This window comes from Helicoverpa armigera, chromosome 19 (assembly GCF_030705265.1).
Source record: "Helicoverpa armigera isolate CAAS_96S chromosome 19, ASM3070526v1, whole genome shotgun sequence".
Lineage (NCBI taxonomy): Eukaryota > Metazoa > Arthropoda > Insecta > Lepidoptera > Noctuidae > Helicoverpa > Helicoverpa armigera.
The window spans coordinates 5,688,281-5,976,638 of record NC_087138.1 but is presented as its reverse complement, the minus strand read 5'-3'; the positions used below and the strand labels follow the sequence as shown (position 1 = coordinate 5,976,638).

General features: G+C 35.7%; 17 protein-coding genes, 3 long non-coding RNA genes and 2 other non-coding genes across 26 annotated transcripts; 9 read left to right on the top strand and 13 right to left on the bottom strand.

Moving 5' to 3' along the window:
* Positions 1–18,892: 18,892 nt before the first annotated feature.
* Positions 18,893–24,979, bottom strand: LOC110376706 (splicing factor C9orf78). The gene is given in 3 exon segments (XM_021335275.3): positions 18,893–20,389; positions 24,341–24,644; positions 24,647–24,979. Coding segments are annotated over 3 exon segments (921 nt in total). The 5' UTR covers positions 24,773–24,979; the 3' UTR covers positions 18,893–19,898.
* Positions 24,980–25,686: 707 nt separating this feature from the next.
* Positions 25,687–30,667, top strand: LOC110376686 (uncharacterized). Its single transcript, XM_021335252.3, is given in 8 exon segments — positions 25,687–26,135; positions 26,882–27,140; positions 27,240–27,567; positions 27,658–27,832; positions 28,197–28,305; positions 29,345–29,447; positions 29,450–29,598; positions 30,168–30,667. Coding segments are annotated over 8 exon segments (1,626 nt in total). The 5' UTR covers positions 25,687–25,884; the 3' UTR covers positions 30,420–30,667.
* A 6,563-nt stretch (positions 30,668–37,230) lies between these two features.
* On the bottom strand, positions 37,231–42,585 carry LOC110376687 (AN1-type zinc finger protein 2A). Its single transcript, XM_021335253.3, is given in 7 exon segments — positions 37,231–39,954; positions 40,339–40,444; positions 40,911–41,028; positions 41,031–41,064; positions 41,472–41,658; positions 41,988–42,030; positions 42,355–42,585. Coding segments are annotated over 7 exon segments (690 nt in total). The 5' UTR covers positions 42,410–42,585; the 3' UTR covers positions 37,231–39,807.
* A 527-nt stretch (positions 42,586–43,112) lies between these two features.
* On the top strand, positions 43,113–51,767 carry LOC110376685 (probable pyruvate dehydrogenase E1 component subunit alpha, mitochondrial). Of its 2 annotated transcripts, none has more exons than XM_064039334.1 (8): positions 43,113–43,324; positions 43,440–43,508; positions 43,992–44,160; positions 44,805–45,028; positions 45,366–45,537; positions 47,497–47,646; positions 48,308–48,483; positions 50,916–51,767. In XM_064039334.1, the coding sequence occupies exons 1-8, from the start codon at positions 43,265–43,267 to the stop codon at positions 51,093–51,095; spliced, it is 1,200 nt and encodes a 399-aa protein (XP_063895404.1). In that variant the 5' UTR covers positions 43,113–43,264; the 3' UTR covers positions 51,096–51,767. The 2 variants fall into 2 exon arrangements, with proteins under 2 accessions (XP_063895404.1, XP_021190926.2); XM_021335251.3 differs by having other exon boundaries at positions 43,123–43,318; positions 43,436–43,508.
* A 140-nt stretch (positions 51,768–51,907) lies between these two features.
* Positions 51,908–72,983, bottom strand: LOC110376684 (multidrug resistance protein homolog 49). The gene is given in 27 exon segments (XM_021335250.3): positions 51,908–53,254; positions 53,587–53,733; positions 54,348–54,557; positions 54,886–54,961; positions 54,963–55,078; positions 55,462–55,624; positions 57,807–58,002; positions 58,273–58,522; positions 58,673–58,787; positions 58,903–59,054; positions 59,186–59,337; positions 59,340–59,435; positions 59,686–59,715; positions 59,718–59,857; positions 60,246–60,454; positions 60,594–60,681; positions 60,954–61,195; positions 61,421–61,642; positions 62,012–62,201; positions 62,361–62,485; positions 62,635–62,806; positions 63,283–63,383; positions 63,807–63,951; positions 64,249–64,442; positions 64,689–64,737; positions 64,997–65,170; positions 72,712–72,983. Coding segments are annotated over 26 exon segments (3,969 nt in total). The 5' UTR covers positions 65,158–65,170; positions 72,712–72,983; the 3' UTR covers positions 51,908–53,026.
* On the top strand, positions 56,637–57,473 carry LOC126054992 (uncharacterized). The gene is made up of 2 exons (XR_007511186.2): positions 56,637–56,779; positions 56,885–57,473. It is a non-coding gene; the product is annotated as an uncharacterized LOC126054992 (long non-coding RNA).
* Positions 72,984–76,724: 3,741 nt separating the features above from the next.
* Positions 76,725–84,550, bottom strand: LOC110376690 (NEDD4 family-interacting protein 1-like). Its single transcript, XM_021335259.3, has 6 exons — positions 84,368–84,550; positions 84,167–84,269; positions 83,329–83,459; positions 80,641–80,776; positions 80,047–80,232; positions 76,725–76,974 (listed from the first exon to the last, which is right to left on the bottom strand). Exons 1-6 carry the CDS (start codon positions 84,368–84,370, stop codon positions 76,871–76,873), a joined length of 663 nt encoding a protein of 220 aa, XP_021190934.2. The 5' UTR covers positions 84,371–84,550; the 3' UTR covers positions 76,725–76,870.
* Positions 84,551–85,005: 455 nt separating this feature from the next.
* On the top strand, positions 85,006–99,090 carry LOC110376704 (DNA topoisomerase 3-beta-1). Its single transcript, XM_064039442.1, is given in 20 exon segments — positions 85,006–85,223; positions 85,319–85,360; positions 85,363–85,607; positions 85,816–85,831; positions 90,361–90,564; positions 90,894–91,140; positions 91,507–91,532; positions 91,535–91,623; positions 91,912–91,994; positions 92,465–92,601; positions 94,276–94,463; positions 94,889–95,005; positions 95,467–95,622; positions 95,968–96,222; positions 96,631–96,818; positions 97,234–97,271; positions 97,274–97,297; positions 97,300–97,384; positions 97,694–97,993; positions 98,951–99,090. Coding segments are annotated over 19 exon segments (2,493 nt in total). The 5' UTR covers positions 85,006–85,132; the 3' UTR covers positions 97,956–97,993; positions 98,951–99,090.
* Positions 99,091–103,800: 4,710 nt separating this feature from the next.
* On the bottom strand, positions 103,801–133,703 carry Fid (fire dancer). Its single transcript, XM_021335285.3, is given in 9 exon segments — positions 103,801–106,991; positions 107,208–108,642; positions 108,644–109,187; positions 109,261–109,343; positions 110,442–110,645; positions 111,155–111,258; positions 112,463–112,681; positions 131,575–131,857; positions 133,569–133,703. Coding segments are annotated over 7 exon segments (4,446 nt in total). The 5' UTR covers positions 112,659–112,681; positions 131,575–131,857; positions 133,569–133,703; the 3' UTR covers positions 103,801–105,111.
* Positions 133,704–146,833: 13,130 nt separating this feature from the next.
* Positions 146,834–146,907, top strand: Trnan-guu (transfer RNA asparagine (anticodon GUU)). The gene has a single exon. It is a non-coding gene; the product is annotated as a tRNA-Asn (tRNA).
* A 613-nt stretch (positions 146,908–147,520) lies between these two features.
* Trnay-gua (transfer RNA tyrosine (anticodon GUA)) lies at positions 147,521–147,609 on the top strand. Its single transcript is given in 2 exon segments — positions 147,521–147,557; positions 147,574–147,609. It is a non-coding gene; the product is annotated as a tRNA-Tyr (tRNA).
* A 10,004-nt stretch (positions 147,610–157,613) lies between these two features.
* LOC110376691 (alpha-N-acetylgalactosaminidase) lies at positions 157,614–221,512 on the top strand. Of its 3 annotated transcripts, none has more exons than XM_064039382.1 (10): positions 157,614–157,844; positions 190,118–190,509; positions 191,981–192,155; positions 209,472–209,565; positions 212,450–212,625; positions 215,285–215,446; positions 215,646–215,843; positions 216,129–216,293; positions 216,688–216,764; positions 220,600–221,512. In XM_064039382.1, exons 2-10 carry the CDS (start codon positions 190,337–190,339, stop codon positions 220,706–220,708), a joined length of 1,329 nt encoding a protein of 442 aa, XP_063895452.1. In that variant the 5' UTR covers positions 157,614–157,844; positions 190,118–190,336; the 3' UTR covers positions 220,709–221,512. The 3 variants fall into 3 exon arrangements, with proteins under 3 accessions (XP_063895452.1, XP_021190936.1, XP_063895453.1); XM_021335261.3 differs by having other exon boundaries at positions 157,615–157,844; positions 216,688–216,760; positions 220,599–221,512; XM_064039383.1 differs by lacking the exon at positions 157,614–157,844 and adding an exon at positions 188,533–188,631.
* Positions 221,513–221,633: 121 nt separating this feature from the next.
* On the bottom strand, positions 221,634–223,023 carry LOC110376717 (uncharacterized). The gene is made up of 3 exons (XM_021335287.3): positions 223,009–223,023; positions 222,011–222,783; positions 221,634–221,766 (listed from the first exon to the last, which is right to left on the bottom strand). The coding sequence occupies exons 1-3, from the start codon at positions 223,021–223,023 to the stop codon at positions 221,652–221,654; spliced, it is 903 nt and encodes a 300-aa protein (XP_021190962.3). The 3' UTR covers positions 221,634–221,651.
* A 920-nt stretch (positions 223,024–223,943) lies between these two features.
* Positions 223,944–225,316, bottom strand: LOC110376716 (uncharacterized). The gene has a single exon (XM_021335286.3). It carries the CDS (start codon positions 225,206–225,208, stop codon positions 223,997–223,999), a length of 1,212 nt encoding a protein of 403 aa, XP_021190961.2. The 5' UTR covers positions 225,209–225,316; the 3' UTR covers positions 223,944–223,996.
* An 8,602-nt stretch (positions 225,317–233,918) lies between these two features.
* Positions 233,919–238,493, bottom strand: LOC110376703 (uncharacterized). Its single transcript, XM_021335273.3, has 6 exons — positions 238,290–238,493; positions 238,133–238,212; positions 236,645–236,813; positions 235,730–235,823; positions 234,580–234,738; positions 233,919–234,204 (listed from the first exon to the last, which is right to left on the bottom strand). Exons 2-6 carry the CDS (start codon positions 238,195–238,197, stop codon positions 234,026–234,028), a joined length of 666 nt encoding a protein of 221 aa, XP_021190948.1. The 5' UTR covers positions 238,198–238,212; positions 238,290–238,493; the 3' UTR covers positions 233,919–234,025.
* Positions 238,494–238,798: 305 nt separating this feature from the next.
* Positions 238,799–253,203, top strand: LOC110376702 (WD repeat domain phosphoinositide-interacting protein 4). Of its 2 annotated transcripts, none has more exons than XM_064039340.1 (8): positions 238,799–239,022; positions 239,732–239,806; positions 246,459–246,636; positions 248,148–248,322; positions 248,552–248,763; positions 248,849–249,009; positions 250,157–250,242; positions 250,767–253,203. In XM_064039340.1, the coding sequence occupies exons 1-8, from the start codon at positions 238,968–238,970 to the stop codon at positions 250,794–250,796; spliced, it is 972 nt and encodes a 323-aa protein (XP_063895410.1). In that variant the 5' UTR covers positions 238,799–238,967; the 3' UTR covers positions 250,797–253,203. The 2 variants fall into 2 exon arrangements, with proteins under 2 accessions (XP_063895410.1, XP_063895411.1); XM_064039341.1 differs by lacking the exon at positions 238,799–239,022 and adding an exon at positions 239,071–239,356.
* A 326-nt stretch (positions 253,204–253,529) lies between these two features.
* Positions 253,530–255,612, bottom strand: LOC110376701 (small integral membrane protein 20). The gene is made up of 3 exons (XM_021335270.3): positions 255,404–255,612; positions 255,159–255,215; positions 253,530–253,647 (listed from the first exon to the last, which is right to left on the bottom strand). The coding sequence occupies exons 1-3, from the start codon at positions 255,516–255,518 to the stop codon at positions 253,595–253,597; spliced, it is 225 nt and encodes a 74-aa protein (XP_021190945.1). The 5' UTR covers positions 255,519–255,612; the 3' UTR covers positions 253,530–253,594.
* Positions 255,613–259,989: 4,377 nt separating this feature from the next.
* On the bottom strand, positions 259,990–261,730 carry LOC110376692 (gastric triacylglycerol lipase). Its single transcript, XM_021335262.3, has one exon. The coding sequence runs from the start codon at positions 261,674–261,676 to the stop codon at positions 260,045–260,047; it is 1,632 nt and encodes a 543-aa protein (XP_021190937.1). The 5' UTR covers positions 261,677–261,730; the 3' UTR covers positions 259,990–260,044.
* A 6,440-nt stretch (positions 261,731–268,170) lies between these two features.
* Positions 268,171–270,719, bottom strand: LOC110376713 (GDP-D-glucose phosphorylase 1). Its single transcript, XM_064039474.1, has 6 exons — positions 270,406–270,719; positions 270,133–270,262; positions 269,703–269,853; positions 269,320–269,422; positions 268,725–269,022; positions 268,171–268,311 (listed from the first exon to the last, which is right to left on the bottom strand). The coding sequence occupies exons 1-6, from the start codon at positions 270,559–270,561 to the stop codon at positions 268,202–268,204; spliced, it is 948 nt and encodes a 315-aa protein (XP_063895544.1). The 5' UTR covers positions 270,562–270,719; the 3' UTR covers positions 268,171–268,201.
* Positions 270,720–272,001: 1,282 nt separating this feature from the next.
* LOC110376694 (uncharacterized) lies at positions 272,002–273,342 on the bottom strand. The gene is made up of 3 exons (XM_064039536.1): positions 272,977–273,342; positions 272,669–272,773; positions 272,002–272,324 (listed from the first exon to the last, which is right to left on the bottom strand). Exons 1-3 carry the CDS (start codon positions 273,250–273,252, stop codon positions 272,025–272,027), a joined length of 681 nt encoding a protein of 226 aa, XP_063895606.1. The 5' UTR covers positions 273,253–273,342; the 3' UTR covers positions 272,002–272,024.
* A 1,848-nt stretch (positions 273,343–275,190) lies between these two features.
* Positions 275,191–278,201, top strand: LOC135118214 (uncharacterized). Its single transcript, XR_010277431.1, has 3 exons — positions 275,191–275,311; positions 275,751–275,909; positions 277,880–278,201. It is a non-coding gene; the product is annotated as an uncharacterized LOC135118214 (long non-coding RNA).
* Positions 278,202–281,835: 3,634 nt separating this feature from the next.
* LOC135118183 (uncharacterized) lies at positions 281,836–286,534 on the bottom strand. The gene is made up of 5 exons (XR_010277414.1): positions 285,745–286,534; positions 285,455–285,520; positions 284,450–284,524; positions 283,023–284,103; positions 281,836–282,375 (listed from the first exon to the last, which is right to left on the bottom strand). It is a non-coding gene; the product is annotated as an uncharacterized LOC135118183 (long non-coding RNA).
* Between the last annotated feature and the right edge of the window lie 1,824 nt (positions 286,535–288,358).

Genomic DNA, 288,358 nt, shown 5'->3' with positions numbered 1-288,358 from the left:
TTATTCAAACTTGGCTGCAAAACAGCACTTTTCGAACGTCAGAAATTTACTAAAGACAGCCCCAAAACGCCCACCCTTCATACATTTATGCTCATCAAGCAACACCATTGCAGTCACGTGTATTTCAAACTGGACAACAGTATCAAGCAACATCATTGCAGTCACGCGGATATCAAACTGGACAACAGTATCAAGCAAGACCATTGCAGTCACGCGGATATCAAACCGGACAACAGTATCAAGCAACACCATTGCAGTCATGCGGATATCAAACTGCACAAAATGCCCAGTCTATACGCAGTCTAATACCGGGTGGCGCAATAGAATGTGCATATTGCGTCATCTTTTTTAGAGGGGTAAATGGCGCGCGGGCAGGGAGCCTAGCGGGGTTGGATAGTGACACTTGTGGAGTTTTAGTAGCCATGAATCACTTCGACGCGAAGCATCGCGCTTTTTGTGTTCGCACGTTTTTGAGAATGGTCATTTATACATCTCTACAAGGCGACTGTATTGTTGAATATGGATTAAAACACATTAATGAAGCTCCGAGTGCAAATATGGGTAAAGCGTTTTGAACGTCTAGGATCACAGATAATATTGAGAGGGTGAAAGAGTCTACGAGAAAATCGGCAAGTGTCTACTCGGAAGCGATCGGCGGCTTTACACTTGTCGCGACGAAGTTTACAGCGAATTTTAGAGTTGGATCTTAAACTGCATCCTTATAAGCTCCAGTTAACACAGGAGTTGAAAGAGACCGACTTCAGACAGACAAAAACGGACGCTTATCCATTCAATAGAGAAGTTTTTAATGAATCGGTCTTCGCTCCAAGCTATGTGACGGATCGAGCAAACCCTAATAATCAACAGGCACCAAATTCTACTTCTACTTAGCCGTATAATACTTCTGAGTTATCCACAGCTATTCAAACTTATCCACCTATAACATCCACATCACCAAGTTTGTTAATACCTAGCGACCCAGCAGCAGCTGATTTATCTACCGCTTCGCTCTTATTGTCACCAAGTGATCCATTGCTTTCTGCTAGCACTATTGGTATGATGGAGCCCGAGCCATCAACTTCCCATGCTGTTCTATCTTTTTTCAATGAACCTCAGCCATCAACATCTACGAGTAACGTGTTTTCTCCCGAAGCCATTAGACCTTACCCTAAGGCTGGAGCTCGTAAGGGAACAGGGGGAAGAAAGCGACGCAGTACAACTATTTAAACAGACACACCGGAAAAGGAAGCGCTGCTTTTAGAACAACAAAATAAGAAAAAGAAAACTGTTTCCCGAAAAAAGGCTGTCGATCAGAAAAAAAAGCAAGTGAAGAAAACAATTTTAAATGACAAAAAGGAAGACAGTTCTAGTTCTGAAGAGGAATGTTTTTGCTTGGTGTGCTGTGAATCATACCTGGAGAGCATTTCTGGGGAAGTCTGGATGCGATGTTCTATGTAATTGCAAAGGTTGGTCCCACGAGAAGTGTGTTAATCCTTCACTGTCATCTTTGACCTATGTATGTATAAATTGCGACTCAGATGACGAGTAATTGTAAAAAAAGTATGTGAATGTTACATTAAAAGCTGGACTAATTAAGACTGAAATGTTGAGCCATAAGTTAAAATAAGTAAAGTTGTTTAGTTTAGTTTATTTTAATTAAATTAAAGACTGGTTGATTTAAAATAGCTTTCATTTATTTACTTGCTTTAATTAACCTTAGAAAACTATTTAATTATACTGGTCCTTTGTACATAGAAATGTTCCCCAACAGACAGATACCATCATACAGTTTGATGCTAGGTGTCAACCAGCGTCTACGAACGTATGGTCAATTTACCGAGCCAACGCATGCTCAAGGACGAGGAGCAGCACCATACCCAGTAGACCTACAACATGCATTGTCTAATTTAGACAAAAACATTTTATTCACCGATGAAGCCACTTTCACGAGAATGGGGATTTTTAATGTACATAATGAGCATTGGTGGAGTAACGAAAATCCCTATTTGCATAACTGTTTACAATATTTGTGAAGCCCTGACACCTGAGCTAGATATATAATACCTGTATTTCAGGAGTCAGTTTCTTCTTCCTAATTACATGGTGCTTTTTAATGCAATAGTCAAAATTAGATTTATAAATTACAATAAATAATAATAACAATAAATAAAGTTTTAATTACACATTGTTCGAATATCACTAGTTACCCGTTGGATTACAGAAGATTTTAGAATTATACATTAATAATATTGAACTTAAAATATTGAAATTATTATCATTAACAAGTTTAAAAATAAATTAAGTTTTTTTTTTTGTATTTATATTACAGTTTACAATTTTAGACACGGATCCTAATTAAATTGTGCTAAATGTTTGTAGTAAGGCTTGTGTGATGTGTGAGATTTATGGGGATGTTTGAGTGAATGTGTGTTAGAGGGTGAGTGATGTGTGAGAGTGTGTGTATGTGATTTTAAGTGTTTTGAATCGAGATGTTGAAATATTGAACCATAATATGCTTTACGTCCGCTGCAGTAGATTTTCGGTTTTATTATAATCAAGTGTGAGCAGCCATGTTCTCACTTTTTGCTTTGTTTCATGGATTGTGAGAGTATGTTCTCCTCTCAGATTTTACCTCCAAGCTAATGACATCTTTATTTTAGATAGGGGTTTCAGAGACTATCAGCCTGTTAGAAGAGTACAAAGCATACATGCCAGACTCACTTTTAGAAGGTGAACACCAACTCACCACAGAGCAAGCAAATAGAAGTAGATGTGTTACAATTTGTAGGTGGGTGGTAGAGGTAGTTAATGGTTATTTTAAAAGAGATTTTAAATTATTACGGCGAAGATTATTTTAATAAGACTGTGCCGCATATGATGCAAGATTTTCAAATAGCAGCCAGTCTTCTGAACAGGTTTGGTGTTCGCCTGAAAAATAGAGATGATGCAGGAGAAATGCTCAACATTATCAGACAAAGGATTTCCTTACCAAATAATTTGTCACGATTGGTTGAAAGTAACAACTTGAATAGACGGTCTTCTAACTTTATTTATTTATTTATTTATTTATTTAACAATTTATGTACACACACACAGAATACAGAGAAGAAGAAAAATAGAAAAGATAGTACAAAGGCACAGCTTATTTCATTAGAAATCTCTTCCAGCTGGCCCGTTATGAGAGAGTTAGAATAGAAAGAGATGCAGATAGAGTGCGTAAAAAGAAAAGAAGCTAAAACTAACATAAAATAATTACTAACTTAACCTAAATATGTATATATAAAATATATATCAAAATATATATATATATATATATGTATAAAAATATATAAATACACTAAATACTATAAGCATCTATGATGACAAGGAAAGATAGTGTTCCTTCAACTTGCGTTTAAATAATGCAACAGTTTGGCAGCTCCTCAGCTCAGGCGGCAACTCATTCCACAGCCGTACAGCGTGCACGGTGAAGGAGTAGGAGTAGAAATCAGTGGAGTGGGAAGGGATTTTAAGTAGGGATTTGAGATGAGTCCTGCAGGAAGCATCAGGTGAGCGGAGAAAGGAGAAACGTTCCCGCAGGTACGAAGGAGATTTAGGATTGAAGAGGATATTGAATAGAAGACACAAAATGCGAGTGTTCCTGCGAAGACGAATAGGGAGCCACTTGAGATCCTTGCGAAATTGTGAAACATGATCATACTTTTTGAGATTGAAGACAAAACGAATACAAAGATTTTGCAAGCGCTCAAGTTTATTTAAAAGCTCCTCTGTGGCATCCAGATAACAGGCATCGGCGTAATCTATAATAGGTTGGATGAGAGTCTGAGCAAGAGAAATTTTGGTTTTTAAGGGCAAAAAGTGTTGAAGACATTTTAGCGTATGAAAAGTGTAGTGAACTTTGCGACTAACTTCATTGACCTGAGCTGACCACGATAAGTTAGAATCTAGAATAACACCCAGGTTTTTCGCTGTATTAGTGTAGTCGATCTGAACCCCATTTAAACTAAGCGGTGGTAGTGACGCAACATCTAGCCTGCTACGCATGTATCTGCTACCAATAATCATGGCCTGAGACTTCCTGGGATTAATTTGCAGTCCAAAGGACTGCGCCCAATCACCAATCGCATCCAGGTCACGATTCATGGCAGCAATGGCAGCTTCTGCATCAGCACAGGGAAAATGTCTGTAAAGCTGCAAGTCGTCTGCATAGAGATGGAAGTGGGAAGAAATGACCTTAGTGACAGAGTCAATGAAAATAGAAAACAGGAGAGGAGAGAACGCCACCTTGAGGTACACCCGCAGTGAGATTGCACCAGCCAGAGGTTAGGTTATCGAGGCGGACAAATTGTGAACGGCCTTTTAAATAAGAATCAAACCAACTTAGGGTGGAAGGGGAAATATTGAGAGATTTTAGAATGCCGAGAAGAATATCAAAATCAACAGAGTTGAATGCACTGCTAAAGTCAAGAAGGACTAGTAAGGTGAGAGACTTGTTTTCCATCGCAAGGCGAATATCATCAGTGACCTTTAGCAATGCAGTTGAAGTACTGTGACCAGGCCGAAAGCCAGATTGAAACTGACTCAGCAGGTCCATTCTGGATATATAAGCAGACAACTGACGGTGAACTAAATGCTCAAGAACTTTAGACAGGAAAGGGAGGATTGAGATGGGTCTAAAATCTGTCACAGCAATAGGATGTAGGATTTTGGGTAAAGGAATGACAATCGCTGCTTTCCACAGATCAGGGAAGGAACCGGAGAATAAGGAAAAATTAAAAATATGAGTCAAAACAGGAAGGACAGAGGAAAGAGTAAGGGATATCATTCTTGAGCATATATCGTCATTGCCAACCGCATTAGATGAAATCGCGAGAATAGACCTCTTCACGTCATCGGAGGTCACAGCACACCACTCGTATGGAGGACAATCAGGCAACGGCAGACTGGCCAGCTGACTTAATGTACTGGCTCTGACGTGTGCAGCCAAACGAACTGGAGGAGAGGAGAAGTAATTGTTAAGAGCACACACATCAGTGTCACCACTATAAGTAGCCGCAGCCTTTCCGATACCGATCGATTTTAGGAATCTCCAAACCTCGGAGGAGCTACGATTATCGAGAGAATTATGGAAGTAGCGTCTCTTAGCATCTCTGCACATTCGACTGCAGCGGTTACGTAAAGATTTGTAAGCAATAAGGTTGCGCTCAGATGGACTACGCTTCAGCCTCCTCTTCGCCCTATCCCGACTGGCCATCAACTCTTTAATGGCAGGAGTGAGCCAGGGAGCCGGAATATTCTTAACTTTAATACGACGAATAGGAGCATGGCTATCAAACAAGCGTATTAATTTAGAGTTGAAGCAGTCTACCATTTCGTTGATGCAGGTGCTCTCCAGAATACAGGTCCAGTCAATGAGATCAGCATCACGCGTCAATGCCTCCAAGTCAATGCCCTTGTAATTCCGAAGGAAAAGGTACTGTGGCTTTCGCTTAGGAGGACGAATCCTGTAAGATAGAAAGATGAAATCGTGGTAGGAAAAACAAGCAGTAAGCTGTCCGTGAAAAGAAACATTGCTGATCTTTGACACAATCATAAGATCTAGCAAGGAAGGAGTACAATTGGGAAAGTGGTGAGTAGCAGAAAGAGGTAAAATACTAAGATTGAAAGAAGAAAGAAGAGATTTAAGTTTAAGCGCTCGACTGTCATCCTTCAACAGACAAGTGTTAAAATCACCCATCATGACTATATGCTCGTACAAAGGGCAATAATCATTCAACAGCGAATCCAACATGTCAAAGTAATTAATGTTGAGGTTCGGACTATAGACTACTCCAAGAAGCATCTTGGTGTGATTTAGGATAATTTCAAGAAATAAATGCTCTGCTGATTCCGAGTACAGTGAAGGGGAAGCACTGATGATCTTATACGGGACATCAGCCCGCAAGTACATGGCAACGCCCCCCCTTTCCTGTTCTATCGTTCCGAACCAGAACGAAACCAGGGAGGGCATAGTGAGCAGACAGAAGCGAAGGTTTCAAAAAAGACTCGGAAATCAACAAAGCATCAAGATGCGCACTGTCAATAGATGCCAGAAGGTCGGAGTGGTGACCAGGAACACTTTGAGCATTTATGTGGGCTATATTGAAATTATTGGGATACGGCGACAGAAGTGAGGAGATCTGATCACCCAACGTCAAAGGAGCAGAAAAGTCGCCATCCGCACTGACAAAACTGTTGGAAGTTGAAGAGCATGAGAAAAAACTATCGTCTAAGTTGAAATCACTCATAGATATTCAAATAAAAATATACCAATAATATATATATATATATATAAATAATAATACGCAACTAAAAAATAAGAAAAAAGTACATTAACAAAACAAAATAAAATTGGCAATAACTCTTGGCTATTTTAACTCACCCAGTCGCTCTCTAGTAAAACAAACAGTAAGGAGAGAAGAGAATACACGCCACACACAAAAAATCAGTTAACGCTTGAAAGAAAAAATAGCATCAGTTAGAAAACGAGAATAACAGTATAACAAAATAAATAAATGAAGGTGGCAACACAAAATAAGGACAAACATCATTAAGCTAAATGGGAATATCATAGGTACTACAAATTAAAAAAAATATACATACCGATAATTTAGACTTCACTGATCAAACTTATGAGCAATTTTCTGAAATACCGACTACTTCGATATCAAAATGCCAGTATTGATGCCGCTGAAGTTATAGAAATAGCCTACGATCAAGCCACTGAAACCACAGGAGCCCCAGGAAGTAATTCTGAAAAACTAGACAATATAGCCCAAAAGCTCGACCACTTCATAAGTGTGGCATCAGCAAACGAAATAAATATTCAAGTACTATTTGATAGCCAACAAAGAAGTCTATAAAAACTTGCTTTATTGAACACTAGATTAGAATTGGTGACAAGTATTTCGGTACCAGTAACAGATTTTAATCGTCAGGATAATAATAAAAGACAATTTCAAAAATATTGTAAGCAACCTACAGGAACTCGAACGTTTAAATAATCCGCAAGCTGAAGAAATTATTATAAAGCAACTTTCTGTACGAAAGGCAAAGGATGCGCATATAATAACGCTTACGCATTGGTGAATGCCATGTTCACTCGGCAATTTATGACCCAATGTCCTTGGTCTGGAGGTACAAGAGGAGAACCAAAAATATGTTTTCTATCGTATAATAAAACTATAACATTATTTTTTTACATGATACACCAATCTGACAATGACTTCACAATACCAGACTGCAAATTATTTTAAAAACAACATTCTGAGGCACGCTATTAAAAGAAATGAATGCAAAATGCTGACGGCTTCTGCTCAAAAGAACAGGCCAAAAAAAGTTAGTGTCAAGAAAATAATCACCAGTTCGTTGTAGATAGGGCACGAATCTCGGAATATCGCAATATCGGAATCTCGGAGTGCAAGTTCCGATATTACAATTCTGATACTGGGTGACCCAATATCGCAATATCGAAATCGGACAATGTTTTCGATATTTTGAGTCTTAAACTAAACCAATATTTTAGATTCTTGTGTATTGCCGAGCGCGACTGCACGCTACCACCATATTCCTGTTGCCAGCTCGCTAAGCATGCGTGCGATACAAGAACAATAATAGTGTTATCTGTCTCGCTCACTCTTTACCTGCTCGGTACGTCTTACTTATTCACACAAACGTTAATCAGTTGCGCTTATGAATTTTGTAAGTTAAGACGTGTTTGTTGTGTTTTATGTGGCTACATGCAACGTCGCTTTAAAAGATGTAAGTACAAATTACTATTTAATTGTTGTTTCCAATTCAGTATAAACTATAAATATCTTTGTTTAAATGATTTTATAATTGTGCTCGCTCAAAATAAAACAAAAACGCCGAAAGTGATTCTTTCGTTCGTAGGCTTTTAAGATGCTACTTTGTAATCGTAAAAAGATAGTTTCTCCATTATAATTTCGCAAAATAAACAGAACTTAAACGCTAAATAAAGCAGAAAACTAATATTAAGTTATGTAGAGAAAGAGTCATAAAACCTTCGTATAGCAGGTAATATTCACTATTAGGTACCTGCTATGGCAGGTTTGCTTATTTATTCCAGGCCCAGGTAAGTACCTAGGTTGAGTAGCTATCAAAATTACTAGTCAAAGTTTACGTTACAAAAATCAATTATTTTCTTTGCAGGGCTTCAAATCAAAAAAGAAAGACACATACTCAAAATTTCTCAACAAACGCTCATGAAATGTATGGGATCATTTTCATCGATCGGATGACGGCCAAACAGCTAAGTGTCAGATTGAAAGAAGAAGAAGAAGTGAAAAAACTAAAAACTACGGGTGGGTCTGCTGCAGGCTTACACACACATTTACGAACTGTGCATTCAAACATCACTGCAGTTGAAACTGGAACCCCTTCATCGGAGAGTACTCCAAGCACATCAACGTCATCAACAACAACATCACAAGAGCAGACCAAGCTCAAGAAACGGAAACTAATGACTGAATACTTCAGGTCTTCAGAATCAATGGAAGCTATTGTTTCCCGAATGACCGCTTTAAATGGATCCAAATGGTCCAAAGATCCGTATTCTTCAACGTCTAAAGATCAGTATCCTTCAACGTCTAAAGATCTATATCCTTCAACGTCTAAAGTCCGTATCCTTCAACGTCTAAAGTATACTCATAGTCCAGCAAAAAAGTCATTACTGATTTCTGTTACAAGAGGCTTGCAATAAGTGCAAAAATCCCACATCATTGCATTATTTGATAAGATGTATGTCTTGCAAAAAATATTATTGCGATAACTGCGCACAAGGACAAGCATACTTCGATTACATATGCGATTTTTGTTTTGAAGGTTGTAAAATTGATGTTGTACCACTTAACTGAGACATAACGGTTGATAAAATAGCATTGTCACGTTCCACCTTTCTACACTAGAAAGCGGCGTAGGTAGGTAAACTTCCCCGCGTTACGTCGCCAGCACCATATTGTACCATCGCACCGCGCTGCAAAAATCATGAACCGATGCAATTAAACGCTGCACCAATAGCTAATCAGTACTTATAAAAGTTTTTTTTTAATTTGGCAGGTATAAAACCGCAACGGGTCGTTTCAGAAATGGTGATTTACTTTGATATTGATAAGTTTCTGAATAAAACTGACTTTTTTACTTTTATACAATTATCATTGTATTAATAACATGGTTTTACATCTGTAGCAGAGGATTAAAATATTTACATTTTAATGTCTGCTTTTAGCTTGTAATTTAATATCCTATTCTATTTATAGGGGCAGTGCTACGTGCTTTCCCAAACCCTTCATCTGAAAGCGACAAGCCTCATACATGGGTTGTCAATGCTGGTCTTGCGGGAGAAGATGATGATTATATATTTAGAAACAGAAGAATCAGCCGTCTCCATTTTGAAGAAATATATTATTATCCCAAGAATAGATTAAGTAAATTAGCTGTACCAAAGCTGCATCTTTCAGGAATTGGGCATATTTTTTCTAAACTTATTTTGTTTTTCAATTCAAGTTATTGTTTGATAACAGTTTTTTTCATAGCAGCGGTCATTCTGGTGACAGGTGCCAACTGAAGTGCGCACATACTAACCTATTGGCTCGAAATCTCATTCCATCTTACTGATTGTGTGCGATTGTGAATAAAATGGTAAGGAAACCAAATAATGGAACATTGGACTATGCAAGCGTGCCTTTATTTCTGAATTCCGGTAGTTGCAACGCAAACGATGGAAGGTGACAGCCAGAACTCTTTCTGACGCTCCCACATATAAATTTACTGACCTATTGGTGTAGAGGTTAGTGACCCTTACTGCTATGTTGGAGGTTGAAAGTTTCATTCCCACCTAGGACAAATGTGTGTGTGATGAGTGAGATCATTTGTTGTATAAATATCGAGTTAAAAAGTTTAGATTTTATATTATCTCGTGAAATTCCAAGCGAAATTGAGAAATGTGCAGCAGTAGCGTAATGTTATGGCTGGGTTATTAATTTAATGTACAAAAAAAATCTAAAAATTGCATGGAATGTAAAAAAGCGTTAGAAGAGGATAGTGAAGAAACATATTTATCCTATTTTAAAGTTCATAACTTTAAAAAGAAATACGAAAATGTATTCTTCACGATCCCAGTAAATGTTTTCTGGAATGTATGATAAACATAGAAATTATTACAGTCCAAATTTTAAAAACGAATTGTGAATCCAAACAATTAGTAAATTATATAGAATTGGTGACCACCACACTTGTTTCTCTCGATTTTATTCAATGTGACCAACACAAAGTTAAATTAAAAGAATTCCTTTAAAAAAAATTCATACATTTAGTCATTTTCAATTGGTGCAAAGATGTCAGTAATTTGTTATGTGGCAAAACCATAGTTTATGATCAAAATGACCCAATTAAAGAATTAGCACACAATTATTATGTACGGCATAAAATTAGATATAAATAAATGTTTTCTGAAAAAATATATTTTCTTTCTTTCATAATAATTTATTTACTATAGATACGATACTATGATAACGCATCGTGTATTTAATAACAAGCAGTTTTAATTTCTTTATGTTAATAAAATATAACATAAAATAAAAAAATAAAAAGTAAATTAATATGTATAACTTTACAGTTGTTATCGGCACCTCCAAATCAGCATTAGATAAGGTACGCACATACATTTCATTTCATTGGTGTGAAAATGAACACTCAAAATCGTCGAATGAAATTCTGTGGTGTTAAGGCAAAAGGGGATGAGTCAAAAAAAACAACTTTTCACCAGGGGCTAATCAAAAAAACGCGTGTTTGTTTTGTAATAAAAATGCAGTTTAATCAAAAGTGTATAGAAATAATTAACACAACTCTGTTTTAATTTTCATTTATTAATTTAGTCGTCTTTTATATGTACCCGAAAAATATTTTTATTTCTTAATTATTAAAATAATTGACATATCTCCTTTTTCCGTAACACGGTAAAAATTAAAAAAAAATCCTAGAACGACTCGTCTCTTTATTTGCTATTATTATTTACGTATATACCTTTTTTTTGGCAGGGGGGAAATCCTCATGGACTTCCCTCCACCTGGGGTCGGTGGAGGGGGTGTGCCAAACTCTTACCGGCTAAAAACCCACCCAGTGTTGCCTTCAATTACCTATTGTCGAGGGCACGGGTATCGCCAAAGCATTCTTCCGCACCCCCGACAGGTATTGGCCCCCCAGATGTTCAAAGGCGGGCCCCGTCAACCTCTGTGGCCGTCACCCAGCGGCCACAGCAAACTCCACTAAGAGATGCGCGCGCAACACAACGCCACCGTCTCGAGGCCTGTTTCTGATCGGACGACAGACGCCCCTAGTCTGTCGCCCGCAGGCCGCGCCCTATGGTGGCCGGAGATTAGTCATTCTGCGACGTCCTCCACGTCTGCTGCGGGCGGGGAGAGAGGAAGCAGCTTCTCTCCCTTTCCGCCGCCTCCTTTCAAACCATCACATCCTCACAAAAGGATGCGACGGCGTTCCATCCATCTTCGCTGCCGACCATGCAGGACACGACAGCCGGCAGCGAAAGACTTCCCGCAGCGTCTACTGCTGCCGCTAGGTCACGGCGCTGCGTTGCCCCAGATGCCACAGTGGTGGCATTCGGGCGTGGGCTCCCGACCGATGCGACACAGGAACTTTCCGAAACACCCATGTCCGGTAAGGACCTGTGTCAGCCGGAAGCTGAGGGCGCCGTGGCGTCCCTCCAGCCACTCCTTCAGTATGGGCCTTACCGCCGCGAGAGCGGCGTGCCATGCCGTGGGTCGCGCAAGTCGCTGCTCCCATTCCGCAATGAGGTCTTGGCGCAGCTCTGAACTGCGCAACTCAACTTACCGAGGCACGAGGCGCTCGGCCCGCCCCACCGCTTCCTCGCGCCATAGAGTATAGAGTGACGCGAGGGCTGTCGGTCTCGATCCGGCTAGGAGGCATGCAGCTTCGAAGGAGATCGTGCGGTATCCTCTTATAACCCTGATGGCCATCGCTCGCTGTGGTCTTCGCAGCACTGGAAGGTTGCGGGCCGTCAGGGTGCTCGCCCACACTGGCGCGGCGTAAAGCGCCATCGCCCGCACGACCCCCATATAGAGCCTCCGGCAGGAGGTATTGGGTCACCTGAGGTTGGGCAACAAGCGTGAGAGCGCTAAAGCTGCGACCAACAACCGAGGAGCGAGCCGCTGGAAGTGTGGCCCGAAGTCCCAACGACTTTCGAGAACGAGTCCCAGGTATTTCATTGTCGGCTCCACAGCGATGGTAACCCCTCCCACCACGATACTGGACCCCGGAGGTGGCTTCTTCCTTGGCCCATGGAAGCAAAGGGCCTCGGATTTGTGCAAGGCCACTTCGAGGCCAAGACCTACCCACGACCTGCGCGACACTGGCTGTGGCCCGAATGGCCGCCTGCCGGTACGTCTACCCATGTGCTGTGACTAGCGTGTCGTCAGCGTAGCATATCACGCTGACGCCGTGGAGAAGCGCATCGCGCAGGACCCAATCGTAGCCAATGTTCCACAGGAGAGGGCCAAGAACCGACCCCTGAGGAAGAGATGTTCTGACGAACCCATCCTTCTCGATCCAGGTACACGACAGCTCTTTCGGATAAATAGGCCCCGATTATGCGACGGAGGTACCCTGGCACTCCATGATAACGGAGCGCCTCCTTTATGATATTCCAGGGCAGGGTGTTGAACGCGTTAGCGATGTCATGCGACACCGCCGAAACCACCTCGCCCCGGTCGACTGCTTCCTCCGCCAGGACCGCCAGGACCCTCACGCGTATGCGTGGAGGAAGCAGTATAGCGTCAACTGTTGAACGCCCTTTACGGAAACCATACTGGTTGTCCTCCAAATCCGAATCAGCTCATAATTTAAAGGTTTTAAATTCATCATACTTACGTTAAATCGAACTTGTTAATCCTATTCATTTCTGTAGGTTTCAACACTCAAATTACCCACGTAAACCATAATTTTAGGATTTTTTGCACCGTTGCACTAGTAAAAAGACGTCAACTTCGCGCGCGAAATGCAACTAACGCGGAACGACGAATATGAATTTAGGCACAAGTCGACTTATCTCATTATACCTAATTTTATAAGTAAAGGATCACGTATGCAATAAGAAGATAACTAGACAAAACTCCTTTTTACTTTTTAGGTTTTGCTATTTATGACTAGACTCGTATTTTTTATTGGAGATTCACGAAATAAAATACATTATATTGAATTATCTCCTTTTTACCATGATAGTTCGTAAAATTTTGTACCCAACTGTGTAATTAACTCATTTTTCACAATTTCTGACTCATCCCCTTTTGCCTTAACACCACAGAATTGCAAGTGCAGTCTTTCACACTACACTGGCCAATCTTGAAATTACTGAAAATGTTTATAAAATAAGACTATTCGCTGATGGCTGTGGAGGCCAGAATAAGAATACAACTCTTTTGGGCATGTGCTCCAGTTGGTTATTTTCTCATGCACCATCACATGTAAAGCAACTTGAAATTATACCTATTTCCCATGGTAGGCCATTCGTTGTCGGAGTGATCTCAAGTGTACCTCTAGTGTGGTAAACTCACGACTGTGGTATGCTATACTTGTTTTTGGCGGGAAGATAATGGTGCCTAGGCTTTTGGACAGAGCTTCGGACAGATAAACGGGCGGATATTCTTGAAGTAGATGCAACATTTTGTGAGTGTAACTCGGCTAACACCTGACAAGAAAATAATTTTAGTAATGGATAATCACGAAACCCAAATATCTTGCAGCCTTACACTTGGCCTCAAAAAATAATGTAGTGTCTACCATCACGCACAACACACCGCTTGCAGCCACTCGATAGGTACATGTGTGTACGGACCATTCAAAAATTATTTTGAGCAGGCCATTTCACTGTTTTAACGAACACATGTCGGGGGCGTCGTATCACAGTACGTGGCAAAATTGTTTGGAGAGACCAGCACCGTTTACTGGTAATGAGACTTACTCTGTTGCTAATGAACCATATACATATGTATATCTGTTGTTGAGAACGAACATTATATTGAAACACCAAACATATAGAAGATTCATAGAGAATGTGAAAAAGGAAATGAGGTGAAAAATAACATTTTGGATGACATAAAAAAAGCTAAATATTTCGGAATTATTTTCGATAGTACTCCAGACATATCACATGTTGATTAGATGAGCTATGTCATCAGATATGTTTCTATTGAAGGTGATTAAGTTGAGGTGAAGAAATCATGTCTGGGTTTCTTCCCTATTGCTGGAAAGAGCGATCACTTGGACATGATGGTTAATGTTGGGCACAGGGATATGATAATGCTGCCTGGAAAATGGACTAACATTACCAGAAGAGTTGCAGAACGCTATGTTGGAATGTATGGATAGATTTTATGAGGAACTAGGGCATCACTACCGTGCAATGGAAGAATTGCAGAGGGCTATGTTGGAATGTGTCAATAGATTTTATCAGGAACTAGGGCATTGTCACCGTGCAATGGACGAAATTCTCTCAACTTTTGGTATTGTTCAACCTCAAATTCTGTTTACCTCGACAGAAACAGAACTCCACAATATTGTTGCAAATCTTATAAGTATAGGTGAGAGTAGGGTAATGGGAGTCACCCACACCACCACGAAACACAACATGAGATCACAGACACGAAAAAAGTATCGATGCTTTGTGGTATCTAGTACATTCCAGTTCGATACCGATACTTTTGTACTCGATACTTTACATTCGATACTTTTACTCTATAAGTACTTTTTCCCAGGTATCGTATCGAATGAAGAATTTAATTTAACAGCGCTTTCTAGCTCACTCGTTGAAAACTTTTTAAGACTTTCTGTCTTGATTCATTATTAACGGCCGGTCGTTGGTAGTTCAATTCCTAATCAATCATTTTTCACTCTGTGCACTCGTTCACTTACTTGTTCAGTTTGTTGTTGTTAAATACGGTATGATTGATCATTATTTTGTTTAATTACTAGTATTTGATTTCTTAAAGTTTATAAGTAAGTGTAAGTACTTCTATTATTCTCTGTTGTGTAAGTGTAACTGTGTCATTACGAGTCTTGAGAAGAATGCCGCCTAAAAGTGACCTTTGGCAGTATTTTGTTAAAATGAACAACAACGAAGTAAAATGCAAGACATGCTTCAAAACCATAAAAACATCAGGAAACACTTTAAACATGAAGGAACATCATAAGACACACTCTACGACTACTGAAACAAGGTATTTATTTTCCATTTTTCTATTAAATTTGTGTACCAATACCATTTGTTTTTTATGTCCTGCTGAACTGAAGTAAAACTGACATTATTTACTGACTGATATTGACCTAGCAAATTTTGATCTAAAAAAAGTACTCGATACCTTGAAGTATCGATACTTTAATGAGTACGATACTTTGTTATTGATTCTACTCATGAGTACGAAATCGATACTTTTGCTTCAATACCGTGTCTCTACCCCCGCGCCGCCGCCGCACTGTATTTCGCCTAGAACATGCTAGGTGGACAAAATTCAAGTTTTCGTTTCCAGGAAATCTTAATTGCATAACACAAACAACACCCCCAAACTCCAAATTCCGAGAAAAAGTTGTTTTTCAAATGCTTAACTGATGAGTCATAAAGATAAGAAGTCAGGTAATGAGTTGAGTAAAAAAATAAATGAGTTTAATGCAAGCGTTCCGGTCAATCAGTTGCAATTTAGCGACTCTTTTGTGCTCATCTCATTGTGGTTTATAGTGATATTGTGAAATTTTTTTGTGATGGATATTAACCCTATAAAGATAACCTACGCTTCAGAGGCGCCCGCGTTGGTTTAACATTACTGTCTCTTTCTAATGAGCGCGCGTAATCTACCTGTCCTTTTAAGTTAGCTCAGTTAGTAATCTGTGGCTCAGTGGTCGGTGCACTCCGTCGCGGGACGGCCGTTTTTACGCGGTAAGTACCATAGTTTTGCAGTTATGACTAAGTGTTGCGCTCCAAAGGCGCATGGTTATCTTTTGTGTGACTTTTAGTGAAAGTATGAACTTGTTTATACTTACATAAAATGTTTACTATAACTGTTTATTTCTTTGTTTTAGTACAAAATCTTTTCGCTTACATCATGACGAGCCGGAGGACACTACCTGATGATGCAATATGTAGGTTTATCGCTGAAGAGGAAGAGAACGAGCATGAACGAGAGCAAGGAAGTGACAGTGAGATAGAAGATAATTTGAGTGAAGATGACATACAGAGTGATTTCGAAGACGAGTTTATAGATGAAGAGGTGCCACAACAATTGAATGACACACAAAATGAAGACGGTATAAGTCCATTTGTATCTCCAGAGCTTACTGGAACTTCGAAATCATCCAGTCGTGACCACCGCATTATTATTCCTAATCGCCGTGTACTTAGAGGTAAGTACCAACACTGCTGGTCGACAATAAAAGGACAAAGTCGCGGAAGGACATCTGCCATAAATATTATTCGCACAAGTAGAGGTCCAACGCGCATGTGTCAAAATACATACGACCCAATCTTATGTTTAGGACCACATCTAGGACGATTCACTGTCTTTAGTCCCGAGGCAGAAGCCGAGTTAGCGAACTTGGTAAAGAAAATGACAAATATTTTCTATGGTTGTACTTCTAATCAAATCAGAAAAGCTGCATTCGAATATGCGGAAAAAAATAAATTTGAAGCACAATTAATCATCCTTCTAAAATGGCTGGACGTGATTGATTGCATGCTTTTATGGCAAGAAATAACATTTCTATTAGAAAACTGGAAGCGACCAGCATAAATAGAATCACGGCCTATAATAAAACAGAGGTTAGTCTGTTGTTTGAGCTACTTGGGCAAATGATGGAAAAACACAGATTCGTTGCAAAAAATATCTATAATTGCGATGAAACCGGTATTTCCACGGTTCAAACACCGGGAAAAATTTTAGCTACAAAAGGACAGAAGAGAGTAGGATCGATCACCAGTTGGGAGAGAGGAAAGAACATCACCATGTTATGTGCTGTGAGCAGCGCTGGGGGGTACATTCCACCTATGTTTATCTTCCCTAGAAAAAGGATGACTCCTCTACTCGAGAACAGACAACGGATGTATCAACGAACATCTCTTTCTTGTCGGCTAGAATACCGTCTCTTAACCTTAGTGTCCCTCATTGCAGTACAATTATCGACAAAATTCATACTTTGTAAGAGCAGTAAAGAGCTTCAATACACTACAAAGTAATGTTAATAAGACCGATTTACACGGATGTTGCAAACCTCGGTTCAAAAATACTTTTACGTCAAATCGTATACCAATTGGACGTAGTTATGCAGAAACGTTCCAACCCACAAGTCACCCGAAATCGAGTTATTGTGAACAAACTACCTTATATGACATGTAGGTTCAGATTAGCAAAAACGTTCCAAGTTTTAAGCCATAAATCAGAAAATATTTTTTTCACTTACGTTCGATTCCACAACCTTTATTTATGAAACAATATATTTATTTAGTCAAAACGCCTCAACAATCTTGTAGCGTTTTAGCAAAACCATGTTAAGCCATTTTATTTTGTAACAAAATGTTCCATTTATATTTGGAACTGTTGTTACTGTTACAGCCTTTTTATCGTCCCACTGCTGGGCACAGGCCTCCTCTCACACGGAGAAGGATTGAGCATTAATCACCACGCTTGCTCAATGCGGGTTGGTGATTTCAGACTTTATAGTCCAGGTTTCCTCAAGATGTTTTCCTTCACCTTTTTATCAGCCATTGGCGTCTAAGATATACTTAGAAAGTACATACAAACTTAGAAAAGTTGCATTGGTACTTGCCTGACCTGGAATCGAACCCGCGCCCTCATACTCGAGAGGTTGGTTCTTTACCCACTAGGCCACCACAACTTTTTATATTTGGAACGTTTTTGCAAAATTACAATAGCGCGGTCTAAACGATCCATAACAATAGTTAATTGGTTAATTACAAAAGAAATAAGACTAGAATAAGAGAAAGTGTTTTGAATTTTTATGAAATCATCGTTAGAGGTAGAATCACAGAGTACTTTATTACGAAGATTACAAGGAATTAAGTATTGAAAGAAAAGTTAGAGGGGAAACACGAAATATTAACATGTCCGATTTCTGTTTGTTGTGGCCAGATGGAAGCCATTGCTCCAGCCAAATTAGCGATGTTGATTGAGTTAAAATCTATGTTTCAGGACATCCCTGAGGATTGTCATGAATTTTATAAAAACCTAAAGAGTACGGAGGGAATCACAGATGATGTCGATGGGCTTGGTGGGGAACCAGATTTCAAAATGCAAATTGATAAGCAACTAGCAAACCTGGCGAACTCCGTTTAACCACCAGATGGCAACGTTTTATGTAACATTTTGTTTGGTGATATTTTTTTTTGTTTTTCCTGAATTTTTTTTGCTATAAACCTCGCGGCGCCCAATACCTTTCCAACGAATGCAAAACCGTGGAAATCGGTTCGTGCGTTCTGGAGTTATAGCGTCAGGAAAGAAAACCCGACTTATTTTTATATAGTAGACTATCATTCTTTTATATGTTGTTCAGGTTTAACATATTTTTATTTAAATCTAATGATTATGTAAAATTTAAATAAATAATTAATTTCTTATTATATAGTGAATAGCCCAAAATTTAACATATGATTACCTAAACACAATATAATTCAACAGTAAAACCTTTAGTATAGACCTTTACTAGTTAGAATAAAAAGAGAATACAATTGAAACGCGTAAATGCTTTTATCTCAAATTCAACTTACTGTGGGATGAAACATTTTTGCATAACTACGTCCAATTATCCCCACTTATGGTAAACAAGTGTTGAAATCGCATCATGAGTTCTAGCTATGAAGTTTTCTCACTTACTCTGTTCTCATTTAACAAGTTTCAATATAATTTAAAGTATTTTAAGTAGAAAGACGAATTCAGACACAACCAAAACCAAACAAGACAAAACAGGAAAGCTGCTCTGTGACCATGTTAAATTTTTCACTTGCACTTCAAAGATTGCATTCCTTTTTTTGGTCATTCTTTCATTTTTGGACAAACCATTTTACCCAAATTAATTAAATCAATATTTTTTTTTATATCGGAAAATACACAATTCGATGCACACATTTGAAGAAAAAGTACACATTGGAAGAAAACAACACCTAGCAACCTCACCAGTAAAAATGACCAATACAACAATTGAGATGTTTAAAATGGCTGGATTCAGATCTGCAAGACATACAAAACTGTATGAAACCAATATACATATTTCTCTCAACACACAAAAACCAACTTTGAAGCAAATTTTTCTCTCATCATCATCCTCTGAGTCTTTTTCCCTCTTTTTCTCTTTTGCTTTTTTTGCTCTGTGACCATGTTTTTTCCCCTGCACTTCAAAAATTGCATTACTTTTTATGTTCATTCTTTTATTTATTCATTTTTTAGAGATAAAGAAACCATTTTACCCAAATTGATTAAATCAACACAATTCAATGAACATATTTGAAGAAAAATAAATAAATGAAATATATGACTAAAACTTTAAATGGAAGAAAACAACAGCTAGCAACCTCACCAATAAAAATGACCAATACAACTCCTAGACAACTCCTAGATTCAGATCTGTAAGATATACAAAACTGTATGAAACCAATATACATAATTCTGACAACACACATAAATCAACTTTGAAGCAAAATAATCCTAAAACATAATATAAAGAAAGCTTCATGTGCTATAAAAGTATAATAGCTATAAGGAAGAATTAAATTACTAAACAAGGACTCAATAAATAAAACAAGCATGTCAATATCTTCTGAACTGTTTCTTAAACTTCTCATAATGATAATCATCAGTCGCCCTTTCACCTTTAGCTTTCTTAACTATTTTATCTACACTATCGTCTATAACACTATTGTTAGTTTTAGCCACTTCTGGTTTTTCTTGTTTTCTTTTCTTGGCTACATCACTGTCCATATTAAACCTGTTGTGTTGCACAAAGTTCACTGCCATATTCGTGGGCACAAATTGTGACGGACAATCTTTTTTATTGTGTCTCTCCCACAGTAATTTCATTTTGGCTTCCTCTGTGGCTTCAATATTTTTAATTTTTGCATCAATACCTAAGTCCACTTCAGGTATACCACTGAGCATCTGATTAGACAGCATCTCCTCAGATCTGTGTGCTGATGAAACCCTTAGATGCTCTGGCAATGATAATAGGGCAGCTTCTTCAGGTGACAAATATTTTAAAGTGTCATTATGTTCCGACTCCTTTACATCTTCGTTATGTCCCTCTGTAAAGAGAAAAAGTTCATTTAAAATCACCAATAATTTCACATTGAAAGACTAATTCAATTATATAATATGATTATTTCTAGGAATGTACTGTTATAAATGCAAATGATGGGAAATATCAGCTTCATTTAGTTTAATCAGATTGATATATTGTTAAATATTGTTTTATGTACAGATATAAATATGATGTGTTGATTACATGTCGGCAAATCCTGTCATCAATAATGCAAGGTAATCATTATACAAGGTGTTACAATGGTACCCCTAAAGACGAAAGAGGGTTAAATGGCCCCATAAATAAAGAGCCAATTAACCTTATTATTATTATAAAATAAAACCTCAGTTTTTCATTGAAGTGCTCAGTAGGGCCATAGTCCCCAGGCCGGAGAACAAATTTTTTTTTGATACATATACATTTAAAACTTTGTGAGTGCCTTCCTTACGATGAGTCCGACAAACTTTTCGAATGCGCAAATTTTGGTGCCGCTGCGTTTTTTAATGCTTGACTCCTGAAATTGTCGATATGACGTCACTATGGCTCTTCGTACATACACGTTTCATCTTTTGAGATTCGTTTAATAAAGTTAACTAGAGAATGGTGGTCAACTTGTCCGATAAAGATCGTGCTGCGTTTGGAGTGTCCACCATCCTGAAAATGTCGATATGACGTCACTATGACTCTTCGTACATACCTGTTTCATTTTTACACGCTTTTTATTAGCTTCACCTGTATGTTTGTATGTTTGTTTGTAACCGACTTCTTTGGGCGCGATTTTGACCCACTTTAAACGGCCAGATTTCGTTCAAACTTTGTAGATTTATTGAGGACCGATGACAATACACTAATTTGATAAAATTATTCCATTTTTAACCGACTTCCCAAAAAGGAGGAGGTTACACATACACATCGATTACTCCGAGGTTTATAGACCGATTTACGTGATTCTTTTTTTGTTCGACTCGGAATAGCTGCCAGTTGGTCCCATAGTCATCAGGTCAGGATCTGATGATGGAAACCCTGAGAAATCGAGGGCAACCTTCAAAAGTTGTAGGCATACATAGAGTAAAAACTTGACACTCAGGTGTACGCCTAAAAGCACTATTCAACTGTGATGATTTGGAGCTGACCTGATGATGGAGACCAGAGAGGGTCGAGGGAACTCGACAACTGAATATGTAAACTACCTCGTGTTTGGGCTTAAATTATTTGTATTGACAAGACCTTTGCAACAGTGAAGGTTTGGAGCTGACCTGATGATGGAGACCAGAGAGGGTCGAGGGAACTCGACAACTGAATATGTAAACTACCTCCTGTTTGGGCTTAAATTATTTGTATTGACAAGACCTATGCAACAGTGAAGGTTGGGAGCTGACCTGATGATGGAGACCAGAGAAAGTCGAGGGAACTCGACTGAATATGTAAAATACCTCGTTTGGACTTATATTCTTTGTATTGATGAGAACTTCCCACTTGTATGGATAGTGACAACTATTCGTATCACTGAAAAGCTTTAAACAAAAAAAAGTAGAAAATAAATAATAGTTTAAAAAAAACTAAAAAACACGCTTTTTATAGAAAACCGAACTAAAAAGTAGAAAATAAATTTCAATGAATTTAAATTAATAGTGTGAATACAAAAATATATTTTAAAAAGCGTGGGGTGCTTTTTAAGGTATTATCGAAATGAAAATCACTCTACTCATATCTGTCAATAAAATATTGACACCATGCACCCCACGCTTTTTTTTTAATATATTTTTTTTGAGATTCGTTTAATAAAGTTAACTAGAAAATGGTGGTCAACTTGTCCGATAAAGATCGTGCTGCGTTTGGAGTGTCCACCATTCTGAAAATGTCGGTATGACGTCACTACGACTCTTCGTACATACCTGTTTAATTTTTTGAGATTTGTTTAATAAAGTTAACTAGAAAATTGTGGTAAGCTTGTCCGACAAAGATCATGCTGCATATGGAGTGTCCACCGTCCGGAAAATATAGATATATTTTAAGATTTGGTATAAACTACTGACAATTGGTGTGAAGTATGTTAATAGTAAATGTTGCATTTAGAAAGTCGTTTCGAATGATATATGGATCATTACTACAGGAGGGATTTATTAACTTGAAAACACCTATCGATAAAATAATCTTATATAAGCTCTAGCTTCTGAAATACTAACAATTCGCCGAAGTTTTTTAACATGAAATGTTGCATTTAAAAACGTCTTTTGAATGATGTATAACTCATTACTAGAGATGGGATTTATTTAATTGAAAACATCTATCAATAATTATAATTTTAAATAAGCTCTAGCTTCTAAACTACTAACAATTTGTCGGAAGTATGTTAACACGAAATGTTTCATTTGGAAAGGTTTTTCAAATAATATATAATTTGTTACTAAAGAAGTAATGGATTAGCTTGACAGAACCTACCGATAATATATTCTTAGAAAAGCTTTCTAGCTTTTAAAGTACTAACAATTTGTCGGAGTTATGCTAATACAACCTTGCGCTTAAAAAGATCTTTTGATTGAAATATGGCTCATAACTTCAAGTGAGATGTTATTCCTTAACTCTGTGTAAACTATCAATAATATGCCTTAGGTCAGTTATGTCTTCCAAAATACTAAGAATCGGTAAGTGGTATGTTAAGACGGAATATAGCGCTTAAAAAGATCTTTCGATTGACATATGGTTCATACCTAGAGGTGGGACATTATTCCCTAACACAGTAAAACCTATCGATAATACGCCTTATTTGGGCTATATCTTCTAAAATACTAAGAATTGAAAAGTGGTATGTTGAGACAAAATGTTGCACTTAAAAAGACCTTTTGATTGATATATAGTCCATAAATAGATGTGGGATATTATTCCTTAACATAATACAAACTATCAACAATACGTCTTAGTCAGGCTACTTTTTCTAAAATAGTAATTAAAATTGGTAAGTAGTATGCCAAATAATATACTTAAATAATGCACGTGAATATTTAATTCAGAAATTGACAAAAAGAATAAACTTCTTCCAATTGTAATATTTTTTTCTCATTTTCTTGTCGAACTGACTATTTGACTCACTACATTTGTCGGACAAGTCGATATTTGCAATAAGAATAGTCTTATCTATCATTGTTGTATTTGTCTGACATGTATGTATGGGGAGACACAGTGACGTCATATCGACATGTTTCGGATGGTGGACACTCCAAACGCAGCATGATCTTTATCGGACAAGTTGACCACAATTTTCTAGTTAACTTTATTAAACAAAACTCAAAAAATGAAACGTGTATGTACGAAGAGTCGTAGTGACGTCATACCGACATTTTCAGGATGGTGGACACTCCAAACGCAGCACGATCTTTATCGGACAAGTTGACCACCATTCTCTAGTTAGCTTTATTAAACGAATCTCAAAAAATGAAACGTGTATGTACAAAGAGCCATAGTGACGTCATAACGACAATTTCAGGAGTCAAGCATAAAAAAACGCAGCGGCATCAAAATTTGCGCATTCGAAAAGTTTGTCAGACTCATCGTAAGGAAGGCACTCACAAAGTCTTAAATGTATATGTATCAAAAAAAAATTTGTTCGCCGGCCTGGGGATAATACTATTAAGAAAATAATAATTATGCTACAGGTAAGAACAAGCTACTGATAGCATTTACTATTCTTCATTTTACTATATGTTCCTTTAATTAAATCTTTAGAGTGCTACAGTTGGCTTATCCAAATGTCTCTATGTATATTATCACTAGAAGAATATGTCTATCATCTTATACAGCCATTAGGTTCTAAAAAATAATAATAATAAACGGGCCTGCTGGAAGAAATTTCACAAGAGATAAGCTGTGCCCTTGTACAATTTTCCCTATTATTTATTGTTGTTTGTGTTTTATGTGTACAAACCTGTTAAATAAATAATGCAATAATAAAACCAACCTTTTCTTTTGGCCAATTGTTCTTCAATATACTTCATCATCTCTTCGTCTTCATCGCGTTTGTTTGTCTCGGCCGAAAATTGTGTGCCTATGCCAGTATCATACGCATCGTCCACTTGCTTTACCTTGCCACTTTTTAACGCCTGCATATTCACCATACCACCAGCTTTAACTTTGAAAGGATCTTTACATGTGATTTCTTCTTCTAACGTGGTCTTTTGTCCGGTAGCCAAAGCCACTACACTAACGCCATTGGGTCGTTCTCGAAGTTTCTGTAAAACTTTCGTCTCTTCCAATTTGCCAAGATGTGTTCCTCTTCAGAATCATCATCATCATCGACTTTTATTCGCTGGCGAAGATTCTTCCTCTTCTTTGGTTTAAACTTTATTTCTTCGTCCTGCGTTGTAAGATCTTGTGTAGCTTCTCCGTCCATTTTATTGACAATAGTAGTTAGTACTTAGTATTACTCAATGAAAAATTGTATGTAAAATAATTTCTTAAATTTCCACAACCACTTGGTACAAAGTCATACCTACGGACTTTTAATCAATTAAACTATTGACCAATTTTGAAAAAAGTACAACGTACTACAAGCAGCACAACTCCGCCATATTGGCATTTGGCATTGGCACAGATTACTGAATAGTTACTCTGATAGCCACAGATTATGTACTATTCAGGGACAGAATAATATAAAGCGCTCTGCCTCGACGATCAAAACTGGAAACACACTATCGAAACCCGATGCCACCCTACACCTTGCTGGGGAGTTTGTTGCGCCACTTCTTCTTCCCAGCAAAAACACATAGGAAGTGGTGAAGGGTGGGCGTTTTGGGGGCTGTCTTATGTAATTTTTTTCTGACGTTCGAAAAGTGCTGTTTTGCAGCCAAGTTTGAATAAATAAGTTTTGATTTTTGATTGATTTTTTGACCTCGCGACGCGGCGCAATGTTTTTTTTAACCTTGGCATTTTGGCAAAAGCCGAGTCACGTACTAAGTAGGTACCACGAGATCTAGCATTTTCTTTTGAACAATTATTTTTTTTTAAGAATACCTCCCATTGTGAGTTACTTTCAAAGTTAAACCAGGACACCAAAAATTACTTAGAGGTATATTATAACCGCAATCGATAAGATCACACATCATTTCGAACGTTAACTTATAAATTGCACAATAATGTATGCGTAAAAGTTAACCGATTAATTTGATGATGATTGATGCTTGAGAGAATATTTTAAGTGTACAGTATTGTTGTGTTGTGTATATGATTCTTAAAATCCGACCATAGAGCATAAATATTGACATTCTCATTGACTTGACATTGATAGTTTCCACTGACAGTTGCGATGCGGATGACATGCTTTTGTTTATTTCTTACTGATAAGAAGTTGAAAGTATACTTGATAATGAAAATGATAAGGAAGGAAGGAATGAAACAAGTTCATTGAAGCGACTATCGTGGCGATAAATAGTTCATAACCATTAGTGCGATAACTGCACTATTGATTGGTTGTGTCGTGTGCAAGCATTTTTTAAACCAATAGAAATGTCCAAAGTTCTTCTTTTACAATCACCGCCGCCAAAATTTGAAGACATACAGAAATCAATTTTCAATGAAGGAGCTGTGGACTTTTTATATCGTTTACACAAAACATTTGAAAAATCAATCGAAAAACTTTTTAAAGATAGATTGCGCCGCACGGTGACAACACAAACACTTTCGACTTTGGACTTCAAAAGGTCTCCAGAAAGGAGCGATAAGTCATGGACAATAGCTCCGTTACCTCCCCGGTTACTGTAAGTTATTATCAAAGTCCTTATTGACTTAGTTTTGACACCACAGTAAAATAATCATTACAAAATAACAGCTCAATCAATAATAAGATAGTTTTAAAGTTTATTTGCTTCTTAAAATAAGGTATATAGTCAGTTAGATAAACTTTTACACTTTAGCACTAGAAATACCTTCAAGCTGAGAACAATTTAGCCCTGCTGCCAATAGTTATTCTATGCTACATTATAAAGATTGAGGTTTGATTTGTATGTTTGGTTGCAATTAATCGGCGCAACAGTACTGAACCAATGAAAAGATCTTTCACTCTTTGGAAGCAACACCATCCCTCAGTATCAGACTATACTTTATCTGGGCGAAGAAGTTTCTCCTGGGTTCATGCAGTTTCTTCAGATTTTAATGAAGCAGTGGAGAACTGCTAGATTTTGGTATGGTTTAGCAGTTCTCTAAAGCTTATTGTTGACGACCTCTGTGGCGCAATGGTCACCAAGCCGGATTGCCGAATCTGAGGTCCCAGGTTCGATTCCCGGTTCGGTCGACATTTGTGTGATGAGCATACTTGTAGGTTGTGGTCTGGGTGTTACAATATGTATTTATAAATATGTATATGTGTAGCTATATGTAGTTTATCAGTTGTGTTAGCACCCATAACACAAGTTAATTAATAACTTACCATGGGGCTAACCAACCATGTGTGAAAAGGTGTCCTGACATTATTTATTTATCCCGACATTATTATTGTTACTTGTAGGAATCGACATCTAGATCTTGGAGATGTCTCAGCTTCAAACACTGCTCACTTTGTATCCTCTCTCAATGAAGATGTTCAAGGCATACAAGTTGATTTTGATGATGGTCATTGTCCTACGTGGAAGAATCAGCTACAGGCTTACCAAAATATAAAACTGGCTGTGAAAGGAAAACTTCTTGGAGCACCTGTCACTATCACCACCAGTCCCATTCTTATGTTGAGACCCAGAGCTTGGAATATGATTGAGCATAATATTTTGGTAAGATAATTTTATCTTTGTTCTAAAATATGTTGGCTAATATATAACATATTCTAAAAGTTAATAATCTATATTTGATGACTGTAAAATTATTTTTAGATTGATGGCAAAGAGGCTATTGGACCTTTAGTAGACTTTTCAATATTGATGTACCACAACGCAAAGATTCTTTACGAAGCAAATAGTGGCCCCTTTTTTTATCTTTCAAAATTGGAGGGTGCTTCAGAAGCCCAGCTCTGGAATGATATATTTATTTGGGCACAAAATGAACTCGGTCTGCCTCTGGGTACCATAAAAGCTTGTGTGCTGATTGAGAATATAATCTCTAGTTTTGAACTGGAGGAAATCTTGTTTGCTCTTCGAGAGCACTCCTTGGGCCTCAACTGTGGAATATGGGACTACTGTGCATCTATAATATCCAAGTTTGGTGATTATTACCTTTATTTGTCGGATTAATTAACCTTTTTTCACTTTGTTGGATAGCTTTTCTCTTGTCTTGAATGCAATCGTTTTCCAGGGGATCGTGAAGAATTCTTGTTGCCAGATAGGAACAAGTATGTAAATATGGATCGTCATTTCCTAAGCAGTTATTTGAAACTCGTTGTGAGTACATGCCATGCTAGAGGAGCTCCCGCCACGGGAGGTATGGCTGCAGCCATGCTCAAACCTGGCTCGGACATCAACGATAAAGAGTAAGTATATCGTTAAAAAATTACAAGCCTGTATAATATGCAACAAATTAGCAGCATTTTTTTTGTTTGTTATATTTTTTGGTAGCTTTGAAATGCTAGCTAATTAAGTGATCCATCTATAATCGTGATTACAATAATTGCAAATCGATAATTGATGAATGGATTCCATTTCATGGTTTCACAGATCGCTATAATCTGAGTCATTTCAAGCACGTTTATTTTCGATATGGTGATCTGAGACTGCAAAAAAATCTTGGTAAATGAGTTGGAAACCCAGCTCAAGGCTTCAATTAGATTCAAATTAATGAAATTCAAACGCGTAGTGCTTCCTGGCTTCACTTCAATAAAACGTAAACGATTTCAGATCTAAAGCGATAATAACAAAGATACTGGCTGCAAAACAGAAAGAGATTGAAAATGGTGTCGATGGTTTCATGGTGTATGACGCAAGAGTTGTGCCGCATATCAATGAGGTTTGTTAACTTTTCTACTGGGTACTTTACTTATTCCCTACTACGCTACAGAATTGGCGACATTAGAAGGAAAAGAGGCGAAAAAAGAAGGAAAAGCTTGATATCTGCGTAAACTGCCTCGTTTGTCTAGCTGTCGTAATCGCGCCTGCTGTGCACGAGGTCTCGGGTTCGATTCTCGGCAGCCTGGAGCCCGGAAGTTGGTGATTGACACACCCGTGCATCGGAGAGCACGTAAATGTCGGTCCTGCGCCTGATCTCCAGTCGTGTCGGATTGCCGTCCCATCGGGCTAGAGAGTGCACTTGTGTCTGTGCCAATGCTTGTGTGCACTATATGTCCTACGCAGTTGGCTAATCTCCTTATATGAAACCAGCCTTCAGAAACTAGTAAATCCATCGCCGGAACAGTTAGCGGACCTAGCAGTACCCACGTAATTATATTTTTTACAAGATACCACGACAATCGGACTCTTCACGGAAATACGATGTGGATTAAATTGAGTTTTTGTTTAAACGATTGGAAATTTCTCGAGTGTAGAGTTAGATACTTTGCTTAATTTGCAATTACATTAAGTGATACCACGGAACGTTTTCTAGAAAAACCTGACAATGAATAACTTTGATAGTTTTCTATGATGTTCTGACTTCTGAAGCATTTTGGCATGAATTAATCATATTTCATTTACGAAGTACCTACAAGTGCCTGAACCTGAATAGATTCTTAGGTAACAGGACTTATGGTATATGTAGGTAGGTACTTACAGATGTTGTTGAACATCTTATCACAGTTTTGGCTCATTTGTAGAAACTTGCAAATCATTATGGGTAGCCATTCATAAGCTATGTGATATCAACCAGTCTTACTAAAATGCAGTTGCTTCATATAAAATAGGTACTAGGGCCTAGACTGGAATCTAACCCCTTCGAAGGTGGAGGAAACGAGGTAGTTAATAGATATACTTACCCCATACAATGCTATAATCAATATCTAGGTTTATTGCAAGCGGTGTTCTTTCTATTTATGTGCGATATTTGTTTACAGCTCTGGAAAAAATCTGGTGCCACTCCAAATCAGATATGCAAGAAATTCGACGTGAACATAACGCCCCAAGATTTGCTTTCCATACCTCGTGACGGGGTGACGTTGCAGGGATCAGACACAATGTGGCGATCACCATACTATTCATATATTACTGGCTGGCGGGCATCGGACATTTCTTCTACAGCGGAAATGTAGAGGACTCGGCCACTGCTGAAATTTCCAGATTTCAAATCTGGCAATGGATACGATTTGCTGTAAGTTTTGTTTTTAGGGTTTTCACACACATACTTTTTATACTTAGGTATTGAGCATAGGCATCTAAAATAACGCTTGGCGTTTGTCATCTCAGCAGTTAATTAAAGGCATGTTAATTTGTGTAGTAGCAGTAATGTTAGGTGACTATTATAGTAGTCTGTGGTAATGGGTAGATACTTTAAGCCACTTTAAGAATAGATAGTCAAAAGTCATCCACTACCCACTATCACTTACCAAAATGTATCAGATTGCCATGGTAACTTAACTGGATTAAGGTCAGAGAGGCAGTCGGTTCATCGAAAAGAAACACTGATACTCAGGAAAAATATAACACGAAATAACTATTAAGGTAATCTGTGCTGTAACATAACATTGCTAACAACTTACATTCAAATCTATCCTCATCATCCTCTTCCGAGCCTTATCCCAACGTACGTTGGGGTCGGCTTCTAGTCTAACCGGATTCAGCTGAGTACCAGTGCTTTACAAGAAGCGACTGTAAAATTCAAATCTATCCTCCTCATAGGTAATACAGAGTTTAGTATAAAATAATATTATTTTGTTTCAGCCGCCTCTTGAAGACGACCCCGAAGTGCATGTAACAGCTCGCCTAATCGAGAAGAAAGCAGCGAGTTTCGCCACGCATGCGCACAAGAACCTTTGCCGCTCGAATGCCGAGCGCAAACGTTTGACAGCCGCTCGTTACATGAGCATGGAACTGTTTCTATGTAGAAACCCGCCCGAATTCATCACAACCTATCTCAATGACAATCATAAATTCAGAACGTTACACAATAAAGCTCTTCAGAGTAATTTGTAAATATCTAGTTAAAGGAAATAACGATAAATGTTTAAGATTTACATCTAACCTATTTATCTGAATTCGTTACACTAATGAAGTATATTTTTTATAAATTGAGATTTTAAATTGTACACTGTGATTGACCTAGAATATAAGTGTTATTTTTACCCGACTGCCAAGAAGGGTTCAATGTTTGTTAATAAATATACATACATGTTTTTGGAGTTTACTATTGTATTTAAATGCATTAAATGAGCAATCAGTCACCTTTGTAATCAATAGGGTTGTTTCCAATTTTCGGAAATCTGTTTAGATAGCTTCTAAATAATTTTAAGATCACCCTCTCTTTCATTTTTCGTCTCAAATCTTTTTATTTTTTATGTATTTCATCTTTTTCTATTTTTCTTAAAATATTGCTCAGAAAACGCTAGATCACGTGACTTTGACGTCATTATCTAATGTCATTCCTTTACATTTTAAAGCACATCTAACGAGAAAAAAACTAAAACATAACTAATCAATTTCTTAATTTTAATAATTTATTTTAGTAAAATAGCTACAAAAACTAAAATATTTTATACATGTAAATTATTTTTATACATTTAGCACAAAAATAAAATACCTCAAATGTTTTGAGTTGTGTACGCGGAAAAATGTAACGGTGCAAAGAAACGTAAAGTTTGTGTATATTTATATTGAGGTTATGTTTGTGTCCGCGTTCGAAACATGTTCGAAAACATTTACTTATGCTTTTTCAAAAAACTAAATTAAATGAATATTTACGAGGTTTGTGTTGTGCGAGACTGTGGAAATACGACCATTAGTGCTCCAAATAAATTGTTCATCCACGTTCCGCTGAATAAAAATCTTGGTTATTGGCAAAGAATTGAGCGACCGTAAAAGAGTCTACTCTTGGCAGATTGGAACTATTAGCTTTCATAAATCCTTTCTCCATAATTCTTTAGCAGTTGTACCATTTAAATGCAATTAACACACAGAACTTCACAGAAGCAAATAAACAAAACATTAATTCTGAGGTTATTTCGATATATCTATCACTGTCAAATACTTGTCATTGTCAAATATAGAAAGGATGACGTCATCGGTCTCTTCTCGTCGTTTTTTATGGCGTGACGTCATAGGCTCTAAATTAAAATTTCATAAATGAATTAGAAAATATATGGTCAGTTATAAATAATATAATATAGCTTATCGTGTTTCTAGTTTTATGAACTTTCGGTGCATTCATTTATTTTTAACTAAATGAATAGTAGGAAACTGTTAGGAATTTATAGTCTATGACATTTAAAAATGTAGGGTTTGTTGGTCTATGAAAAAGAATGACGGTGGTGTGATTTGTCATGATGTAAAAACCAGTGAGAACAATGTTATAATTCCTAACAAAATGTGATTGTATTTCTTTAACTATTAATAAAGACTTTCAAGAATACCAGAAGTTTGAATACCTACAATAGGTTATGGGCCCAGAACGCCCGAGAAGAAAAAATTAAAAACCGGGATTGGGTAATGAAAAACCCAACATGAAAAACAAGTGAAAAAAACTAAAAAACAGTAATAACAAGGAAGAAAATAAAAAACGGTGAAAAACTAAAAAATGGAAAAACCTGAGATAATACAGATAGAAAAATTAAAAGATGCGGAAACATTTTTATTGTGGAAATTTGAATTCAATATACACTTAAAAGCGGCAAATCTTGCAAAAACAATTGCACAAATAAAAGAAGATGACAAGAAAAGTGACTTCAGTATCAAAGATGCTCAGGTGCAAAGAATTATCATAAGCAGTATTGATAAGAAACTAAAAGGTCACATAATTAATTGCAACAGTGCACGTGAAATGTACGTAAAATTATGTGAAATATTCGAAGGTTCTGAGCAAAGAAACAAAGATGCCCTATTACAAGAGTTTTCACATATAAGAAACAGGACAGTCAATCGCTTTCCCAATTAATAAGCGAAATAGAAAATTTACAATTTCGTATAAATCAGCTAGGAACAAAAATAGATGATGAAATGGTCATATCCAAAATATTAAGCTGTTTACCAAATAATTTAAACTATTTTATAACTTCTTGGGAATGCATGGCAGACGATAAAAAAACCCTTCAAAATTTAACAAACAGACTTCTGGCTGAAGAAAATCGAATGTTGAAAGCAAAAGAAAGTGACAAGCAGCTAGCATTTCAAGCTACATCTTCATCTACATCTAAGAAAAAGTTTAATACAATAAAATGTTTCAAATGTAACAAAACAGGGCACATGAAGAAAGACTGTAGAGCCTGTAGTATCTGCAAAAGGGACAACCATGAAGATAAAGACTGTAAGTTTAAAAATAAACAGTGCTCAATCTGTAAAAAAATTAATCACAGAGAAGAAAATTGTTTTTTCAAAAATAAGAATAAGAATGAGAATGAAGAAAAAAGTAACAAAAGAATAGAAAAGGCATTTTTTACAAACGGTGAAATTCAAGAACCAAAACTGAAAGAATTTGTTGTAGATTCTGGGTGTACTGCACACATGACCAAAAATTTAGACATACTAAAATTTTTTGAATGTAAACCATCATCTGTTTTGACTGCAAATGAAGAAACAATAGAGGTGAAAGGGACTGGTAAAGTCATTGGCAATAAATGTACTCTTAATAATACCCTGCTTGTTCCTGACTTATCACAAAATTTATTATCGGTTAATGCAGTTACAAACAATCAAGGAGTGGTTATATTTACCAAAGATAATGTAAAAATATATAAGGAGTCAGAATTAATATTAACAGGAAAAAAAGAAAACGGTTTATATAAAATTAATTTGGATGATAATAATATGCAAGAAAAAACACTGTTAATGAAAGAAAATGGCACTGCCTTAGAATGGCATCAAAGACTTGGACATCCAGGAAAGAAAATACTAGATATATTACCAGATGTGGCAGATGGAATAAAAATAAATGGATTAAGGCAAATAGACGAATGTGAAATCTGTACACAAGCTAAACAAACAAGACTCCCATTTAACACAGTAAGAAACAGAGCCAGTAGACCACTTCAATTATTACATACTGATGTATGTGGACCGTTCGAAAACAAAACTTATGATGGCTATAGTTATGTTTTAACCGTCATGGATGATTATACTCATTTTACAAAAATATACTTGCTTAAATATAAAAATGAAGTTAAAGAAAATTTAAAACATTATATAGAAGAAACAGAAAGAGAGAGAACAGAAAAGGTATCTACCATAAGATGCGATAATGGAGGTGAATACACAAGCAATGATTTTAAAAATGGTGTACTGAAAAGGGAATAAAACTAGATTATACAGTACCATATTCACCACAACTAAATGGTAAAGCAGAAAGACTAAATCGAACCTTATTAGATAAAACCAGAGCATTACTATTTGATTCAGGGTTAGATAAAGAAATGTGGGGAAGCTGTATACTGTTCTACTTATATTATAAATAGATTACCAAGTGAATCTTTGAAGAATAAGACACCTTATGAGATGTGGCATGGTAAAAGGCCTAATATATCTAATATATGCAAGTTTGGTTCAATAGTATATGCTAAACAATTACATTCAAATATTAAGAAACTAGATCCAAGAAGCAAAAAGTTAATCATGATTGGATATACTAATAATGGATATAGATTGTGGAATAAAGAAGAAAGAAGAATTGAAATAGCAAGGGATATTGTTATAATTAATAATAATAAGAAAATTGGAGAAAAGTATGAAGAAACAGGAAGTTCGGTGATAACAGAAATAATACCAGGTAATAATGAAGAAGAAATAAATCAAGAAGAAGAAAGTGATGACAGTTATTATGAAATAGAAGAGTTAGAACAACAAAGGAATGTAATAGAAGACAACATCCCAGATATTATTGATGAAGTAGAAAATGATGAAAATAAAGAAAGTAATACTGCAGAGATAGAAACTATAGAAACTATAAATACAAAACGACAACGGAAAAAACCAGCTTACCTGCAAGATTATGTATTACTTACGTGATGAAGTCATGAAGTCTGCTGAAAAGAATAATTGGGAGAAGGCCATAAATTCGGAGAAGGAATCATTGGAAAGTAACAATACATGGGAAATAGTTGATATAGGAAGAGCAAAAGGACACAAGATATTGTCAAGTAAATGGGTATTTTGTATAAAAGAAAATGGTACTTACAAAGCAAGACTTGTAGCGAGAGGCTTCGAACAGCAAAGCATTGACTATCAAGAAATATATAGTCCAGTAGTAAGTCAATCAGCAATAAAATCATTAATAGCAATTGCTGCTTCAAAGGAATATGAAATGATAACTTTTGATGTGAAAACAGCATTTTTGTATGGCGAGTTAAAGGAAGACATATTTATGTATATTCCTGAAGGATATGAAAGACAGCCTAATAAAATTTGTCGTTTAAAGAAAGGACTATATGGGCTAAAACAGGCACCAATGACATGGAATAAAAGATTTACAGAAACTTTAAGGAAACTTGGACTGAGAGCTACAAAGTCAGATCAGTGTGTGTTTTTTAACGAAGACAAAACTATAATATTGGCTATATATGTTGATGACGGTTTGGCCATATCAAAAGACAAGGAAAAGTTATTACAGATCTTGCATCAATTGGAAAAAGAATTTATCTTAAAAACATATGAACAACCTCAAAACTATATAGGTTTTGAAATAAAAAGATCAGAACAAGGCATTTTGTTGCATCAGCAGAATTATACAGAAAAATTACTTAGAAAATATAATATGTATGATTCCAAAGCTGCAGATACTCCATGCATTGTGGGAAAGGAAAATGAATCTAAGATGGCTACGTCAAATTTTCCATACAGAGAACTAGTTGGTGGATTATTGTACTTGTCAACCAGGTCAAGACCAGATATCAGTCAAGCTGTGAATGAAGCAAGTAAAAAGGTAGAAAATCCATCAAGGCAAGACATATTAGCAGTAAAGAAGGTGTTGAAGTACTTGAATGGAACGAGAGATAAAGGGATTTTGTATAATGCTGGGAAAGATATTACAAGATTGCATGCATATTGTGACTCAGATTATGCAGGTTGTACAGAGACCAGACGAAGTACAACAGGGTTCATAATAATGTTGGCAGGTGGACCTATAGCTTGGTGCTCCAAAAGACAGCCGATAGTAAGTCTATCGTCAACTGAAGCTGAATATATAGCAGCAGCAGATTGCGTTAAAGAGTGTTTATACTTAAAGACTTTTATAAGTGAATTAATTGGTAGCAGTATTAAGATTAGTTTGAATATTGATAACCAGAGTGCTATCCAATTGATAAAAACAGGTTCATTCAGCAAGAGATCTAAACATATAGATGTGAGATTTTATTTTATACACGAAAATTATAAGAAAGGATATTTAGATATTATATATTGTCCTACAAATTATCAGATAGCGGATATGTTGACGAAACCACTATATAAAGAAAAATTTAAATTTCATTGCGATAAAGTTGTTGTGTGAATTATTGAGTGTTATGATTAGAAGTGTTTAAGTTAATGTTTTGAATACTTGTTTAAGTTAATGTTTTGAAAACTGATGGTGTTTCTGAAGTAATTATAAGGTATTTTTAATTTATGTTCATATATTAAAAATAGGAGAAGGTGTTAGGAATTTATAGTCTATGACATTTAAAAATGTAGGGTTTGTTGGTCTATGAAAAAGAATGACGGTGGTGTGATTTGTCATGATGTAAAAACCAGTGAGAACAATGTTATAATTCCTAACAAAATGTGATTGTATTTCTTTAACTATTAATAAAGACTTTCAAGAATACCAGAAGTTTGAATACCTACAATAGAAACAACCCTATTCCATTGTACCTACTTTGGGGTAACTATGTATGTCACGAGAAAAATAAAACTATGTGTCATTGATCCTGAATCAGCCCTATTCGATCACACCTCGTGGGTACTGGAGATGACCGAAAAGGAACGAGCACTCGATTTTTTTTGTTTTTGCGTTTTTACGATCAAGGGTCAAACATACCTATTTATTTATGTTTATAAAATTATAATATACTAGCCGTTTTCCCGCGGTTTTATCCGCGTCCCGTGGTAACTACTGCCCGTACCGGGATAAAATATAGCCTATGTTACTCGTGGATAATGTAGCTTTCGAATGGTGAAAGAATTAAAAAAACGGTCCAGTAATTTTTGATTTTACAACCAAAGTTTTCGTCTTTATAATATTAGTATAGAAGTATAGATTGACGAAATTAATTTTCCTCATATTGCGCATACCTACTACCTACGAATGCATCGAAAGCTTTTTCCTTATTGAGAGCAAAAAAAAATACTAGTCATGTTTTTAAATTATTTATTTTCTTATAGTTTATAAAAATATTTTGATTTATTACAATTGAATATTCGACATCGTAGGTGGCCACTGCAAAAGTGAATTGCATTATTCTTGTTTTATTGCATTCTAGTCGCAATGTTTACTCCACAGTCATTGGTCAACAATAATTGAAGGATATCTGCACGGTTTTGGTACTACTAATGTATTAATCTGTGAACTTAGATCTATCGCGTCACACAAGCTGGGCAAAGACTGAACACTTGAGCTAAATACGGAGAACGCCCCAGCTGACTGACAATACCTATAAATAGTAGATTTTTCACATGTTTCAAAGTAAATCTCCATTTAAAAAAAAATCTGATGAAGGTCTGCGTTATTAGTTAGGTACCAATAACTATACTTTCCTCGTGCAAGTTTGCATCCATTATGATCATCACGACAAATGAATAAGGATTATTAAACTAAACAACTTTAATGTAAGTTTGTAAACAAGTATTTATTTTGATGTCTTTTGCTAAGCAAGTTTTCACAAATCAATATTGAAATGTCACTCAATTTTAAGTTCGACAAATTCAATAAGTTCAACATGCAAATTATAACAAGTACTACTCAAAATTGAGTGACATTAGTTATAATATGTACCTAGTCTTTCAATACAATAATTAAACATTTCATACTTGGTAGATAGGTACCTAAATAACAGTTTTACAAACACAGTACAACCTTTTCACCGCCACGCCATATCGGTATTCCTATGCCCTGTACGCCAAGCCCGAAAATCTTAATTAATATAATTAATTAATAAAAACATAAAAGTAATGATTTAATAGGTTTATTTTGTATTTTTCTGCGACCTGTTTTTTGTCGAGTATAGCCGTCGTTGGCGCACAGGGCACGCTTGCTCATGTCGGCTATAGCCGACATTGGCGTTCAAAAGGTTAATTCAACAACAAAGTCACAAAACAGACATTTAATTATATAAACCAATGACACCTATATTATGATGTCCTCCTAGCCGATTATCGGCTATTATAGTGCACAAGCATTTGCGCAGACACAGGTGCACTCACTATTCCTTCACTCTCATAGCCCGATGGGACGGCAATCCGACACGACTGGAGAGAGATAAGGCGCAGGACCGACATTTACGTGCTCTCCGATATTATAACAAGTAGTTATGTATCCCAAAAATATATTCTTCGTGTTATACAGTCAATTCAAATACAATTTCTTAACTAGTCTTCAATGATGGTATGAGTAACAAACCATAGCCATTCAATTCGTTACATTGTGATATTACAGACATGCAATTGAAAAACCTCCTTAGGGTAAGTCTACACGGTGCATGTAGCTGGAGCAAGTGATCCGCGCACACGCAACAGAGCACACGAGTGGGTATTTTGGTTTGGCACATGCGCTAGTTTTTAAAATGCATGTAACCTGCGCATGTGCCTCAAAATGCCCAATCTACCTGCACCGTGTAGGCACCTTTACCAACTTTCCTCCAAATCCTGGACGGAACATTGGCAGTTATGATGTGATTAACTAAATGCTATACACCATATTCTTTAAGCTGATACGTAACACTAAAAGTTAGTTATTGTACCTATCTCAAAGTAGATTGTAGTTGTGAATATTGCAAGAGTCCCTGCGCAGAACTCAATTTTAGGTATGAGCGACTATATTGTGTCACCAAATCCCATGATATACCTACATTCTTCATAAATAAAAATGGCGTAAGTCTGTTGTTTTGTCCTAATTACTTTTTGATGGTAGTATGTATTACCGTTGTCACATGCACCTACCTACATTATCACGAATAATATAATTGTCTCAGCCAGTTATAATAGCTCAAATAAAAGAAACTTCATGGTAAACAAAACGTGAAACATATAATAATAAAAAATATACAACTGCTTTAGGACTGGTCATATTTACAAATTTTTTGATTTAACTTACCGTTGTAATCACAAGAATAATAGGTGTCTAAATAAATACTATTCTTTACCGTCAATCCCGAAGAGATATGTAGAATAAGTAGGTATACATATACCATTATTTTAATTATTTCCTCTAAAGCAGCAGCTAATGGAAAACAACTTTTCAAATCGAGCATCATTCTCTATAATAAGTATAACTCCTTTCAAATAGTTTTCGCCTTTTAACCTCATGTGCGTTAGATTTTGCGTATAACTAATTTCGTCGTAGCGCAACAGATATGGGATAAGAAAACAACTTTTCAAATCTTATTTAATAATTAGTCTTTTTTAGTGTTTAATATTGAGGATTAGTGAGAGTTATGATAATAACAATAATATTTACTTATAGCTGACAGGTTACTTCGCTAAGTCTACTGGCTATGTCTTGAAGTAATTATGCTATAAACGAATTATAAGGACACTTGTCTAATATTGTAATATTCATTTTAATTACGTTTATATATTTTAGAACGACAAACTATAGGTACAAGAGGCGTGGAAAATGATGTAAGATAATAAATTCGATGGAACTAACCTTCATACTTCAGTCTCGTACACTGAAGGTGAGGTGCAACTCACCCATTTCATGTAACTATAGCTATAATCAGCTTCATTAAATTTGATCAAATCGGTCAACTGAAAATGGCTCAGTCATCGTTATAGTTAAATGGTGCAAATAATATTCATAACGCGTGTTATGTGAACCACGACGTGTCAAATAGGCTCGCCTGAAGCAAATACACGAAGTGTGACGACAAAACGTTGGTACACAAACCCATTAACGAGGGCCTTGCGAGTTTCTTTTTCTTGCAAACTGTTGTTGGCAACTCACGGCCGTTTTTAATATTTTATCTATCTACTGTTTTGCTTACTAGAGATAGGAAATTGCCAAATTCTGTCTCTAGGAATGTCTAGATGATGATGAGCAAGCAAATCAACAGATACATAGAATATTGGGAACGCCCGTTTGCGGTGCAAGACAGAAGAGTATAATTATGAAAAAAAGTCATCGTTAATTTTAAAGCCTCTAGTTTGTCTAGTGCGTGTTTATTTTTAAAGTGTTGTTTGTACGTTGCTAAGATACGGAACACCTGGAGTTCTGTTCGCCGCCTACTCGCGTCCGCGTTAAGGCGCGAGCAAAGGCGTTGTCTCGGGAATGTAGGCTGCCATTCTCTTCTTGTAAGGAGAGCGCTAAAGCATGTGCTAACGCCTCGTCTTCAGTCTGAAAATAAGGTAAAAATTACATCATAAATATATTTCGAATATAAAAAACTTTAAAGTTTGCATGTGTGGATTTTGATACAACTTTACAGCTTATTTGTCGGGGTTCATCAGTGTCCCTGTGGAACCGTATACTTAAATACTGGATATTTGTTACCTGGGCATGTTGTAGTATTCAGTATTGGAAAAAATATAACTTGTATACAACATTATGTACTATGAGTTAAATGTACAGTCGATTTCTACAACGCCAATAATCAAAAGTTTAAGTTCTTATGATAAATTACTATTTAAATCATCTTTTATTTTTCAGACTGCTTAATTATGGCCGTCTTTTTAACTTTGACACAGATAAGCTAGAGATACATAGAAATTGAAGACTTACCATGTTTCCTTGTACTTCTGAGAATGAACTAACTGGTGCAGCTATTGGAGTTCTGTTCACATTTACACGATTCTCCGCTGCTTTCATACGAGCCATTGCCGCTTCACTGTAAAGAAAACCTTGAATTATTAACTTTATAAAACAGTAAAGGGGTTGGTTGATTTTTGTAACATTTTAAATTCATTCAATTACTAGCTGGTGCCCGCGACTTCGTCTGCGCAGGTTTAGTATTTCGAACAATATGTTTACAAATTGTAGCCTATGTGTTATTCTGATGTATAAGCTATATTATTGTAAAGTTTCATTAAAATTTCATTCAGTAGTTTTTGCGTGAAAGAGTAACAAACATCCATACATACAAACTTTCGCGTTTATAATATTAGTAGGATGTACTACTAACTAATTCTTGTATTTATAAAAGGTAGCCTATGATCTTTTGCAGACTCTAGAATATTTGAGTACAATATTTCATTTAAATCTGTTAGGTAGTTTTGGCGTGAAAGTCTAACAGACAGACAAAGCTACTTCCCCATTTATAATATTAATTAGGATTATATAATTATAATACTAACGCTGCTTGTCTTCTCTTGGCAGCCAGTCTGCCTTCACATGCGTGGTCCGTACTGTGTCGATGTCGCAAACAAAAGTTTAATGTACACTCGCTACACACAAGTGGCACCATCTCTTTGTCTTACAGCCCTTGAATGCACACCGGTTTGTAAATACCTGCAAACAAAGATCATAAGAAGTGTTAGAAATTGTCCAAAGCTACCTTAGCATTGTAGCAAACAAGAGAGCTCATTGAATTTTGATTATTTTTTTTTTGCTAAAGTTTCAAATTACATACATTAAGACAAATTACAGCAGATATAAGCACATCTCGCAAAATTTTACTTTGTTTATTAAATTTAAGGAGTCTATACGGTTATTTCCTATGTCTCAATCCATCCAAAGGTCTCATCATCTGTAAGAGATTGCTTTTAACTACAAAACCGTCCATTGTGTGTCACCTAAACTTTTAATATTTTGTTTTGCATTTTGTAATCTATATAGGTGTACATAATAGAGAATATATCTATCTATAAGCTCATGTGTACAGACTGATAAATAAATTTACGAAATCGCAGGCTTACTTTTTTCCGCCTCTCCTTAGCTGGGTCTGAGGTACATTGGTTATCAATATGGGCCCCCACAGCCACATCCGGGGGTTCTCCTCTTCTGCCCGGTACTGGTTTCCCACAAAGGGGACAGTCAGGAACTTGGACGTCGCGAGTGTTGGGCTCAGGACATTCATGCTTTGCATATGCAAAGTGGTCAGAACTGTAAAAGACAATAATAAAATATTAGGAAGTTGGAATAATTATGACTAAGGATGGATGACTCATTTCCATCTTTAGCCCGATTAGAAAATATTAATGTATGGAAAAAATAACTATTTTGTTTACTTATTCATGACCTTGCATTGTACTTTGTTTGAATCAATAACTTAATGTGCTAATGTGAATTTACATTTACAAAAACATAAACAATATTTTTACATAAAAATCTGCAGAACAACTCATATTGTTCATTGAGACTCAATATAACAAACATTCCTTAGATACATTCTAAACTGTTGCACTAAAAACTATGACCTTAAAATCACTTACCAGAACACGTCTTTACAAGCTCCACATTTGTATGGCAAAAAGTCTGAAAGAGAAAAAATGGTAATATTATAGTACATAAATATGGGAATTAAGGACACTCATATGCATGAAGTGGATAATGTTGTGGTAACAGTACTGATTATTTGTATGAAAGGCCAATATGTGGGTGGAGATAAGAGGAATTTCCTAAATTGCGTCGAAAATACTAGCTAAACAATAGGAACAAAATAACAAAGATACCCACTGACTTGCAATATCGAATTGTAGTTGAAAACACTATTTGTGGATTAAAACAATAATTTGATTCACTACTGAAAGGTATATGTAAGGATATTTACTATTGATATGAAACTTTGTTAGCACTCACCCAATTTGTTGCATGATTTGTATGAACAATTCTTTCCAATATGAGGAAACTCCATTGTTTAATTTAATAATGTTGAACTTGGAACTGGAGAAATAACAGTGATGACGACAATGATTTGCTAACAGTTTTTATATCACGTTATTGCAAAAGAATTACACTATAACATGTATTTTTGATTCGTCATCGTCTGACTGTCTGTCTGACACTTCTGACAACCAGATTACCAGAAAGTCAGCGAAACGGAAGAACCGAAAATGCGGAAAGAAACGGTGAAACTTTTTTTAAATTGATGTGCATTTACAAATTCTGTATTTCTTTTATAAAGTAGTACGAGATGCTTATAGTTTTAAAAATAAAATCTCTTTATAAAATCACAATAGCTTTATAGACCCTACAATTCAATGTAAAGTAAATGCGATGATATCAATTGCTTTGAAAGTTTTACTTCAAAAGCATAACAAATTTTAAAATAGTAAACATAAAACCACATTTGTAAACTCATCTAGCAAGAGGCGTTCCATTCCACGCAATGTTTGAAAATTCACCTTAGCCACAGTGAACTCCTTTTACTTTATTTAAACAAGTTTATAGGATTCAGTTTAATTTAAATAAGCAAAAAAATATCTTGATATATTATTTGTAACGAACTCTATTCTGTTTTCAGTTGATGGCGTCCGGTAATGAGATGAGAAGGATGAATAATTTCTGATGACAATGCCTCTGATCCACGTGAGAAAAATAAAAAAAGCAAATGTCAAATTGCCAATGTCACTAACGTCATCTTCGACCTGTGCGACGTCTGGGACGACCCGTATTTTTTAATTAATCCTTAAAATCAAAAATATCATAAAGTGATCCTTATTCGGGATCACATGACACACTGGGCTTCTTAGAAGAACTGTCAACAAAAATGAGTAAAATTATTTCTTCCACGGCTAAACTTCTAGCCGGTAATACGGTTACGGTGGGTGCAAGTTCCTCAAGATTTTTCAGCAGATCGAGCTTTTCTTTTATAAAAGTGCCGTTTAAAATAGGCGAAGAAAGTATAAGAGTGATTATTCATTACAATGTTTGATTTTAGAAAGTGGGCCCCGGTCGCAACTACGACTACAGCTAAATACAGTACGAAGAAAGAAGCCACTTTTGAGATCAAGGTAGCTTCGATATATTATTTATTCTAATTAATTACGTCCAATGTGTGTATACTAGAGTGTATATTCACGTTTGGTAAACGCCGGCTTTTATTTTTGTTGAATTACATTTGTTAGTTTTGAAATTATGTAACCTAACCTTCATTGTGTCAAGTGTAATGGTGTTTTGATGTCAGTCATTTGACAGAATTGTATTCCTGAAACCACCCTGATACTATGATAGCTGTGGTATATTGAAGATACGTAAAAAGCACAAAAGAAGGTTCGATTATTGAATTAATCAAGCTATCAATATTTACACTTCAATGAGTTCATTGATAGCCATGTTTTGTGATAATTTGAAAACAATTCAACACCTTGAAGGTGTTTATACTACAATAGTTTGAGTCATGTCATTGTAATATAGATGTATGATTATAAAAAATTATGAACCTTGTATGTAATATGTTAGCGTAAGTTCTTACGACTAAAATTCTGTTGGAACAGCCTTTCAAACTCCACAAGTTGGATAAAGGCCCTGCAACGAAAGCAACTCTAACCAGTGAAGATGCTCTCAAACTTTATGAAAATTTGGCAATGCTCCGACGTATTGAAACTGCGTCTGGAAACTTGTACAGGGAGAAAATCATCCGTGGTTTCTGTCACTTATACTCAGGTATGTACTTTTGGGGAGCAAAACTTTATGTGCATAAACTTTGAATTTGCTACACTATTTGTAACTTTTAAACCTTTTATGAGGTCTTACCAGTTTATTTTTTAATATCACTTAGGAAAGCCTACATTGACTAAGTTCTGTAATCATCATCATCATCATCATCATCAGCCTATCGCAGTCCACTGCTGGACATAGGCCTCTCCAAGTGCACGCCACTGAGATTGATTTTCGGCTGCTCGCATCCAGCTCCTGCCAGCCAGAGTTCTAGAGTGGAGACCACGCCTCGGCAAACGTAGTGTAGGACGTCCTCAGGCACGGTGGAGTGATGACTTGCGCAAGACGGCTGACAGTTCTGTAATATTGACTCAGAATTCCACAAGAGAATATCCCAATAGTGTAAAATATTTTTATTCATTAGACATTCATATTATTGCATTTCTCACTAGTTTTGCCAATAACATGTCACTGTTTTATTGTGGAACATACATTCAACGGAGCCTCATACCAACATTAACAGATTGTACTGTGAATAATTTGACAATGATCAAAACTCAACTCTCTCAACACAAACCTATTGTTTCAACGTCTGCAGTTATATCATCATTCATCTATTGAAGTAGTAATAAAGTAATAATATACCCTAGGTCAAGAGGCAGTTGCTGTGGGCATGCGCGCTGCTATGCGTGAGGTTGACTCTGTGATCACTGCGTATCGTTGCCACGGTTGGACACATCTCATGGGTGCTAGCGTGCTTGGAGTACTCTCCGAGCTGACTGGCCGCAGGACTGGTTGCTCCAGAGGAAAAGGAGGTTCCATGCATTTGTATGCTAAGAACTTCTACGGTGGCAACGGAATTGTGGGGGCCCAAGTAAGTTTATTTTGGCGTAATAACATCTTTGTCAAGCCATGTTAAGTATTTATAGAAATTGTAATATCAGTGTTATTTATTAAAGTAAAGTAATGTGTTTGCTTGAATGTGCTAATCTTTGCAAAAGATTCTTTCAGAAATAGACAGATCAGTTATCTTATCTTTGTAGTTAACTTGTAGTTAATTGTAACAGTTTTGATCTTTTTCCAGTAATTGGGTAACAAAATACCCTCTCAGAATAAGAGTTGTTTGATTTTGATTCTACTGTACTAATTGTATGCTCTCTGAGATAAGCGTTTGTAATCAAGTTGGCTTTAACGAGTAATTAATTCTTCAGGTTCCATTAGGCGCTGGGGTTGCATTCGCGCACAAATACAAAGGTGATGGCGGAGTGAACTTCGCTCTATATGGTGATGGAGCAGCCAACCAGGGCCAGCTGTTTGAAGCGTACAACATGGCCAAACTGTGGGACTTGCCCTGTGTCTTTGTCTGTGAAAACAATGGATATGGTAAGAACATTTCTTATTATTCTACAAGCGGTTTCCCTGCCATCCACTATCTCCCGGAAATAAAACTATATTCAGGAAAAGCTGCGAGGTGCAAAGTTCCAGTAGAACGTATACCAATACACTAAGTCGTTCAATCAATCAATGCAATTTAATTTTAATTACTACAGGTCGTTACAAAAATGTACTACAAGATGCATGTGACTGTGACAGAGTAATACATCCGACCTCTATTTGACCTTCGCGGCATACAAATGATGACTGATTGATAACATGCGTTTTGTTTACAATTTAAAATCATAACAGTTATGAGTAGTACCTATGTTCGTTCTGAAGACCTTCGTATTTTAGAATCGAGGAACAACCCTGCAGCTTATTAGGTAACTTAGGTACTTAATTGAAAAAATAACCCAGGCATTAGAAAGTTACAGGGCACATTAATGAACATGTCCATTTTCCTGGGTTTCACCTGTTCCCCGAATTAATGGAAATAACAGTGTGAGCCCTAAACAAAATAGAATTAAGTTTTTTATAACAAACTTTTCAATAATTTTCAGGATTGAAAAAGCATTAAAGCTATTCCTCAGAGTGATCAAAATGCTATGTGAAAGAAAATTTTTATTGATGTAACTTATTCAATTGTTCATTCGTAACAAAATATTTCCGTGTGCCAGTGTCATGCTCAAGTGTTATGATAATATCGTGGTTTTCACACAACAGCCGTCTCGTCTTATTGCCTTTGATTTTATTATTTTATTGTTATCTCCCAAAGTTTGTCTAGACACGTTTATCTCATTTGAAAGCCAGCACAGTTGTAATAAACGAATTTTTATCTCCATTTTTTATGTGATAATTATTTTTAATCTATACTAATATTATAAAGAGGAAAACTTTGTTTGTTTGTTTGGTTGTAATGAATAGGCTCAAAAACTACTGGACAGTTTTTAAAAATTCTTTCACCATTCGAAAGCTACATTATCCACGATTAACATAGGCTATATTTTATCCCGGTACGGGCAGTAGTTACCACGGGACACGGGTGAAACCGCGGGGAAACGGCTAGTAATCTATGTATAATATAAAAATGAATCGCAAAATGTGTTGGTAAGCGCATAACTCAACAACGCCCCGACCAATTTGGCTAATTCTTTTTTTGTTGTGTTTGTTATTGTCAGGAGAAGGTTCTTATGAAAAAATAGGGTAAAGTAGAGAAGTCAGTTGACGGGAGCGAAGCCACGGGCAAAAGCTAGTAGATAATAAAGTTATCTAGTTCAAGTTGGTTTTAACTGCTTGCAGACACTTAATCAGTCATGTAGATGTTAGTTTGTCAGCATTGTCATCACAATAAAATGAAATGTTGTATGCATTTCAATCTTTATTGGTATTTATATGAATGTGTATAGTAACTTCCTAGTTGATAAAATAATCATTATAGCTGAACTGATATTAATGGTGAGATATGCCGGTGATAGTGGCCATTGTGCATGCCTATACCCCTAATTTACTTGTGACGTTACACTTATTTCTTTTTTTTAGGTACCTACTCCCTTATATACTCCCCTATAAGCTCCTTTATGTATTGCCATTATATACTCTCTCTTATGTACTCTCTTATCCCTTACATTTTCAAATCAAATCAAATCATCTTTATTGTCAGGCATCAAAGGCCCATAGATAAATACCTTAAAACTAGCATACATATCAAATACAAAATTTTTAGTAAATAAAAACTTTAAAACTATGTTAGTAGCACTCCCACACCCAGTTTACCACTATGTACTTCTTCAAGTACTCCAATATATACTTTCTTACGTACTATATACGTATATACGAATCCTATTTATCTCTGAAAGCAATAAACACCAATAAAGAAAATTTTAACTTAAATAAACAACTAAACTTCATATCTTTGTGTGTATCGACATATTTTTTTTCTAACACTTTTATATTTTTATATTCTAGGTATGGGCACCAGTATGGACCGTTCATCAGCAAGCACAGACTATTACTCTCGCGGCGACTACATTCCTGGCATCTGGGTCGATGGTATGGACGTGATCGCGACCAGGGAAGCCACGCGATTCTGCATTGAATACTGCACTAGTGGAAAGGGTATGTAAATAAACGTAACCTATATCTATACTAGATATATATTTTGTATTAGTCACACCAGATCTTTATAAGATCAAAAATGAAATAAATTGGTGTGAAAATCTAATGAAAGACGGCAAATTCCAATACACTTACAAAACTGCTGAACCGATTCGAAAAATCCTTTCGCTGTTGGGAAGCTATACACTGTCCCCGAATGACATAGGCTATATTTTACCCGGGTAGAATCATTGGCACGAATCTTGAGCGCTGACAGACAGAGCGCTGACCTGCGCAGAAGTGATTTATTAGCAAAGAACCAATCCCGAGTGACGGCTATGACGCGATACACTGCGGGCCAATCACCGCTCTAGCCCGCCCCCGCGCCTCACTTCATACCACAAAAGGGACCCAATAAATTACTTCTGCGCAGGTGAAGGTCGGCGCTCAAGATTTGTGCCGATGATTGTACAGAATATATGTAGCTCCTACTGTCTGCGGACAAAACCGCGGGAAACAGCAACACGAAAAAATATTACATCAAACAACTTAGCCACTTCTAAGTCAGCCAATTAATGCATTGGTATTGCATTCACTTATAGCCATCTTCGGACAAGCGAAAATTGATGAGAACTGTGGAACTCTTCAGATTTAACGATAATATCCTTGTTCCTTGTTCCAGGTCCATTAGTAGTGGAGATGGAGACATATCGTTACTCTGGCCACTCCATGTCCGACCCTGGTACCTCGTACCGCACCCGTGACGAGATCCAAGAGGTCCGTCAAACTAGGGACCCCATCACATCTTTCAAGGACAAGATACTCAGCAACGAACTTGCCACCCCAGACCAACTTAAGGTGATTATAATATTTATTCATACCTATTTATACATATAATTATCTATTTATTTTGTTAAAGTTTTTCATTGATTGGACACCGTTAATAGTAGGGGAGGCCTAGAAGGGATTTCGGGATTTACTCAAGCGCGGCAGATTAGTATATAGGAGGTACCTATTACCCCATTTAACACCTCCACCAAATATAAGCCCTGTATATGCAGCCGCGCGTCTAGAATAAAGGATCAGATTAGTAAAAAATTATCATCTGACATTCTCCAGCGCGTCAGATTAAGATAGGGTAAGTTAGTTATATGCTAAAAAGTGTATATTCCACTAATCTGACAATTTGCGATTGACGAAAAGAAGTAGGAAGGTTACAAACTTGTAAAAAAAAAACGTCGTCTTGACTTTCTCGAGCGCGGCTATTTTTTTTTTTATTTTGAAGGGAGTAATTCAACGTTCACGAAAAATATAAAATCTGACGATTCCCGTAAGCCGAAGTAAGGAAAATTAATCGATAAAGTTTAAAGCGTGCAGCTACGTGATGCCGGTATTCTCCTCCCAAGTTTCTATTCCTCTCTCTCTTTTTTCAATTCAATTCATTTGCAATAAGTGTTAGTACATTTTGGGTCTTAAATAATCTACACTAATATTATAAAGCTGAAGAGTTTTTTTGTTTGAACTCGCTAATCTCATTAAGTTACTGGTCATGGTATGCAGATATATTGTTTTTAACGAAGACGATTCATTTTATTGGATACTTTTGTTAAATACGTGTGCCTTCCAGTTGCATTGTTTGTCTATCGTGATACCGAGAAATGCCGTTTCGTATACTTCGCCTTTTATACAGGTCGTGGTGGCCTAGTCATCCGGTTAACATTGGCTCTATTCTGCATAACGTGGTTCACAAATTACGCGCGTAGTGTCGCTTCATCAATGAAAGCAACTGCTATCTCTTTCTATCTGTTCTGAAAAGAGTGGCAACGCGCAACTCTACTGGATGGTTTTAAACTAATAAATTAAGTCAAAATACGTATTTTTTTTGTATGAAAATAGCTGGGAAAAAGGCTGGGCAGATTATTTAGATTTTAGATTTATCTATGGGTATTAAATTGAATAAAATTAGTTTTTGTAAGATTTACGCGTAGATTATTTCCGTCAAGCCATGTTATTATAGATTCTATTGTATTGTTTATGACACATGTATATTTATCAATGTCATTATAATTAAATGTAATTATTATAGAAATGTATGTAAAGATTGGTACACTCCGCTAATAGCAATGTCATATATATCATTGTATGTGCCTTCTTATCGAGAACAACCTTTATTATAACAGCTTTGTTGAAATGTTTGTCCGTTCTGAGATATAGATCAAAAAGAGTGTAAAAGTGTGTAAAAAGTGTGTTAAGTACTTAGAAGACATACTCGTAGTAGCACTTAGATATTCCTTTAAAAACTTGAGATATCAATGGATTATTTAGTTTTAACTTTTACAAACGTAACAAAACGTCAACAAAGCTGTCATATTAAAGGTTGTTCTAGATAAAAAGGCCTATACAATGATATGTATGACATTGCTATTGGTGGAGTGTACGAGGTTCCGTATATTTGTGTCCATTGTCCTTTATGTTTTTCATACTTATTTGCTTATAAATAAAAGTTTTGTACTATAAAGAATAGGTACATACTGGTTTATTTACTTGCAATTTTTTCAGTTCTTCAATTTGTTAAAAGGTTTGCAAAAAAACTTTCCATTGTCAGATTAAGCGAATTCCTCCAGATAATCGTCAGATTATAAGATGATTACGTTAAGGGTACATAAATGAACCATATGTATCTTAATCTGACGCGCTCGAGTATTTCAAAATGGCGATTTTTTTTTGCAATTTCAAGTAATGGCCACGAATTTAGGTCACGTCTTAATCGTCAGATTATTGCATAAGAGCCTTCGTTTTGGTTCACTTAACACCCCTTTTGATAATCTGACGCGCTCGATAAAATTATTTTTTTTCCCATTTTTAACCCTTACCTACTACCACCCCCACCATGGAAACAGTCAGATTAATATACGTATGTTTTCAAAATGACGTAGGACGTGCATGCTATTAATATCTGACGCGCTCGAGTATGTCCATGCAACTGTTTTTTTTTACATTTTTTAAAGTTTATAGCCGCTCCACCCACCGATGAAAGTGTGTGTATGTCAGGACATTTTTTTCTTCTTATCATCTAAGCTTCGCAATCTAATAGGTCTCATTGACGCTCGAGTCACTCCCGCTTTAGCACTCTCGCCTCCCCTACTATAAATAAGTTCATGATGTTTTTACCGAGAACACATCATAAATTACTCTATACCCTTTTTCCGTTTTTCTGCGACTTCTGATTACAAATGACTACTGGTGAGTATCTACTGAGGGATGTCAAAGTATCACGTTTAAATTCCCAGGATATCGACTCGAAGGTGCGTGAAGTAGTCGACGAGGCCACCAAACAGGCGAAGACAGAAGCCGAGGTTGGCGTAGAAGAATTGTCGGCCGACATCTACGTCGAGTGCATCGACCCCGTGATCCGCGGCCTCCTGCCCAACGCGCCGCTGCAGCACATCTCCGTCGCACAACGCAGTTAGACCACTATCGACAAGGAAATTAGGTCTGTTTTCCAATATAATATGCTCCACTACACCCAGTGAGATTAACTAATTTAAGGATAATAACGTTTCAATTTTTGTATATATATTTTAAAAGCAATTTTTATTAGTGTATGTATATGTTTTTATTCAAATCCTTCTTAGTGTCGTTTATCATACTTCTGTTTTTTATCTAGTGGAACATATTGTATGGGATTAGGGTGTTTCATAGTTTGACTGAAAATGGACACTGATACTAGAAACCAAATATTTTTAAACAATTTCGATTTAAAATCGAGGTGGTCGTTTTTCACATGTAATATCATTAGCTAGTGGTGCTATTATTTTTATATTTTAATTAATACAGTAGACCACTGAAATTAATGCTTTAGCGTGTTTCTAGTGTAGTGTAATTGCATTTTCGTCAATTGTTTATGTGAAGGCCTCATTTTAGTGGAAAATGTAATTTTATAAATAAATAAATATAGATTGGTACATATATCGAATTACAGAAACCGTCAAGGGATACATGGTCGCGTACTAATTGAGTTTTGCGCAATTGAAGACGTTATTTTTTATTGTTTAATGTAAGAATATGCGAACGTATTATTTTAAAGTTCATTTTGTTTATTTATTTATAAGGGCCGATGATTTATTAAAAATATAAATTAATTTGCTGTATTTTATTCCTGTATACCTATAGCTGTTTCCCGCGATTAACGTATTTTTGGTCTTCTGATAACATGTTAACAGGCGGAACGAATCGTGCAACGTTGTAATTGGTAATTGTTGGTCAAAATGAAACAACACAATCAAGTTCACAGTTTATTTCAATATTTACCTGTACAACTACATAATACACAGATATACATTAATTAGCAAAACACCAATTATTTATAATAAATCGTAATACGGTATAAAAATATCATTTTGATCACAAGTTACACCGTGACACTTGAGCACAATTTATTTGATGATTTGTAACAGTACCTACTCTAGAAATGCTAATTAAAGATGCTTTACAATACTGAAGCAATCATTAGTAATGTTCATTTATATTAGTAGCATATAGATTGATTTAAAAATAATAATTCTTTGGCTAAGTTACAGCCAAATGAGACTGCTATTTTGTTGTGAAGGCACCATTAAAGGCAAGCTTGTATAATTCGTATTTACAATAAAACCATACAAAATAAAAGATATAAAATATGAGTATATTGTGGTAAGCGCATAATCTAATTCATACAGCATTCATATTACAAATGTTTGCAAAAAAAAAAAACAATAAATTCAACAATATGAATATTTTGGAAGGGTTCAATGAGGTTTAAGCGGGTATTCTATTCGAGATAATAATATTGTATCAATTTAGGTAGATATTAAAACTAAAGCATATTTTAAAATAGGAAACAGAGATTGTCTTTCATTTAGGGAACGTAAAAGGACAAGGAATGTCGGGATAATTGGGAGGAATGTTTCTGAACAAAACAAAGGTAGGTGAGGAAGTACCGTATTTTTCTCGTAGAGGATTTGGCGATTACGTACCTAAATTGGGTAAAACTTACTACTTATTTTTTATTTAGATATATCAACATTATCTGTCCTCGTTAACTTTTTGCAATAATCAGAAGCTCTTAGATTAAAAAAAAATAAGGAGATGATATACTTTTGAAGTTAGTGATGTGACGGAATCAAGTACCAGGAAACAAATTAAGTTAACTGGCGCACCACAGTTAGGAGAACCAAAAATATTAAATTTGTTTGCGTTGAGGACAGCTACAGATGTTTAAAAAGACCTTTGCATTTGATGACCTTAATAAGGAAACTGCAAAACGCAATCCAATGAACGGTTGGCCGATGTACATATCTAGTAAGTTAGTATGTACTATGTACAGGTACCGTCTATAATATTCTACAACACCTGCGAAGGATTATGCTTCTTGCGCTTCATCTGTCTCTTCAGGGATCCCGCACTGCAGTTCGTATAGCCTCGCGTATATGCCTCGTTGAGCAATAAGTTCTCTGTGTGTGCCCTTCTCGGCGACCACGCCTTTCGAAATGACTATGATGACATCTGCATTTTGTATTGTTGAGAGGCGATGTGCTATGATGAGACTTGTGCGGCCTTCACTGGCTCTGTCCAGAGCTTCTTGTACAACCTGGGAAATTTTTAAACAAATTATTTCTCTTTATATTCCGACTACCAGTCAGTGCATAGGTAGTCAGGAAGATCAGTAGTATTTGAACAATAGTTCTTGTGAGTGTCGCGTCATAAATAGTCTTGTAAACACTTACAATCAGTTGCACAAAGCTCCATTAAAGTTAAACAAGATAAGAAATCAGCAATAGATTTAATGAAGCTTTAACTTTAATGGAGCTTTGTGTAACTGACGGTAAGAAGAAAAATATGAAATGATTCCCTCAGTGTGTCGGGAGACTTGAATGGTTAAATTAAAACCTCAGGATACGGCGAAGCAATAGAGCTCTTTACCTTTTCACTATGTGTGTCAAGTGCCGATGTGGCCTCGTCCAATAGTAGCACGCGCGGGTTTCGAACAAGCGCTCGAGCGATAGCAATGCGCTGTTTCTGACCTCCGGACAGCTGCGATGCACGAGCGCCGACACGAGTCTCGTATGCCTGTTGAAGCAGACTTGCAGTAAAATATACGAAACACTTTAATATGTACAATATTAGGTGAAGTCAATATGGACAGACGACCTTACAAAGGTCGCCGGAAGACGCTGGATGCAGGTCGCTTCCAACCGGTATATGTGGAGATCTAAGGGGGAGGCCTATGTTTAGCAGTGGACGTCCTATGGTTGAGATGATGAATTAGTCGGTAAAGCAAACTACTTAGGTACCTGATAATAGGCCTATGTGCAACTTACCCAAGCAGATTTAAACAACATAAGTAAATCTAACCCAATTATTGATTTGTAGATAGCTAGTTGATCACTAATTTATCTTTAAGTGTGGATTACAATACTCGATCCGTTGTTTTTCGAGAGATTGAGACATAGGTACTTTTACATTATGTTTTTATTCAATCTCTTATCTCAAAACAAAGGATGGATTGGTTTTTGTATTCTGTACTTAAAGAACTGCGATAAAAGTTCCTGTTAGATCTAACATCGCTTGATGAGATTACTTAAGTTCTCTTCTGCCGAAGTAGGTACTTATAATAGAAAATATAGGTACATCGCTTTATGAAGTTAGCATGTTTGTGTCCAACTATTCGCAATACTACTTACGTTAGGCAAAGCTGCAATAAAAGAATGGACGTTGGCTTGTTTCGCCGCGGTGACAATTTCTTCGATAGAGACCACGCGTTTGTTGTCGCCATATGCAATGTTCTCGGCTATTGTGCGATCGAATAACACCGGCTCTTGAGACACGAGGCCAATGTTTCGACGCAGAGTATCTAAACGCATGTCCGATACGATGTTATGGTCGTCCATGCTCTGAAAATAATAAATTAGAAAATAATCTGAAAATAATAAAGGTTTTGGTGCCCAACGTGGGACTTTTGAAGGTGGATTTGCATTAAAAATACCATAACCAAACCTAACAAATAATACCAGAAAGTTTTTTCGAAAACGCGATGTTATAGGTACTTGACCGTTAAATTATTTATTACACTTTAATATTTTCAGATCGCCAAGTTGGGTGCCAATAACAAATCTACTGAATTATCTTCATTTCCATATAATCCAAAATTAAGACGCAAACACAAAGGTTTAACTCCGTTAGTTTGAAGTAACAGCTAGAGAGGAATAGTTAATGACTTACCACAGTGCCTTCATCGGGGTCGTATAATCTTTGAATCAGCTGTATGAGGGTAGATTTCCCGCAGCCGCTGGGCCCCTAGCGCCACTCGCTTGCCGCATGGGATCAGCACCGAAAGCCCTTTCAGCACCTCCACTTCACGCCGCGTCGGGTACCGGAACTTTATGTTACTGTACTCAATCTTGCCTTTCGCGACCTGCGTTAACCAAATTGAAAGTTATTAAAATATATATAAACTTTTTTCGGAATAAAATGAACAGATGGCTTTGACACGTAAATTAACAGCTAGTATATTAACAATTAAATGAATGAGCTTTTGTTTCTACACGAACTATGTTTTGCTGTTGATTCGTGTAAAAATCTTTTTTCATTTACATATAGATGATGTTATAGGGATTATCAAGAAGCAGGTTTAGGTATTTTCGTCGCGCGTGTCTTGTCTTCACAATACTAGCTTCGTTCAGCGATCCGCATCCCGTGAGAACTACTCCTCGCATCCAGCTAAAGAGTAGCCTTCTTCAATAAATCTTCAACTTTATAGTATTAGTTCAGAAAAAGGTAGAATATATCGGCACGTACGTAATCCTTAGGCACGGAAGGAGTGACAGTGTCGGCAACACGTGGCTTGCGGGCCAGCAACGTCATGACACGGCCAGCCGCACTCACTGCTGCGCCGAAGTTGGGGGCAAACGCCAATGCCTGCCCCATCATCCACGCACCGAAGATCAAGGCTTCGGAAACTCTGCACAAGAAAAGTAAGATAATGAAGGAAAAGAAACTAAGCCTTGAGATGCGAAAATGTATAGGCTTGTATATGGTCTGATTTAGTATGGATTTCCCTAGGCTGTGTCTTCCACTTAGGTAAAAAAAATCATCAGAGTAGGTCATCAAATTATTCGCTTTCCAAAAAATACCGACAAGTGCAGTTTACGTCGATCTCCATAAAACCAACAACTGTATATGATAGTAGACGTGACTCTTATTTAAAATAGGTACTTCTTGCGCAAACAGTACAATGGCGGACTTAACGCTTTAGGCGTTTTCTCAGTCCACCTTTGGGTGGTGGGAAATAGCAGTGGAAGGTGCAGTATGCTACTAATTGTAACTAGGGCTGCCATCCGTCCGGGTTTCCCGGATTTGATTTGTCCTCCGGTTTTCAAGAGGCGTCCGGGCAAAACCCGGACACTTTTCATGTAAAAAAGCACCTTACTGTATTTACGTATTTATCGGCATTATTATACAAAACGCTAACTTCATTCGGTGTAAGAGTAACACGATAAAATAACAACAGACTGCCCTTCGTCGCCACACCCTCGCGAGTTCAACCACTTCGATTGGATGATGTTGGAACACATTTCAGTAGATTCATCGTGGCCTGAAGTAGAAAAAACTGTTCTATTTCTGACAGAAAGAAACATTAATATAGACGACTCGGAATTATTTGACGAGTGGGTCAATTTGAAAGAATTTAGCCTAAATCTTTCAGACGAAGAGGAAAAATTCATCGCTAACCAGCTTTGGCTGAATTTTTTTAAAACAAAGAATGCACATCTGTACACTGAATTAAGTAGGATTGCGCAATATTTTTTCTGCATACCTACATAATGCGAATGAAGAGCGAATATTTTCATTAATTAATCAGCAATGGACGAAAGACAGAAAGTCGTTAGACACAGATATAATATTTTTTTGTAAAAAAATGATTTGTTTTTGTAATTGTTTATGGCTAAAATTACACATTGAGTGAAATTAACCCTGGACAACTAACCTTCGTCAAATCGACGAATACGCGACACAAAATAGGCTATATCTTTTTAAAGCGGGCGCCAGTGATCGTGTCGCGACTTGTCAACTCAGTGCCTCTCGCGCTCTTTCAGAAAGCGGTTGTGTGCGGCAGGTAAGTTTTAAAGTTTTTGAGATATTCAATATTTAGTCGTCGTTTCGACGAATGGTTAGTGTTTGTGTCACTTTTCATATTTAAATTGAATATTTTATTTCGCAGTTTTCTTTGTGATGGCTTCAAAACAACCACTATCGGAAGAAAATATTACTATAATGTGTCAACTCTGGGACAAAAGATAATGAGCCGTCGTAATTATATGAAAGAATTGCATTCCCAACTTGTAAAACCGTGGCTCGAAACACGACTGCAAATGCCCACAATGCCCACGCATACAAAAACGAAAATACAAAATGTATTAGGGATTGGTACTGATGTTGAAGGTGGTGATCGTGACGAAGTGCAGTCAACGTCGAGAAATGAGTCTGTATCGACAGGTCAAAATATAAGAAAAAGGAAAATTTGCGGTATATGTTCCTATAAGAACACACAGAGAACTCACAGTGCAGCATCGCAATCTGCGGTGAACATAAGATTGATTTCTGCACTAGTTGCGCAGACAAAAAATAGCTTTTATATATTTTTTTATATTACTTAGATCTCGTTCTATAAGTAATTAAGAGAAAAATATGATTTTTTTTTGTTTAAATATTTTTGTTAATTTTCCAAAAAATAACGTTTTTTTGATCTCATGAAAACCAAGTGCTTTACTAAAAATGTTAAGTTTGAATAAATATTTCTCATTACTTTATTTTTTGTAGTTTTATTTGTAAATGTAACCTATGTTATATAATTGTTCAGAAGAATTTAGATAAAAAACAGCATAATTCACCTAAAAATACCGCGTTAAAAACATGTTCGTCGAAACGACGAATGGTTAGTTTTAATAGGGTACTCTGGAAGGTTAGTGGTCTAGGGTTAAAAAAAAAAGAAAATTAAAGGTCTTTTTTTAAATATTATTTTCGGACCCGTCCGGGGAAAAAATGCGATTTACGTCAAATGTCCGGGTTTTTTTTAATCTTTGTCCGGGTTTGGCGAAATTCGAGATGGCAGCCCTAATTGTAACTCTCAGAAGTAGACTCACTTGATGACGTTCTTGTAGGGTATCTCTCCATTAGCGACTAGAACTCCACCATACCAGAGGGCCAGAGCATACCCGGCGACCGGCGCGGTCTGACCGAATGAAAATACGCAACCGCGCCAACGTAAGCTTTTGCGCGCTGCCAGACGACCTCCCACAAACGCCTCGTGGTAACGCTTCAGTACGCCTTCTTCACCACCTGAACAAAATAAATTCAAAAGATGAAAGTGTTTCTGAAGATTGAAATCCACAAACGTGTCCATAACGTTACTTATTAATTCAATTTGGTATCACACTTCCTTACACCCCAGAATAATGAAACATTATTCCTCTAGATTCTACTACATACCTAAATCGTTTTTTTATTGTTTTCAATGTGCAGATATTCTCATTGTGTCTAAGAAGCGAATATTGTGTTAAAACGGGCACAAGCAGTAACATTCTACTGAAGGGAAACTGTCATACTTACAGAATGCGCAAACAGTTTTGATATTAGTGATAGCCTCGGTAGCTATCGTGGTTGCCTTGTAAGAGGCTTCTCTGACCAGCGCGAGTCCTACCGACAAGACCCGGCCTTCTAGCACCACGGCACCGATGACCATGGGTACAGACACCAGTGATACTAGTGTCATCTTCCAAGTGTAGTACATGGAAAGCATGATGCCGATCACGATGGTCGCTGTTGCCTGCATCAGAGCGCCGATACGAGTGCCTGTTGCCTAAAGCCAAAAATAAACGTGAAGTGAACGAATCAGGGACTTTTTCTTATGTGTTCCTTAAAATTTTACAAATTTTGTACTCGTTCCGAGAGTTAGCGAAGTGGAAAATCGAAAATTAAAGAAGAAAAATACTACGCAATGATGACTAACCCCTTGTACTGCAGCAGCATCAGACGCCAGCCTCGCTGACAGAGCGCCGACTCCATTGCGTGCGTCGTCAAACCATCCTATTTCTTGTTTCAACATCGATTCAAATGCAGCCACTCTACAATTTTAGCACACAATTAATTTTAGAAAAAAAATAATTGTCTAGGTACATCTTCATACAATTTTGGTTTAGGTAGATATATTTTTAGGTTTTGATATATTTGAGTAAGTACCTGAGCCTAGCCGTCAGACGAACTCCAGTTAAGTTGAATATAAAAATTTGGAAGAAGATACCAACTCCAGTGTAGACTCCCACAAGGAGGAAAAGGACTGCAATGACATTCGTCTGACCTCGCACCCAGTCATTGTCAGGACTTTCCAAGTACTGAAATTATAACGCAGAATTAGTAGGAAAAATTTAACTTAAGACCCCAGCAGGTCTCGTAAACTTAGCACAAATCAGTTCATGGCCCCAGCTTTTCAGTCCATACCAATCGTTTACAAAGTATGACATACCCCATAGGTCTCTCCGAAGAGAATGGCAAATGTAGGGAAGGAAGAGCCGACGGCTATGGCAGATAACACACCCGCTATCATCAGCCACTTCTCCGGCCCACATAGCTTCAGGATCTGCCAGTTAGTCGGATGAAACTCCTCTTCCTCTTTATCTCTTCTATAGAGCTAGCCGATGACGCCGAACTAGATGACTCACTTTTAATAGACTCAACAGATTTGATTTTCTTTGGCTTTTGTTTTATTTTTGCACCTGCAATTATAGAAACCATCAAGAATGTGAAAAAACCCTAGTTTACTGTTGCGTATCTATTGATGAATAGCTAAAATAAGTTTTTGACCCTTTTAATGCAGGGTCGTCAATAAGTTATTTAATTTTAAACGTTGTTGTTATTGTTTCTAGTTTAAGAATTGTTCTCGCAGAATATAACGAAAGAACTCTCAAAACCGGAAAAATAGATCGCCGTCTTTGGGAGAAGATTCAAGAAAAATACGATTCTTACGTTTCGCTACGTTCTGGGCAGAAGGAGGAGTTCATCTACTGCTGCCTCGTTCTCCGCAGCTAGTTGATAGAACCGTCCTTTTTTAGCCATAAGTTCGGCATGAGTGCCTTCCTCGACGACTTCGCCTTTATCAATAAACACTATGCGATTCGCATTCAGCACTGTTGATAACCTGTTGAATACGTAAAAAGTACTTTTTATACAAACTGTATCAAGCGCTTCACAGCCTTAGTTTTGCTTCTACCGGTAACTATATTTCTTACTGGTTTTACATAAATGTGAAAAACCTTGATATATAATGATTCCCAAGAAACTGATGCCAAAACATTAATTAATGTATAAGACACTTTGACTTCTTTATAGCCTGTTAGCATCTATAAAAGATGATCAAAGCTGCATCCATGTCAAGTCTTTGGAACTTGTGCTGATGGCCAACAAGGCCTAAAGGGAGCAACACTTTCAAGATTCAATATACAACCCAATTTTCCTGCTCGCCCTGACAGCAGGGCTTAATTGGCGGAATAAATTCGCCAAAGCCCATTGTTTGCATATACTTGTACCTGTGGCTCACCATGACAGTAGTCCGACCTGCCGCTGCTGCGTCTAGAGCCCTCTGCACTTTAGCTTCGCTTTGGGAGTCGAGGGCTGAAGTGGCCTCATCGAGCAGCAAGATCTTCGGTTTCCTTACCAACGCCCTCGCTATAGCTATGCGCTGCTTTTGGCCTCCAGAAAGTTGAGCACCCCTTTCTCCAATCAAGGTGTTGTAGGCCTGTTAATAGCGCCTGGTATAAGTTTTTGAATTAGGCACATCGAAAAATAAACTTCACAGATTTTGAGAGACCGTAAATGTCTGTGCAGACATAGATTAAAGGTAAATAACTAAAATTGAGCAAAAATTTTGTACGTACTTCAGGAAGTGCCTTGATGAAATCATGGCAATGACCAGCTTTAGCTGCAGCAATTATATCTGCATCAGTGGCTTCGGGGTTGCTCAATCTAGAATGAGAATAAATTGATCACAAATTGTACATAGGTATGTATCGAATAAAGAGACCCTTGATTCCTAAAGGCTCCCATCATTAGATCCTGGACCTGATGACGATGAGACTATTTGGGAATTACCTTCAAACAATATTTTTTAATCGAGTCTGGTTTCTTTTCAAACTCCTCCTGTTTGGGAAGTAGGTTAAAAACTAAAAACGACTCCAATTAGAATTACAGAGAAACTAATGTTACTATTTAGTTGTTGTTTTAAAATAGTCTCTTACCTAATATTCTCCTTAATGGTGCCAGCAAAGAGCACAGGTTCCTGCCCCACGACTGCTATATGGTTCCTGTAGTGCCTGACGTTCATGTCTCTCAGATCGTTCCCAGACGCGGTCACCGAGCCTCCGTCAGGATCGTACATCCTCTGTATCAGTTGCAGCACCGTAGATTTGCCGCAACCACTTGACCCCACCAGAGCTATTGTTTCGTTTGCGTTAATTTTCAGATTGAGTCCGTTTAAAACCTAAAATCGTACAATGTGGTTAGCAGATACATTTATACCTAAATATGTACCTAAGCAATTTTTTGAATACTTGATTTATAAAACAACACTGATTATAGGTTATTTGGAGTCTGTGGTGATATGATTTTATACGGCTAGTGGCTACTTATTCGTACATTGAATTTAATATTTTTAAAATCTTAAGTTGAAGGTAATCGGTGTTAACGTTTAATAAATGATACGTACCTGTACATCACTTCGTGCTGGATATCGAAAGTACACATCTCTGAATTCGATATCTCCAGTGAGCTCCGGTCTGTCACCTTCAGTGGAAAATATGTCAATAAGCGGTTTTCTATCAATGACTGCATAAACGGACGCCGCAGAGGCTCTTGCAGTCGATATGGCTTCCATGTGAGGAGCTGTCAGACCAACGTTTTGAGCTCCTTGTAGTACACTGAAGAATACCTAAAATAAGAGGTCTTTAAAAAGCTGTTTTTTATTGTTGCTTTACGAAAAGAAGGCATTGAAACACACAACGGTTACTGACTGGTTTAATTCGGTGGCTCTTTACCCGATTTCTGTAAATGGCTGGAATGGCTTACATAGTTGAAACCTTTTGTTTCTATATTTATTTTCTAGTACTTTGTGAGATCTAAACTAAAAATATTTATGTATTTGCTTGTTAACACGTGTTCTGATTAACAATAAGTGCAGCTTAGCGATCCAGTACACACGTAGAAGTTACTTTTGCTGACGGAGATAATAATGATTGGAATGATAGCGAAACAAATACAGAGTAGGGAATCTGGGACAAAGATAAAAAGTCAAACTTACAATCATGAGCACAGCCGCTGTATAGACAGGTTTTTCTTCATTTCTACTGTCCAGAATGAGACCGACGCCATACCAAAAGGACAAAGCATATGTAGCGTATATGATAAACCACATTATACCACTTCCTAAGCCAGCAAATATACCTTTCTTCGTCCCCATTTTCTTAGCTGGTTCAAGGCGACGAGCATATCTATAAATATGAATACAGTTTTTTCACACATAGGCAGCAGATGCTTCTATAGATAGAAGACGATAGATGCACGTAGAAAATTCCAAGTAGCAGAAGACCGTTATTTTCAAGATATTTTCAGTCTTGCTTCCAATCTATTGTCACCATTACACTACATACCTGTCTATTTCTTTTGACTGGCCACCAAAAGCGACCACTGTTCTGATCGCTGACAGTACTTCTTCTGCCACAACTCCTGCTATACTGTACGCTTTTAGTTCTTGAGATGTCAGTGAAGATTGTACCTAAAGCATATGGTTCTGTATTACACTGCTACTAAATATTGCAAACGTATGGGTTTAGGAAATGAATATTTTTTAACCTTAGAGGCACGCCATGTAGATAAATATTTAAAAAATTATGTGCTAAAAATATTAAGGAGAAAAGAACATACCTTAGCAACAACAGCAGTAGTGGCAATGATCACTGGTGTGCACGACAATATCACGAGAGTCAGCTCCCAGCCATAAGCAAAGGAGATGAGCACCGAAGTAACAAACGACATCACCAGGTAGATGAAGATAGGCACTTTCTCTGCAATCCCTTCTCGAAATTTCTCGATGTCACTGAAAGAAAACGAAAGAAAATGTGGTTCTTAAGAACTTTAAGATTCAGTCTGGTACTGATCTAATTTACTTATTATATGGCATACTCAACTCTATTCAATAATTAGCCGTTTACCCGCGGTTTCACCTGCGCCCGTGGGTACTACTGCCCCACACCCCGATAAAATATAGCCTATGTTCACCGTGAAAACTATAGTTTTCCAACAATGAAAGAATTTTTCAAATTGGTCAAGATGTTTTGGAACCGATTTTGTCAGACAGTCAAATATTTCCCCTTTATAATATACATAAGTGTAGATAAGCATTTCCGCTGTTTAAATCACATAGCCAGTAACCCAGAACATAGGTGTGTTCTGGGTTGCATATTATGTGCCTATATAGTCTAAATCTGATCTGAGATATATTCGAAGAAGCAGTATACTTATTGAATTGTTCCAAGATACTTATAAATAAAATAAATAAATAAAATAACTTACTCGGAAACCTTGGTTGCAAAGTTCATGGTAGTATTCAGGTCATACCAAGTGATGTCTTGCCGAAGCACAGCTCGCAGAAACATCGCTTTTAACCTGTCAACCTGGAAAATGAAACCATTTTAATAACCAGTACTTACGATGATAATAATATGCCTATGCCCTTAACATATCAAGTGCTATATCAGATTAAGATCCTCTTTACATGAACCTTCTTCAGTTTATATCCAGGAGGCATCGAGCGACAGACGTACAGTCATTGCTCTTTTTTCATTTTCGTTTTTCGGAATAAAAACCACGGAGGAAGGAAAGATGAGCGCAGATGCCTTAAGGCAGGTAGGTCAGGTGCCTTCTTCTAGGTCAACTACGTATGTTGGTTATGGTTAAAACGATTAATTACAAGAGAACTAACGAGGTGTTGATAAAGGAATCGATCTGTTCTTTGGTTCCTAGAGACATCACTTGGTCTTGGTTGATCGATTGATGGGTTAGGGTCGCGTTTTTAAGAAGCAATGTGCTTCACTCACCTGTTTAAGTGCCATGTAGTTGAAGATATCCACACTGATGACGCCGACGATGAACTGGCCGATGGAAAACACGGTGCAACCGACGCCGAACGCCTGCGAGTCTTGAATTAAAGCTATCCTGTTCTCTGCTCTCGATGCATTTGTACTGTCAATTTAATATATTGATTCATATAATTTCCATTTAACTAATGACTTACTTAAAAAAGGGGATATACACTACTTATAACTCAAGAATATCTGGTCCGTTAAGGCTGAAGGGGGGAGGTAGCTCAGACCCGGACAAGGATAGATTTTATCACCAGACGGCTACGGGAAGCAGTTCTCTCGAGAACAAGGTTGTAATATCATTTGTTTGGTTTATACAGCAAGAAACTTCGTCCCCACACTAGACTAGGAAAAGCGCTATGAAAATGTAAAGAGAAAAGAAAAAGTAATAACTCACAGAACTTTCCCTCCACCGAACCAAGATATGGTCCACGTTTCAGTCGAGGTTCCGGTCATCACGGTCCTGTCGATGAGGAGTGCCGTGAACTCGCCATATATGATGACGCCCAAAGGCACGAATAGTCCATTGATACAAGCAAAAAATACTCCGACCATCAAAAAAAGTAACTCGCACGGCTTCGCGTACCTATACTGTGGAACGAATAAATATATTAATATCATGTGCTTGCTAATTTTCATGATCATTATATTCACGTTTCAAATTTCATAATAATGTGAAAAGTGGAAACAGCTAAGCTCCACAAGTTTCAATCGAATCTTGATAATTAAGTATTAATAACTTTATATTAATTTTATTTAACTATGAAACTATGATAGTAAAATTATTAATAATTACACCATTGAATTAGAAATATGAGATCTTGCAATAATACTTACTAAGTGATGGAAAGCTACGGGTTCAGCTTGAGCTCTTGCGTCCTGTTCTCTAGAAAAATAATAAGTAGCTTGTTTAATCACTATTGTCACGTGACAACAAGAATATAATAATAAATATATCGATAACGTCTAACGGCGCCTATCTGTTGCTTTGGCTACTTATATTCTGGCAGGTGCCCAACTTTTTGTTCATTTTATTAGTTATATTTGATAAACATTCATTAATATACCTAAGCCTATAGATATGGCGCCGGTTTTTTAGTAGTTACAACTATTATTCAAACACTTGAAATAATGACAATACGTACAGCTGTTGGTTTAAAAGTTTCTCGGCTAGGTAAGCAGAGTTCTGTGCTAATGAGTTTATGGTGAGGGAGTTGTGACGCCATCCAGCTATGGCGTACGAACCACTCATCCGCCGCTGTGTCGGATATTTTGAGAAGCTTCTCGTCGAATCATCGCGTTTCATTGTCGGACTTGCTCTGTGAAAATGATTGAAGAATAAATAATTTCAGAACAACAATAATATAAGAAAAGACCATTAGAGCATAAATGTTGCTTGTGAGATGTGGCGGGTTTCTCTTTCCATAGCTTCATGGAAGGAGAAACATGCAGCGCCGACCCCAAATAAAATTGCGATATTGGCAAGAGGTTTAATGAAACACCATCAATTAAGTACAAGGTATAACTTATTCTTGTGGACATCGTAAATTGATTAAAATCAATCTGAAATCTGAATCTACTCAGACAATATTAGGGACGATAGGTTTCCCTTATAGTTGTCATAACTAACCGTTAGCACGCATACGATTTTTGCGGGCAAATAAGACACCATTTTGTAGAAAAATTTATACCAGACTGGATTGGATATAACGTCAGATATGAGAAATTAAGTACGAATTCATGAGTCGTGGCACTAGGAGTGAAATTGTTAGCCTAGTGGTTTATACATCAGATTGTCAAGTACGAGTGTGGATTTTGAGTCCTGAGGTACGTACCAATGTAACTTAGTTTTCTAAGTTATTTGTACTTTCTAAGTGTAACGATTGTGGTGATGAAGTTGCATTATAGAGGCCTGGTTCCTAATAGCAGGACAGTAAAAAGTCTATATATGATGAATGGATGTTCTTAATCTTTGGTACAATAGTTATGTAAATATTAATTCATACACTACTTATGTATCAAACTCAATCTGTGGAAATACATTCCTGTAATTTTTTAACTCTAAAATTAACTGTGACTTGTGTATATTTGCGTATTGTAATATGTTACACATTTCTGCTTTCTTGGTCAAATACTTTTGGTATCCTTACCGAAAACAGAGAAACTATCACGACTTAACACGAGAAGATTTTGTCTCGTTAAAAATAAAAACTTGTAACATTAAAACACTTTTGATTTTTTCATTTCCCCTGATGGTATAAGGTGAAAATTTACACGATATGATTTGATCTTTCTCATAACATTTTAATTCTTTGGATAAACAATGATATTTTGCGCAGTCACTTTGACATATACAATTTTCTAGAGTTTTGATTTCATTTAGAGATCTTGATAAACTGGGAGTTGTCTTTGGGTTATCCGCTTAATCATTAGGGGTAATTGAAGGTACTCGTATATGGAAATCAAGCTTTGCGTAGGATAATATAATTACATTATGATAGATTATTTCCTGGGTTTATACCCAGTAGTAAGTAGTGTTTCATAAAACTATCTCAAATTAATGGAAACCGAGTTAGATTGAACCGCCGAGGGTTCAGTACAGCGATATACATCGATTATAAAGTTCAATGTTCCGCATTGCAGAGCACTGAATAAAGCTCACTGTTAGTTTTAACTAAACAAACAGCAAAAACTTTGTCTAGTACAGTTTTGCATGAACTTTGGCATTAAAGTTTCGTTTTAAAGGAACATTGTGTTTTTTTATTGCAGACACCATAACAGTTCTGTGTGATCCAAATAATTTGAATTTCATGGTTTCACCTCAATGCATTCACGTTTGGTCAACTAAAGTGAAAGAACAGACTCGAGAGGTCATATCATATAGTTAGGTTTAATAGTCCTGTAATATGTTGTTGCCCGGGTAACTGGGTTGAAGGGTCAGATATGGCAGTCGCTCCTTGTAAAGCAATGGTACTCAGCTGCATCTGGTTAGACTGGAAGCCGACCTCAACATAGTTTGGGAAAAAGGATCGGAGGATGGATGATGCCCTCGATTTCTCAGGGGTTCCATCATCAGATCCTGACCTGGTGATTATGAGGTGGTCCCATAATCCTAGCATAATAAAATCCTGCGAATTAGGTTTTATGTCATGAACAACCAAGCGCACTACGACTCCTAACAATTGTCCTTTTCTACAAAACCTATTTAAGTACATATCTTTTTTTTGCCATGGAATTGAAGGTAGTGCCCATAGTAACAATTTTACTACAAACAAAAACCTTCACAACGGCATATGCTATAACTCTGTTGGACAATGAGCCCAATTTGACTCATGGTCCTTTCCCTCTAAGCTGCGAACTGACCGCAGCATACCTAGTTAAGAAAAGGCTAGGCAGATGATTAAGATTATCAGGAAGAATTTATGAAGTATCATCCAGAAATAGCTATTGTACTGATGTGTTAACTGATAAATATTTTGCAGTATCATTAAATAAATCTTGATTCATGGTTAATATTTATCTTAGTCGTACGACGACGTATTGATTGTGCGTTATCTGTCAAATGGAAGAAGTTAAATGCATTGATGTAGGTAAATAACTTTTACTATGAAGCTGTATTTATTTAATGAGACCTAGGTAACGTATTTTGATAGTGCCCTTCCTTTTTCAATAACCAAATGTTTTTCAATCTTAGCTTGAATTTACGTTATTTACTATTTATAAAAAAACATGTAGGTAAGTACTTAGTAAACTAAGCTATTGCTATTTTACGGACCGAATTTTTTTTTACGAGAAATATTTAGCTTAGATTTTTTTGCAAGCAAATACCAAACAGTACCTGCCTAAGACATAAGTATCAAGTACTCGATGATCGTAAAAAATATAGAGCCAATCATAAAGTTCAGGTTGAACCTAATTTATTCATTCAGCAAGACGATATATCCACCAGACAGTTTTCGAACTAAAAACAGACTAGACATGCGATTAGCTAACTCAAATTAGATCAAGGGCTGCCAGACTAAAGTTAAATTAGAATATTGTTAGAAGCCAAGTACACCTGGCAGGAACACTACGCTATTATTATATCAATATTTTTTTTGTTATTGAAATATGAACCGTGTTCAGTTGCAATAAGTGCGCGGGAGATTGGACATGATTCTCAGATCATTTCATTCAGTCACAGTCTAGAGTTTTAATTGCAACGTGATATTGTTATGAGAATTTTGTTTGACGTAGGTAGGTACTTCTTACGTAAGATTTTCGTTGGTTTTCTGACGTCATGGGATGGACTCGTCACACTTACCTAGGCTTTGGAAAGAGTGCATTTCTAGTCAGTTTCATATACTCAAACTGTGAAGCTTTTACAGCGATTGCGAAGCTACTGGAATTGGTAGTTTTTATAGCAGTCATAAAGAGATTCAGCTCGAGTATATATAGTAGAACGTCGATGGTTTAAGTGTTGCCAAGTCACAAGTACCTACGAGTTGTGCTTGTTTACAAGGAGAGCTCATGCCTATAGTATACCATTTCTATATACACTCTTTTGCAAAAACAGGCACCTATCCGAAATCTTAGTTTTAAGGACTTTACGTGTATTTCAAAGGGTTTTAATGATTGTAGTATGTTTCTAGCATCAAAAGAGTTAGCCGAGCATGCGTGAGAGTGTATTCTATATTTGAATTTTGTACAATTGCTAAGAAATTGGTTAAACCTTGTTTTGGACTAATTGCTGGAAGAAAGTTCGTCGGTGTTTTGAAAAGTTTTGAAGTGATTTTCAGGAAAATTATAATGCAGTTTTAATTAATGATTAATGTACTTTTTGTTAGATCAAAACATTTTTGAAAAGCTATGCGTATTTGTGAAAATTTTCACCTGCTCTAAATGGGCTATACCGATGATTGATGGCAAAGTTAAGAGTTTCTGTATTTTAGTGTAAAGCGTTCTATTGTTTAGATATTGTACCCACGTGTTTTAAAATATCGCTTTTCATAAATAAACACTATTTAGAAGAGTATCAGTACATTGGGCTGCGACAAAACCAATTTCAAGTAAGCAGTGCCCATCACAAGCCGTCTCCTATCGGAATACCAAAAGTAAAAATACCAAATTTAGTGATAAATGTTAAAATTAACCACATGAAAAATGATGAGGAGGATTAAAGCTATCTAAAAGTCAAATTATTGCCTCGTTGAAGCTCTCGATAACTCCATAGGTATCGGGTTACTAAACGACGATTTAGCTGAAAGGGTCAAGAATTCAAAATTATTGGCCAAACGTATGTTTCTTAAGAATTGAGCAGATAGCCAATTATTGTTATGATTTAAGCAGAAAAGTGCTGTAGATGCCAGAAAATCTCGGTGTAGGCAAGTTTATTTAATAAAATATCCGTGGGATGAAAACACGCTATTTGAACGCTCAGACTCATAGATCTTCTGAGGTCTACGGAGTTTCCCAAGAGACGAGGTTGTTTAAAAATCAGTGATTACGAGACCTTAAGACCTCGTGCTCACAGTCTATGCGCTATTTTCTGTATTTTGTAGAAATTCAAGACTTTAAAAAATGTCAAAGCCCGATATGAGACGAGTTGTGAAGGGCACTGCTTACTTGAAATTGGTTTTGTCGCAACCCAATGTACTGATACTCTTCTAAATAGTGTTTATTTATGAAAAAGCGATATTTTAAAACACGTGGGTACAATATCTAAACAATAGAACGCTTTACACTAAAATACCGAAACTCTTAACTTTGCCATCAATCATCGGTATAGCCCATTTAGAGCAGGTGAAAATTTTCTCAAATACGCATAGCTTTTCAAAAATGTTTTGATCTAACAAAAAAGTACATTAATCATTAATTAAAACGGCATTATCATTTTCCTGAAAATCACTTCAAAAACTTTTCAAAACACCGACGAACTTTCTTCCAGCAATTAGTCCAAAACAAGGTTTAACCAATTTCTTAGCAATTGTACAAAATTCAAATTTAGAATACACTCTCACGCATGCTCGGCTAACTCTTTTGATGCTAGAAACATACTACAATCATTAAAATTAAAACCCTTTGAAATACACGTAAAGTCCTTAAAACTAAGATGTCGCATAGGTGCCCGTTTTTTGCAAAGAGTTTATTTCGCTCTTTATGCCTCTCTCGTATATCGAATCTATTTCAATGGTCCCAATAATTTTTAAGTACAACTGGAAGGGGCCATAATAAAAGATTGTCATAACTGATCATGAAAATGTTTTCGGAGTCCTTACTGCGTATAAAGTATTAAGTCCAAATGCCTATCTATATAGCGTGCTAACATCATCATCATCATCATCATCTCAGCCATAGGACGTCCACTGCTGAACATAGGCCTCCCCATTAGATCTCGCGTGCTATGTAGGTACATAATCATTTCTACATCCCATTCGCAATAGCAATTTAAGTACGTAAATTCCCAGACGATTCCCAGATGCCTGCGCCATTCATAAATCTACATCATTTAGAGTGTGTCACGTGTCACGTTATTTTCTCTGAACTGTACAGTCAACTTCAGGTCAGTGGTTACAGTTTTATAGGAAAATCGTACTTATTACTATTGGGTTAAGGTGCATGACAGTTACCACTGATGATTACACAATGTACACGTCACGTACGGTGCATTGCATCCATTGTATCACGAGCACTCACCGGGTATCGGCCAAAAATGCGTGATCGCACGTGTTTTAATGGCGCTAGCTGTAAGAATTACGAATAGAAAATAATAAATACGAAACTTTTAGGCTAGTAGTGTCTAAGTGGTATAAAGCTTATCTGTCTTAATCTTGATAATTTTGAGATGAAAAGTTACTTATAAAGTTAGTGTTCAAGAAGAGCATAGGTACATTAAAATGAGTTTGAAAACTATATGGAATCTTAACTTTGCCATTTAATATTCCTAGGATAGTAAGTAAAGATCAGAATGGAGCAGATTTTTTACGTTACAGGTATTTGAACTTTCAACATCTGTTCACACATACTAACCGTATATAAATAATTAAAATTCTCTGTACTACAACGTTTGCTACGCTACGTTCAGGACTACGTAGTTTACGCTAAGTTTACATATTTGTGCCAATTTCGACGTCACTGCATATTTCGTAGCTCGCGTAGCCGTAGCTAAGATGACTACGCGGCCTACGAAAATTAAGATGTGGAATTGGGAAATTCTTCACGACGAACATTCGCGTTGCAAGTTTGTCATGTCATATCATCATCATCATCATCATCAGCCTATCGCAGTCCACTGCTGGACATAGGCCTCTCCAAGTGCACGCCACTGAGATCGATTTTCGGCTTCTCGTATCCAGCTCCTGCCAGCCGTCTTGCGCAAGTCATCACTCCACCGTGCCTGAGGACGTCCTACACTACGTAAGTTATACACGTCCTACACAGTTTGTCATATAAGAAACATTTTTTATTTAGGGTATTATTGATGATGTCGCATCGTAAAGAAGTGGTGCACCGATATCATAAGTTTATTTTGCCTATCCTTCGAGCAATTAAAATATGTATAACATAAAATAGTTAACTTTAATTTAAGTTGAGTTGGTTCATGGTTTAAACCAACATGTGCCTACCGTCGGGAAAACTTAACTCCATTGTGATAATGGCTAGCTTTCATCGCAGTGAGTAAATAATCAAGTAAAAATTTTGACGAAAAGGAATCCCATTATTTGTGTGAATCTTGAAATCAACTGCTTGCTAATACGAACTTTTAACTTTATACCCTCATTATATTCCACTTACTTCTTACGCTTATGTGAAATCGTGGTTTTTAGGTGCCTAAATTATCTGTATAAGTATTATGGGAAAAGGCTCGGAGGATATCTGTATATTATCTTTTGTTATTAGGCCCAATAAAAATATCTCCTGTTCTATAATATCCGGATCAATGTATGGAGGTTAAGAGGTTAAAGTCCTGCCGCGGGGTTGGAAACTAAAGCGCCAATAGTAGGCGTCGGGCGACGCTATGGCGCGACGCATTCTACTGTTTACTATAAATATAGCCTTTAAGAAGGATCCCTTTTACGAGCGACGACGCCTTGAATCCATTCAGTCATTTAGAAGTAATGGATCTCTTAAGTTGTCATTAAAATTCGTGTTATTTCATAGAATCATTAAATTAGAGGTAAGTATTTCTAGTAAGGGGTAAGTACCTTTGTAAATAGGTACCTACGTACACTCCATCGATATGAACCCATTTACGTTTAAAGTGTGGTTTTGAGAATTGGAACAAATTAAAATAGAAAAACTTGCCAACTGCGTGAATGAAATGAAATACAGTCTAGTGATAAACGTAGGTAAATACAGCGAAGTCTTAAACTACAGTCTACCCCTACCCTACTTCTACTACCCTGTTTGGTGTCGTTTAACCCTGAGTTCAAAACAGAACAAAAACTTGTTAAAATGTGTCCTTCATCAAAAATCTCTTTCATAAAGGCTAGGACATGAAAAATAACTGAGCTTATCGGAGTACATCCCAGCCACGACTTTCAATCAAATAAAATTAATTGAGCCGCGGTCTAGTGGAAAAGTCACACGTCATAAATAATACAGATTTAACGGCACATGCTCATCTGTCTCTGAAAAGTTATTACACCCTGAAACGCGACCGACATTGGGTGGGCGAAGCTGGCGCTTGCCAATCGCCAAGTCTCCCTAGACAACATAGCCCACTAACACTGCAAAGCTGACCTACCTACCTTAAAAGTAAAGTTATTCTATTTTTAGGACTTCCAAATAAGACAACAGGGCAAAAACCACCCCAAAACTAAAATCCCAAATAGACTCAAAAATTGCGAAAATTTCAAAAAAATATTACATAATAACTTACTTATATTCTGTAGAAATTATTATCCTTAAAGCACGTTAACGTCGCTACGAAGTCCCAAGGAAAACTCGCGAATATTTCTTCCTTCATAAGGACACCTGAACTGGGGACGTGTTCGCCAAAAGGCGCGGGAAATTTATGAAAAGGAGCGATGAAGTGGTTATGACGCGTCTCGTCAACCCTCCGCGGCGGTTGGCATGGCACTGGGTAGTTTTTGGCACTAAACCGACTTATCAAGCCAGTGGTTTTGCAGTTATAACACAGCTGCATTGTGATCATATTTGTCAATCGAATTTCTATATCGAGAGTGTGTGATACAGAAAATGGGAAAAGTGCCACTGTTGGCCTTTCATACAATGACGTCTTTCTTACGTTACTGTTTAATTACATACTATTTTTAAGGAGTTAAATCCAACTGCACAATAAAATCTGTAAGAAATAAAATTAACCAGGTACAAATAGTGGAGTCAGCTGCTAATCTTCCCACGCGAATCATAAGGGCCAAAGTGGCCATTGGATATAACACGCTTTTATAAGGTTGGCATGTGCACGTGTCTTCAGATATTATTATCATTGGTCCAAGGAACTCGTACTATTACCATTCATACTAACCAACTGCTAATGTTATGAATCCCTACTTTATGTCTGGATATAGTTTACCTAAGTAAGGGAATGGTCGCTGTTTATTTGTCGGTTAGGGAAAGCAGACTCAACTTATCATTTCATGAACATTACCTAACTACACCTATAAAAAAATACTAATACTACAACTACTTAGGTACGTAATTATGGTGCAACGACCACTTTGTTCCAGGCGCTGCACAAACTAATCAGCAAGCTCCAGTCCTCAAAAAATGTTGTGTCCATCTGACATAAATTAAATTCAGGTACCTACTTACATGACTACGTAAGGGAGGATACAAGTTAAGCAATAAGGGATTTTATAGGAGGAGTAGGTACATAAGACTGTACATAGTGTAGGTACATTAATCTACAGGGGGAGGTAGGTACATTAGAAGATATAGGATAAATACATAGGAAGAGTACATAAGGGAGGTGTTCATAAGAGAGTGCATAGGATGCCTAGGGGAAATACATAACTTAGTTCTTAGGGCAAGTACCTACATACTGGTAGATAAGGGGTACCTACATAAGGCTAATACCTACATAAGATAGTATATAGGGAGATTACACACGGGAGAACATTGTAGATGCGCCAATGAGTTCCTCTTTGGGTTTTCGTTCGTAAAAGTTTGATACTAGACGTGATCTGATGATTTCCCACCTCAAAACTACTCAAGGTAGACTGGCAGAAAACGCCTATGGCGTTAAGTCCGCCTTGTACGAAATGTGCAGAAGCATTAAATAAATAAATAAATAAATAAAAGAGTGCAACGGTCTCAGTATGATCTGCACCGTAAGCTGATGGTAGATAAGCTTTTATGAACTAAATTTTCCATTTCGCTCTATCCCCGTTCTCCAACACTACCGATGACCTGGCATTCTGGACCTAGCCTTAGGGTCGGTTCAGACAGACCGGCTCGGAGAGGAGAAAATTCTTAACACGTTGAAATTCGACTACTTGTATTTGTAGTAAGGTTTATTTTTTCATGTGCACTGCTTTTGTCATTAAGAATGCTCGAAGGCGCTTGGTGTGAAATAATAAGAGGAGCTGATCGGCTCCGATTGCATGTTTTCAGCCGATCGGAGCCGATGACGGTCTGTTTGGAAAAAAAAATGCGCGCCGATGCTCTCCGAGCCGGTCTGTTAGAACGAACCCTTAATCTATGGTTGGGGAAGAAGAGTTGCAGCACCATGTTAAACACGGTGTCTGGTCTTTTACGTGGCACGTAGATTAAAATACTGTTATATAAATCCACCCATTCAAGAAAGACATGTCAATTTCATTTGCTCAGCTATCGACAAAAATCAGCAAAAGCATTGCCACAAATTCCTCGACCACTCTGTGTTTGGGTCGTTGGTTTGGTTGTATGTCTGTTTTGTTTTGTAAAGTTACTGTGGGGAAAGGATAGTACGGCTGAGCCCGTTTTGCTCCCCAAATTTTGGGAACATTGAGGCAGTAAGTCAAAATAATTAGGGCCAGGCAGAGCCAGGCTACAAAAGCAGAGCGGAAAATCTAACTTTCATCACTCAGGGATTGGACTCACTGTAGGTACAGTAGACTGCACATTAGTGGTAACAGTCATGCACCTTAACTCAATAGTAATAAGTACGATTTTCCTATAAAACTGTTACCACTGATCTGAAGTTGACTATACCATATCACTTAGCATGATCAGAATGAGAAGAAATAAAACATAAACATAATTATAACGTATTTATTTCCACTAGAAACTCTGAACTAGACATTATTGCACTAAAACATTATATTAAAAATAAAGTTATCTAATCACAAAACTCCCATTGACATTTAATTTTGGTGCGAAATAGAAAAAGTCGCGGCCTTAGTTCATAAATGTGTGAATCTTACAAAATCAAGATGTTTTTACTTATAAAGTCTAACATTTGCAAGGAAACTCATTCATTCTACATACAGACAGTCATGAAGCACTTGTTATATGATAATATTATCTAGAATATTACAAGAACCATAACTTTTGTGTTATAGTTACCGAATCCCTCTTTTTCAGAAATGGTTTACTTAAAAGCATGTTATTTTTCGGGACACCGTCAGAGAGAAGTTAATCCTAAGAGGACTTCACGACCCTCAGCATTGAGGAATACGACGCAAGGAGGAGGTTTTTTAACACAAAGTTAAGAGATATAATTATTCCTTGATATTCCTTGATAAAATAGAGTTCGGACTTTTATAGGTTTCGTGTATTTTGCGACAAGCCGAAAGAACAACTAGATTTGATCACGTCATACATGATTTTTAAGACTCATAAATGGATAAACTATTTAATAAAAGAGGGTTCGGTAAAAATGTACACTGCCTATTTTTTGTTTATTTTATCCATCGGTACATTTCAGTACTAAAATGTTAGCTTAACAAATCTAGTAAAAATGTGCTGATAGATAAAAATATTATTAAGATATTCCACCAAGATGAATTTAAATACAGACTAGCAGTTTTTAATATCTCGGCCATAAGTTTATCATTAAGATATTTTATTATACAATCGCCCGTCGTTGGTCGAAACTTAATACGTGTATTTACAGGTAATTTCTAAAGTTTACTTCTTTAGGTAAAACTTTTTCCTTTCTGCATTTTCTTATGCGATATAATATTTTTTGAATATAAGCAGAAGCCCTATTTGATTTTTAATATTAACTAGTTGATGTCACAATATATCGATGACAATTACTTTTTTTCGTGCTTCAATTATTGATTTTGAAATTGAAGCGTGCAGAATAAATACATAAAATGCAAGTGTCATGTATTTGAAATAAACATGATAGACCAACGACGGTGCGAATAGCTTAGAATTATAACAAATATAGATATAACTAACACTTAACTAACGCCATATTACATCCACGGAATGATTCCATTCTACCGAAAAATTATAATTCGAGTTTACATTTAACATTAAACTTAATACCGTAATTGTCCAATTAAATGTCTTACTTTACCCAGTATTAGTGCTATTATACAAAATAAGTACCCGATAATTCATTATACCCAATAGTAGAATTTCACGTATCGGTGAGAATAAATCCTATTTTCGATCAAACTGATCAAACTTGCATATATAAAAATATCTGCTCAAATATAAACACTAAAGCTGAGCTACTTACAATAATAAATTAAAGATATATCTAGTATAATATTGGCTTATCATGTCTTTGAAAACACAACTCAGTGATGCGTACAATGTGTACAGAATGTCATCGACTCTGTATCATTTAATCATTGCGTATTTGTGTGATAACGAGGATTTAGAACTAAACTATATCGTCTACTGATACCTTAAATATCTACCAAGCATGATCTGAACAATCAAGTTTGTTTGATATTATAGAAATCTTTAAAGGTATAGACACATCTTCCGAATTACAACGACTAACGAAATACTCCGAATATTGAATCTCAATAATGATGCTTGATATAAGAAGTCGTGAAACTGAGAAAAATATGTCTATCCTTGTCGCACAGCCATACATATGCCAGGTGTGAGTGAAACAGAAAGCGGTGCGTTTAGTAGAAGAAGAGCAGTCGTTCCTGGGCCGTGCCCGAGAGCAGACGCCAGCCGCGCTTGATGTTCAGGTACTGGATGATAGCGCGCACACAGATTAAGATACCTGAAACATTACAATGGAAATATCAATAAAACACTCGGTTCATGTGCACTTTTGCTGACCAAAATACGCTTAAAAAATTAAAAACTAAGGAGAGTCTATTGCAAAAAAAATAATTCAGACAGTTATTGACCACTGAGATCATATAATAGTCTTACATATGTACAGCTATAAAAAGTGCCTACAGCTTAAAATGACTCCTACACTATCATTAAACGTTCAGTGGCGTAATAAAATAAAAAAAACGTGACAATCAATAGTCATACTCATTGAAATTCGCACGACACGGCTGGATGACGTACATGCACTTAAATTATGACGTCATTAAAACGTTGAGAAGACGTTTGACATTTCCTCGAATCAGTCGTGGACTGAGGGCCGTTCCCAATACTCTATCTATCTATTGTTTTGCTTACTGGAGATAGAATTTCACATTACTTGTCATCATCATCTCCCGAGCCATCTCCCAACTATGTTAGTTTCGGCTTCCAGTCTACCAGATGCAGCTGGGTACCAGTGTTTTACAAGGAGCGACTGCCATATCTGACCTCCTCAACCCAGTTACCTGGGCAACCCAATAGCCCTCGGTAAGACTGGTTGTCAGACTTACGGGCTTCTGACTACCCGTAACGACTGCCAAGGATGTTCAATGACAGCCGGGACCTACAGTTTAACGTGCCATCCGAAACACAGTCACTTGGCGTCTAAGATATACTTAGAAAGTACATACAAACTTAGAAAAATTGCATTGGTACTTGTCCGACCTGGAATAGAAGCCACACCCTCATACTTGAGAGGTTGGTTCTTTACCCACTAGGCCACGAAGACACAAGTCTGGTGCAAATTTCAATATTCTATCTCCAGCAATCAAATCGACAGATAAGATATTGGGAGCGGCTGTTTTACCAAGGTAAACTGGCCTCTCAATCCGCATGTGCGCTGTCCGTGAATATCGGGTTTTCCTTTTTTGATAAAATTGATATGAAACAATGAAGTGCAACGAACCTTTGCGGTGATATCTCAACGAGTTGTAGCCGTGAATGCAAACATTGTCCGAACGACGCATAAAACTGAACTATGTTTGAAACTGCTTTGTCTAATTATATTATACAGGTTGATATCATATTGAAAAGTATTTATTTTTATACAAACTACATTTCATTTTTTTTACATTTAGAATTTCGCACAGAGGACCCCGTATGGGAATACGGGATCCTCTGTGCTTTTTAAGTGGACATGGCCCAACAAATAACAATTTTACAAGTAGGATATCAAAAAGTATCGAATCAAAAGTGAAGGTGCGAACCAGTTTGTTAACGTACTGATTATACAAGGATACCCACTAAACAGGACTTGTATGTAATGTTGACAAACTGCGGTGACGATGTAATACTTCGCAATCGACACTAAACTCGTAATAGAGTTTGCAAACAAATCACGCGACCACGCCATGTGATTGGTTGAATAATGGTGGACACACATTTATCTTAGCCGATTGCGCAAAACAATGCGATTTTTTAACCTTCTCTAAATCAAATCCGACCCGAAAGAGATGGCGGAATGACCTGGATGCCTTCAACCCTGATTGGTGGGAGGTCTCAAAAGATCGAGAGGTGTGGAGACAAAATGGGGAGGCCTTTGCCCAGCAGTGGGACAGTACGGGCTAAGAAAAAACTTTAAAACCTTACTCGAAGCGCATTGGAAGAACCTCGAAAATGCTAAACGAATTCGGATCACGTCAACAATAGTTGTGAACCTATTGCAGGTGTATAAATGCAATAGAAACGATTTCTTCGACACAGTCGATTTTTTCGGTGACCTTTCGAGGCCTTATTGAATTCTATTTGTTCGGTGCGTCCGGCTAGGATAAAATGTGCGTCCACCTTAAAGCAACTACTTCAAAATATGTCTGTATATACGGCCCATCGAGCTGAGTGAAGGAATAGTGAGTGCACCCGTGTCTGCATAAATGCTCGTGCACTATAATATGTCCTGCGCAGCTGGCTGATCTCATTACAGCCACCTTGACCGAAATCAGCCTTGGGCGCTATTATTAATGGCCTCAATTACATCGGACGTAGCAAAACTATCACACGAACCATGATTTATTAATTAACATACTATGCTTATTTTATCTAGTGTTTACAGACTTTGTTCACAAGCACGAGTGTTAAAAATATCTAAGGTTGTAACCATGATCATAGATGTAAAAGTTACTGTTTTAATTTACCGATAAATCGCATTTTTGAAAATAACATTTTAAATGGAGTGTATGCCGTGTTTTTCATGTGTGCCATGACCTTTAATTTCATATTTTATTTAACAGTATAGAAACGGAAATGCACTTGCAACCATAGGACATCATTCTGTGACCTATTTTAAAGGCGTATATCGTCTCTTTGGTTAGAAACTTATTTGTTAAGCGGAGTCCCGGACGTTGACACAGATTGTTAATAGTAATAGAGAGTTCTGACTGCATTGAATATTTTTACTATGAAGGTTCATGACCCTTTTATTTATTTTATAAGAGTTCCGTAGCTGACGAGTACCAGCGGACTAAACTTTACTGTAGATCCTTTCGCCTGTGTATCAGTATGCTGTTCTTATAAATATCATGAGTGGTGGAATTTCACAAAGTAATATCACTACATACACACGTTTTTCTAGACTACTTAATAAATCGTATGTGTTTACTCAAGACTGTAAAGGGAATTACTATGTTACTATGTTAAATACGATTTTCTAACCGCGTCTTGTCTTGTTCATTATCCTTCCGCCATATTTAGTCTCTTACAATTGCTAGGTTCACAAAAAAAAAATCTGTAGAACTTCAAAGCTGTGTACAAATTTGGGACCATGTAACAACTCCTTCTCTAATATTATAAATGTGAAAATTTATGAGAATGTATGGATGATGTTTGTTTTTCTTTCATGCAAAAACGGCTGGACCGATTCGGTTGAAATTTGTTATGTAGCCCTGGATTAACACATAGGCTACTTTTCATCAACACACCACGCGGGCAAAGCCGCGAGCGGAAACTAGTAAAGAATATTTATATTTGTATTTGAACTTACCAAAAGCCATAATAAGCCACCAGAGCCAAGAGTTCTCATGGGACGCGAGTTCCGTGGAGTGCTTCACAATGAGCGTCCACTTGGCGAGCGATAGGCCGAAGCCGGCGAGAGCACCGTAGCGACTGGCAACCGTGTGACAGAAGCACATCAGCAGTAGGAAACCGATCCAGTTGAATAGGAATGCCACTGGAAATGTTTATACGTTGGTAAGTAAAAAGATGATGAGCTGTGGGGTTGTTATTAAGTTACCCTTCTAAAGCCCATTTTAACCGACAGCATAAACTGTTTACTTTGAAAATTGAACGTAAAAAGTCATATTAAACAGTTGTTTTAGGAAACTGACGTTTAAGTATGCTGTCGGTGAACTAATGGATCTAAGGCTTAGATGATTTCCCGGTTAACAAAAACCGTATGTAATAGTCCTGTTTTCTATTTTCTTGGGGGAGGACCTAAAGTTGCTACTAACGTAAGCCAAATGTCATAGGTTTACCACTTTAAAAAAAGTGAAAGCAGAAAAAAAGCAACGGTGGTGAAAAAAAAAAATAAACACTGTTTCTTTTGGTTTTGTAATGTTAATTAAAAGTACGATCTTACCAAAGAACGAAGTTAAGAACATAATATCAGTGCCGAGCAAACTGTTCTCCGGGTCGAGTTGTTCAGCCGTGCCTTCAGTCGGCTCCACCGTCACGAACGCAGCGAATGTTGGGTGGTTCGGAGGCGGCCCTTGCATCTGAGTGAACAAACATACTCACATTTATCTATACTAATATTAAAGCTGAAGAGTTTGTTTGTTTGCTTGAACGCGCTGATCTCCAGGAACTGCTGGACCGATTTGAAAAAAATCTTTCAATTTTAGATAGCCTATTTATCGGGGAAGGGATCATCTACCCAAGACAACTTTTTATCCGGGTTCGTGTTGGAGATCCCACGGGATGTGGGTGAAACAGCAATCAGAAGGTAGTTATTTCTACATCTTTTTGAAAGAATTTCTCTTGTTGCTGTTACAGAAAAATATGCATAGTTAACGAAATCTTCGAAATCTGTCATTGTATACAATTCCAGAGAAATGTAAACTGTAAAGAGGCTATCGAGGTTTATCAAATCGTTTGAAAGATTTATTCATCATCATCGTCCTGTCCTTATCCCTATTTTATTGAGCATGTCTTCTTCTTCCAAACTATTCTATTATCGTCGTCACAAGTAAGATTCTATTCAATACACACATATCCCGAAAATACATACGAGTACAATTCCTAGACTTCACATATTTAAGGTAACACATATACAAGTCATCATTATATTTTCGCCCTTAAATCTTAAATTAAATAAGGTAGAGCAAAATTACTGTTTCTGCCATAGAGGTGGCACCTATTACAAACGATGATGAAATATCCTACATCCTTTTTACATACACTTTTTTACGTCCCATGTCGGAACCGAACTTCTAACAGTACGCAATGTATCGGTCAATTGTTCAACCATGACGACAATCAAAGTCATTGTTATAATTTTCGGCATATGAATCACACATTAGGTCTTTCTAGAGTTTCGCGTCGCGACTATTAAATAGCGTGATGCACGAACATGTGACTACTTAAGGTTCCATTTAATATGTCACAACCATTTCCTATCTATACATTACTATATGCTATAAAAAAGACCGCCGTCGTGTCTGTCTGTTCGCAAAAACTCTTCAGCAATAGACAGTGATTCATGAGAAAGGATTAGTAGATTAAAAAATACTTGTCATAAGCATATTGATTTCCTTCCTACGTGGAAATGTCTTAAGAATTAAGAAGTATAATTTTAAGTCTACTCAAACTCATACATAAGACTATTAGTTACTATTTAAGCTTAATGTATTAGAAATAATTTAATTACATATTTTACAACTTCTACTACTTGAAATGCCTTTATTTAGAAGGTACCTATTAAATAGCATATCTATGTGAGCTATAATAAGTACTTAGCAATAATGTGATGTGATAGATAGCAATCACATATCTATGGTAAATAGGTGTTTTATATGATAAGAGAATGTGATTCACATACAAACAAAAGGGACCATTTAAATAGTCATGCTAGCGCAGTCTGTTTACTGTTTTCTTTTTATCAGTAATCAATAATGAATTTATTATTAATACATCCATGGTAGTTTAGTAGTCATGCAATAGATTTATTGTTTTAGCTTGCAATCTGTCCTTGTGATGTCATATGTGAACTGTTTATTGATCATTATCAAAAGTATTTATTAAAATAGGTTCAACTGTCTCTAACAAAACATTTTGTTATCAACTTCTTAAACAAAATGTTTATAGCAGACCATGCTATGTTATTTCAATAACAATAAAAAGATAAAGATATATTGAATAATTTCCTTTAAGATTATAAGCTGATAACAGATTTATTTTTATGTAAATTACCTTAATACATATTTTTAATTCTGTATCGTTTTGTGAAATAACAAACAGCACATTGATAAACTTTGTAACATCCTGTCATTTTAGTGTTTATAAAAACCCAGTGACTCATTCTGCCATTAGGGTGTCACTAAGTAAGATTGAAATGGGCATAGTGACAGTTTTAAAGGCTCAGTCACCATGAATCAAGGCATTCTATTGACCCGGATATATATTTTAGATATATAGTTTCTGAGTTTTTCTTTCTGTCTTTACTCATTTTGAGTAGACACTTCTAAAGGTAAACAATATTGACAGGACTTTTTACACTAGCAACTACTATAGTTATCGGCACGGATATTGAGCCTTGACCATCAGCCTTTTGTGTACAGTGCGCAAAGCGATCCCCACTCTTCCGCCGAGAGCTCAATATCCGTGCCGATAACTATACTTAACCTAAACATAACTGCTGCCTAATATAATGATTCAATTGATTAAGTGACTGTGATTATTGTTTTAACATTTTATTTTAAACCAAGTTTTGAAGTAAAACTCATATCAAATTTGTTTACCCTTAGTTAAGTGCCTACTCAAACAGAGTATAGATAAAATAAAAGATTCTTAAGTTATACTATTTTCTGGTTATAGTTTTGCGCCCGTTGCAAGAGAACCATGTCATAACCAATTTCATACATAGATAAAAAGTAGCCTACATGTTATTCTATACATAAGTCATATACTATGCCTTTTAATAAAACCTGTTTGGTAGTTTTTGGATGATAGAGTAACAAACAAACATTCTTTTGAAGAACTGTCTCCAAATTGATAATTGTCATCGCTTTTCTATACCTGTTTTAGTATTAAATCATGTCAATAAACATACCTGAGGTATATCTTCCCCTCCATCTGCTTTTCTCTCTGCACCTCCTCGTAAGTGGGGAGTTTGGAGTTGGCCACATCGTAAGGCGGTGGAGCCGAAGTCCGCTTGAGGAGGTGGTATGTCATGAAGGTTGTCTAAAAGAAAAAATAAATAAACTCCAATCTATGCCAACATTGTAATAAGGTTGATTTTATAATCAGCTTTATATTTTAATTATTCAAATAATTTTCTTGATTTGTTCTAGACAATGTGACATTTATTGCTTAGGTATTTTAATTTGCGCTAACATATTAATTATGGTGCAATGATGCAGTACAGTCAAGTGCAAATGCAATATTATCACATATTTTTATAAATATATTTATTTATGTTTTAGTCTCCCAAATAAGTTACAAATTGTCATCATTAGCCTTTTTAAATTCAGGTGTTTTCACACACCAAGTAGGAATAAGCATTAATCACCATGCCCACTCCATGTGTATTTGTGATTTCATACTCTTTAGGGTTTAGGTTTCCTCAAGAGGTTTTCCTTTACCTTTATTTAGTCATTCATACCTAACATACACTAATAAAGAGGATATAATTGAGGAAAGTAACATATTTAACTGGTTTTCAAATATTTTTTTTGGACCCAATTTTTGCTTCGCTAAATAATCCAATATGACAACTATCAATATTACCTGTGTAATGTATGCAATTAAACCATTCAATCAATGTCAATATTTATAAAACATATGAGGTGTGAGTCAACAAAGTACAGGTAAATCTTGTTAGATCCATATTGTTATCGCAAACCGTATGTAAATGTATAGTGCGTGTGTCGTTGCAATTAATTACTCACTTATATCGATAAACGGCGGAGGCATACTATGTTCCACAGATGTCGGCAGCATCACTCTCAACTGCGCCGCCGTGCATATGTTTACATCACTTCGAGGGTGGCTCTGCAACAACACAACGACTTTCACATATCACATACTCCACGCAAGTAGTTACATAAATAAACAATTGATAAAAAAACATTAATGTCATCAGTCCGTACCATGTCCACTGTTTGCGACCGCAATATTTTATTGATCGATTTAACTAGTCCACTGTTTTTACGAAAACGCGTGTTAGGTACAATACTGAATTTCAAGCACAATTTAATAATGATCTTCGCATCGTTCAAGGTTTTCCGACGATTTATCAATGCAACAAGAACAGGCGCACCTCTTCAATCACTCACTGGAATGACGTTTATGATTTACGTTCAAAAATCCAATATTTTAAGCATACGAAAGTCCTTTTGGTTAAAACTATTAAACATTTACTCACTTTATTGCTCTAAACAAGACATATTAGGAACAGTATTTTTATAACATTCAATTCTGATTAAAAATATGATAGAGCAAGTGAAATTATTGTGACAAAAATTACTATTATAGATCTTATTATTGTATAAGTGGTTTTCGAGCACACACTTTAAAAGTTTTTTTTTAATTTATAATTGACCATAGAAACAAGTCTTTCAGTCAGACACATATTATAAATAAGATAACCCTATATAAAAAATATATGTCTTTATGTATGTACAATAAATAACTTATTTATTTGTCGGCGAAGGTCAAATATTGCTGTCCGGGCGTGTAATTCATTAATTTGAGTGTTATCGGCAAAAAACTTGAGATGACAAGACCACATTTAGTGACACTGACAAGTGACACTCGTTTTCAGGATTTCTGTCTGGGATTAGGGATTCTGCTTGGCGATTTTGTGGATATTGGATTTATTTAATGATAGGATCTTTTGATTTCAAGAAATTAAGATGAAGACGGCTTTGATGGTGGCTGAAAAGCCATCGTTGGCTCAAAATGTCGCTAATTTACTCAGCAATGGCAAATGCAGCACCACTAAAGGTTTGTGTCATAACCAATTTCCGTAGTTTATATTGTCAATTACTTTGTTTATTCATTTCAAATAATAAATAATGTCTAAATTCTTATATCGGCAGCATCCAACAATGCTTGTAACATCCACGAATGGAATGGAACATTTAAAATGAGCCTGTTCGTTTCAAAATGACTTCCGTATGTGGTCACGTCATGAGCTTGGATTTTACCGGCAAATACAACAACTGGGACAAAGTGGATCCTGTGGAGTTGTTCAGCTGTCCGACGGAGAAGAAAGAGGCTATGCCCCGGCTGAGGATACCTGCGTTGTTGGCACAGGAGTCAAAGTCTTGTGACTACCTGATTTTGTGGCTGGATTGTGATAAAGAGGGAGAGAACATTTGTTTTGAAGTAAGTTTTGACTATGTATTATTAAAACGTTAATGTCAAACGTTTCACAGTATAAGCAATTTTTTATATTTTTTTGTAATCTCAATGTCCTCTTAACATTTTAACTATATAAGACACCAATCTATTCTCAATAAGTGATGCAGTAGCTATTTTAATCAATGGAATAATTTTTTAAGTATATTTGAATCGCCAAACTCTTTATTTCCAGGTAATGAACTGTGTACTGTTAGGAATTTATAGTCTATGACATTTAAAAAATGTAGGGTTGTTAGTCTATGAAAAAGAATGACGGTGGTGTGAATTGTCATGATGTAAAAACCAGTGAGAACAATGTTATAATTCCTAACAAAATGTGAGTGTATTTCTTTAACTATTAATAAAGATATTCAAGAAGACCAGAAGTTTGAATACCTACAATAGGTTATGGGCCCAGAACGCCCGAGAAGAAAAATTAAAACCGGGATTGGGTGAAAAACCCAACATGAAAAACAAGTGAAAAAAACTAAAAAACAGTAATAACAAGGAAGAAAATAAAAAACGGTGAAAAACTAAAAAATGGAAAAACCTGAGATAATACAGATAGAAAAATTAAAAGATGCGGAAACATTTTTATTGTGGAAATTTGAATTCAATATACACTTAAAAGCGGCAAATCTTGCAAAAACAATTGCACAAATAAAAGAAGATGACAAGAAAGTGACTTCAGTATCAAAGATGCTCAGGTGCAAAGAATTATCATAAGCAGTATTGATAAGAAACTAAAGGTCACATAATTAATTGCAACAGTGCACGTGAAATGTACGTAAAATTATGTGAAATATCGAAGGTTCTGAGCAAAGAAACAAAGATGCCCTATTACAAGAGTTTTCACATATAAGAAACAGGACAGTCAATCGCTTTCCCAATTAATAAGCGAAATAGAAAATTTACAATTTCGTATAAATCAGCTAGGAACAAAATAGATGATGAAATGGTCATATCAAAATACTAAGCTGTTTACCAAATAATTTAAACTATTTTATAACTTCTTGGGAATGCATGGCAGACGATAAAAAACCTTCAAAATTTAACAAACAGACTTCTGGCTGAAGAAAATCGAATGTTGAAAGCAAAGACAGTGACAAGCAGCTAGCATTTCAAGCTACATCTTCATCTACATCTAAGAAAAAGTTTAATACAATAAAATGTTTCAAATGTAACAAAACAGGGCACATGAAGAAAGACTGTAGAGCCTGTAGTATCTGCAAAAGGGACAACCATGAAGATAAAGACTGTAAGTTTAAGAATAAACAGTGCTCAATCTGTAAAAAATTTAATCACAAAGAAGAAAATTGTTTTTTCCAAAATAAGAATAAGAATGAGAATGAAGAAAAAAGTAACAAAAGAATAGAAAAGGCATTTTTACAAATGGTGAAATTCAAGAACAAAACAGAAAGAATTTGTTGTAGATTCTGGGTGTACTGCATACATGACCAAAATTTAGACATACTAAAATTTTTTGAATGTAAACCATCATCTGTTTTGACTGCAAATGAAGAAACAATAGAGGTGAAAGGGACTGGTAAAGTCATTGGCAATAAATGCACTCTTAATAATACCCTGCTTGTTCCTGACTTATCACAAAATTTATTATCGGTTAATGCAGTTACAAACAATCAAGGAGTGGTTATATTTACCAAAGATAATGTAAAAATATATAAGGAGTCAGAATTAATATTAACAGGAAAAACGGTTTATATAAAATTAATTTGGATGATAATAATATGCAAGAAAAAACACTGTTAATGAAAGAAAATGGCACTGCCTTAGAATGGCATCAAAGACTTGGACATCCAGGAAAGAAAATACTAGATATATTACCAGATGTGGCAGATGGAATAAAAATAAATGGATTAAGGCAAATAGACGAATGTGAAATCTGTACACAAGCTAAACAAACAAGACTCCCATTTAACACAGTAAGAAACAGAGCCAGTAGACCACTTCAATTATTACATACTGATGTATGTGGACCGTTCGAAAACAAAACTTATGATGGCTATAGTTATGTTTTACCGTCATGGATGATTATACTCATTTTACAAAAATATACTTGCTTAAATATAAAATGAAGTTAAAGAAAATTTAAAACATTATATAGAAGAAACAGAAAGAGAGAGAACAGAAAAGGTATCTACCATAAGATGCGATAATGGAGGTGAATACACAAGCAATGATTTTAAAAAATGGTGTACTGAAAAGGGAATAAAACTAGATTATACAGTACCATATTCACCACAACTAAATGGTAAAGCAGAAAGACTAAATCGAACCTTATTAGATAAAACCAGAGCATTACTATTTGATTCAGGGTTAGATAAAGAAATGTGGGGTGAAGCTGTATACTGTTCTACTTATATTATAAATAGATTACCAAGTGAATCTTTGAAGAATAAGACACCTTATGAGATGTGGCATGGTAAAAGGCCTAATATATCTAATATATGCAAGTTTGGTTCAATAGTATATGCTAAACAATTACATTCAAATATTAAGAAACTAGATCCAAGAAGCAAAAGTTAATCATGATTGGATATACTAATAATGGATATAGATTGTGGAATAAAGAAGAAAGAAGAATTGAAATAGCAAGGGATATTGTTATAATTAATAATAATAAGAAAATTGGAGAAAAGTATGAAGAAACAGGAAGTTCGGTGATAACAGAAATAATACCAGGTAATAATGAAGAAGAAATCAAGAAGAAGTGATGACAGTTATTATGAAATAGAAGAGTTAGAACAACAAAGGAATGTAATAGAAGACAACATCAGATATTATTGATGAAGTAGAAAATGATGAAAATAAAGAAAGTAATACTGCAGAGATAGAAACTATAGAAACTATAAATACAAAACGACAACGGAAAAACCAGCTTACACAAGATTATGTATTACTTACGTATGATGAAGTCATGAAGTCTGCTGAAAAGAATAATTGGGAGAAGGCATAAATTCGGAGAAGGAATCATTGGAAAGTAACAATACATGGGAAATAGTTGATATAGGAAGAGCAAAAGGACACAAGATATTGTCAAGTAAATGGGTATTTTGTATAAAAAGAAAATGGTACTTACAAAGCAAGACTTGTAGCGAGAGGCTTCGAACAGCAAAGCATTGACTATCAAGAAATATATAGTCCAGTAGTAAGTCAATCAGCAATAAAATCATTAATAGCAATTGCTGCTTCAAAGGAATATGAAATGATAACTTTGATGTGAAAACAGCATTTTGTATGGCGAGTTAAAGGAAGACATATTTATGTATATTCCTGAAGGATATGAAAGACAGCCTAATAAAATTTGTCGTTTAAAGAAAGGACTATATGGGCTAAAACAGGCACCAATGACATGGAATAAAAGATTTACAGAAACTTTAAGGAAACTTGGACTGAGAGCTACAAAGTCAGATCAGTGTGTGTTTTTAACGAACAAAAAACTATAATATTGGCTATATATGTTGATGACGGTTTGGCCATATCAAAAGACAAGGAAAAGTTATTACAGATCTTGCATCAATTGGAAAAAGAATTTATCTTAAAACATATGAACAACCTCAAAACTATATAGGTTTTGAAATAAAAGATCAGAACAAGGCATTTTGTTGCATCAGCAGAATTATACAGAAAAATTACTTAGAAAATATAATATGTATGATTCCAAAGCTGCAGATACTCCATGCATTGTGGGAAAGGAAAATGAATCTAAGATGGCTACGTCAAATTTTCCATACAGAGAACTAGTTGGTGGATTATTGTACTTGTCAACCAGGTCAAGACCAGATATCAGTCAAGCTGTGAATGAAGCAAGTAAAAGGTAGAAAATCCATCAAGGCAAGACATATTAGCAGTAAAGAAGGTGTTGAAGTACTTGAATGGAACGAGAGATAAAGGGATTTTGTATAATGCTGGGAAAGATATTACAAGATTGCATGCATATTGTGACTCAGATTATGCAGGTTGTACAGAGACCAGACGAAGTACAACAGGGTTCATAATAATGTTGGCAGGTGGACCTATAGCTTGGTGCTCAAAGACAGCCGATAGTAAGTCTATCGTCAACTGAAGCTGAATATATAGCAGCAGCAGATTGCGTTAAAGAGTGTTTATACTTAAAGACTTTATAAGTGAATTAATGGTAGCAGTATTAAGATTAGTTTGAATATTGATAACCAGAGTGCTATCAATTGATAAAACAGGTTCATTCAGCAAAGATCTAAACATATAGATGTGAGATTTTATTTTATACACGAAAATTATAAGAAAGGATATTTAGATATTATATATTGTCCTACAAATTATCAGATAGCGGATATGTTGACGAAACCACTATATAAAGAAAATTTAAATTTCATTGCGATAAAGTTGTTGTGTGAATTATTGAGTGTTATGATTAGAAGTGTTTAAGTTAATGTTTTGAATACTTGTTTAAGTTAATGTTTTGAAAACTGATGGTGTCTCTGAAGTAATTATAAGGTATTTTTAATTTATGTTCATATATTAAAAATAGGAGAAGGTGTTAGGAATTTATAGTCTATGACATTTAAAAAATGTAGGGTTGTTAGTCTATGAAAAAGAATGACGGTGGTGTGAATTGTCATGATGTAAAAACCAGTGAGAACAATGTTATAATTCCTAACAAAATGTGAGTGTATTTCTTTAACTATTAATAAAGATATTCAAGAAGACCAGAAGTTTGAATACCTACAATATGTACAACAGTACATGAAAGGTGACATATTTTCACCCCTGGTCACATATCGTGCCAAATTCTCTGCAATTACGGAGAAAGATATTAAAGCTGCTATGTTGAACCTCGGTCGTCCAAATGAGAATGAGTCTCGCAGTGTTGACGCCAGGCAGGAACTTGACTTACGTATTGGTTGTGCATTTACACGGTTCCAGACTAAGTACTTTCAAGGTAATTTTATAAAAATAATGTTGATAAAGAAATGTTAAAAACCCAATTTTTATGTTGAAATGATTAATATATAAATATACTTTATGTTGAAATGAAAGCTTAGCTTAAGTTATTTAGATTCCGGGGCTGCGGGTTGTTCGAAAGAGATACCGCGGTCCTGGTACATAAAAGGCCAATGACGGAACACGACGGTTTTTAGTCAGTAAGAGTCTGACACTCCCTCACTGCTGCTAACCAACAGCAGGAGGGGTAATTTGATGATTTTTGACGTCGAAAAAAAAAAGTTATTTTGATTCAACATAACCTTTCATATTTACTGAAATTTTCAGGTAGATACGGTGACTTAGATGCCTCACTCATTTCCTATGGGCCTTGCCAAACTCCTACTCTAGGATTCTGTGTCCAGCGTCATGACGAAATCCAGACGTTTAAGCCTGAGACCTATTGGGTATTACGAGTGACTGCCAGTACTTCAGAGGGCAGAGAATTACCCCTTGAGTGGAAGAGAGTGAGGAGTTTTGAAAAGGACATTGCTAATATGTTCCTGGCTGGAATTAAAGAAATCAAAGAGGCTGTGTAAGTAAATTTTTAAATCTTGTAATTGCAAAATGAACTTTCTCTGGAGACAGTCATTGTACAATCAGCTGATACAAATCTAAGATAAAATATTTTAAAGAAATCATGGATTTATACAGCATTGGTAATGTTACCAATTTTTTATGTAACATAGTTACTTCAGAACACACAATGGCTCACAAATACATAAACCATCATTTTCTTTATATTGTTGTAAAACTAAGAGTGCCTTTAGACTAGCAGATATTCCTTTGTCAATAAACAATTGACAACTGCCACTGAGACGAAAACGTCTGAGAGATTTGTTTCGCAAATGTGCGACATAATTCGCTATTGTGAAAGTGCTCTTACTTTTTTGTCCAACAGAGTGGTCAACATCCAAGCTAAAGAAAGGTGAAGCCGCGTCCCGTCGCCCTGAACACTGTGGAATTGATGAGAGTTGCCAGTGCAGGCCTAGGCATGGGACCACACCATGCCATGCAGGTTTGTAATCAGAATATCATACTTCCATATTAGCTATAATTCTAATTATTATTATATATTAATATTAATACTAATAATGAAGAGGAAACAACCTTTGTTTGTGGTTCCAAAACTACTGAACTGATTTAAACAATTCTGTTACTGGTGTTAAGCTACACTATCCCCAAGTATTATAGGCTTTGTTTTCGCCGGGTACAGGAAGAAATTCCCCTGGGATATGGGTGAAACTGTTGTTTCCTACAGTGTTAAATTAAAAATCCTATAACTATAATATTGTTTTTTTGTCAGGTGGCCGAGAGATTGTACACACAGGGTTATATTTCCTATCCGCGTACTGAAACTACCAGCTATCCTGAAAATTACGATTTGATGTAAGTTATGATTTTGTGTTTATTTTTATTAGAAAGCACTTTTTTACTTTCGAATCGTCAACAAGTTAAATTTTTTGGACAAGACAAAACTGGTTCAATTTCATCTATAAGGTATAGTTATCGGCACGGATATTGAGCTCTCGGCGGAAGAGTGGGGATCGCTGTACACATAAGGCAATAAACAAATAAATCGCTTCTGCGCAGGTGAAGGTCAGGGCTCAATATCCGTGCCGATAACTTAAGGTAAATTAATAAGTAAATGAGTAAAATATTCACAACCTTGAGTAATATACTAGCTTTCATACAAAAGAAAAATGTCTTATTTTAGTATCATATAGGTTACCTACATAGGTTTTATAGGTTCGTAAAGTTCCACGTATCCATACAAACTATCACGTCTATTACAAATGTGATTCAATATTTTGCAATGATATTTCCTAATTCTACAATAAGCACATGTTTCTTCTCAGGGGCACTCTACGTCAGCAACAGAACTCCAACAAATGGGGCGCTGAGGTTCGTGCGATCATTGCCAATGGCATCAACCGGCCGAAGAAAGGCCACGACGCTGGTGACCATCCTCCTATCACACCTATGCGACCAGCTGGTAAGGAAAAGCATTTTTTTTATTCAAAGTAGGCTGAAAAAAGTACTTTTTGAACGTCAAAGTTAAATGAGACTAAAAACTCCCCTCACCACTTTCGATTTGAAAGGACAATGGGCGATTCCGGTCCAAATGTCCACCACGAACGAGACCTATATGGCTAGATAGCCCGTTAAATGTAGAACATTTTTTTTTTATGAAAGTAAAAAAAAATATAATGCCAGAAAAAAGTTATAGCAAAATCAAATACAACATTTTACAGATTTTTTCAATTACTTTTCGTGATGTTCGATTTTCGTACTTTCTGTAACTTCTGACAAAATAGAATTGTTCATTATTAGAGAGAAGACATCACCAGTTACCGCTGGAACCAGGAACCGCTTAGTATATTCAAGCACTTCTGGCGCCTCAATTGGATAGTGATTCGTACATCCATCGGGCAAAAATATGGGCTGTTTATATGCAAATGTGTCTTACTCATCTTAGTTTTAGAAAAAGTGCGGAAATGGAAGTGGAATAAAATAAAAAAATATAATGATAACATACAAAACTACCGAAAATTAAGAATACATTTTGGCTATAACTTTTGGCATTGTTTTTAGGGTTCCGTAGCCAAAATGGCAAAACGGAACCCTTATAGTTTCGTCATGTCCGTCAGTCCGTCTGTCCGTCTGTCCGTCTGTCCGTCTGTCACAGCCGATTTACTCGGAAACTATAAGTACTACAGTGATGAAATTTGATGGGAATATGTGTTGTATGAACCGCTACAAAAATATGACACTAAATAGTAAAAAGAATTGGGGTGGGGCCCCCATACATGTAACTGAGGGATGAAATTTTTTTTCGATGTACATACCGTGTGGGGTATCAATGGAAAGGTCTTTTAAAATGATATAAAGTTTTCTAAAAACATTTTTCTTAAAGTGAACGGTTTTGAGATATCAGCTCTCAAAGTCGTAAAAGTATGTCCCCTCTATTTTTATAACTACGGGGTATAAAATTCTAAAAAATAGAGGTGATGCATGCTAATTAACTCTTTCAACGATTTTTGGTTTGATCAAAGTATCTCTTATAGTTTTTGAGATAGGTTGATTTAACTGTAATTTACGGAACCCTTCGTGCACGAGTCCGACTCGCACTTGGCCGGTTTTTTTTTACTTTCTTAGTAAAAGTTACTCTAAATTAAGTGGACTATTTAATTATATAGGTCTCGTTCGTGGTGGACATTTGGACCAGACTTCATACATTCTTGCCCAATCTCCTTTTGAAGTGAACTTTGTATTTAACTAAACCTCCTTTCTCTTTTGGGAAAATATACTGTTATTTAGAAATAAAGAAGTGAATGTTTCTCCGAAATATTCTTCTTGAATCTAACTGGAGACTAACAACTACCGACTTATAACATTTTCGTTTAAAATCGGTTATCGGTTACCCTATTCTTGCTCTATCTCTTGGTGATTTACAACTGTATTGCATAAAAATATTGGATTAAAATCCGTATTTAACACAACAAGCGACTTTGCTTTAAAGCAGTATTCGTTTTACGACGAATAATTTAAGAAATAATTATGTAAATACAGCGTAAAATAAGTCGAGGATTAGTAAACCTCAGCCCTCAAACGCCAAATCATTTTAAACCCTAAATATTAGACAATAAAAGTCATAATCCATCCGCAGTGGAATCAGACTTAGAGGGCGACGCATGGCGTATCTACGACTACGTGACTCGTCACTTCATAGCGACTCTGTCTCGGGACTGCAAGTACCTGTCTACTGCCATCACCTTCCAAATAGGATCGGAGACTTTCAAGTATACTGGGAATACTCTGGTCGATGCTGGGTACACGGAGATTATGCATTGGCAGGTAAGATTTATATTAGTGATGGAATGTGTGAGAATTTAAAAAGAAATTATATAATATATTTAAATATAAAATAATGTAGGTTAAGGACAAAATCGTGTAATTATTTAGATATTTTAATGACAATGACATGCGTTTTGGAAATCGTGAGCATGTTTCGAGTTCAGATTATTGGTTCTGTTCGTGTGACCATTATCTACTTAAAATTAGTCTGTCTTTAATGCTTACAAAACCTACTATGAAGTGTAAAGAAATAACGTCTCTCAGTAACTAAAATTAGCATTTTGTTTTGGGGCAACAGCATACCAACCTACCTCAATCTATCAAATTTCTTCAATAGATTTTCAACCTTATCACTATAGTGAAAGATTAATGTTCTATTGGTCAAATTTGACACGTTATAAAACCTTTTTCTTTGCTTTTAACAGGCATTCGGCAAAGATGAGTTCGTGCCGCTACTGAATGTTGACGATGTACTGCGAGCTCACGACCATAGACTTGTAGAGTGTCAAACGTCACCGCCAGACTATCTCACTGAGTCGGAGGTAAGGAAACTTTTACATTATGCTTTTAGATATCAAATGTGTTTATGTATGTATGACATAATACAGAAAGAAGAAGGGATGAAAGATTATTTTTCAATAAGTCATCGAAGAAAAAAAAAAATTGTTTGAAAGAGAACATGAATACTAGGAAGCGATTAAAGGGGGTTTTGGGGGTGCTGTCCTATGTAATTGACTTGAAAAAATGTGCTAATTTAATAAGCTTAATTCCAATAAACTGATTTGAATTGAAAATAAAATTAAAATGGAGTAAATATTGGTATCACGTCTTGTTGACGCCACATTTCGCGCCATTCTTCATTCCTCAAGGACACGGCAGAAAGAAGAAGATGGCCCAATACCCTTCTTATTTATTTGATCTATATCTCTTGCTTATAAATTTTGTATTCAAACGTAACATAGACTTCAAGACTTACCTACGATATTTTTTCTTCAATATCCAGGTTATCACCCTCATGGAGAAACACGGCATTGGTACCGATGCTTCAATCCCAGTTCATATAAACAACATATGCCAACGTAACTATGTGACCGTCGGCAGCGGCCGGCGACTCGTGCCCACTAACCTCGGCATCGTGTTAGTGCACGGCTATCAGAAGGTAAACACTATGTTATATTAGTCTTTATTGTAGTTATAATAAGGTTGAAAGTCGTAATTTTGAAAGCCATTCATCTGCCCGATGTATGACTATTAAAAGGTAACGTCAAGATTATGTTATAACTACAATAAGGATCTAGAAGTATGACGTCAATGCTTAGAACTGTAAGGTCCATCCAAGCCTTATAGATAATTACAAATAAAAATTAAATAAATAAAGGTTCTGTTAATAAAAAACCGAGCTGAAACTATACGACGTAGTTTTATTTTATAAACCAATTTTAGTTATCATGTAATGTAAAAATTAATATGTATGTGAAACTAACTTATTCTTTTAATTTTGTAGATTGATCCGGAACTAGTACTACCAACTATGCGGTCAGCTTTGGAGGAGCAGTTGAATCTCATCGCGATCGGTCGAGCCGACTTCCACGCCGTACTAACTCATACTACCGAGATATTCCGTAGAAAGTTCCAGTACTTTGTGCGGTCTATCGAAGCTATGGACCAATTGTTTGAAGTGAATTTCTCCTCGTTGAAGACTAGTGGTAAGGCGTTGTCCAGGTGCGGGAAGTGTAGGCGGTATATGAGATATATTCAGGTGAGATATTTTTCATAACTAATTAATAATTTAATAAATGGTTGTGTCAAACCATAAAAATATATAGTGCATGTAGAATATATGCCGAAAAGTCTGATAAAATTATATTATTTGACCATATTCAAAGCTGCTTTCTATACCTACATTTACTTTTAAGCAGTAATCGGGAAAGCTTGCCTTGATATTACTAACAGAATATTTCAGGATAACACAATACGGGTACTTACCCCTATATTTCATATTTCATACATAGAAGTTCTTGCATTAGCCACGGTTTTACAATTTTTTTGTGCAGCGAAGTTTTTGTACGTCGTGTGCCTATGCTCTATTTCCACAGTCTAAAAAGTCTGCCACCGACAGTACATCGTCTGTGCCAAACTGTCCTCATAAAAAATATAAATTCCACAGGCAAAACCGGCCCGTCTTCATTGTTCCCACTGCGATGACACATACGGACTGCCTCAGAACGGCACGGTCCGCATATACCGCGAGCTCAAGTGTCCGCTCGATGACTTCGAGCTGCTCTCCTGGTCGTCCGGCAATAAGGGCAAGAGCTTCCCTCTGTGTCCTTACTGCTACAACCATCCTCCTTTCAGGTACGTCCTTTAGTATTTGATGTATCAGCTAATACAGTAAAAAAAAACTTTAAAAAAATTACGGAATCTGTGTCTAGAGGTAAGTGCGATGTTTATTGGGTAACCGACTTTTAGATTCGACAAGCGTTTCTTCAGAAGAAAATAAATTATAATTTTCTCTGTGGTTTTGAATGTCGTGTTTTGAATTGTTGGTATTCTAGTATTTTTTTTGTTTGTGTGTATATTCGCTCTCTTTTTGCATTTACACGCCGAATTATAGTGATGGAAGTAATCGTATTTTATTATGTTGCAAAAACATTATTTTGCAATTAAAGCAGATAAAATAAAGTTTCTCTTGAGTGCCCGTCTTTTTTTTTGTAAAAGAGCTTTTTCTCGACAACAACCGCTATATGAAATTGTATAACATTATTCTCAGGGACATGAAGAAAGGTTTCGGGTGCAACTCGTGCACTCACCCACGTGTCCGTACGGGGTCAACTCGACGGGGTCTCGGGGTGTGTCGAGTGCGAGTCCGGGGTCTTAGTACTAGACCCCTCCGCGCCCAAGTGGAAGCTTGCATGCAACCGGTACGTATGAGTCACTTTTAAATATTTTTATACATATTAAACGGTTGGAGTTTTATTAAAATACATGTAAGTGTTATTTACTTAGTAAACTTGAGATAAAATAAATCATAGACGACATATAAAAATATTAGTCCGTCGGCGTTGCTGACTGAATTTTTATACGAGCCGCGGTGATCAGCTGGTCACCCTACCGCCCGCAGCGTCATGCGTCGCTGTTGGTCACGCGATCAAAGCGAGAACATCATGTATAGAGTTGAACGGCCAGAACTTCCAATTACTATTTTTAAAATCCTTTTTTAAACATTTCAGGTGTGACGTAATAATAAACGTGTTCGAGGACGCGACGCGCGTGACGGTGTGTGACACCGCCTGCAGTGCCTGCGGAGCCCAGCAGGTCACCGTCGAGTACCGCGCCGAGCGGACCCGCCTGCCCGCCGCCATCACCGAGATGACCGCCTGTCTGTACTGCGAGCCCACCTTCAGCGCACTGGTACGTAGTGCGGCACACAGCAGGTCACCGTCGAGTACCGCGCCGAGCGGACCCGCCTGCCCGCCGCCATCACCGAGATGACCGCCTGTCTGTACTGCGAGCCCACCTTCAGCGCACTGGTACGTAGTGCGGCACACAACAGTGTTTGATATTGTGTGTCTAGACTCCAAGCTTCGACTGGATCCAGTACATCATCATCATCATCATCTCAGCCATAGGACGTCCACTGCTGAACATAGGCCTCCCCCTTAGATCTCCACAGATACCTGTTGGAGGCGACCTGCATCCAGCGTCGACGGCGACCTTTATAAGGTCGTCTGTCCACCTTGTTGGTGGACGTCCTACGCTGCGCTTGCTAGTCCGTGGTCTCCAGTACACAATACATAACAAAAAATATAGTGATGACGCGCGTAGCGAACGTGTTACAACGAACATGAACAACCTTCATTCACCATTTCACCCAACTATATTATTACAACAGGTACATATTTGCCATGGAGAACAAAATGACTAGCGGAGATGCCATAACAGAAAATTTCCTAAGGAAGTAGCGCGCCAAAACGCGGGTGTGCGGGGAACGAGGAACGTTACCGTCTCCTCTCTCAAACGCCTTCTTTAGACCCGTTAATTTTTTGTAATACCAAAAATCGTTGACAGATATTTCAAAGAAGTAGAACTATAAATTAACTCAGTCGTGACTGATCGTTTCAGTCACACCCGTCGTACGTAATTTACTTAGATGAATGTGGATGCCATAATGCTTATAGTTATCGGCACGAATGTTGAGCTCTGACCTACATCTGCGCAGAAGTGATTTATTAGCAAAGAAATCCCGAGTGACGGCTATGACGCGATGCACTGCGGGCCAATCACCCGCCCCTGCGCCTCACTTCATACCACAAAAGGGACCCATTTAATTACTTCTGCGCAGGTGAAGGTTAGAGCTCAAGATTCGTGCCGATAACTATACCTGCATTATGGCATCTCCGCTCATTTTCCTTACCCCGTAGTGTATGCCTATTTAACCGTGCCACCACAGTTTATAAACCTACTAACCTACCAATTTCCCCTTATAGGTAGAGAAGCACCGCGCGGTGGCGTCGCGCGCGGCGGTGTCGCGCGGGCGCGGCGGCCGCGCGCGCGGGAACAAGCACAAGAACAAGCAGCCCAAGGACAAGATGGCGCAGCTCGCCGCTTACTTCGTATAACTGTACGTTACACTTATTTACTAATCCCACGAACTTTATCTCGTTTAAACATAAACCTTCACTGGACAAAACCAAAATAAACCAAATCGGTCCAGCCATTCTCGAGTTTTAGTGAGACTAACGAACAGCAATTCATTTTTTTAATATAAAAGTAATCTTTACTTTTATCAACAAAACTAATTAGGAAAGAAAAAATCGGTCGTGTAAATAAGAGCTCACATTAATTTAATGATTTTTGTAAGAGGTATCAGTTCAGTTACGATTCAGACCGACAGTCTCTTGCCGGATCGGATTTTTAGTAGCGCGAGAACAAGCAGCCCAGGGACAAGATGGCGCAGCTCGCCGCGTACTTCGTATAACTGTACGTTCTACTTTATTACTTCTATTTGTACATTGATATAGGTAAACGGCCAGGGCGTAACAATTGTCTCACACTAATGTAATAAATAATGGTTTAAATCACGGAACGATCAAGTGGAAGTGCCATTGAGCCTCAAGTGTCAGTGACGCAAAAGCAACCTTATGCAAATTGCGTACAGACTTATTTTGATTAAAGCTTAGTTGGCATTTATATTTATAATTTTCAAATGCGTGAATTTAGCGACACTGATTGTGGTTCTCGTTGGGCATTTCCATGTATCTTTCTCTTCAGTTTGGATACTTTGGAAGTCGGTATGACTTCAGTATGGTAAGCAGTGTGCAATATGACGAGTATTTGTTTGTGGAAGTTGAGAATTTCACGTCAAATTGTTTAGTTTTATTGTGGCGTGAGAGAAAGTCCTGGATATTAATGTACACTCAACAGAATTAACAAGTTCATTGTAACATTTTAAAGTACCTAATTATGGCCAATGATTTTAATTTTAACTTCAATCTTTGAAGTAATGAAGTTTATCAAAAAATTTAGGGGGTCAAACGTAATGTATAGTTTCGTCAAACATAATGGTAAGTCAGAACATGACATAAATGGTTCTAGCAGCGTAAATGGTTTCAGACTCTATTTTTTGGTATCATGGGGTGGGAGTTGCGCAGAATGATATGCATACAAGGGTCATATACCCGTACCTATACTAGCAAATCAGTCGCGAACCGCCGTTAAGTTTGGCGAGAACTATACCAATGGTATTATTGTAATATTACGATCTGAGTTGCATTTTACTTTATCAAGCAATAATGTGTGTTAGAATATTTCCATACAGAAACATCAAAACTTGTTAAACCTAGAATAATACAATTTTGTGTGTAGGTGTAGTAAAAACCTCTCTACTATTTAATACATTTGTATTAAATTAATCTAAGTATTTTATATTAATCTTGTCGTCTCGAAGGAATTTATAAAAGCGAGGTTTTGTGCTCTGGTAGCATAAAATGTCTCGTACTGATATATCTTTTGTGTAAAGATTAACTTGGTACGTTGTTATAAAACATGTTTTGTATTTATTTCTAACATAAGAATAAATCATTTTTAGTCAACAGTTTTTAAGTTTTATTTTTGATAGCCCTTTATTTTATAAGTCAATTTTATTTCAGTAGATTTAAGGGCAGAAGTGTCAGCTAGCCTGCGATTGGATGTCAAAGTGCTTGTGTAGACCCACCACCGATCAATATATTCAGACCTGAGTTGCTAACTTCGATTTGATGTTGCCATTTTAGGAGAGTTACCACGAAAGAGGGAGTTAAAATTCATGAAATACGATTAAAGTAGTTTGAATAAAACAAAAAGGTTTATTGAAGTCTTCATTTTATTGTGAAGGTTGTCACCTAGTATAATGTATAGATACAGTACGACATAAGCTTACAATGTATTACTGTATTTTTCATTACATTTAATATTACACTGCCCGTTTTCGTAAGAGGGCGAGCAGTACCAATGATTTGTATTAAAAACTGGGACTTAACTGGCTAGGTATTCATGTAGCTGGAGCGACGAAATAGACAATATATTTTTAAACGAAACATCGGCTTTTTTGGAGATATTTTGAAATTTTGACGTCCTGTATAAAGTCGTAGATGTATTAATGTTTATATTTAGGGTTGCAAGGTGTATTTTATATAAAAAGGACACAGTTTTTGAAGTGCCAGTAATAATTTTTTTTAAACATCTGCTCTCTGCAACCAAAGTGAACATTTTACTGATGTTATTTTACTTTTAAATATGTTTATTCCGTAGCTCCACCTACATTCAGTACATGATTGATATGAAGATATCAGCATGAGCATTATACTATTGTTAATATTTTACGAGTGCAGCGTAGTGTAGCGAGGTTAGGTATGATAAAAAAATCTATTAAATCAACGACATCAACCAACGGTTGTCGCGCTGTTCTATAGAACATTATGTTCTTGTGGTGTTCTTTTGATACTGTCTAGGTATAGTATTGGCTATTGAAAAGGGGAATAGATTGGCCCAATTTCTGAAGTGTGAAAAGGCCTTACCTACATCAAGTCATTTTCTGATGAGTGATTTCTTTTGAAACTTTCATTAAAGTTATGTGATCTCAGTCAAAAAGTTACTGATGATGATGTATGTTTGTTAAGTTGGATACTATTTTCGACAGTTCATCGGAATACACATCGCTTGAACAGCGCGTCCCATACTTTACAAATTGATATCGTCGTATAAACAATACTGTTCTATGTGCTATCAATATACTTTAAGTAAATATTAACAATATGCGTTGTTTAATTTGTATTATAGATACTTTTTATCTCTTGCCAATGATAAAAATCAGACAAATATTTCTCTACCAAATATCATGCGGTCATAAAATTAATATCACATATATAAATAACGGTTAAATGAAATTTAAACAGTCAACAGCAAAATATGTTTCCTTAGTATTAGGTATATGTACTTTTCCTCGTTTTGTAAATAATTTCAAATAATGTGGGTTTGTGCCAATTTCTATTATATATCACAGATTAAGCCAATATGAAATACATTTTATATGAATATGTATGTACACAAGATATTAAAATTCGGAATATAAGGATTGGAAAGGAATAGGTACATACACTTACTATATAGTTACAATAATGCAGATTTATTGTTATTTATTACTCCATAAAGATAACTGAAGGTTCTCGGAACATAACTAATGTGAGTTATATTTGTTCGGTGTCAGTTTGGTCACATGGAGAATAAAGTACCTACATAATAATTCTATTATATTTTTCTACGTGCAACTGCGTTAAATAATTGATAGAAATCCCAACACTTTATGTGACAGCGACACCCTGCGTTATTTAACAAATAATTGTATCAAGCAATTTAATTTACAAAAATAGGAAAATAATATACATTCCTTAAATACTTAAACAGCACTGATATGCTTCAAAAACTTCACAACTTCGAATAAAATCAATTTAATGTCCATCGGACAGACTTAATGCTCGAAATTATTTTACACAAGTAATATAAAATTGTTTTAATTATAATCGAATATTTTATTTTAATGGAATGTGCTTATTGGTTGTGTAAGGTGACAATTGCATTTTATTCAATTGTTTTCAGACCAACTGATTTAGAAAATATTTACAAGTTAATTTGTTTTACGCTCAATGACCTTTGAATTCAGTCGAATATATTGATATATCAATTCGGCATACTCGAGAAATTGTTGATATAAGATTAATAATTGCAATAAAATATAAATATTTCATATGTTATATGTAAAATATAGTGTTTTACTAAACAAAACAACCATTTTGACTTCATTCAGTTACCATTTGATTAAAATGCAATTGTCACCCACGTGGTCGACAGATACTGACTTACAATGAAGACTTACATAAAGATATTAAATTAATAGGTACAGTAACGGTTGTGCATTTTATATATATATATAATATATATGTATATATATAGGTATATCATCTCTAACCGCTACAGTCCATTATTTAACTAATGCGTACATTCCTAATGACAATGCGACAACGGCGTATTTTCTGCACATTTAATACTATCCCCAATTTTTGTTGAGATTCATTTTCATCAAAGAAAATATTAAACGCCCAGCCGCCTGTTCATTGTTATATTTACTATAACTATAATATTAATTTTAATCTCACTGATTTTTGATAACATAATTAATTTCTAATAGCTTTATATACTTATAGCGATTATTTACAGTTCAATACCGAATACTTTTCAACGTTAATGTTACCATGTAAGCAATGTTGCCATATCGTTCGCCGATTTGTAAAAAATAAAAGTTCCAGGTGGATCCTTGGCCATCATTGTTCAATCATTTCTCTTTTGATCAGTATTGTTGAATTTCTTTTAAAAGTGGCCTAAATATTTGTGGCATGGTATAATATAATTTTATGGCTTGGCTTCTATTGAATTTTTTCCTCATTTCTTCTGATAATATAAACAGAAATACATTCGTTTTATGAAAGTTATTACATTATGATGTCCTGTAGCTGCACGGTGCATATATATTTTATTAACTTATCTATGTAAATACTTATTAACTAATACGTTGATAAAATGAAATTTAAAATTCGTTATTTTCACTTATAATAAATGTTATTATGAATTTATTAAAAGGAAGATAGTCTTTGGAATAGAAAAATAAAAGAGAAATAACGTTTTATCTAGCTTATGTCAATTAACGATTATGTAGGTACTTAAAGCTGGGACAATAGCATAAATTATATATTTTAAAGTTGGATTTAATTGATTTTGTAAACCCAGTGGTTAGAGAAAAATGTGATACACCTTCATCAAATTTTTATTTCTGAGGTTAACATAATAATAGAATGTATATACGGCACTGAAGAAATAAATTCTGGATCGGGAACGGAAGAGTACAATTCAAGAGTACACTTACTGGTACTGAGTATTGAACAAATAATTTATGCATGTATTTGTACTCTCAAGTATTATACAAGTAGGCGAGGGGGACTCAGGTTGCCACTACCACGACTAAAACCTCTAACTTTACTAAATGGTCCAAATTTAGTATGAAATGTAAAAACGCGATATAGGTGGCAAGAAAGTACGGTGGACCCATACATGATTATACAAGTTATATGAGAGGCCAACTCGTTACAATTAATACTGTAAAGAAAAGTACAATTTTATAACACCAGATTATTTATACGATAATATTTTTAAATAAAAAAAGTTTAACCATAATCCAAAACCGAAATATTAGTGGGAAATAAAGTGTGATGTGTCGGAAAACTAAATAGAAATTTGTAAGACGCCATTACTACAGTTCCGTTATTGTCATAGAACGATTATAATTAATCTGAATATTTTCATTGTACCTAATTATTTTGGTCTTGGAGTATGGTCTAAATTCATTATACCTATAAGTATGGGAGAATAACGTTACAATTTCTGTAGGTATACATGAACGTCAGAGTAAATAAGCTATGAATAGCTTATATAATATTGAGCCACTGAAGTATATAATATATTATATTTAATTTTTCACTATTTAAAGCTCTTAGTTTTCATTCATGCGAATTCTATTATCGCATCGAATACTAATGCCCGTTGTGCTAAACGTAGTTTTAACTTGAAGTCATTTGTGGGAACTGTTCGTATAATATGAACACATTACTGCACGTCAATACAGGCAAACATACAAGTAATGTGACACCCACACAATCACACACACATAACTCCCGTTAAGCTACGTTCCGCAATGGGCAACAAAATTGTTAAGATTATATTAGAAATAACAACTAGTAAACTTTTATAGAGTGACTAGAATATATTATTAAAAAACAAAAGCTATGCTTTTGGCATTTTCGCATAGTTAACACTTTTTATAAGAACCGCATTTCACGAGTAAATGTCCTTAACACTCACTTACGAGTTTGTTATGAAGGTCACTTGGATGTAAACACTGCACTTATTAGTGTCCTATGTTCATAATTTTATGGTCACAATCTTCACTATTTCATAAGATTATAATATGAACCAGAATAATAATTATCATCAGCCCCTAAATATACCAGCAACGAAACCTTGTATCAGCCATTAGACAAAGAGTGAGTACACTATAAGTCCATTAAATGGTCCATACTTGAACTTTTTCTGCTATAACACACCAGCTGGCCTGGTCGTAGTACGAGGACACCACGTGTAAGCTTTCCACGTACTTCTCGATCAGCTGGTCGAGTTCTCCTCGCTTGAAAACATGATAATACCGGTGGTATGTGACAGCACCTCCCTCGGAAGGTAAGCTGTCGGATCCGTCACTCAAGGAAGGTAGCAGCGGCGCATGTGGGAAGGCGCGAGGCGGTGGAATAACCGGAACAGGCGCCGTGTCTTCAGATGAAGAGCGCGTCTCCAAAAGTTTCCGCTCTTTGGAGCATTCGCTGTATGAAGGTAAGGACGCAAGGCTAGCGCAGCCGAGCGATGCCGTGCTTCCAGTCTTATCTCGCCGACTCCAGTCGCTACCAGCTGATGTATCACTCGACTCGATCGAGAAACCAGACTTCAATGGAGCTGTGCTGGCACTGGAACGTGATGTGACGGATTCAGGACTTATTTCCATTTTGTCCAAATCGCTCGAGTCAGTAGACTGTCCGACTTTTAGAGATGATCTTTTATCGGTGCTAGTGCATAATGAATCTACACTGATTTCGGACTCTAAAGAGTATCCCGTTTCGAGCGATTGGCTTGTGTCATATGATGCACCAGAGTCGATTGTAATTTCAGGATTGCCGTTACTTGACGAGATAGCACTGTCGTCATCTGGATTTTTAGTATCGATGTCAGTTATTTTATCTGTTGTAATTGGTTTTGCTGTGTATTGGATATTGGCACAATTATTGAGGAATATATCCTCTTCACTGGAAACTTTCATCGATTTCTTTAATTCCCTGTATTTATTTATAATTGGATCGACGTCCTTTGATCGCTTCTTGCTTTTCGTCTTTGACATACATTTCGGAAATAATTTGCTAATATCAGTTTCTTGGACATCGTTTAAAGATGCAATATATTTGTTCCTTTCCTGGATTTCTGCACTCAGTTTATTAAGGCCTTGCATCTCAGTGCTTATTTTATGAATGTATGGATCTTCTAGGTGCTGTAAACTATCTGATAGCTCATCTAAGATTTTCTGCGTATTTCTATCTTCCTCTTCTCGTTTCAGCCTAAGTGATATACTCTTTTCGCTGCTGCTGCTACTCGGTAAGTCGAAATCTTCTTCATTGATTCGCTTTGAGTATTGGTCAATTTCTTGCAGAAGCTTTTCACTTAGCTTCTCTGCAAATTCAGTCAAATGCTGACTTCTATCTTGTTCCGGCCATTCCTCTTCAGTAGCTATCATGTCTGATTTGCACGTTATAAGGGGCTCATTTTGTATTCTGTTAAAGCTTTCTGATTTAGAAATAGATTTATCCGAATCTGTACTAGAAATTGAAATCGAATCGTACGGTAATCTTGTTGGGCTCCTGTGAGTTTTGCCGATGTTTTCATCTAATGAGCGCCCTTCGGGCCTGTTAGGAGATAGTCTGTTTAAACTCCAAGTAGAGTTACTAGTACTACCCAGCTTTGGAGAACGGTCTTTTGATCTTCTCCCAGGCGAAAGTCGTTCTAGACTTGATGAGCTTCCACTGGAACTAGTATGTGATTGGGATCTTGATTCTAATATCCTTAAATCTCCAGGTGACAGTTTATTGAGGCTCCAGTTACTACTACTACTGCTACTAGAAGTTCCCTGCACGATAGCCATGGCTTCAGCACTTTCGAGCTTTTCCAGTTGTTTTCTTTTGGATCTCGGACTACTTTGAATGACTGTTTCGCAAGTTTCATCTAGAGAATGTGCAACTTCTGCAGCAGCTTCAATTAGAGTTTGTGGACCGAAGGTTGGAAGTGAAGAAGTTTTTTCTGTAATTGGTTCCTCCTTCTTCGACTCGGATGTTGGTGGATTAATAAGATCTGTAATGCAAAAATCTGATATTAACTTTTGACAGAAAACTTTATTACTTTGATTAGTTTCGTAGATTCTATATATGTAAATGTATATAAGCAAGAGAGTATAAACATGAATCCAAAAGGTGACAATATTAGCAAGGTTATACGGGAGCATTGGCAATTTTTTTTTATCAATGATGTAGTTGTAGTACGCAGAGTGCTATAAAATGTCACATTTACCTTTTTCAATAGCAGTTTTTCGAAGTTCCTCAGGGACGACGCTTATCACGCTGTCCACTGAATCTGGTGATGAAACACCACTTGAGTCGCTGTCCATGTCATCGGTGGCTGGATTAAATAACTCCAGGGACATAAGAGTGGGCCGGCTTTTAACGATCGGTTCTGTATTCTTCGATCCTCGAACCAGAGGAAACGGTGGCCTTCTACTTATACTACCAGACGGAATACCTTTGTTTAACATTTCTTTAATCTGCCGTATTCTTTCTTTTCGCTTCCGATCTGCAGATCTTGAATCCAAAGTGTCAGTTGATGATTTATTTGACTCTTTTGGCTTAAATTGTGGTATTTCGGGCAGTTCTGCTACAGTTTGCAATGTTATTTTTGGATAAGGCTTGACATCTTGAAGTACAACACGCGGTTGGTATTTGTTAGTCTCAGCAGTTAGTTTATGTATTTCTTCGATGTCTTTGTTTATTTCCGCAAGTAATTCTTTCGTGACGTCGCTTGTTGGAGTTTCTTCTTCTTCTTTTATCGGTGGTATAGGGTCCACTTCTTCGAATACATCAATGGATACATTGTTATTTATGATAGAAAGAGGTTCTGGTTTATTAACGCTGGTGTCATCAGACTCGGATTTAGGCGGAGAGTTAGGCTGACTTTTAGATTGAGGTTTCAATGGAACCGTTGCGACTGAAGTAGTAGTTGAGTAGTTCTTTAGGCTGTATTGTGCTACCAAGATTTTATTCACAGTTGTTGGTGCTTGAACTGAATTTGGTGAGGCTGGTGGCCTTATTAAAGGAAAGGCTTGTTTGATCCTCGGTGATGGCAGACCTGGAGAAGTTTTCATTCTAGGTGACGTGGGAACCGAAGATACCTTTAACCTGGGTGAAGTAGGTCCAGGTGATAGAGGCGTTGGCGAGAGAGGGTCGCTAGATCCGTCAGCTTTTGGAACATATATCACAGATGCAAAACTGTCTTCGGAGTCCACACTAGTGTCACTTTGAAGGCTACTGTCTTTGGAGGAATCGGATCCGTCTTCCTTAGAATGTCTTCTTTCAGGTTGAGTTTTTTCTGTTCCGGGATTATTGTCGCTCGGCGTAGGAACTTCTGGTGCCGGTCCGTGACTTTTCCATCCCTGGAGCATTCTCACGAACACGGTTACTTTATCTATATTCGTTGTAGACGTTTTGAACTTACTAGTGAGGCCGTTTTTCAATGATTGGAACTTCTTGCCAGTGGTTGCGGAAGTAGAAAATATTGAGTCGCGGATGGAGTCTAAAACCCCTGGTCTGCGATAAAGGTATTCCTCATTCAATGAAGCTTGTTTTTGTATATTTTTTCTTAATCTTTCCTTTTCTCTTAACCTCTCAACAGACATCAATTCCTCATTAAGCGACGTTTGCTTGAATACGCCTGGCTTTTTACTTGACTGTAACCGTGGGGTGTATTTTAAAGTTTGGCATTTCTTCTACCATGCTCTTCATATCTGTCGGTTTATCAAGATCTTCTTCGGCGTCATCTTCGTTAATCGACTTCTTTTGTTTTACAAGTCGAGGTTTCTTTCGAGGCTCATTTATTTCTGGTATTGTAACTTGACTGGGTGGGGGTGGCTCAGGCTCATCGCCACCTAGACTGGGTAGACTTGATCGTGATCGGACTAGCGCTCGCCTTTCCACGTCAGCAATGTCTGTTAGACTTCGTGACTTAATAGTTGATGCGTCAGAAGCCTGTGTTATTAATCTCGGTGGGAGAGCTTCATCTAAGCGTCGTAATTCTATGGGTAGGTCAGCGGCGGGTGGTTCAGGTCGTAAACAAGGTCTCTGCGGTACCCGAGCTCCGATACTCCACGAAGGTAGAAAGGACCTCCGTCCCGCTAGCCGCTGGAGTGCTCTTCTCACAAATGAGTAGCAGGTTTCGTTGGGTGATGATAGGGATGACGATCCTGGGGAACCATCCCGGCTTTTCCAAGGTTCAGCATTGCTGCAAAAGACAAAATGTTTTAGAAACCGTGATTGTTGTCACTATAATCATTTTAAGTTAATCGGACACTTACTGGTCGTGGTCAACTGAAAGGAACCTTGGAGCCGGTGTTGGTGGGCACAGTGTGACTGGTCGATGCCATGGGATCAATACATCCTGAAAAAAATATATTAACATCCATTCATTATACCACTCAAACAGGTCAATGAAAAGCATCATGTAGGTAAGACAAATGCCAATTGGTAATGGCTTATGTTTAACTGATCACCAGAAATAGTAACAAATAGCAGACAAAAATAGTAAATGATCACCAAAATGAAACTCGCATTTTAATGCAAAATGATAACCAAAGTTTTAACACTTTGCTATCCCATTTAAGTGAAATTACTCCAAAATAAATCATGCGCAAGCCAAAAATAGTAAATGATCACCAAAATTAAACCACCATTTTAAAGTAAAATGATAAGCAAAGTTTTTACATTCTGCTATCCTATTTAAGCAAAATGAGTCCAAATAAATCATTGTTATCCCAAAAGTAGTAAATGATCACCAAAAGTAGTGAATGATCATCAAAATTATACCAGCGTTTTAATATAAAATGATAATCAAAGTTTTTACATCTTGCTATCCTGTTTAAGTAAACTGACTCCAAAAAAATAAGTTCGGCCTGATACAATAAATGTAATAACATTATGGGGACCCTTTTCCTGCACTAGGGTGGAAAATTGTCTATTGCATGCCTCTAAACAGTGCGATAAGAGTGTGTTTTCGAGGGAGTGTATTGAGAAACACATTCTTCTTCTTCTTTCTCCTGCCCTGTTCCCAATTTTACTTGGGGTCGGCGCAATATGTCATTTTCTTCCATTTTCCCCTGTCACTCGTCATACTGACACTCACGCATGCATTGCAAGCCGGACACATAACTTAATATGGCATCATAATACTTTATTTGATAATCAGCCTACATTTTATGGCAATCACAGTGACTTATTTAGGCAAAAATAATACATTAATTTGGTGGTCAAGAGTTGGTGATCATTTACTAAATTTGGTGGTCGAATACAATTTAAAGTGAAGTCGTGACTAAAATAGCTGGTACTATTACATTTTTAGACTTTATTTTTCTGGTGTTCAGTAGATTTTTCTGGTTGCAAAACTAAGGGTATCAAAGCATTTTATGGTGGTCATTATATTTGTTCCCATTGGTAATTCGCAAAGCTTAACTTATAAGTCATCAGTGCCCATGAATATTACCTGTGAATGAAAGTTCCGTCCCTCATGTTCCATGGCCCAAACAGTGAGGAGTAGCCGGCCACCTATCCTAGTGACTCGGGCCAGTTCTCGAAGAGCCATGGCCCGCCGCTCCACCGTCGCGAAGTGGTGGACTACGGCGATGGACAGAACCGCGTCGAAGGACTCATCGCGGAACGGCAGGCAAAGGTTGTCACATGCGACCACCTGAGAAGTTAGGACACCAGGAAGTTAAGTGCAATGCTTCTTGGGAAACTAGTAAAGTAGATGGTTTGAGCGTATTATTAAGCACATTGGGCTCCGTAATTGATCAGATTTTTGGAATATCATAATATATTTTTGGACTGGAAGACACAAATAAACACTAATGGAATATACAGGGTTACTGGTAAGTAGACCGCATCCTTTCATGAGGTGGTAGTATAGGTCAATACGAGATTTTGACTAATAATGAAAATGTATACGTGTACCTATACCCAGTACCCAGTACCCAGTGTATGCCATGGTCAAATTTGTCCGTATTGACCTATACTACCACCTCCTGTAAGGATGCGGTCTACTTACCAGTAACCCTGTATAGAGTAGGTACTACCGTAGTAACTATTAATCTGTGGTATGTACTACGTTGATGATTTACGTAATGAAGCAAGTCACGAGCAATTCTGCAAAGATAAGACGGTAATGCAGAGATGTAATGCGAGTGGACACCAACTGACCTCATTATTGTGCTGGCGCGCCTGCGCAGTGAGCCGGGTACAGCGGTCCCCTCCAACTGTGTACACGGACGGATTGACGCTCAGGTATTTGCCATTGCCGCAACCTGAAGACGAGAAAAAAAACAATTTTACCTTTTACCTATTCCTCTTTGACATTGCAAAATGATACCCGGAAATAGGTAAACCAGGAGCAATTACCTAATACCTAAGACTATCATATACAGAAGTACGTCTTACCTACTCAAAAGCTACTGCGAATTCTACAGCTGACGTAAATAATTTATAGGCTCATGTTGTACAGAGATTTACCATGATGTGTATGTAGGTACCGAACTACTAGATATATTAACTCAGTTTAAAGCACCTATGCATTCATTTCTGATAATTTGTAGAGACTAATAAGCTAAATACTAAAACAGCGGGGTGAATTATGTGTCATCTAGTACTTTTAAAAATGTATGGATATTTATAATAACTTACTAATATAATGTAATGATGACTGATTTAAAGTAAACAGAAATACAGGATGGCACTGACATTTTGAAAAACCTACGTGGGTTTCTGGTTTAAAATTAAATAAATAATTTAAGTAACCATTTTATATGTTTTCTGAGGTTAAAATTACAGTCGTAAAGGTTAAAATAACGCTTGCATAGATTTTATTCCCACGCATAACTCCTACTTAGTGAAATTAACGTGGGCAAGAATATCTATTACCAACCTAACTAGATGATATTGTTATGCTTCAGTTTTATTAGAATTCTCCGTATTATAAATAAACAGCTCATTAATGTATTCCTATTTTGTTATTAGAGTAGTATTAATAAGTTCTTTGAATCTAGACAGAACGTGATCATGTAAAGTTCGTACCTAGTAGCTTGTGAAGTACCTAAGTACTTTTAGATAATTTTTAAAAGTCAGAAGTTGATAGGCAATTCTAAATATGGCTAGTATACGTACGACGCCTATGTCTACACTGCTTAATAATCGAGGTAACATATCTAACTTACAGACGGAGGGTAAGTATTTTTGATATAATTTCAGTGCCTTTTCACATGTGTGTTTGGTTACACGGTATCTTCATTTACCGCTCGGGCATTGTAATTGTATAAAGAGCAGAATGACCATGCCATCTGAAATGGAGCTTTAGAATCTTATTATTATGTCTTAAGCCAAGAATTTTGAAGATGTTCAAGGATTGGTTGTCAAACCATAACGAGTTGTCAAATCGCCGTTTTGACTTATCGTCGGCCAGCACCAATACGGCTTTATTCTATCATAGAAAAGAGTTTACATATCAATACTAACCGACATCACAAACCAGGCTGCCCGGCTCCAGCTCGGACAGAAAGGCTTGCACGCCAGGCGCGGGCGCTCGCGAGCTCTCGTCGCCATCGTCTCCCGCTTGTTCGTACACGTCGTGAACATACGCCCGCTCCAGCGCAGCGCCGCGCGCCGCGGACTCGCCCGCCCCCTCCGCGACCGCGCCCGCGCCATCCGCCATCACCGTACCGCCATTGCACCGCGCTGAAATTTAAATTTTGATTATTTAGTATATTTTGAATTCACTCCAGTTTCAGAGGTTCCCTAATTCTAAGGTAGGGTTTCCGAGGTAAGGTTTCCCACTAGATGGACAACGATTGCTGCTTAGGTAGCAGCTGTCATGTCGTCTAGTAACGTGTGCAGCACCACCAACTAATCCCGAGATTTCAGCAAACGAAATAGTGTTCTTATTTCGATTTAAGCTGAGCAGAGGCGGCTGTTACTTAGCCATAAGCTCAACATACTGTACTTAAGTACTAAAGTATTATTTTGATAAGGACAAGAACGACCGTCGATAAATTGCCGATCGTTTATCAATTTGTTGATCGCAACGACGTCACACATTTTGACTACGTCAAAGCACTAAATACTTCTAAACTATGACGTTGTTACTGCATTTTTTATTGGTTACTGGTGACTCAAAGTTTTGTATTGATTCTCTTGTCTAATTTTATACGGCACGGTTAGCGTGGGTGACACCGCTGTCGTCATCTGATCATGATTTTTTAATGGAATCAATATTAGTGTTGCAATGGCTCCAATCGATACTGCTGAGTTGACTTCGCATGCAACTTATAATATAATCGGTGATGTAATTGTCTTAGCAACTGAAAGTAGACGTCATTCTATTCTGACGCAGTGCCCATTGCTGTTTTCCCATATTTTTACTTATTAGACAGCTGTTGTTAAGGGTTCTTTCGGTGGCCGTGTGGACTACAAATGTAGATACCGTTGCGGCATCGCAACTGCACCGGAATAAAACGTACAATTTGAAAGGACCCTTAGTCCTACCTTTTATGGGCAGCAGTTTGGATTTGTTCGGTTTCAGGCTTTTGAAATTTAATTTGATGGCAAAAATCACTGAAAATCACGACGGAATTCATCATGAATATGTTGACGCAAACTATTCACTAAAATATCCCTAACCATCCTTTACTTATTCGATACTGTTTTGAATTCGTTTGTCACCTCCTGACCGCTCCTATAATTGAGCGGATGGAGTTAATAACTCCGCCATTATAAACAAAAGCAATGTGTAATTGTGTTCATCACGTGTAGCGCGACCCGATGACCTGACCTCCCTCCCTTTTATCCCGGGGTAGGGCTGCCTCCCGCGGACATTTTCCCACTCCCAGATTGGGACTTAACGATTTTCCCGAAATATTTTTGGCCTATCCACATGTAATGATTGATATTTGCGTAGGATTATATTAGCATACACGTGTCTGATATTATAATAATAGGTACTTAAGTGCTATAATTAGGAAAACAATAAGGAGTTGTAGTACCTATTCTTAAATGATAATAACCTTTCTTAAATGAGAGTATCATGTTACCTAGGTCTAAGATATGTTAGAAGAAAAGGTAACAAATATACTGAAATTTCAAAAGTTGAGATAGGGTAGGAGCATGATGTTCTTGTCTATCTATGACTAGATAGAGCGACAACCGATTATTTTTATATAATGGCAGCTACGGATGGACGAAGCAGCCCTGGGCGTTGTTCCACGTTCCCGCCCCAGCACCTATCGGACTTTTAACCCCATAAATCGCAACAGTTCTCCGTGACTACGGTCCTTCCGTGTTCCCCTAAATTGAACGCCACTTTTTGCCCTCAAGATTCTCAGCGAATTCTCCGAGAGAATTTTCCAATGGCAATTTCGTGAATTCGATATTGCCATTATATAAATACTTATCATTGGATGCAGACTATAGATTGTGTTGTTTTTTTAGCGTTCCTTTAAATCTCGGTAGATTTTTTGCAGAATTTTAATGTGATTTGTTAAATCTGTGTTTGTAATTTATGTGATAAGTAACTTGATGGTATAAGTGGTAAATATCAGTACTATATAACTCTATTATATATTTTTCTAGTGCCTTTTTTGTCTGACACTATGAAGACCTTATAAATGAAGAAAATGAAATGAAAATAAAATGAAAAAAAAAAATGCAGAAATATAAAATAGGTAACTAACTGTAAAAAGCTTGGATGACATCGATCAACTTTAAAGATATTGATGTACCATTGTACCTATTTATAAAACAACCAATACCTTCCTTCACTCCAAGTATCGTCAAACAATATCCAAATACGTATTTTATTGGCCGTAACATCAGCGCTGGTCGTTAGTAAACAAAGAATCAAATAAAATATGTGACGCATGTGTTCCGCGGCCGCTGCCGAAGCATTTTATTAACAAAGTTTAGGAATCAGCTGAATGCTATGTTGGAAGAAGGGCTTCCTTCTTGTGGCGAAGGGACCTTTAAAATAAAAGGATAGCACTTGTTCGTTCTATAAGGAAATGTTTTTATTGCGATTTCATTCTGAGATTTGTGATTAATCAATAATTTTTAGTTATTTTAACAAAAAGTTGGTTAATTAATCTCCAATTCAGATTGGAGAATATAAAAAAATCTGAAGCTATAGAACGATTATATCCACATAGAATTTAGGATGGGTGGAGAGAAGCTAGGCTTTAAAAATGCAGTTTGAACGTAAAGTAAAATACTAAAAGTCAAGGCGGTTTATAAAGTTAAAACCATGAATTGACAACATAATTTTATCGACACCTTAATCTAATTCATAAGCAACAGCGCAGCCAATCTCTCACATTAAACAAACGATTCTCACAGGACTAATTTAACATAGTTTTCTATCATAACACGTTTATAAAGTAATCGAATAGCCGGGGAGGGCGCGTGCTGGTTGCTTAGCAACGCATCTGGGACATAAACCGGGTCGGCGGGAAACCTTCAACCCTCCCCGGGTGGCCGCCTGAATGCACCGATCCCGTACGAACGGGTCATGTCGGGAACGCTTTTCTGTTAGGATTTCAAATTTTAAACTTGGAATTGTTTTAGAATTTCGTGCGTTTATCAGCTGTAGGTAATTTAGGTCGGTTTTGTTCAATTGTTTTTTTTTTGTGTATGCTTGATTTGTGGATGCAATGTTACGAGTATTTCTGCTTCTGTAGAAAAAAAACCATGTTGAAGTACATTTTGAAAACTGTTCTTCTACTAGTTTCCACCGGTGGTTTCACCCCCTTCTTGAAGGGCTACTTTAGCACTCGGATAAAAATAGTATATGTAAAATTAAAAATAGTGTAATAAAAATGATTCCGTAGTTTTATAAACACACATACATTCATCCATACCAACTGTCTCATAATATTAGTAGAATGACAATGATCACATCAATATAATCCATTGTTAAACGTCCGTCTTGAATGAACGCAAACGGTATGAAAGCTTCCTATTTCTTAAAGACATACATATTTGCATACCAGGCTGTTTCCGAACAAATATTTAGTATAAAATCCCATGCTATACAAAGTATAACATCGTTGGCTGTAAACCCGGGTGGGGTCGCAATGCGGTTGCCTATCGGATAACTATTTGTGGCCTCTCGCCTTTCCATCAACATCATTCGAAACGGATTAGTCTTCAAAAGGCATTTATTGATTTCTCTTGCAGCCCGCGGCGAAGCGCTAATCGATTGACAGCTCGTTTGATCACTGGGATTTTTTAAATGTTTTGTGGTCACTTTTTTATTTAGACTATTTTTTACCCGACTTTAGCTGTCGGTCTGTTTGTTGGAAAACAAATTGGAAATCAAAGCCTATTGCAGGTACTATTGACACAGGTATTTGGTCTACTTATACGATAATTTCTAAATCAGAAGACAGTAATTTAGCATAACTATAAATTTGGTCTAGTGGGCCCACTATTCGTACGTTATCGATACGTTCTCTCGACGACCTCTATAGACTAAAGGTACACGCATGCTTTTAAAATACAAAAGCTATGGTGTCCGAATGCTTTGTTATATCACGGTAATGAATGGTTTAAATCCATAGAAATCGATTGCCATGGCCGTAACTGCTGACAAATTCAGTATAAGGTTACTTTTATTTATATCCATCACGTGGAACTATCGGATGAACCAAAATTAAGAAGTTAAGTGAAAGATTTTATTTATAAAGATCTTTTACATTTTCAGTGTAATATGGAATTTATGTATATGTATAATTCAATGTAGGTATGTGGTATATGTAATAGGGTAGGGCGGGCATTGGAGCAGTACTGAAGATCAGGCGAGACAGTCCTCCGGCTCTCGTTTAGACTCCTGACCGGATGACTCTTTGGATGCAGTGAGTACCACGATCTTAGACGGAACGTCTGGCTATAAGTATATGTACCTTTATGAGCACGACATAAAAATGGCTGTAGAGAAACAGAATCTTACGTTAATACTTGGACCAATTTGACCCCAAAACTTAGGAGTATACTTTCTTCAAATGCAAGATACCAGGCGCTCAGAAACAGTAGGAGATATAAATATTAAAATGTTAAATTAAAACCTCGTTTGTGCATCGTTCGGGGCGGGTCGACGGCCGCGCGACCTACTTGCAGCCGAAGCCGCGTGTTGCAGACACCCACCATGAAATATGGACGGAATCTGATACTGTTAGAATGTTCCCATTTGAATAATATGGAAATAGTTATCCCATTTTCTTAACGGTCGAGTAATAAACATTTTTGTGTAGCTACCTCTCTACTGATAGGAATATCTTTAATGATTTGTTTTACTGACTTACCCCCGCACTCAGAGACATTTACTTAACTCACTCCAGTGACAGATTCTCATAGAAATTCTACACTAAGGAACGGCTTAAGTAACCATTAAATGATTCTGAGTGTGTCCATTACTGACTTAAAACTTCTAGAAAATTATCATAAAGCTATTACTGGACAAATTAACTTAGCCATGTATGCATACGAAACTTATTCAGCAAGCATTTGTAATCCACATCTTAAAGAGAAAAAAAAACAATTGAATCCCCATTTCTTTCATCAGAAACATAAGCTCCCCTAAAGCTGTAACCACCTCTAACGTTTTGGCACCGTATGCAGAATTTCCTCCCCAGCAGAGTTGTGTGCCATAAGGATGCAGTTATTGTACACACTTTACATATGTGCAGCGGGTCTGTAAAGTAATTTAAACTTCGCCTAAGTCAGTGTTCCTTCCTAAGCTATGTGACGCCTGAATTCTGTGATCAAGATTGGCTTGTGCCAGAAAACTGATAAAGATTTAGGGGCTTCCTAAAATTATGAGTCAGATTAAAAAAGAACGGTATCTATGTTATGGACCAATTGATAAATTGGGAAGTATACATAATGCCCGGTCATTATGAAAAATGCCCAATATGAGAGTGCAATTTGATAATAATTATTCAAATAATCAAATTGACCGGGCACTATACATATTGCCCGTGACCTTTTGGGCAAAGTAATACAAACATATTTAATTTCACTTTTTTAACATAACACATCCCATATTAATTGACCCAGCATGGAAGTAAGCATGCAACATGCAGCAAGCATCGCTTCTGTCACGGCTCCGGCGCTGCGGGGCTCCGGCGGTCCCATGCGAGCTTATCGTCGCAGATGGTTTTCACGCTCACCACGAGCGTTTCTACCTGCGCCTCACCTCGCAGGCCGCCTCGCCCCTCCGCGCCTACGCGGTTTTGAATTGCACTCTAGGGGTAGGGCAGACAAGACTACGTGGAGTCGGTTTTGCAGCCATTCGTTTTCGTCACTAAGTTCAATTTTAAATACAATGTTTTGAATCCAAATTAAATTCGACCATAAAAAAACGAGCCAAGAAAAATGAGATAAAAAAAAACGAGGCCGAGTAAGTAAATCAGATGACAATTGCCCAATTAATAATTTTGTGGCTAGACTTGTAATTTTCCATTAAAATAGAACATATAATTTAAAACAATAATCATAAAATATGTAGCAAGTAACAGGATTTATTTATTAGAACAACTGCCACCCTCGCACCGCATAAAATATAGCTTTATTATCAAATTGCCCAACTATCATGTAGCAATATAATAATGCCCGTACAATGTGATAAATAATGAAGTTAAGATAGTTATTAATCACTTGGCCCAATAAAGCTAGACATTATGCATAATGCTCGGGCATTATAAATAATGCCCGAATTAATCACATGGTCCATAACATCTATATCTTATTTATCTAGAAATACAGTTGTTTTTCTTTCTTTTATCTGATTCTTTTACCTTTAATGCCTTTCCTGTTGTAAGGCCATTATTTCCAAATTCTCAATGGTTAGCGATGTGATTCAATCTTTGACCTGATCTCCTTTTCAGGTTATAATAGAGCCAAATTATTGGAGATATGTATGTCGGCTATCTTTGATTTGTATTAATTTCAATGTAGTTACGTTCGATTTAAGTAATCACCATTATTAAATATAGAACGAAAATAGTAGCGTTAAAAATTGTCGGTAACACTGGTTTTCTTTCACTTGCTAATCTCATAAAAAAATAAACAAATGAATAGGTACCTGTTATACATTGCTAAGTGCAGACGAAAATAACAGTCCCATTTCAAAGAATACAATCTGTATGACCGCGATATGGTGTTGACACGATACGACTGCACGTTTCGGCGAGTTCTTCGAATTCATAGTAACTTAGATACCAATATGTTCGAGTTTTTCAGTCAAAACCTCACCTTAACTGTATGTACTTAAGCAAATATAGAGAATTTAAACAAAAATACAACAATGTAATCAAAATACCTTCGAGCTATAATAGTAACATTTTTCTTCCACGCCATAATTTTACTAGGGCCTGTAAATTGTTCCGAGGTGGTAAACGTCGCTATTACGGCTGAAACTTTATAAGTTTACCATCAATCCATCACCGCGTAAGTGCACAGCAATTTTAATAATGTTCTTTTAAAGCCAACGAAATACTAAACGGTATTTAGGTGAAAATAATACTAATACATAATGGCACCCGACGTGGGCCACCTTCGCATTTGAAGAAAATTCGATACTTGAAAAGTGAAAAGATTTATTACTAAAATAAAAACAAATATTGTGTACTGATAAAATATGTTGAAGTTTTTATTCGATTCCAATACTTTCGAGCAACACTGTCGTTGCAAAAACTAAACAATAAAATGATTTTTCTTGGCAACTCCTGCAGCGTTTTGCAGATTCAAAGTTGAACGAACTGAGCTTGTCCCGGCCGACCAATGGGGGCGTTCGTACGCGCAATGCGACGACCTCATTGGACGGCGGTGCATTCAAAAGAGCTGCACATGTGACGTTTTTGGTACAACACCATATTATTTATTGTCTCACGTGTTTTAAATATCGTAGTTTTTTGCTACATTTTTAATAGTTTCAAGACTATTTATGAGTGTCTCAAACTGTGTGGTTATCGCGGTAGCTGCATGTTTAACTATCATGAGGACCGTGCACGGATATATTGTTAAGTTTGTTTTTAGTTTGTTACCCGAAGTGTGAAACGTGACCCTATTATATGTACATACTTCAAAGTCTATCTGTTCATCGGTCACCACGCTATCTCATTAACCCTGATAGTGAGACAGGTATTTTCACAACTAATGCATTTCTGTTGCCGCTATCACAACCATAAGTACTGGAAACTTGTAACAAAATAAATATTTGAGGGCTCCCATCGAACTTGGTCGATTTTGGTTATTATGTAGCTAAAAGCCTTGCAAAAATCAAAATCAAAATCAAAAGTCATTTATTCAAACTTGGCTGCAAAACAGCACTTTTCGAACGTCAAAAAATAAATTTACAAAAGACAGCCCCCAAAACGCCCACCCTTCACCACTTCCTATGTGTTTTTGCTGGGAAGAAGAAGTGGCGCAACAAACTCCCCAGCAACACATGTCTGTCTGTTAGGTTAGAAGAACCTTAAACATTGTTTGATATGTACATTTGTATACAATTTAATTTGTATATTACATTAGAGGACAATACAGTAAAATAATTTATACACCACATGCTAGCTAGCACTCACCCTACATACCTTTACTAACTCAAGCATTGAATATGTTTGATGAACAGAAAATTATAGCCTCCAATTATTTACACTTAATAGTATATCGGGGAGTGCCCACCTACATGTGCTATTCTTTTGTAAACTAGTAAATTAGTAAATTAGACCGCTCAGCCAGAACATATGTAAAATAAAAAGAGTTTACAAAAAAACAAAAAAAACTTATATATAGTCAGTAAGACGACCTGGCACCACAAGCAGCACCCGTTCACGAGCATAACGCGAGGATCAGCCATCGCCCCCCTCGCACATCTTTGAGGGAGGGAGGCAACCCGACCGCCGACGCTACCGCAAGCAGTGCCGTCTAAGGGAGCATGACGTACTCACTGCTACACAACTCAATATCAAGATTAAATTATCAGTTCCCGCTAAGTAGTATTTTTTACTAAAATCCAAAACAGAAAATTAATACAAAGAATGTATCTTGTCAATAATGTAAAAACATTAAAAAATAATAATTAAATAATAAATAAAAATAAAATAAATGTCATTGAGTCAAGAAATTGAATGGGAGAAATTTAAATTATCTAAATAATATAGCTAATATAGCTGTCTTGCGTTCATCATGGCGACCAACTATTTTTATCATTCAAATAATCATTGATGGTGTAATATGCCTTTTTTATAAGAACAGCCTTAATTTGTTCTTTGAATTTATTAAACGGCAGTTCTTGCATGTTTTAGAGCCTTCGATACTGGGTAAAATAAGCGGGAAACCTAAGGAATCATTTTTACAATAAACAAAATATTTGACTGAACCCAAAAATATGACGCATTTTACGTTTTCAAATGTAAAAAATGGAATTTGTTTGTGTAGTGTTATTTTTGTATCATGTCTGTACAGTAGACACAGCAGATTGTCATTAAATAGTCGTTTTGCAGTACATGTAAATCACTAGGCGTCGCCTATTTGGAAGCGGCCCAGAAATCTGAATAGCTTAAGTTTATGCAAGCCATACCTTACTATATTTAGGTCAATTTTACTTTGTTTCATATTATTGTTTATGCGCAAAACGGTCTTGTCTTACGATAAATATTTCGGTACCTACATCATTTGTTTTATGTTCTATTTTGTAATTTTCCACTTTATGGGCAGAAACTGACCTATTGATACTTAGAATCAAAATAGATAAGATGGGAGATAGTAGGCTGGAAGCCGACCCCAACATAGTTGGGAAAAAGGCTCGGAGGATGATGATCGTAGGCGTATGGGTTTATAAGTCTTTTTTAGGGTTCCGTACCTCAAAAGGAAAAAACGGAACCCTTATAGGATCACTTTGTTGTCCGTCTGTCTGTCTGTCTGTCTGTCTGTCTGTCTGTCAAGACCCCTTATCTCAAGAACGCGTGGACGTATTAAGCTGAAATTCACATGAAGTACTCAGGTCTATTGTCCCTTTAAGCTGTGAAAATATCAAACTTCTAAGCCAAGCCAGTCAAAAGATACAGCCGATTATGTCGATATTTTCAACAAATTTTCGACACTCGCAAAGGAATCAAAACCTACAGGATACTTCCCGTAAACTCAGAGTCTTGAAATTTGGCATGAAGCATTGTCATATAATGGAAATATAGGAAAAATTACGAAAATCTCATTTTTTTTGGTATATAATGTAAAAAAAAATATTTTAATAAAATGAAACTTACTACCTTATTTCTCACGAACGAATAAAGGTATCAAATTGAAATTTATACCAAATACCTAGGTCTATTGTCTCTTTAGGCAGTGAAAAAATCAAACTTCTAAGTTAACGCGATCAAAAGATACAGCAGTTATACCGACACCTTAGACGAATTTCCGTCACACGCTAGGGAATCAAAACCTACAAGGTACTTCCCGTGAACTCAGAATCTTGAAATTCGGCAAGAAGCAACGTTATATAGTACAGATAAAGGAAGAATTGCGAAAATGATAAATTTGAAGTTACATAAAATATTATCAAATCAAATCAAATATTTTCCTCATTTCAATGGGGAATTTAAACGACCAAGTTTGACGGATTTGAGAAATCATTTCTTTGTAGTAAAAGAGTATACTCGCCGTTTATTTCCATTGTCATCAGGTCAGGATCTGATGATGGAAATCCTGAGAAATCGAGGGCAACTACCAGAAATTGTAATAGGATTAAAACTTGATTCTCAGATGTATGTCTGGTGATACTATCAAACAGTGAAGGTTTAGAGCTTACTTGATGATGGAGACGTGAGAAAGTCGAGAGAACTCCTCAACGGTATGATTTAGTAACGTCGTGTTTGGGCTTATATTATTCGTATTGACGAGAACTTTTCACAAAAGTTAAAAATAAAAACTTTTTACAAAAAAAAACAACTTCTAAAAACAACAAGAAAACTGTTTATATCCATCGGTCTAGATCTCGGTGGTTAAATAAATATAGATGCATCCTTTAGACACCGACTTCTAGACCGATGCACCTAACATCTTTTTAATTTCTTTCTTGCTTTTGTTTTCTTGTTGCTTTTTTATATGTTTGAAGTTGGATTTGTTTGTAAAATGCTACAAAATAAAATAAAGCCGACTTTATAAAACAAAGAAAGGGACAGAATTACACTTTTGTCAAGGCTCTAGAAACATAAAGCCAGCAGCCCCGAATCCTACTCTCTAGCAGTCGTTGTTACAATTCGACAGATACAAGTCGTCCGGCAGTTTCGAAAAAAACCTGAAACTGGGGCTCGTTAGGTGATTAATCCCTCAAAAATAAAAGATCCCATTAGTACTGAATTCTCATCACCTAAAATAAAATAAGCTCCAACACAAGGTTACGTTATAAATTGTAAAGGAGTTCCCATAACTATATCTAATCTTTGCTATCGATCCCACAATGGCAGTCAAAACCTATCTATGTGGAAAGTTGCGGTTGGCGCGAGACTCACTTTTTATCTATACAGGATTTGTACGGAACCCTCGGTGCGCGAGTCCGACTCGCACTTGGCCGGTTTATTTCTTACAGCTCTTCGGTTTTCTGTAACTCCAGTGATTTTAAAACAAGGTACTACTGTAACAGGTCTTGTATTTTGATATGATAATACAATTAATACCACGGTAGCAATCAGCTACATCCTACAATGTGTATGGAAATGTAACGCAATGAACTCTCCTTTATGAAGTAAAACATCTAATAGAAGACGCGTATCTTTAATAAATTCGATTTTATGGTGATAAAAGGTCGTTCTTTGACTTGAGTATTAAATTGTAGCTTTCACATACGCGGTTACATCAAGGTTTTTTCCTTGGTCTTGCCTAAGATAAGGATTGTGTGGAAGGGATTTGAATATTCGTCTACTAGCCATCACATGTAATAAACATTAATAAGTTCTAATGACTGGTACCGAGCAGTCAATATGAGAGATATTTTTGTACTCTCGGTATCTTTCTAATCTATCTGTGTTATCAAGGAAAGTTATAACTTTCTTCAAATGCCCATAAATTCCAAAGGAAACCCTATAAGTGAGACACACGTGACTTAACATTACATTCTTTGAAATCGTTTCATGAAAAGCTCCTCAAAGCTTTAGGTGACGTACAATCTCTGTCAATTCAATGGTATTCACTATTCGAACAAAATAAATGGCCAATAAAATGTACACACTTGTGATAGAACACAAGAATTTGCGTACTAGGGCGAACAAATTCTCCAAGGACATAATCTCCAAGCATGAATGCAGCCGTCAGAAGACGTTCAATCCGTTTAGCGGCTGACAAGATTAGCCTCTCTCACACACCCACAACTCGTCTTATTGAGCTCAGAACTCGGTTATAAGTTTATTCGTTTATGCTGTGCCCCTATGTTCGTAACGACCCGTTTTACTTAGTAGTGGTTAGTTTTTATTTGAATGAACCTACAAAAAGTAGTGCTTGTTTAAATGCAATAAGGTCCCATTTTTTTAAACATTATTATCATAAAGATTTAATTGACCATCTGTGGCAATCGTTACGAGTAGTCAGAATCCAGTAATTCTGACAACCAGTCTTACCAAGCTAGCGCTCCTTGTAAAACACTGGTACACAGTTACATCTGGCTAGATTGGTAGCCGACCCCAGCATAGTTGGAAAATTTATAATATATGTATGTATTATTATTCCATTATGTTCTGTTATATTATCCCATTGATAAAATTGTGTATAATGGTGCATTTATATTTGCATCGTTATGAAATAGTAGTAAACAAAAAGTTCCAATAATTCTTAATAACCTAACTCTCCCTTATTCACTCCAGGAGCTCAAAAAAATGAATTTCGTTTGTAACCTCTACTTCAAAACTTTCAGCAAATGAGACTGTAAATAGTGTTCAGTTTATGTTAACACGAAAACGCGAGGGCTTGCCGCTTGCATCATAAAATGCAGGGAGCAAGCCTGGCCCGGCGTTATCTTGAAAGTAACGTCAAGATAAAAGGACGTAAAGACTCTTTGTGAAGCACCTCCGCATTTGACATTGAGCTTTTAAAATTTCGCACACTTCAAAGGAAAATTTTAAAAGCTTTCATGTCGGTGCATAGCGTTATTGTTTACAGGTAAAGGCTGGAAGGATGTAAGCCACTACTGTGCTTGTAAAAGGTTATTTATTTTCAGGCTCCTTTTTACTGTACATGTTAGCTGTTCAGGTAAAACGGAATAAATACAAAGTATTTATTTTCTATATGTGCCGAGAAATGTAATAGCCGTAGTACTTAACACAAATTATTTAGTCACAATAGTATTTATTCTGGGCGAAATAAAAGTCCCACGCTGGGCGCCAATAGAAACTGTTAAACTGTTTCGTCTCGCATTGTAAGGTATTTATAGCTACAATAAACAAAATGGTCCCCGGAAAAGAGGAAAACAAGCCGGGTTCCATAATAAATCCTTGTAGCATAAATATTGATGAGAGAGAGACCAACAACTATTAATTTTATTATTATGTCCTAAAGCAGATAAATGCTTTAGACAAATTGGTGATCGATTTATTGTTCTCGTACCATGTAAGTATTATTTAGGTATCTTCGAGGTGTTTTAAAGCGATTTAATTCGAGATTTTACTCTATTTGCCATTAGTTGAGTAGAGTAGTAGTTAGTAGCATTGCGAAAATACCGTGAAAAAGATTAAGATGACATTAAAACTGGTTTCAAATCCCATACTCTTAAATTTTCTCTCTGGTCACAAAGAAAACGAAAGCAAAAAATCCCTATAATTTAGGCATCAGGAAGAACAAGCATCTTAAACAACAATATAAAGATTATGTGCAAATGAACTGTAACAAGATTATGTTTGTGCCAAACGATAGTCGAAAGAAAGATAGCGATAAACCGAATGTATCACAGAGCAATTCAATTTCATCGGTCATTTGCTTGTGGCTGTTATGAGTGGCGATTGTCAAAGTTCCAACTGTGGCCGGAACTGGAACGCATTTGGCAACTAGACCGCGAAACTCGGACACGGAATCGAAATAATACATATCTCGCGTTCGCAGATTATATTTAATTGTACTAAGCTTTCGCTGAAATTTTAGTGTTGTGAAATTAAAAATCTTATTGTGTGTAATATTTTTGCATAGTCTTGCTGCTATGGATACCTAAATAATTATTACTGTTAACTGTAATGGAGTTATGCATATTGTTAGTGTTGGGTCAAGGAATAAAATTGATCTAGAATTTATGCGTAGGGAACATTTAGGAAGATTCTAACCTGACCTGATTGAGGCTGAACAATATACGACAGAGTGCTTAATTTGCAATATGTACATTTAACGGTAGATCTTGAAGTCATTTTGGCCATGGGACCATAGGAAGGAGTTTTTACTAGCAGATTTAATCCGGAGTCTAAATAAAGTCGTGTCAAGAACTAGGTTCCAAAAAAGAAAGCCACTCCCTCCTACTGCTTTAAATCTTTTAATTTCCCCAAACTTTTTGACACAACCTACTATTATATGCACTTGTACACACAACATCTACAATGGGCAAGTTCTTGCCGCATCTGGGCTAGCAGCGTGGTTGGCCGACCGCCCAACGATCGCCGACCCAATTACTATGTCGAGTTACGAGCCTCTACTTAGTCGGCTGCGGTGTACCTGATTATTTACTGCCGTTGAAACTTGTGGCATTGCTGTTTTGTTTACGCACGTTCTATTTGTAGAAGAACGTATCAAGATTAGGTGGGGATGGTATAGTTGTGACGTATAGTTTTATGGTGTCTTTTTATAGTTAATTTTAGACTTGCTTCTTGCTGGCGTCTTTGTGTAAAACTTTGTCACTTGAAGATGAATACTGATGATTAAAACCTCATGCTCACTTATTTTGAGTACTGTTATAAATAAGGTCATTATATTCATGTCTGTCAAACGTATGCTTACCAGCAGAAATGATTTGAAAGCCATCATTTGCCGGTCACCGTTGATCAATTGAAGTGTTGTAAATATTTTGAATTACAACAAGTTCAAAAAGTTAATTTTCTGCAAATTACATTAGTGCAGACAAAGCGTATACTAACAAAAACGTCCAATTGAGACATATAGAGTATTGGAATAACGTTTGTTTTGACATTCGGTCCACAGACGGCATAATTAGCAGTCGATGCTTTCATTGAAGGCTGTCATCATATAGTGACGTCATACACACTCACCCCGCTCCCCATACATAAAGGTCAAATATTGTAGGTACCTACGTAACAGACGCGTTTGAGCAAAACAAGTAGCTGATGGCACCAGTTTAAATATAACGTTATTTAGAAAAGGCTTCGATAAAAATATTTAATGTCAGTTAAGAACAACAAAAAGGACAGTTTCAGGAATAATGAAATTTTACCTATTTTTGAAAACTTGAATTAGTCCCACGGTGGGCGCCAATAAAGTTTTTAATTGCTTGTAAATAAAGGCAGCACGAAGTTCGATTTGGTTCAATGTATAGATAAATATATACAGAATAGGTAAATTGTTGAGACAGAGTCAATGTGGCGAGCCGGCGACATCGCGTATCATACGATGAATAACTGCAGGAATCACCCAAGGTCGGCTAAAATAAGGCTTTATTGCTAAATCTACACAACTATTCTGGGTTCGTTTTCAACAGAACATTTGATTACAGCGTTTCTTATATAATTTTACTTAGCTTTTTAGATTGTTACCTTTGACACTACCAATTTGATGACGTGTTTTGAATGTTGATATTGAAATAATTATAACGTCGCTTACTGCCTTGGACATTAAAAACCAAGTACTATCGATTTTTTTTAAATCAGTTCGAACATCCATGGTCACAAAATTGCAGTTCCATTAACACATTGCCATTTTAGCACGCCATCACATTGTGGGGCTAAGTGAAGATAATATATGATGTTGACTCACCTAAATATAATTATCTAGTGGTTGTGTCATTAATCTAACAGAGGCAGTGAAGGGCCCATTCACGAGTGCTCAGCTAGAGCCCGGGTTGTTGGCACTACTCCCAGACTACATGTCTACCGTCCAACTTTCCTCATTTGCACTACAGATGTAGAATGGAATATATCATAGATACTGGGATTTTGGCATGAATTGAGTTGAGGACAGTACGGGGTACTTCGGAGTTTGATGTTGGAAATTATGATTTTTATATATGTTTGGAAGTTGGATGGGAATAGCATATATTATGGTTTCTTTACAATTCAGTCATTTAATCAGGGCATTTTGTATTAAGAGATAAAAATATAGTTTAATATAGTTTAATGTAGTCCATTTGCTTACAACAACATACACTTTGATAAATAAATATAATAGTAATTTATGACGGCCAAATGGCGCCCAACCGGGACTTGAGAATAGCCAAAGTTAGGAGAAAAGAAGTGTGTTATTTAAATTGCAGTGTCTTGATATTAAATCAAACGCGAACAAGCAAGTAGAGTCCCCATAACAAAATAATCATCTTTTCTAAACATTTTAATAAGAGCTTTTTCCATCTGTTCTATTTTATTTTGTTTTTAGTAATAACAAAAAGGTAATTTTACAATAGTTTAGGAGCATCAACATCGTGACAGATGGTTCAGTTAACTCCATTTACAGTAAAAAGCTCATCATCAGCTACTTAAACAAATTGTTCCCAATTTGACCACCCCTGTTAAACATTGACAGTTCCTGTCAGAGCATTAATAATACAGTGTGTTGAGTACATGTCAAGCGAATTGATGAAGTGTGCAATAAAAACTATGGAACTGATAAAATTGCTGTATAACCTGTATCTAAGTGGGTCAATAGATATAGGTACCTATGTATACAGATAGTAACAGAAGGGTCAGTTTTTAAATCATTGTTATGTAGAAGGTGATAAATTATATATATATATATATATATACAATATTAGAGTGACCGTTTAAGCGAAGTCACTCTAATATATATATATATATATAAACTCTTTTGCAAAAAAAGCGGGCACCTGTGCGAAATCTTAGTTTTAAGGACTTTACGTGTATTTCAAAAGGTTTTGATGATTGTAGTATGTTTCTACCGTCAAAAGAGTTAGCCGAGCATGCGTGAGAGTGTATTCTAAATTTGAATTTTGTACAATTGCTAAGAAATTGGTTAAACCTTGTTTTGGACTAATTGCTGACAGAAAGTTCGTCGGTGTTTCGAAAAGTTTTTGAAGTGATTTTCAGGAGAATGATAATGCAGTTTTAATTAATGATTAATGTACTTTTTTGTTAGATCAAAACATTTTTGAAAAACTATGCGTATTTGTTAAAATTTTCACCTGCTCTAAATGGGCTATACTGATGGTTGATGGCAATGTTAAGAGTTTCGGTATTTTAGTGTAAAGCGTTCTATTGTTTAGATATTGTACCCACGTGTTTTAAAATATCGCTTTTTCATAATTAAACACTATTTAGAAGAGTATCAGTACCTTTGGCTGCGACAAAACCAATTTAAAGTAAGCAGTGCCGATCACAACTCGTCTCCTATCGGACTTTGACATTAAAAAAATACAAAATTTTTAGATAAATGTTAAAATTAACCACATGAAAAATGATGAGGAGGGTTAAAGCTATCTGAAAAGTCAAATTATTGCCGCGTTGAAGGTCTCGATAACTCCATAGGTATCGGGTTACTAAACGACGATTTAGCTGAAAGGGAGTCAAGAATTCAAAATTATTGGCCAAACGTATGTTTCTTAAGAAATGAGCAGATAGCCAATTATTGTTATGATTTAAGCAGGAAAGTGCTGTAGATGCCAGAAAATGTCATTGTAGTCAAGTTTATTTAATAAAATGTCCATGGGATGAAAACACGCTATTTGAACGCTCAGACTCATAGATCTTCAGTGGTCTACGGAGTTTCCCAAGAGACGAGGTTGTTTAAAAATCAGTGATTACGAGACCTTAAGACCTCGTGCTCACAGTCTATGCGCTATTTTCTGTATTTTGTAGAATTTCAAGACTTTTAAAAATGTTAAAGTCCGATAGGAGACGAGTTGTGATCGGCACTGCTTACTTTAAATTGGTTTTGTCGCAGCCAAAGGTACTGATACTCTTCTAAATAGTGTTTAATTATGAAAAAGCGATATTTTAAAACACGTGGGTACAATATCTAAACAATAGAACGCTTTACACTAAAATACCGAAACTCTTAACATTGCCATCAACCATCAGTATAGCCCATTTAGAGCAGGTGAAAATTTTAACAAATACGCATCGTTTTTCAAAAATGTTTTGATCTAACAAAAAAGTACATTAATCATTAATTAAAGCTGCATTATCATTTTCCTGAAAATCACTTCAAAAACTTTTCGAAACACCGACGAACTTTCTGTCAGCAATTAGTCCAAAACAAGGTTTAACCAATTTCTTGGCAATTGTACAAAATTCAAATTTAGAATACACTCTCACGCATGCTCGGCTAACTCTTTTGACGGTAGAAACATACTACAATCATCAAAACCTTTTGAAATACACGTAAAGTCCATAAAACTAAGATTTCGGAAAGGTGCCCGTTTTTTTTGCAAAAGAGTGTATATGTATACGTATACCGTTTAAGCGAAGTCACTCTGATATTGTTCTTAACGTGATGTGACAATGTAAGCTACAGTCAACTAAAAATACACTCTTAAATGCTCAAGAAATCTATAAAATTCCCAAAGAACGAAGTCAATGTACTTAAACAAGAACCTGTATTTGACCTAAATACATGTGCTACATTGTGTAGTAAAAAGATAAAAGCTATACATAAAAGGAGATAAAAATAATCGTATAAAAATAGTCTTGTCATTTTCGTATAAGAATAGATTATAGCGTCATCAGATATTTTTAAGGCTTATTTAACAATTTATTTTTATATGAGGAGTTTACGTCATCACCTGCTTAGCTTTTGCCATCAATGTTGGGATCGGCTTCTAGTGTTGATAGATCCCAGTGAGAAACAGAGATACATTGAGTGATCTCCTTAACCGAGTTACTATATAGGCTATGATCTGCCTAGCCTACAAAGTTACTAGAGCAACACGATACTCCTTGATAAAACTGGTTATTTTTTACTAAAGCAGTGCTTAAGTACCTGGTCTATACTCTTAGAATCATGTTCCAGGGAGAGTACCCCTGTCATTAACCAGGCATCAGACTTGGAACTTGTAATGCAAAATTGATAATAATAAGTTTGATCGACCCAGGTTCTATTGAGAGTGATAAAGAGGAAGAGGTATTGATTGTTGAATATGCATGAAACAGGTCAGCTTCTGGCTGACTCTCTCTATATTAATATCATCATCTCCCGAGCCTTTTCCCAACTACGTTGGGGTCGGCTTCCAGCCTAACCGGATGCGGCTGAGTACCAGTGTTTTACAAGGAGTGACTGCCTATCTGACCTCCTTAACCTAGTTACCCGGGCAACCCGATACACCTTGGTTAGACTGGTGTCAGACTTACTGGCTTCTGACTATCCCTAACGACTGCCAAGGACGTTCAATGACAATTCTTTGAATACTAATATTTTGTAAACAAATTTACACGTACCTTTATCATATTGTGTAGACAGTTCGCAAGTTGTCTGAGAGTCCAGTCATAGCGGGCGGCGCACGCGTCGATATTGCCCGCTCATTTTGAATGCGGTCCCCTGATTGGCTGCCTCAAATCTCCCACACTTTACTCCAACCAATCACGAGACTATTTAATTTTCATTGTATTGTTAATTTTGAATATGGAACGATTTCGAATGTCACTACAGGGTATCCACAAAATGGACGCTATTTGGGAGTTTGGGAGACTTTCTCACATTTCTGTTTTCTGCGATGTGTACCTGAAACAAACCATAATAATGTTGTTAGTTTTTGTTAAAGACTGTCGGCCGATTCCAATATTCTGTCTATCTGTTGATTTCCTTACTAGAGATAGATTTTTGACACTACCTTCTTACAAGTTATGTCTTACATACATAAGTATGTAAGGAAATCAACAAATAGGTTATTGACATCTACCATTAATCATTGGATAACCTATTCATCTAGTCGGCAATTTCTCAAACATCTTTGGCTTTTAGTCGCAGGCGTAGGGTACAGTTTAAAAGAGTGCCCGAGTTGATATGACATTTACCAACCATATAGGATAACATGAAAGAGATTTTCTGGCTCAAAATAAATGAAGTGGGTACTAGGGTAGGGCTATTGATTAAATACTGTTAGCCCTATAGACAAGTTTCACCAAGGGGACTATTTAAGAGGACTAATAGAACCAAACAAGTTAATTGTCTATGTGGCTTTTCTGAAGGTTTTTTAACCATTATAGCTTATCCAGTTATAAACAGCTGCAAATGGTCATTATGTTGTTTATAAACATACCTATACAAACTTCAATCAAGAAATTATATTTCAATTATGTTGGTGGAAACTATAAAAATTCTGATCAACCTGATTATCAAAATAAATAAAAATTAAATTTTATAATCGAAATTGACATTTCACGGTTAAACCTACGGTACCTACAAGTATACCTATGGAAGGTATTTAGGATAAAAATAATCTGTCATTAGAAAAGGGAGATTGATTTTAAATGAATTTACACAAACAAGCCCAACAAACCCAGAAATTTGGTAGTTTATGCAAAATTATTACTAAGAAATAAAAAAGCGACGATCTCGGAAAATTATGATGATGATGATGAAGTTGTGCAATTAAGATACAAAACTAATATACACAATATATTTTACATGAATATGAATGTTTGCCTGTTCAAGAGCCGCCCTGTAAACAAGACGCTTCAAAATTGTCCTTCATTACAACTCCTACTAACTAAAGGCCAGCAATAAACAATGTAAATTACAGGAGAAAATATAATAACCTTATAACCTAAATGCATTATTCGACATTGCGATACTGTTTCATGTGATTTCGCACAAGGTTGCAATATCGATTGAAGAATGGGCTGTTTGTTACTTACAACCCTCAATAACAACCTCCAACGCGACACCTTCAACTATTTACCAAACCAAACAAAAATTGCATCGTATAATCGATGAACCGAATCCAACCCGAAAATAGCTCTCATTCAACAATCGATACCTAAAAATACCCCGAAAATAACGTCACTGTTGTTCCCAAGATGTCAAACAGAGAAGCTATCTCTCATTCTTATCTATCGATAGACACAATATAGGTTCGAGATAGTCGTCAGTCGGATCTAAAAATAATAGTTGACAAGGAGCGGGTCGGTGTTGTTGGCGAGATAGTGGTGTGGAGCGTTATCAAACAGACATTAGGAGCGGAGGTCCCACGTCATCGTCATTCATCCGCTTCGATCGCACGCGCGCCCACGCTCACCACACCCGCGGCTCCAGCGCGCCACCACCGACCCAGACTTCACCACCAAGCCTAACCACGACGTCGCCCTACACTCTCACACAGCCGTCCACCATCTTAAATTCATTCACAAAAATCGCTATGCCACAGCTCCTATTTGTTTACCGTTTTACGCCTCTCTGAGCACACTCTCGCACTAAAATTGAACACAGCTACCTTCTCCGGGACAGGATGTTTGGTTTCACACTCGTTTTCTTGTTGTGGATTCGTTTTTAGCTCGTTTTTTGTTGGCAATACGGTCGTTTGGTTACGTACGGGGTCATTACGTCGGGACGTCGCGGCGGACAGTATGCAACTGAAGAATGGTGGCAGGACTGCGGACGGCCGCGGGACGCGCATGCGCCCTGCTGCCCGCCAAAATACACCTACGCGCATGTATGCCTTATGTAGGCTGTGGTTCTCTTTCAAAAGTTGCACAGATTATATTACATCTTTACTGTCATACGAACAGTTGAATGTTTTATTGTTTTTGTTTATTACTGAATAAAACAGCCGATTACTTTTATCCAGTTGAATTTCACTAACGCGAGACTGGCTACGTAGCTTCGTACTCTTTTTGCGCTACGGACGGCTACGGCGTAGCAATGTAATGAATTTAGGTTTTCACTAACATTTTTCTTTAGCAATATAGAGTTAATAGTTACTTGTGGTACTTACAATAAACATATTTTGGTATGAGCATCTAAACATTGCAAACATCATGGAATATAACCACCTCAAACAATTGTAACAGAATATGTAGTAATTTTTTCAATATTTTAAAATTTTTGAGCTACTAATTTTTTGACAATATGACACATACCTATATAAAATTACGAATCCATTACAATAGAATCATATAATTAGCTCTATATTAACACGCTTCAGCTGTTTTGTTCCCAAAACAATGCGATGTTTTCAGTTCTATTTTTAGAACTGTCATAGTTCGTAGGCACTTTCTCTTTTGCAAGCCTTGTTTGTATTAGGTTCATATGGAACTATAATTACTATATTAAAAAAGTATACTTAAACGTATCATTTTCGTCATATTGATGATTGGAATGAGTACGATCAAAATTATTGTATTTTGGGTTTATTTTCGCAAGTGACCAATTTTCAGTTATCTCTCCTGAAACTGTTCTAATAAATACGCAACTACGATAGAGATGATTATTTGCTGGTCAACAAGAAATATACTATCTTTCAGGTTTGACCAGAGGCGCACCGATTAATCTATATACTACTAGTAGGTTAGTATTACTACGAGTATAAGTAATCTATTATTGTTATAACAAAATTTGAAAAATTTAAGCATTGATTTTATCTAATATGTCACTGTTGCAATTCTAAATGTACCCTGAGTAACATAGGTTATTTTGTACGATATGCAGAACATCTATGTTTGGCATCAATTTCACGAATAAATTAGCTCATTTCAATTTTAGGTCAAACTGAAAATTGTTGTGATAAATAATTGAATTGTCAGTTTTATTTCAGACTCTGTTAATATAACCCTAATGCTGGTTCGCTGTTCCGACCTTTAGAACAAATTGTAAAAAGGTCACCTTTTAGCATATCCCTCCTATTCTATTAGGAGACAATTTTGTGAGTTATTTAAGGCTAACATTTATAATTTGCTTGTTGTTTGCCGCAGTTTTAATGCTATAAACATCATCAAGATTCATCCTCATACCTTTTACTTCAATCAGTACATAGGTACAATACTTTCCCCTGCATTCGTAACTGAATTTAAAATGAAAACTTAATACATTCAAATTTTGTAATGTTACATAGGATTTCCGCTGAAACTGAAACCATTCCTGTCCGCGATGCAAAACGCAATAGTTAAGCAATCCCCATGTAACATATGATTCATGGGACATTAGATTAGTCAGCTCTGAAAGTGAAGCAAATTCATCAGCGAATGAATCATTTTATGTAATTTTCAAGAATTGGTGTAATTACTTGATTTTCTCGAAACTAGTGATGTAGTGGAAAATATATGACGTTTTATTAGTATTTAATTAAATGGTGTTTAGAAAAACTATTACAAATAATACTAAATATTTTTATAATAAAAATGTTATGAAACTTTAAAACAATTGTATTGTCAGTAAAAAATATTAGATTCAAGTTGCAATTTTATTCTACCGTCACAAAGAAATCGAATCTCTTGCAAACAAACATGTTTTCGCCTTAAACATATTTATTGAAAAAAAAAAAATCTTCTCACAAAATCTATAACGTGCTAGATACGACAATGCGCCTTCAGAATGCAATGCTCCCACGCTCAGCTTGAATGCAATGACGCTTCTTGCATATTGTCATGTCTATGTATTGATGCGATGCTCACTTTGAACTCGGTGCTCAGATGAACGGGTATAAAAGGACATTTTTTTCTTAAGGTGAATACTTCGACTGGGAATGGGAAATTCAATTATAAAATGTTTTTTGATGTTTTACCCAAGTTAACTTTTCTTGTAAGTATTACTAACTGGTTTATGAATGCAGTGAACTTATATGAGGCGTGAACTTATCAATCGAGGTAGTATACATTGGAAGAACAGGCAAACCAGATATTAAGTCTGTGGAAATGAGGAACTTGCTCTTCTTGGACTTATTTTTTGAACAATCTTAGCAAAAATGATTTCAACTAAGTAGTGCATTTCACGTGCGTCAGTACGTTAAACTGTAGGTCCCTTTTGTCATTGAACATTAGTCAGAAGCCAGTAAAGTCTGACACTAGTCTAACCAAGGGGTATTGGGGTCTCCCGGGTTGAGGAGGCAATCACTCCTTGTAAAACTCTGGAACTCAGCTGCATTCAGTTAGATTGGAAGCCGGCCCCAACATATGTAGTAGGGAAAAAAACCCCCGACCCAAAAACATTACGCAATTATTATGGCAAAAGGTTAAAAACGCTAAAGCCTGTAAAAAAGCAAAAAATAACTTTTAACACTACGTAAGTACCAACTAAAGCACGTCAGACTAAACTAAATTTTGTCGTGTCGGGGGACCGCTCTAATTATCTTATAAAGATTCGTGTTTTTTTATATACGAATGTTGTAATTAGGTAGGTAGCTATCATTTGATTTTTGAAGGTAAAAAGCGGTCCCCCGACACGTCAAAATTTAGTTTAGTCTGACATGCTTTAGTTGGTACTTACGTAGTGTTAAAAGTTATTTTTTGCTTTTTTACAGGCTTTAGCGTTTTTAACCTTTTGCCATAATAATTGCGTAATGTTTTTGGGTCGGGGGTTTTTTTAAATTTATAATTTAATTTTATTTCATGGTTTTTGAAGGAGCTCCTTAATTTTTACTACATTTAATTTATTTATTTTAAGATGGGGTCGCCATATGCGATCTCGGCCAAAGGAAGCTGTTTAACAATCCTCATGACAAACTGGCTCTGGGAGAATTGCACAGATTGAGAAACAATAAAGATTAACCTTTGGTGATTCTAGATTCTAGATGCGAGAAGCCGAAAATCGATCTCAGTGGCGTGCACTTGGAGAGGCCTATGTCCAGCAGTGGACTGCGATAGGCTGATGATGATGATGATGATTCTAGATTTTCAGCAAAAATATAAATCGGTTTATCCGTTTCATTCCGGCATTCCAGGGTTTTATCCGCCACATCCCATTTCCAGCATCAGGTTCTCGTCAATTAGAAACATGAAGAGAACTCGTCAAGACAAATTCAACGAGCCCAAACTCGATGCGTTTACTAAAAGGCAGTTCAGGGTTACGTCTCCTGTCTTCGTGCCCTAACAGCAGATCAGCTCAGTGGTTCCAGAAGACATAAGTGTTTCAAATTTCAGATCCCACATATGCTTGCAAGTAAACTGAGCGTGTACCTAACATTCCTATCACACCTTACAAACGAGCTGATGACCTTGAAGACCTGAACCGATTTCCATCAAACATAGCTAAGAACACTCCCGAATGACTTTCCTTTTAAATAAAAAAAACCGCATTACAATCGGATCATCCGTTTGGGAGCTACGATGCCACATACACACACACACACACACACAGACACGTCAAACTTATAACACCCCGTCGTTTTTGCGTCGGGGGTTAAAAAGGCTCGGTAGATGATGATAGTGCATTTCATTGACGCACCAGAGTCAGGAGATATGAAACAATACGCAACTGCATTATAATATGTGGCTTGTGACGTCATCGCGACGTGAAGTTCGGAAGCCATCCTATAGGTGCATATGTTCACACTACATACATACACTGGTACGTTCATTACGGTCAGTTTTCAGCACCCATTGATAAAATTGTGAATTACTTTTTTTACCTTAGTGCAGTCATCTAGGTTCTAAGCGGATTGGCCGCTTGTCAGATCTGATGCATTTTTTTGCTTTTAGTAATAAAGTTTTCAATTTGAAGTGTATAATTGATATGTAAATGATTGTAAGTATTTTAATTACGATAATATCAAACGGTATTTGCTGCTGTGATATGTTTTCTCAAAGGTTTTAATTTTTCTATCCCCAATTATATTACCACACATTGTAGGTATGTGCCAAGAGGAAGAGTATACGACTTTGATTAAGCAAACATATTATATCTAATCAACTTTATTGTAGTAATATTTTGGAAAATAAACACATTGTTTGGGCACAAAGATGGTTAGTATTCCTTTATACAGACAAATATCCTATGGTGTCCTGTCTCGATCAATACCATACCCATTCAGCTTCTTACCGCAGTATCCAGACTACGTTACAATGACGCACGAAGATTAGGACGCCCAGATCCAGACACTCCGGCGCCGGTCTGGCTAGACCGAGGTCAGACGAGACACTTCCAGCCAAAAAATAAGTCTTACATGTAGCTTTTAATAATAAAAGTGTTGTGTAATCTGTATGTCTTGCCAAATGTTTGTTATGTGAAAGTTTTATAGGCATTTAGGTGGATGTTTTTATTTAAAGTTATGTAATTGTCTTGAAATCTGTAATTTAGACTTATTTTTAATGCTTAATTTTTATCCATAAATAACCTAAGACCATAATGGTCCATTGGCCAACTGCACAGAGTATCTAATTATTTCAGGCTATTATTGTACTTTGTTCTGTATTCCACTGCCATTATATCACTTCCCAAATTCAGCGATTGGGTAGTAGTGTTACGCCTAATAATGCCGGTATATATGGGTCCTGAAATGCTCAGAAAATAATTTTTTGTTGATTCATAATCTACTACAAGACGCAAGAGGTTTGAGAGAGTCATCGATTACAGTACCTGATAAATACATTTTTAGATCAAAACAAAATGTATTTTCCTTATTATCATTTCTTACTATCAGTACATCGGGAGAAGCCCATAATATAATACATATATAACCTTTTTCCATGTAGGTATAACCTATTTATAAAATAAAATTTCCATAAAATACAGTGCGACTGCAAAAAGCCTGTAATATTGATATTTCACAAAACTTAATCTATTGTTGCATTACACAAGTTTGTCATGGCACACTGACGTCACACAGATGTCTCACAATTCCTAGACTTAGCGAAACTCGACATTTGTGTCTATAAATAGCCTTTAGTTCATGAAGCTAACTAACTCATACCATGATAATAAAGCAACGTTTAATAGAAAATAAAGTGATATATCCTGTGTGTCATTTTCGTCCAGACAAAGTTATTTACCAACAAAACAAAACTCTAAAATATACCAATATCGTAAATATCGCACTCGGTGGCGGCTGGCTACGCACGATCCGCCTACGGTTTTGAATTTCGAAGCATTCATACATGCGAGAACGAGACAACAAGCAACCAAGTAATACTGGGAAGTGTGAGTGAGAGTGGGACGGTGAGAGTTATCGATCGGCTTGCGTCAGAGCGAAAGCGTGGGCGCGATGACGTCACGGCGCACCCGCCAATCACCACTTAAGGAAAAGGCGCCACGAATTAGCGAAGTGTGGGAATATATTCAGGAAGAGTTTTTTCTTAGTCTTACATCATTTGCGGACGTATCAATGAAGTTTTGGCGACCTATAAAATGGTATAGTAATTGCCTCTCTACAAATATTTTTTGAGGATACTAGGATGAAACCTCTCCTTTAATGAATGTTAGTGTTAGAATATTTTCAATGATGTCAGATGATTTTAATAGGTAAGAATTGGAAGTTGTATGTATATAAAATAGCCACCATTCTGTTACATTCAAGATAAGCTATTTTGTTATGTTTTGAATCTTAATCTTCAATTACATACATTAGCTAATACCTATTTGTCTGAAATTGGTTTGGTTTCATGTATCTCAAGCCGGTTTTAATAAAAAAAAAAAAACGACTGCCTTAATATAAAAAGAATTGGTGTCATTTTTAAACGATTACTACAAGCTACGAAGCTTTGCGAATGGAGCTTCGTAGCCATTCGTAGTATTTGCGTAGCAATGTCTTCTCATGCTACGAAATCGCGAGAGCTCCGAATTTTACGACAATAGCTACATCTAGTAATAGTTTTTAGCAACTTGATTTTCTTGATTTATTTGTTAGATTCTAGATGGCGCTACTGTCGACGCGCCGAAGCGACATCTAGTGACATATTTGAGAACTACAAGTGATAGTGCAATCGTCGACTCGTGTGGTAATTAGTAGGTATAGAAAGTGTAGTATAGGTGGCAGCGAATATTTGTTTTTTAGGGTTCCGTACCTCGAAAGGAAAAAACGGAACCCTTATAGGATCACTTTGTTGTCCGTCTGTCTGTCTGTCTGTCTGTCTGTCTGTCTGTCAAGACCCTTTATCTTAAGAACGCGTGGACGTATCAAGCTGAAATTCACATGAAATACTCGAGTCTATTGCCCCTTTAAGCTGTGAAAATATCAAACTTCTAAGCCAAGCCAATCAAAAGATACAACCGATTATGTCGATATTTTCAACAAATTTTCGACACTCGCAAAGGAATCAAAACCTACAGGGTACTTCCCGTAAACTCAGAATCTTGAAATTTGGCATGAAGCATTGTCATATAATGCAAATATAGGAAAAATTGCGAAAATCAAATTTTTTTTGTTATATAATATAATAAAAATATTTTAATAAAATGAAACTTACTACCTTATTTCTCACGAACGAATAAAGGTACCAAATTGAAATTTATACCAAATACCTAGGTCTATTGTCCCTTTAAGCGATGAAAAAATCAAACTTCTAAGTTAAAGCGATCAAAAGATACAGCAGTTTTACCGAAACCTTAGACGAATTTCCGTCACACGCTAGGGAATCAAAACCTACAAGGTACTTCCCGTGAACTCAGAATCTTGAAATTCGGCACGAAGCAACGTTATGTAGTACAGATAAAGGAAAAATTGCGAAAATGATTTTGAAGTTACATAAAAATATTATTTTTGCTTACATGACATAAAATATTTTATTAATTATTATAAACTTACTACCTACCCTTTTTCACATGAACGCGTTGAGATATTAAAGTTTTGAATAAAAAGTGAAATTCATATCAAACACTTCTTAAATATAATTGCCTCTAAACTGTGAAAAATTTTAAATCATTCAAAGGTCATTGGGCACCTTAGTATGGAAACCATACCCACGGCGGATACGAACGAAATATAGCACAGTATAATGATAAAGGCTCTGATTTACTATGGCATTAGTCGCATCAATATGAACCATGGGAATCTAGAGCAAATCAGGTGTAAACATCAAATATTTTCCTCATTTCAATGGGGAATTTAAACGACCACGTTTGACGTTTCGGAAAAAACCTGAAACTGGGGCTCGTTAGGTGATTAATCCCTCAAAAATAAAAGATCCCATTCCTGCAATGGCTGCTTTAACCCAAGTTATAGTAGTGAATTCTCATCACCTAAAATAAGCTCCAACACAAGGTTACGTTATAAATTGTAAAGGAGTTCCCATACCTATATCTGATCTTTGCTATCGATCCCACAATGGCAGTCAAACCTATCTATGTGGAAAGTCTTCGCCAATACGAATAAAATAAGCCCAAGCACGTGGTAGTTGTAACATACCGTTCAGGAGTTCCCTCGACTCTCTGTAGTCTCCATAATCAAATCAGCTCCAAACCTTCACTGTTTACCAGTACCCTCAAAAATACACTCACATGTCTGGTTATGACTCGATGCGTGCCTACAATATTCAAGAGTTGCCCTCGATTTCTCAGGGTTTCCAGATCCTCATCAGATCCTGGTCATCCGAATTGGCATCTTCCTTCTTTATGAAAAGTCTTTAACAATAAAAACTAGCATTGCAACCTGTACAATCCTCTGAAACTGCTTGTCTTTTATATTTTTCAAACAATCCTGGACATTCGTCTCCATGGAATTTTAATAAAATATTTATATTCAAAGAAACGTCATACCATTCTCCACAATTTAAATCTACTTTGATTCATGTCCGCCACTTTTTACAAAGCGGGTCAGATATGCCCAATGACCTTTAAGACATAATTAGTTATTTTCAATCAAATTTCTGAAAGATGACTATAAAATGTTGTATATAAATAACTTTAATAAAATAACTTTTACAAGGTACTGGCCTACTATTTTAGTTATATTATAAAATAAAAAATATGAACTACTTTGACTCTCACGAAATTACCATAACTATGATTGTTCTAAACTGAACGGTTGGCCAGAGACTCACTTTTTATCTATACAGGATTTGTACGGAACCCTCGGTGCGCGAGTCCGACTCGCACTTGGCCGGTTTTTTTTTATAAAATCTACTACTTTATTTATTTTTTTTTACATTTTGAAACGCATTATAATAATATTTCGTTCACTGGGATGCTACCGGTGAGGGTTTAGCATGTTTTGCAAAAAAGGTTCCGACTTATATTTCATCGGTACCTGCGCCGAGAGAAGTTTGAGATTAATGTTCAATGAAAGATTTTTGTGAGTTAAGCGATATATATATAGTACATACCTATCTAAATTATATTGATGACCAGTTAAGAGTTCATTGCCCTTGTGATTAGTATTCATGAGAGACACACCTATTTATTAGCAGTTATAATATAAGAAATGTCAATATTTCTGGTTCGTTGTTTATGTGGACAAGTTCTTTCAAGTGTTTTCTATTTCCTACCGTTTTTCGTCAGGCTTTTATTAATACCCTTCTTTTAATCATCATAGAACTGTAATCTTTTCGTGATAAAGTAATAGTATTTGGGATTCTAATAAATCGTTTAGAAGCCTTTTCAATCCGGTTCAAAAAAATATAGTGTGTGTAACTACCTATGTGTTTTTTACTTACCTATAACAAATCTACTCAAATGTTTTTGTTCATCAAATATAAAATTCAGTTCCATATTATAGTTCCGCATATTATTATTATCTATGATTGGCTGCTACGGATTTAACCAATAATTTTCAAAATTATTTCCAATCAAACTCATCATCAGAAATACAATTAGTTTTTGTTCGATAAAACCCTGGAGATTCATCTGCACCTTGAGTTTTTTACCATCAAGGAGACACAAAGCGCCGCCTGTGTTAAATAATTTAACTTTACAATAAGATATTACATATACATAATAGCATTTAGCTCAAGAAAACTATGAATCGGCAATCATTGTCAGCAAGGATTGAAAATGTGCTTCAAAAGTGTGCAATTTCGTGGCACTTAAAATTGTGCACAGTTCATGATGGACATACTTAATAAAGAACATAGTTTTAGTGAAGCATCCAAAAGTGAATTTAGTTCAAAGATACAAAATACTGCAGTCTAACACTCACTAGAAGTGGTAATTAGTGAAATCAAACGCATGAAACACAAGCAAACCGTAAATTACCTACACTGTATGTTCGTAATTCGGTAATGATTACGTCGATACACCTCGATGAATGTTACAGAATCATTCGGCGAATAGAAAATAATCACAATGCTTTGTTAATTCAATTAACGTTGAGTTTGCAGCGATAACTGACAGCTGAGTACATCTAGTCATGCTATGTCGGTGTGTAGATTTGACCATCTCGAAAATGACTAATGGAGATTTTTTGTTGTGGGAGTTTCCCAGATAAAATTAAATCAACCATAAAATTGCAGTGCTGCAAAGGGTTTCTCTTAAAAACTTTTCATTAGACACAACACTAAAACGGAAAAGAGAGCTTAAAGCAGACACAAGAGAAGTTTGTTTATTGACATTCAAGACAAACAACACTTGACTCTGCTAAGTACCGAGGGCGAGAGGTCGGCCAAATAATATCGCGAGCACTACGAAAGATTCTACTAAATAAATGTCCATCTGATATCTGATAAAAAAATAAAATACTCGTTTTCGGTTAAAAAAAATCTTTACAAACATCTTAGATAGTTTAAAAAAATGAAACAAATTGATCAACGTCCTGTAAGTAATTGACGTCGCCAATAAAATAATGGATGAACGTCTCAATGTCAATATGCGGATGTTTGTGCCAAAAAAGGGCAAATTAGCACAGTCATATTTAACGAAACTTGCCTTTGTAAATCACCTTAAACTTGGCGGTTCCCCTTCATTTGTTCCCTTGAAAAAATTGGACAGAAATGTTCCGCGAGCTAATTGAGATGTAGGTAATTAAATGCATTTTTTTTTCGAAGAGCGATGAAATGGTATGGTAATGGGTGGTATGTATATTATGTTTATGTATTATTATCCATATATTTTTTTTTGCTTTTTAAGTAATATCAAAAACTGCACCTACCACTGCTATTTCCTCATCACCCAAAGGTAGACTGGAAAAAAACGCCCAAGGTGTATTGTGCAAAATGTGCATAAACTTTTAGTACCTATAGGAATAAAACAAAATGCCATAAAAATCCGAAGAAACAATTGACAAACAAAATAGATGAAAGTTTCCTCAGTTACTCTGGCCAATACCAATAATTCGGCATATTAATATAATGGTTTTAAAGCTGATGATGATGATGATGTCCTCCTAGCCGATTATCGGCTACGGCGGCTGTTCTCATGTAAGGAGATTAGCCAACTACGCAGGACATATTATAGTGCACAAGTATTTGCGCAGACACAGGTGCACTCACTATTCCTTAACTCTCATAGCCCGATGGGACGGAAATCCGACACGACCGGAGAGAGATCAGGCGCAGGACCGACATTTACGTGCTCTCCGATGCACGGGTGTATCAATCACCAGCTTCCAGGCTCCGGGCTGCTTTGTGAAAGTCTTCTAAAACCCACAAAGCGATTTCGGCCCGACTCGGGAATCGAACCCGAGACCTCGTGCTCAGCAGCCGCACTTGCGACAGCTAGACCAACGAGGCAGTTTTAAAGCTACTATAGTAATAAGAAGAGAAGATAATCATTATACACCTGTACACCAGCAACCGTTCTGCCTATTAAATCACAATCTCCCCAAATTACTCTAAGTACACTTAATAGATGTCCATATTACAAAAGTTGTATCTGCAACCTTGCAAATATCATGTGGTATCGTGAGGTTTTTAATACAATTTTATTCGAACAATAGGTTGCTAAACTATTTCATTCAATATCTATGGGAAATGTTATTATTCTTTGGGCTATTGTCTTATCCAATCATGTAATGACTTGGTAACGATAGACTGCAAGAATAGTGGACCGCCCTGTGATTTGTTTGTCGGTTCAAATTATTGTTTTTATCTATGTCATTGGAATTATAGGTTGAAAGACTGGCTGTATAGTGTTCGATTAAAAGTTCCATAGATTAAAGGTATGCTTTTTAATATCATGGTGGAGGTTTGTGGTTGGTATTAACGGTAATCTCAATTTCGTGGAGTTTTTCAGATTAATGATTGCATCCTAAAACTATCGTCAAGGTGATTGATAGTAAAGGATTCTACGGCGAAAAAGTACCTACCTAAGTTGCAAAATAAAATGTCTTTCTCTTACTAAGAGATACCTACTGATTGCATAAGGCTAAATCAGAACCTGAGAGGACTTTATCACCTTTTAAAGAAAGCAGAAGGTAGACATCTCCATAACTTAATATCCCCAGTTAGAATTACTATCCTAACAAATTGCGAAATAACTTCAATCAAGATACCAGGCTCAGCAGGAAGTGAACGGTATACTTGTATCGATAGCGATAGAAATAATTGGTCTGTCTGTCCCAGTTTCGCGTGCCCTACGAAAAGGTGAAGGCGATGCAAAGGTTACGAGATATAAACAAATAACCTTTGTGCTGCGTATTGGGTTACAAAGAGGTGTGTCCCTTTAGAGATCCTTGGAATTATTGTGGCTTTTCGAAGGTGATGATGACAAATGAATGAATGTGAATTAAATCAAAGTAATCTGTAGTTTTTTCGTATTTAACCGACAGATTTTGAGGCACGAGGTGTAGCTATAACCACCTACATACAGATTCCGTCTTACTATGTGAAGTTTCTTAAAACCCATAAAGCGACGCAGGATTCGGATCAGAGAGTGCACAGAAGTGGCGCTATATGACCATTAGATCAACGAGGCAGGTAAATATAGTAGGTAAAGTAGGCAAGTATGATACCACAGAAAAGATGTGACTACGATATGTTTTTGAGAAAATAATTCTAGCTAGAGTTATTAAAACTCAAACATCTTGTGCATTTCATATCTAATGAGTAGCGAGACATGTTAAGAACAATAAGGTCGAAAACAGAATTTGTCTCACCTTCAAAAGGCCATTAAGCCCTTGTATCACTGTTCTATTCTCTGACATTCTCTTTATTACAGATATTGGTCAATTATTATGTCTTTATCATGTCCACATTAGCCCTGGAGTGGTCGTGAAATGTCAAAGCGCATTAACTGTAACAGCTATGAGTATTGTCGTGTTTTGTTCTACCTAATTTGGTGGTTTTATATTTTTATAGTACCGTTGACATAGAAAGTATTAAAGAATTTTATTTAAAAAAATGATCATTATATGTAATTATGCCAGTAAGTCTTTTATAAAAACCAAGCTCTTACAATTTTGAATTTTTTTGCAGGCAAGTACTGCAGAAGATGAGGAAAAGATACCTAGGTGATTGTACAAAAATACTCGTCAATACCGCCAACACCAGTTACACGATACTAAATATGTACTTACATACTTACGGACTACTTTTCCTGTTGATTGTACCTGCCGCTCCCTAACTCATAAAATTATACTTTATAAAAATAATTACAATGACTTTTCGAAATAAATTCGTATATTTGCACGATAATTTATCGATAAAGTCCAACATCGATTTAACTTATTATAAGCAAGCTCATTATAAGCAATAGCCACATACTATTTTGTAAAAACAAAAAAGAATGATTCAAACCGTTAAAAAAGAATCGAAAACTTTCCTAAAATAAATCTTGTTTACTGAAGAAAATTCAACTATATATTATAGAATGGTACATCGTAAACTGTAGAGCTATTACAATGTTATACGTGTATATTTGACCTTGACCAATTAATCGGTATTTTCGGCAAGAGGAGCATCTGCCTCCGTGGCGCAATTGGCTAGCGCGTTCGGCTGTTAACCGAAAGGTTGGTGGTTCGAGCCCACCCGGGGGCGTTCTCTTTTTGCGTTTTTTATTTGTTCGAATATAAGCTGTTTTTACTTCATTATATTATTTTAGTGCCAGTTCTTGATTCTTTAGTGGTAAAACATGTTACGATTAATTATATAAATTTTATTGTACATTCATAATTATTTCTTAAGCATTAATGCTGAAATCATTTGTTTGTCGTTTAGGATCGAAGAACAAAACAATCTTAGTAGATTTTTTTTGTAAATTCATACTGTATTTACTGCTAGAACACACACAATTTACAGGGCTATAAAAAATATAACGTAAATGTTTTAACTATTTCATACTCATGCTTTATTTTTTGTAGAATTATTACGTCATCTTATTTTCGAAAAGACAAAATCAAAATTGATTAAGTAGGTACTTCAACTGACCCTGTATAATATTTTCAAGTTAGTTTAGTATTTGCGAGATATTTTGATAAAATATTTTCCTTAGTTTTGTAAAAAGTTATTAAAGTATGATTAACAATTGTTTGATCACTTGTTTTTACAAATTACAATGCGCGTGACGCAAAAATCAGATAGCTTTATTAAACAAAAGATTTGATACACTCACCAACAACATCCATTTTACAATTTTGACGTCTCTCGCAAGCCTTCGATAGCTCAGTTGGTAGAGCGGTGGACTGTAGATGTAAAGCAATTGGTATCCATAGGTCGCTGGTTCAAATCCGGCTCGAAGGAATTCTTTTTGTTTTCTTATTATATATTCTTTTGAATTGTAGTATTTTTATTTTGCGTTGCACGATTAATTAACAAATATTGCATTTGAGATTATTTCGATTTTGATTGACCTTTCCGTTTCATAATTACAAATTTTATAAACACAGATTTTTTTCATGTCTAATGAGTCATCGCGTAATTTTGTCCTTCATATTTCTGCACATAAAATAAATAAATTCAATAAGTCACTATTTGGTAGCAAGGTCAATATTTTTAAGACTAGAATTGTTAATTTCCTGCAGATCTAGATTATATATTTTTATAAGTAGTGGTTACCCTCGACACAGGCCGATATCCGCTTATATTTTGCGTGATTTTATATTGTTGACCTTTGTTTTGACGATTGGATGACGTCATTATTGATTTCAGATTATTACATTGTTTCTTTATTTTAACACAAACTCTATATTGAAATGGGCAGTTTTACTAACAGTTTTGACCATAAAAATGTTTGATAATACCTACCTAATAAAAATGCTAGGTAGGTACTAGGTACCTATTTTATTTATTTCTTTAGTTAGATACCTATTCAGGTTATTTGACTACATTAAAATAATCATTCTTTTAAATTAGTTTTTAATTAACGATTATCTTATCACACTATAAAAGACTTTGTTGTTTGGGGCTGCGGAATTGATAGAAAGAGTTACCGCGGCCCTGGTACTTACATTAAGGCCTGAAGAAGGAACATGTCTGATACTCCCTCAAGTTGCATCAAAAGCGGGAGGGGTAATTTAATGATTCAAAAAAGGGGCCTTTGTAAGTATATGTTAACAGACCTCTTTAATAAGGTTTTCACCTCAAGTTCATCGAAAACCAAAGTCAGATTAAAGTAATCACCAGCACAGCTAGGCCATTCGTAAGACAATTTCGTCACAGCTTAGAACCTAACACCGATCATAGTTTCGGTTAACAAGAACACCTTGAAATAAATCCTATTCCTTTCTAAATATACTTTGCATACACGCGTGAGAAAAATATGCAGTTAACAATCTTACACTGACAATCTATGACGGATGTCCTTTATTGTTTTATGAGATGTGTATCACGGATTTACCCGTATTTAGCTCTACAGTTCAACCTGGCACGGCGGTATGCCACGATGCTACAGCTTTCTTCCAAGAAGTTGTCTCATTTAATATAGAAGCAGAAAATAAAAACTTTAAATTAATTGTGGCTTGCTTCGTCCTATTGGCTGATGACTATTGTGACGTGTGTTAGCCATTTGCAAATTAGTAGTCCATGTATTCTGATTATTTTGAATTATAGCTTAGGTATATAAATTTTTAGATGTCAATCCTCCTTGCGCCCAACCTGCACCGAGCAGGCTGGCAAGAAGAAGAAGTTAAGACGTCGACTGCGATGACAGACCTTCAGAATTGACATGATTTCCAAATTATCTTCAATGCTGTATTTTTAATAACTTCGTTTTGATATCGTTAAATCATTTATAAAAGTAATGTTTGTAAGCAATAAAACTTGCACGGTTGTATGTCTTTGAATTATGTGTTTTTAATGTTTGTCTACCCCTTCTGATCTGTCCTTTAAGAAAATATATATGTACCTAGTTGGTTTAGTTGCTTTGGGCACAATATAGAGTCCTTAATAAGCCCCGAAAACTGTTTATCAAATTCCATATTAATAGAAAGGATTTAAGTGAGTAACTATCCCTATAAATATATCAATTTATTTGTCTTTCAGTCCCTGGCGTCATGTTTCCAACATTCCTGAGTTAAGGGCACTCTGGCCCTGATCTTAGGACACTAGGTATTTAGAAAGCCATAGACGTGACTTTAGTGTTAAATGTTCTAAACGGTTGCAAACTGCAAGAGTTCATGCCCTTTGGGACTGCGATTGAAGTAAGGTATGGAAAGACATGAATTCATCTGTTAATGTAAATTATGTTCTTTATATTTGTATAATATGATCCCGACAATAGTTGTACCGTACAATATATGAAGCTGATGTCAAAATTAAATCTGTAATCGCAAATCAACGGTAAGATAAGTTTACTGACAGCTTTTCCATTTAAAAGGCTGTTTAAAAATGGCTTTGAAATGTAAGCTAAAGTTATATGACTTAAAATAGTATTCATGAATCAGCAATTAACAAATATTTTAAATTGGCCAACGGGTTGTTATATCATCCGGATATTCACATCTGACGAGCGACAACTTCTTTTAATAAATTGTGTAAATATATTTTATAATAACACATTAATAAGATAAATAAGACAATGACTCTAGAATATTAATTTGTTAGAACAAGAAAACAAAGTTAACAATACAAAGTGTTATGTCTATAACAATATAATACAGGTACTTATATGTATGTAGAAATATTCTCCCACAGAGCAACTTGATTTATCATCGTTTATTACAACAAGAAATTGTATCACTTCTTAACCATCAATTCTAACAAAAACGTTGGCAATTAAGTAGTTAATACATATTAGGATGATATAGTAATTCCTTGATGAATATTAATCAATCTATCATCATTAATGACTGATATATTCGTTTAAAAATGTCAAGTGACTGTGAATTTTTTAAATAGATGAGCTGAGATATTTTAAATCGAATTGCGAAGAAGATATTTAGGTCAATAATTATGTTAAATACATTACATGAAGAGTATTTCATGATATATTATGGAATTAAGTAAGGATGATATTTGCAATGAAATAGTTTCATTACTAATTTATTTCTAGATCATCTTACAATTTTGTAATGAAATGTGTCGAAATAGTGCAGTTGCCTCGAATGAAAACATACACCGTGGTAATGTTAACGTTTCAACTATTCCAGTTTTTATGCTCTCTTACTATTTTTTATTATTTATTACGGAAAACATTTATTTAACAAAATAATTTTCTCTAGAAAACAAATCCATTAGGCCTGTAAAACATTAATACCAAACAACAGTTCGACATCGACTATATTAATTTATTTCCATCTTGAAAAAACTGACATACTAGCCATCACACCATAAACATAATTTGGTATAGCGCACTTTATTAGAATGTATTTTGACACATTTTTTACAAATATAAGATTGGCTTGCATAATTTATAAATTCTGGAACAAGCGACTGCGCCCATAATATTGGCACGTATATTTTTTACGAAATTACTAGTTTTAGAAGAAGACATCTTACCATCGATGAGGTAAAATAATCTATCTATATCAAGGACATATTCGGTACACTCGCGTCCGGTATCTCTTATTTATATTTTATTATCCATTTTAATTAATCGTGTTTGAACTTTAAAGACATTCATTAAAAGTCGATTAGATTTTATAAACTTTTATGATTGGCATTTTGCCACTTATATGTATTTAAAAAACTTGTATTTTGGATCATCTCATCCGCAGTATTTTGAAATAGATATATTTATGTATTATTTATATGTACATATTAATGTTTACGTTTACATGACTGATTTACATTTTAAATGTGGATCGAAATGAATTTGAAAATTACTATCCAAAAATCTATTTTTTGACGAGAAGCTACTTGCACATTGTTGATATACCTATTTATAGCCTTCCTGGGTAAATGGGCTATAAAAAAAAACATTGATCCTGTAGTGCCTGGATTCTTTCCTTCAACCAAACAAATCAACTCTCCATTAGTTTTATAAAATGACTGCTTATCAAGTTTGTCTCTACTTCTATTCAGGATGAAACATATTATTAGTCACGTTTACGATAACAGTCTGTAAAAAAATCTTAGCAGATTTTTTGTCATTCTTAGGATAAAACTCGGCAATTTAGTTTTAATTGATAAAACCAAATTGGATAAAACCAAACATATGAATTACTAGCTGTTGCCCGCAACTTCGTCTGCGTAGGCAATATAGAATAGTCAAAATACTACTTATCCCGTAGGTGCATTCTTTCACGTGACAGTATAATTAGGATCAGCACTTAGCAGTCGCATAGATTCATTGATCAAGGTTGTGTTGTGGATGTGACCATTTATCTAAACAAAAGAAGTAAAGTTTGTGACGTTGTGAATATCTCTGGATCTAGTCAGCCAAATTGGAAAATTATTACGTATGGTGCGTAAGTAATTTTCACAGGAAACAATTATAATCTATGTCTATATGCTTTGAGTCTGACAAAGCTGTCATTTGTACATTTTCTGCAGCTGCTGCGACTAATCAGAAGCCAGAAAGTCTGTCAGTTTCACCATGGATATCGTCTTGTGTAGTGAGACTGGATTGAAGATAGGTAGATAGGTAGTCGCTCCAAGCAAAATATTGGTACTCAAACAGATTCGGTGACTGGAAGGCAACACCAACATAGTTGGGGAATAGCTGGATGGATGATAAAATGAGTCATCATCATCAGCAGGCGCATAGGGTAGGATAGTTTCACTACTGCGGAGAAACACTTGTATGACGGGAATTTTCTGTGCACTTACTCACTATGGTAAGGCTGACCCCACATTAGGCGTGCGCGATCCTCGGGCGTGTGAGTAGCGCGGGCGTCGCGAGCACGCTGCATGAACGTCGCGTTTTGCTGCCCAGCGGCATGTGTGAAGAGTGCGCTCGCGGCGAGCACGCGGCGCTCGAGTTGCGTTCTTACCCCTTCGCCCGCTATCCCCGCCGCCCGCTAAACGCCTTAGCAGTTAAACGCTGTAGGTAAATGCCGCAGGGCAGCAAAACGCGACGCTCACGCAGCGCGCTCGCGACGCACGCGCGGCGCCCGCGCTACTCACACGCCCGAGGATCGCGCACGCCTAATGTGGGGGAGGCCTAAGCCGGGACTCCACCGAAATGTTTGCATTAGTTCACGAATAGGCAAAATGTACGTATCTGTGAGAGTCCACTTCATGTGTTCGTACTTGAAACCTGCAGTTTTGCCAAGATTTTCAAAATGTACGCTTGCAATTTGTAATTTCTTGGTGGAGCCAGCAAATCGAAAGAAACATAAGTGTTGTATACTGTGCGTCACTACCGCACACCGGGAAAATTTCGCTCTTGCGGAGGACGTTTATATACCATATTTTGTGTCACACAGGATGACAGTAAGTATCCACCGAAACACTTTCAAAGATCTGATGAACGAACAAATCAGACCTGACTTGGTCACCTGGGGCCAATCAGAGCTCTATGAAGCGATCATATGCTTTGGCTCCTACTGTTATTGTGGTTTCTGAAAATTTATTCACCTCATTCAACGATGAATGTAATTCTGATGGTACTATTAAGAACACTTGCTTAGCGCAGAAGCTGACGTTGGCAGGTCGACTCTTTTGACTTCTCGAATAGGATACCATTGGTTTTTGTGCAATGCACACCTGCAATGCATGCTGGATTAGGATAGGATACAGGTGGATAGGATTTGCAACAGAAAACAATTCTGTCTTTGTGATTGAATGACATCAAACGTAGTTTTATATAAAAGGTGTTTTTTAAACTTGGCTCGGGTCTTACTGAGACTGTTCGTAATCGTGACCAGTGTATTTGCGATCAGAAGTTGAAAGTAAGCATGTCTCTGGTATGCGACGCGCTATTTGTACGTTTTCAGACGCATAAAGCATTTTACGTGTGTATGGTATTAAATCGCGAAAGCTCCACTTTCTTATCTGCACTTTGTATCTGGGCTTGTTCTTAAAGCTACAGAATCCTACATTACCTACCTACCTCACGCTTAGCAGCGCTTGCGAGAGACAGATCCTCCTTTCTTCTAGGATTAAGTTTACATATTTTGCATCAGAAAAAATAATTAAGGTCTACTTAATACTACTCACTCAAAGTAATTTGTTTTAAGGCCACCACATTAGTGGAAGATAAGCTAAACTATGTTTATGAAAAAATCCTGATATGAACTCCATCTGTAACTTTAAATGATAATTAATTGTTATACTAAAGTCGTCATTTTTGACATAATGTTCAAAAAATAATTTAGATGGCACCGTTTTAAATTTGGCTGAGAACTATTAATTTTCCTTTCATCAAGGTAATAATTATAATTGGATTTTGATGTGGCACGGCAAACTGACAAACACTATTGAAATGTCTATCAAAAAATTACACTACGTGTTAAAATATGGTGAATTACGGAAAATACACAACTCCATCTGTTGAAATAATAATCCTCTATAAAGAATGTATGGTAATTTATTGTCATTTACCACCTCGCTCCTTTGACAAATTTTATGTATTTTATTTAACACAGATTACCACAGATGGAGCTACTTTAACCTTGGCTAAACAAAATTTTCATATTTTTTTTCTTCCGAAGTTACTTATAAAGGTGTGATTTTCTGTGTAAAGATTAATAATAGGCCGATCAACTAATATAAGTACAACATTCAAATGTACAGTTTTGACAAACAGATTGCGTGTCGTAATATTTTACATCTTGAATTCACAAAATTAATCATATCTTTTGATAGAGTGAATCGATTTCGATGAAACAAAAACTAAGTAATACCCCAAGTTACGTAGAATTTTTGTATATAAGCATTGTTTGCATTGAATTCGCAGATTTTACGTGAATCCCGAACGAACAAACAGATAAACAGATAAACAGACAAACAGACAAACAGACAAAAATGACAAAAATGATGGAAATGGGTTCTGTTAGTTATCCTTTAACATGCTGGCTATTTTTTTTGTCAATTTCTTCAATGTACAAAAATTACTTTTCTACAGATTTATTATATGTATAGATATGTATTCGATTTGTGAAAGTAAGATTTTAATGTAAATCTTTTTTTTTTTTAATTCTAAATACGAATAATTACAAAAGAACGACACCAAACTCATTATGTACCTATATCAAATATCGCTATAATTATCTTCCCGATCCAAAGGCATTTCAGATGAACCATAGTTTAATTTAACCAACTAAAAATACAAAAGTATTGAAATACATGATTCATATATCGATCGTTACGATAAATAAACAGACAGACAAGGTCACTTATTAGAGATTTGCGTACATTGCGTAACGAAAATATAACACCCACTCTGTATCTCTGCGTATAAATAGATTGATGGGGCTATATCAATGAAGACACATGTTTTTGCATCTTCTAATAGCATGATGTAGCTTAGACGTATAAAAACACGCTCTCTTTTATGTATAAGTATCATTGGTACTTCAATAAGGAAGAATTTACTTAGGTGCCGGAAGAGTTTTACTGTCCCATAAGGAACACCCAGTTTCGATCTACTTAGTGAAATAGACATTTAAATGTATTGAGATAGATGGATTGGAAAAATGAGAGTTTCATCTAAAACATACCACTGCGTATCCATTTAATGTTTACAGGATTATGTTAGGATGTTACATCTATACTACCTCATACATATAACCAGATCTCATCTATAAATAAGTAGTAAATAATTAAACCGGATTGCGATCGGATGTAGCGTATTAGGCCATTTCAAGTTTCATACATTTTGCGTAACTGTGTGGCAATGTGGCTTCAAATTACTTCTCGTTGGCAACTACCAGTATGTTCGTATGTCCACAAGACCCGTAATATCTAATTCATAAATAATTATCCTCCGTATATACTCAATAATTTATATTATTATTTTTAAATTGTTGCAGAGAAAATTATTTAGAAATCTTATTTCGAAATCTGTCTAGTATTCTGTTTGATCTCTTTCATATTGCTTCAGCTATCAGCACGAAATTGGTGTAATATTGTACCGTACATATTACATTCAATACATAAATATTATACTGCTAAGTTTCATAAAAATCCATCTAGCAGTTTTTGTGTGAAGGAGGAACAAACATTTATCCATCCATAAATACACTAACATTTGCATTTATAATATTAGTAGGATTGGTAGGATAGGAAGTATATGGGGGAGGTATTATTATTTCATTTTCTTTCATCATCATCATCATCTCAGCCATAGAACGTCCACTTCTGAACATAGGCTTCCCCCTTAGATCTCCACAGATACCGGTTAATTTTCTTTAGTGGTTGAATAATATCTATACAAACATTTCCCCTGTCTTTCTTCTCCAATACCATATAGGTGATATGCCATCTGTTAAAACTTTTAAAGCGATCACATTCAACGAAAGTTTGGTAATACTCGATATGACGCAATGAAACGCGGGCGCCAGCGTCGACGAATCGTGCGCATATACTCACGACAAACTATTACAAGGGATTACAGCGAGTTACTGAAGTAGCTTAAACTATAATTACGCTGTTTTAACTGTGTTATGTGAACGTTCAACTTGGTTTTGTTTGCTTTTGTTAGTGGGTTTTAAATTTAATGTTAACATTGAAATTAATTTTGGGAATTACGGCGGATGTAGAGATTTTAATCTTTCATAAGACATTTAAATATCAAACCATATCCTAGCGTTGATAGATTACTGATTCTAAACCGATTCCGGACATAGTTGACTCTTATTGCCTTGATTTCAAATGTTTTTATTATAGACTTAAGGATTTATAAAAAAATCCCATAATCAGTTTGCCGTCAGAGTATTCTAACCATTTTGAAATACTTAATAAAATCTGAACACAATTGATAATTATAAATATAATTGATCAATGTAATTGAGTACAATATGATTGGTTTATATTGTTAAAAACTTACATAGGTAAGTATATAAACTTCCTTCATCGTCTCAGACGTTATTTACTAAACAAATCACTAAAGAAAATCTACCATAGATCTAGATATATATATGCTAAGAGACTTATTTTGTTTTACCACCTTTTGTCATGTCTCTGCGAATAAAGATTTTCATTTCAATTATAGTTATCGGTACGAATCCCGAGCTCTGACCTTCACCTGCGCAGAAGTAATTCATTGGGTCCCTTTTGTGGTATGAAGTGAGGCGCGGGGGCGGGCTAAAGCGGTGATTGGCCCGCAGTGCATCGCGTCATAGCCTTCACTCGGGATTGGTTCTTTGCTAATAAATCACTTCTTCGCAGATGTAGGTCAGAGCTGAAGATTCGTGCCGATAACTATACCACGAAAAATCCTTAAATTGTAAATGCACACAGTAATAGGTGCCGAAAACTACTCTTTAACACTGAATCCATTAATTATTTTGAACTTAATTAAGTATCAAATTCCTTACATTCGATCAGTAAGTTATAATGTAAAGGTCATACAAGATGGGTAAGTGACAGCTCGACGCTTAAATGTCAGGAAAACACGTTTCCCTCAGTTGCAGAGTCGTGCGACTTTCTTGTGAGTTACAACGTGAATTGAAGTTACGAGTTTTATTTTGCAATATAAAATTAAACCAGATAAACCAATGATTGATTTTTAATAATCGTTAACTTTAAAAATATTTCTAACCGACTTCCCAAAAAGGAGGAGTTTCTCAATGCGGATGTTTGTATGTTTTTTTTTCAGTATTTATCATAGAGTAGGTATCCCTTATCGCACACGTCATAAAATCCTATATAAATCTTTAATTTTACATAATAAGGGTTGTGAAAATTACCTACTGTCTGTCTGGATAATATGATTAGGTAATTAATTATTTTCTTCTCTGAACAATATTCAGCACTACAAACTATCACACAGAGAAACGACACAATTCGGTGAATAAACAAAAGCATGCAAATAACCGTGTGAAACAATTTCTTCACCAACAATTAACAATAAATAAAAATTTACATAAAAAAACTCTCATCAACTCTTCAGCGACAACTTACAAGGATCGTTGAACACACAAAATAAATTAATTTCAGCTGTTTCCTAAAAACCGCTTATATTTATCGTTTATTCACTGTGAACGTATTACTTGAGTGTTCAGATTCTTAGTTTCACGACCGCTAATATAAAACTGTATTATACATTATACATTGACGACTATTATTGGCTGATGCAGTAAAAGGAGGTTTTTTTCTCTTTATTGAAAGGCAGTGTATGTTGCATACAAGTTTCAGTCGCAAGGAGGTTTTAATGCGATTGCCGACCTGCGTTGACCGAAGCGCGGGGGAACGATCGGGCGACTTCGTTCAGTCTTCGTCTCGAACGGAGCGGAGTCACTCGCCCGTTCCCGCACATTTCAAACTTCGAACCACAATTCGAATAAAGAACGCGTGCGGACTTTTTACTCCGAGAAAGTGACTCGTGATATATAAATAAAATTGGACCGGTGTTGCACTAATAAAAAAATTCGAAAGTTGAAAGGATTTTTTGGTCAAAGTTTTGTGATGCGAGTTACGTCGTCTCCCTTACGGTGAGTGCTTTTTGTAATAAAATATAAAATACAATAAAAGTAATTAAAATAAAATTAATTGCTTTTTATAACGTGATAGCGTGTATAGCGATATAAGAGGAGATTCGTTTTCTTTTGCTTGTGAAGTTACAATGACATTTAAAATTACAAATCTTGAGTGAATAACTGCACTGACGTGAGACTTACGTACACGTTTAATTAACTATTATCACGTACATTACAAAAAGGCTCTACATAGTATCATTTCAGTAGAAAATCGTAATCGTCTAAAATGTGAAAGAATTTTGTAAAATCAGCGTGAATTGCTAAGAGGTTGTTTGACTTTACGAAAAGCTGAAAGGATTTTTTTTACAATTTGAACCTGTAAACACACTTTTCAGGTACATCTATCTTAAATAATACAATTGAATATATTGCTTTGGCCGAATAAATGATTGCCACTGGATATTGCCTAGATATTATTTATTTTGATTTTAATATTCCTTTCATTAATTCTTCAATATATTTTCGTGAATAAAAATAAACAAGCAACTAACCAAGCATAAAATAACATAGAAAATAAATTTATCGATAGGTGCTTCAAATCGACTCACGCGCACTTCGTAAACGATAGAAGCAAAGACATCAACGACCGCCGCTTATTTTAACTTACATAAGTATAGAAAACTTTACGAAGAGAAACATTACCATTTACCAATAATATTATACGCTATTACTAGTAAGTTAACTGTGTTTATGGACATCTCTTCAAATTATGATTTCATACATATGAATTTATCATTTTCCGACTTCAACAGAAAGGTGTGCGAATTATTTTTTTCCATTCAATGTATTTATTATTTCCTGTAAATAAACCCCCATAATACTACAACATAAAAGTGATTTTGACTCGAAGGATGTCTGAAATCTTCTGAAATAAACTAGAGCAGACTAAAATAATGTGTATAAAAATTATTTAAAACAATTGTAAGCAGTGTCGGAATCTTCTAAACTAGAGCAGACTAAAATAATTGTGAATAAAAATAATTTCAAAAATTGTAAGCATTGTCGTAGCCTACAACAAGTACCTAAATTATCAGGTGCACAATCCACTATCAATTATGCAGTTACGCCTATATAATGTTTGCAAACTGGTCGGTTACTGCTCGATACATATTTCATATTACGTAAACTTAATAGATTGCTGAGCAGTTTACACTGACGGCGTTGAAAGAGAAGTAAAGCAACATTCACTTGTACATATTATTTATACATGTTTATTTGTGGTAAATTATAGGAGCTACTGTGATATTATTTGAGACCAATTCGCGCAAAAAATGAAATATAAGGTGACTGGTAATTAGTGACCGCTAAACGTTAAACTGTAGGTCCCGGCTGACATTGAACATCCTTGGCAGACGTTACAGGGTTGCCCGGGTAACTGGGTTGAGAGGGTCAGATAGGGCAGTCGCTCCTTGAAAAAATACTGGTATTCAGCTGCATTCGGTTAGACTGGAAGCCGACACCATCATAGTTGGGAAAAAGCTCGGGAGATGATAAAGGAATAATAGTGAGGTATCATTTGAGTCCAATTCACCTAGAAACGATTAGTTTTGTCAAACGAACGATAATAAAAATAAAAGTTTTTTTGGGAAAGTTGTTTGTAGTTATCAGTAGAATCACGTGTTTAAATATCGGTCACTAATTACCAGTCAATTTCTTATACAATAAATAATCTATAAACTGGTTTATTGGTTTAAATAGATCACGCATGTCAATAAAATAAAAATATATATTTTATGCTGAAATATTTTTGGAGAGACTTGTGCTGTAAGAAAATCATTTTATATACATGCTTTCTTCTGTAAATAGTTTTTTTTATGGATATCGTACCAATAAGTTCTTTGTTGTATTTCCAGTCATTTATTTATTTTCAAACATATATTTTACATTTTTAAATATAAAAATTAAAAAATCCAAATGATTAACATTGATTGATGTTTGCAGGCAATTATACACATACAAACAAAAAAAAACATTTAAATGGTGCTTTTTCTATAAAATTCCGATGAAAACAGCACTTGCAAGTGTAAATATATATCAAAGGTACTGAGTGAACGGCTACATCGCATCGTGACGAAAGTTCTGTTTACCAACTTTAAAGAGCAGAGGTTATAAATGCGATTAGTACTGACTAGATTGACCAATGAGGTATTAGTATAGGGCTCAGCGGAGCAGGAAAAATAACTTGGAAAATGTTTAATGAAACTAGTAAAATATTTCAAATGATTTCATCCCAAGTTAAAAGCATGATTTTAGGTACTTTATTGTGTTAAAAATTTTCATGAATTATTTTTTTTCTCTGCAGATTTTCTGCCTATGTATTAATTAGACTTTGAGAAGGTCCATGTAAAATAGGTACTTGTACTCAGCTGCAACTAGATAGATTGGGAGCCGATACCAATACATTTGGGAGAACGCTATATAGCCAGATATATGTAAGTTTTCGATAAAGTAATAACTCTATATCAATTTTGAGTATAGTCTTATTGTCACAGCTTTGATATAAAATAGTGTGCAATTAACTGAACATAATACGTACAATACATATCTGCATAATAATAAAGCAATGCTTGCGTAAGGCAATAAAAGCATTAAGTTAAATAATAATTATGTATAACTGCAATCAAAAATAAGCATCTGAAACAATAAAAAAATAATTACTAAAGTAAGTAATGAACGAACATGCAAATCGTATTTTAAAGTCCGGTTCAAAAAAATAATATAAAAAAAAATACTCGCAAAAAAAAACCATTGCTGACCCTAAAAACGTGGTAACCGAATTTAAGTAATGTGCTTAATTTTATTATCAAAATTGCATCATGGTCCCACAATCATCTGGTTCGCGGGAAAAACTGTTCGTTTATATATATAAAAAAAACAATTGCTATGTACATGTACACTGAATGATCAGTTACTTTGAAAACAATTATTTTTCTATGACTCGTTAATGGCATCCTGTGTGTAATAAACGCGAAATGATTTTTATATTAAAAAGATTTGCGTTAGTATTAAAATATGAGACTTAAGAATATTGTGTTGTATGTCATATTTTTATTATATGATGATGATGATGATGATGTCCTCCTAGCCGATTATCGGCTACGGCGGCTGTTCTCCTGTAAGGAGATTAGCCAACTACGCAGGACATATTATAGTGCACGAGCATTTGCGCAGACACAAGTGCACTCCCTATTCCTTCACTCTCATAGTCCGATGGGACGGTAATCCGACACGACCGGAGAGAGATCAGGCGCAGGACCGACATTTACGTGCTTTCCGATGCACGGGTGAATCAATCATATATATATATATTATATATATATTATAGGACATTAATTATTCTATGATATAACTTTTTAAGTATATTACTATATAAAACTGTTGTACATGTGATATATAAAAAATCTGTTCTTTTCAAGTAGACAAACTATGAGCGTCGGATTTGACTGGCAAAGTTTTGGGATATGAGATCATAATGTAAATTCCAGGAAAAGGATTAACTTTATCCTTTTTATTTTTGCATAGCACCCATAAAATATTTCGTAAGGTTTGTTCCTATCTTAAAAAAAAGGCTCACCTTTGTTCATTTTATTTTGGTCGTTTGATTTATATCTTTACATACTTGTTAGAATTTGAAATATGAGTATTATAATTTAAAAAATGAGTAATTCATTTAATTCATTGTTAGCTGTCAAGCCTTTGTTCTTTTTAGTCACAATTTAAAATTAAAATCTAGATTTTGATGCATCTTACCGTAACGTTTAATAATGTTACAAAATAATAATATATATTAGCTCAGTTGCAAAAGCTTAAAAAAACACGGAAATTTGTATTGAAATAGTAATATCGCAATTATATTTGATGTATTTATTTCTTCAGCACACACAGACCAATGAGATAACTATGTAGGTATGCGAGTAGCTTAACTATAGTGACACAAACGAAGATAAATGCATAAAGCTTGGTTTAACCTTATTGTAAAGCTCAACAATATATTCAAGTCCCGCGAGCATTACTGTGTTACAAATAGTATGTTTTAAGTAGGTATACTACAGAACCTCAAACCAGCAACAGTTCACACTTGATACCATTTTAATTACTTCTATCCGCATAAGGCAATAAATTTTCATAAACAAACCATCGACATTGTTGATTTACAATTTATTAATGCTAAGCACTCATTGAAGTGCAAATGTGGACCAAAGAATTCTTCACGCGAGTTGACCATGCAACTTCACTCCTATACACTGACCACGTAATTTTGTATTGTTTGTAAACCAACGGTGAGTCAGCACAGTGACTTTGGAGGACCATCCATTATTATGCGCAAATGTACAGCGAATAATATTTTCGAGTGTGGCGGTAAATATTTTATGTGTTAACTTTCTAAAGGAGCGTTCTGTGTTGTTACGGAAGCGGACGCGCGGTATGGACGCTCGGTGTTCGTAATGTATGAATCGAAGTGTGTAGCGAATGTTCATGATAACCGGTATTGGTGCATTAAAATTTCAACGACGAGAGACAAGTTAAAATAAAGTTTAAACCACTAACTGCCCACTTATTTTAAAGCCTAAAAGAGTAAAGGAAACGGCCCGGAATTTTTTATAGGTACACGTTTATGTCTTCGCAGTAGAGGTCACTTTTTAGGATTATATTATAATTTGATAATGAGGATCTAATATTATTATAACATAGAATATTTTTAAGCTCAAAAGAGGTCGAGAAAAAAATGAACATAATAAAACATGCCTACACAACTCTTGAAAAGTTGAATAAATCGCATCGTAGAATCACATTTTTAAACTGACCTAGATCGTAACCCATAAGATACTAGTGAACGAACAGCTTTAGATAAGATAAGAGCCCTTTATGAGCTTTTCACGCACAAGGTCGTGAGAACTTTGTAATTTTTCTCATACTTGATACGTTTAGTAGGTCATCGTAGTATTTTATTGTAGGTTACCGGGTTCTCATCGTCAACACACCCAAAATAATGCTCAATGAACTGACATGTGCAATCATTTGTATGGTAAATAGTGAATTTTTTTACCCAATTATTTTGAAATGATTTCTGACCCTTACTGGTGCTCTGAACTTATCTGATTACTAATCATATATAGGTGCTTGAAGTACTTTCCTTGGTACCTTGGTTAAATAGTGTGGCTAATAGTTCTTTCTGCTAGCATATTTTGCTGATTCCAAGCATTCATGTGTACTTAATTAAGACCCAGTGGCGCCATTAACTATACCCCGTATACTTGAATTCCATTGGTTAAATCGGCGAGTAGACAACTGAAAATGACTCGGTTATTCATCCTCTCCTCCCGAGCGTTTTCCCAACTATGTTGGGGTCGGCTTTCAGTCTAACTGGACGCAGCTGAGTAAGAGTGTTTTACAAGAAGCGACTGCCCTATCTGATCCCCTCAACCCAGTTATCCGGACAAAATGGTTCGGTTATTGTTATAGTTAAATGGTGCGTTTAAGTCACATCACGTTATCAATGTCACGAAATCTGTTTATATTGTGATTAAATTAGGTTCGACAACTGCATAGATTGGGCAGCTTAACCTTGACTTCTGCTTACATTATTAACGTGTAATAAGGATGTAGATATTCACATTGATATAAAATTATTAACTGTCTTAAAGTGCAGGATTATTGGCGTTAATAGCATGTAATCATTTTTTTAAATGCAGAAGTTAAGACTTTTTTGGACATGAGTTAGGCTCAAGCCATATGTATAGTCATATGTATGAACATGGCATATGTATAGTCAGTTAAAGGAACATTAATACTACAATTTAGGATTTAACTTACCTGCTTATTATTTATTTCTCAGAGAGACGTTGACTGAAAGCTAAAACCCGGTAACTAACATTAACTTTTTTTTTTAAATAAATATACCCAATTTTATATCCTAGAAAGACAAAGCCTATTAACTAGGAAATAACTAGACCGACCTTCACCTTATCCATTTTTAATGTTCTATTAAAATGTGTAGATTAAAATAATAGATTTCAGATAATGCCCAGTAGGCGTGGCCTTGTAGCTCAAGATATATCCATTTGTCATAATAACGTACTTAAACTGTTCTGTGTAAATTGCTTTTGACGTTTTATTGTACTTACTCGGTTTTTTATTGAACTTTGACTTTGTTACGAAGTAATATTTTTTTCATCACGAATGCATCTAGCATTGAGGAAGTATTTATGATACAATTTCGTAAAGTTATTGTATATTTTTTTTCATTATGTTAAATTGTTTCTTTGATGTCTCTGTCACGTAGGTAATAAATAAAGTAATCATTGTAGATAACTTATAAAGTTTTGTATTGTATTTTTCTATACTAATATTATAAAGAGGAAAACTTTGTTTGTTTGGCTGTAATGGATAAACTCAAAAATTACTGGACCGATTTTAAATATTCTTTCACCATTAGAAAGCTATATTATCTGCGAGTAACATAGGCTATATTTAATCCCGGTGCGGGCAGTAGCTCCCACGGGATGCGGGTGAAACCGTGGGAAAACGGCTAGTTTTTATATAAATCCATTTAAGTGTCAAGGTTTTTGATGTAAACTGTCATGTACCTTTAATTTTCTTCATGAGTTTAAAACGGTGTCATGCCAAAACAAACACAAAGAAAGTGCATTCCGCATTAATTATTCATTTTAACACATGCCAGGTACATTTTCCTGCTTCTACAAATTGTTTATAATGAGGGATTAGTAGCTTCCTCGTTACATAAACTGATCAACTTTAAAATTGTTGGATGTCACCAAGCATCGTCCCGTTTGACTGTTAAACATTATTTAATGTTAAGAGAGAAATTGAATAATTGTTATAAATGCAAAAGCAACCCTGTCGGTTTGTCGCTCTTTGACGCCAAAATCACTTAACCGATTTAAATGAAATGTGTGTAGTACACAGATAGTCTAGATACGGGAAAGGACGTAGGCTACTTTTTACCCTATTGCGGAAAATGGTTGTCCTGCTCCATGGGTGAAACCACCAGGAACCTGCGGGGTTTCATTAAGTTAGTGCATAAACTCCAGCCTTATTACATAAATACAATTCCTATCGCAAACTTTCAACAGCTTATTAATTAGCAATACATATCCTATTATGTCAATCATCGGCTATCAGCGCTGGCCTGATAAGATTCTGCTAATTGATACGTTTTGAAAGGCTCTCACTCCGGCCAGGCGCGTCAATCAGTGTCTACTTCTCCTATAGACGGGTTGATGTTAGGGTTTGCACTTAATCTTAAATGCTTTTTTGAGTCCTTAATTGTTACTTATTTGTTAGAAATTATAGGAACTCGATATACACTTTTTTATTAAGACTAGTTTCCGCCAGAGTTTTCATCTGCTTCTTGAAAAAAAAAGTAGCCTACAGGTTATTCTAAAGTATTTGGCAAGTTCAAAATCTGTTTAGTGGTTTGCGTGTAAAGAAGTCTCAAGCTACCACTCAAAATATCTGGGTAGAAAAACTTGGGATTAAACCCAAAACTCGTAGAGATTCCAACATCTTAGTCTCACGTTTGATTTATTATAAAAAGTTGATTGGAACATTGGGAGAACGATAATTATTTTTAATGAGAAAACTTCTGTTAAAAAAGCCAGTGCTATTATGGTAAAAGAAACGATGGGCATTACAAAAAATTAAGGTTAATACAAACATTATAGAATGAAACCGCAGCTTCTTATTGTAACCACGAGTCTGCGGTTTTCGTATCTGATTCCGCATTCTTTAGTATTGTTTAGTAACTTAAACTTGTTACCAAGCAACATCCCCTCACTAGATGGACGGACGGTCTGGTCAAGGTCACCGGGAAGCAGTGGATGAGGGTTGCTGAAGATCGAGCCACGGGAGGAACCTTGGGGGAGGCCTATGTCTAGCATTGGACATTGGACGTGTTTCGGCTTACACGATGAGCAATATTATCGTTTCACAATATGTAACATGATGTAGTTTGTAGTCCTAGTGTGTGTTCTAATTTGCTATGATTATTTGCATAGCATTCTACCATGGTGATGATGATCACTTGTTATATTACTGACCCTACAAGATTATTAACTTACTTTGGTTGTGGTGATTAACGCTCAATCCTTCTCCGTGTGAGAGGAGGCTTGTGTCCAGCAGTGGGACCGTAAAAATACTAAACCGTTGGTTGATCCTTTGTCCATACAAATTACTCTTGTCTACCGCTTTATTTTATAGATTATTATTTCTCACAAATTACTCTCGACTACCGCTTATTATTATTTATTTCTAACTCCACAATTCAAAGCACGGCATTGCCTGTAAGATTTAAGAAGATCATAACAACAATTTGATTGCATTTGAGTGTAGACGTGAAAATATTTTTCTTCGCTCATCGTAACTAATAGTTAGTTTGATTGCTTAAAGTCGTAAAAATAGCTGTAGTGGGTAATTAATAAAGTGGCAACCCTGTGTGTTGGCAATGTCCGTCACACGCATCATTGCGGCGAGTAATGAAAGTCGTTGCGCTGGATTCCGCTCGATCCTCTTTTGGACGCAATATGTACCAGTTGGGGCTTTGACTGGCTATAAGGTCTTTTAATTTGCCATTTGGATACAGTTATACTAATAACATTGAGATGAAGTGGCTACAAGTTACTTCAAAGTAGTGGAATGTACGGAAAAATAATTGTGAATGCGCAAGGCGTCAAATCGGTCTATTTCAGAGCGTCTACAGAACTAAAACTAAAGTATATTTTGCTATATAAGTCTGTAGTAGCAGAGTTTGGTATGAATAAAGTACAAATAATCAAAGTCGATCATTATTATAATCAATGGGACCTTAAACACATTCTGGGACCTTGAGGTCTTTTCAAAAATACATGTTGTGGCACCACTTTCTTGCCTGCGGTCAGAGGCACCGAACTCTCCGGAAATGAGTGCTATCATTATCGAGATCGGGTTCGTTGATTTACAATGATGAGTTCCGATGCTTTATTTGGCTGCATACGACAAATATGGTCACATGGATATTCTTGTCAAGGCAGACATTCATTACTTTTGAGACATTTAATTACTACATTTATTTAATAAAGCCTTCACAATTGATATGCTCTTTTTTCAAAATGACGTCGGCACGTCATTTATATAAAACTAGCTTTTTCCCGCGACTTCGTTCGCGTGGAATAGTGACTTGCGGCAGATTTATGGTTTGACCAATAGATGGCGGTATATGTCCGGAATAAAGGACAATGGGCGATTCCGGTCCAAATGTCCACCACGAACGAGACCTAGGTATATGGCTAGATAGCCCCTTAAATATAGAACATTTTTTGTTATGAAAGTAAAAAAAATATAATGCCAGAAAAAAGTTATAGCAAAATCAAATAAAACATTTTATAGATTTTTTCAATTTCATTTTTTCAATTACTTTTCGTGATGTTCGATTTTCGTACTTAGTGTAACTTCTGATAAAATAGAATTGTTCATTAATAGAGAGAAGACACCACCAGTTACATCGAACTTTCTTAGATCCAGGAGCCGCCGAGTATGTTCAAGCACTTCTGGCGCCTCAATTGGTTAGTGATTCGTACATCCATCGGGCAAAAAAATATGGCCTGTTTATATGCAAATGTGTCTTATTCATCTTAGTTTTAGATAAAGTGCGGAAATGGAAGTTGAATAAAATAAAAAATAATAATAACACACAAAAACTACCGAAAATTAAGAATACATTTTTGGCTATAACTTTTTTTTGGCATTGTTTTTTTTTAATTTCTTAGTAAAAGTTACTCTAAATTAAGTGGACTATTTAATTATATAGGTCTCGTTCGTGGTGGACATTTGGACCAAACTTCATACATTCTTGCCCAATCTCCTTTATTTTTATTTTTGTATTTCTTTGTAATAAAAACTATCCTATGTCCTTTCTCAAGTTCCAGACTATGTCTGTACCAAATTTCACACAAATCAGTCCATTAGTTTAGGCGGTAAGAAAAGACAGACAGACAGAAAGAAAGACAGACAGACAGAGTTACTTTCACATTTATAATATTAGTTAGGATGACCTGGTAAATATTATCAGTATATTATCAAGAAAAAGCTCCAACATCCTTACAAACTTTCGCATATCTAATATTAGTAGCATTTCCAAGCCTTTTTCTTCTCTTGTAACTATACTTATTGTCAGCAAGCTTACAGCCCAGCACAGCTTAAGCTCTAGTGTTGCATATTTATCTTTCGTAATACTTATTACTGCCTTATTCATTACATAACTTGTGATTCCATCATTAACATCAGGTGTGACAGAATAGCATCGACCTTGCAACTAAAACCGTTCTGTAATAAGACCACACATTATCGGCAATATCTTGTGTTGTAATAGATATAATGTTACAACCTCTTTGGAGCTAACAATTGTATTAACAACTCTTTGGTGCAAACAAATGTATTAACAACTTTCTAAGAAACTGCTTATGGAATGATGAATTTGTGGGTCTGGTTTGCAGCATTTTTGATCAAGGAAAATAGTTCTTTTTCATGGTTTATATTATTTTGTAATCTATAGATTGTATTTTTGGTGATATACCTATAGCATCGTTTTTGGGTACTGTCTTAATTATAATGCAAGGAAGACAAAGCGAATTATGAACTTTTGAATAAAGAATACATGACTACCAGAAAAACTGTGACAAAGAAGTAAAAAATTGTAATAGAAACAACGTTACGTTATTTCAAAACAACTCCGATGTTATTCAATACTGAACATGCAGAATAATTGCACCTATCATGAGATCAGGGTTCAGATCTAAACAGGGTCAATTGAGACCGTCAAGAACAATCAACTGGCCTAGACATTCTGCTAGGTCGAATCAATGATATGAAGGAAAAACAATGCATATTAGATATGCGTCGTTACGTTGGGACTGTTTAATTGGGATTAATGATTCAAGGTCATTTGGAGACGCAGAACTGATCTCGAGGTGTTGACAAAGTCAGGATCTTTAATTTGGATGGATATAGAAAACATACACGGCATTCTTGTGTTTTCAATATACCAGGTATATTTTGAGATTGATCACATTTCCTTCGTAATTTTGGACTTTGTATTGGGAATAGGACTTGGTTGGGGCAAAGTGGCACTAGATTGAAATTAATAAAGGGCGTATCTATCTTTGCTACAAACATGTTTGCAAGGGCGACCTTACAAACTTTAGGCGTGGCTAAATAAGCGAGCAGACCAAAGTACAGGCAGTGAACAGATGTCGACCTTTAGGATAATAAAATGTTGAAATTAAACCAGAAATTATTGATAGATGGTCGACATAATATGGGTCTTCTGGTGTAGTATTAATTAGCATTATTTATTGAATAAATTAATTGTCTTTTTATATTTCAGCATATAATTCTGCCTCTTATGATAATTGTCGACCTGAATTATAAGAATAGTTTCCTCCTGCGAATCATTGTCGGTGCAAATTAAAAACACTTGATGCTTATTTAGCATTGCAGAATAATTAATTTGTAACACATTTTCAGGTCGTTTGTAACCATTTCTACGTGCTCATCTTTTTCCTAATCTTAATTACAGTCGCCTAGATTCTTGTACTAGATGTTTTTATTGAGCTTCTGCATAATACTAGGGTGTTATCTAACCGAATATACTCGCAAGTAGACTGTAACATCCACAGAACAGGTGTGGGCAAAAAATAATTAGGCTATACTAATTGCTTTAAATCGTTCACGGTTTTTAAGTTTTGTTTATCTATGCCTATTAATATTATACAGCTAAAGAGTTTGATTGTTTGGTCACTGGTCCGATTTGGATAATTATTTCAGTGATAGGATAGAACAGGCTACTTTTTATCTGGTTGCGTGAATTATACCAGTTCTCAATAACACCCAGTAACAGCTAGTTTTATGTAATACTGGTTGTTGAAGATTTATTATGGACTTTAGTATTGTTATTATTAGTTAGTAGATATGTTTATTTTGCTGCTGTGTCCAATTAGAGGTTCTCAATCAATTTAAGTTAATGATTTCCGAACTTCTCTTAAACCGTTGTTTAATCCATACAAAATAGGAACATAAATTAACATTAATTATTGTATAGCACTTACCTAAATATGTAGGTAGTCTTTAATTCTGCAACATTTCCTATATTTGAGTGCAATATTGCGACATATTCTCCCGGTAAAGTTCTTTATGGACCGAGAACTAAAACCTTGAGTGCATATAGAGCGACTGGCGAGTCATATACTAAGAAATTAGTGCATACGATTATGGTCACTAGTCGATACGCAAAAAGGAATATTTCAGCATGATTTATATTTGCTGGTCTCAGATATATTGCGATTTATATGCCCAAAGTGCGGTAGCTATATAATAAGGCATCGTTGAGTAATTCAATTTAAATAATGACTCTTTATTGCAGTCTAAATGCGGTATTTATCGTTATTAAGTAAATTGTGTATGTACTGCGATGCTTACTAAGCATTTTTTACTGACTGTGCGTCAGTGCAATAAAACAAAACTCGGCCAAGCATGAGTTGGACTCGTGCAAAAATTACGCTTGTATGGGAGTCCCCTAAAATATTTTTGATATTCTAGTTGTCTGTATTTGTGGTTATAACCGCAACAATAATACATTATGTGCCTAGTCATTATGGTTCAAGAGAAACAGCCTGACAGACAGAGAAGTCTTAGTAATAGGGTCCCGTTTCACCCTTTGGGCATGGTACCCTAAAAACGACTTGTGCTCGTTTTTCTAAATCCCCTATTAGATGCTAATTATGGTTTGTTTTTTCCAAGATTAAACTGACAGGTTTCCAAAGATAGCTAATTTATGTTATCAGCCAAGCATTACATGGAATGTGTAGATAAAAATCTTAAGCCTGACGGACACTAGCTGAATAGTAATTTGCGGCTCCATATTGTGAATAAACGTTTATGCATTGTAGTTTTTTTTATTCAATTTGAATTCAATTATGAGAATCTTAGGAAAGTAAGGTACACAAAGAGCTTTGGTAAATTCACAGGCGTTTGAGATATATCTGGAATCTAGACTGTTATATAAAGAGGAAAAAATGTATTTGCATGGTGAATACAGACAATCTTTTTAACCATTCACGTGATTTTAAAACAATAATGACTTGAGTTATGCTTTATTGAAACAAAATTGAGCTCACTCAGACAATATTTTACTCTCACTTCTCATTATATATTCATGTACAGTGTGCCGTACCTAATCACATTAAATTAAAGACGTTAATATACTGGTTAATATATGTCGATTACCACAAAGAAAAAGTAAAATACGTAAAAATTAAATATGATTTTTTAATCAAAGTAAATAGAATAAAAATGTGCGAGAATTATAACACCATATAGTCAGTCATTACAAACAACGTAAATTCTCCTTTGAAAACTGACAGCTGTCAACTTTTCAAAACATTCGATAGTCGTAACATGATGTTGTAAATTACGAAAACGAAAAATGTGGTTGAACCACTGAATGGATCCACCACAAAACCACTTATTAATTACTAATTACTTAGGATTAGGTTATTTTTTACAATTCGCCATAGAATATCATGAAGTATTATGTGACAGGATTTAATGTGATTAGGTACGACACAACCATATTTTATTGGAATTAATACGTATCCGAGTATAAAAACTCATTAGAAATATAATTGTTACGTAGGTATCATGTCTTCTGATCTCTAATCGTTTCAGGAGACAGACATAATTAACGTACTTAGTATAATAATCTGGCTGATTTGCGTGTATTGCCTTGAAAGCAAAGGAAATCCTGCGTTTTAACTTTAATTAAGTGGAGCTAAGAATTTATTAAATAAACGTTCCTAATTTATTGTGTCTAGCCGTTTATGTTGTTAAGTAAAATGATGATAATTAAAGGCAAAGATTTGTAGGTACACATTGTTTGTGCATTTATTTGTTTTTAATTTAATGTCCCATGTTAAATCTAATAGTTTCCTATATATAACAAACACTTTTGAAAGTTTTGTATAATATAGCATTCTGATAAGAATAGGTATATAAAATTTGCTGTTTTCTCGTAGTTTCAGCCGCGTCCCGTAGGAACTCTTACCCGTACCGGGATAACATTTAGCCTATATCGAGGGTTAAGAACTAGAGTAGCGTAAGGGAAAAAATACAAAAAAATTTTTTTTTCACCATTCGTTTTTTTAATCCCCATATTTTTATGTGCCAAAAAACTGGAACGATGTAGTGAGTTAATTGCTTAGTACAACAATAACGTATAACAAAAAAAGGTATTTGTTTATTGCCAAAATGAAGTGTTTCTACTTACAATAATCTTGACATTATTTTCTCAAAAAAATTACGAGCTCAACGATCGTAACTCGATTTACAGAGCGAATAAGACACCAAAATATGCCTTCAATGTAATCGCTTAAATAACGTATCTTGTTATACGTTATTAACGCAGAAAGTTTGATTATGTAGGCTTAGTTTGTTTCGTGCCAAATAAACGTAAAGTACCGTTACTGCTTATGGGTCCTTGTTTCGTAAGCTTCCGTAATTTTTCTTCCTGCCAAAAAAACGTAAGGGTGGGATACGCTACTATGGCACTAATTTATGTAACAGCCAAAATGTCGTATGTCAACCAGTTTTTGAAAAATAAATTTTATTAAAATGAAACCGTATTTTGATTGACCAAAAAGTTACATTATTCTGTAGCCGATAAATAAAGTTTTATTATAAGTAAAAATCAGATATCTAACTACTATAGATATGCCACAAAAAGGTCTATAAGATAACAGTAGGTAAATTTGAGTTGTTTTCGGGCTCTCCTGAGAAGTTGTCATTTTGCCCTTACGCTACTCTAGTTCTTAACCCTCGATATTACTTAAGAAGTACCTATGTAGCTTTAAAACAGTGAAATATTTTTTCAAACCGATTTAGTAGTTCCGGAGCCTTTAAACAAACAGAAAAACAAAGAAATGTTTCGTCTGTATACAATGTTTAGTATATACCCATGTATGACATTTGGGTCTCTGAGCTAATACTACAGATACTACGATAAATAATACAACAGTAACAGATTCTGCAACCATTGAATAATTTCCTAACATAAAAACAAAGCAAGGTCGGTTATTATAAATTATTAAATTGTATATTTAATGACGCGTAATACGACACAAATGATTGCAATACTTGAGCCTACTTTATTATTAAAAGTCATAGTGTTACGAAATATAAGGTAAATTGTGTGAGATTTGTCACACATTGATATTACTCACACACTCATGCAAACTTTATACGTTTTAAGGTACGTTTTGAATGCCAACTGTCGACCGCACATGTCGCGATTGCATAAAATCGGCCGCAGCTGCACTACTGGTTTGTATGTACTTACATCAAATAATAAAATAGTCACATATGAATTTTGTCCTCCGTGATTAAACATGAAACCGTTTCGGATCGAAGCGGCAGCAGCACGTGCAGTCGCGCTTAGATATCAACTTTTTCCATGCACAGCATGTGCGGTCAGCAGTTGCAGTCGGCAACTAGTACTCAAACCGTACCTTTTCTCATGGGTTGTACATTAGACGAAATTTTCGTAAGACAGGTGTTAGATAAGTATGTTATAGAGAATATTGAGTAACTTGACGGAGCTAAGATGTTTCATTATCTTCTTATATGGTCGTCATTTATTTATATTTACTCAACAGCTGTACTGGGTATATAATTTGTGATTAACTTTCATGTACTTATGTGTGAGTATAGGATAGATTAGTTAGTTAGTTAGTTACAGCCTTTTTTATCGTCCCACTGCTGGGCACAGGCCTCCTCTCACACGGAGAAGGATTGAGCCACGCTTGCTCAATGCGGGTTGGTGATTTCCATAAAGTAAATAACCACTAGAGAGCGCACTCGCCAATTTCTTCTAAGAACACGACTCACCACTGCGGGCAGGGGGGGGCGACATAATCCGCGGCTACTATTGGTCAGTTCACGGTCGCTACTAAAGGATCGTACTGATCGTAGCCTTATAGTACGCGCAAAATCACTAACTTTTGGCGAGCGTCGGGGCACTGTATGCGCAGTCAAGTGGTTTTATAGTCTTTGGTGATTTCAGACTATATAGTCCAGGTTTCCTCAAGATGTTTTCCTTCACCTTTTTATCAGCCATTGGTGTCTAAGATACACTTAGAAAGTACATACAAACTTAGAAAAGTTGCATTGGTACTTGCCTGATTCATTGGTAACAAGACGTTGGTGGTCAAGTCAAAGCCGCGCGGATCCATCGATCATATAGTTAAGCAACGCTTAGCGTGGGCAACCAGTGGATGGTTGACCATCGTGTCATAACGAGTTTTTCCGTGTTTCAGAAAGCACGATACTTAGACTGTAACTCCTGGCTGTTATTTGAACATCTTAGGCAGTCGTTATTGACAACGTTTATTGTCGCTTCTTGTAAAACACTTGTTCTCGACATGTAAACATCTATTAGAAAGCCGACTCCAACATAGTTGGGAAAAGGCTAGGCAGATGACGGTAACAGGATGTGAAAAGTCTTCACAAAAGTTTTAACCTTTTTCAGCTAAATTTAAATAATTATGTAAAAAGTAAATTATCCAAAATTTGTCATACGTTTTAAATCTGAATATGGTAAGAAGAGTATAATCCCAAGAAAGTGCGTGACAAAATGCGAAACTTCAAATAGGCTTATTAAACAAAAGCATAAGCTAGTAGAAGAATAGGTATGGTATGTTCTTATGTACTGTCACGGAACTAGTTTCATGGATTATTTAGTTTATCTAACTTTCACGAACACGTAAGTACAATAGATAGATACGTCTATACCTAGATACATTCGGGTTTTTGATCGCACTGTATGCTGACCAGCTTTCTTCAGTTTCTTTTGAGATGCAAAAACATTGTATCCGTTTTTCTATGTTATTTATAAGACGTATTCTAATTAGACGTTGGCATTATAGCAAAAGCTAGAACTGACAGTTATACTTAGTTTATTTTTATTCACAAGAACGCGAACCGTTGATGAAAACCGGTCATAAATTAATGAGATCAAATGAGTACAATTTCAAAAGTTGAATTTTAAATATAACTTAAATTAAATATATAGTCTGAAAACATATCAGCATTACCTGTTTGATGACTTAGGCCCGGTTGTTCGAAGCTCGGGTTCGTCAAGGTTAGGGTTATATTCTAGTTAAAGTAAAATTAACCGGGGTTAAATTTAAAAAGCATTGTTGAACGTTAAAATTTCATAGTAAAAATGTCAAATTAACGGTGGTCAAAATTGACATCGGTCAAATTTTAACTTTAACTTTACCATAACGTACGAACAACCGGGCCTTAAAAAATACCAACTTTAACCCCTTCATACTTTTAGTAGTGTTAATTAGTGTCAGCTGTCATTGAACATCCTTGACAGTCGTTACGGGTAGTCAGAAACCAGTAAGTCTAACACCAGTCTAACCAAAGGGTATTGGGTTGCCCGGGTAACTGGGTTGAGGAGGTCAGATAGACAGTCGCTTCTTGTAAAGCACTGGTACTCAGCTGAATCCGGTTAGACTGGAAGCCGACCCCAACATAGTTGGGAAAAAGGCTCGGAGGATGATGATGACTCTTAATATGACACATTCAGGTTTTTTGTTTTCATCAACCACTATGATATAAACCTCTTTGTTAAGTTTTTATCTAATTAGCATACTGATTGACTTAACTATCGTAACACTTGTGAATTGTTAGCCTCTACACCAAGTGTGAAAGTGACATCATTTGCATATAAAACACGTGTTTTTATATCAGAACTTTTGTGTGGGAAATTTCACCTTATGGCAGTAGATATTGGGGTGAATTTTGAGTGAAAGATTCACTGCAGTATCTTGCTTGTTTCTCTTGCAGGTTGACCTTGAGGTTATGGTAAGCCAATAAAGGTCAAAGGTTGAGAACGTTTTAAGTCATTGTAGATATACTTTAATCTTAGCCCTGTGAAACTTTGTAAACATGATTTCAGTATAGCAAACCTTTCAGGTGTATTCTCACGAAAAAGGTCAAATTGTAATTTTTTTATTATTTATATTTTATAACAGTAAAATGTCAAAGAAATTAGCTAAACGTTATTGTAAAAATTAACGTTTGAAGAAATTAAAAATTTTATGCATTCGCTAACTACCTCCTTAATTATATTTACTCTTTGATTTGGCATCAAATAAGCTAAAAATTTCTATTACCTACTTTCACTATGACAAAACAAAATAACCTTTTACCAAACACTAAATAAAAGTTTCAATAATTTTTGTGACTTGTGAATAAAACTTAGTACATCTTGATTCGACGTACCTATTGATTTGACGCCTCGGCAAACGTAGTGTAGGACGTCCTCAGGCACGGTGGAGTGATGACTTGCGCAAGACGGCTGGCAAGAGCTGGATGCGAGAAGCCGAAAATCGATCTCAGTAGCGTGCACTTCGAGAGGCCTATGTCCAGCAGTGGACTGCGATAGGCTGATGATGACAACTTGATTTATTCTTAAACTAACATATGGCATCTTGATCTAATCTTTACGTTCGTGGCATTAAATTATATCACGGATTCTACATCAGCAGATAAGTGTATACCTACCTTTACCCTAATTTCTAATTCCGTTGGCTTAATTACATTTTGTACTCTGACTGACTGGCACTTCCTTTTCCATTGACAGTCTAAACCACGCCTTATTAGCGGTAATGATAAATCGGTAATCATTGCGAAATGATATAATCAAACATAATTGGTGTTCATATGTTGGAGATTTCAGATCAATTTGATACTGCTGTAGTATAGTTTATGTAATTGAATGACGGGTAGAGAGAAAGATGAACAACTAGAGGTAGTATGGTAAAAAATATTATATTACATCTCTGAAATATATTTCAACTGTCAAGGAGGTTATGATTTTACAATCCATATTGTTAAGTATATTTCTTCTGCATTATTTAAGAACGCAATACGAGAAAATTGATAAATAATAACTTATTCAAACATTTGAATAAGTGTAATTACACCATATTTTCGGGCTCATAATATTTTTTGCTGATTTTAAAATCAGCCCACTTATAAACACTCAAAGGAACGTTAATCAAAGTAAAAGCGCTTATCTTAAACTTAATTAAGGCAATTAATTTATCATTATCGCACCATCTCATTCAAATCTAGCAGAAACATTCATATATCGTGATTAGCATTAATAGATTTCCCTGCAACACAAACAAACGAAGATCTACAGCCGTCTTCTACGTCGTGTTCAAAATGGCATGAATGATTATGAGTATCATTGCTCGATTCTCATTTCTAACGATAAATAATGCATCTGACGGCACTTGCATATAAGTATGTTCCCACAGACAGAACTCTTTTGTTTGTTTCACGTGAATAAACTAATTGCAGGGTTATTCTGGGTTTTAATGTGTGATAATTATAATTAGTCATCGTTATTATGAAGGAATTGAAAATTAGTTCTGGTTAAAATGTGACTTTTGTGAAGTTTGGGGCGCAACACGCGTTCAGTTGGTTTTGCAACCCCTCAAAATTAAATATAATTTTTTATAAGTATATCCGATCATCTTAGCGTTAAGTATAAGCGTTAAGTAAAATACTAGAGAGAGAAGTTCTTCTACAAACATTTCAAATCTAGCCTAATCATAACACTTGTTAGCTCTCTACCACAATTTATATAACCCCCACTTAGCCCACCAATTATCAACGAACCAATCTATAACTTTCTCACTTATCACTATAACACTGACCTCTGGCGTATAATTTAGATACACGTTACAGAATAAGCAAGTAGAGTAGAGCGGTTACGTCACTACGGTTTTGTTTTCTCCGCACTTTCGATTTTATCCGCGGCGCGAGCGCACGGCATCGAACCACAGAGCAATAACATACAGAAGACCCATAACTTTGACGTCTTAAAACTACACGCTTGTAAAACAATGTTCAGTTTATCTTAGACACCAATGACTGTGTTTCGGATGGCACGTTAAACTGTAGGTCCCGGCTATCATTGAACATCTTTGGCAGTCTAACCAAGGGGTATTGGGTTGCCCAGGTAACAGGGTTGAGGGGGTCAGATACGGCAGTCGCTTTCCTTGTTGAGTACAACTATATATAGACGGTTAGACTGAAAGCCGACCGCAACACAGTTGGGAAAAAGGCTCGGAGAATGAATGATGCTTGTAAAACAATGTAAGCCGTATCTAAGCTATAATGTATGTCTTGGTATACTGCCAATGATTGTAATGGGTTAGACTGGCGTGCGTGCGTGAACTTTTTATTGCAATCAGTGAGACTTTTGTTAACCATCTTTTTCGTGGTTGTTAGGCATCTGGTGGAAATAAACGCTCTTACTGAGATAACGTTGTATTAATCGTGTCATTGAACTGATGAACACAATGAGAGTAGGTATTTTAATTGGAAAGCCGTGATTAAGATCCAGACTAGTTAGTTGTAGTTTATTTTCTCTGAGATTTTGTTAGATATTTGAGGATCATGAAATGTATGGTATGCGTAAGATTGTCATACCAAATGCTCAATTGTTTTTCTTCTGTAATATCTACTAAGGAAAGTAAAAACAAGTTTAACCACGGTTTTATTCAGAGGTATCTATTTACGTAATTATACCTACTTAGGTCCTCAAAAATCCTGAAGATCAAAAGTTGTAGTTTGATATCTTCAAAATTTCAAAATACTTGTAATTTTTCCCATATTCAAAACTATAGCACTCCTGTCCTTTAATAACTATTTATTTACTATTGTTAATAAAAATCTAAATTATTATCAATCACATAAAATAGAAAATAAACAATTGCATTAAATATAAATACGACATCACATTACGAAAATTGACTATTTTGAGTACAAAAAGCTCATTTCTATGTTAAAACTGACTATTTAACTAACTATGTCGGCCGTTAGTTTAATATGCACTTAGTATATAAGGCCAGTGTTTATTGTTTTATTACATACATTTACTTGCAATGATATGCCTATATACATTTGCATACTGTGTCAAGTACAAAAATTGTAACGTATGACTCGTTGCACGCATAACTTAAAATATACATACATACGCGTAACTTAATTTTGTTCTTAATATACAATAGACCACTTTTAAGTCTTAAAATATTTGAATGTGACAGATAAACTGCATTTTTCAAAGCTGATATATAAAGGTCATCGACCTTAGCTTTTGTAAAACGAAACGTCTTTTTTTATTTATTTTTTTTATTTATTTATTTATCAAAAACACAGCTAATTTAATCTTTACAGGCACTTAGCCTAATACGACAAAATTAGTTACATTATATAAAATTTAAAAATTCAAAATTACATTATACATACGAAACTAAACATAATATCACAAAAATAATACCACTACTAAAGTTTTAAATACTAACAATACTATAGGTGGCCCTTGTGAACTCATTCAGCGAACAAGTAAACAAATCGACTCTACTCGACACTGCGTTGAGCGTGCGCAAGGCGCGCGTCTGTGGCGCTCGCTGTAGCACTTCTCAAGTATATGGAATTTTTCAAAGATTTCCTGCAACATTGTACCTATTTTCTTTTACAAGTAACTAGACCTTGCTCTATCAATAATAATTTCAAAACTTTTAATCATTACGACAACTTAATTAATCCTTAGAACAAAAACGTAACAATAAAACTACAATAATCAAGATAAGATCATACGCAAGAAGTATTGTTAGGAATAATCTGTACAAATACTAGATAACCTTACCTGTCAATAACAATTACGCGATCCTTGGCAGTCGTTACGGGTAGTCAGAAGCCAGTAAGTCTGACACCAGTCTAACCAAAGGGTATCGGGTTGCCCGCGTAACTGGATTAATGAGGTCAGATAGTCGCTTCTTGTAAAGCACTGGTACTCAGCTGAATCCGGTTAGATTGGAAGCCGACTCCAACAGAGTTGGGAAAAGGCTCGGAGGATGATAAACAATTATGCGATTACCTCTTATCTGCAGCTGGTTAATAACAAGGAGACCTAAAACATCGCGTGTAGACATCTCATAATAATAAAGTCAGTTCATCTGATATTCTAGTTATCTCAGTTTCATGTTAAAGAGTACTTACAGCCTTTTAGATTTAGGATAATTTACTGATTGAGCGCAATGATTGATCATTCGCATTCCGCTTTGGAAATCAACAGTTAGTTAATCTTTCTAACTGTTGATCTTGTCTGTATCATGGCTAAGTATAAGTGATTTAGTGAATTAGAAATGTTTGTTTGATTGATCACGTTTTTTTTTTCAATGATGGTCGCGATTTTTTTTTTCAGTGTTGAAGTCCTTCGAAGTTATAGCTGTTCTTTTAAGTTAGCAGTAAGAGATACTTACGTAGTAGAAATTCTAGATTTAAAAGAATTATAAATCGCAAGGGCTACTCTAAAGCAGTCTAGCACCGTATGATAAATGATATGTTTTTTCAATTTAAACAGGAGAAGAAAAGGCCCATATTTTTATTAAGTACAGCTGTCTATAAGGACATAATATGCTTTCGAAGCAACTGTATTTTTAACAATTTAGGGACCCTGAACTAGATTGCTGTAGGTAAGTATCCATAACCTTTACGACCTCAAACTTACACACGAATAATAAGTTTAAATCCTCGTATCAATTTCATAATCAAAATAACGTTCTAGTGCAGATATTATTATAAACGTTACGGTATTGCACAAACCGGTCCTAGCTGACCTATATAACAATATCGAGAAACCAGCTCAAATGTGCACTAGTTTATTAGTTATAGAACTATGATATTGTACAGTCGTTGAGACAATCACATTAATTGCGACGCTTTAAAATAAGCTACATAGTGTTAGATTAGCAAACCATCGTAACATAAAAAAAAGATTTTTCAAATTCAGTGAAAAGCTCACTAGCTACATTTTTTTGCTAATGCAATGAAAAGTTCAAAAGCTAACCTGAATACAGTAAGTAACAAGTTAAATAAAAGCTTGTAAAAAATATACCCTTTTGTCACTGTCAAATGCCTAGAGCTAAAAGATTTGGATCAAGACCAGTAGTCAAGAGTTATGAACTTAAAATCTTATAACATTTAGGTACAAGATTGATGAAATACCTAAATATTTTGATTGCTTCATATTGAATTCCATTTTCGTTTTCAATATCTTTTACAACCAACGAATAGCAATACTATAATTACAAATGTAGATATATTCAAGATGTTTCAAGTGTGGAGTTGGCAAATAAAATGTGATTGGACTTGTGAACGCGGTGCGGAAATCAAGATCCGCGCGGTCGCGTCCGCCTCCGTGGCGTTGCGTTGCGTTGCATACACAGAATGTAATACATATCAATTCATAGAAAGTGGTCTTGCAGGAACTGTTGGCGCGAAAACCAGAGCTGTAATTATTTTGGTGGAGTTTAGAATTAATGTGGCGATTAGATGCAAATAAAGATACATTTAAAATTAATAAATATAGACCTTGGATTATATTCGTAGGACATGCTTCGTATAGTGATAAATTAAATAGAAAGAAATGTAGCTCATAGTTTATTAATAGCCAAAGTTTTTTTTTGCAATTGTGCCTACGCTATTGCGTAAATAGCAAAAAATTAGGAACACACTTAGATTAAGAAAAGATAAAGAAGTTTATTTTGCATATTTTCATGATAAAATTGCAAGTTATGTAAGTGTTATGACCAGTTTTAGTAAAGCAATACTTCTAATACCTACTAAATAATGTGTTGAGTAATAAAATAAAACTGACGGACAGGTGCTAATATGTATATTTACAGCGTGAAAGCTAGAAATGTTTATTCGATGAAAACTACGTAGCAAATAAATCATTAAGTATTCTGTGTCTAAATTAGATACATTGTAAAAATTACTATTTTATTACGACATCATTAAATGACACGTTTTTGAACACCCTTGTCAGCAAAGATAAGCCGCGGATAGGTGTGCTTGGTGCTTGGAAACTGGCTTTAAAACATACACGTCCTTTTATCTTCCTAGACTTCCCCGACTATGTTGGGGTCGGCTTTCAGTGTAACCGAATGCAGCTTTTTTTGCCGAATGCAAACCAGTATTTTACATGGAGCGACTGCCTGTCTGACCTCCACAACAAAGTTACATTACAGCTGAGACCTACCTGTTTATCGTGTCTTCCTAAACACGGAAGAACTCGTCATGTCAAGATGGTTAACCCATCCACAGACCGACCGCGCCAAGCGTTGCTTAACCTTATAATCGATCCGTTCGGCTTTGACTTAGTACGAGCTCTTCCTAAATATATTGCACTGTCATCTAAAGTAACTTGTTAAAGTTTTCTTAGCGGCTGTACTTAGTTACTTACTAATAAGTTTGTACACGTAACAACGCCGGCCATGTTACACTTTGGTCCGGTTTCTTACATAAAAATTACGTAAAGCATGGACACTCGAGTTGGACGCACGTTTTTCATTCATGTACGAAGACACGTGACTGTCTCGGATAATTCATAAATGATTGTCATACTTGGAAGTAATTGAAATGGATTTGTGTTAAAGATTTTGTATTTTTATTATGTTGGCAATTAGTTTAGATGTTTTAATTTAAAGAGTTTTTTTGTTGACTACGTCGTTGATGATTTACCTTATTGGTTACTTAAGTGAATACTTTTTTAAAAATAACTATGGTACCTTACTTGTGACATTTGCCAAAAATTAATTCGGAATTATAGCATAAACAATATTATTGCTTAAACGTTTGATTAATTTTACAAGTTTAGGATTTAACAGAAAATACCTATTATACTTTTATATCACTGCAACAATTGTATTTCTCGTTTTCTATCTGAATAGTGACGTTATTAGAGTATACTTAGCATTATGTTTTTACTGTATGAACTAGGTATATATACTGTCAGAACAGACTTTATCCTGCGATGTAATTTACATATATACCTATAACCTTTATAAGGCATATCCTATCTAGATGATCTATGATGGTACAATTCTGTGAAACCACGTAACCATCACGACGACTACTAAATAGGGCGAGACAGGTAGCGTTGGACATATGCCAATGTTTCGCTAATACAACTCTATCAGTAATTAGAGAGAGCTGAAGAATTCACCTTTGAACATAAGTATTTGAAAATGTTATCCTTTATGATATGTTGTACGAAACTTTTTATTTCATCTGTTACATGAAATGAATTATCTATATTAATATAACAAAGCTGAAGAGTTTGTTTGATCGCAGGAACTACCGGTCCGATTTGTAAAATCTTTCAGTGTTAGACAGCCCATTTATTTTATTTTATTTAAAAAGGAACAACAAACAGCTACAATATGGGATATAACAACATGTTAACTTAAATAATAATGTAGCAGACAGCGATTTATCTAGGAAGAATATAGGCTATTTTTTTATCCGGGTTTGTAGAGACGTTCCCAAGGGATCGGATGACACCGCTGTCAGAAGCTAGTTATCAATATTATAAAGAAATTATGGAGTTGTGTGATGCAGGGCAATTTTTTTACCTTCGAGTATGTAACCACATAATTATAGTTATCGATACTCTTTTAAAAGTAGTAGAATACAGTTTAAATAATCACGTCATACGTAATTTTGAAATAACTTCAGCTGCATGTTTCTTTTTGTGCCTTGTACTAATTTGTAGGCACTTGAAGGAAACAATTGTAACATTGTAACAATATCATAGGAATGTCAACTAAAAAGTGATAATATTATAAAATACGGTGTCTTGGGTAAAGATTTTAATAAAAACAAAACGAGCCACATTTAATTTTAATGTTTCATAGCATTCGTCATTATATCACAGCACCTGAGTTATGAAAATGTCATAAAAGAATTTTGGAATGCGTCCACACTTTTCCAAGGGGCAATAGTCGGTTCGTATGGGCTGAGCGTCTATTTAAAAAATAAGATGGCCAAAAAAATATATTGACCAATTATTCTTCTTTTCCTTATAAATAAACGAACCACAAAAAGAGTTGCAGAATATTGGTCAATTGAAGAGCCCAGATACCAAATATGGTTACCTTAACGTAACCTTGATCGTACGATTAATGGATGAAACAAAATACTCAGACTCCGGCCACCTGTGGTCACATTACTCAATATTTCCACAAAAGAATGTCTATCACAACCGCATAAGGTGAGTGTAACAATAATCTAGTGTGACCTAGAATGTCCAGTAATTGTTTGCAATACAGTACACGGCAATTTGGTTTTGTACCCCAATCAACAGTAATACACCCGGTATTAGTACATTTCTGTGCATTTCCCATTATGCACGACTATTATGCATCGTGGGTTTTATGGAAATGACCAATTGGTCACATGGTGGCCATTCATGAAATAATTGGTTGAATTATTTTCAATTTTGCGGTAGTGGTTATTGTGAACTGCATTGAATTGAATTTAGCCCTTGAATCATTTGAATTGGACCAATTTATGTGGGGTTTTTGTAATTTATAGACCGAGAGCTAAAGCTATAAATGATACACAGATATTAATCACCTTCTAAGGAGTTCATAATACTTACCAATAAATGTGTTTATGCAACACGTAATATTAGTATTGATTATAACTACTACGTAAAGATATAACCTATGACACTAGCGGATGTGAGACTTGGTTATTTCGAAACATGACGGAAGATTAAATAATCCTGAGGTAAATTGAAATTAGGACATGATTTCCTTCTTCATTAGAAGATAGCATTTAATAAGGCGAAAAGTTTCTTAGAAATGCGCAATCGTATTTCTATCCGACAAGCCTTTTCCCAAACAACATAGGCGTCGGCTTCCAGTATTACCAGAAACCAGCTGAGTACCAGTGTTTCACATGGATTGATTGCCTATATGAGCTCCTCAACCCTGTTACCCGGGCAACTCTATAGCTGTTGGTAAGACCGGTTGCCTTCTGACAACCCATAAAGACTGCAAAAGAGATATTGACACGACAAAACTGTCCAACTTAAAGTCACTTAGAACTAAAACCGTCTTGAATGCACAAGCTAACAAGAGCTAGGTTTGTATGTAAAAGCAACTATTAGAGTGTTGCAACGCCTCGCCCCTGCAACTGCAATTATTTTACAACTGTTGCAAGTTCGTTGCACACTGCAAAATAGAGCAATTATCTGTCCGATCGAACATTGTGTTGGGAAATCTTATCGGATATGTATGTTTTTTAGGATATTTTGTATGTATCAAATGTTCTCTATTGTTTTACACGAATAGTCCGTAAGAACTTGCCTATATATAGAGTTAGATTAATTTAAAGAAATACTCGACTCCTTGTTTTATAATTGGGAAATACATTTATGCAACTTATTAATTAAAAAATTGAAGTTAGGTACTAAGTTTTAAAGTTCAAAAAGGGTGCTTGGAGGCTAAGATGCAGACTTTATTTATAAGCTTTCTCTAGCTACATCCTATTATATAATAATTTGAAAAGTCATAACTTTTCACCAAGCTCTAACGCAGTGTGTGCGGCAAAAGTAATTTTCACCGTTTATTACGATCGGTATAAAACGTCCGCTAAAATAACAATGCTTCACAGCTGTTAATAACAAAACAACTTAGGTACAGTCAACAAGACAATACAATTCATAACAATAGCTAAATTACCAGGTATCTAACCTACAATCAAAATAACATAAGCCGGAACAAATTCGTAGAAAAACCTCATTTCTTTGTCTAGATTAGAATATTATCAAGAGGAAATATATCTTAGTTTGTTTGCACCCTTAAAGCACGAAGTACACTACTGAAACGATTTGAAAAATTATTTCAATTTTGGAAAGTTAAACCGTCCCCTGGTGACTTATTTTTAATCTGGATAAGGCAAGTAGGGACACGGGTGAAACCGCGGGAAAACCCTTAGTCTCTCATAAATTCCAAATACCTTAAAATATAAAAGCTTTGCTTGTTAGTTGAAGGATTTTTATGAACGTGTGAAAAACATATGTAGATCTTTGCGATAGAATGGTAATGTCGTCATACCGTGTAACGGATCGTCAAACCTGCGTCATTTTAATGATATTATGACGTTTTAACAATTACTTTATCTAATTGTGGTCGGTATAATTTTTAAATAGCTTGTGTTAATTCTTAACATTATGCCTATTTGTATGAACCAACCTTTTCCCATTTATTCCGACGAACATCTATTTATTTCTTTGCAAATGTCAAAGTAATTAAAAAACTTCAAAATATTTTATTTGATATTTTATTTCATTGATTTCGGTTTTGGAATTTGATGACAAATTGGCGCTAATTAAAAATACAACCAAGAACAATAATTGCAACTGAAACCATAATCAAACACCTCCCATTTTTCATCATATTTATATAATTGCGACCAAGGTTATCAAAACAAGAAATAAAATGAATCCTGAATTCATTGTTTTCAAGTCAATAGAGCTACATATCTAGTGAAAATAATTTCACTTTTTGTGACATTAAATTATGATTATGTAGATCCAAGGCGACATGTCGTGGGAGAAAATATACTTACATAATTCATTGCTATCATACATTGATAAATTACGTGCATAATATGAAAGAAGAATACATCCCACTATGATGTTCACATGACTTGATGTACCACCTACATACGTTACTAATTATTTATTACACGAAATACGATGTTACTGTAATAATTTATAGATACGACATTGTATTGTGGTAATCTTTACTTCTTTACTAATATATTAAAGAGGCATTTTTTTGTTTCTTTGTTTATACCCTGTAACTCCGAAACTACTGGACGATTTGAAAAATTAGTTTACTATTGGGAAGCTAACTAGACCATTCCCGAGTAACATGCTATTTTTATCCGGTTACGCGCAGTAATAATTTTTATAGATACATGATACATATCACTTTGTACCGTAGCACACAGAACAGTTTTAGACATAGGTGTGTATCTATGTACAATCAGTGGCAATGAATCATTTTTTTGACTCAAACATACATACACCGATCACTATTTATTTAAACTTACATCTCAAAGAATTGCCACCATAAATTAAGACCTACCTCACTCAGCCTGATTAATATAGACCTTTACTGTCAGACATATAAATTGATATTGTTTTGCTATATAATTAACCAATCAATCAATGATCATTCTTCAATGACCATGTCCATGACATAAACTGACAGCTGAGATAAAAAAAAAACAATATAAAAATGAATCACGTCCATTGTACATACGGTTCATTATAATGATTAGTCCTCTTTAATTGCTATCGCCGGCATTTTATCTTGTACCTATAATTATAATTCTTCTGATACACAATACATTGCATATCATTGTGATGTGGTTGTACAATTTATTGTGTGAAGAAGGTTGTAGGTAAAGTCAATAACATGTAGTATTTTTTTTTCTTATCCTTTCTTATTTATTCTTAAACTATTACTTGCTAGCGGTTTCAACCGCCTCCCGTCGAAACTTTTCCAAGTGTATATTTATCCTAGGTAAATAGTCCATACAATACATAACACTGAAAGTATATTTGATATCCGTCCCGTAGTTCTGAGACGAGTATTTCGCCCACTCAATAAATTAAAGAAACTCTAGGTTTATAATATAGGTACAGCGACGGAGGCTTTATAATGTGCACATATCTAAATACACTGTATGTTGAAATTATATCCACTATCCACAGAAAGGCCCTCTTAATGTCAGTTCCATAAAATATTTTTTAGAAGATAGGTTTTTCCCTCGGGACGCAGGGTGAAACCTTTTAAACAGCTGGTTTGAGACAAAGCTGAAATGTCTCAATTTTAATCCCATTAACCTTAGTAATTTACTATCACAAAGACTTCTACTTTTCACATTAGCCAGATTATCAAAGAGATGTGTTTATAAAGGATAAATTAAGTCTGTAGCCATTCATCGCGTGTCCAGACACAGATTATAATCACGGCTAATTGGTTCTGGTTATTCTTTCATATTAATTATGCTTTTTACAACAGTTTTCCTCTGTTATCTTTTTTCTTTATTTTGTACTGTAAACACAGGATTCTGAGTCACGGGTTAACGTTCACGTGATAGATTAAAATATGTGTTTTTTATTTTTATAATTGTGCTAATTCTATCCTCGTGTCTGCGGTTTGTGCGGTTCTAGTAAAATAGTTTTGATCTTAGAAAATGAATTAGTTCAAAGGAGTATTTGTTGATACAGTAATGATGAAGATATTTGCGTAATCTTGTAATAAATAATATTGATGAGATGGTAGATTAACTCTTAAATAGATTTTGGATTGAATTAATAGTCAACATGTTAAATACGACAAATTCTGCAAAGAAACATCAATGATAGATCAATAAAATGTAAAGGTCATAAAATTTAAAATTATTTAGCAAGTCTTACAAAAGATTGTTTATTAATTAACCAGTTGTGTGTTAATAAAACATTATTTTTATGTTGTTTGTCAACGTCGGTATGTTAGGTTCATTATGTATAACGGTACGCTATAGTTCAAAAAACGGTAAACCATAGTTCAAAAACCTTAAGTTAATAATTTCTGATGTTACCGGATTACATATAATATTGTAATAAATGGTGTCTAAATTAGTTTGATTATATTATAAACTAGTTTGTTGGTTCAGCGACCTTCTGATCAAGTATTTCAAAGATTTTGAAATATTCAAGTCAGTATTTGTCGTGAATTTGATGAGATAGCACCTATTGGTATGTGAATTTATTATTTCTATAGTCTCTTTATTAATTTAAGACAGATTTACTAAATTAATTTAACTAAGCTTGTTTTAATGTACTACTTATTCTGTAATATTTGTTCGTGTTGTTTTAATTTATCGTACACTGGACTATTTTATAAAAATTGAATTCTGTTCTACGACAATTTGTAACTTATATTATCATCGAAATCTTATCTTACTCTTTTATTGAGTTCAACGGATTAAAAAAAAATAGACTATTCGATAAGAAGAGGGTTTTACCTCCATGAAGAGTTAACTCAAACATGAGATCTCATCCATACCCTATTTTTACGCGTTTTCCCTGGCCTGACATAATTCTAAATAATTTTCTTTTACATCTCTATTCTCCTATATATTCAACACCTATTCATCATATAATTCTCAATAATGATGGATCAGTGGCGATGCTAGATACGACATAATGATGCTGATGAAGTAACTACCAGTTGTCTGCGAGATGACGAGATAAACATAGCCTTCGTAAGCGTGTAATCTCATAACCTTTATCTGGGTCGTGTAGTATCGATAGGTGTTAGATATCTGTAATTTAATTTCAATTATCCAAGTTATATTCTGAAGAAATTTAGAAAAAATAAACTTGAAAAATCTTCTCTTTACAAAAAATGTGTCGCCACGAACAACCCCCACTGTTAATATTTGTTGCGCTATATCTAAGTCAATATTTAATGTTTTGTTAAAATAAAAAATATGTGTCCATTATTTTTTACCAAACTAAAATGATTCGGACTAAATCTAAAATCTCAATTTTTATACTGTCATCACGCCTATTAAACATAAGTCTCACCTAACATATGTACTTCTCACGTGTACCAATTTTCCGGAAAAGAGAACTCTTTTTTATAAAATCATTTTTTTTTATAAAATAAAGATAGATTTTCGACGGTTAGTAAGTCGTTATATCCGCATTTCAAAAGTGATGCGCGTGCATTTTTTTGGTATTTTTATTTAAATAGCTAAAGGTTAACAAAGGCTGATGATCTGAATCCAGATCATTTAGAAAATAGATTTATATAATAACATGTTTTTTTTTACTATATTTTAAAAGTCAATGCCATAAAATTGGACCAGTTTGTGTTTTTCGAATACCATTTTGTTTTGTTATCCGTTGCTTTTAGATTGCAAAATTATTTAAAAATTGAATAAATCACAACGTCCAAGAAGAAATGTTGTCGAATAAATAAAGTAACAAAATCTGTACCTATCTTTGTAATATGATCCACACTGCACCTAATTATAAATTTTGCAATTATGCTAATACCAAATTCGTTTAATTCATACGTGAATTGCAATATAATCAGTATGCATTTTAGTGTACTCGCAAGAATACCAATTTGCTTATTGAGTAACTGGTTACAAGTCTTCTTATGCGATATCCCAGTTAGGTATTAAAAACTTGAGGAAAAAAATTACTAAAAGTGCGTTTATTATTGTTACAGATAACTCACGCTGCAAGGACAGGAACGAACCTCCATCGCACCGACCTTCTTGCCGTGATAACCTACACGGATGGAATGTCATTCACCAACTGACGTTTCAACGTAGCACTTGTATTTACGGCATTTTTAGTTCGTACAAAATCGGACAGTGAAAAACTATGCGGATAAGTTCCGAAAGTAGATAGTATTTGTATAAAAAAGGTTTTGTTTTTTGGTGTGATGGCGTTGTGGAAGTCTGTGGGTTTGTGGACAGTGTGTGTGGTGCTATGCCTGCTGGGCAAGATCTCCGGATTGGACAATGGACTCGCACTGACGCCGCCGATGGGCTGGCTCGCGTGGGAGCGGTTTAGATGCAACACCGACTGCAAAAATGATCCTGATAATTGTATAAGGTAAGTTTTTAACAAACTTTTGTCGAATTAAGCAAGCTGGAGGTTTCCCAAGTTTTAAAAAGTACCTAGTAAACTTCTTTCCAATACAGCGAAAACATTTAGTCACTTTGGATGACCAGGGATTCTCTCAAGGTGTGGTCTTAGTGCGGGGCCTTTGCTACATGGTCAAATTCGGAGATGCTTGATATTCCATTTGAATATTTAACAATGTCCGTCTCTAGAAACAAGCTTTTTGACTCGTCAATCTCAGTCAGGAACAACAATTAATAATATTGTGAAATCTAGTTCCAAATCTAGTCCGACTGTTGAATTATTAAAATATTTAGGAAGTCACACCTGGTCGGTTGAACTTCAAGTTATTATTAATAATGCATTATTTATTATTTTATATTAGTTATCATGTTTTTGTTACTATTTAAAATATACCTATAGACGTACGATCCAGGAAAAAACCTTGAACCTTTACGGGTGCAAATATGCAATTTCCTGGTCAACAATCTAACATAATCAACGATTAATAATAGTAAACAATATGGTTTATACATAGCTAGGGCTGCCATCTCGAATTTTGCCAAACCCGGGCATAGATTCAAAAAACCCGGACATTTGGCGTAAATCTCATTTTTTCCCCGGACGAGACCGAAAATAATAAGTAAAAAAACAAGACCTCATATACATATTATTTTTTTAATTTCACACAATGGTCCGGGTTTTCCCCGGACACTTCTTCAAAATCCGCCCGGACGGCTCCAAACGAGGACAAATCCGGGGAAACCCGGACGAATGGCAGCCTTATACATAGCAATGTTTATATTAAACGCATCTTGTTTCTCGCTGTGGTTTTAAGTGAAGTTTATGTAATTTCCTTTAGTTAGCGGATATAACAATGTGTTGAATTATGTTTTCCGACCATCGCTAGTTAATAAACTTTCCTGTAGCTTAGAGAGTTGTTGATGGTTTGTACGTTATTTATTCTGCGTGTCTTGTTTGGAAATTATTTCGATGTGGTGCTTGTTATCAACTTAATTTCAGTTAATCATGTTTTTATTAGTGTGATAATTAAGATTAATTGTAACTATTTTGTAACATAAAACGTAAGCACCCTTTGCGTTACATCCCTTTCTAGTAAGTATTATAAATGCGAAAGTTCCCGTTTCGAGATTTCACACCAAAACCAATACACTCATGTTAATGATATCGTACATAGTAGATAATTAGACAGTATCGGAAAGTGGTTCTTTTAAGATATTGGTACCGCGGGAACAGCTAAGCTACTATGGCAAAACAATAAATAACGAATTATCATTACGATGTATAAATCAATCCTTGATCCTCCTGTTTAACCCAGTTTCAGAAAATGGTTTTCCAACACCTGGGTGAAATTCGGAGAACAGCTGGTTCTAATACCTACTTATAAAAAACAAAAATATATCTATAGCTCATACCAAAATAACCGTCAACCAATCCACAGTGACCGTCTATTCCGGACAATGACGGACATCCTGGTCTCGGAAGGGTACGCGGCTGCCGGGTACGAGTACATCAACGTGGATGACTGCTGGCCCGAACGGGAACGCAACGCGCGCGGCCAACTTGTGCCCGATCGGGAACGGTTCCCGTATGGCATGAAGAGCTTGGCTGACTATGTGAGTAGTTTTGCTTGTTTTTTTATTAACCTATGCATTTTAACCGAGTTGAAAAATTCATCCGTTACAACGAAAAAAAAGAAAAAATTGTTCTAACCGTTCTCACGTGATGCCGGAAACTTTGTCCCAATTCTTAAGATTCTAAACCACCAATCCACTATTCCAAGAGCAATCCTAGTTTATATTGAAAGTAGATATTTCTTCTGAAATTAAGGAAAATTATGCAAAGCTTTTAAAACTTTATTGAATTTATTCATCGAAGTCTTTGTTTTAATGCACGATTTTATTACACGTGTGTTTGTACTGACCATTTACTTGCACCAACCTTTTCCAACCTTCATTAAGATGTTAAGAAGAAAATAAATGTTATAAGATTTATATAAATCTTAGGATTAGGATCAAAGTATTACCAACTGCTATAATTACTCGGCTTGTAAATTCCTAACATTTTCATAACATCCAGTCAGCTTAGTTTTCGTAACTGAATGAGATTGGTTAGCCAATCGTGTGTACTACACATTCATAATCTAACGTCGTAATCAGGCATCTAAATCACTGTTTACCAATATTATCCAATATTTGGTGTTTGGTGGTAACAATGATGAAACCGTTTGGTTTTGTGAAGAAACAATTTTTTTGGCATTTTAATTAACATCATCAACTGTGGTTTCTATGGTATGCCTTCGAAATCGTTCCATGTCAAAATACTCCTAATATATGTATGTATAGTGATTTTGCAAATTGAAAATCAGTAACCCATATGAACTTGGATCTCTGAGCTTTTCAGCATTTATTTCGAGTGTAGATGCTGATTCATGAATACTACGTTTACGCTGAGTTATGGATTCCATTACTGTATGTAGTATTTAGATCACATTATCACCTCATCATCTGAATCCACTTAAATACCATCTCGATCATAAATCGATACTTAACCGATAATCGCAACGCATTACATCGACAATTTAAAACAGCTATTGATGCTCAATTTTTCCTCGAACACAGAGCATATGCTGCATAGTTTTTGTACATTGGCCTGCACACGCATCATCGCAGTCCAAAGATTCATTGAACCGTTGAGATTACTTAACTCGATGTTATTATGTTCGTTCTTATGATTTACTGCAGTTAGGAATAGATGCAATCACGAATGTTACTTGAGAACTGTTTTAATAAGCTGAAAAAAGCGATTTGGTGTTCAGTAAATTAGCTGGAATTTCGTGTTTGCTGTATCCAAAATATCAACTAATCGGATTACTCGTTAATTTGATATCGCAACGTCTGAACTTGAACGTCGAAGACAGACTGAAGACGGTTCAGTCTGTCTTCAAAGACATATTGACATGTTTTCTTGTTAAAATCTTAAGTACATAATACAGTATGAATGGATGATTCAGGAGCTAATTTATATTGTAGAGTACAGGCTCTTATTTTTATAGATATAGAAGCTTTCAGTGGACATTCAAAAGATAAAGGGGAGTGATTTTGTTAGAAACCTATTTCATCTTTCACGACATCTTAAAAAAACTATGGCTTATTAAAAAAAAGTGGTATTTGAGTTTATAAAAGAGTTTGTTTTTCTAACACTACACCCAAAGCTACTAAACAAAACACGCGTTGAGATTTTCGTCACGAACACAAAAGAGTTAGTGCACAGACTACATCATTACCTAACAAGTTGAAATAGCACTCGCTCGGTTTTTACACTGGTCTTATAGACAACCTATTGTGTGCCTTGTTAGACTGTGTCTGAAAACTTTTCATTCATCGTTTGTTTATTGTTTGGTCACTCTCACGGTGAAACTTTGGGTTCACGATAAAACGTGATGTTGGTTTACTTTAAATAAATATTGGTTAGTATTTTTAACCAACATGAAAAAGGAGGAGGTTTTCAATTCGGATGTTTTTTTTGTCGGTCTCTTTGTGGTAAATTGGGAAGTTGTTAATATGAATATAATACGAAATTCTGGTTTTGTTAAGACTTGTTTCCTGTTAAAAGTCTAAGTTAAATATAGATATAATTTTATTTATCGAAAGATGCAAAAGGTATTCAAATGAAAAAGTAAATATTATTATTCTACCTGCTGTTTTGTTTAACAACAAAAACCATGTAATTGCTAATTGAAGCTTGAACAAAAAACTTTTCTTCAGTGTCAGTGACTTCTTGTAATCTCAATGTCAGTTGTCAGTGTCATCTTTTTATTGGTCATTTGAATGATATCTTTATCGACAAGAAATAATGAATCATCGATCAGTTTGTATAAAAACATCCATAAATCACTTAAGGAAATATAAGATTAATTACAGATGTAGGCATCTTTGCAAATGCAAATAAGAGAGACGGGGTTTTTTACATTGTTTATGAAACGTCCAAAAGGTTGAAGTTGGAGATAAAACCGAAACCCAAATTATTTTGGTAGTCGAGGTAGAATTACCTACTATTAGGTTAGAACAGAAATCGTGATACTGAAAATTTTGTAAACGGTAGGAAAGGGCGATTTATTAGAGCAATTGATATTAATAATAATTAGGGTGAAGAACAAGACAGCGACTACAATGAAAACCCTTGACCCGTCTTTACACCTACAACACGTTTCTCCCATAGGTATTAAGTAGAACATGATAAAACAAATAGGCATCAATTAAAAACAATAGAGCATGTCATTATAAATTCTGCAGTATGTTAGTTATTAGAGCCTTGGGGCAAGGCTATTATTGATACGTGCTATTTAGAGAATCAAGCCTCAAGGGATTTTATCAAAGCCACGGAGGACGATGTAAGAATGATAAATAGTGAGATGTCTTTGAAAATGGCTAGTAGTAATTACGATGATATTAATAATTTGATTTAAATTTAGTTGCTGAGATTAATGATAATGTTGAAGTTTAGAGTTCAATGTAAGATAGGACAAATTAAAGATTATGAGATCAGAGACAAAATTAAAATGTTCCGAATATAATGAAAAATATATGGAGGTGCAGCATTCTTAGTTCCATCTGGTTCTCACACTAAAAGAATTATGGTCATTAAACCATCATAATAGGGCCTGATAACTTTTTGTTCTCACAGGTTAATATTGAGTAATATTGTAGTAGCTACTATGTTATAGTTTACACACAGTCGCTAGTAGACGGAGCTTTATATTCTACATGATAAATCACCATTGACGAGTCCATAAAAACATTAATCTTAATCTTGTTACAAAACAGTGCTATTGTTAATTTTTCTTATGGTTACCAGTGTAATAACAGTACGCCTACTATTAATTTTTTAATTGCTGTTTGCTAAAACAATGATAGCTATGCTACCTACGGCGTTTTCAACCTTGGTATGGATGGTTTGGAAATCATTCATAAAGAAAAAATCGTTATTGTAATTTGAGAAGATTTATTATTTTGACGTTTAACAAGATGGCAATTATTTAGTTTCAAAGGGAAGGTCATAGGTATCGTTTACTTAAATGACCATACTTAAATCTTATGGACCTCTATCAATCATTATTGCCTTTACCAAATGAATTATATGAGATGAAGATAATGATTGGCCTTTGTACTAAGGTACACCTACCAGTTAACCAACTAATGCTAAGAACTTAGGACATACGCAATAACAGAAAAAGGGAGTGACTGCATTAGCTATGTGCGACGCTATTAAAATCAATATTCATCAAGATGCAGATAACAAAAACAAACTAGCATAGTCGTGCTTACATGTGATTAATATCTTAGATAAATGATGTGGTCTAGTAGGCGTCAATAAGTTCTCATGGGAACTCTAATAGTTCTGAAGTCCTTGATACACACCCACTTCTGCATATCCTTATTCGTGATTACACTTAATGAAGTAAGGAGTACTACCTTACCTACCTTTATTCTATCGTTGCAATTTAAGCTTAGATGTAAATCGGATACCTCATCATCATCTCCCGAGCCTTTTTCGTAACTATGTTAGGGAAGGGTTCGCTTCCAGCCTAACCCGATGCAGCTGAGTACCAGTGTTTTACAAGGAGCGACTGCCTATCTGACCTCCTCAACCCAGTTATCCCAGCAACTTACTGGCGTCTGACTACCCGTAACGACAGCCAAGGATGTTAAATGACAGCCGGGGCCTACAGTAAAACGTGCCTTCCGAAACACAGATGTAAATCGGATTGCGAAATTTTATTTCGCAAATATTCTAGGTTATTAGATTTGGTAGCAGTAATATTTACTCTTTGAATTAATCATGCGTTGTAACCTTGCTTCTAATCCATTTAACTTAAGTCACTTTCAGATTATAAATGATATGCCACAACTAATGTTGAGTTAAGGTCTTTTTTGCCAATGTCGTGTGTTATTTTGTACTTAATAGCGTACTTACCTACTTAGATCGATGACAATGTAAGTGTTGAAGTGTTATTTCACAGTTCGTGAATTTATTAAGTGGGTACTTTAGTTTTTGTCATCATAATGTATTTGGTGGCTTAAATACATAGAGCTATAGCATTGATAAGATGTGTATCCTTTTATAATTATTCAATTATTTTGTTTTGTTGTAACTTTATTATTATATCTAGAAGCTTCTTAATTAATTATGAGGGTTTTGGTTCCTGTATTTCGTCTGCGCGATTATCAATAACTTCTACAAACAAGTTGAAGCCAACACTTACAAAGTCTCATCGTTAGTGACCAAACTAGAAATAAGTATCATGTCCAACGAAATGACCCGCAGTCATGTCACGAGTTACGCAACATACTTATCGTCGAACAGTGTACAACTTTTTACCATCTGTTGTAAAACACTTAACTTTACCGTGTTTGTATAATGAGGATTACTTCCTGTGGATTTCGAAAGAGATGACTAGAATACTCTTAGAATTTGGTAAACCAGAAACAGTCAAATAATTGCAAGAAGTATCGCCCTCTAAAAGTGTTGGCCCTAACATCAACCCTTGTGGCATTCCACGGTGTAATAGAGAACCATTTATGTTAATTAATAACTAAGTTGCGAAACGATTTCTAATAAATTGTAGACACGTAAAACAGTAATTATGGTGAAGTAACAACGATTATCCGTGACAAATCTAATGTCACAATCGCCACCTATCATATCACGCTACCAGGAAATCATGACTCTGAGGGATTATCTCGTCTTCAAGTATTGCCAAAGTGATGTTTTGGTAAATTGATTCTTACCGCAGTTTGCCCGCGGTTGGCGCGCGTGCCTAGAAAGTGGTGGTAGATCAATTACATGACATAATAGACATTCGTGAGATTTTTATTGTGTTGTGCTTATGTGTATGGATTTTTTATGTCTGTATTACGTATTGAATAGAGATAGTAATTGTGTAAAATTTTGTGTGAATGCTTTTCGTTTAGTTGAAAGCTTTTTGGCAAAACCCTATAGCAAAATCTTTTTATAGGATGTATTTTGAGGATCTTATTGATTGAGCAAATTATATTTGCCATCGTCATTTACAGTTTTGCATACATCCTCAATTGTATCAACCGAATTGTCACTGAAATATGTAGGGGAATCGTTGGCCGTTGTACATATTTGTACAATAAGATGAGATAGTGCTAATTACTACAGCGTTAGAAAGTATATTTGTCTTCATAAAAGCTTATGATGGATCGCTAGCATCAACACCGTTAATTCAAAGAAATCAGCACCTCGTGTGTCTGTGTCCAGTTAATCAAATAACTGTCATAAGTTAAATGCTAAGATTAAAATTTGTTTGCACTAGACTTTGGCACTTGCTACTGCTAATATGTAGGTGCTACGGTACTACTATTTGTTTGTACTGAGACAATAGAATTTAAAATTAACGGAGTCTTTAACAACTGTAATTTGTTTGCTTACGATGCCATTTTTTTTCTTAGTATTAGTAGAACTTTCTGTAGTAGACTTATGGAATTGTGAGTATACCTAAACTAAGCTTTAGGGGACTTAAAGCAGCCAATCGCTATATTTAGTTGCCATAACAATTTTTGCACTATTTTGAACAATTTTGCTTGAGAAGAAACTTCTTATTCACATTTGCACCATCTATTTTTTCTAATGTTGCATCAAAACACCTACTTTTTGCACGTTTATCTTCAGTCACATCATCTTTGTTGTGAACAGCCGCGAAATGATTAGTTCAACGCACTTCGTCTACTGAATGTTCTTCAAGGCTTTGTTGCCTTATAATTCAGTAGAACGTCAAAACTTCATGACATTAATTGTCGGCATGAGTGTATTAATCACTCTCATCTAGTAATGCGTCGGTTGGGAACACGAACCAATGAGTTATGTTTTGATTGACTAGTATATCTTTGACTGTTTATGGATTTATGTATATTTGTTTAGCTGTTTCACTTCCATAAGAAGCTGGTTGTTCAGTAGAGTTTTTTTTTTGTGAATGGCATCTCGCAGTTCAGCGTAGGAGGCTGTTGACTGCTTAAACGGTCAAAATCCCTGTGGATGCCAGGGGCAAAAAAGCTTACAAACTAAGCGACTGCGCTAAGGGCACCCCCTGTGGGGTACGAGCCTCGGCTTAGGGCGTCGCTGACTAACAGCAAAGGGACAGGCTGGATCATGATTTTAGGGGTTCAGTAGAGTAAGCCTGCTTATATGTGAAATATGATAGATCTAAAAATGGTATCTTTTCATCTTCACTTCTGAGATGATTTCTAAATGTATCGCTGTTATCATTAATGTATGTATTAGAAACAATTCCGCCATGTATCCAATCATTTATTTGTGAAAGTGCATATTAGGTTACGCAACAAAATAAATTATTAAATTTTCTATTTGTTCAATATTGCTTAGATAATATGCAATCATTCACTTTATTTAAGTCACATTAACTTTATTTTGCTCTCAAAACTTTCTTGAATTGGTCTATTGTTGTTTTAATCGAATCGTAATCCGGTACATTATCGAATTTGGAGAAAGTTACGCAGCCGTTGGAAAGACCTCAAATAGAATTGACACGACTAACCTCTACGGTTGCTAGGTGTTGTGTTTCAACTGTTCATCGAATCTGATGATACCGTTTACACCTTATAAACCTGTTTATTTATAAATTTCTCCGTTATTACAACATTTCCTTTGATGATCAATGTCAAAAATGTTATGTATCTGTTGTCTTCTCTTCTTCTTAATTCTTAAAGTATATTTCACAGCTTTCGATTTTTATTCTAATTGATATTTATGTTTATAAATGTCCTTGTTATTCATTGCATCAATGTGTCTCAGCTGGCTCGATTTCCTAATACTACTAGTAATATTGATGAAGCTCGTTGCAGAAATTGTATTAATTTAGATTCAGATGATAAACCTGTTTCATTGTATCTGTTAATTGCGTTATGATTTCTCCTAAACGGTGTCTTTCAAAGTAATTGGAAGATTAATGTGAGTCTTTGTTTCGTCCATTATAGATGTCAAAGTATGATTATGAGCATTGTTAAACTGTTAATGTAACTTGTGTTGCAAATTGAAAACTGGGTTAATATTTCTTAATAAGCTTGATGTTGATGACAGAGAGTTTTCATAATTAATGAGAAGTAGGTACTTTACGAATTACTTATCAACATTGTACCTACAGAAATAGTAAAAGTCATAGATAGAGATTTCTGTTTGTCCCCAATATGCATAAGTGGTTTTGAAAACAGCGGTTACTTGGAGTTTAAAGAAATTTATTATAATATCAAAAACTGCACTTACCTCTGCTATTTCCCCACCACCCAAAGGTAGACTGGGAGAAAACGTATATGGCGTTAAGTCCGCCATTGTGCAAAATGTGCATAAAGTGTAATAAATAAATAAATATTATAGTGATTTTTTATGTGATCCATTAGTGCTTTATGATAAATTACAATGAAGAAAAATAAAATATCAATAAAAAATTAAAAACCTGAAGAGGTATTATATGGAAGTGATTCAACCTCAGTTCCTAATGCAAATATTTATCACCTTAAACTTAACCTAAAGACAGAGGTGAATAAACTTGATATTTACAATATACATACGTTAGCGAATCCCATTCCGTTGACATAAGTGATTTGCTTGACACTAAATGTGTACTTACAAATCAGCAGAGAAAATTGATATTTATGGTTTTTGTTTGTGCCCTAAAATCTGTTAACTATTGAACCGATTTGAACTATTCTTTCACTGTTGGGAAGCCGGAAAACTTAGACTATCTCCAGATTACATAGGACGCGGGTAAAACACGGGAAACAGCTGTTAGGATCATGATGTCATACAAAAGAGAACTACCTACCTAATAAGTGTGTTATACTTACTCACAATTTTTAAGGCAAAGTAAGGGCTCTATGGCTTTTTACCTTGCCACTGACTCACTGTAATTAAAATGTACTAATTTGTACCGTAACGTAACCATATTAACACTAAGTGCTCTTCGTTTTTCCTAAGCTATTAACGCTTTATCACTTCCAACTAGTTTCCTGATTTCAGTTCATTTTCTACGATTTCCTCGTCACAGTCTGACGTTTAGACAATAGCAATTACGTCTAAAATATGTGCGAATCCATTGGTTTCTGTTTCTTTGGTTCACATCGTTTGAGGCGTACAATCGTTTGGTTCTGTAGTGAACGTTAGCTCTTTGCGAATTATAATGTTAGTACTTGTAATGATCGGTTTTGTTAAAAAGTTAATTATGAGGAATGTGGTCCTTGAACTGAGAATGGGACTGAGTCAGCCAAGGCATATCTGATGTCTGTACTACAAGGGCTTTCCAGTACTCTGTTCAATGCTCTAGTTAAATAAAATAATACGATTAACAACATGCTCATAACACAGATATAATAAACAGAGCTCTCTCCTAACCATTTTGCATTTCCCCAACATTAATTTGATAACTTCCTACAGCTCATAATATCTAGTCTATTAACCTCCTTATGTGCACACAATAAGGCATAAAATCCGACGCGCCATAAATTTCCAATCATCACGGATTGTGCCCACAAAATGTATGCAGATTGTATAGAAGATCTAGGCCTAGTAACCCGCTTTCCTTCAACCAAATCGTCCGTGATGCCACCGAATCATTTCTAGACGAGAGAGACAAAGTTACGGATGGCAGACTGCAAATTGCATTGTGGCTGCGACTTTCTTTGCGATTCTACCGAACTAGGTTAGGTCTGGAAATTTAATAGCCTAATTGGACTGTTGGGTTCCTGAAATAATTGGATTGAACTTCTGTGGTACCTTGACAATGTTTCGAGGTTTTAGATTTCGAACATCTAGTTCTATTTTATTAATACTAGGTGTGGAAATTTCGGTTAGATCTTTGATGCACCCATCTTTATCGTCATGATATCGAATAAAGTCTACTGGCGGTAATATAGACACAACACGATCACTATCTATCAGTATCACATCAGTTATTATGTAGTTGAACACACAATATCGTAAAGACTCTCTCTTGAACAATGATTCTGTAACTAATAAGTATATGGTAAGTCTTGTTACGTTGAGTTCCGTTTTCTCTTCCATCTCGTTAACTTCGACGCCAATTTAAAACCTATATACTGCTTCGGTATCATACTATAGGTTACTTATGATTTGTTTCTTACATTACCTCTACCTACCATAACTGCTTTCAATGAAATCACCCTGAAAAGCACACGTGCAAAAGTCACCTAAAAGTTGTTGAACATGACGCAACGTACGCAATAATTTACAAACAACTGATGTTCAGCGAAACCACAAGCAATTCTCATTACCTCGCTCCAGTTTATCTGTTGGGCGCCAATAACATTGATCTTGTATAACAAGCAAAAATAGCCTGCCTTGAGACGCCGAAATAGCCTCTGATTGCCCATGAGCTGCCCTAAATAGGAGTTGTAAACGATATCAACAATTACGTGGTTTTAATGTTCAGTGGGTGTACATGTATTAACGAATTGACTTGTGTTTGCAATTTTTTGTATGCCACTATAAAGGTACTTAGACAATGTTGTATGGTTTTTGGTTGAGCAATGACGTTAGGAGAACATTCAATTCATGCAAATTTAAAGTACATAATTCACATCATTCGTACGAGAGCGCGTTACAGATTCGGTTCAGTGTCGTCTCATCGCTCGCCGTGAGAAAAACCGCGGCTACCTGCCCTGAAGGTCGCGGTAAAAGTGTAAAAAACGGCCAACGCCCAACTTGTCGATAACTAGGCCAAGTGTACGCCAATTAAAAGTCGATTGCACGGTGTGCGTAAACACGGAAACAGACTCGCTTTTCAATAGTTTTTTACAATTGAGGAATCTTCACGCTTTCATTGGATAGGAAATTGTTCGATTTGGATGAAAGAAGAACGCGGTTTAATTGAAAATGTTATGTTTTTTTGTTTGACGGCGTTTTGCTTCGTATCTTTTAGACCAATTTAATAAGTCACATTCTAACTTCTGTCATATTACAACAACATAGGTTTTTGATACCTATGTCCTTAACATGTTGTTATAAGTGCAGTGGTATGCAAAATGCTCGCCCAATCGATTATGCATGCAGCAAAAAGTCTACTCATGCATAGTTTTGCTATAAAACCACTTCAACACTTTAATCCGATCATCAAAATCAATTAATGTCCAAGTGAGTTATGGTGTGCATGTGCGAACAAAGGTTTGTTCTCGTTGAGAACACATTACCCTTTGGGGGAACGAATGAATTTGATACAGTGTCGTTTTGTACCTAATCGTGTCATGGATCACGCGTTGGATACGGCTGTGAGGCTGTGAGATACTTTTGTATTATACATAGGTGGTTTCGGTTGTTGCCAGTATAGAGAGCAGTTTCTAGTGTAGATTGAAGAACCCTTGTATGCTGTGCGAGCATAAGCTTGGATTTCTCTAGCTAGCGTATAAATTCGTAGCGAAAGTCTAAGTTTGCCGTAGGCTTTGTGATTTTTTATTAGTTCATTTAGCTACATCTTCTTTGAATTCATCTCTCGTACTACATTTCGAATCTCATTTTTATACTTGTTACCACCAATGAAGATGTAAGCAACTTACGGCAGATGGTAAGAGGAAAATAATGGATGAAGGAATGCATATTTCCCAACAAGTAAATAATTTTTCTATAGCATATGAACCTATATCAAAACGTCATACGAACATAATAACGACTATGATACACAACATTGTAGTGTCGCTCAAACGCCAACGTTTTTCCGTTGATGTGCATGTGACCTTGACACTGCGTCGTGCTGTCTAGCCTGACAGCTGTCAAATTGTATGGGAAATAACTCGTGGCCTCATTGTATTTCCGTTTTCAGGTCATCCCAGATAAAAAAAATGTTTAATGTGGGAAAAACGTAAATTGTTGTTGAAGCGGTAATAGGTGACTAGTGCACTGTTTATGATTCAGTGTGTTTGAGCTTCTAGTTAAATTGAGTTGAAAGAAGATTTGGTTTGAAATAACAGAGATTCGTCGTCTCCTAATAACAGATAATTTTCTCGAAATTATGAAAAAATCGGCTCATTAATACGATTTTTGTGTGTGACAAAAAAGTTATAATAGACAACGATAAAAAATAAACAAGTAATTTTTAATATGTTACAAAATAAAAATAAAAATGACTCACTCACTGTAGTGATTGTACCTAAAGGAAGCTTACGTAGTAATTAAAAGTGATTGCAAAATAATATTAGCAACCTACCACTTATTGTATCTAAGGTGCGTCGTAATAGTTTAACCTTTTCAAACTGAGTCAATTACTTTTTAATTGCAGGCGTAGAAGCCATGGTAATTTTCATGTCAAAACAATTAATTGTAGTGTAAAAGTATACATGATATAAGAGGCACTTATCTTCCTGTTTGTAAAAACGTTAAAGCCTTATTCAACTTGACTCATTTCAGAAATTTTTAATAGGATTTAGTCAGTGATGATAGGTAATTGACGCTTTTTCCGATTGTCAATTTCGAAATTATAATATGTTCTTGAATGTTATCTCACATGACATCTGAATTTAGATAGTAATGTAGGAATAATTTCTTTAATAGAACATTTCGCATGTGTTGTCGCTTTTTATGTTAATTGAACAATAGAATTTAATAAAGAATTACTAATTAGATGATTTTTCCGCGTATTAGGTACATTTTTCTCATTAAACATGTTTTAGTAAACATACCATATAAATCCATTCATTATTCTCTTAAATTAAGCAATACTCGTGCATAAAGGAATCTGCATAACAAGATGGAGCGAACATTATCACTAACAAGTTATATTGCCCTACATACGTCAGACTTTATTACTTCATTCCAAAAATGGCATCCCTTATAAGGTCACACATCCTCGTCACTATATTTCGTCACACATTTAAAAAAGAGATCAGAGTAAATAAAAGGTCAAGAAACAATAAGACTAAAGTATTTTAAACAGATTGCAACTTTTTACACCATTCGCAATCGTACTACAATAGTGTCGTAAGAAAAGCCCTTACATTTATGAGAACTGGCCAACAATACATTCAGACAATGAGTGACATGTAGGTATGTAGGTACACATACCTGAATTATCGCGGGACTTATCTTTAGACCTTCGTGGTCGATCAGATGTTTCTCACGCCTTCGCCGCATGTCAGACCAGAAACAAAAGAGTTTGTGAACAACAATGATGTGACCTTTTTAAATTAGATTAAAAGTTTGAGACATATTTAGGAATGGAAATAGGTACATGTACCTATATTAATTATGTATGCTTAATGGCCGGATGCTGGAAAAGGCAGTTTTTTTTTTAAATTATGTTAATTTTTGATTTTATTATCTCCGTGTTAAAACCCGGATTTTTAAAGTGGTTTACATCGTTAAAATTCGCTAATCATTCGATTTGTTCGCAACATGAATCATGCATCCTGCAAAATCATCTAAGCTAGTCTGATGTTTGTACAATGATAATCGAAAACTAAAATAAAACTAACAAAAAGTGTACCAACGTCATCGAATGCAAATGAGTACATACTTATAATTTTTGACTGTTTACTAAAGATAAAATTGAAACATACACGCCATGCAGCATTTATCAATTTTTTGATCGTTAAACAAATCAAAACCAAAGTTTCGTAATACATTGAGTCACCAGGCTAGCAGAACCCGCAAGAAGTTTGTCAGCAAACAGATTGGTTACATGCAAATAAGATCGAACTTTAGCTTCCAAGTAGAACAAGTGTTGCAAATGAAACAGGTTGTTTTCTCAAAGGAAGCAATAAATAATGTTAGCGATTATCGGCCGAGGCCTAACCGCCTAACTAGCCTGGCAACCTGTCCCAATCCCCCACTCGAATTGAGATGTTACTACGAGAACTCGATTGAAATCGAGAAATCGTTAAATAATCGAGTATCGAACATCGGAGCTGGATGCGAGAAGCCGAAAATCGATCTCAGTGGCGTGCACTTGGAGAGGCTGTGTCCAGCAGTGGACTGCGATAGGCTGATGATGATGAACATCGGTGTTACGACTCAATGTATAACGATAGCTTTAACGTAAAATTGAATCCTTAAAAACAAACCAATTAATCTGATTTTTCTTATCCATTATCTCATATTAAACTATCCAAACAAATATGTGCTCAGCTATGTAAATATATCATTTAACGGATCCACATAATTAAATATTGATTCATGGCGCTACAGCTAAAGGTTTAACCACTTAATGGGTCATAAATAAGCCATTATTATTATAATGTAATGTTATAACGATACATCAATTTCAATAATACGTTTTATAGCTCAATTTTGCTCTTAAGACATGAAGTTACCACTTTAATAACCATAGAATATAATAGTCTATATAGTAATATATATAACTAGCTTTTGCCCGCGGCTTCGCTCCCGTCAACTGACTTCTCTACTTTACCCTATTTTTTTTTCATAAGAACCTTCTCCTGACAATAACAAACACAACAAAAAAAGAATTAGCCAAATTGGTCCGGGCGTTGTTGAGTTATGCGCTTACCAACACATTTTGCGATATTATAGATTAACACGAAACAGTTTTTTCGTCTGGTTATACCCTAAAGGTTCTGAAACTACTCAGATCATTTGAATTATTTCAGTGTTTGAAAGCAACACTTTCCCTCGTATCATAGGCTATATTTTATCTCGGTACGGGTTCACACGGAAAACGTCTAGTAAAGTAAGAAGTGAGTATCGAGAAAATGAACAATAGTACCGTATAAAAGTTCAGAAATCTAGGAGAAGATAAAGGAAGCTATTATAGGTTCTTTACAGTGGCACCTCGTAAGTTTCGAAACGGAGTCAGCAGGGGCTTTTCCCACGGGTTTGCGCAATAGGCCGGCACGACGCGTTCGCCTAACTACCTTACATGTCATCTTTGTAGCTTGTGTGATGTATTGAACCGTGAGTCGAATGCTTATTTGTGGGATAAAGTTCTTTTACCAAATGAACCATACCAAAACCTATGAAAGTTTGTGAGAATGTATGGATGTATGTTTGTTATTCTTTCACGCAAAAACGTCCGGACCGATTTGGTTGAGGTATGTAGATTGATGATACCCTGGATTAACACATAGGCTACTTTTTATCAACACACTACGCGGGTGAAGCCGCGAGCGGAAGCTAGTATATAATAAATTCGTTATGATATAGGTACTTGTTAAAAAAATGCAAAAGTATTAGTGAAAAAAAAAACATGATTTTTGAACCTAATTATGCCACGAATAAAAAATTGATTTATGAATTGAGACGACAGTTTATTGAAGCCTCTAAAAGAGTATTGTATTCACATCTCTCTTGTCTTATATTCTTGAAAAATATAGGTGCCTGTTGGACACAGAACTACCTTTTTCTTTCAAATCGGTTGAAAAAGGAAAATATATTATCAAGTTGAGTGTATTTAAATTATCCATCAACACACATTATTATTGTCAAATTACCTTATTAATGGATGTGTTATATGTCTTTTTAATGAGTCGAATATTAAAATTGCTAGTTGTTTATTTATTTCGGTGAGGGAAAACACATCAGCGTATAATATAAACGTATAAGTATGTATATATTATGCTTATAAGTTATGAGGAAAGTGAATTTCGAACAGAATAAGCAGTTTCGCTAGAAAGTTGTTGTGCGTAGATTTTCTTTGATGATATGTTATTGTGATATTTATGTTTGTAATTGTGTTTGTTTACTTTCTTTTCCTATTGCTTTGTTAGGTATTGTAAAGTTTTGAATGTTGAGACAAAAGGTTCCTTTAGCATCGGTTTTCTTTGACTGCGATATTTCCACCAGCGGTTACAACCTCTGCCTCAGAAAAATACATCTCGCAAAAGTAATAAAAGTAACTGATATTGCAACTTTTCTAAGTTTGTATGTACTTTCTAAGATATCTTGGACACCCATGGCTGATAAAAGGTGAAGGAAAACGTCTTAATGTTTTCTTGAGAGAGAGAGAGATCTAAACATTTTAATGAGGAAACCTGGACTATATAGTCTGAAATCACTATTCCGCATTGAGCAAGCGTGGTGATTAATGCTCAATCCTTCTCCGTGTGAGAGAAGGCCTGTGCCCAGCAGTGGGACGATAAAAAGGCTATAACAGTAACAGAAACAGATATTATGTTACTGCCAAGTTACATCAAAATCCGTTTAGCTACCTTACGCGTGAAGGTGTAACAAACATATACACACACTTATAAAGTTTAGGTTGCCTTGTGATTAGCATCCATTTCAGTCTCATTACAAGAGATTAAAACATCCTCTATACGAGTGTACCTAATAAAAGTTCAAGGTGCAACCAATTCTAAGACATTACCTTTGTTTCCCACTTACAGAGTTAAAATTACCCGTTTAACATAGTAAACACATAAACAGTTGAATGTAAATGCTCGACCCTTGAACTGTAGTTAACAAGCTATCGAAACTAGTCGGCTTTGTTTTAACTAATATACTGGTAACTGTTTAACTGGTAGGTATCTAGTTAACATATTTGACTTATGGTTTTACGATTTATATAAGAATATTAATTTTATAATATAAAGTAAATCAGAAATATCTACGTCCCACCATGAACGCATTTTTTTGTAATCTCAAATTTTATCAGTATGGAAGCTTATCGAAACATCTTTTTGCTTATCTGCGTAAATTAATTAGGCTGTTTAGTTTTTCATATGTATGTACATCGCCATTTGTATCGATTTCTTATACAAATAAACTTTTTCAAATGAATGAATAAATAATAACAAAAAAATCCGAAAGCTCAAAATTTATGTAAGTACCAAAATTCAAGGTTGGATTTCTCAACACAATCACTGCAAAAGAATGCCCATTGAATAAAGCTTTATGTATCAAAATATCTTTGTTACTACGCCCTTGAACCGCCAAAACGTGTAACAATATCGATCAATCTCTCACAAAAATAATCGGTGACTATTATCTAACGAATAAAATGTTATAGTTTTTCGTAGCCTTGTAGAGGAGTGAATGACTCGTTCAAAATAATGATCCGTGATCTCTCACATAATGAGCATAGTTTTTAGGGTTCCGTACCCAAAGAGTAAACCGGGACTGTATTGTTTTCGCTCCTCTGTCCATCCGTCCGTCTGTTACCAGGCTGTATCTCATGAACCGTGATAGTTAGAGAGTTGAAATTTTCACAGATGATGTATTTCTGTTGCCGCTATGACAACAAATACTTAAAACTAGAATTAAATAAATATTTTAGGGGGGCTCCGATACAACAAACGTGATTTTTTTGCTCATTTTCTAAACAATGGTACGGAACTCTTGTTGCGTGAGTCCGACTCGCATTTGGCCGGTTTTTTTCAATAGATTTTGTAACAATGAACCACATTATCTAACGATGCACGAATTAAGGTCCATGAACGCGATATTGCTCAAGTTTTTTGCTCAAAGTAAAAAATAAGGTGATTGCAAGCATCTTTTTACTGTCAATTGTTTTCTTGCGAAGAGTATTCACGCAGAGAAACAAAAGAAAAACCAATGATTTAGGAGGTTGGTAAAAAAGTTTTGGTTCGAGTTCCGTGGTTTTTGAATTACGAAAAGATCTGAAGAAGGTCATTGACACGGCGATATATATCAGATATAATATGTATGTAAAGGTTTTGTTTAGAAACTAAAGCTTGAGAAATTGTTGTAATGTTGTGGCTGTAACCTACGCTACTTTATGAACTTCTGAACTTGTCGAATCCTAGTTTTTTTAGGTATAACTATACCAAGTACCTTTGAATATTTAGCGATAGAATGCATAGGTATAAATAGGTTCAACCTAACCTACTGGTTGGCTTTCAGAACTCCGAATATAATGAATTTATTTCATATCATATTCATGGTATTAATGGTGATTTTTTTATTAACAGGTACACAGCAAGGGTCTGAAGTTTGGAATCTACGAGGATTATGGAAACTTTACATGCGCAGGATACCCTGGAGTCGTCGGACATCTTGCTGGAGGTAATCACAATTATTTTTAATATAAATCGTACTAAAATAAGTGGCATTGTATCAAAAAGAACCTAAGTTGTACAGGGTAAGGTGCAAAAGTAACGATATATTTCCTTATTTCAAGTGAATGCTAGTTACAATCACCAAGCAGAAGTAATCAATTACATACATCATTAGGATGTATGATTTTACACTTTAATCACAAATACTTCTTCTAAATGTCAAGAGACTGGCTATAATAAATTCTAACCAAATTCGACTCAAAACTTGTCACATTATTATATCATTTGAAATGCAACACCTATTTTTGCAAAGCGAAAATTTCAACTCACAAAGATACGTGAAACAGCATTTGTAATCAGACTACTTAAAAATACATATACGATAACTTACAACACAACAATAGACCTATGTCTCAACTTAGCCTACATATCGAAATTTGCTATTCGATGTACCAACTCGAATGACCTAATAAGTGCTATTCGATACTTTTAGAATCGATATAAATTCATGGGATGCTTGGAATAGTATGATACGCGTATGTCTGTTGAATATAGTCGTATTTATCATAAAGGTTGTGCAATATCTTGTGTATTGCAACAGTTGTCGTGACTTCCTGACCGACTGTGTGCACTGGGGCTTTGTTAGGGTCGCCATTTGTCAGGAATTTTGTGGGAATGTCCTAATGACACGTGAAGTGTAGAATACATGATGACTTCATAAATACCAGCTAAACCTTTGCCCGGGTTCAAATTATATACCTATTTAATATTTTTGAAGGCCTTACACCTATCTCATAAACTCCACACTATTTTTGAAAACCACATCAAAATCAGTTTGGTACTTTTTTGCGTTTCCCGCGAAAAAGCAGACGAAGAAATAGGCATGCGTTTTGCTAGATATGTTTTATTATTTTTTGTTCCTGCTTTTTGTTATGACGTTACCACAATAATTTAGCCAACTCGGACCACCCGTGAAGATCTTTCAAACCACGAATTAAAGGTTAAATTTATTATCTTAGAAATATATCCTGATTGATTCCCACGGCTTGGTTCACCTACTACATACACGTGACTTCCTCTGACGTTGCTTGTAAGCATTTAGCTTGTACTGCACTATTACACTATAAGTTGTGTTGCGTGCATATTTCGCGTGCCTATTGCTTGGAAGTTATTAGGATAGGAACACACTTAATAGCTAAATGATGAATAAATATTAGTTTCAGTTTTGTTAGCTGTAACACGGTCTATTTGCATAGATATTTGATTGGTTTCCTTATGACTTCAACAATCGTTTTAGCAGTAACTAGTATTTATAGTGCGATAAAAAAATTATCGGCTTTCAGAAATGGATACCTCAACAATATAACACACTTCACTTCACTTATTTTTTCAGTAATTTACCTATGATTGGTTTTTACCCTGAAATGAGACAAAGTTAATACAACGATTGGCCAAAGACACAATCAATAAGTGGTACTTCATGACATAACATATATATTGAAAACCGAAAGTCAACAGTGAAAATGATATTACCATCGGTCAACTAAAGATTCCTTTGATTAAAATGCCACACGCATGCGATACGCATCAACAATTCTACAATGACAGTTGTATTACGATATCTGATTGTCAGTTGTTATTCTAACTCGTACCTGGCTGAACATTATTCGAATTTTAAAAGTTGATAGAATGCGTGAGAGCATGCGTTCGTTGCAGCCTTGTAACGCCATCTGTCGGTCAATTTGATAACCATTTATTGATTTTCTTAATGCCATGTTTAGGACTTTTTTTATGTTGCGTGTTCTGCCGTCGTTTGTACCACAAACAGTATCGTATACGCTCATTATACAAAAAGTATGTCTGTCTGTTTGTTGATCCATACTTTCTGCACGAAAAATTAATAAATGGTTTAGTTAAATTTTATACAATATAGCGCCATCTCTAGAAGGAATTATATTGTTTTGCAAAAAATGTGTATGGTTGGAAAATAATTTTCAAAAATAATTATGAATTTTGGAAAAAGACAAACCAAGACAAAATCGTTTTGCGACTAAAATCTCCCAAATGATTTTGCGGTTATTTAGTGTTATGCAAATAGGTAGAACAATGGAACAGGTTCAGCTAAATACAACAGGATTAAGCATAAGTAAGATTATTATAAATGAACCAAATATCCTTGGAGCGTAGTAATAGTTGCAAAACAACCGTTGGTTAATTAAACTTGTATTCAAAATTAATTTTGTAACCAGAATTAATTTGATTGCAAATTCTTTGAATAGAGAAAACACAAACAAACATTTAAATAACATTAAGATACAATATCGATTATAAAAAGAGAAAGTTCTTAAAAAGTAATCAAATGTATTTAATGATTACTTAAAAAAATAATATTATCTGCCGAAAGGACCAATAAGTCCTTTTACGTTTCACCTTTCACTGATTTTATTTTTCAGATTGTGAATATTAAACGAATTAAAAATAAGAAAGTTTCGTTATTTTGCCGAAATATGTGTAAAAGAAGTGAAAGGAGCCTAAAAGCACGGCCCCTTTTTGTTTTCTGTAGATTCTCAAGGAATACGTCATGCGTTATCATATCACTTCTTTATTTCCTATAAAAGCATAACAATATAAAATAAGCAGTCCTATTATTGAAACTTTCTTCTTATTTCATTCAACGTCTACCCCGCTGTGGGTGAGGAGCGTGATTGAGTGTCAAACTCTTGCTAACTAAAACCCATCATATTCCTTCTTAAGCCCTTTATGTCCCAGGGTGGCTTTAACTCTTTCGAACAACCCCGCAGCCCCGATAGGTCTTGACCCTGGTGGGCCCCGCTGGGATCAACCTCTACCCCTTTAAAGCTCTTTACTTAAACATATTTCTGCATCTCCAGACGCAGCTACCTTCTCGGCATGGGGCGTGGACTACGTGAAGCTGGATGGATGCTACGCCCTTCCCGCAGACATGGACTACGGATACCCTGAGTTTGGCAGACAGCTCAACTTGACCGGCAGACAGATGGTCTACTCCTGCAGTTGGCCCGTCTATCAGATATACGCTGGTATCCAGGTGAGAATCAGTGTTTTCTAAATTCTATAAAATTTTCACCGATTTGGAGTCAACATCATTCTATGTTATTAAACATTTAAAATTCTATGTTTTTGTGTAAACTTTTTGGAAACAAATAAAGCTTCGTTGCATTATTATATAATATTAAGCTTGGATCATTTACAATTTGGTGGAAACGTTTCGCTCTAAAATGATTCCAACAGCTAATGAACATGACCAAAACTATATCGAATCTCTCGATTTGTGCACTATTATGCCTATGACATGTTAATGTCAATAGCTCATAAAAAGCAAGGCCATAACTTTTGTCTATTAGTCTCGGTAACGTCAAGCTATACAATCGCGCACCTAATGCAAATAGCAATAACATTCAAGACACAAAATTGCTTGCTTTGAATATAAAGGCACCTTCTGTAAGACTCGTGGCAAATTACCGTTGATACAATGTTAATATACGTGAAGAATGTAACAATGTGCTCATTAGGGTGTCCCAAGACATAAGGGGGATTTTTTTTTTCTCGAATTCAAGTACGCATACCCTCTAATTTTTTTCGGTTTGACCTCATTATCTCGTATAATAAATATTATCTCGATCAGACAGTGGTAACCCGTGCCGACTTAGTGCCAAAGTTTTCACATGAAAATTTGTACTGACTTACTCTGGAGAAATTTAGATCTTAATTATTATTACTAAAAATAAACCTCGAATACATCCAAATAATGTTTTATCTTCTCATATACATTGAAAAATAATTTCATTGTTAAAATTTTCATTTTAAAGTAGTTTTTTTTTACAGTCAGGATAAATTTTCCGATGTTCTAGGAGGGTACCTAACAATAATTGTTTTTGTTCCTCATCTACTGTGATTAATCAATAAAAGTCTTGCATGAACTTCACCGATCTTTCGGCCACATCGTTCACTAACTCTCAGTGCTGAAACTTTGGCTTCTTGATACGAAGCATTATTTGACTAGAAGGTAGGACACATTCATGTAGAAAACTGTCATTAATTTTAAGGCGATCGATCAAATAACTCGTTTTTTACTGAAATGAAGTTAGAGGTGATTTTGTCATACAACGTACCGTTAAGATCTTCTTTTGAAAAAAAAAAATTAAGCAAAGACAAAATAACCCCTGAAAAACGATACATCCAATCGTTTTTCAAGAGTAATTTCCTTTGCTCCTCACAGGCACGCGCTTTCTGTAACTAACTGTAGGCCGGCTGCTCTCCTGGCTGTCATTTGACATCTTTGACAGTCGTTTCGGGTAGTCAGAAGCCAATAAGTCTGACACTAGTCTTATCAAAGGGGTATTGGGTTGCTGGGTAACTGGGTTGAGAAGTCAGATAGGCAGTCGCTCCTTGTAAAACTCTAGTACTCAGCTGAATCCGGCAAGACTGGAAGCCGACCCCAACATAGTGGGAAAAGGCTCGGGACATGATGATTTATTCTTATTAATCAAAATCAAATAAATTACATATCTAAGTTGCTGAAAAAGTCGTGATAGCGTTGCTTAAAAACGTCTTGTGTCTTTTGTCCCTCCAAACTTGATACAAGGTGACGAGTTTCGTCACACAATTAGGCAAAGATTTAGTTGGAATACGCGCCTTTTCCCAGTAGATAATATAATGCATTCGCGACTAGTAAGATTTACGTTTTCATTCACAATTAAATTAATTCCCCGAATATTACAACATAGTATGCAACAAAGTCGCTTTTTCTGTCCCCGTGTCCCGTTGTAAGCTTCCTAATTCTTCAAAACTACGCAACCGATTTTCATGCGGTTTTCTCTAATAGATAGAGTGATTAAAGAGGAAGGTTTACATGTATAATAACACACATTAAATAGTGCAGAAATACTGTTATTCCGTGCGAAGCCGGAGCGGGTCGCTAGGTGTACTATGAAACTGCCAGAACTTGTCCATTAGACGGAAGTTTTGAGCCCGTCATTTGATGCTTTAGGTCCCCTAATTAAAAATATACTCTTTTTATAACTGCTTAAGTCTAGTGACATGTTGGCTGTTTGAAAACAATGATTCGATCACTAAATAACAAGAAATCACAAGCACATCGACGAGTTAGATTGCGTTAGTCTTAGAGAGCAAGTATGACATACATTCAAATGTAAGTCGGCACGGGTTACCGTGGTCCTACCACCATAAAATTTTATTTATAATAGTTTTGGACCAAAAGGAAAAAAATAGGAGGGTATGCGTTAAAAAAAAATGACTTTGATTTTTTTGGGACACCCTAGTGCTCATTCTGTCTATTCATGCGATTCAGCTACTGGTAACGAAACGTAATTATGCAAATGATCTAAATATTCTTAAGTCTACATTGTAAGAGTTACACAATCTATGTGAGATGCTTATGCTTGCTGATATAAACATTAATGTTGCGTATCTCAATTCGATTTTATGATAAATTCTTCATAAACCTGTCTCTCACACATTGTATTCTAATGTCATCTACATATTTATTTAAAGTCTACGATTTTTTTTTAATAATAATTTCTCACCGTCAAAAAATCGGTCTCTGAAGTACTCTGTACATCTTTATTGAAACTTGTTACATTTAACAAGATTTTACTTTTTCATTTTTTTTTTTTCACATTTTTTTTTTACCAAATAACTTATTTAGTATCATTGATCGTTTCCAGCCCAACTTCTCGTCGATCATCGAGCACTGTAATCTGTGGCGTAACTTCGACGACATACAAGACTCGTGGGCATCCGTCGAGTCTATTATAGACTACTACGGAAACCATCAGGACGTCATCGTGCCCAACGCTGGCCCTGGACATTGGAATGACCCTGACATGGTGAGGAAACCTTGCAAAATAATTATTGATACAAAACTGAGATTCTGAGATTGACGCAAATTTCGTTGCAGGCTTTATGTTCCAGTTTTATTAATTGTTGCTGATAAATAAATCGGAAATTCTGGCTCAATACATAAGTAGCGTCTTTCAATCGACAAGTTCATTGATTCTGACTAACATAATTTTTCTACATTTCCAGCTGATTATCGGCAACTTTGGCCTATCATACGAGCAGAGTAAGACGCAGTTCGCGATCTGGGCGATCTTAGCGGCGCCACTACTGATGAGCGTGGACCTGAGGACCATACGGCCCGAATACAAGGCGATCCTGCAGAACAGGAAGATTATCGAAGTCGATCAAGACCCACTTGGAATTCAAGGCAGGAGGATATACAAGGTAAATAATGACGTCGTATAAAGTTAATGTTAGCAACTTAAAGCAATTTTGTCGTAAGCTAATATTATGTTTTTCCGGAAAGTAAATCAGTGCAAGTATCCTAGCTTTTAACATTTTTATCGTAACAATTTGGACTTACTTGATTTTATGCAACAATGATGTTATTTATCTATTTAGACTTATCATCATCGTCATAATTATCTTTTTGTAGTATTTTACTGGTTGTAGGCCTTAAATTTTCTTCATTACAATTTCGTATTTTTAACTGTATTTCTCTTCTTCCAGCACCGAGGCATCGAGATCTGGTCGCGTCCGATTCTGCCGATCCAGAGCCAGTACTACTCGTACGCGGTGGCGTTTGTCAACAGACGCACTGATGGCACACCCTCAGACGTCGCCGTCACGCTGCGGGAGCTTGGCCTCAACAACCCTGCTGGATACAGGGTTGAGGTATGTACTTGTGACTTATGAAGGGCCTTCTTAGCCTCTTATCAACTTTATAGTTTAGGAATATAGTTAACGGGGGCTTTTTAGATAAGGCCATTTGTAAGCTAGCATCGATTGTATTTATGGAGTAGACTTTAGCCGTCCTCGTTTTTGGGATTATGTCTTTGATGACGCAGTAAATAAATTTTACAACAATATAACATATCTGAGATAAAGATGTAGAAAAATAATAAAAGTAATACAAACTGGCATCGTTTATAACGGTCAAATAGAATTGTCAAGTAAACTTGCGACATTTCCTACAAAAGTGATCCTACAAGCAGAAAAACAAGAACCCATAGATATCAGTGTTACTTTCTTTCGAGTTTATTAACGCCATAAAATTTTCTTTTAACAGGATTTGTACGAAGACGTTGACTACGGCGTCCTGTCGCCGCAGACCAAGATCAAAGTGAAAGTGAACCCCTCAGGTAGAAAGTGTCTCACTTGTTCGCTTTGCAAGGCTTTGGTATCACGCTGTCGCTTCACGCTGCCTCTGGTAAAGTATGCATGAGGTCCGGCCGAATCCGAAAAATTGAAATTTGGATGTCCAAAAAAAGCAAATCAATCAAAATGGACTTCAACTACACAAAGGACCATGCCCATCTGTGCCCCAGTAACGCCCAGAGAAAGTATATCACAAGATAGCCCTATTAAATAAAAACTAGAATTATGACGATAACTAGCTGTTGCCCGCGACTTCGTACGCGGATCCTGTCCCTTATGCCAGCGACTACGGGCTCAGCAAAATCAAAGATCTGAATAGTCTGATATTGAATTTTAAGGGACCGAAGAGAAACGTTCTATATACTTAATTTTTGTACTTTAACAGCAAAAGCACAGCAGACTAAACAAAACGCTGAGAACTGAACCGCAATAGACGTGACCATAGGGATAAAAGTAGTGATTCTAATTAGTCCGCATTTGTGTGTGGCAAAAATATTACACAAGTATTATTACGTAAAAAAACATTAAATAGATGACAAAGTCGTGGTGACTTAGTGGAAGTCGTGGTGGTTTAGTGGGTAGAGAACCAATCTCTCAAGTATGAGCGTGCGTCTTTGATTCCATGATCTATCAACGCACAGCTGAAACCACTGGACGGATCGGGCTGAAATTTGGGATGCAGGTAGATGTTATGACGTAGGCATCCGCTAAGAAAGGATTTAGATCAATTCTACCCCCAAAGGGATTGAATTCAAGCGTTGTTGTATCTTCGTTATTATTTGTTTGTGAGAGAGAGAAAAGAAAAATACGTGTCTAAAAGACGGACTAATTACTTTTTTGATTCACCATACCTATTTCATAACCTTCATTTCTATACATTTCAAGTGTAGTATTGCTCCTGAAGTTCCACATCAGGTGTTCCAGATTTTCGATGTTTATACGTCAATAGAGAGTGCATCAGATTGAACCACTTTTGCTAAAACGTCATATCTTCATATGCTATAGTCTAGCGGGGCTCCTGGAGTTCCACATCAGGTGTAGGTGTGGTTCAATTTTTATAAGTCAACAGAGAGTGCTTATCAGATTGAACAACTTTTGCTAAAACGTCATACCTCTATATGCTATAGTCTAGCTGGGCCCCTGGAGTTCCACATCAGGTGTTTTAGATCTTCAATTTGTGTAAGTCAATAGAAAGTGCTTATCAAATTAAACAACTTTTGCTAAAACGTCATACCTGTATATGGTATAGAGAAGCTGGGCTCTTGGGGTTCCACATCAGGTGTTCCAGATCTTAAAATTTATTATCTCAGCTGAAAATGCTCATCACATGAAACAATTTTTGCCATGGCATCATTTTTGTATCTCTTATAGTTTTGTTGGTCTGTTGGAGTTCTGCATCAGGTCTTCAAGTTTCGAAGATAAATTATAACCTATATGTTGACCAGGCTTAATACTGATACAACAAAGAAAAAATCATTGAAATCCGTTCAGTAGTTCGGAAGATTAGCGTGTACAAATCTAAGAAGATGTATACAAACTTTCATCCCCTATTTTATCCCCTTAGGGATGGAATTTATCAAAATCCTTTCTTAGCGGATGCCTACGTCATAACATCTACCTGCATGCCAAATTTCAGCCCGATCCGTCCAGTGGTTTCAGCTGTGCGTTGATAGATCACTATGTCAGTCAGTCACCTTTGAGTTTTATATATTTAGATAGAGAGTGCATCAGATTGAACCACTTTTGCTAAAACGTCATATCTTCATATGCTATAGTCTAGCGGGGCTCCTGGAGTTCCACATCAGGTGTAGGTGTGGTTCAATTTTTATAAGTCAACAGAGAGTGCTTATCAGATTGAACAACTTTTGCTAAAACGTCATACCTCTATATGCTATAGTCTAGCTGGGCCCCTGGAGTTCCACATCAGGTGTTTTAGATCTTCAATTTGTGTAAGTCAATAGAAAGTGCTTATCAAATTAAACAACTTTTGCTAAAACGTCATACCTGTATATGGTATAGAGAAGCTGGGCTCTTGGGGTTCCACATCAGGTGTTCCAGATCTTAAAATTTATTATCTCAGCTGAAAATGCTCATCACATGAAACAATTTTTGCCATGGCATCATTTTTGTATCTCTTATAGTTTTGTTGGTCTGTTGGAGTTCTGCATCAGGTCTTCAAGTTTCGAAGATAAATTATAGCCTATATGTTGACCAGGCTTAATACTGATACAACAAAGAAAAAATCATTGAAATCCGTTCAGTAGTTCGGAAGATTAGCGTGTACAAATCTAAGAAGATGTATACAAACTTTCATCCCCTATTTTATCCCCTTAGGGATGGAATTTATCAAAATTCTTTCTTAAGGGTTGCCTACGCCATAGTAGCTTTATGCATGCAAAGTCTCAGTCCGATCGGTTTAAAATTGACAAAGTTTCATACAAACTTTCATCCCCTATTTTATCCCTTTGGGGGTAGAATTGATCAAAATCCTTTCTTAGCGGATGCCTACGTCATAACATCTACCTGCATGCCAAATTTCAGCCCGATCCGTCCAGTGGTTTCAGCTGTGCGTTGATAGATCACTATGTCAGTCAGTCACCTTTGAGTTTTATATATTTAGATTAGAAGTCTTAAAAAGCACCGGTTAAAAAATAAAAAAGTCATGAATTCGTGATGATCATGAAGTTCCTAGTGAAAAACTAATAGCAATGCTGTCTATAAACGATAAAATGTATAAAAAACCAGTGGGAATTTATCATGTTTAATGTCCAATATCTTTTGAATCGGTGCTTTATATAATATTAAATCTAGATATCTTACAAATATGGCTGTAAAGCTATCGTATGACATAGAACTGGAATTTGGGCATTGCATAGCGTTGCTGACTTTTGACTCCATACTAATATGGGCATGATCCTTTATTTCATGATAATGCAGGTTTCTTCCAATTTAGGAATTTAGTTAGGAATAAAGCTATTTATGATGAATATAATGTAAATGAAAATACACAAATCATGAGGAAGTTAGGAGAAATATAAGCACACAAATAAAAAGTAGTGCGACAATTTTAATTGTATGTAGGTAGGTACGTAAAACCTACTTCTGTTTTCAATGGACTCGGCCGGACAATAACTAAAAGGAAAATTCTTCTAAACCTTCCTGAGTTTTCTGATTTTGGATTGTAGAACATCACCCTAGTTAGCACTGTTGTTTAGTTTGATTTCCTTAGACAATTGAGATTGTTTTGTAAGTACATATTTATTCTGTAGACATTAGTATTTTCTCAAACACAGTACCTAATTTAACAGCAGTATGTGTTAGCCGGTATGTATGCATTATAACAACAACTACTGTCGTATAAATCATATTTGTAATTAGTTTATTATTGTCTCTCTTAGAACTAGATAAGTGTATCTACTAATCCTCCTTATTTTCGCTTGTAAAAACTTAACTTTCATCATAATTTATTTGGCGATTACTATCATTAACAACACTAATTGCTTTCCCATTGATTTATCATGCCATCGCTAATTTATCATTATCGGTACATTGTATCTTTTCTACGTAACAATAAACTTAACAACATTGTATTGTATCATTATCATTGGTGATTAGTTAACCTATTTCAGATTCTAATATCTTTATAATAAAATCAGCAAGTAACATAAGTTAATTTCAACCGATGTTCTTAATTTTTGTTGCTGACACTGGGTTAGGGGACATCCTTTCTTTTCTCTTCGCAAAATTATAATGTTCCTCTTCTTTGGCCTTCTTTAATTTTATACCTGAGAGTTCTTACTAAAGCAGTATTTCCTTATACAGGTGTCGTGATACTCAGAGCAGACGCTCAACCATCATTTGCATACAACGCGATACCCACGCGGACACCATACGCCCCCCTCAACGACGTCTTCAGATTGAACAAGAAATAGCGCCATCTACCGAGCGCAACTGAAATTAAGTCAGACTTGACACGATCTACAAGTACAATAAATAAATGATTTGTCTATACTTTTGTAACTCTATGTCGTTTACTCGCTACGGATTTTGAGTTTTGTTCTGTGTGCTTGCTTAGAGAAAATTAGGTGAATATACATAGTAATTTAACACCAGTTTTAGGTGAAGTAATTTAACGTTTTAGAAACGTCGACTACTCTTTATAATAAAGGATATTTTTAGCTAACAATTTATTCAGAAGTTCAGATTTTTATCTGAATTTCTTAGTAGCAGACCAGAGTCTGTATTTGTGCCAGACTCGATTCCCCTATTTTTATGGGACTGAGATATAAATAGTGAAATGTAGGCCCTTGCTTATTTAAGCTTTTGTGGATAACTTGATGTTACGTAATGATAATGATGTGTGATTGTGTTTTGTTTCCGACTTTGTTCTATTAGTTTGTTTTAGATTCATGTGATTGGAAGGCTTGTTGGCTGTTTACGATTGTATCTCCGCGAGTACAATTAGAATCGTAGCGTGTAAACGATTATGTATCCGTACGTGTACATTTACTTTGGTGTGAAAGATAGTTACCAGCCGGTATATCTCTGTCTTGCCTTAGGTTACATTTTATTTATGTCTCGTTTCAGTGTGATCATTGGGATGTTAATGTGTGACAAAAACACGTGGAGAATTGATTATTTGCCATTACGTTGTACCTAGTATAAGGATGTACATTTTAGGTGCCTATAAATGTAAGTTTTTCGTAGTGAACGTCAATAAATAATTATACTTTTTATGTTATAGTTTCATTTATTATAAAATATACAGAAATAAGTAGTGTCTAGCTTTAATTTACCTTTATATACAATGTTTTTCTAAGTACAATTAATTTTCCATCTTAAGTGTAGTTCCACCAAAATTAAAGTCCATCTCTTCTATGAATGAATATTTTTGAAAACCGATTCATTGTTGAGTCTGGTATCTTTCCATGTGTATTTATATCCAGCTACAGTTGATGCCAGGTTTTCCTCCTCGATAATGTTACTGCCCCTGAAAGAAAAAAGGTTATGGATAAATAACAAAACTCGTCAGATACTACTTGTATACGAAAGACAGGTACAGAAGACTAAAACGTTCTTATTACTTATGAAAACATAGAATATGTCCAAGTGTATTGAATGACAAATTACATTTCGAAATAAAATGCAGATAGCATTAAAACGTGAACCTTAATACGTGACTTTTGAACACAAACATTACCAATATTAAGAATTAAAATTAAATATTGTTTTACCTTTTTCTCCTAAAGACCTCTGGTTCGTACATTTCAGTGGTAACGAAATCCTCTTCACTACTTATACTAGCACTGTCTTTTGTTTTCTGTGCTGGATCTACGAAGATGAATTCTACCGTATCTGGGATTTCAACTTCTGTAGGACTTGTCGGTGCAACAGAAACATCGACAAAGTCATTTGTTTTATTTTCTTGGTTGACTTCAACTGGCATGTTTACTTCAGGAGGAAATATAACATCCTTTAAACTAACAATATCCTTATTTTCAGAAACATCACCAGTAGCTTCCAATTCTTTTTCATCATTCTGAAGAATGGTCTCTTTCATTTCATCAATAACAATTTCTTCACTTTCCTCAGACTTGTCGTCAATGATTTCTATACTAACTTCTTCACTGAACACAACTGATTCCACTCTTGGAGCACCATCTACATTGTTATCGTAAATAACTTTACCGTGAATATTTGGCTGTGTTGGTTCGTTTTCATTTGATGCACTGCTTTTTTCTAGGAAGTTCAATTTCTTCATCAAAGGTTTCTTAGCTTTATACACGAATGGTTTGTGAGTAGCAATCTTGTATATCGGTTCTGACGAAATGACGTACTTCATGTAACTTTTTGGAAATATTGATAACTTGCGTCTTTCTTCTGGTGACTTGTGTCTTGAAAATTCTTGAGGTTTCGTGTCCTGAGAATGCCAATTCCATTTTGGTTTTGGTATTCTGGTTGATAGGCCCGCTTGAGCCAATGATACGAGGGTCAAACTGAGTAGAATCTGCAAAGAAGAATATAATATAATTATTAGAAATTAAAGAAATATGTGGACGACGAAAAAGTTGAGAACGATTGAATGTTTATAGACAGAATTTGGTGAGAGAACTGGAATGAGCGCACTGGTCAAAATTAAATCGAAGAACATCCACCTGGAATTGCTTATAAGTGTGAAAAAAGAATCAGTTAAAATCACACAACTAAAATAATTATACTATATTCGACTTACCGATATGATTTGCATTTTCAAAACGATATGTTCAAACAACACAATGTACGTTCTGGTTAGACTATCCCTATCAAGGGTCCACAAAGTACTGGTAAGGACCCTTCTAAAATTAAACTTTAAATACGCAAGGAGAAAGCTACGCATCACATTAGTACGCAATTAGTTATTATTATGTCGATAATTATGTACCCTAATGATCGATATTAATTATGCTAAGTATGACTCAAGATCTTTTGTTTTACGAAATGCTAAGTATTACAAGTATCAGATGGGTCGGTAATCTCCGAAGACACTCAAAAATGTATTTCTTCTTAGATCTACTTTAGCGATTCTAGATTTCTGACTACTTGAAATATTAGATAATTAAGAAAAATCGGAATTATCATAATTGTATGAGTAGACTGTGATATGTGTAATTCTTATTTAACATTTTCGCATTGTGGAGATCAAAGGGGGAGGCCTATGTTCAGCAGTGGACGTCCTATGGCTGAGATGATGATGATGATTGTTTGGTAAGACTTTGCAAAAAAATATCATTTTTATCATAATGCATGCACTAAAGTAAAATACATAAGCATGTATCACTGATATGAAATCATATGCATACTCCATGCATAAATAGGAATGCATGAACTCCCGAGGTCACCGGCTGTCAGTCCAGGGCAGCTGATAACTGCTAACCGTATTCATTTGTTTACATCAGGTCAATAACCCATAACATTGTACTGTAGATATGTGCAATATGAATTTAAGATTTCTTCTCATGAAAATTAACTGGTGCTGGGAAATTATTTTCTAGGAAATTAGGTTTAGGATGATTCCTAATACTCACAAACAACAACTACTTGGAAAAGAAAATAATTGCTTTCACTTAGTTTAAATTTTTAAAGGTATACCTTATTTAAATAACTAACACAGCAGGAACAAATATTTCTATAAATAATTTATTTGGGTCTTAAATATACATAAAAAACTAGCATACATTCTTTCACGTCAAAAGACAATCGACTTCAAAAGGGGGTAAATGTGGGACAGTCTTTCTGAAGTCTGAAACAGTACAGCAGAAAGTGTACCCTTCATTGTTGTTATCAGGATGCCACGACAACCAAGGGAATGCACGATCAGCCCTACACAAGTCTTTACAAAAGAACATCTGACGAGCTTCTTGTATAGTATAATAAGGATTATTGATACCAACAAAGGCTATTCCACATTTACGAGTAGGTTCATAAACAACTTTATAGAAAAACAGAGGGACGGGTATCACCGGATTATTGTTCTCATCATTGTATAAATAAAGATCAACTCTTCGTCCCACCTCATTATTAAGTTGCGCCAGACCAAATGTTCCTGTGTAAATGATAGTATTGTACCCAGCTATGTGGATGTGGTTCCTCAGATCAACTTCTAGAGTATTCCAATTCCCGCCATTGAAACCGACCCATTGTGGAGCGCAGTTCACGTAGTGAAAAGTTGCACGCTCTCCAAACGCTAGAGGAAAGTCAGTTTTTGCAGCCAAGTGTCCTCTTGAAAGGAACTCTGTCTTAGTGACGTAGTTATCGATAGCAGATCCTACGAGCTGAGCCACAGCACCTTTCTGACCAGCGGGCGAAAACAAGAAGTCAACAGGAATGTACCCAAAGTTGTTATCCGCGATAAAAAACGGACGAACAATTTTAGTTTGGTACAAAGCGTTGTAAGGTTTCTGAGTGTACTTCGAGTAGATAGCACTAAAACCAGCTTCATTGAAACAGGATTCATAAAGGGGATAAAAGTCATTCCTGACAGTGTAACCAACTTCTATGATAGGGTAACCATCATAACACAAGCGTTCTGTTCGTTTGCTGACATATCTTGGAGGGTAATTACATTTGAAAAGAGAGAAATTAGCTGGAGAGTTTAGCCAGACCTCGTTTTTGAACATAGCTCCTCCTTCACAGCTGATTGTAGCCACAGGCAGTTCATGCTTCGCGTTAGGGTGGAGTATATTCCCTGTTCCCTCACAACTTAATGTCAGAATGTCGCCATAATTCATGTCAATGTTCCCAAATTTATCAGTTGGCTCTAAAAGTTTATTGTCCCTAACTATAACGGGTAAAGGTTCTCCAAAATGCTTTCGAGTGTTGAGTCTGCATTTCTGTCCATGTTGTATATTTAAGGCACATAAAATCAACAAAAAAGCACGTTGTATTATACTCATTTAGAAATATAATTTATTTCTGTTTCTTGTTGATGTCTTGAACTATTCGGTTTTTGTGTAATCCAGATAAACACCGGGTAATTTTGATTTCAAATTGGCATAGCAATGCCAATCAAATGTCAAAAGAATTAATGCGGGCACAGGTAAGAAATATTATAAAAAAAGTTTATCAAGCAAGTGGGATCTCCTTTGAAAAAGGTATTGTATAAATATAAGTGGTTTTCCGAAGCTTTGTACTCAAAAAACTTTAACGTTTCTTTCATCTCCCCCTTTGACTGTCATGATTATATTTGACTACCCAAATACTCGAAGATAAATCACAAAAAAACTAAATCACTTCTTTGTGTACCTAATCAATTAAATTAATGATCAATAAAATTAACGGACCCATAATATAGTCTTCAAATATTTGTTTAACTCAAGCACGAAAAGTCAACACCCTCTAAAGCATGGTAGTCTCAGTGAATGAACTATAGGGGACTTGTAAAAACTATATCTGTTTAATTCTAATGTATTAGACGTCTCGCAAAAACCTGCCCAAGGTTAATGACCTTTGTGACCCGTGATCCGGCTAGAGAACATACATCACTATATCGTTTGGACGTCTATTATTAGGTATTAATAGGCAAATAAGAATAGATATTTACAAACAGGTATATACATATATAAGTATCTAAGTTTATATTCGTGTCCACTTACCGATATTTTGTAATTACATGCAAGAAAAATGAAAAGGAAAAAAAAGAGTATAAGAAAAACAGGTAACTTTATACTGACTCTAGATTTGCATATCATTCTTAAATTCATTATGAAAAATTCTGTACCCTGTGTAAAATCGAGCCAAATTAATGTCACGTTAGAATTTGAACCCGCATCGGAATAATCAAGTCTACCACTATGCAATGACAAGACAAATAGTTAATAGACGATACTCTATAATTACGCATATAGCAACTAACAAAGGCCCAAATTCACCGACAACTTAAACGTTAGTTATCTTAAACAACTATTTAGTTTGAAAATTGAACCCACTAGAGGGACGGACGATATGGCCAAGGTTTCCGGGAAGCAGTCTGTGGGGATAGCTGAAGATCAAGCAAAGTGACAACCCCTGGGAGAAGCCTATGTTTTGTCCAGCAGTGGTCATTCAGCTGAAAGAGCGACTTTGAAAATTGAACCTTACAATTCATAGTAGTCTGACAGTTTTTTGGTGCAGTCATTTGTAAAGGAACACCAAAAGATTCTGTGTACAAATTAACCAAAATAAAAGTTTCTAACTAGTAAAGGGCCTACACGAATCCCAATTACAGGTGCACGAAAAGTTGCTGTCAATCAGTACAAACAACGGAACTTTCCCTTGAAAACAGACAGCTGTAAACAGCACAAATATTCGATACCCCTATAAACAGTTGTCTATACTAATATTATAAAGAGAAACACTTTGTTTGTTTGGTTGTAATCAATAAGCTCAAAAACAACTGGACCGTTTTTAAAATTCTCTCAACATTCGAAAGCTACATTATCCACGAGTAACATAGGCTATATTTTATGCCGGTACGGGCAATAGTTAGTTACCACGGGACGCGTGTAAAACCGCGGGAAAACGGCTAGTTTTAATAAAACTGACGTTTATGTTGTCGATGTAAATGGGTCTAAACGTTACACAATTATCAATCGGCTTGTTTAGTTTGACGTAGGGCCGTGCGCGTGCTTCTCGATCTTTGCACGTCGGCTACACGTGACATTTTCCGCTTTGCTTTACACTAGCGTTTACCCACGGTTTTATTTACCTCTCTTGTGTAACGTGAGCATTTTGGTCATACTCTAAAAATATGCCATTCGCTATTTATTTATTTATTTAAATCGGGCAACAAAGGCCCATAGAAAATACTATACATAAATATTAGAGACATTAAATCATATACGCTTGGAAGCGTCCATCTGCGACCTTTGTCAGATCGGCCGACCATCTTGTTGGTGGCCATCCTACGCTGCGTTTGCGTCTGCAAATCGGTCGTATTTTAAGGAAAGTACACCCTCAAGCGCCGGTGTGACAAAAATGATATTATATCTTTTAAAGCCTATTATTTGCAGCTCTCAATTTATTTGAAAAGTCTCGTGCTGCAAACATTACGAGCGATAAGCATCATAATCAACTTGATTAGAATTTCGTTTTTTTCTCACATTAATCATAGAACTCCATATTATCACGTCTCGAATCGGTTTATCTTAGATTGGTAATAGTCTACGTTTCAGTAGTTTAATATGTTATGCTCATTAGTTTAATTAAACAGCACGTTTTTGACGACCTAGTTACAGATTTGGCAGTTATTATTATAGTATTTTCACCTAAAATACCTCCATCCTCCGAGCCTTTTTCCCAACTATGTTGGGGTCGTCTTCCAGTCTAACCGGATTCAGCTGAGTACCAGTGCTTTACAAGAAGCGACTGCCTATCTGACCTCCTCAACCCAGGTACCCGGGCAACCCGATACCCCCTTGGTTAGACTGGCGTCAGACTTGCTGGCTTCTGATTCTGATTACCCGTAACGACTGCCAAGATGAACCTAAAAAACCTATTATGAAAATAGAAAATTCCCAGTTTTGCCTTCACCACAACAACCGCAACCATAGGGTTGTATTGTTATTTATCTCATCATAAAAAAATTTTTTAAAAATAAAAAAACCTAACATTATTTTTTCATTTAAATGTGGTTAATTAGTAAGATTTAATTCGATACATAATTTGTCACCCTTCATGCCTGAGTAATATTGCAAATGAACATGTTTTACTTACTTGTAGTTAATAGTTAGATACTTAAAAATAGTGGTTTACATTACAATGTAGGTATGTAGGAATTAACTAAGTTGCATAGAAAAATGTAGGGAATTTTTAAAATGGTAAATAACATGGCAGTCATCCTGTTATTTAGGTTTCGAACCACCCACATTAAACGATACCTACACATATCTAAATTAAATCCTTAACAAACAATAAATAAATATTTTGACAAAAATGTAACAATACGCTAATCATAAATTAGCGTACCTACCTACCTAATTGTACACGGCATTAGTGTCAAGAGTAAAACCTAAAAATCTAAAAGTAAAACACGCAAGTTGATGAATCTTCTTCCTCTAATTCAGGGACAATATAAAAAGAAAGACATAGAAAAATGTTCAGTGAATATACCAAAGTACCCAAAATGTTCATAATGCCTAAACAAAAAACTTATTACAACCAGAATCTTATCCTTTTTTTTGAAGTGGTTTGATTGTAGAAGTCATGCACGCAAAAAAAAAACAACTAGGTAGTTCAAACTTTATTAATTATTCATTAAGTACGTTATAGTAGCTTATTTGTCACGTCACTAATCAAAGACCAGACCTATACATATAAATATAAGCATAGACAGAGCTATCATATGTTTACAAAACAGTACAAATTAAAGTTCCTCATCTCGTATTTAGGGCAGAGAATCCACAATCCTCATTGTCGTATCAACCAGCATACGCGACAGACGTGTATACACACTGTTAATAATAATAAACATTATTATTGTGACGTGAAGATAAACAAAAACAAATGAGTGTGTTGTGGTGAAACTTCGACGATCATTTGGATGTAGTTGCTATATACACAATGGCTAAAACAACGGTGAGTTTGTTGTCAAATATATTTTGGTGTTTACGTATTATGAGATCACTAATTAGACTACAGCGAAGTATCTTACATTCACTTACAGACCTATTTTTAGCAGACTTCCTAATAAAGAGGAGTTTGTCAATTCCGTTGTCACAAATCTTAACATAGCTTAAACCCAAACCGTGATCCGATATTCTAATTTTAATTGTATGTAGGTACCCTAAATTATGAACAAGTCAAGTTATTTTTAACAATCATTGTTAAGAATTCTAAAATTAAACTCTAAATATAACTTAAAGTTATGATAATGTCTTTTTTACGTTAAAAAGAGCAGTACCTTTTAAGTTATTTTTGGACAGGAAAAAACGAAAACGACAAACGGTCGAATTAAGGTGAATGGAATATTACATTAATTTTTTTTTTATGTTAGGTACTAACATTAGATAGACAATATATTATGTTTTTTTTTATACCATCATATCTTTCTCTATACTTGTTGTAAAAATCGGTATTCCAACTATTTATTTAAAATAACAATCAACTAAGATTCTCATGGACTTCCTATATTGTTATTTATAATATGCCAGAGCCAATAAGCATGCCATGGCTTGTTATGTTTTTTTAACAAAATATTATTATAATGGTGGGATAATTTAAGTGAAAATGTCTTATAAAACCTATTGTTTTTGTTATTAAACAAAAAATAATTTAAACTATAAACATTAAGGGGATTGTGTGGGTATGCTTTGCTTACTACTACTACTACGATTTTTTTATCATACCCCTTTTAAAACCCCAAAAAAGTATTCACGTAAGAATGTTTACGGCAACACTACGGCAAGGAAAATTCTACCTATCCTAAGGAAAAGTCCATAACAGGAAGATATAGGAAGGAATGAAAACTATCGACAAACCAAATAAATTAACCAAATAGATAAATGAGCCTTTTTGAATTTTCAAATATCTAAGTCGCGAGTTCACTGCCAGCATGTATTCGCGTAGCAGGTTGCTTTCGCGGATATTTTTGAAATATTTGTACTCAATGGTTCTTTTATCGAAACATTTTGTGCGCGTCACAATACTACGAAGAATGCTGCCGATGAATCTCGACTTTTACCTAACTACAGTTCGCATTACAAACACAGAACTTCACAGATGACGTTAACCCATCTCACAAAGATGACAACTGATTACGAACAAGCTGCTAACACATTCAGCCTTGATAAGGGTTCCTGAAGTCATGGCTGTGTTATTATCATCGCCTTGTGACTTGCGAACAACTTTGACAGTTCTACACAATGATGCATTAATTATCTTGCAAGTATTTGAAGCATTTCCGTATGTTACTTGTTCGTTGTTTGTTGATATATTTGACGGACATAGAATGTGTAGGAATGTTTATTAGGTACTTATGCACAGGTATATTACCTAACTCAAAATCTATGAAACAGATTGGCCAATTAGATCAGCTCAGGTTGATATAATGACTTGCAGTTTTCTTTCTTCACCACTCAAGAATTCTTTAATATTATCATATGCCTTGGGGTCAGCTTCCAATCTTACCGTATGCAGCTGAGTATCAGTGTTACATGTAAGGACTGCTTATCTGACCTCCTCAACCCGGTTACCCAGACAACTGTTATCAGACTTTCTTGCTTCTATCCGTAAAAACTGCCAAAGATGTTTAAATGACAGCAATTTTTCACTTGACCTCGTTTAGCTAGGGTAAATTGACTTTGCAGTGTAATACTGAATATTTCATAATGGTAATCCTGGTAAAAAAAGGTCATCCACACATATACCCAAGATAGACATAGACACCCATTTAAATAAATTAGGACTAATTAATCATCATTGCTACTTACCACTTTTTAAGAGCATTTAGTAAATGATGAATAATGTTAATTGTATAAACTACAAAATGAGCAATTTGTAGAAATACTTCCATACTTAAATATTAAGTTATTTAGTCAATTCTAAAATCCTATTTAAATCCAAATACCGTTGTTGATCGCTACATCATCCGTCACAATATCAATTGTGTACCTACCTATGTATAAACACAATGCACGTAGTACGTAGGTATGTATACAATGCCTAGCCCCATGGGTATTATAGTACCCATAACAATTGCTATGGGAATCTCTGGCCTACGGGGACACGAATAATAGGAATGCCATTGGCGATCCAATGAATACTGCAAAAGTCCAGAGTAAATACGTTAATCTGTTTTCCTTCTTCATTGATGAGGAATCTTTCTATGATTCCTCCGAGTATTTAAGCGACAGGGATTAACGTACGTTTTCATGTAGACCATGTAGTCGCTGCAAGTGCTGTCGGCAGTTGCAGTCGGCAGCTAGGTTTCAAAACGCATCTTAACACTCCCGACTGACTGAAACCTATTCATATTCCAATGCCCTTGCGTTTCAGGGCCACAAATAATCCCGCAAAATTGATCTTAATTAAAATAAATTAAAGCTCAGAAAAGTAATTACACCCACTTTCACTCTTTTCAAATGAAACAGTTTATTTCACGTTCAGACCTTTTTTAAGAGCGAGCAAAAGTGACTTGTGTTAACTTGTGTTAATTATTTTTTCATTTCAGGTACTTATTCTGATGCTGTGTGCGACCATATTAGTAAATGAAGCCACCAGCTATATACTACCAACACAAAGTAAAACAATTGAAAATCAACTTACAGCGGGCGTCGAGAAAAACTCGACGAAAAATGAAATGTCGGATGACTATAGAAAATACAGCTATATTATAACCACGTATTTATAGTATTAGTTAATTAGTAGTATGTGTAAGTATTGACTATAAAAATAATGTGAGAAATAATTGTATATTTATATTTTCAAATGATATATTTTCTGACAATGTTTTGGAAATAAGAACGTAGTACAATTCATTGAATTTTGATGGTATGGTGAAAATTGTATGGTTAGGTATTTTATAATTTAAAAAAAATACATAAAAATGATGATATTTTTTGCTTATAAACTGTTTAGCGATACCTTACTTCGCTCGGATTTACTCAACTGCGTTAGAAATGTTCTGTTTGCCATTCTTAGAACCAAACACTTATTATAATAAGTATGTATAAAATAAACTAATGTTCCTTCATGTAGCATTTATATTTGTATGTAAATATCCTGACTGTGAGTATTAAAAATAGTGATGAGAAAATTATACATTTAAATATGACAGCAACAGAGAATTTATTTTACTGTTTATAAAGACCCAATAATAATGATTTCTCAAGACCAAGAATTGAACTCAAGGCATCAATCTTATTATTTAGGTATAACTCATTTAAAATATTAACCTTTGCACACACTTGTAGGTACCTACAGTTATTTTATATACAGCGATAGTTTGCACATTAATTACCAAAATGTAGACTGTTCTTTATTTTTTTGTCAGATAATATGTATCATAGTTTATCAAGTGGTGATTTAATCCGGAAATGAGTGTGCTGGGTGCCCGTCCTAGGTAGCTAGGTATTAATGTTTAGTATCATTGTAGTACAGTCGGCTTCAAAAGTTGCTGAACAAATCTTGATTTTCAAAAACTGCTGAACACCGATAACTTGCTAGAGTATCCGTCTACTTTTTTGAAGTTTACGATGTTAAATAATTAAAAATGTTGGCGATTGTGTAGTTAAGAAATGAGAACCCTTTGCTTTGTTTGGCACTTTTGAAATTTTTTTCGAGCTACTTGACGATGACCCTACCATTTTTGCAAAAATAACAAAAGCTATGTAAAAATATACGCGTTAACTTATACCATTGACTTTGCTGCAGCTAACGAGGGAAAATTGCAAATGGCTTTCCGTCTAGAGTGACAACAAATAAAAAGAAAAATGTAGATCATAACATTTTTCTTTTTATTTGTTGTCACTCTCAGAACAGTGTATGTACCTACCTAATACCTATATGTAACATACATATACCTACTTATTTTCAGATATGTAATGTTTTAAATCGTAAATAATTATCAAAATCGTGACTCATTTTAACTACTTTATAAAATTATGACAATGTATAAAGTATTTATTTTTATTTGACACGTGTATGTAGTTAACATAAAACTAACGTAATAGGAAGTATTTTAATATCATTCAACCTATGAACTTAGCTGATTCTTTTCTTATCATCTCTGACCCACCAAGGTTTGGGTTTGACTGTCAGTTAATCGTCAGCAGTGAATCTTAAATGTAAGAAAAGTGTTTTTTAGTAAATTCAAATTGTCAGTTTTTCTCCATATATAAACGAAAGTACACAGATTGTTACAAACCGTATAGCTTTTACGGGACCGTTATATATCACTTATCAAGAGTCTGTTTACGTAAAATCACTTCAAAAATTACCACCAAATAAGGGAATCTTTTTTTCATTGGCTTTTAAATCGATTATTATTAATTTAAGTGTTACTAAAGATTAACAATGATATAGGCTAATCTATGCCATAGCTAAACTTCGCTGAAGTCATTCAATTCCTAGCAACAAGCAAGAACAAGGCACCGTTATTTTCACACCAACAATAGCCTGCCTATACTTTGTTTCCAATGTAAACAAAAATATTTGCAATACATAGATTCTTTGTTCCCAATGAACGTCTGTGTACTATCGGCCTACTGTGAAACAGCCACTGTTGAACCGTGGACACCGGGTTATCTGAAAAAACGTTGCTATGCGGGTATTATGTAGCTAGCTATAGGTACCTACATCCTTTGTGTCAGAGCAAAACCTGACCTACAGTGAGGTCTGTGAGTTGATAAGTTTCTCTTTGCTATCATGTAACTATGTATATCAATGCATCACGTTTACAATAAGTACCTATCTTTTACTTTTTACTTCTCCAATGTCAGGAGGAATCTGGAAGAACGATTTTCTATTATTCTACTGATACGATCTAAATCGATTTTTAATTCAATTGCTATGGCAAAAAGCTAGGTGAGAATGAGTCTGTTTTCAGACAGCACCTACTGACCCGAAAAAGCCAGAGGCAATAGATAATGTCGTCAAATACTTTTGAAAAGGTAACCGCACAAATTACATTCTATGTTAAATAAAACACAATAATATCTTCCCTTATTTTAATCTTGATCTGTACATATAAACTTACGAATACCAAACAAATATTCATCATTCTACGAGCATACCAATCAGATGCAGGTATCGTCTGCCCGTCTTCTCGTCGAAGGCATGGGTTCCTTGTACCTCTGCATGGACCTCCAGCAGGCCTTGGCAGAGGCACTGTAGGTGTCCATGTACTCTGTCCTGCCGGGGTACTCGGCGAACCAGGTCTGTATGGCTTGGGGAGCTACGCCCGTGTGGATCGGCCCTGGGAATGGAGAGGGGAGATGTCAGACCCATAAAATATATTATCATTTTATGTATCGATTTCTGGGTTTTGGTACCAAGGTTGTCAAAGAATACTCTGACCTCTTTTTATCATTAACTCGAATTTATAATGCATTAATAATTTTTGAGCTACTCAGCTGCGACACATAAGAACACTTAGGTTTACTAAAAATTTACTAGTGCCATTTGAATTAAAAACACTAACATGACTTGTCCATTCATTGTCATGCGTACAGTCAACTTCAGGTCAGTGGTAACAGTTGTATTTTGTGGTAACAGTTTTATAGCAAAATCGTTCTTATTACTATGTAGTTAAGGTGCATGAGAGTTACCACTGATGTGCAGTCTACCGTACCTGGAGGGTTGATCGTGGGTCGAACGGTAGGAGGCTTGTCGGTGAAGTTGGTGGGATCCTTGTAACATCGCAGCATGCCAAGACTGTTGGTCTCCATCGGTATGGGAGCATTGGACTGAGAGGCTGCTATGATCGTTCTGTAGTCCGTCATTGGAAATGCTGCAAGAATACGTGTAAAATGAGGTGAGTTTGTTTGCAACGGTTTGTATTAGTTATGCTTTTCATGGACGTAAATGGAGGAAAGAAAATTGTTTAATAGATATACTTGTATGAAGTAAGGAAAAGTAGGAGTTCCCTCAAGACACCACTATTACAATAGGAAACCCATGGTATTGGCAGATGTATTAGATGAAAAAATGAATCAAGGAGATGGGCAATTGGCTGGGCAACACAGAGGTTTGTGTATTTTAGGAGAAATCCCAAAAAATGTATAAAAAATCTTATGTTCCGAAGTGCTACTAAGAATGTCAAGAACAATAGAATTGATTGAATTTTCTTAGAATGCCTGAATTTTCTTCAAAAATTTTCCATCATATAATACCGACACTGGCGTGTTAGACCAATAAACAATCATATTCAACGTTAATGTAAAAATATACCCATGTTAAATGTAATAGCATTCCTAATTACGAGCACTTTAAAAATGAATTCCTGTCTGAGTCAGTTAATTGGTGTATTTAACCCAAGCTGACCCGACCATTATGAATCAGTCATAATAAACGCATTGTTCCTCCTTTGCTCACACAATTATACAGCTAAATGTGCACTTTCCTTTAAGAATGGGGGTTTCTAAATAGTCTGACATTAGGGAATTATAGACAATATTTACATAGTACCTACAATAATTTCATTCAACACTAGAGTTCAACGTCAGTGTAGGTACCTATACAAAGATTAATTATTCTTTACCAGTTGTGTTTTGGTACAATTTTGTATAGACTGAAATACCTACTTAGAGAAAAACCTTAGTACCTAAGTACTAGAAATCTCACTCATACTTTGAATGGCTTGGGAACTTAACCTAAAACACACTGCAGTCACTTTGAAATTAGAAGACAAAATATTGAATTTAAAAATTGGTGCTATTTTTAACCGACTTCCCGAAAAGGAGGAGGTTCTCAATTCGGATGCTTGTATTTTTTGTACTCACATCTTTTCTTGAACGTGGCTTGGTACATGGTCATCATTTTGCCGTCGAGATCATCGCAAGGATGATCTAAAATATCATTCGTCACATCAACCATCTGTAAAGAAAAGACTAGGTTGACAATGAGCAAAAAGAGTAAGAACATCATACACGCACAAGTTAGCTTAATTTTCTACATTTATTCTGTCGACTCAGAGTCTCCACTTAACCGTTTATAAAATCAAGAATAATTATATTGTACCCATGTTCTCTTTAGAAATATAGTGTACCTAGGTAGGGTAATAGGTAAGGTAACCATTTTATTGATTGTCATTGAGGATAATTTTATAATAAGCTTCTTCCATTAAAATAATTATAAGTTACTGAGCCCGGTAGCTGTTCTCGTATATTTAACTACCGGTTAGTGCATTATAATAAATACCTACTTCAGCACGTTATTAGATCATCAGACAGGAATAGTGACAAGACGCTTAAAGAGTGACAAAAGCAGCAAGGACCAGATTGGCTCAAATTCTTTAAGACTGGCATTGACCTAATTACCAATCGTGCCTAATAATTTTAGCGGGGCAAATATCAGTAGTTCGTCGTCGTCGTCACAGCCTAAAAATGTCAACTGCTGGACAAAGGCCTCCTCTAAGCTGGGGAGATTTGCCCATACTCACCGCGCTGGGCAAACATTTTGAGTCTTTGTATCCGAAATAATACAAAGACTCCATACATCGGTAACACGTTGTAAAAAAATGCTACCTACCGACTTCTGATTGAAGGATAAATAAATATATTCTTTATTTCTCTCAAATATGTACGTTAAATTATTATTATAAAATTCATTTATACATCACGTTTTGTAATAAGACAAAGAAAGAAAAACTTAGACAGGATTGCGGTTCTGAGTATGATTCAGCTTTGTCTCATTACCTGTTTCCTCAACTGCTCATAGTCCTGGCATAGCTTCTGCTCCTTTTCAAGCAGTTGTTTGTACTGCTCCACTCTGGGCGAGTAGGAGTGAGCATCGCAGTGGCAGTACGGAGCTACGGGGGCTGGACGCACGATCGGCGCTGTGTCTGGACTTGGCGGCTCGCATGGTCTAGAAGACAAGAATTTGTGATGTCATCAAAGCTATAGGCAACAATCTTGGACTTATTTGGGGTTTAGCTCATGGTTGGACCTCGATTAGGCGAGTCAGGCATTTCCACATTACCATTTTTGAACCACAATCCAGAGGCAATAGAAGACTGGGCTGTGAGAAAACATAATTAAGACGTCCTTCTGAACAAGGATGGCAAATATATGTAGGCAGCAGAAATCAAAAGCCTTAACTACTAGGTATCACAAAATGAATGATAAAATCGATTTCTGCTTCAAGGAAAACTTTGCTGAACGTGATACTCCAAATAAAGTGACCTAATGAATACTAAGTACCGGCTTGTGCATTTTTACACCATTTGTAAGTAACACATCCAGTTAAGTCAGTATCAAGTATCAAGAACCAGTCACGATTTTAAAGATATAAATGCATAACGCAGTGCGGCATTGTCAAGGCTTATTTCGACCCCATAAACACAAGTATGGATTGTAGATATCAATAAAATACGAGCGTGGGAAATAAAGGCAGCTGGCATTTTGCTAATGTTACTTGTAACAGTGATGAATGCAGTAAGACCTATAGCTTTTAAAGAACGGACAAATGTTAGGCATAAAATGAGAGTACCTCTCCAAACTTAGATACAACAAATACACATACTACTTAAGTGGCAATTTGAACACCAATTTCTGATTAAAGGTGAAGGAAAACGTCGGACATCCCGAACTATAAAGTCAGAAATCACCAGCCCGCATTGAGCAAGCACGGTGGTTAACGCTCAATCCTTCTCTGTGTGAGAGAGGGCTTGTGTCCAGCAGTGGGACCATAAAAAGACTGATGATGTTGATGAACGGAAACCGCCAGAGGAAATTACGAAAATTGACTATAGAATTAAATAACTTCTGAAGTAGGTAAAAGATCCGAGTGGGTCGCTACCTAGGTAATACACTCTGCTCTGCCCTGACCAAAATCCATACCCACAAAACATAATACGCCAATATAATCTTACTTATTCGCGAACTCAATGTGGTTTGATCCATTGAGAATGTATTGAAGGCCGATGCGGTAGAAACATACAAACAGCCACGAACATAAGCGATTAGATCGAACGCGAGGTCACTTGTGTAAGTAATCTAGACATCAAATGCGTTTGCAACTGCACTTTCCCCGGGGCAACTACGAGTCATTTAGTCGTATATACCTATAGGTAAGTAGGTAGTATAGTTAATGGTAGCTACTGATGATAATTTGTGAACAAAAAGTAAGTGATAGGGAATTTATTGCCCCAATAATATTGTCAGGCGCTTACTACTTTTACGTACTTTCCTATTACGGGTTTTGAAAACGGCCATTGAAAGTCGTTAGTTGTTGTTGTCTTGAAATCCATTTTGCTTAAAGTTTTCTGAAAGTAAACAGATTATTTTATTTTTATTTTACTTTATTCTGCGTCAACAAAGTGACACACGATACCAATTTTACCTCAATTTATAACGTTAATATTTTTGAGATTTATTATTACTATTTTAGCTAATTGACACCCTACATAATTTAGAATTGCTTTTGATGCCAAAAATTTGATTTGTAGTAGAATTTCTTCAATGAGGGAAGATAAAAACATTTTTGAAGTTTTGCGTTTTTTTTCTACTAGCCTTGCCAAGAGACAGACAGTATTTGATATAATCTAAGAAGTATTTTTCTTTTGCAATGAGTGATAAGGTAAGTTTTCGTTTCCCTTTACTGGTAACATTAAAAATAATCTACTCTATCAAAAAAAGATATTCTTAGTGCCCGCTCAATAAATTACGAGCCTCTTCTTTATTGATCAAGTACATTTTTTCTATTAAAATGAATTGTTAATATTTTATGCTTAGAAAAAACTTCATAATTGAGAAGAGTAACATTTTATATTTTTACAGATTCTTGGGTTAGTAACTTTTTTATATAATGTCCTGGCAACATTATAACTAACTTCAAGTTTTTTTATATGTCAACATCGTTGTTTTCCTGTCATCCGTCATCAAATCAGCTGTGTATCACACACAGAGAACATGTAACATAATAAATGTGCGTATTAAAATTATTGGTGTGAAAATGTCCACTGAGACATCTGATAAAAAATCAACTCAATGTTTATGATAAATTCACGGTGGAAGAGACATGGCGCGCCGGAGGAGCAGCGGCATAACGAGCCTGGGGTTTAACCAGGATCAAGGTTTGTGTTACTTCCTAGTTCGTCAACCTGAGTTCTTTGTTCTCAGGTGCAGTTAGTATTAGTCGCGTTTGGGATGAGGAGTGCGAGCTGGGCCACGGGGCTGGTGACGAGACACGCGTGGAGCGAGCTGCGTCGCAGGCGGAGCGCGAAGCTTCCTCGCCACGCTCTCGCGTAGCTGCGCGCTCCACGTGTTGTTTATATTTTTAGTGCGCGCCCACGCGCAATTTCCATTCTTCGCGAGTTCGCTCGCTATTGTTTGGGCGTTGGTTTGGTTTGCCCTCGTATTTGCGTATGTACTCGTAACTTAAAACGCAATTTTCATCAGTTTTTCAATGTACGTCATAGTGTTATGATGTAGGATTTTGTATTGTTTTGATAAACAGCTGTTATTTGTTTTGGATATCCACTATCTTGGTACAGTGTTGCTTCTAATAGCATAATTGTGCTCCAATAGAGTATATAGCTCAGTAACAGTAATAATAACACTTGCCTATGAATAAATTAACATACAAATAAACTGCACAGTACAGTTGTTGTTGTAAAAAATAAATCAGTAATGACTTTTAATCACAGCACAATAGCAAACTCATTGTAATTAATATTAATCAGAGTGTCTTATTAGATAGATTAGTGCTTTGTTCTGTATTATTTCCTAGATTACTCATACAAAGTATGATCTGTATAAATTAATGATTGTGCTACTTTGTAGGCTGCTTCACATGCTGCCTAAAGACCGGCCTGCGCGTCTACAATGTGGAACCTCTTGTCGAGAAAGCACACTACAGTAAGTATCTAGCTTGTATCTTCATATTATGTATCTTAATCGTAAGAAACAGAGGGTATAGATTACATTTACAAATGTAAAGGTGAGTGGCGCTATTTAACTATAACATTTTTTTTTTCCTCAATCCTGCTTAGCACAGCAATCTGTTTTTCCACATTTAGCTGTTATTTTCTTTGACCTCAGCCTGAGTGTGTCTTTAATTTAAAGAGGGGTCCATTGACTTCACTCTTTATAATGTTGGAAAACGGTTTTTGAGGGAGGGAACACTGTTTCTCCTCAGTCTTGAGTGCTGAACGCTGCCAGTGCCTGTTAGTTTAGTAGCTGAGGCATTTACATGTTTCGATAACTTGGTCTGATACTTGGAACTTCTGATGGAGATTTCTTGTTTCACCGTATTAAGATTTAGATCTCGTAAAATATATTTATTGCTGATGCATTTAGGTATGTTATACATGCACCTAATGCTCTTGGTTTGGAATCTTTCCAAGATATCAATATTGCTGCTGGATGCTGTGCCCCATAGTTCGATGCCGTACGTCCATACTGGCTTGAGGATTGCTTTGTAGATTAGCATTTTGCTTTCATTAGACAGTTGGGATTTTTTGCCTACCAACCAATACAAGCTTCGGAATTTTGTATCCAGTTGCTTCCGCTTAGTCCAGATGTGACTTTTCCATGTCAGTCTCCTATCTAAGTGCATACCGAGATACTTGACGTTGTCAGAGTGCGGTATTTGCTCTCCGTTAAGGGTAACTGGTGGGCAATCGCCTTTTCTAAGAGTGAAGGTGACATGGACCGATTTACTGTTGTTTGCCTTTATTCTCCATAACCCTAGCCATTCTTCAATTTCTATGAGATGCCTTTGTAGCGTTGCTGATGCGGATGCAGCCTCGGTGTTCACCGATAATATAGCAGTATCATCTGCATACGTGGCTATCATAGTATCTTCTTTTATTGGTATATCAGCAGTAAATATGAGGTGTAGAACTGGGCCTAAAATACTGCCCTGTGGGACTCCTGAGCTAATGTCATATAGCTCTGATGTTTCATTTTGAACTTTTACCTCAAAGCACCTTTTATTTAAGTAGCTTGCCAAAATGGAGTAGAATGAGTGTGGTAGCTGATTTTTTATTTTGTAAAGAAGACCCATGTGCCAAACCCTGTCAAAGGCCTGACTTATGTCCAAGAAAACTGCTGAACAAAACTGCTTGTTTTCAATAGTTTGGCTTATGGTGTTTGATATTCTGTGCACCTGTTCTATAGTACCATGTTTCTGTCTAAAGCCAAATTGGTGTTCTGGGAGAATTTCTTCTAAGTGGGCGTACATTCTGTTGAGTATTATTTGCTCAAAAAGTTTACCCAAGAGAGGGAGGAGACTAATAGGTCTGTATGATAAGGTTTCCTCTACTGGTTTGCCCGGTTTAGGCACCATTACCACCTGTGCTATCTTCCACTGGGATGGGAAATGGCTCAGTCTTAGGCATGAATTAAAGAGCATCACCAGAAACATTATGCCCTTCTTCGGGAGGTTCTTTATTAGGGTCGAATCAATTTGATCATACCCTGGCGCTTTTCCAGTGGGTAGTGATATAATTTCTCTAGAAATTTCTTTAGGTGTTGCTGCTCTTAGTGGTAGGCATAATTGGTTGGGTGATTGAAGGAAATCCCTAATTTCTTTATCCTTTTCTTCATTCCTAGTCTCAAGAGGGGTGAAGACATCTTTGAGGTGAACAGCAAAGCTGTCGCTTTTTCATAATTTGATCTGGCCCAGGTGTTATCTCTTTTTGATTGGCGGGATGTGGTTTACAGGTCGTTTGAGGTTTTTAGTCGCGCGCCACAGTGAATAATTAGTGTCTTTGTTAGGAGTCAGGCGAGTTAAGTAGTTTTGAAAGCTGAGATTTTCATAGTCGCTAATCATTTTCTTCAATTCCTCTGAGGCTCTATTTAATTTGGTTTTATCCGAAGGATATCTAGTCCTATGCCACTCTTTCCTTAATTTTCTCCTCGCTAGTGCTTTCATTACTACTTTCTTTGGATATTCTCTATGAGGGCGATTTGTATTTTTTGTAGGGGTTGTTTTGATGGCTGCCATATGAATTATGTAGTTGAATTTTTCAATACTGTTTTCAATATCCTCTGTTGTTTTCAATTTAATGTTTAGTTCTAGGTTTTGAGAGATGATGTCCTTGTATTTGTCCCAATCAGTGTTTTGATTGTATATTCGTGTCGATGGCTCAGAGGGAATGGCAACTTTTGTTTGATTAAGAATAACCGGGGAGTGGTCTGACGATAGGTCCTCACATTTCTCTATTTTAGTGTAGTTCCTGCTGATATTCTTTATTATATAAAAGTCCAATAGATCAGGTATTTTGTTTAAATCCTTTGGCCAGTATGTAGGCTCACCGTGAGATATGCAATCAAGGTTCATATCTACTGTGGCTTTGTATAGTTGTCTACCCTAACTATAACAATAACCAAACCATTTTCAGTCATGAAACGGCCGCCCATAGGTCAAATTGACAATTCAACAATTTATATGTGCAACTCACCATTACAAGGATTTTGTTAGTATGATTTTAATAAATTACATATGTCACTAGCATAGTGTACTACTTGTAAAATACTCTGCTTGAAATGCTATAAATAAGCATTCTTATACATAGTTACATTATTTTAGGTCAAATCTATATTTGGGTTTACTAAGAAAGCCTTTTATGTCTATAAATAGACCCAACCTTTGTTAGTGGAGTTTATATTGTAACTTACTTGCGCTAGTATATTTTGAGCTCAAAATATTCTATAAACGGTACATTCAAGAATTAATATTTTTATGTTATGTAAGGAGTTTGAGTTCTTGTTCTTAACGTTACCTCCATAGGTGATATAAGGACAATATAGTTAGTAACAAGACAAAAAATAAGTCATATCCTGTTGAATTAATTAAATGTAAAGTATGATGTAAGCGTCTTGAGCGGTCAACTCACTGGGCTCAACAGAATATTGACACTGCTCAGCGGTAGTCATTCTAACTATAATATACTCGTACATATCATTATTACAAAGTTAAATAATTTTTTATATGGAAACTGTAAAGCGTTTAGCAAGTTTAATTTTTTTGGCTCACAATTATGGTTAGTTACCTTATCTCCGGATTGGTCCTGAGATTTCAATATTATTGACTCTTGTCAAGACTGTATGTGTGACCGGATTTTGAGTTACAAAAATAAATACCAGCTACAATAAATGAATTGCACAAAATAGCTTACATATGATAATGTGCACAATACAAAATTAACATTTTGAATTGGCTATATTGGACAACACACATTATTTACATGTATTGACATTTATGAACTTTGATGATACATACGTAGTACCTACCTTAATAATGCTAAATGTTTTTAGCTAACAAATTACTCTAAAATGACATTTAAATCGGCTGATTTGGGTCCTACTGATATCCTCCGAGACACTACTTTATGACGCCCACTCGTTTCAAAGTAGGTATTTCCACATATTTCAAATAGGTACATTATACATACGTTAGGTACTCTACTACTTAAGTACATCAAAGGGAATTCAGCCATTTATTCCTTCGCATTTGTACCTTACATTATGCTGAATAAAAACTGTTCAGATTAAACCCGATACTGTAACGCGATCCCGGAAAGACCTTACTGAACATGCAATACCATTGAGTATCGTAATGAATGACATACATTTTATGTTAATCAGTTAAAAATTGCAATGCGCTATCAAATGTGTCCATGTCCTAAAATAATAACCGTCTCACTTCTAGTTTTGGTAAAAAATCGCTAAATACCTATTTCTGCAGTTCCTGATAAGTCCTAAAATTCTCTTCTGGAAAGGAAAAATTCTTGCATTTTAAGTAGGTACCAAAAAATTGTGTCTCATGTAATGTTATTTTACTCCTATACAAATGGTCTAATGCCTACCATAGTCTCGTTAGATTTAAACTATAGCAGTGTTTACCCACGTTGTTTGTCTTGTAACGCGAGCTATATGCAAATTCATTAAAAACAAATTAAACCTACGAAAAGAGGTACCTCATTATCAATAAGTAATGTTGATGATGTGAAAAACACGCGTACCTACATAGTAAATCATTAGCTGGTCTAATGACTTTCGAATATGTCACAACGGTTGACCATTGGGAATCAAAGTACATAGTAAGAGTGAATGAACCTCTATATTTAGATCGTTCCGGCGATCTTTGATTGAAATCTTATCCTAATCTGAACATCATCCAAAACTATTAACGATTATTTATTCGTAATGACAAACCACTTTTCTATTCCACTCGCTTAGGAAGTATGAATCTTTTAGAAAACTGTCTGGGGTGTTTAATAGCTAGAAAGTTCTATTAAAAAGCTCGGCTTCCTATCATTTATTTCTAGACCTCTGATGCCATACTAATAAACCTTCTGCTAGATAGTCCCCCAAGAAGGTCCTGCAAAGATTAGCAAATTAACTATACTTATGTACGTATAGAACAGATAAGTTACATACTATAAAATAATCATTTGTCAAAGCAGGTAATCTATTTGTAATGAAACTTGATTCCTTATACTTGAACTAAGTCGTAACAATCAAACAACAAAAACATAAAATAAATGCTGAGAATTTAAAGACTGCGTACGTACATAAAACGGGTGTTTCAGACGCATGTATGTATGTAATCAATCTCGGGTAAGCCATGACTCACCGCAAAGCCAGCAAGTGAGGAAAACCGGTTTGTTTTTGTTATTTGCGTATTGGTTTAAAAATCTTGATCTTCAACTGTAAATCACATATTATCTACAGAAGCAAAAGATTTATCAATCAACTTATCAAGAGTTGCCATTGACTCCACATTTGACCTCTTGAATGTCGACCGAAAAGTTCGCCCATTGTTTGCTATGTTGATGATAAGGTTCACAGAAGAACCAGTTCACCGTCATATAGTTACTGAAGTAAGATAGTACGTGGATCAAGAAAAAAGGATACTCTCTCTGTGTCCATCGATCGTACGTCCACAATTTCTAATCCCAGACAGGACAAATCTTAGGACGTTTTACAGCAAAAGGTTGCCATGTTTCCAGACGTTTGGACGTTGAACTCAACACAGAGGTTGCGCTCATGCAAAATAAGTGAACGATGCATACAAATTGAAAGTTATTTGAACAAAGAAAACTTCACGTTTTATTTTATTTGTATTTTCAGTATTATTATCTTAAAGTTTTTTTAAATTTTACTAGAAGCATGTGAATTTGCAAACATCACATTTTGCACGTAGACGTTAAATGTTGTTGACTTTTTAAATATTTGGAAAATTCACAAAACTAAGTCAATACTGTTACACAGAAACAGCAGGTAAGGACAACAATTTTCAACAGAATTTCAAATATGAAAATAACATATGCACTTTAATACCGACCGCCCAGTCTCGTCATGTGATGCACAAAAATATTAATGAGACCCCTAATTCATACGGTGACACAACAACAGACTGAATTCACAAGTAACTCATTACATATTCTAAGTTCGTACTAAACATTAAACTGTAAGGTCATGGTAAGGAATCGTGTGATAACTACGCCTTTGTTGGCGAAGCTTGTTCCGTATTACTTGGACAAATAGATCACGAATTACGAGACTCGTAAGTGGCTTATCGGAGCGTGAGAATTATTTTTTACGAGTCTATTCTACTGAAGTAACTTAGATATAATATATTTGATTCAGGCATATGTTTATTTAACATTAGCCGTTTTCCCGTGGTTTCACCCTCGTCTCTTAGGAACTACTGCCACAGCGGCCTAAAATTTAGCCTATGTTCACCGGCCATAATTTAACTTCCCAAGTGGTTTTTTTTATTTCAAATCGGTCAAATAGTTTTAGAACCTAGTCATGTCAAACAAAAAAACAATCAAATTAGAGTAGACAAATAAATATTGCGTCGCGTAATATAAAAAAATATATATTAAAATCAATATTCAGTAAAAAGTCAAGTACAAAAGTAAGCACTTAGCAGTTACGAGGTTGTCGACACATGTGATACACACTCATCGGCTATTGAGTCGATTTAGTTGGTTTAGTCTCTTGACCATTCAATTCCACTCCAATCTTGTAATCATCTAAATAGCAACATAGAAAGGAAACACACCTTTACTACGGAAAAATAAATACTACGGTGTACATATTTGTCTCTCTATAAGAATAGCAATACTTGGACCCTGTAAGGCCTATCCATTCGTCTGGTCTAGCACTCAAATTCGTTGGATGCCCTCGATAAATTCATTGCGTTATCCAGTCTGTCCAAACTGGCATACTGTCCAAATGCCCACTGGATGCTTAACGGGCTATATGTTAATGACGATGTAATTATTATATTGCCATTGAATATCCTTGGCAGTCTTACCAAGGGGTATTGGGTTGCCCGGGTCGCTTCTTGTAAAACACTGATAGGTACTATGCATCTGGTTAGATTGGAAGCCGACCCCAATATCGTTGGAAAAACGCTCGTGTGATGATGGAATTTGAAGAATGACCGAGATTCAACAAGATCCGTAAAGAAGTAACAATCATACATACAAACTTTCGCCTTAATAATACTATTTTTACTCCTTAATAATACTATATTCCATTATTTCAGGCAAGGAGGAGCTCGGCGATGTGTCGCTTTGCGAGATGGTGTTCCGCACCAACTGGCTGCTGGTGGTGAAAGCGCGGCGCCCTTGCAGCCTCATGTTGCTCGATGACCAACAGCGCGCCTTCAAAGCTGAAGTGCTCTTCAAGTCACCCATCAGAGCGCTTAGAGCGAGGAAGGACAAGTAAGTCGCTTTTAATGCTTTACTAAAAGTAATTTACACTTTATACAAACAACTACTTTTCGGGTAGGAGACAGACATCTTTAGTTTTCTGGTTTAAAACTCACCTATCAGAGCACTTAGAGCGAAGAAAGACAAGTAAGTCGCTTTAAATGTTTTTCTAACTGAAGTAATTTACAATAAATATTTTTAGGTGAGCGGAAAAAATCTTTGCTTACCTGATTTTGCCCTGCTAGGATGACTATGATTTTCGTAAAAAAAAAACACTACGCACAAAATATTGCAGAGTCATCGTGGCAAAAAATCTGCCACATATGTTTATTTATTACATAACACATTTTAATGCTTTCAATATAAAGTAGGTTCAAATTGTTGCTTGTGAATCTAAGTAGGTAATGGTCATAAAATGCGTTTGCGCAGTATGAATTAACTAAAAGTAATACATTCGTATACGAGTCAAAAACAAGCTTTTCATTTAAAGTGATTTTCATATAAATGACTTAGTGTAAATTGAGAACAAGAAAAGTAGAAACATGCAGGACTAAGTGGCCAGTTATATATGAACGTAATAATATATCGACTCCAACGATAAGATAAGACCAACCTTCACCGAATAACCCAATAAATTGTAAAAGATCGACGCTATTGTTCTATCTTTGTATCATAAATATATCATTAACGCTTATTGGTTTTGATTGATTGATTGCTTTTATGTAAATAAAGACAACACCCGTTTATGTCCGCATTTTATATGAGAATTTCGTCCAACTATTTTTTTTGTGTAAATGTTCACTTTAAAGTGGTCAAGAAAAGCCCTTTCTTTATATTAAATGAAAGGTCATGTCTTCACAGCTCAGATAAGTTTTGCAATAGGACGTTGAGTAATAATTCTGCACAGGTTAACTGTTGCCCTTTCGCTTGATAGGCCATAAGCGGCAATAATCCTTTCCTATGTCTACTACATCATTCAAACGAAGTTGCATTGTCAAGCGATTTGTTTAATAGCTTTAAGGTATTCAATTTAATTACTTTAAATTTAAATATATACCTACTTAATTTGACTGACATTTACCGGAATAGATACACTGGAATGATTCAATTTTATCAGGATGACAATGCATGAAGTACTTAAAGGACCTTGTGGATATATCACAATCCTCTTCAATCTTGAAGTATGTTTGGAAATATTGACTTTACTAGATAACTATAATCTTTCATAACTATTCACATACATAGGTGCCTGAAGACGGATCTCTTAGAGGTCTCCGTCTTCCAGAACTGCAATTTTTATTGCAATGGCTGATTTAACGCGGTAGGCGTTCTAAGAAAAAATATACATATATAAATATGTATTACTGTATCTAAGAGAAGAAAATTAAGAAAATAAACTACTGTTAAGATTCTGCCAACTTACTGTGAATGTGATTTCGCTGTTTCAGTTTAAAAGCGTGTCGACTATTTACCATCAAATCTTCTCAATTTTCTCCATATTAATTCACATTCCCCACTTCCAGGGTAGCAGTAGTGCTTTCATCCAGCATACAGGTGTTGGCCTTACCATCATTATCGCGGGTAGCTCTGATGCGGACGAGGTTGGGCGCGAGGCCGCTTTGCGCGCTGGCCAGCGAACCGTCCGCCCCGCATCTCTTAGCTGCTCCCGCGCATAGGAAAGGATCTCTGCAGTTACTTGTAAGTATTTAAGACTTGAAGATTGGGGATTTTTTAAAAGACCTTTGGAGTGGAATTGAAGGGAGGTTTGGTTTTTTACGGACTCAAATTAGGAACAACTATCCGCAAGGAATATGGGTCCTTCTGGAACTCTTTTGTCCGGTAAATAAAATAAAAATAAATAAAATAGAAAGAAAAGAAAGAAAGATTAAAGAATAGTGTCTATTAAAAAAACAAATTTATCTTCTAGGACGTAACACGTGCAGTAAAGGGCGCTCACTCATCATCGCCTGCGGTGATGGGTTGCCATCAGACGGAGCTAGTTTGCCTCAGCCTCTCCGCTAACGGCGCCCGTTTAGCCACCGCGTCCGAACGAGGCACCATCATACGCGTGTGGGACACCGCGACCAAACAAATGCTGCATGAATTGAGACGCGGGTCCGATTATGCTGATGTTTACTGGTGAGTTTTGTTGTGCAAAAATGATTTTCCAGTTAAATCATGATTTACCTATAAACTAATTAATTTTTTTTTCTCAAATTCGCAGTATAAACTTCAACCAGTCAGGCTCGCTAGTGTGCTGCGTGTCGGACAAGGGCACGCTGCACGTGTGGGCGGCGCGCGGCGCGTGGCCGCACCTCGCCGCCGCGCGCGCCAGCGTCGACACCAGGGCGCTCTGTGCCTTCACTGATGATAATACTGCTGTGTGTGAGTATACACTTCAACAGTCAGGCTCGCTAGTGTGCTGCGTGTCGGACAAGGGCACGCTGCACGTGTGGGCGGCGACTTAACCAACAACCAATAACCGAACCCAACTTCGGCTTGCCCAGATGCGACGTTAACGTTGAGTTTTTTGGCAATAGAAACATGTGCGCGACGCTAAAGTTGCGTTGCCGCTTTCTACAAAGTATAAGCTCGCGACGTTACCGTTGCGCAACGTTCAAAGCGTTGGCAACATTTTATCAACAATAAATCATATTCCTGAGAACAAATTAACCCATACAACAAATTCATATTTTGATACCCATATCATGGGGGCGCATTTCAAACAGCCAGTCCGCCATCTTGGGGAGGCCACCATATTGGATTTGTAATGAAGTTTCTTAGCTAGTCATGTGTTGTCATCGAAACTCAAAATTTCATCCTAATCAAAGACCGAGAAGTGGATCAAGTTAAGATTCCAAGATTTTTTTGCATGCATAGTTAGTTACAAGTGAAGCTTATATTATGATCAATGCTCAATCCTTCTCCGTGTGAGAGAGGCCTGTGCCCAGCAGTGGGACGCTAAAAAGGCTGTAACAGTAACAGAAGCTAATAGGTATATCTACCTAAGCGTGTTAAAATACTTCGAAGATTTGCGTCAAATTCGAATAAACATAATTATGCCAAGTCATTCAATTATGCTACAAAATATACTTGGCAAGTCAATTACCCGTAATTATAAAATGAGTAGGTAATAATGATCACCTGATGTATTACATGTGATGATCACAAATCGTATGACAAGTAAAAGTGAAATGGATGCATGGGTAATCGCATGACAAGCTGTCTTGTAATTATCTCAATGGCACGAGTCGTTTTCATTACTTAGTTATCTACATAAATATGTACATGTAACTACAATATCTATACCTATATAAGTGTATAAACATACTGTAGTCACCTAATTTTTTAGTCTAGCAGTACCTACAGCTATATTTTTCAAAATGGCGGCTTCTAAAAAAGGTTGTAAATGTTTTTATTTTTAGTAAATAAACAACGTTAAATCATTTCGTTTGCAATCTATTACCTCAAAACAGTAAACTTGAATAACTTAGCATTTAAATAAAACAACAACACTTGGTTTAATTTACAGTGATATGCGAGGACGGCACTTTCCACAAGTTCACGTTTGCGGCTGAAGGCAACTGTCATCGCAGCGACTTTGAATACTTTCTACAGGTAAGTAACCAAAATAATAAGTAAATAGCTTGATGAAACAAACAAAAAAAATGAGGTAATCCGTCAGAGAACCAAGGTCATCGACATAGCCCACCGAATCAGCAAGCTGAAGTGGCAGTGGGCTGGCCATATTAACCGAAGAACCGATAACCGTTGGGGTAAACGAGATCTAGAGTGGAGACCACGCCTCGGCAAGCGTAGTGTAGGACGTCCTCAGGCACGGTGGAGTGATGACTTGCGCAAGACGGCTGGCAGGAGCTGGATGCGAGAAGCCGAAAATCGATCTCAGTGGCGTGCACTTGGAGAGGCCTATGTCCAGCAGTGGACTGCGATAGGCTGATGATGAGCTTGATGAAACTAGCATAATAAATAATGACAATAGGTACCCTAAACGTCAATATACGCACCTATGCATACCTATACCTACGTATTTTTAATGCCTTGAAATGTAAGACTATTTTATAAACAAAATGCCCTGCACATCAGATATGACTGATATATAATAATATTTATTTATTTTTCAGGTGGGCGACGACGACGAATTTCTGCAATGATGTTTTTTAATTAATAAATTGACTATGAAGATATATAGTTATGCCTATAATAAGTGATAACACAGTGAAAAGTGATGTTATATAGTAATATAATTATAAATAACACTCTAATGTTACAACGCTTAGGTACTTTGAAATTCGTGATAATTTCAGTAAATAATATATTATAAAGTTTTGAACTGTACGTGTGAAATGCACTCGCGGCTTCTTATAACTAGTAGTTCTTTTTTATAAATATATTTCCATAAATTTTATGTAAATATTAAATGCTCGTTTCATTACTAAAGATTCTAGTTGCGAAATTCATATCGTTGAAGAATATTTGTAAAGAAATCTCTATTTTGTTAATAATTTTAAAGTGGTTTATCATATTTGAAAGACTGGTTACGGTCGTTTGTGTTCAACTGTATATCAAGACTAAGAGTTGAGGGAAAATAAATCCAAATTAGAAAAAGACTAACTAAGTCTTAAGTGCAATACGTGTCAACTAGAATTTTTAGTAATGGCAACAGCTTAGATATAGTATATAATAAATCCTCCTGTAATATTTGTTTTACTAAAGGGAGCGCCACTTGTCTATATCTGGCACAATATATTTAATTTTGTTACTAGGATAATGTTACAAGGTCAACGAAATATATGTTTGAAGTTCGTGAATTGACTTGAAAGTAATACTATAATATTCGCATCCTTTAATTGTTTTCATACTACTTATACGATAACTGTGGCGGAACACCAAAGTTGCCATGTTCAATGATATTTTATAAGTATTTTAAGCCTTGAAATATTCAACAATGATAATGCTACTTTGTTCCTTATGATACAATTCACGAACTTTAAAATTAGAGTTTTAATAATTATTATAAACATAGTTTACCAGGGGTTTCTTCATTCGATAATATTTAAGTCATTCAAACCACTATGTTAAAAGACAAAGGGCACTAAATTGCATTTTTATTTTTAGGTTCAAAATGATCGAGTGTTTGATTTTACTAACAGCAATTTACATACAATTTGTTAAAACGTCTTTAGATTTTCAACTCATTCCAATTTAAACATTCACCAAAAAGGTTACATTTCCGTAGTAATTAAACTTTTTGGGCAACTTGTAAAGAAAAGGTTGCCCACATAAAATAAAATATAAAAAAAAAACAATTGTTAGAGACAAAATGCAACTTAATTTTTATATTTTGATTACCTACTAACGGTTGGGGTGATCTACGAGGCTTGACTAATGATAATATACGTACATTTATTTTAAAGAGATAGAAGCATTTTATGCTTCAAGTTTATTTAGAAAATCATAAAAATATACTTGCTACCGAGAAGGTATGTTGGCCTATCAATGGCTTGTTGTACTAGATTGACACAAAGCGGAGGGAGGGGGGAACGCCATGGCATGGCCCTCTAGATATTTTTCTCAAATAGCAACATTGTCAAATCTAGCGCCATCTTTGAGAAAAACTTAATAAATGTTTGTGATGTGTTTTATTATTGTAATGCAATAAAAATGTTGTTATTCAATAGCCATAGTAATAATAGTTACATAAAAAGCAATAATCAATATTAAATTGTAGCTGCTTTCTGCAAATTAGTTATTTGTATACACAGGGTTTTCCGATGATGGTAAACTGTTTTATTTAGCGTGGCGTCTATGTCCACATTAGCATAATTAATTGTGGTCTGATGATTTGTGTTCACAGTTTTCTAAAGACTCTGTTATTTAGCTGAATTATTTGTAATGAAAGTTTACTTCCATCATATTTTATATGCCTATCATTAATCGTTGTTATATAAAATCACTTTATATCATAATTTTATTTACTCAATTCATAATATTGTGTTTCATTGTTATCGCTCAATTTTAAATTGTACCTTTTGCATTTGCTCATATTATTAGTGAAGTGCTCTGAAAAAACGTTCTTTCATAGATATAATTACTTATCCAATATTAAATAGCCATTAAAATTTTCAACGTTATTCATATTTTTTAAATACGTCGTATTTGAACTGAGAGAATATTTTAAGAGTTGAAATGTTGATCAGAAGCTTGTAAGTACATAATATACGTGAGCCCTTGTGTAAAATTATATTGTAAAGTTTATTATGTATAATTATGTAAATATTTTAATAGTCACACAATAGTTTTTGTACTTGACATTAGCAAAATAATTGTCTCAGCTTAAAACTTATTTAATCACTTTAGTAATAATTATTTAGGGCAACAAAAACAAGCACATTTGGACACTGTAAATATGGAGTTTCGGAATAATGATTTATTTTTTTATGAAATTGTAAAAACGACAGGGACTCCACTGTTTTGTATAAAAGCTTTAGGGGTATAGATATGTAATATACCCAAATAGGGTTATTTGGAATTTAAACATTAAAATTTTCTTTTATAAAACCTGTTTTTTATTTCTGACCTAAGAACTCAAAATTCCTCTTTATGTACTTAGATAAATAAGCTAGAATTGTCAGTTTCATAGGTAGACACCAGTAAGATCGATTTTTGTACCCTATATACTTGAGACCGAACTTTGTTAAAATTATTTTGAGGAAACTAATCAAAACTATGGCATAGTCTCCCAAGCTTCTTCCCAGCATGTTGGAGTTGGCTTCCAGTCTAACCCGATGTAGCTGAGTACCAGTGTTTTACAAGGAGCAACTGCCTATCTGTCCTCCTCAACCCAGTTACCCGGGCAAACAGTAAAATATAAATAAAAGTCAAGATAACAATTCATCAAGTTTCTTCTATAATTAATTAATTAAAAATACTATAATACATCTAGTTGCGCTTAATCACTCTCCGGCTTCTTACGTCCAAATGGATCTGTCCAAATCTTCATATCTGTAAAGGAAATAATGTATCAGATCAATATAAAAAATAAATCTATATACCTATGTTTTTCTAGCCAGGATATATCTGTCTCTAGCAAACATAAATAATCAAATCAAAGCAAATAGAAATCAAATTAATCAGACAGTTTTTTAACTATGAATAGGCAGGCCCGCCGCTAGCTGTTTGTTCGCCCGCGTGCAAAACTAATTATGCCGCCCTAAGACTACATACGTTTTGTCAAAAAATATATAAGGGGGGGGGGGATCCAGGGGGTCCGGACCCCCGACGCCCATTCATATCCATCTTACTTGTCCAACAGAAAAAAATATGTACATGCACCGCTCTGATTGCAGAAAACCCACCTACTTTTGGATAAATTACTATTGCAATACATAACATACATTACACATAACTTTTTATTTACTTGAAATGTTCAGAGTAACCTAAGCAGTCCTGGGTTAGCCCATAAGCAAACTAAGCAATTAATTAGGGCATTATTAACAAGCAATTGCTTAGGGCATCAATGCAGTGCAATCATTACCCAATGTATAGAAAGATTGTGATTAACTTAAACCAACGCAAAAGTCAAGTTATGAGATACATGTTATATGTAAGGAAGCGCGAGCGGAGCGAGCGCGAAAATTTTTTAGTCTAATGACACAAAAACAAATAAAAACTACTGTAAATTAACAAAGCAAAGTCAAAAAGTAAGATATGCACCAGAAGTGAAGTGCAAAAGCCGCGAGCGAAGCGAGCGCGATTTTTTCCTTAGAGTTTTCATGAAGTAAACATATCATAAAAAGTCATAACGGACGTGCGCGAAAAAAGATTTTTCGGAATTGAATGCCTCAACAATTAAACAAAGATAAAATGCGACATCTGATATGGAGCCGCGAGCGCAGCGAGCGCGAATTTTTTTGGGGATGCAAAGGGTGAAACAGTCAAAATTAATAGGAGACGACCAGCTAGGGCGGCTTTTTCTGAAATTTTATTGGTTTAATTTTGCCGCCCCCTAAATAGCATTTGCTCCACGCTACGCCACTGGTTGATCTTAAATCGTTTTTAAGAATCTTTAATTTTGAAAATGTCCTTTCAACAGATGTACCTAACTGAAACCGGCAGTTTACCTAAGTAATATTCTTAGCGCTATTGCTCTGTTCGGAAATATTGAAATCAAATCATTAGTAAAAATATATTGTATTTTTTAAATATTACGTGATCACTCGCTAGATTTGCCGCCCCCTAGGACGTGCCGCCCGCGTGCTATGCACGCGCTGCACGCCCGCTTACGGCGGGCCTGTGAATAGGCCTGTAACAGCTTTTTCAAATTGTCAAGCTAATTGCACAATTCCAAAGGGTGGGTCTTATGAAGAAGAACAATTGTTTATTTAATTCCTGTAAAAGTTATACAGTGCAAGTGAAGCTAGAAATTGTATATATTTTATGTTCTCCTGTGTCTCATGGTTGCATTTCTTAACTAAATGATTGTTAGAAATAGTTTCTATTAAGAATATACTCACTGCCAGGTTGAATGTCTTCCTGCCTAATATTTTTCCGTGCCTCCTTTTGAATCTTTCCTAAAAATAAATAATTTAATATTATTTTTAAGACAACAAAAATGGAAGTGACAATAGCAGAAAATCGAGTGCACCATGGAATTGGCTTATAGCCAGCTGTGGGCTTATACGGTCCGATGATGATCCTGAAGATTTTTAGGTTAAATAATTGTGGACCATTTGTTTTGATGATTGAGAAGTAAACTTACTGTATTCCGAAGGGTCAATCATAGGGGCTATCGCAATAGGATAAAGTGCAAGTCCTAGGAAACCTACAAAACCAGAAACAAAGGCAACATAGCGCCACCCTCGGAAAAATGCCATTTTATGTAATAGATTTTCCAATTTCGTGAAAATTATTTTATCAACAATCGGTTCATTTTTCGTGACACAATACCAGCGACTTGACTGGCAAGTGACATTAATTTATGTCAATTGTCATTTTTGTCAGTCAATGTCAATTTGACATAATTGTGTTTAAAAAAGTTACACTCTAGGTACGTACAAGCCTTGTTACCATCAGTAGCTCATCAGTGTCTCAGAATATCACGAAACACTGCTGGTGAAATAAACTGGCAGTAGAATAACATTACGATTAGTAATTGATATACTTGAAGGAACTATGTACAAAACTATGAACATGCTGCAATATCTAAAACTTAGGATTAAATACAAAAGTTCAAGTAATTTAGGAGAAAACATCATAAAACTTTTTTCGCCATTATTAATTTCAAAGAAGAAATTAAATTCTATAGACCTAATATAGAGGTATAGACTGACCGAGTAAACTGCCTGTTCATCAGATCAAAAGGTGCCGCTATAAAATCTAACTAGAACAGGCCGCAGGAATTTCGTTAATGCAGTTTATACTTAAATACTTATGTATTTTATTCATGTATCATCCTCGGAACAAAGCAGAATGGCAGTCTCCTTGAACATTATTAATTTCGTGCAGGAATACCATTGATCCATTTTTTTACCAAAGTAGGCAGCTCGGTACTGGTACCTAAATAATAATATGAAATACTGAACACGAGATCTTACCTTTCATATACTTACTTGAAACTTATATACAAAAGCCCATATAATTTTTCGATCCGCCCCTGCGTACAGGGCCCAGCCGCTCCTGTGTGCGAAGCACCAAGGAAGTGGCGCCACGCCGCAGCGCTGAGTCAAAGAAAGCTATGGCCATACTGAAAGTGAGTTGTGCTTTCGCTACAATAAATGGGAATTACTCACGCTGGCTAGGGGACGCTAGCACTTGCCCTGCATACCTGCAACACATGATCCTCCTGCCCTTATCCCAATTTTATTTGGTGTCGGCGCAGCATGTTTTCTACTTCCATACTCTTTTATCTGCCGCCATCTTACGCCCTGTGTACTAATAGGGCTGCCATCCGTCCGGGTTTCCCCGGATTTGTCCTCGTTTTGACCCCGTCCGGGGGACGTCCGGGCGGGTTTTCTAGAAACGTCCGGGGAAAACCCGGACACTTTTAATGTAAGAAAGTACCTCATTGAATTTAAGTAAATGTTAATGGTAAATGGATTACAAAATAGGTATTATTTTGTTTAAACAAAATCGTACTCGTTCGGGGAAAAAATGCGATTTACGCCAAATGTCCGGGTTTTTTTAATGTTTGTCCGGGTTTGGCGAAATTCGAGATGGCAGCCCTATGTACTAACGACTGTTAGTTAAGTAGGTACCTACTTATTATGTAAATGTGAAACTGTGGATACGCCTTGTGTGTGATTGAATGATTAAGTAAATAGATTCTAAATAATCTACAAATTCTACGTAAAACAGCAATTCGATTGACGCATCCCTTAGTTCGATAGGGTCAAGTGCCTTCTAATCAGTGACTCACGAGTCAGATAGTGTGTACCAAAGTGTTGTCAGACAAGGTTCAATAAGTTTACAGTTACACGCAATATTGTCATAATTAATTGACTCATTGAAACATTCATTGTTTCTTGTTGATTAATTAACTTTTGTTTTTTATAATAATCATTTTTCATCGTAGGTACTTTCGTAATACGAATATTTACCTAATAGTAAGTCTTTTAGGTACCTCCATACCGTCAGCAACACTAAAGTTTCTAAAACAATTTAGGCATTTGCTGACCGCGCCCTAGTTAGTAGTTCTTATTGTTCATTGAAATTAATTAGGCAATGTTACATAACTTTATTTACCTAAATAAAGGATATAAATAGAATCCATTAAGAATATTTTAGAAACATTATTGAATAGGTAAACTTTATTTATTTAAAAACAAGAAATTATTAAGTATTTGCTAAGTACCTACCTACTACCTACATACATTATTTTTAAGACAATTATTTACACCTCGTTAGGTAAGGCACCTTAAACTTTTTTCGCTTCATGCTTGGAAAAATCTGGCATACTTTTATAAACAACTTCCTAGATCCTTAGAGGTCACCCAACTACAAGTGATATGCATTAAGGAAACTAGTTTTTGCTTTTTATATCGTTGCATAACCAGTTTAACATCACGACAAATCTCAAAATTCCTTTAAGACTAGGAATAACATTAATTCATATTACTCAAAGATTTTTATTAAATAACGAAATATCATACCTACATTTATTATCATTTTAATATGGATGTGCCCACTACCTTTTTTGAGGGCTGGATCCGCCCCTTTTTTGGCGGAATGTCACCTGACCAAACTAACCCTTTCGCTGAGGGTGCAGCGTAAGGGAGTGTCTGATTTTAACCCACCATATTCCTTCTGGAGCACCAGAGCCGTGGTAAGCCGTGGTTCTTTGTGTACCAGAGCCGTGGTAACCCTTTAAAGAATCCCCCAGCTCCTATATAGAGGTATTCTGATACAAGTCCCACAGCCAAGATTGTCGCATAAGGAACACAAACAAACAGACTCTTCACCAGTGTCTGGCAGATGATTCTAAGTAGGTAACCCAATATGTAAAGGTTGTTTGTGTGCACAACAATTATTGTAAACACGACACTCATTGAACATTGACACTTTGTGGGGAGCACGAAAATATCCTGTTGCGTATAAATGTGTGGTTTTGTAATCGCCTTATTGTTATGTATAAGGAGATACCTACAGTTAAGTACCTAATGATAATTTCAGTATTTATGTAGGTAGGTAGTTTTTTTTTTGGGTTTCAGCAAGAGACCCACAGGCACGTACATCTGGAGGACATCTTGAACTACCACGGAGTTACGAGTTGCCCGGGTAGCTCGGTTGAGGAGGTCAGACAGCTACTTTGTAGACTGAAAGCCAACCCCAACAGTAAGAGGAAAAGGCTTAGAAGATGATGGTGATGTTGTCTAATCATCCTCATCCTCCGAGCGTTTTTCCCAACTACATATGTTGGGGTCGGCTTCCAGTCTTACGGGATTCAGCTGGGTACCAGTGCTTTACAAGAAGCGACTGCCTATCTGAACTCAACCCAGTTACCAGGGCAACCCAATACCCCTTGGTTAGACTGGTCAGGCTTACTGGCTTCTGACTACCCGTAACGACTGTCAAGGATGTTATTGACAGCCTGTGATGTTGTCTGTTAGGCGCATTGAGAAAGCCGTCAAGTGCAAGTTGGGCTTGCGAACCGAGGATTCCGTGCGTAGCGTTACATAGGATCATGATAAATCCGAAGGAATCGACTGTTCTATGGTGTTGTGTGTGATGTTTTAGCAGTGTTAACATCAAGCATTAAGTATCTAATATCTTCAATCTAAATGCGTCACTTTTTCTAAATATTTAGCATACCTACTTGTTGAACTAAAATAAGTAGGTAAACATAGTTTATCGTCACAATTTTCGTCACCCATATTTTGCTGATAATAAATGACGTTGTCTTTGTTATTGTTTTGGAATTCGGATAACATAGAAACATCTAGTGGTAGAGAGATAAAGGTCATTAGTTAACTTTGTTATCTATGTAAGAAAGTGAATTTGTAACAGATATTACAAGTACCTAACTACTACCATTTTCCAAAGCAACGTGCCAAACTTCGTAGTTATAGGTACACCCTATGAGGTAAATGATGATAGATGCACACATACACAGCCCTTATAAAATAACGAAGGTCTGGTAGACCCTGACTCTTGGGCTAATAGACATCATGGCGAAAAGTACCTGTAGATCAGTAGATGCGACACTCCATAGTTTAACTCCAATTACAAAAACCTTCAATGGATACCTGCCTAGTATTTTATCAAAACATATAGGTATGGGCCTACTTACGATACTTATAAAAACATTAAACATGTAACATTATTGATAGGTTAATACTTACCAACAGGACGTGAAGTGCTAAGATAATTTCTTAAGGTTAACTACTTACTTGTAGGTATCCTTATTTACCATTTTAACCTGAGATTACTTATAGCAAAGTAGATAAACCAACAGAAACTAGATATACCAGTATGTGGGATCTCCAGCAAGAGTACCTAAAAAGTGGCCAAATTGCAGTACATACAGGTCCTTTATAAATAAGGACTTTACAAAGGTCGATTGGAAGTTTAGTAAAAATAAAGACATGAACAGACAGAATGTCCTTTAGGACAAAAATAACCTGTAACAAAAAAAAATAACCGACTTCCAAAAACACTAAAAAGTAAAGAAAAAACTAATTTTAGGTGCATCCTCCTCCTTTTTGGGAAGTCGGTTAAAAAGAACTGTAAATCTTTGAAACTAGCTGTTTTCCGCGGTTTCATATGCGTCTCCTGGGAATAGGACCTATTAAAATCTCATATCATACAAAAACTGCCGTAACTCCAATATTACAAAATAAAAATGCGATATGAAAAATAAAACATTTTATTTACTATCTTTGGCAATAACATCGTCTTAATCAGATCATTCTAAAATATTGGAATCTAAAATATCGCCGGAATACGGACTACTGACGCCTTCTTCTAACAATTGCATTAACTTAGCGTAAACAAGTGTGGGTGCATCCACAGCATACAAAAAGTCTATATGATTAAATTCCTTCAATGGCACTATGTAATGATCTATTGGGTTCACTAACTGCACATATAAGTTCGTCACATCAATGTCACTTGCTAACCAATCGTTTTCAGAACCGAATAACGCTATGGGTAAAGTGATTTTATGCAATGGATACTCAGGAGGAGTTGCGGTCCCGTACCTTTTGAAGTTTTCTACAGGTCCATAGTCAAACTGCTGGAATTTGCCAGCCTGCTTAATTTCTTGGGCGTAATGAACCAAGGTCTTTGTAGAAGCACCGGCCGGCACATGTCCCAATATTAACGGTAACAATGTCTTGTTGAATTGTCTTTCATCGTGTCCACATAAAACAAACATTGAGTTCTCACATATCGCTTCCTCATAATGATTTATCTCGCAAGCATGTTTTGATAACCACCTTAACACCGCATTTTGAGGAAGGAACTCATTAGCGCCGAGTAGCTTCATTAAATACTCTATGTTATCGCTGTACTTAGCCAGCAGTCGTATCGGACTTTTAATGTCTGTCATGTAGGCAACAGGAGCAAGAGCGAATCCGGCCCTCAACACTTTGTTATAATGGGTTTTTGTAGATAACAAGGCGAAAAGCACAGTCGTTCCCATCGAATGGCCAATATAGTTAATTTTTACGTCCCATCCTTTGGCTTCCATGATGTAATCTATGACTGCCGGAAGGTCGTATTGACTCACCTCATGAAACGTGAAGTTCCAAAATTCAAACGTGTCAGGATTTATGGAAACATGAGCTCGAGAGTAAGTATTACCTCGTACGTTGGCCAACCAAACATCGTAACCAGCATCAGACAAGATATAGCCCAGTCCCTTCTGAGGTCCTGGTATTATCCAATCTGCAGAGCTGCCAAGCAGCCCATGATGCAGTAGCACTGTTTTTCTAGGGCTTACTTTACTAGAGGAGTTTTTGGAATGTGGAATCCTGTGTACAGTCAATATATATCCGTCACTCGTCATAATAGTGTGGGACTCTGCCGGGTAGCCGTGGATAGCTATCAGTTGTGGTGTGGTCATATGGATAGTCGGGTCGTCGTCGGAGCACTTGTCCTCCATTCCACCTGGTGCAATAGAATCAAAAATTTTATTCTCAGATGACCGAGCTTCCTCAACAAAATCTCTGAATTTTCTCTTTATTCTGGCTTGTTTTTCATCGTTGCTTTCTCTCTCGGGGCTTGGGTTACTGGTGCTGTTATTTGAGAAGTAATAAGTGATTTTCTTCCGCACATTATCGACGTAAAAGTTTTTCAGTCTGCGTCCTCGTTCGCGCACATAGTTTGTGAATTGGCTTGTTTTGTTGGACAAGCTGTCGAACATGCTCGGAAACCATGAGATCTCTCGGCACTCACTAGGCGGTAATTGTGTTAGTAGTATGAAGGTAAACAACACTAGCAGTGGAAGCTTCATGTTTGCAAGGAGCGGACGCGACGCGACGACCGATCTTCCAGCGACTGAACTCGTTAATGGAGCAGTCGACACTCGAGCCATTTATTCCCGCGCGAGAGGTCAAGGGGAAACAATGAGTAATCCATAACAGACTGATGCACGTATTCGAATATATAACAAACATAAGACTGCTGATAAACAAAGTTCATTTTGTGAATCATTATATTATTTCCTTCAATTCAAGTTATCTATTGGCTAGTTAGCAATTAAGCAATAATAACATATTTTGTTTACTCATGTAGTTATTTCTGGTGATACCTACCTAATTGCTTAATCATTAAGTTTGTGAATATTTACATAAATAGTTTTGTTTTGTTCTAGATATGGTTATTTAATGTTACCAAATTACTATCCATCTTACAGATTTTTGTTTAGGTACTAAAGTTACTATTGTTCAATAAAGTGGCGAAAAAAGTATTCAGCAAATTGTGGACAGTGTCTGTCCAATTTAAATTAATATTCTACCATTATAGTGGTAGGTACTCCTCACCCTAATCGAATAGTTGGCCATCATATCTATCTATGTCACGTCACACATACCATTGCAGAAAAATCTGAAACAAAAGCTATGGCGGTGCCTCCATATTCAGACATTAGCTAATTAGGATAATTTGATAGGTGATTGATTTGTGTTACATAATTATGGTACTTAGGTAGGTACATAACTAGTTGCTAGAATTAGGTACCAGTTCTCCATTAAATGTTATGATTACCTAGTACCTCCTAACTCGTTGTCTTGTAACGTCGCGTCAGTCTGTCTGTTAAACTCAAAAATAACTACGTACGGAATTTTCCTAGGTAGGTAAGACCCGAAAATAACTGGTGCGGTCTGCCATATATAAATAGTTTAATATATATAAAACTAATAATCCAATTTATTCTTTATCGTATTTACCTACCAGCATTTTCCTTATAAACAATACAATTTTATTTATAGCTAGGTACGTACCACATCATAATAATTTAATGGTTTATAATTATTACCTACCAACACAATGATATGCACCAGTGCAGTAGTAAATATTATTCTAATTAGCCTCTAGATGTGTACCTAAACATATCTTGGCTGTATAGCCTTAGCTGAGTATGAGGGCTCAAACCTGTTGAGTCCCAATGTTTAAAAACTGTTGGGCATGCATGAACAAAGAAATTATGTTAAATGTTTTTGGGCATGAAGAATAAAAAAATCTTTTCTAGGAAAGATACGATTTAAATCTCTGAAAACAAGGGTAGGTACTTTAAGTCTTTTTAACGTTTAGGGGGTTTGAAATCGTCAATTAACTTAGTTTATTTACTTTGCTCAAAGGTGATGATCAATGTCATCTTTGTATAAGAAAGGCCTACTACAGTAAGAAGTTGGTGATTGCAGTAGGTAGGTTAGGTAGTGCCTATAAACATGTTAATTCATTTAAGTAGTTGATGTTTGTTATGTAAGTTATGTTAGATGTTTTGGGTGCTACGTATGTTACATCATATTGCCCTTATTAAGGTAATCTGTGCCTACAGGTACCTCCAGTCAGTACCTAAATATCAAATGCTGCATTATAAGTAACACTAGGAAGTGTTACCTGTTTTGTAAGAACAAAGATAATATGCTTATCACGCTATCAATCGTAAGTAGATAGGTACTCAAAGAACATCCACTACTATAATTATTATAAGTAGATTCTTTAAAGATGATTTTAAAATTAGTACAAGCTGGTATGGTACTTTTTTAAGACTACGATTCATATTATGGTGTCCATTGCAGTGGCGGATTTACAAATTTGCCGCTAGTAGGCCATTCAATTTTTGCCGCCCCTAATGATTGTGAACTTAATAATTTTTCTGTCAGTTACTAGATTATTTTTGCAACCCACTATGTACCGCAGAGTTTAATGTTGACCTAACAAGTTTACAAGACAGCCAGTGCCGGCTTTAACTCTACTAGCGCCCTGGGCGAGATTTCCCCAACTGCAATTCAAACCCATACGAAAAACAGAGACATATGCAGTTACCGATTGCGCAAGCGAAGCGAGCGCGAATTTTTTTTTTATTGTTAACAAGTCAAAGCAAAAATTACCTTAAATGTAGCCCAATTGTACATAAGTTATTGCTGGTTGATGAATGCAAAAACACGGGAACACAGGTTCTGATTGCGCGAGTTATATTTTAGAACTCAAAACAAAAATGACTTAAAAATGTAGCCCAAACGTAGATAACTCTTTGTTGGTGTTGGCGCCTATGAATTAAAATTTTGGGACTTAAAGTAGTACCATAAATAGAAACTAGAAGTTACTTTCTTATTAATAAAAGGACTTAAAACGACGCTACCTTTTTGCTAGGGTAGACAAAAATATGTTGAAAAATAAAAACAACTATAAAGTGAAGCAAGCCCGAAAAAGCTTATAATAAAAGACGACTGTGAAGTGAAGAAGCCGCGAGCGAAGGGAGCGCGAATTTTTTTGAGTATTGGAACATTAAATTAAAAGTAGGTATATGTGGAAAAAAATGCAAGTGTAAAGTAAAGAAACCGCGAGCGAAGCGAGCGCGAAAATTTTTGAGTTTTGGGACATAAAAGTAGTATATCTAACGCGCCCAGCATTGTATGACAATACATTAATTTAATTGAAATTTCTTGGTCCAGGAGTGTACCGCGGCGCCCCTGAGCCCGCGGCGCTCGGGTTATTCGCACAACCTGCACCATAGGTTAAGGCGGCCCTGATGCTATGCATACATTTGGATACCGTTCTTGTAAGCTGCGATCTTTGATGAAATTTAAAACAAAAATAGGAGTAAAATTCTGATCAAGGTTTGGTTGGGGGCGCCTGCGGCGCCCCTTATGCCCGGCGCCCTGGGCCGTCGCTGTACTGTCGGCGTACTGTTGACAGCGACTTTAAAGCGTATAACCTCTGTAATTTTTAAACGGCTCAATCGATTTTCATCAAACATGTCTAAGAACACTCGCCCGTAAAACACCTGTAATACAAAAAAGAAAACTAAATTGAAATCGGTTCATTCGTTCGGGTGCTATGATCAGTGGCAGCGTAGCATCGGGTGATACCCGGGGCGGACTACCTATTGAGCTTGAGCACCCCCCCAAAAAAAACGACAAAATATAATCACGGACTAAAATTGTAATTGAAGTAATTAAACATCGTGTAGAAATCATTGTGCTTTTTGCTAGATTTACCATAAAGAAACCAGAGTCAGATCACTGCAAACTTATAAAGCGCTCGCTAGTTTTATAAAAACCAGCGCTGCAAGCGCGAAATTTTCGAATTTTTCAATAGTGAAGTACCATAACGAGTAAAAAAAACCGCCGTAAAGTGAAAAAGTCGCGAGCGAAGCGAGCGCGAAATATTTTAGTTTTGGAACACAAAAGTATCCAAACAAGTGTGAAAAAACCACTGTAAAGAGAAGAAGCCGCGAGCGTAGCGAGCGCGAAATTTGTGAATTTTGGGACGCAATGATACCTAAAGACATTAGGAAAAAGTCATTGTCAAATTGTGCGAAATTTTTGAGTCTTGGAACACTAAAGTCCTCCACCTCCTAAACAGCTTAGAAATCGTTAGCGTAGAGCGTCAGTTTTCTTTGCTACTTCGGTGCTTTAACTGTTTATTAGATTGAGGACTCACAGAGCGCAGAATAAACCAGAAATGATGAAAAAACTGCGAGCGAAGCAAGCGGATTTTTTTTTATTTTTATTAGAACGCTATTGGAATATTTTAAAATTCATGATTACATAAGCTTAAGTATATATTACAGTGCGCTTATTAATCGTTTATTTATATATGGATTGTGTACTCGCATAATTATAAAAAAAAAAACTGTAAAAGAAAATAGCTAAATTTGCCGCCCCTCTAAATCTGCCGCTCTAGGCACTGGCCTACTTGGCCTATTGGTAAATCCGCCACTGGTCCATTGTCAAACAAAAAACTTAGGCATCTACCCAATGTACCAACATACTTACAATATTCGGTGCACCACCTATGTAGGCTTATAGGTAATAGGTATCTATATGCTAACTGCGTAGAAGGTTCCAGATTCACCCCTCCCCCTCTCATGTAGGTAGTATCATTTATTTAGTGCTTCAAAGTATTGATCGCTCTGTACTTAGGTACATAACATAGGTAGGTACATCTTTGCATCTCACTTCCACCTGCATTGTGCATCGCAATTGGTTATTGATTGCCGAGGAGAGCTGAAAGCTCTGCCCGGGCTACAAAGTTCCTAAGGGAGGTGGCAACTAGTGTGGTGAATATGTACCTACATCCTGACGCGTAGCTATTTAAATTACTGTTACGTATCGGTAACAGTTTAGTAGTAGCTATTTGGTGCTAATCTGTTCCGTTATGTCACAGGTCTTTCAAGAACAAATATTTATAGATTACCTACCTACGTTCCGGTCTGGTCTACTGGACTATTGACGTGCTCTGAAAGGAAAAATTTTTGACAAATCTGTGTCTGGGAGATATTGAATGATCTCACAGTTATAATAGGCAGTCACATAAATAATACTATGCAGATAATCTTTGACCCCAATATTTTTTGCACTTGCAATGCAGGGATGTGTCATTTATGTGGTCATCCTGATTGTACAAGGAAATGGTATAGGTTTACTTAAGTAGGTAGATAGAACCTAATGTCTCTATTCTTACTACATTCCTGACTATTATTTGTTATCTTTGAGAGATCATCATCATCCTCCGAGCCTTTTCCCAACTATGTTGGGGTCGGCTTCCAGTCTAACCGGATTCAGCTGAGTACCAGTGCTTTACAAGAAGCGACTGCCTATCTGACCTCCTCAACCCAGATACCCGGGCAACCCGATACCCCTTGGTTAGACTGGTATCAGATTTACTGGCTTCTGATTACCCGTGACGACTGCCAAGGATGTTCAATGACAGCCGGGACCTACAGTTTAACGTGCCATCCGAAACACAGCTATCTTTGAGAGATATTAGGTAGCTATATTTTTTGGAACAGTGATCCAGGACTGTTACTAAGGAAACACATCCCTTAAAGTGCGTCTACCAGACTGCGCTGAAAGCTGGGAATGATTTAGTACCCATCCGGAGTAGTTAGGAGACGGACGCGTCCGCGGTAATTGACATGTCCTATTGCATAACTAATTATTTCCATTCAAATTCAAGATGACAGTAAAACAATCGAGAGCTTTCAAGCGTCGCGGCTCCGCCACTCCAATGGACGGGACGAGGTGACTTTAGTGCTTCCAACATTACTTCAAGATCTGGGGTAATGTTGGAAGCAAATCAAGCACCTCAAATATTGAAGCAGGGGGGGGGAGGTAAATTTGGGGGGTTGTGTGAGAGCAGAAGGTTTTGTAACTTATGAAACTAAAACTAGGTAGGAAGTGTAGGGCATTAGGAATCTTTCATAGTTTCGAAACCCTTTGTTCTGCGCGCAGCACCTGCTCTGCTTCAATATTTGGTGTGCCTTTGTAGGTCAGGTAGGTATCAGGCCGTATATCACATGTTATTGTGATCTACGGTCTCTTCTACACTTGAAAGAAAGGAATCATGAAGGACAAATAACAAAAAGCTAGATACTTATAAACAGTAATTGTACTTCTGAACAAATATTGTACCTAAAGTACTTATGTATTGTATGTGATATAAGTATAGGTACCTAGAGTTAAGAACAAATATTGTAAAGTGGATTAGGCCTCAAGGGGATACCACTTTAAAAAAAACGCACCTATTGCTCTACCTCCGGGGTGGTGTGGAAAAGAGCAAAATGTTTTGATGACCAACAAGGCTATATCATGTTTTATGTTTCAACTACCAGCTACTTCAGTATATTATACCTACGTACCCGTTTTACTAGTAGGGTAGGTACGGCCCCTAAAAATGGGCTTCAGAAACAGGAATTTACCTATAAAGATTTAGTTTTGTTCATCTAGTCTTAGTTTATAACTGGTGGGGAAATGCAGCAAGATTAGACAGACAAAACGTGCTGAGCAGTACCAAGCTAATGCGATTGTTAATTGCGAATAAAACCTTATTTTTAGACCTTTCATATATCGACATTATCATACATGGGCGTGGCCAGTCGTGGGCACATGGCACATAGTCAGCATTTATGTACCATGAGCGTACAGAACCTATATACCTAAGGTTTTGTCAATTTGAAGATTCAAAAAGTAAATGCAAAAAACTTCAAATTAACAAAAGACGCTAGCGTAGAGAGTACAAATCTTATCATAGGGAAATTCGGAGGCACTTTTCTTGATAGTTAGAGGACTGAATATTGTTTTGTTTTTATTTAGCGTCGAAAGTGAATCGCAGCTTGCCCCAGCGTGGCTACGCCCATGGTAGCAACTCTAATTTTTAACCGACTTCAAAAAATCTCAATTCGACTTTTATTTAATGTTTTTAAATAGGTACCTATTAAGTCAACCAATATGTCGAATCAACCGAATGTAGATGTTTTTAGAGGTGAGGCTTAGAATTTAAGGAAGATTTGCGTTCATGGTACCCATTAAAATCAGTTTGTAAAATTAAAATTCACTTTATTTTAATATTCTACTATTTCAATGATTCCATAATTGCGCTAAGGACACTTTTACAGTAAGAGTTTGATATCTTCACATATCTTATTGAAGTCATCTGGAACCCATTTTGCCAGCTCTTTTTCAAGATCCGCAGCTTGAAGATTTTTGAATTCTTCTAGATCTGCAAAATATTTTTTGTTTGTTAATAGCTGTTCTCTAACGTTTGACCTGCCTCTTACTTCGTCAAACTAAGTCTCGCATCTGGATAAAAAGAAACTCCTGCTACATTATCTATCTGCCAGTGAGTCCCGTCAAAATTGTTTTAGGAAAATGCTTCTTTAGTGGCGAGAAATCTACACTCATATGTATTATAAAACTGGAGTGTTCGTTTGTTTACTTGAATTGGTTGGGTAAGTAGAATCGTAGATACGGTACTTTACACAAATGAATATCTATTCATACGAGTAGGTATGATTTAGCTGTACTTATTGATAAGTATTAAAAAGCTGACAGATTTGTTTGTTTAGTCAAAACCGGTAACTTAACGATTTGCTACCACTGAGATTTATAGTAAATAAATATAGGTATATTCACCATAAATAGGAAACCATCCACTGAGTTCCAACACAGCCACATTAAAAGCTGCCAGTTTCTTAGCACCTGTAGTACTTCTCCGAGGCCATATAATTACGCACACATCGCCATTGCCATCCAACCTTCTTTTAGTAAAAAGTATATTGTGAGCTATGGATTTGTTTAAGAAGTATTCTAGAACTTTCCAGACCTCTTTCAATGTTTGTGCGTAAGATAGTTTTTGTAATTGGAAACAGAATGCTGGTACTGGATAGGTTTTGTCTAAGCAGTATGTGTTTCCTTTTATATGGTGCCATTTCTGAAAATAAATGATGAAATTATACTTTCAAACATTTGACAAGGATATATTATTTATATTATACTAGCTTCCGCCAGCGGCTTCGCCCGAGCGGTGTGTTGATAAAAAGTAGCCTATATGTTAATCCAGGGTATCACTTATCTACATACCAAATTTCAATCACATCGGTCCAGCCGCTTTTGCGTGATTGAATAACAAACATACATCCATACATTCTCACAAACTTTCACATTTATAATATACATATAAGTAGGAAGTAGGATTATACAATACAAATACAATATGCATTCTACTTACCACTTTTTCAACGTACAGTGAATTATTTTCTACAAAGATATGGTAGTGCAAATGGTTGACAGATGCAAAACCACACATGCTGTTGAATCCGATTCTTACGTCCCTGCAAAAATATAGAGACATTTATTTGTACATAGATTTTATTTTAATTTTACGATAAGACTACTGCCACAAATAAATGTTTAAATAGATAAGTGGTTTAACCTTAAATAAAATATCTAATAATTAACCAACTTCCCAAAATGGGAAGGCATGTGGAACCTAAACCTTTTTTTGTTTTTTTACTTTTGATTTTGTAAGCTTATTAAGACAATGATATTAATTTATAAAACTGACCAGTTATTATAACTATGATGACAAAAAATATATTCGTACCTACTCACCAATCCTCAACAAGGAACATGATTTGTACTACCAACTGCAAGCTCTCCAGTGTTACTACTTGAGGCAGGCATTTGTTCACCGAAGGACATATCAAGGAGTGATAGCGGGATATCGGACTCACATTCACTAACACTGTGTGAGTATCTGCATCTGTGGAATAAACAATCTGATATTATGAAAAAAAATAGAGAGTATATAGATATTAAAGAAGTTTTCAGTACTTCATAGTTATAATAATATTATAGAGTGATCCAAGAAGGTTTGTGTGTATGATGTACCTACTATGGATACAATTCAAGAAAGGGTGGACTAATGGTTGAATTAAAATAACTTATTATACAGTTATTCGATAGTTATTGTTCTCTATTACTTCATTGATATGAGAAACAGAAGTTTATAATTAAAATAACTGCAAATCATCAACATTACCTTCACTTATGGAAAACAAGATTTCTTCAGGCGATACTTTGTTGAAATTAAACTTGTTTTCATCAAAAGGTTGTTGAATATTATTCATTGCTTCTGGTGTTCTTCTTTTGGTTTGCCGATCTGGATTTAACTGGAAAATAGAAAACAAAGATTGTGAATTGTTGGATTTCTTTCTCTTTACCCGGAGTCATAGAATTCGAAATTGGGGGCAAAAGCTTAGACATATCCCGGAACGCAGTACGTAATAGATTATGAGAGTACATAAGATATTACCTGAAGTAAGTATTTTCCATCTACAATTCTTTCTTCCAAGTTTTCAATTTTATATCGAAATATGTCCGTATTTTTGTGGAGTTCCATCCATTTTGCCGTCAATAAAGTTAGGAAACTTGTAGAGCTTTCACTAGTCAAATCACTTAATTTATACATATTGTTTTTAGCTATGATTTTGCCTCTCAATTATGTATTTATTTGTTTGTTTTGATGATTTTCTAACCTTACTGATAACGTCAACTGATCTGATAAGGCGACGTCAGTGTACTGTCACTGTCATGATATTTTTTTAATGATTGAAAAGCAGTCTTTTGGGTGTTCATTCCTTTACCCAACAATGGGTATTGTAATAAGTCCTTTCACTTTGCAACTAGCAATCTGTTATATTCATAGAAGTGGTACAGTGGCGTTCTTGACAGTTATTTTATCTTGTCCAACTTGTCAAACAATTCACTTTTTAACAATTCTTGGTCACTATAACCAGTGGCGGCGTAGCATCAGATGGCACCCGGGGCGGCTACCTATTTAGCACCCCAAAATTTCATCTACCTGCCATCAGTACCGTGTGCATTTGTTTTTTAGTTTTTGGGATACAAAAATACCCAATTAAATCCAAAGAAATGCGCTCGCGGCGCGAAATTTTTTTAGTTTAGGGACACAAAAGTACCCAAAGCAGTTAAAAGAAACCACTGTAAATTCTTGAAAAGCCGCGATCGAAGCGAGCGCGAAATTTTTTGAGTTTAGGGATACAAAAGTACCTTGAGGCAGTTAAAAGAAAGCACCCCAAAGTTTTGTAAAGCCGCGAGCGTAGCGAGCGCGAAATTTTTCGAGTTTTGGGTCTCAAAAGTACCCAAAGCAGTCAAAAGAAAGCATCGTAAATCTTGGAAAACGCGCGAACGTAGCGAGCGCGAAATGTTTTGTGTTACAGGACACAAAAGTACCCAAACCAGTGAAAAGAAAATAGTGTAAAGTGGAATGGCCGCGAGCGCAGCGAGCGCGAAATATTTTGAGTTTTTATGGGACACTCGAAGTAGTTAAAATAATGCAGTGTGAAGTGGAAAAGCCGCGAGGGTAGCGAACGCGAAATTTTTTGAGTTTTGGGTCACAAAAGTAAGCGCAGAATAAATAAAAATGTGTAAAGAAAAAAAAAACCGCGAGCGAAGCGAGCGCTTTTTTTCTAACTTTAAGGAATTCATTTAAATAATCAGTTAATTTATTGTGATTTAGGCGCGAGTGGGGTGCGGCAAGGATGTGAGTGGAAAAGAGGGGTGACAGTCGGACTGTGTCACCCCTCTCAATCCCGTGGCGATGTCTTGGGCCGGGCCTGCACTGCGACTGGTAGGGAACCTAGACTTTGCAGATTACGAAAGCCCTCCGTGAATGGTCCCTTTTGCCCGCGCCATCCTGGTCGTGCAGATATGTGCCGACCGAGATGGCACCCCCCTAGACGTGGTACCCGGGGCGGACCGCCCCCTCCGCCCCCCCCTTACGCCGCTACTGACTATAACACTGGGGAAAATTATAAAACAAGTAGGAAGTACAGTGTAATAGATCTTCTGGAACCCTCATTTTCTTTATTAAATGTATTATATTATTCTACATACAAAATTTACAATCTTTTACCGCAACTCCGGTTTCACATTATTTGGGTTTTGCGGGTTATCTTCATTATACAGCAATAATAATTCCATTATTTTATTAGACATTTGTGCAGCATCATAGGAACTCATTTGTGACAACTTAGTGGCCACTAATCTGCCTATTTGTCCATACTTTGAGTTATCTAAACCGAATGTATCATTTTGAACGCCTCGGAATACATTGAGTATACTATTAGCTATGTTGTCACAAGTTGTGTCATCTTCATTTGATTTGTCTGAATTATCATCACAGGAGTCTTCTTGTTTCATTGAATCAACCTGGAAGCATAACAAGGAATGTTCTATTCAATGGCGAAGTAACTGGATCTGTAGGTTCAAATATAATAAAGAGGATTTTTAGTAATGGACAAACTCAAAAATTACTGGATTGATTTATGATGTTTGTTCTTTCAATGTTAGAAAGCTTCACCTTTCCTGACTAACATGGGCTATATTTTATCCCGGTAGGGACAGTAGTGCCCATGGGATGCAGATGAAACCATGGCAAAACAGCCAGTAAGATTATAAAATTTGTTGATACAGCAATCTTATTCCCACTATGTAAGTAGATACTTTGAGTTGTTGTAGTGCTTGTCTGTACAAGTGTATTATGTATTACTTACTTTGAAGTCTTCATGATTGAACTCAATGGAATCTGATTGAACATTTTTGTTTGCCTTGAGTAAAAACTTGCATGCATCCCATAAATGCCATGTTATTTTACATGCCTGAAACAGAAGCATATTTCAAATAAGTACTATAAATAAAAACAAATTCTAATGAAATTAAGTGACTTCTCCGCCCCTAAGACGACCCACTGACCGACTTAGCAATATTTTAGGAGCATATTCTTAGGTCCCTTTCCTCTTTTCTTTTGAATCTTAATTTCCAGAAAAAAGTTTTTACCTAGGCAGGCCAGAGCTTAACATACCTCTCCATTGTTTTTGGCTTGACTTGCTTTAATTTTTCGTAAGTAATTGGCAAAGGTAGATCTTATATTCGTCCAGCGATCTTTAACAGCTTGGCCTGTGAACTCATTACCGTATTGTGAAGCGAATTCTGCGTAAGTTTTGTCCCTATATTTCACCGAGGTGTATTTCGGATGTTTCGGATTCCAAATATTGGGCCTGCTCTCCATAAACTTGACCAATTTTAAATTCATTTTCCTCGTCCAGAATACTTTTTCTTTCGCGAACTCCGAAATCATTTTCTTATGCTTAGTTCTAACTAATAATAATAGGGATAATATGAAAAGTTTAATAATAAATACAGCTCAACTTGTTTTTGTTTTCGTGCCTTTGTCTCTTTGTTTGACATTAAAAGCAGTGTGACCATAGTGTTTACTAACAAATCTGCCTAAGACCACGGTGCTATAACTTAGAACAAAAGTGACCGAATCATAGCCGACCAATTTCAGTAGGCTCCTGCTTTTATAGGTACACATTTGGTTTAATAGATTTTCAATTTACCCGTATAGTAATATCAAAAGTTTGTCTTACTTAACGATAGATGGAGCTTTTCTCAAAATATTCATAGGTTCAGCCCAAAGATAAGTTTCGTTTCACTCAGATATTCTTAAATAATCAAAATATTTTTTTGATAAATTAAATTATATTATGAGTTACTACACCCTTCAAATACATTTTATTATCATAATACGTTTATTTAAATGGATAAAATTATCCACAAATGCAAATATATTAATTTTTGGAGCTGCTTTAAATGAGGGAAAAACTAAATAAAAGCTTGTGAAAAGGAACGCAACGCAAGTAAATGTCAGTTTGTTTTCAAACAAAATATTCCGTTTTTCTCTTTCGAGTGAATGGATGCGCTCCGAGTATTTTGTGGATTTTTCTTGACGACTTGGCTTGTAAGGACACTGACGATACTGCTTTTAAACGTAGACCTGGAAAAGTTTTGGATACCGACGATATCGCTTTCTCTGAACGACCCTTGCATGAAAATCTGGACTTTGTACTACTTTGGTAAACTGTTTGTGTTGTTAATAAACATGAACGCGAGCAAGTGTTGTGTGCGGAACTGCAAAAATACACGTAAGTACAAATTATGAGGTATAATAATTTTATATTGCTGATAGATAGTTGCAAGGGTGGTACCGGTACGGGTTTGGTTTAATTAGAAGTCAAACTTACTGTCTTGCCTCTTTTCGAAGAGTGATGTTTCCCTAATATAAATCTAAATTTGTGAAAAGTGCATAGAATGTTAATAACAATTAAATCTTAGCCACTGGATAAAAATTATCTGTGTATTGTTTAAAACTATCGGAGTTTATGTAATAAACTAAAAACCAAAATTTGAATGGGTATTTTCTTTTAATTTTGCTAGATTTATTGGTTTTAATAAAGTATGAAATTAGTAGTGTTCACCTTCAGGATAAACGACTATAAGTTGAACCAAAAGGTACTTCCCATTGATCTAGAACATGAAATTTTGTAAGACGTTGAGAATGTCTCATAGCACAAGTAAAACCATAAAAAAGTTACATGGAATAATTTAGAAAAGATAACTTGTATGTTGCATTTAAAATCAGAAATTCCTTTTTTTTTCATTAAGCTGACCATTACCTGTGCAACCTACATCAAATGTGTGCTTTGTGTGTTTTTTATTGAATTAAGGTCTTTTTCTATTAAATCGATAGTTGGGTCAAGAAATAATATTTGGTAATTTTTCAGGTCCAGATACTACCTTGCATAAGTTCCCTGATCCAGAAAAAGAGTTGGATAGATTTAATTCTTGGATTTTTGCAATTGGTGGAAATGTTTTAATGATGGATCCCAAGTCTATCTTTAAAATGGAAGAATTTGCCACTCACATTTTAACCCAAAATTTTATACTGCGAGCAAAGACTTAGCAAAAATGCAATTCCATCATTGTTTTATCAGGTATGACAATAAATGTATGCAATAACTATTTCTAAATATACCTACTGTTAGCAGAATTGAACTTGTGACTCTTCTCTCAGTTTTTTAGTTGTTCAAGCAGTTTTAGTGCATATGAACTGGCCCCACACTTACAAGACTGAAACCATATGAACTTACACCACAAATAGCTTCTCATATAAAAATTTAAATGGCCATATTAGAGTGTCTACCAGTAATTTTAACAATTATCAGATGATCATCACCTTAAACAATCATGACATTTATTAAAAAACATACTCTATTCTATTTCAGGTGTTCACTCATCTTTGCCTGTTCAGCCTGCTCCATCAATTGTTGAGCAACCTACCCCATCAACATCTAAAGGTACTACTAGAATTGAGGAGAACTAATCAAAAACCGATAAATCCATTTTGAACTCTTTTTCATAAAATGATAAAAACCTTCTAGCATAGTGTAATATATACTCTTTTAGTGTAAGAAAAGAAACTATTTTTAATGAAAATTTTATAGTAAAACTACCAATAGATATGATTGTTATTAAGGAAATATTAGACAAAGAAATATGGAGATAACGGCTTTTGTTCAAGCCATTTTAGATTTACCAGGCTTAGATCGAGTCTGGATTTATCCACAATTTGATCCAACCAACTTAGATTAATTTTTTATTTCAAACTGATCTAGAGTTAAACTGATTGTGATTCTGCCATTTTTGGCAATTCTATCCGAAAACGAAATCCATATTAAAATATTAATTTGACTAAATAATAATTTACTGAACTTTCGTTTAACTGAACTATTTTAGGTATCCACTCATCATTGCCCTTACAAGATGTAACTAACATGACAAGGGAAACCATGTTTTCGGGTCAGAGATGTGAACAGGTGCTGCAGCCAACTGTTCTACCTCCAAATCAGCCGGCTCCATCAATATTTGAGCAACCTGCCCCACCTACATCCAAAGGTACCTTTTTTATTCAATTCATTGTTACATGTAGCATACTGATTACATTTTTTCGCAAAAGTCGGTTCGTGCAGTGTTTGAGTATATTTATGTTACTGTAAAACCCCGATCTACGGTAAATCCTAAGATTAACCAGTAAAACCTAAGATTTACTAACCCTTAGTGGTAAAAGTACGAAAACTTTACGGACTTTTACCACTGAGAGTTGGTAAATCTTAGGTTTTACTGGTTAATCTTAGGATTTACTGTAGATCGGGGTTTTACAGTATACATTAGGGTGGTCCAAAATTTTCATTTTTATTTTTTCAATATAGCCACCCCGTAAATTTGTTACACGTATCTATAGTATTAACCTAGTAAAATTACAGCAATCTATCTTTAGTGGAAGGGGGTGCTCAATCAAGTTTTATTTTTAATTTTTTCTAAGAAATGCCTGATTTTGACTTTTTTTTTATTTTTTTGAGGAAGATTAGCAATTTATACTCCACGTAGTGGAACAAAACACAAAAATAATTTCTATAGAGACATCCAAAAAGACATAGTACACATAATTTTAGATTAAGAAAAAATAACTTTTTTGCATCTAATTGTTTCATGACCTACTTTGTTTTTTTGGATTTGCAATATTTAAATACTATTTTTTAATAAAAGAAGTTAATAAAAAAAAATGTTTCATTTAAATTCTGACTTTCCCATATTAATTTTTTTTTTCATAAAATTAGTTTACTTTAAAGTCGATGAGCACCCCCTTTAACATAAGATAGGGGGCTGAAATTTAAAATGGATAATAGTATAGATATGTGTAACAAAATAATGGGGTGGCGAAAGTTCTACCTGAAATTTTTTTTTTCGCCATACATTTGTGGACCACCCTAGTATACATATTATATTATTATATATGTATACAGTTACATATATATGTCACCGTAAGATTACAAACATCGTTAGATTACAATCTATCTCGAGAGATTGTAAACTGTCGAATTATTGTGAACCGTAATATCTGATTGCAATTTAACGCATTATTTTTCGCTATATTATAATCTATCGATGAGAAATTGTCAAATTGTCAACTGTCCGAAAGCTCTCCCTGATTGGTCAGTCTTTTTGTTAGATCGACCAATAATCCGTTCTGTTCCCATGGAGTTCCCGTAGAGTTAGGAATGAAATAGAGGTGTCAGTTAAATAAAATAAATGCTCTTCAAAAATTCTTCAAGTATTTATTATTTAGTACGAGTATGTAATTAATATTCCTGACATATGGAGAGAACAAATTGTAAGGAAATATTTATTCTTCAAACACAAATTGAAATTGGAAACATATTGATTTCTGACACTTACGCGAATATTAGACATTAAAATAAAACTACTTTTACGGATTTTATCGCGGTTATATTACATTATTTAATCCCGACGTTTAAAACCGACCGCGATAAAATCCGTAAAAGTAGTTTTATTTAAATGAAATTGGAAAATTATAAGAAACAAAATAATTAGGTAGTTTGTCTTCAAACACAAATTCATTCCTAACTCTACGGGAACTCCATGGCAATAGAACGGCTGGTCGTGATTGGTCGATCTTACAAAAAGACTGACCAATCAGGGAGAGCTTTCGGACAGTTGACAATTTGACAATTTCTCATCGATAGATTATAATATAGCGAAAAATAATGCGTTAAATTGCAATCAGATGTTACGGTTCACAATAATTCGACAGTTTACAATCTCTCGAGATAGATTGTAATCTAACGATGTTTGTAATCTTACGGTGACATATACACCCACAATACAGGAAAAATTCCTAGTGTGGGGAAATGTTTCCACTCTTCCTTGTAATCAATAATGACATTGAAAAGCCAAAAGATAGCAGTTATAGTAATGAAATGAATGATAGTGTTGCTTCATTTTCAGACTCATCATACTATTATAACTGAGCTATCCAGAACTAAAGTCATAATTCGTATTTTCAGGAAAACAAGGTGTCAAAAGAAATATTTTCAGTTTTGACACAGAGACAATTATGCTAAAAAGTAAAATAAAAAAATTACAAGGACAAAAGGATTCTGCAATGACAAGATTGAAGAAAGCATTAAAATTGTCAGAAAATGCAACATTTAAGAAAGCACTTAGCAAATTTTCACCAGCAGCAAATATTTTCACCATGCTACAATTTCGAGAGTCAGGGAAGCATAAATTAGGTTGCCGATTTAATAAGGACGAAAAAGTGATGGCCTTATCCCTGTATAAACAGGGGCCCAGAGCATATCGCTGGCTAAGAAAGTTTTAGTACTGCCTTCCCACTAACACTTACCAGGATGATCTCACGGGCTTCATTGCACCCCGGAATTAATGAAAACTTATTTGAAGAATTAGAAAAAAAAGTGAAAAAAATGAAAGAATCTGAAAAGTTATGTATTTTGCTTTTTGACGAAGTTGCCCTAACTCCACATTTCGATTATAATAGAAGAACAGATCAAGTGAGTGGTTTTGTAAATAATGGCACTACCGTCAATGACAAAATTGCAGACCACGCTCTAGTATTTATGGTGAGAGGCGTACAAAAAAATTATAAACAGCCAGTGTCATACACATTTTGTGCAAGCACCACACCAGCATTAGAATTGGCTTCACAAATAAAAAATTTAATAAGGAAATTACATGCCATTGGGCTAAAAGTAATAGCAACTGTTTGTGATCAAGGTGCCACAAATGTAAGTGCCATTAATTGGCTCGTGAAAGATACAAAAGAAAATCAGTTGCGACAAGGAAAAATTCAAAAAAATAAAACATTTGAGGTAGATGGAGCAGAAATAATACCACTGTATGATCCTCCTCACCTAATTAAGGGAATTAGAAATAACTTACTGACAAAAAATTTGGTGTATCAAATGGATGGTCAAGAAAAGACAGCCAAATGGGATCATGTCCAAGACCTTTATAAGGAAAATCCTTCATACAAGGGGATAAGGCTGATGCCTAAATTGACCGATAGGCACATAATTCCCAACAAAATATCGAAAATGAAAGTCAAATGTGCAACACAGGTCTTCAGTCGCTCTGTTGCAGCAAATATGGGATACCTTGCAGGTAGGGAGTAAAAATAACATTGACATTTCAAATTGTTTTATTTAAAGCAATACTCTGTGATTCCTACTTGATAAACTTTAAACTGTAAATAATTTAAGAAATGTTTTTTTACAATCCACCTTTTTCAAGAAATGTGCGAGGGTCAGTGGAGTGTCATACTTTTACTGACTACTCAACCCACTTTGTTCCTCCTGGAGCCCTTTGTGTGCCAGGGCCATGGTAACTTTTACAAACCACCCCTCTGCCCTAGCAGAACTGAAATTCTGACCAAACCAAACAAATTAATTACCTTGTTTAAGTTGTTTACGAAAATATTGTCATTTGGATTCACACAGTCCAGTCCAAATAGTTATGGATAACTTTCATCATTCTCCTGCTCATCCCAATTGATACTTCTCTATTGTCATCCCAACAGGCACCTCGCAAACCATCCGACGATTATTTGGTCTTCCTCTATTCCAGTTATAGATAGATAATTTGTAAATATTATTAACTAGCTTCCGTCAGCTGTTTCACCCGCTTCCTGAGGAAACTACTTCCCGTACCCGGATAAAAAGTTGCCTTTGTGTTATTCTGATGCATAGGCTATGTTACTGCTAAGTTTCATCAAAATCCGTTCAGCCATTTGGGTGTGAAGGGGTAACAAACATACACACATATACACTCACAAACTTTCGCATTTATATATTAGTGTGACGTGATGTGGTGTGATTATACATAATTTAACAAATTGAATGTAAACTTTCAAGTGAAGTCGATGTTAATAAATTTATCTTGCTTTTTCAGATATGGGAATTCTACCTGCAGAATGTCAAGAAACAGCAGATTTGCTTTTATTTTTCGACGAGCTATTTGACTCCGTCAACGGGAGCTACGACAATTCAAAAAAAAGGGCCGGAAAACCGTTGCTTGGACCAGTAACTCCATATTCAACCCACAAAGCGGTGTGGGCAAATTCAAAAAAAATTCTTAAATCCATGAAATTTTGCGGTAATCGTAAATCTGGTACTGTACCCTCAATTGTAAATTGGTTGCAGACAATTGAAAATATTGAATATCTTGTCGATGTTTTAGCCAAGCAGTATAACTTGACGTCTCTATGGATGAGACATTTCAACCAGGACCCCCTAGAAAATTTTTTTGGCTGCATTCGAAGCCATGGATATCGGAATACTTCGCCATCGTGCGTTGGCTTCGAAGCAGCCTATGCTTCCTTACTTATTAATAATTTTAGCAATACGCATTCGCCGGGGTCCAACTGTGAAGTTGACAAATGTTTAAATTTTAAATCTCTAAAAAACCTCTTTTTTAAGAAACCTGAGACGTCAAGTTATACAACGGAGGTTGATTTTGATGATGTCAACAGTGACAATATCTTTGTAGATCTAGAAATTAAAAGACAAGATCCAAAAATAAAGGCACAATTGGAGTATGTGACAGGATACGTATTGCGTAAATTAAAAATAAGAAAATGCGAAAAGTGCAAAAAATCATTTTATAATGAAAATAAAGAAAATACTTCCATTAATTATAGGGAATATTTAAAAAATAAAACAAGCCTTACGTATCCGTCCATCTCACTAATGACATGCTTTTCAAATATACAAGATATTGTCACTGATATATTAAAAAAAGATTGTAAAAAGAAAAACATACGACAGTATATGAAAACAATATTTTCAGTTATTTTAGATTATAGTTTTATTCGCTGCAACCAACACAAAGTGCAATTAATTTCAAAAATTGAAGATACATGCACAAATCTTTTTATTTATAACTGGTGTAAAGACACCAATAAATTGCTAATAGGGTCACGAAAAGATTACGACGTAAAAGATAAGGTTCAGGAGTTGGCCTACAATTATTGTAAAAAAAGAATTAAATAAAGGATTCATATTTTATATCTTTTGTTTTATTTTTAGAAATCTACTACTAAAAGGAAATATTGCTACAAGGAATGAAAACAATACAAAGCCTACTGCACAGAGTACATTACAAGAATAGAGTTATCAGTGGCCAATGCAGTACAGCGCCATCCTTTGTTTATTTTAGGAACTACAACTTGCTATGTATATACCTATAGCTAGCAAAACCATTATATAGCTCTGTTGCACAAAAATCTTACCTAAATCTGAATTCATCTACCGTTTCGTCTGAACTGATGTTTATGATAGTACAGAAAAATATTAATTATCAGTACAGAGAAACGGTAGATGAACACAGTATAAAAGTTCTAAGGGAATAAAAAATAAAACAATCATTATTATGATTTGATAATGTGTCTTTTATTATAATAAGTAATAGCCCGTTCTTTAATGCTATCATCTTCATCTTTTTCTGTCCTGGTGCCATTTAATAACAAATTTACATCCCGGCACCAGTTATTTATAAAAAATCTTGAAGAAAAGTCAAATAAAAAATCTGTCAACTCGCTTTTGTGGTCTGGGCAAGTCAAAAAACTAAAATCTATGACTGTGTACAAAATTGTCTTTATATAATTTTTATGCGAGGCATATCACTTTTCTTTTAAAATATAAGTGACTACGTCTTGGATTGCAGAGAATAGTTTTGTTGTGTTTTCGGAAGGGTAGGCGAGTGATTTAAACGAAGAGTACTCTCTTATTTTTATATATTCATTTATTTCTTGTTCTTCTTCTTCATTACAATATAAAATTGCTTTACAATTTTGCAATTTTAAATACATTTTTTTGCCTGTTTTATTACATAGCCGGTTACGTAGCTGAGTTGGCTTATAATTTTGGATTACTTTTTTTCATTAAAATCTATAATTTCGCAATTAATATCATCGATATCTATTTCATTTATTTCTGTGAGTTCATTAATATCCTCCTTTTTAATAAGTAGTCCATTGATTGAAAAATTTTACAGTCATCTTCTTCACAATTTGACCCTACAGAATGACTACTTGATAAATTATTTATTAATAAGCTTGCAAAAGCTGACTCAAAGCCAGATGGGGTTGGTGATATATTTCTGTATCCATGAGACCGTATACAGCCAAAAAAATTCTCTAATGGATCTTGATTTAAGTGTCTCATCCAGAATGATTTTATATTATATTCATTGAATGCCTTATTTTTTAAAACTTCAATATTTTCCAGCGTACGTAACCAGTTTGTAATTGATGGCACACTACCTTCCCTTCCTCCTCTACCAATAAACTTCATAGATTTTAAAACTTTTTTTGCCCTCGCCCATACCTTACTGTGATCAGATTTTGGGGTGACTGATTTTAACAGCACTTTACCGCTTCTTTTTTTTGAATTTTCAAAACTGCCATTCATAGAGTCGAAAAGTTGATCGAAAAACATCAATACGTCTGCGGTATCTTTGCACTCCGAAGGAAGTATTCTTTTATCTGAAAAGTAGAAATAAAATTAATTTAATTTAAATGATCCCTAAGAAACTTTGTATTGCATATTACTAGTGATCAGGTAATTGGTGCTTTATGAAACTTCGAAATCATGTTTGGTATAATGACTACTAGCTGTCCGCCCGCGATTTCACCAGCGTCGTGAGGGAACTGATAAAAACTATCATTATGTTATTCCTCGGATTTAAATCTATGTCTATACAAATTTTAATCTCAATTGGATCACTAATTTTTGAGTTTACTCAACACACAAAAATACAAATCTTTCCTTATTATATTAGAAACCTCATTTGGAACCTCGATTGGGATTAAACTTGGCAGTAATATAGCCTTCATCGGAAAAACATATAGTAGTTCCCTCAAGAAGCTGGTGAAACCGCTGACGAAAGCTAGTTTTCTATAAACAAACACATTATCAAGTTTTAGTAAATACTTTAGGCTCAGGAAAGTGTATAATTACCACTTATCTGTACAAATTTTATTATAGGTATCGGGACAGATCTTGAACGCTCGGCGTAGAGTGGGGGCGCTTTTCGCATTGTAAACTCAGTATAACCCAAAATTTCGCATGTGCGCAGCTGAAGGTCAGCATTCAAGACCCGTGCCAGTACTTTGCGTGTATTACTACTCACCTGCTAGGTATCCCATACTGGTAGCGACTGTTTGACTAAATATTTGAGTTGCCATCTTAACCTTCATCTTGGGGATTTTCTTTGGATCAATGTGGGCTTCTGTAAGATTTTTAATTAATCGTATACCTTTATAAGAAGGATTTTCCTCATGAAGTTTAATTAGGTGGTCCCACTTCGCAATTTTAACTTCATCTTCTATAATGCACTTCAAATTCTTGGTAATTAAATTATTCCTAATCCCTTTTATTAAGTGGGGGGTGTCAAAAATAGGTATTATTTCCTTGCCATTGACTTCAAATATTTGATGCTTAAAATTTAGATTTTTTCTTATATAATCAACTCTTCTTTCTTCTATCAATTCGTTTATAGCGCTAACATTTGTAGTCCCTTGGTCACAGACCGTTGCAAGCACATAAAACCCACACTGTTGCAATTCGGAAATAATATTTTTATTAAAAGTTTCAAATCTCCTTTGGAAGTTGTTCCTTTGCAAAATGTGTAAGCCAATGGTTGTTTGTAATTATTTACAAACCCTCTTAACATAAAACAAGTGCATGATCCGCTATGTTCCTGTTTGTTTGTTTTCCATTATTAATAAATCCCGTAATGGCATCTCGTTTTCTATTATAGTCATAATGGGGTGTAATAGATATTTCATCGAACAGAAGAATGCATAACTTTTCATTTTCTGTCATTTTTTGGGCTCTTTTCTTCAACTGGTTAAATATCCTTTTGTTGATTCCTGGTCTTAGACCAGCACAGGAAATCAGACGACTCAGAGTGATAGGAGATGGTAAAATAAATATTTTACTGAGCCATCTATATGCTTTTGGGCCCTGTTTGTACAAACTGAGAGCCATGATTTTTTCGTCCTTTGTGAACCTTCTTCCCATTTTTCCTTTTGAAATTTCGCGAAATTGCATGACTGTAAACAAGGCTGCCAAAGTCGAAAATTTTTGTAAGCACTTCTGAAAAGTGGTATTTTCAGAAAGTCTTAAGGCTCTTTTCAGTCGTGTGGCGTAACTTTCTTTCTTTTGTTGTAACTTCTTGATTGTTTTTTGCAGATTCGCTAAGTTTGGTACTGAAAAAAAAAAACCTGTTAAAAGGTAGGTCAATTATCTCTTTCATAGAAATTGAAAACTTAACTTATTCAAGTGCGACTTTGACATAATGAGATTTTCAATTAATTATTTTGGAGGAAAATCTACTTCAGCCCAATCTTCCTCTCTATGTGACCAAAAACTCTATTCTCTATTTTGAAATTCTTACTGCAATATACAGTGTAGCGATAATGTTATCAGTATCACATAAAATAGTACACAGTTAACTATTGATCTAATAATTGTATTAAATAAATAAACAATTTCCCTAGTGATAACCTTATCGCCACATAGTATACTAATACAATCTATGAAATAAATATTTACCATTTTTTGTCATTGCAGCTGCTTGTTTTAGGGAAATATGTTTTACTCCTGAAGTCTTTACAGGTTTGCCTAAATCTGAAAAATTAAATTAATGCATTTATGTATAAACATAATAAAATATATATATATACACTGCTGAAGAACCAGCAGGTATGGTATACATTACCTAGGCAAAGTATTTAATGGACAATCAAATTTGCAATTTTTCATACATTGTTTAACCCTAAACACCCCAAGTATTCTATAAATTGCCTAGGTATTGTATAGAATACTTGAATAATACACATTGATGGTAGAAAATAAATATATCTACCATACCTATCAACTGATTTTAATCCAAACTAATATAATAAATGCGAAAGTAACTCTGTCTGTCTGTTACGCTTTCCCGCTTAATCCTCGCAACCGATTTTGATGAAATTTGGTACAGACAATCTTTAGACCCCGAGACAGAACATAGGCTACTTTTATTTCGAAAAAAGGGATGAAGGGGTTGAAATAGAGGTTGAAAGTTTGTATGGGATTTCTTAATTTTAAAAGATAAAACCATGAAACTTTATATTTAAGCACTTGATAAGAAATCATTAAACATTTTTCTAGCATTTTGAAATTTCGACCAGCTGGGGGTGAAATAAGGGTTGAAAGTTAGTACACAAGTTCATCAAATATCACGTCATAAGAAACAAAAATCGTTTGTTCATTTTGAAAGTTATTTTTTACCAGTGTGGGGTGAAATAGGGTTAAATCCCTACTTCCCTACTAATATTATAAATGCGAAAGTAACTCTGTCTGTCTGTCTGTCTGTTACGCTTTCACGTCTAAACCACTGAACGGAATTAAATAAAATTTGGTACAGAGATAGAGTTGACATTGAGAAAGAACGTAGGATAGTTTTTATCCCGGACTTTTGGAGAGTTCTCTTGGAAACGCGATATAACCGAACTGGACGCGGGCGAAGCCGCGGTCGGAAGCTAGTTAAAACTATAAGTGTTTTAAGAAATTTACCTGCTTCTGCTAGCTTCTCAAGTTCACTGGTCTTGATAGATATTGGTTCACCAGAATGAAGTGGACCTGCCAAAATAAGTTAACCAGTTCTGAAGAAAAAATCACAAATAATTTACAAAATATTTTTTATACCAATGTTAAGTCAAGTGCAACAATCATATATTAACTCTATCAAATAAAAAAACTTACTACTTTAAAAATAAAGTTGATGTGACAATTAAACTTTTTCACTTTACTGAATAACACTAACATGCTTTCAAGATTACCTCAGTAACAAAATTATGGCTTACCTGCTGTGGATGTTGAAGGTTGAGCAAATATTGGATTGTAACTGGTCACATTGGTAACATCTGATAATGGTCTTTACAAGGTATGCCTGTAAATGAAATACATATACTTTTAGAAACTTTTGATAAAGCACTTATTCTTTTTTTTTTAATAAATTGTGCCTGTTTTTAATCTTTGACGAAGGAAGGTTATTTAACTTTAAAAATTCTCTCGAAAACAACTTCCTTTTGCATGTAGTGTCAGTCACATTTATATTTTACTAAATAAATGATATTTCAAAATATCCTTGGTTGGCATTTTTTCTCTATAGAATAATTGTTGAAACTGCTACAAAGCCATGTTTAAATTGAAACTAAAAACATAGTACTAATTGTAATAATTACGCAAAACAAAATGTAAATCGTGTCAAATGTGGAGTCGGTCACATATTTAATTGCCAACTTTTTACTGCAGTAAAATTTCTCATTCCCAAATAAATAGAAAGTGTTTTGAGCAGTAATGCTTATTCAAATTACGTTCACAGGCATAGCGCTAGTCTACATCTACACTAATATTGTAAAGAGGATAACTTTGTTTGTTTGTTTGTAATGGATAAACTCAAACACTACTGGAAAATTTTTAAAAATTCTGTCACCATTAAATATTTATATTATCTGGGAGTGACATAGGCTATATTTTATCCAGGTATGGGGAGAAGTTCCCCCGGGACACGGGTGAAGCTGCAGAAAACAGCTACGTACAGTCCACCCACGGTTTCACCTACATCCCAAGGGAACTACTTCTCATATTCAAATAAAACTATCCTATGCATGACAGTATTTATCCAGCAACAACTTGTCTCACTTGTTTCCCAAGTAGATACACCAGTAGTTTTTGAGTTAAATCTTTCCTGTTAATATTATACTAGCTGTCTGCCTGCGGTTTCACCCGCATCCTGAAAAATCCTGGGTGTCAATCCAAGTCTTTCACCGGGTTTTAATCTATGTCCATACCAAATTTTATCTCAATCGGTTTAGTAGTTTAGAAGCCTATTCAATACAAACAATCAAGTCTTTCCTCTTTATAATATTAGTATAGTATAGATAGTTACCTATATAGTAATAGTATAGATAAAAATCTATAGTTGTACTCAGGCAAAAACACATTTCAAGTACCTTTTAAATGCAAAGTAGGAACTGCATTAGCACTTAATCTTGAACTTCTTGTATGGTATTTACTTTCGAAGTGCTTGTGGCATATTTTTCTGTTTTGAATACAAATTGGTTATCCAAAACCAGAATATCTCCCCCAATTGAGTAGACCCAAGATCTAAATCTGTCCTCTTCCTTATCGGGGTTGGGAAATGAATGCAAAATAACATTGCAATCATCACCTGTAAATGAAGACATATTATTATTGTTCTACGGTATCTCCTATAATACTGTACTGTATATACTTATAATGGGAAAGTCCACATTAAAATAGTATATTTAAAACTTACTGCGAGTTGTAGTGCAATAACGAACACAACATCTGAACGGAGATCCCATATCGTCAAATCCAAATCGTAAAGAGAAAACTCGGAGTCCAAAGTAGTGCGCACAGGTGTAAAATTAAAGCGGAGATTTCGGTGTCCTTTGGAAAGCAAACGTTGTCGGAAAAGCCACAAATATACGGAAAAACAGGAGAACGCACCACACAACACAATCAACAACTTTTAAAGGGTACCGGCCGGACGCCATGACATATATGCGTTCCATTACACACAAAAATTTACAAAACCACTTGGAAAAAACCAAAGCGATTTTCTACCTTAATAAATATCAAGTAACAACAAGTAAGTGTAGATCACATGTGTAGACATATTTTGTTTATGATTTAGATGCTTTGAAGTTTGCATTCCTCTTTTTTTTCTGAAGAAAAAGCTTATTTCAAAGTTAGAGACGTAAGTATTTTGCGTATAAAGAACTGACAAACAGTCGATAGCAACACCACATTATAATGTTGCTAACGAAAAAAAATATACAAAATTGAACAAAGCGCCACCTCTCGTTAATTTTCAAAACTAAATATCTTAACCAGCCTCCGTACATAGTTTTTCTATACGAACTGTTACGACCGTGGCCTACTGTAGATTTGAAGGTGTAGTTATACGTATATATCTTGATGGAAAGTTGTTCTTACTTATTGCCAGAGGGCGCTATAAAATGTTCGAGTGACGTCTCTATCTCAGTATATACAATGTACTCTGTGCCTAAGACTGCCTCAGGAATCAGGATGCAATAAAATAGCCAACACCTACATTAATTAAACATGTAAAATAATTTCGCGAAAGTAATAGCTATTTGGCTTTTTGAAATCACGTTTTGTCGAGGATAACAAAATATGTATGATCCTTTATTTATTAATCAACATTCGTAAACTATCAAAGCAGACACAAGTTTCCACGCACCATGTTTAAGAGCGAATTCGACCGAAATAGCAGAAATCTGCTATTAATGGTAACACCAATTGCAATTGACATTGACATTTCAAGTTAGTTTGAAGTTTTGTTGTTTCAGTAACATTATAACAGATGGTGTTGTTTCAAATTATCAAAAACCTCACTCTTCATTTTCAATAAGTGTAAGCAGAAGT

Bases quoted from the DNA above. Each gene is read 5' to 3' on its own strand.
- LOC110376685 (XM_064039334.1), top strand. From the start codon at position 43,265: ATGAGTAAAATTATTTCTTCCACGGCTAAACTTCTAGCCGGTAATACG. The intron at 45,029-45,365 runs GTAAGTTTATTT...TTAATTCTTCAG, and splicing joins ACGGAATTGTGGGGGCCCAA to GTTCCATTAGGCGCTGGGGT. The intron at 48,484-50,915 runs GTGATTATAATA...TTAAATTCCCAG, and splicing joins CCACCCCAGACCAACTTAAG to GATATCGACTCGAAGGTGCG.
- LOC110376690 (XM_021335259.3), bottom strand. The intron at 83,460-84,166 runs GTGAGTAATTAA...TTTTTCTTTTAG, and splicing joins TCCGCCGTTTATCGATATAA to ACAACCTTCATGACATACCA. The intron at 80,777-83,328 runs GTATGTTTATTG...TTGTTCACTCAG, and splicing joins GAGGGGAAGATATACCTCAG to ATGCAAGGGCCGCCTCCGAA.
- LOC110376691 (XM_064039382.1), top strand. From the start codon at position 190,337: ATGGCGTTGTGGAAGTCTGTGGGTTTGTGGACAGTGTGTGTGGTGCTA. The intron at 192,156-209,471 runs GTGAGTAGTTTT...TTTTATTAACAG, and splicing joins TGAAGAGCTTGGCTGACTAT to GTACACAGCAAGGGTCTGAA. The intron at 212,626-215,284 runs GTGAGAATCAGT...GATCGTTTCCAG, and splicing joins AGATATACGCTGGTATCCAG to CCCAACTTCTCGTCGATCAT.
- LOC110376717 (XM_021335287.3), bottom strand. The intron at 221,767-222,010 runs GTAAAACAATAT...TTTTTCTTTCAG, and splicing joins GAGGTCTTTAGGAGAAAAAG to GGGCAGTAACATTATCGAGG.
- LOC110376716 (XM_021335286.3), bottom strand. From the start codon at position 225,208: ATGAGTATAATACAACGTGCTTTTTTGTTGATTTTATGTGCCTTAAAT.
- LOC110376703 (XM_021335273.3), bottom strand. From the start codon at position 238,197: ATGGATTTCAAGACAACAACAACTAACGACTTTCAATGGCCGTTTTCA. The intron at 235,824-236,644 runs GTAATGAGACAA...TTTTCTTTACAG, and splicing joins ATGAGCAGTTGAGGAAACAG to ATGGTTGATGTGACGAATGA. The intron at 234,205-234,579 runs GTACGGTAGACT...CTCCATTCCCAG, and splicing joins ACCCACGATCAACCCTCCAG to GGCCGATCCACACGGGCGTA.
- LOC110376702 (XM_064039340.1), top strand. From the start codon at position 238,968: ATGGCGCGCCGGAGGAGCAGCGGCATAACGAGCCTGGGGTTTAACCAG. The intron at 239,023-239,731 runs GTTTGTGTTACT...GCTACTTTGTAG, and splicing joins GGGGTTTAACCAGGATCAAG to GCTGCTTCACATGCTGCCTA. The intron at 248,764-248,848 runs GTGAGTTTTGTT...TCAAATTCGCAG, and splicing joins GATTATGCTGATGTTTACTG to TATAAACTTCAACCAGTCAG.
- LOC110376701 (XM_021335270.3), bottom strand. From the start codon at position 255,518: ATGGCATTTTTCCGAGGGTGGCGCTATGTTGCCTTTGTTTCTGGTTTT. The intron at 255,216-255,403 runs GTAAGTTTACTT...ATTTATTTTTAG, and splicing joins GATTGACCCTTCGGAATACA to GAAAGATTCAAAAGGAGGCA. The intron at 253,648-255,158 runs GTGAGTATATTC...TTTCCTTTACAG, and splicing joins GGAAGACATTCAACCTGGCA to ATATGAAGATTTGGACAGAT.
- LOC110376692 (XM_021335262.3), bottom strand. From the start codon at position 261,676: ATGGCTCGAGTGTCGACTGCTCCATTAACGAGTTCAGTCGCTGGAAGA.
- LOC110376713 (XM_064039474.1), bottom strand. From the start codon at position 270,561: ATGTATAAATTAAGTGATTTGACTAGTGAAAGCTCTACAAGTTTCCTA. The intron at 269,854-270,132 runs GTAATGTTGATG...TTTATTCCACAG, and splicing joins CTTGTTTTCCATAAGTGAAG to ATGCAGATACTCACACAGTG. The intron at 268,312-268,724 runs GTGAATATACCT...AATATTTTGCAG, and splicing joins TGGATGGTTTCCTATTTATG to ATCTAGAAGAATTCAAAAAT.
- LOC110376694 (XM_064039536.1), bottom strand. From the start codon at position 273,252: ATGATTTCGGAGTTCGCGAAAGAAAAAGTATTCTGGACGAGGAAAATG. The intron at 272,774-272,976 runs GTATGTTAAGCT...CTTCTGTTTCAG, and splicing joins AAGCCAAAAACAATGGAGAG to GCATGTAAAATAACATGGCA. The intron at 272,325-272,668 runs GTAAGTAATACA...TTATGCTTCCAG, and splicing joins TCAATCATGAAGACTTCAAA to GTTGATTCAATGAAACAAGA.